This window comes from Diadema setosum, chromosome 11 (genome assembly GCF_964275005.1).
Source record: "Diadema setosum chromosome 11, eeDiaSeto1, whole genome shotgun sequence".
Classification (NCBI taxonomy): Eukaryota; Metazoa; Echinodermata; class Echinoidea; order Diadematoida; family Diadematidae; genus Diadema; species Diadema setosum.
In genome coordinates, this window is record NC_092695.1 from 38,308,801 (window position 1) to 38,583,458 (window position 274,658).

Genomic DNA, 274,658 nt, shown 5'->3' on the forward strand with positions numbered 1-274,658 from the left:
GTGATTAGTAATGTGTTTTTTTTTTTTCCCGGGGGGAGGGTGAGGGGGGGGGGGGAGGGGAGGGGGTTGTGCTGCTCGAGATGATCAGAACTAAAGTTTGAAAAGTTTATACATGTATCTTTCTACCATGGGTGATAATAACTCTTCGTCAAATCTTTCGTCAGGGATTTCTTATGAGAATAAGAATCCTTTCAGTGGTTCACAAAATACAAGCATGCTTTTCATTGGACCTCTCAATTCTTTTTTTTTTTTCTCTAAACATAACTTTGTATTTGGCCGGTATGCCAGTATGATTTTATTTGTCAACCATTATTTATCATGCAAAATTTAATACATGCCGATGTTAATAATTCCTGATTTATTCTGTGTTGTGTTTTGCTGAAAAAATGAAAATAAATGAATTGAAATTGAAATTGAATTGAAATTTGCAAACTTCATCCGCGATGTGGGTGGATCTTCGCTGACAATGTTTTGATATCATAACGGTGAAAAGTAACACCATTATGGTGTATCATTTCACTACTGTTATGATGTAATCGAAATTATGTGACACCTTTTGAACTGCCAATTTGACAACCCATTCACAATTCCTCGCGTGAATAGAATTTTGGTACCATTATCATCTGTATTGTTTCATAACTAATTTACTACTTAAATTTGGTTTTCTATGTTGCGCTATTGATATCGCAACATAGTGTCCTACAAACACCATTGTTGATCATAATAGTTTATGCACAGTTTCCATCCCTTTCGTGTTAGACGTTTAAACATATTATTCAGTACAATTTGAGATCCTCAGAATTTTAGATTCCTTCTGCAAAGAATTGGTAGCTCATTGTTATCTAATTTTTGCATAATTCTAAGGGTGAAAAGGATCCATCCACTTCCTCCTGTCCAATGGCTAGTTTACTTTCAGCCTTCTTTCAAAGAAATCGACTTTATTGTGCATTACATAACAAGCATACAGAGCACGTCAATCTATATCAGTGAAGGAACTATGGAAGTGACTTTATCAAATCCATTTGGATCCAATTTCCCCAATAAGACATAAAAAAGTAGGGCAAATGTGAACACCAACTGTAAATACTACAATTTGTTATTCAAGACAGCTAGCTTTTCTCCACCGAAATGTGCACACTGCTGAGTTAAAGCTATATGACATGGCCGAGCTATGGGCACAAGGTGTGTTTCTAGGCGGAGGTCCGCCTGGGTGGCAGGGGAAATCAAGATGGCGGAGATGAGCCGTAGAGGACGTCAATTATTCAGCAACCAATGAAAAATGCAGCCGCAGATTTACATTTTTTTCTTCTTTCCTTTCTGCCTTTTCTCGTGGCGCTCTGCTCGGGAATTTGTGCCTAGAATGCCTCACGCACCAGCGTCATTACTGCTAAATTCATGATGATGATTATGACGAACCTACTGAAGAAGCAGCGGCAGAAGGGGAACGAGAAAGACAAGGAAAACGACAAATAGAAGAAAGATAGAAGAAGAAGAAAAAGAAGAAGAAGAAGAAGAAGAAGAAGAAGAAGAAAGGGGAACGAGAAAAAAAAGAGACGGAGATATAAAAGAAAAAGTAACATAACAAAACAAAAGGAGAAGAAAAACGGGGCAGGGATACGAAGGAAGAGGAAAAAAAAAAACAGAAAATAAGAAAGGAAAATAAAAAAAAATGGCGACTTAAGAAGAAGAAAACGGAGAAGCGTTTGAAAATAGATGATTACAGAAAAAAGTGTAGAAAAAGGAGGAAATGAAAGACAAGGCAATCAATACGAAAATAATTGAGAAATAAAAGAAGAAAAAGTCACAAAAAAGGGGGAAGAGGATGCAGAAGAAGAACAAGACACCAGCGGGAAGAGATAGAAAATAGATAGATACCAACATGGTGTCCAAAGATGTGGCCCTCTGCAATACAAACAATTTAGTGATCTTCTGTTGTTGTTGTTGTTGTTGTTGTTGTTGTTGTTGTTGTTGTTGTTGTTGTTGTTGTTGTTGTTGTTGTTGTTGTTGTTGTGGTGGTGGTGGTGGTGGTGGTGGTGGTGGTTGTGGTTGTTGTGGTTTGATATACCTCAAATTAAAGACGGGTTTGCATCCAGCCGGTAATTCGCTTTCCAAACCTCTCCATGAATTCAAGAAATCAAGAGTTTCTAGCTATGGGTTACTGGGAAATTGTTTATGGGGTGCGTTCTGCGAAATTCTCTTTTCCATTAATTATCTACCAGTCTCTGAAGCAGAGGAGTCCCTTGACGATCACTTCCAAGACTCGAAATGTCGCAAGTACTGAGCCTAGTTGCTGATGATAAAGAAAAATAATGACTTGGTCTGCACATGCATGTTTTAAATGTCAGTTTCCAAAGGGAAAGTGGTACTAGGAAAAAAAAAAAAAAGTACAATGTGGCCGGGTGTCGGCTAATGCGTTCAGGGGGGTGGGGGGGGGGGGGGGGCTTTACAGATCAATGCAAACTTCAAAACAAATGTTCCCCTGTGCAATACTAGGAAATATCATATTTCATCTTAAACAATCCACATTTGATGATGATGAACGATTAATGTGTGTGTTTGTGCGTCTGTGTCTGTGTGTGTGTTGCTGTGAAGTATCACGAAGACTACGTTTTGTTTTGTCTGAAGTAGATGCCAGTGGATGCTGCAAAATTCATTTTGCAAGCACACCGTAGCAGGCAATCTCACATTTTTAATCTCCATAAAATCTTGGAATAGCCACGCTTTGTCCTATTTACTAAAACGTCATGCACATCTCACATAAATAATCGTTTGTCACTATCAGGTCGCCATTTTAATTTCAAGCTTTGCTAGGTAAAATTCCCGTATGTACATCACATTGCGCATTATTCCTTTTCCGTAGCAGTGAGCATACAACTTACGTTCTCTGGTCACGTTGAAAGTGTTCCGTAGGTCCGTCGGAAGCGCGTACGCCACAAAGTTATGTTGAGTGCTATTTTTGCGCGTGTTGTGGTAGATAATGCCATTCTCGAAACCAAACCTGTAGCGTCCATCTAAGATACCGCCTATGAAAGATTCATCAATATCCATCAATATCAATATTAAAAGAGTGAGAGAAGTATATAAAGATAAGCAGTGGTTAATATTTGGTATAAAATTGTATATTACGATATATGATTGGTGTCTATCTTCCCCTTTATATTCCATTTATAATATAATTCTTTTAAAGACAAACGAGTACGTATATACATATTGACACACAGACACAGAAACACACACACACACATATATATATATATATATATATATATATATATATATATATATATATATATATATATATATAATGTACACATGATGTCCATATTGCTGGGCTCATATACTATTAACGACTAATTTTGTTCTCCTCTCCCACGTAAGGGTATTCTGCAGCTAGATTCATGCCAACATCTGAGGAGTTAGCTCTTTTTCCTTGTTCTTTTCAATGTACAAAGTAATTGAAAAAAACTTTGTTGTTGTTGTTGTTGTTGTTGTTGCTTAGTATATGTATAGATGTCAAGTGCAATAATGAAAATAAACGTGCTGGAACTGTTCACTGTCACAGTGTCTCGAGCGCAATACCAGTGCAGTTTCAGTATTTCAATTCAGTTGAAAAATGCAACTACAAATTCCTCGGGGTTACTTTCTTTTTGATATGCAGAAATTTACTGTAAAATACATTATAAGTGTTATCTATTCATCGATTTATATCAAAGGGGGAAAAAGGAGATTGCGAATAAACTATCATCAATCTCTGCGTTGTTCGTTTGCTGACATGAAATATTTCCTAAAGACATAATCATTCGTATCTAAGAAGACCAACAATCCAACAATCTAACAATCTAACTATTATTCGAATCAAATTTATTCACACCTACATATTTTCTTCTGTCTCAACTTGAGACAAATCGTGTTAAAATCTTCTCTGGGTCTTCCTCCTTTTGGATTCTTATGACAATATTATTGTTGCAATCAATGAATACAATTAACATAATCAGTCATAGAAATAGAGAAAAACAAAACAAACGTCATGCAACACACTCAATACTGTTTGCTCATTGTTTTTCTTTTTTACTAGTTATAATTTATCCAAAACGATACTACGAATCTAGACGCCATGATTCGATGAACATCGATGTATCGAATCAATTCGATTTTGAAATGATGCTTGCATCATTAACATCTACAATAATGTTGAAATCAATCAGTGTGGATATTTTCCCTCTCTCTCTTTCTCTCTCTCTTCCTTTCTCTCTCGTGCTTTCTTTCCTAAAAGGAAGTTTTTCACGTATCACTGATAAAAACCTACATATGAAAGCAAGAGATTATTAATCAGAGGGGTGAAGATACGAGGTATGAGATTTCTTCAGTTTGTCTACCCTCTGTACAAATTAAATTTGCAAGATCGGAACTGCTGATCTGTACATTTTGTTCTTAACAAATATGTTGGAAAAAAATGTAGATCAGCAGTTGCGATCTTACTTTCTTTCTTTTTTTTTCTTTCTTTTTTTTTTTTTTTTTGCAGAAAGGACAGAGAAATTAAAGAAGACTCGTACCCCAAAACCACTACAGTTTGGAAATAAATATTTCGAGGGAATTATAGATTGATTTTGTCAGTTACCGAAATTTCTGTAGATTGCCCCTGCTGGAAAGAACAAAGTGTCCCACAGTGTGGACACATTGTGAACACAGTGTGGACACATTGTGAACATTGTGACATATATTCGCACTGTTGAATTTAAACGTTTTAACATTGTGAACACATTATAAATCATCAACTCACATACAATGTGAAGCACAACATTACTATGTGAACTCTGTGAAACACCACACCAGAGTGTGAAATCATCTACACACTGTTACATTCGAGCGTTTTCACATAGGCGGCTACGTGAATACACTGTGAACATACTGTGAACACAGTGTGGGTCACTGTGTTCTTCACAGCAGAGTTGAACTCATACTACAAATATTATGAAGAACGGAAATTTGTCAATAACCGTCGTATTGAATGTAGTTGTACTTTGTTTTCCACGTGCAAATTATTAAAAAAAAAAATGTCTTCATATGCTGAGAAGCAATGTGCAACTCTCATGACGGAAAGGCAATAAAAAGTGTTACCTTTACCTAAACATCATTGTGTCATATAGACATATTGCCCTATCTTATTATTTTTTTTTTCATTATGCGACAGAAACGTGTAGCGTGACACTTGTGATACCGTGACATTGTGATTTTGTATGCACTTGTGATGTAAATCCTATGTGATGACTATATTCGGTTTAAAATCAAATACTTCAAACAGTCAGGGTTGGTAAGTCATATTTCTTTGTCATAAGTGGTCAGCCTTTGCAAGTAACTTATTACTCGTATAATTGGAATAAAAGTCCCAAGAAAATGATCCAAGCAAATTCAACGCAAATACAAATGAAACCTGTAAAATAACATTATGGGCATCGTTCATGTCATAAACACAGGCGACCATTATGTACAGCTAGTAACACAGCCAACAAGCGCATCACATGCACACACACACATTAGTCATGCAAGTCATGAAACTTGCACGGAGAATAAAAAGAGTCCACGAGCACTGGATAATCATAGCCTGAACCTGTCCAAAATAGCTGCAAAACAAAAATACAAGTGAAGAAAATGTCTTCATAATCGCCATCCAGACACAATTTTTGGATAGAAAGGAGGCATTATGTGATGGTTACTATTATTCTCTTTATCTTATTTTCAAGATGGATACATATGAGGTTGTGCAGGTATGTCTCTGTGTGTGTGTTTTTAATGTGTAAATATGTGATAGGTGACGGCTTTGTATATTTCATGATTATGTGAGAATGTGAAATGTGTGCATAATTAGGTGTATGCATCCGCAGTACGGTGTCACTACAGTTCTCAACGAAGTGCATCGTATTGCTCGTTTGTATAATTCATGCCTTTGAAAACAGTAGGAAGCTGGACTACCCTGGAATTGATAATGACCACTGTGGTGGTTGGGGAAATTTGGGCTTATCCCGGAGGGGGGGGGGGGGGGAGAATTATGCATGATTGGATTACCTTCATAATATCTTTCCGATGTTGCCAGTGTATAGAAGCATGAACAATCAAAGGGAAAGACGTTCTCAGAATACGTCTTCTACTCAGAGGATGAAACTGAATAAATTACTTGCGTTGTTTTAATAGTGGATCAATTAAACTTGCATTAAAGAAAAGGAAATGCCGTCACTTCCAGGATGGTATCCGTATCATTGATATTGCTACCCTTTTTACCCACATTCACGGGAGCTCTACTTTTCACACTATTCCAAACAAACGCCAGTATGCCTAATCAAAAGCACGTGGAAAACGAAAAGACTTTTTAGAGCAGGTGACACTTTCGTTTGATCATATTTCGAGAGGATTGGAAAGTTGTTTTTGGTATGATTTCAATGCTGTTGAAGGACTACTGAAACACAATGGTATATGTCACCGCAATATCAGGTTAATGATAACAGGAGTATTTCTTTTTATACTAGATCTAGTTGGTGTTGAAATATTACTATACACCAAAGAAAAGTGGGACAAGACAGTATGAGCTTTTACAAGCAGATTATTACTTGGATAGCTTTCTCAGTGAGAACACTGAAATAAATGAAAAGATCCAAAACAAAAGTAGTGCATTCATGAAATAGTAGGCCTATTGTGTATACTTGTAGATTTTGAACGAAAAAAAAAGTAAAAATAATTATAGGTATATCACTTTACGTGTGTATGAGAATGTCGTATTACTATAAAAACCAATGAATGATTACACATTTGTCAATATTCTTAGCGTACAATATAATTCTATGTCAATAGTAAGTTATGTGGCATTACCAAAGAGTGAATGTAATCAATACTGCTCTTCCAGCTGTCATGATTGTGCTGTAGAATTAAAGTGAAAAATTCTAATATATTGCGTTGTTATGACCAACCTATTTCACAGAACAATTTGTTTGTTGTTTTCAGTGGATTGTTCTTAACATGTTTAGGAAATCAGTCGATATCTTGTTACTTTCCACTTTATTGACACCATGCTACGACCTTTTTATAGCAGCCCTCATGACGAGCAATACCTGAACGAATTTTTCTTCACAGCTTTGACATAACTTCTTACCGAGACTTTGACAGGAAAAAAAAAAGCAAAAACAAAACTCGTGAGCAAAAATCTTGAAATAATGTCAGGTTACCAAAATGCAAGGAATAAGATAAAAAGCATATAATACGCTATAGGCACAGTGTTTTGCTTGTGTTTATTCCACATTCCAGTCATATTTTAAAATCAAATCATAATAATGTCAAGATCCAGATGTGCAAATTGTAGAATTCAACACAAAACTGAGTTAATAAGAGAATTAATACGTGGGAAATATGAGATTAATCAGCAGTATCAGCATTTTTTTTCCTCCAATACAATATAGGAGGTAAATTCAGAGTTGCTAAGTTGATGGGGCCAAACTGACAATTTAATATAAGTGCAGCAACATTTCCTCAAGACTTAATGGATGAAATACTGTACAAATCATTTCCATATACGGTTTTTAATGATAACTCTCTAAAATTAAAGCTCTTGACTATCATTATCAGATATGCTGCACTGGAAGGGCGAGTCCCGTCTGGTACCTCCGACAAATGATCACAGGGACACAAAACAGAACAAACACTGCGTATGGATAAGAAGAGTTGTTATAAAGATCACCAAATAAAACATTAATTATAGCAAACTGTGATTTTAGTCTGCGTGAAATATTACTGGAAGTATGCATTTAGCAAGTCAACAGCCAGGTACAGTTAAGTGCATACAAATACTAGTAGGCCTAAATATCAATAACCCGGCAAATATCTCATTAAGATACATTACAGGTACTTTATTTGTCGAAATGTCCTAACGCTTCATGTACATTTGTCAAAGCATGAAACCTGGACATAAACAGTATTTGACAAAAATACATGATGTGTAAAATCGCAAATGCAATGAAATTAGATGGACCACGTTTTTGCACTACTCGTACTACACTGTATTATGTTTATATGCTTACACATGGTATGCACATACACACACACACACGCATGCACCCCGAACTCGTACATACATACACACTGTCTCTCATTTCCGTGCGCATGCGTCATAAAAGGCTTCTTGATTCTTACCTGCACAAAAAACGCTACTGTTGATTACCCATGCAAAGATGTACAGTATATGTCCGAAATTCATAACATCATTAAAAAATTAAGTCATTGTACGACAATAAGATGTGGGAGAAAAGATGCAGAAATGTTTTCTTTTTTCTTACTGTGGTCTTAAAGGGCCATCACAGGATCCAAGCACAGTAATGATTTTCTGCTATGGTACCGCAGGCATTTTTACTTTTCCATTTTTTTCTGCACCTATATAATACTATGAAGCCATCCTCAGAGTTTGTGGCAGGGTGTCAAAGGGTTCAAAAGAACCACATAGATGGGGTGAGTGTCTTAATAAGAGGTTGGGCATCTGTCCTGCGTTGCTAATGGAGATCGGGGGATACTAGTCCTTCCTTGTGGGACTACTAATGAGGACATGACCCGTATTTGCCTCCTTATTCATAGGTAGATATCACCTCCGGTGGTGTTTAAACTCAATGCATTGAGAAGATACCCTGGGGCACCTGGTGGGTATCAGCACACATGATGACCGCTCCCCATTATCTCCGCGGCATGGGAGTGAAGAGGCATTTACATTAAACATGACAGTTGATCGCAGCACAGTTGGATTGGGAGCAACACGTTGATAAAACTTCCCATGTGATCTTCTCGTAAACCTTGAAGATGTTTGCAATTTTATTGCTTTCTCCTGACATTAAGGAAAATGAGGGTATGGCGGTAGAATGATGCATTGTACCCCCTTCTTTGATTTGTTACGGACCTCCTGCTAATTAATGCAGCTCCCGTTGGCAGAGTGGTATTCAAGCTCTAATACTACGCGCGTTGGAAAACCCTGTGTTTTGTTGTTGATCACTAACAAGCTTGTGAAAGCATGGCGTATCTATTTTACATACCAAAACAGCTTACCAGCTTTATCCTCCAGTTGGTTAGAGCTTGCCTTCCACATTCTGGCAAGAAATCTGTACAACAACAATAACAACTTCCAACTGTCTCTAGTATAATGGTGTACGTGGATGCAAAATAAGATCGAGTCAGAATAGAAAAAATAAAAAAGTGCATGTGAAGGGCGTTAATAACATTTGAGGTACACCTGTATCCAGAGAGTCTTATCCCCAGGTTAGCTCTTTCTGTTCGAGGGACTGTGGACAGTTTGTACAACGCTGTGCCGTTTTCTGTGCCAATTGGCATGTACTCAAAACACACAACGGGTTTAAACAAACACACACACACACACACACGCAAATCAAAATAAAACAAAGAAACACATTCATGGCTCGTATGTTTTCATTGTATGCCTCGTATCCGTGGATTTCAAGTTTTCGTGATTATGACACCTAGTTTTCCCCACAGCTAACCTCCAGAAGGTTACGATAGCTGACCACTTCAAAATAATGAACCTTTAGGGAAAATGTCTTTTAGGGTTAGACGAGGTCTTGCGTGCTGAAGAATTATTCCAACCCATAGGGACATTCAAATGTACTACCATGCTCCGGCTAAGAGAAATTGTAAAAAGAAAAATACTTCCAAGCATTCTTAGATATCTAATCAAGATATTAAACCCGTGATACAGAGAGAATTGTCACTTTCCATAATTCACTTCAGAAATATCTCGATTGTCAAAGACTCAGCTTACAATTTCTTCGAATTCATCAGGGGAACGGATGTTACAACCAAAGGTACAGGTGTAAGCAATTATGTTTAACATAGTTAAATCTTACTGAAATCAGATATTTTCTACATTTACCGCTCAAACGTTATAATGCTTTCACGAGAGAATGTTATTGTTTGTTTGGTTTGTGGGTAAGACAGAAACGCCTTAATTTGATTTGCATCCGTCGTATCAGAAAATGAGTTTTAATCATTTTACATCCTATTGCATAATGACATTCTGTAAATCACATTGTAAATACATGTGTATTGCACTATCGATCACTGCAACAAGACATTACGAGCGTCGTTTTAAAATTGTTCGAATTGGGTGTTATACAATATGCACAAACTCACCGACCACCACTTGTGGGGCAGATTCAACGACAACGGGACAAACCGATATAGCCACGGAGATAGCCAGCAGAGCGCTCACACAGAAGGCATTCATGGTGCCGGTCTCGTGCAGTCTACGATCAAACCAACGACTTTCTCTACGCTCCTCCGCTGTAGTCTCACACTCTCATCAACCCGCTAGCATGCAGAAAATTATCAACTCAGAAAAAAAGAAGATGAAGATGGAAGTAGACTTCATCGGTGCCACTTGGCATGCACTTTGTTTAGTCCACGTTGTCGATGGCTCGAGACATACGGTGACTGGATCTGCTAAACATCGAGGGGGGCCCCCGATCACTTCTCACCAGTATTACGGTTAGCGTATCAAGTGGAAAATTAGTATTTATTCTTTCTTACGTTGACTTATCATCTTGCTCCTCGGGACGTGACCGGGAGGTGGAGGAAGACGGAGAGGTACGAGGGGGGGGGGGGGGGTGGAGGAGAGAGGGAAAGAAAAAGAGTGAGATAGAGCAGGAAACAAGTGGGACATCGAGAATCCACTAGGGTGAGAAAGCGAGGATAGAAAATAAATGGGCAAGATTTTCCATCAGCGGGCGGTGAAGCGGAAAGCGCGAAGGAAGTCTTCTTCTTGTGTAGCTTAAACATGGGTCTCGTGAGCTAGGGTACCCCAGAGACCAGGCGGTGACATTAATCGGGGAACTAGGGAGGCAGGGAACAAGAGGAGTTAGGAAAGGGGAGAAAACAATGACGCAGACAAGGGAAACTTGAAACAAAGGCTTTATAGCGAACAATAGGCAATGTGCGTTTAATATATCTTGTGGGAACGTTAGTCTTTATTTGCAGGTGGTCCCATAACAGACATGTCCATAATTTATGTCACAAAATATTCACAGGCGCGGACATACACGTACAGATTAATGCCGGATATGATTAAAACCACAGACAAAAGAAGTTATGATAATTAGTTGAGATGGATTGCTACATATACAATGTCACATTGTAAGTAGCTTATGCATAGCGTAAAAATGGTTCTTCATCATTATCTTTTTGGTCGAATCAGTTGTTATTGCAACTGCTGATTCTCCCTTCCGTAATAGATGTCAAACTCTAATTACTCTGATTAACTGATTAGAAAACGTGTTGCTTTATCAGCTGAAATTTCAGCTTTATCTACAGCCCCAATTCCAAGATTATCTTTTGTCATTCAACAACAGTGTTGCCAGTTGTATATTTTTTCCTCCCTAACATTAAATCGAAGACTGTGCAACCGACATGTACCCCGACTGCCCGAGGAATGTATTTTTTTTTTAATTCATTTGCAGTCATCACCTTTTCCTCCTACATAAATCTGGAATCATCTCATCGGGTCGTATTTTTCTTCATTCTCTAGTATTAATGCTGATGGCTTTTCAAAGTGCATTCTTGATAATTTAGTCGAGTATTAATGTACAATATTGGTTGACGGTAACAATCACCAATTTGAGATGCAGTAACTGGCGCCTATGTAATGGATGCATAACTAATGTTAGGATTACACAGTAGCAGGACTCATCGTGTAACGATAGTCATTCATAAAAAGATGGCGGCATTACGAAAGCACATCAAGGAATGCCAAGTGGGGTGTAAGCGTGATATGTGATATAAAGCAGTGCCCAGCCGTAACGGCTGCATAGAAAGAGTCTACATAGCATGGTGTGATGGAAACACTGTCACCCACGTTAGCAGGTATCACACACCTAATTCAATGCCAAAAAAAAAAGTGCATTAAGCTGGCTAATGCACCTTGCTTCAGAGAGAACATGGCGTATGTAATATCACCTTTCAAGGTCCTGTTTACCTTCAGGAACAGTGATTTTAAAAATGTTCAAGATATCATTTTTGATGCATATGTGTAGGTCAGTTGTATCACAAAACATCCTACCCTATACAATGTTTGCAATGAAGCTTAACATAATTATAAGGAAATATCACTATTTTTCTCATTAAATCATAACTGTGGAAGGTTTAGTCTATAAACATTTTTATTGCAACACAACGTCGATTACACTGGTTAAAATTTTTATATTGGTTGTTTCTAACCCTAACTCACATTTTAGAACTATTTTGAAGCACTAATGCTGTGTTTTTGTTTTATCTGCAAATGGTAAATTATGTCTTTAAAATTGGCAAGTAATTCAAAGATTGCACATTGACAGACGAACTTGTTGAATAAGTCCTTAGATAGATGTTTGCTTATTTGTTTGTGTACTTGTTTGTTTGTTTCATTTCCATCTGAGAAAATGGCTACATAGCCTATATTCAGCTGCACTAACTGGTCTTCCATGGGGTCCAGTTGGATGTAAGGTGGATCACTTCACGAGTTATGCATCCTGCTCTTTTCGATAAATGAATGAAATTTTAGATGTAGGAGTTGTGACTCTCTCTCACACGGGACCTCCGTGTTATGTCTTACCACAGGGACAGATTGTTTCGCATCTTACTACAGGGGATGACACACATCACTGTTCAGTCAGATCCGGGAATCGAACCCAAGTCATTTGAATTAGGAGGTAGACGCACTGCAGCTGACTGAGTCAAATCACCATTGTTAGGATTCTGAAACGTATAATCTTACCTTACTTTTCAACAATATAATATTACGTGCAGGGTATACATGGTATACGTGCAATTTGATCCAGTACCACAGGTTCGCAAGGGGAACCGTGAAGCCTCGGTCACAATTCATCGTGCGTGTTTACAGTCCGTACGTTTTTGGCAGAGGCCACGGACTCCCATGTTTTTCTGAAAATGTGAGGAAGGAGTGGCAAAAGCAGGAAGGGAGTACGGTTGCGCAAGGTGTAAGGACGTGCCATAAGGGGTCGCGTCCATCGTACGTTGCGCACGTGGTAAGTAAGTTGTACGTGCTTACAACGTGCTTACAAAGTACGACTTCCATGCGACTACTACGCTGTCGTATCAAGGACGTACTTTCAAGTGCTGCTCACGTATGTTGTACATGTAAGTGCGTGCACGTCGGCTTACAGAGAAAGCGCGTCACCCGTACTGGGGATGAATCCGTAGCACGACCGCAGCTCGAACGCAGCGAAAGTTCTGCCTGCACTAAAGGTGTTATGTCGTGTCTGCGTGCTCCAAAATCCGTACTGAGGCGGTACTTACTACGTACGGATCCCCAATTTTTGCCCATGTTTTTGCAGTAGACAGCACGCACTTGCAAGTACGGCGAGTTGTGACCGAGGCATTAATCTGTTTCTTTCTCGCTCTCTTTCTCTGTTTCAAAATCTCTGCAATTCAACATCAAAGCCCAATCACTGGACCACTAAGGTCATCACGAATGTGCAGTTTATAATGATGTGAGCGCATACCTTTTATGTCCTATTATTACGTAACAGAGAGTTATGTGGGGACTTCGCGCGTTACCAAGACGGCGCGTAGCCAAGTTGGCGCGTCAATATGAGACCATTGACAGGACTATATACAAAGACGTGAAAAACGACCAATGGCATACCGATAAAAGCACATCGTCTTGGTTAGGACAGATGAAACTCATGTCGCAGGGAGAAAATCTATAAAATGGGGAGTGGAAATCAAAAGATGACCACTCCCGCCCTTCATCAAGGAGTGCCAGAGGCTTGGAGTGAGGAAAAGGTTGCCCCTAAACGATCTTCCAGCCATCTCTCCGTCGCGTCATTGAGGAACATCAACACCCATCTCCAGACCGAAGTTATCCCAAGTGACGTCAGCGTGTAAGCATAAAAGGTCAAAAGCAGCTAATACAATATGGTGACTGGACTACGATCTGTCTATCGTTTATCATTCTAGTATCTCCAGCATAGAATAATGATATGTTGCTTGTCTGATGTATTAAAAAGGAATATAAAATTTGACTTGATTTTGACATCTGCTTATTTGAACAGGGCACAAAGAACACTGCAATGCGTCATGTTTGTTTGTTTGTTTGTTTGTTTGAGTGATTGATTTTGCTCCGTACTTGGAACATTCACACTGGGATACAAGCTGGGTCTGTAAGCTCAGACCAACAACTAGCAATGCTTACACGTCAAATTGCAGAAAGATACATAGACCTGTTGGATTTGGGGCTTTTTTATGTTGACGTCTATTCAGCCATAATTAAGGGGGGGGGGGCTTCAGTATGTCAAACAGTAGTTATGCACTGACATAGTGATTTACCCGACTAATTCCATAACCCATGCATGGAATCATCTTTTCTTATTGTTTTGGAAGCCCAGCCCCCCTCCCCCCTTATGGCCGACGTAAGCTAGAGCGATTTAAAATCAAATGTCTATACTTAGACGAGAAAACTCTAAGCCTTGCATACTTCATCGATATTTGATCTCCAAGGAGATGGTTTGTCTGAGTGTATTTAAATGACGGATTTATTTGAAAGTCAACGAGAGCATCAGAATCGAAATGCCACACGTCTTGAAACTCTGCATTTTACGGCTTCAGCAACAAGTAGCAGAGTGAAATAAGACTCCTGGTGAATTTAACCCGATTTCATTTTAGAGTAGACTTTCAGCTAGCAATGCGCAACGATTTGAGTCAAGGCATTTAGCAAAAAAATAACATCAGGCCATTTTCATAAGTTTGCTCCGAAAATTTGTCGGGCGGCCTTTCTTCACGTAATTTCATGTTTTGTTGGTAGTGTTATTTGACTGAGTATAAAACTATAAAATGGAAATCGGGGTTTTGAAAACATTCATAATTATTTCAATCATATTTGAAGTCACGTCAAACATCGACAGAGGATATAGTTATTGATCTCTCGGAACGCCCATGCCTTACTTTATAGAGAAGCTGATGTAGCTCATAACGTGAACAAGGTCAGGGACCATCAATTACGAGCTTCCCGATTCAAGCCCCCTGGCTGCAGTTGTTCCGCCCAAAAGCAAGACACTTTAATTCCTTACCTAGTCATTAGGCGGGGACTCATAACCGTTGGTCTCATGGTTGGGCTCCTTCTAACAAACATCCATTACTTCCTATAGCACAAATCGATCCAATATCACAGTCTCAATTAATACAAATCTGTAGGGGAATTAAGGCATGTAATAGATCGGCTAATTGGTATATCAGCTGTAATGAGAGCATTTTTTTTTTAAAGCGTAAAACTTTTCTACAACACAGAGAGGACTTGGAGAAGATCAGCTCATCGCATGAAAGCGAGGTCGATCACGAGGGACAAGAGGAGAGGACGGACGATGATGTCGGATCGCCAAGTAGGTCTTTGAGAATATGTGGTAAAAATACCGGTGATCGGCGGCACTTTGCGCAAAATGGGAAACCATGCCGTTGCTCTGACAGAATACTCGTACTCCCTTTTTACAATTATCGTCCTCATCACTCTTCTTTTTATCCTGCTATTATGTTGTTCTCCTGACAGAGACAAAAAAAAAAACGAAATATGAAGACATTAAACGTCTTATGTGTGACTCGCCAACACGTCAGACTTAAGTTGTCAAAATCAGTATACAGATCCTCCAGACTTTGCTGTCTAATAACAGATAACCTGCACCGCACAGATCTATACAGACCGACACACACACACACACACACACACAAACATCCTTGCAACGTCATGTGAAAGTGTGAACTGCTTCCCTTCTTTAACTTTCTTACAAGTAACGCACCAGCAGGACTGTCATCATTATAATATTATTAAAAAACCACTGGTCCGATAAACAGAGGCAGCCCCCATCATGCCCATGGTTCGGCAGTTGGCAACTGCCTTCTATCGTCTTCCCGACTAGTATGGCGTCTATCGCGCGTGTGTATTGAGCATGAATTCTGCATGAGCGTAACCCACTCCCAAGAGAATGGTAAAGCTAATGCTTCCCCAAAGTTGATGAGACGTGCGTGGAGGAGTTTAGCCGGTGTCGGAAATTGCACAAAGGCACTACAGTCACGACGTAAAGCAAAAAGACCACGACATTAAAGGCATAATCTACCATTTGCAGATGAAACAAAACCCAGCAATGCTTTGGAATAGTTCTAAAATGTGAGTTAGGGACAGAAACAACCAATCTAAAAATTTGAATCTGTATAATCGATATTAAGTATTGTTAAATACACAAAATGTGAACAATACCTATAATAAATGTTTCTAGGCTAAACCGTCTATAGTTACACTTTATTGAGAAAAATACTGATATCTCCTTATACTTAAGGCTTTATTGCGAAAATGTCATATGGTAGAATGTTTTGTGATACAACTGACCTACACATATGGGTCAAATGTAATATCTTGAACATTTTTTGAGTCACTGCTCCCGAAGGTAAACTGGACCTTTAAGAACATGAATACACGCTTTAAATACACTGGAGTGGTAAAAGACTTTCCCAGTATCTGGTTATTTGCAATGGTGGTAATGATGAAAACAAAGATATGAATGATTTATCATCAATATCAACAAAAAATATATAGCTTTATTCTCATGTCTAATTTTGTTGCTTGACGCCATCAACTTTTAAAATCGATCTGAAAAAGAGACAAAGCACAATCGTGAGTGTCATGTTCGATATGTCGATAGAATTCAGTACCATTGTCCGACGATGACCATTATAAGTCTTGACAATCGAAATCTTAGAAATCTTAGAAATTCATTCATTCAAGGGACTGCAAGACTGTTGCTATTTGGATTACTGGACTGGAGACAAAATTCTAACATCATTGTTGTCTGAACTTCCATGTAAAACACCCCTTTAGAAACAGCCTCACCCCCTCCCTTTACAAACCTTAAGATGCATTATTATAGACCCTCTTGAAGGGTGAATGCATGTGCTGTAGTAATTACGCCTACACAGATGACGAATTAAATTTTGTATTCCATGAACATCCTTTAGCGACTGTAGTGGTCTTCATGACATTCGAGTCTACCGCTTACCATAAATTGGCAAGATGAAACAGACATATACAGAACAATGACGCTAATCACATTACTGATTGTGTATGTAGTATCACTTATTCAAAAGACAGTGTCGAAAGGGAGGCTGAATAGCTATTACGCAGCTACTAGATGAGCAAGCTGAAAGGATATAATTAATGTGCCTTGAGCGCATCCAATGGTAACCATAGTAACTGTGATGTCGTCTTGAAAATTGTAATGGCATAAACAAAAACAAAGTAGAGGAAAAAATTGTCAGAAAGTTGAAAAAAGGTGAGAAATAGAGGGAGAGAGAGAGAGAGAGCAAAAGAGACAAAGAGAGGAGGAGGGGGAGAATGAGCATTTCTTGAACCCAATCATTTATCTCACTGGGAGAGGAGTTAGGTAGCCATTTTATGCCACAAGTCTTACCATCTCTGCTCTTCATTTTTCTGTCACTATTCATATTTTTGTTCTTGTTTTTGTTGATTGGTTTGTTTGTTGTTGTTGTTTTTAGAAGGAGAATTGCTCTTCGATTTAGTTTTGTTATTCCCAAGAGGCTAAAAGTTGCAGTGTCGCTAGGTGTTCGGAAGCCCCAGAAGAGTTGCCGTTGATTTCTACATACCGGTATATCCCCTGCTCTCACACCTTGCTCGGAATTGTTTTTTATTCATTTGTTTAGATTAAGCGGGTCATCGACAAGAGATTGCAAATGTCACGTAAATAATTGAATTTCCCATCACACAAAACACTGAGTTATTCATTCCGTTACGTTCGTACTACACGTCGTGTTCGGCTCTCTTACCTCTTACTCCATTTTCTCTGCGCCACCTTGCAGCCCAACTTCGCCCGCTGTTGTCGGCCGCATTCACGAAGGCTTCCCCCTCCTCCGATGCAGGTGCAGCGTCGGGGGACATCCCAGTTGATGACGTCGAATATGACAGCCAATCAGAGGCGGCGAAGAGTGGGATCACCATCGCGGCGGAAGACGAGTGTAGCTCTCAGAAAGATGTAAAACTACAGAATTCACATGATGAGATTCTGACCCAACTGGTAAGATTTTGTGCAGGTGTACCTCTTTTCAGATGCATCTCTTTCGGGGTCCGATATAGCGGTGTTTGTGGGCGTACACTGAGTGTTTACTGCACTTCTTTTTTGATGGGCGGATATGTTTGTTCACTTGCATAGACGTTCTTATCTATCTGAAAAATATCATTCTTTTAGGATCCGAAAATCATGGTCACTTATATTACAAGAGTTTTTTTTTTTTTTTTTTTTGGGGGGGGGGGGTTGATGAATCCCTTGCGGTGAGCAAATGGAAATATCAATTTAAGATTATCTCTTGTGAATAATGTCAGCTGATGATGTCACTTTCGATTTTCTCTTTTTTATTTTCTGTCACACAAAATAGCACAACGCGTTGAATTCACACGTTATATAGGCTCAAAGTTTTGCAAGGTGTAATTGGGTACATAACAGACCATGGACAAAGATAATATTATTTCGTGAACACAACCGGAAGAGCAATATGACAAAAAGGAAATGTAAAACAGAATATACAGCTGGATACAACATCGACTACATCTTTGATATTTCCAGGAGGACTATTATAAAAGATTCTTTACTGCACATAATGATTATGTAGATACATTTCAATACTTTGGATTCAGTTTGCAAGCATTTCATACTGACACGTCGGGCAAGACTGAAACAAAACTGTTCTGGGTGTCAAAAAAAAAACAATCTTTCTTCTAAAGGCGCGAATACATTTTCGATCATTTAAGTTAAACTGATCAGTTAAACCAGACAACTACAAAGGTTTCCATTGTGACTAATAGTGTTTAGCAAACAAGATCACATATGAAACTTATCGTTTCACTAAAGTTTATCTTTTTCGTTTATATTCAGCCACCTTGAGGGAAAACTTCGAGTATCGCTGAACAAATAAGAAATAACAAAATAGCAACAATTAGGCCTGTACCAAAAAATAATTTCAACAAAAAGCGACAAAATTTGACATATAGCGTTGAAGAGAAAGCTGTTCAAAGCCCCTTTAACATATAGGTAAAAAGGTTAATGTTTAATCATTTTGCTCTCCCTCCGTACCTGTCTGTTTCAACATGTGTACATTCTAAAGTATTTAACATCTTTGTTTGTTTTTATTGTATACTGTGTCTCTGCCGCCTTTATGTAGGTGAAAAAGGTCATATTGGCGAACACAACAATGCGCATGCGCATCAGGGAGGACGTATCTTCCGAACTCCTTAATTGCGAATCGCGGTTCAGTGCGATGGTGGATGCTGTCAGCGATATCAGGACAATGGTAGAGACGAACAACACATTGATGACGTCATATCTGCGGAAGGATTTGAAGAACCAATCAACGCAGACCAGGTCTAAGCGCGTTTTCTCGCACCAACGTACCGGCAAGAATTTCCCGTATGCGCATGGGCGGGAAAGCGGGAATGACGAGCCAATGCAGACGAATCGGTCATCAAAAATCCCCGTTCCACAGAGGACGCGTCATGGACTTTCCTGTTCACCAAAACCATTAGAACCAAATAATGATTTGTATGCCAACACCAACCCGCCGCGGAATAAAGGCCTAAAGATTAAGGATATCAACGTCAAGTCACATCTGAATGCCTATAAAACGAAACCATATTTGTTTCCAAAGAAAGCGGCGTATAGAAAATAATCTGAAGAATGAAAGGATCGAGTTTTAATGTGTCACTCGTAATTCATTTGAACATCTCTTCTGTTTAATTTGATTTACATTTTACAGGACAATGAACTGCCTAACAACAATGACAAGGAAATAACAACGGAATGTAGTATTTCTTATTTGCTACTTTCTTTCCCTCTCCCAAAGTTATTATCAAAATGTATAATACACATCCAAACAGAAAAAGCCAGAAAGCGTGACTGTGAGTTACTTCGCTTTTATTTTCGAGAACAAATGATTTTATTCAAGGGCAATGTAAATGTTAACATGGGTTTGTTTAATGTTCCACAATGGCAACCATAACGCTTTAGACAACTACTTCTCTAGACAATTACAACTACAACTACTTCTTTTCTTCTTCTTCTCTTTTCTCTTCTTTTTCTTTTTCTTCTTCCTCTTCTTATTCACTACGCAATATCTCTCTTTTCCTATTATTATAGACAATTCTTATATTGATATGTGTTTCTTCTTTTTTTTTTTGCACACATTGTATCAATTTGTTGCTGTTATTATAGGGAAAAAAAGAAATACAGAAGTAGAACCAAAGCGATTCAAACAAAACATAGAGTACACGGCAACACACGAAAAGCCTTGCACTGTAGGAAAACGCAAAGCATTCAGGTATCATAATAAACCTTTGTATGTATATTCTTTGTGCTACACGAACGCACTCTATCACACACACACACACACACATGCACAACATGCTCATTTATCTTATGTTTTATCATCTATTCGCTTCAGTTGTTTGTCTTGTTAAAGTTCTTTCTCTCCCATGTTCTTCCGTCTCTCAATAACCTGTAACACTTTCTCAAGAGTACATGTCTATGACATGAGAGTTCCGCTCAGCATGCAGATTTTGTTCATGTCTGTAAATTACTCTAAGGGGACACAGTTAATCATATAATTAATTCTTGTTTATGCCCTCCAATTCACAACACGTAAACTTTCAACAATTAAATTATTTTGCAATATTTTGTGACACGTTTCAGGTCGGCGCCGTGCTCTGACTCTATCAGTAAAATAAACGATGAAACAAACAAACTGATCATAAAAAAAAACACACACACAACAAATTGCATACGAGGTTTAATCACCGTGTTTGACCTTTTCTTACTTTGTTACAATATCATAGCGAGTTGACGTCATACAAAGTACAATTATCTGGGGTTGTGTAAGATCCGAAGGCGACTAACCAAGACTCATGAAAAGTCGCTTTGATCTGTCAAAGAATAATGACCCCACTTCAGGCGATTTGAATTTAGTCACACTACTAGTAGTGAGAAAACGTTATAAATGTCGATTTGGTCATTTTTTGTTTTGTTTTTGTTTTGTTTTGTTTTTTGCTGTTCTTGGTGCTTTACTGCAGGCCTATTGATTTTTTTTTTAGGTGCAAGTAGGCCTATACTGACCATGAATGTTCTAAACCAAGCATACGTTGCTTGTTCATATTTTGTTTGGTGTTGTTTTGTTGGTTTTTGCTCTATTGTTGAGAAAAAATACTAATGCGATTTCAAGTGGAATGGCAATGGCCGGGGTGAAGTCAAACGCATTGAAACATTGATTGCCTAATCACTTTAACCGATGAAGAATCTCATCCGTGTAAGCATTTCGAATCTCTGATGGAATGATGCAATACACCGTATGGCGATGACCTTTCGAATTCGCTGGTACAGGCTTATAGTCGCAGGTTTCGTTGACAACGAACAGACGTAAGGGAAGTCACTGTGCGGTATCAGCGAAACCCGCGGTTACAGCGCCTCACAGAATGCATGAGTGCCGATGTTGACCAACGAGGACTCGCTCCGCGTTAGATGATAGTGGTGATGCGTATCAATTACTCATCGGCAGCTCCCGAGGCGCCCATCATAAGAATGCGTGGTGAGGCGACACGAGGTTCCCGAAAACATAGAAAATACATTGGGTATGTCGACAGACAGTACGAAAAGACAAATTACGCGGTTTTTGGAATGCTATATCATACTGTCTGATATGCAGTGAGTTAATATGACATTTGTGGAACACTTCTATTTTGATGTCGTCGACCGTTAATTTTATTACAACTTAACATAAAGTAGTTTCAACCAGAAACCTAAGTCAGTCAGTCAGACTAGCCTGTCAGTACACCAACAAAAGAAAAATATTTACACACAAGACACATATTGGCGCCAACTTCGAAGTTGCTGTCTATCACGTTTATCTTACATTCCATCCTGTAATACTGGCTTGATTTTCCGAGTAAAATCAGGTATACATAGGACAATAAGCTTCAACAAAATAGGACAAACACATGGCCATTGAAATCCATAGCCTTTGCATGGCTTCCTATAGAGACAGTTATAGCTATCAAAAGCGCCCACAGGACAGAAAGGGATACACAGTGTGTAGTAGGTGTATTTACAGAGATACTTTCATTTTGGAACGTTGGTCGTTTGCTCAAGTGTTGACAAGAAGCTCATACTTGCAGAATTTTGCTGAATATGCAACCTCAGCCGACATTTTGTTTGTCCACAAGCAGGATTCATGTATTTCGATTTACTCCGATTTATTAGAATCAGACACACATGCCCTCGTGAACGCAAAGTGATGAAATACTAATTGGAAATGACAGTATTCAAATGTAAGGCGCTCCGAATACGTCCAGAAGTTAATCATTAACAAACTTGATGCAGTATTTTTAAGCCGCTGCATATAACTACACGAACTTGCACGGCTAATCGCTTTTAACAACTCTCTGTTCATCCCCTTCTTGTTAAGTAATGAAGTCAAAATTGTCATCAGTTCTTTAGACGTTGGTACGGATTATTCGTTCTCCCCCCCCCCCATCTCTCTCTCTCTCTCTCTATTGTGAGATTTTCCATAATGATTTCCTTAAGGTAATTTCCACCAAGAGTGTCATTTTCTGCCAAATCAGAGGGTGCTGATACAACCAAGGATGGACAGACCATTAATTAAGCAATTAATTTCACACTCATAACAAAATAAACATGTTTTTAGCAGAAGTGGTTATAAAGACAAAAACATTGCCAGGTAACAGGATCAAAAACTAGGAGGATACTCACTCCGATTGTTTTTGATACTTGATATTCCCACCTTCTTGCACAAATATGTGAATCCTACTTAGCAATAATTTTGTATTATTTGAATATCGAAATAAATGAAATGAAATGAAATGAAATGAAATGAAATGAAATGAAATGAAATGAAATGAAATGAATGAATGAAATATACAGACCCTACCTGAATATAAATCACTGATTGCTGCGGTAGGGACCCTCTTTATGAAATGAAACAGCCATAAATACTTCAACAACCCATTTTCTCCATGTAGTTCTTAGTGGAATAACTGCGCTACACACTGCACTCCTTGATGAAATTCATTAATCCATAGCAACTCTATCGCTGGGGGATACACACAGATTCAGAAGAAGTGTTTCCCTGTACATTCACCTACGTTTGAAAAAAAATATATCAATCAAATATTCTGATTTTAAAGGAACACAAACTTATAATATATTATACTAGCGAGACTTCGTGAGAAGGAAAAGATGAATGAGGTCTGAAACGCAAAATGTTACAATTTTTTTGGAAGGCGCCATTGCCGTATTTGTGTTAGTGATGCTAGAATTATACCCTGAGCTGAGGTGTTAGTATTAAACTGAGAAACAGCTTGAAGTGACTCTCTTCAGGTCCACACGTGAGGGCGTTGTATCTATTGTGTTTATGCACAGATTGCTATCAGCGTTCATGCCTTGCAAATCATACCACAGCAAATTTCAGAAAGATAAAATAGATAAACAAAACAAAAACATGTCTGATGCATTGGCGATGCCAGTGTGGCGTGTTAATCATAATGTACACAGCATTGTACTCTGAATTTACCTTTGATAATAATAATGATAATGATAAGGTCTTATCTACACAGGGTTGGTAGCCTCTTCAGTGTTGCCACTGCTCTACCAGAGGGCCCTGCCATTATTATTACCCTAGCGTTGCCAGGTACCCATTTATACACCTGGGTCGAGAGGGACACAGTGGGTAAAATCATCTTGTCCAAGGACGTAAGCACTGGGCGGGATTCGAACTCGGTCCTCCGATCGGGAGTCGGGAGTCTTATCCACTATGTCTCAGCGCCCCCACTGATAAAGTATATGGCATCACGCAAAGCAACGTTGTCATTCATACTACACTGGAAATATGTCAGATTAACATTTTATGGTCTAAGTAGGTTCTATATTCAATTAGGTATTCAAGTAACATGTAGCCTATACACTCTATACACTCTATACACTATTATCTGTAGTTATTTTGTATAGCTTACTGACAGTGTGTCAACATCAGAATCTGCACTCACCAATCAAATAATACACCGCACAATGCGTCTGATTACAATCTATTGTGAAATTATCAACAGAACATTTTGATAATACTAGAGTTGTGTAACTTATCACGTCAAAAAGAAAAATCATGCATTGATTTGATGAACGATGACTCAAATTTACCTTGAAGCTTGCTGCAGGAGTGCACGTTGCATCAGGAACACCGTTCAGGGAGGAATAAAATGCCCCTAGTTGTGATTATGATTGTTTTGCTGTAACCTCCACTCCAGTGTCCGATGCCACACCATACATGAAGGGCTTCCGATGGTGGATTCTCGCCTCTACCTTCTCGCCTCAAGACTTCCTCAAAAGAATACTGAGTCATCTAGGGATTCGTAGAGAAGGCCTTTTATAGTCATCCCGGTAGGTATCTTTCTGTCAAGACACATACACTCAACAGCCTTATGAAAGGCTTATGAAAACTTGCAATACGGAAGACGAAATCAATCCAGAATTTGTAACAAAATGACGGTGGACATTCTCGAGAAAAATTGCGTCCTTTTGTTATTCTCTCGCTTCAGCAATTCCAAGCGGAAAATACCGACCTTCACTAATACGCGGAGGAGATTGAGGTAATACAGCTATTCATTCGTGCATCAGATGGACAATGCCAGCCGTGCGTGGCGATATTTTGTCTTCCAAGAGTACCGTCTGCCACCTGGAAACAATTTCCCGCGCTTCTAGAAAACAAAACATCAACAGAGAACACCTCGCTGTTACAGTATTCGTCTAATCAAATATTGGGTCCGTCCCCCTTTCTATACAGAACGTCTCTATTTTCACATAGCATACAATGGAAAGACGGGGCAAAGAATTGACACTCAAAGGGAGATGAATAGACAGAAGAAGAGATGTAAATGAAGAGTGAAAGAAGGAGAAATAAAGAAAGATGAACTAAAGGACAATAGAATGTCTATTAGTGTCTCAGTTTGCTGGCGTACATCTTGTATGAATTAATATTCCCTCGTTCCCGGCCCTCCGACCTCAAGGTTTATTGATGTCCGATAATTAATGTCGTTGTCCGTAAGGATCCTCAATAGAGAACAAGAGGGATTTGGAAGAAAACTAATTAAATAGTTGCCGGTGTAATAGCGGCGCCGCTGTTTATACTAGTCACTTACGTCAACAAACGAAATGAAGAGTGCATGTCATTAACTGCCTCATTGCGGATCTGATAGGAGAGAGGTTGTATTTAGCTAATCTGAGCGTGTTGTACGGAGAGGGAAAACAGATATTTTTTCATAGTTTATTCATTGTGGCATAAAAATAAGCATCTTATTCAAAAAATTCTGCAATATCAAGAATAGCCAGTAGTTAATAGAGCCTACATAATGATAACCTTATCATAACAGAATAGTAGAATGATACTACTTTTTATTCTTTTTTTATTCCCGTTTGTTATCTGATTCCTCTCTTGCATTTACATGGTATAGTTGTATACGATTGATCAATTCGGTTGATGAAGTAGAGGTAATATATGTCGTTTCATTTGCTTTGTCTATCATTTTTTTTTGGAAGGCTCCAAAATGCCTCGCTGTGTCTTTTGTTAGTCACATTAATATCACAGAAACATGCAAGTTATGCTGAGTCGAGGGGAAGGTGCATTCCAATGTCTTCTGTTAAACATTTCAGTACTTAAGCAATGGTTGTCAAATGAGGTTATATGATGAATATTGCTTTGGAAGAATTTTTTTTTTTTTTTTTTTTTTTTTTTTGGTGAGCGTTCCCAAGTAATCTGAAGAAAAATAGAAGAAAAAATCGTTAAAAATATATGGAATGTTTCTAGATATTCGTTTTACCACAACAGTGATGTTGAGGGTATCATAAATCAACACAAATCAACATGCATTTGGATTTCAGGGGCCCTTTAATTCTGACGTTAAATACACTACAGAAAGTAAAGAGAGAGAGAAAAAAAAAGAAAACGTGTTTCTTTGACACAAGTCTGATTTGGACTCTTATTGGTTTTGATGGAAGTTATGAAGGCAAGACCCAATACAGCTGCATCTTAATATCTTTCAATGACCCCTTTTTGTATTCATACATTGTTACCTTAATTACATTTTGATATCTCGTGTTGGTATGTTATATTATAGTGATACGTCTATAGTTTTTATTATTAAAATAAAATGATAACCCCATCAACTTAAAACATAATAAATGTTTTAACACCCGTCCGCATTTGACGTGATTACCCGATTTCCATACGTATATTTCATACGTACAGGGAATGGTGTACTCAGACAGATTGGTTCAGCTCACCAACACTAAAAAACAAGAGTGTTCTGTATGCCTTGGTCTGATTCATGGTCTGACGTACTTGCAGGAGATGCTGTATGACGTAAGATATAGCAATGATGGAAATGATTACGTCACAATCAGTCTACAGCTTGACAGCACAGAATGCGATATGAGGGATCAGCTCGTGCCCTTTTATTATCACCATGAAAATTAATTGATCTTATAGGAGGTTTCACACGGCCCCCAAATCTCAGTAATTTGTCTCATGAACGTCTAGTAAGCAGAAACATAGCGATTTGAATCTTTTTTAGATAAATATATAGTTTGGAGAAAATGGGAAAAGAAAACATGAAAATGCCAATAGTGGATTTATTTCTTTGTTACCATTCAGTTATAGTTTGTCCATGCCTTTCTTCATCTAAAGTACGTGTATGTTTTGTCTCATTGTAAACAAATGACGTGAATTTAAATCTCATTTGAATATTCAAAAGTTACATTGTACTTTACTTTGTTTATATGCAATTGTCATATGTTATTGTATCTTATCGTCGGAAATGAAATAAAAATGGAATTAAATGAAATAATTATTGTATACGCTCCAGGCCTATATATAGCAGGCAACAAAAACATAATGACCAAAGCTTAACAAAACAAAGATTACAGCTCACGGCTAACGTTTAGATGTCTCCCGTTTTCCCTGTGCCCACTGGCCATTACAAAATAATGTAGTATTAGCGTACAAAATAAGGAAAATAATTATGAATACTCTCCCTTCCTTTTAATAGTTTTCATCAATACGGGCTACCACTCATCCTATTTCAAGCTAGTTCAGGATTTCTAGCATCTGGTGGCTAAATTGGTTCACAGGTCTTTGATCTTTGCGAGTCGTTAATTACAACCCTCTTTCAATGAGACGTATGCCTGGATGACATCATGGTTGCTTAGCAACACACTCATCATTCGCCATCCTATCAGTTCTAGCAAGACTTACACGTGTGTTCGTGCCGTTGGAGCTTCAGTTTTTGTCGTTATTCTTGTTGTTCTTAAATCACCTCAGCTAAGAATGTTATGTTTGTTTGTTTGTTTTTTCGGGCTGCGTCGATTCTGTGAGCAAGAGTTCTCAACAAGTTGTGAAAGGAGTTTGATAAAAGATTCCAGATAAGCCCTATTTGTGGTGTAAGGATCAGGTGATGGGTTTCTGGTGGTAATCTCTATTGTAGTCAGGAATCAGGATATTTTCAAAGGATGCTTAACACAGTTCATTGACGTTAGTGATCGTATGACGCGAGTGGAGATTTTTTTTTCTTTATTCATTATTCTCGTAGCGATTATCAATACTACTATTGTTTGACCAGATCCCGCTTTGTACCGACACCTATAGTAGATCCACTTGCCTTGAAAATAAGCAGGTCAACAATGGCATGGACTATTCAAGTTGTATATACAATGATAAATGATCGAAGAACACTTGCTGTTACTTAATTGGACACACACACACACATACACACACAAAAACCAACCAAAACATCCTAATTGAGATGACCGATTGTGCGGGTTTATACGCGTAGCCTTTGCGGACGGACCAATTCGGACCAATACAACAAAGGACAGATGTATATTTTGTTGTATAAATTCTCTCGTTTATTCCACAATACGGATCCCAACATCTGCGGGGTCTCAATGCCAACGGCCCCCAAGAAATGAAACTACGCCACCTACTGTCAGTATTCAACGCATGCGATACTGCAGTGGCGCCGTCAGAAGCATCTGACCAATCATTACTAGAAAAGTGTTATCTCCTCAGTCACATGATATTCCCTACAACAAACAAAGACGTCGTACTGAATATGCGATATAAATAATTCAGATAGTTATAGCTTCAAGCTAACTGATACACAATTACGTTGAGAAGGACGGCTGTGACTTTAGGTAGACCTCATTGGTTGCTGCACAAGACAATGGGGTATGTACATGTATGAAATTTGATTTTTTTTTTTCGGAATTTAATCTAAGAAGGGATATTTAAGCTTTTATGGCGTTAATTCTAATTGATTATGACTTTACATAAGAGATAATATGCTTAGATAGTACTTCACTTTTGATAGTTAAAGAAGTGGCATATTCTTGTTGGAGTAGTCTACATGACAAGAGAGCATAAGAAGAACGTATAAATAGAAAAGAATAAAAAAAAACAGACGTATCTTACGAATTACGGGTTCTGAAATCAGGCGCAATGAATAACACAAAACCTTAGGAACTTTGAAAAAGATAAAAAAGAATAATCATTACGATACGCTAACAAGGCGTTCCATACTATTATGATAATTGAAACTGGGTGAAGCAAGACCCTCGTTAAACTCCATGACTGGGACTCCATTGATGAAGGGTGCCTTTCTTTGGTGACGCTCATCACACTTTTGGACGTACCGTGACCTTTTCCAGCCGCCGATCGCTTCATCACTCCGCTTGAAATTGATATAATTAACCCAGCATTAATTGGATACTCCTCTCCCATCTCCCTCTCCTTCTCCTTCACCCCCCCCCCCCATCTCTCTATCTCTCCCTCTTTCTCATTACACTCTTAACGCAGAAATTTTCATTAACATACCTCCTCTTCTCTTTGCCTGGGGGCTTTGGAGTCGCCGGCACACTGTCTTATTGCCTAATTCACGTTCACGGTAGGGGGAAACAGCGGGTGTCGTTAATTCAGATGTGAAGTTCGTAATTGGCAGCCGACACTCGACGTGTAAAAGTGTGCCGCGACTGTTACGCCATGCGGAATGTGTCATTGTTGTTGTTGTCGTAGTTTGTGCTTTTTTTAACCGCAGCGACTTCAAGTGGCTGAGGTTCATTGGAGTGGTTCTCGAAGTCACGTCTGGACTTTTCTATTTTGGCTGAAGCCATTGAATATGAAATACTTCTGTTTTGTTTGTGTTTTCGTTTGTGTGTATGTGTGTGTGTGTGTACGTGTGTGTGTGCGAGCATGTGTGTGTATTGGTGTGTATGTATCTGTCCTTTTTATAGATATACTTGCATAAATGTTTGCTTGTAAAAATCTGCTTTATCCAGGATTCCACAAAGTGGAGAATCAGGCAAATGCTGGAACAAAAGCGCTAAACGAACAAAGAAACAAACAGACATGAATATCCGGTAAAACATTCCTTGAATTTTGAATTGTCTCACCTCCCTGGACCAACCCAATCGACAGCGCCAGGTGGGATATCATCAGGGAGGTGACCTCCCTGGATATCATACAATGACCGCCATGTACAAAGCTGTGTACCATGAGTCATGGCTTTAACCCCAACCAGTCAGTGCCACTTAAATGACGTATTAAGATATTGTTCCCCTGACGGGGTTAGGCACTCCTAGCTCGTTACATTTTACGGTTCTTTATCTTTCAGAGGGACAGAATGACAGGGGGTAGAGGCAGGGACAGTGGTAGTGGAGAGAATCCAGTATACCATTAATTGAACACACGAATCTTCAGAGACTGTAGCGTAGTGCTGGATGCCACGAACTGTAGTTTTTTTTTTTCTTCAGATTAGTGGTACGTTTATTTGATTGTGTGTCTACTTTAATATTGATATTGATGCCACGGCGTTAACATTAGTCACTTATAAAATTTAGAAACTTTGGGCAGATTTTATTCCTGAAAGATGTGTAGAAACGTCCTCGTTTTTGTTTCAATTCCCAGCCATTTTGATGAAGCCCAAAATGCTGACAAAAATTTGTTGTCAGAACAGGACACGCCAAGCTCCGTCTTGAAATGATTCATTATTTCTTCTTAGAGAAAGAAAAGGACATGTAGTTGGATTTTCGATTTGTTTTTTTTTTATTTTTTTTTTTAATTTGTTGGATTTTTTTAAGTTGTAACTGATATTCAGACCTACCTGTTTTTTTTTGTTTGTTTTTATTGTTGTTGCTGTTTTTTGTTTTTTGGTGTTTTTTTTTTTTTGGGGGGGGGGAAGAAATGGAGTCAGAATGATAGCTGCATTGCTAATATTAATGGTGCGCAGCATTATGGAACCTTGATGCTCTTTCATTTAATTCTCCATTCTTGTTAAAGTTAAAAAGATACGACAGATTCCAAGTGAGCGTCATATCAAAAATTGTCATTGCTACGTGTATATGAACAAGTTTTGCGTGATAAGTTCAACTTCGTCGCAACCCCCTTGGTAAAATGTTCGCATCTAAGGTAGATAACATTTTATGACGTGGCTGTTCGAAAAGCGATAGATAACGCTGCGTAAAAAAAAAAAGAATAAAAAAAAAATAAAATGTGTCCGATACGTTGAGGGAAAGTAAATTCAATTTCTTAATAATTTTACTCGCCTATTAGTCATTATCCTGACATGGTTTGCTGATCAAACAGAGACAAAGAAGTCTACGGTCAACTACAAACAAGCAAACACTTAAATTGCACTAATTACGTGACTGGGTCCTTCTAATGCCCTGAACTTGAGAGTGGAGCAGCTGTGTGACTCTCTTCTAAGTAGAGACTGGCGACAGCCAGGGCAGGGCAAGGGTGAGGTGTAATCACTGCCTGAACTAAGAATGCAACTTAATACCCAGAGCCGATCGACGGTACACCGAGCGACGCGTTAAGCCATTTGGCATCTCCCATGTAAGCCTCTCCTCGGCGTGTTCACGGTGTGGCTTTGGTCGTCAGTGCGTGGTGTGTGACCAAAGGTAGGTAGGTATGCGGCAGGTGCGCAAACATTTCAAGGTCACCGAGCATTTTGTGAGTTTCACGACGTCCGCACAGAGTAGGAGAGAAGACGGGAAGACGAAAATAAAGAGTCGCACGTAAATGTTGACCTTCACATCGTTGATTTTCGTTGTTCACCCCCTCCCCCCTCTCTCGAATTCTATACCATCCATAGTACGCGAAAAGTTGTCTCAAGTTGTTAGGGTGGACTGCACTTTTTTCTATGATTATCAGCTTCCAGGAGTGTGTGAATGTACGGTTAAGCACTTTGCAAGTGCATATCTGCCAGGAGTAGAACAATACTAGAACAAGAAAGAGACAACATTTTTTTTGTGATTTAATAAGAGACATGCTTTTTTACTGGTAGATAAAAGAGGGGAAGGGGTTGTTACACTTGTCTATACTCTCTCGTGCACTTTCACACCCACGTCAATTATCTGAAACAAAGGCAATAAAAGCACATAATGAAAATCATCGTGTGTTCACTTCCGATTTCACGTCATGGAAATGCAATCATATGAAAGGTCTGTAATATTCTATTTCTTATCTTTGAGTTTATAATGGTTTCACTCGAGGCATAAAATTGCAACGTGTCAAGTTTCCTTTCGTATTGCAAAAAAATGTGGTTCTTCAAATTGGGCTACGAATGGGGAAAGGTTCAAGAGATGAGACTCTGTGATTACTGTGAAATGGTCTCTTCAGTTTCTCTATTACATACCCGTTGGCTCCGGGCTGTTGTAATCAGTGTGGGCTTATTATAAGACATTGCTGGGTCTCCGAAATAATAGATTAATATTAGTTTGCTAACAGTTTCGACAGCAGACTTCGGGTGTAATTCAATTGCATGAAACTACTGAATCATTAAATGATTGACATGACACGAAAATAAAAGTAAAAATATAGAAGGTATTCATTCAAAGTTAACCCGGTGTATATGGAAGTAAATATATATATATATATGTATATATATATATATATATATATATATATATATATATATATATATATATATATATATATAATTTTACATATATATCCTGCTTGATTCTGCATTGACTACAAAACGTCTGCTCTTTAAGAAATAATATAATACAAACTCATTGATGGAGCTCTCGTTGTAAAAGTGCATCGAAACTTTCTGTCAATGAAAATCTAAATGATGAATCATTCAATCTGTTAACATTTATCATATTTTCGGCTCAAATAATAAAGGGATTAAAACAAACAAACAAACAAACAAACAAACAAAAACATAAAACTCCTCCAGCCTCTCAATTGAACATTATCGTCTGTAGATGTGAATGCATGGTATTTCATTCTGGCGGCAAACATGTTTTGAGGGCAACATACGTCATTCACATTACAGCCATTAGCAAAAGTATCTTATTGTGCTTGGCCCTTTTAAGGGTGTGGTTAAATTAAAATGGCCAACATAAAATCCTTACTTGATAGTGTTTAAAACCTATAATTATTTGGGTTGTTAACAGTGCTCGCCATAAGTGCTCAAGAAAAGTGCAGTCTCGAATAGAGGGTAATCATTGAGCCCTTTGTTGGTTTGAATGAAGCCGTCACGTTGCCATGGTATCAAACAAACACAGGCCCAATTGAATTTCCCTGGCTCTTCGACCCTGTCCATTAGGCATTTGCTTTGGAGCACTAAAATGCCAGTTGGCGTCATTGATGTAGCAATAGAATAAGGAAAGAATTTATAACTGTACTACAATGAATAACGTCGGGAAGGATGGTAGAATTTCTGAACATTATTTTCTAAGACTAATATAATATTTTGAAATCAGATAAATCATCTAACATGGCATCCAATGCCAACACCTCGACGGGCACGTCGATTGGACAAAAGATGCGAACAGTATCTGTCCTTACACATTCTTGTACGTGAAATATCACTATTTCAACTAATTCCCTTTTTAATTTTCATAATTCCGTCGTCATATCAATCATTTATCATTTTACCGCATAATAATTGTTGCATGAAAAGCAAGAAATACAAAGTATGTTTTTTTTATAGAAATGGAAGAGAAAGTGACATAGTTTGGATTTTCTATCGTGTGGGTGCTTTGTATGCGATAACGATGCCACCAACATGGAGAGACGATTTTGAGCATCCTCATCACGTGATGTAGGTATACATTTTCATTATGAATTTGACTAGTCGGTCATAACATTAGCATGTCATGTAGCACCAATCTAGATGAATATGAGACTTACATTGTGCATGTGGCCCATTGCCCTTTGCAGTACTGTCCTCTAAATGTGAGCTCGCCTTTGATAGCTTGGTCTACAACATGGATAAGTATGTGCATTGAACACGAAAATATAGTTAATGGTTATTGTTTCTAATTTCCATTTTTGAAATTTCCACAAAAGATGCAACGTTATCGCTTCATTAAGGCTCTTAAGGCGTGTCTGTGTTTCATCAATAGAAGTAAACAAACAGCCGAAACAGTACCAAATATAGAAATTTGCCAGGGGCCATTCCCCATAATGGAGCTAGTCCTTCCGGGTTAACATTGCGACGAGAAAATAACATCCATTAAAGCCGGAAATTGTGTCTCTTTACCAACTATCAGCACACACCCATCACGTTTGCATTGCATCAAAGGATCTAGCTAACCTTTTTATTAGTTTTATTATAACTCATCACAAGGCAAAACTAATAGCGATCGTCTCTTTGTTTGTTGAAAGCTTTTTTTAATGACAGGAATGCATCGATTATTGTTTCCCTCAGTTAAGTCTCAATGATGTCCCATCATCAAAGATACACGCAATCCCCATAATAGATAGTTAACTCATTCAGTGCGGATATTTATATAACATACCACGTGGGCCAGATTTGTTTTGTACCACTTGGAATGATGCTGGGTACTTGAGAAATAAACGGAAATCAAGTGAAAGGTTGTGAAAAAAAAAATCCCTTGCCTCAGGGGTTGATAAGACAATATGCATGTTGGTGCAGCAGGTCTTGAAACTATCATGGGGCCTACAAGTATAACACACAAATATAGAAACATATATAAACACACACGTACACGCAATTACCCAAAAGTCACACACGCACGCATACAAGCACACATAACGGAGACACGCGAATAGCATAAACAACACACAATCCTCACGTATACCACAGAGTCGACCAACGTGGTAATACCTCGTCACCCCCATTCAGTTATTAAAAAAAGGTGTAATATCAAACAAAGTCTCGCTACAGTCTGTACGCCTCGGTATCTTATTCATTTTACCTCCGTATGGTCAAGTGCTCACAGTGTGTTTTCGTCTGTTCATCTCTGCTTTGTCCTTTTTTCTATTTATTTCAACAATAAGTCTATAACTTTGTAATAGTGTTCTCAAGTTACCTGTAAATATGTGTTCATGTCTGATAGATAATAATATACCTTACCGTCTCATTGCTCATCTCGCGTTATGCGCCTACTATGTAAAAATGCTTTATTTACACCCCGTCTCTCTCTCTCTCTCTCCCTCTCTCTTTCTCTCTCTCTCTCTCTCTCTCTCTTTCTCTCTCGTGGTACCTGGGAAGTCACGTGACCTCAATCTCTTGCCGTGTAGACTCGAGCGTTATTAATATCCGGAATCTTCGTATTGGGTAATCGATAAAAATTCCTCTCACGTGTTCGCGAGCCTGTAATAAACACATCGCGTTTGAATTGTCAGATTGGTAAATATGGTTTCATAATCAAATATCTATCTCGTCGTCTTGAATCTATACGCGATGCAAACTCTTGCGGTATGCGGCACATATTATTTGATGATTTATCCCCCCCCCCCCCCTTCCTTTGATTCTTAGTTTGCAACTTTCTGAAAATGTAACATCGAGAATGTTACTTTCGTGTCATGTGTCAGATTTTTGGTATGGAGTGATATAAATTCTCAGAAACTTTAATAAAGGTGATAATGCTTCCAGTGTAAATGTCATGAATGTGCACACCTTGGCTTGCGGGGGAGCTTCTTCCCTGATCCGTCAATATGATTGTAATCTTTACGTAGTCATACTTTTTTACTACACGCCAATGAAATTTCTTTCTCTTCCAAAGTAGCGTTGATTGAGATTATAAAAAACAAACAAACAAACAAACAAACAAACAAATTGCTAGACTTTTGAAAAGTGACAATCAGATTAATTCTATCAAATCAAACCATGTATACTAAAGTGATGTAAAAACTCCGCGTAAATCTCAGAAAAAGCTATCTTGTTCAACCTGATCAACATAGCTTGACACGCACACGCACAGTCAGACATCCCACACACACATACACACACACACATTCACACGCACACATACACACAGCCATATAACAAAGTAAATAAAAAAAATAAAAGGAAAACTAATAGATACACTTGATGTGCATTTTTAATATCCGGGGCTGCAGATCTCTCTTTCACAAAGGGTATCCAGCCCTCTGACCATTCAACTTCAAAGGAAGCAGGCGGAGAGAGAAAAATATAGTTAAACAGATAGAGAGAGAGAGAGAGAGAGAGAGAGATGAATAGAGAGATAGAAAGATACATAATTAGTTACAGATAGACAGAGAGAGATAGAGATAGATATATAGATAGATAAGGAGATAGAGAGGGAGAGAGACAGATAGATAGAGAGAGAGAGATAGACAAAAAAAATAAATATATATTGATAGCTACAGATAGATAGATGGGTAGATAGAGGGAGAGAGAGATTGTGATGTAAGGAATATTGATGCCTGTCAACTATTTTGTCACGCGATCACGAACGCAATTTGACAGAGGTGTGACATCCCAGCAATTGTTTTAAAATTTGTTTCCCTTTTATTTGCACGTGCCTTTCTGTGCGTGGTAGTCATTGACATGTGATGGCTGGAGGGAGAAACACGTGAATGATTTCAAAGAGAATATCAAGCCATGGCAGTAATTTACGGGGTTTTTAAATCTTCTCAACCTCCTTCTTCTTTAACGCTTTGTACGTGCCGTTATCTCCCCAAGCATAATTATATTCACCTTTGAAATCCGGATGCCGAAAAAAGATCGTGGTTGCCGCTAATGTCGGGTGTGAAAGCTTGTCCATAAATAGCCTGAGGTGGTGGGTATTTTCATCTTTTCATCCCAACAAACAAAAAATGATATATATAGAAAATGTCTCATAAAAGACAAAATCAAAAGTTGTTGACAATGAATGAAGGAACATCAGGACACCGTTAATGCTGCTCTGGACTCGAAGTATAATAGATCCCGGTATGAGTTCGGCCCAATGCGAAAATCCAGGGCTCAGATTTTGTACCCACACCAGCGTACTTTTAGCATTACATGTATGTAAACATTAGGAAATGAACTTTAAAATATCAATATAGTACATTCTGAAGAAGATTACATCATAAAGTAGATGCACTATATGCAAATGTTCGTTCTCCATATCGAATATTATTGTACTGTCCGATATAGCAAATAAGTCTTTATTTTTATTAAAGGTGCCTTATTCGTTTGTCTGTTTATATGTTTGTTTTTGTTTGTTTGCGCGTTTTCAAATGTTTTAGAGTTCAGAGTTATGAGTGCCACAACTATTGTTGAAGACTCAAGAGTAAGTTTAATGTTAGCGTTATAAGTGACAAGTACGTCTGCACATACTATGCCATCACTTTTGCAAAAAAAAAAAGAAAGTTAACGTTGTTTACAGATGAAAGAGTAAAATATGTATACTAGCGCATGTAGGACTAATGCCTTCGATATTATCCCGAATCGCTCTACACATTCAATATGATTTTAACTCAGTTCAACAAAGTCAGGTTACATCAATATCTCGGAGCATGCGGGCAAGATGTATTTTCTTGGAAAAGAAGCTTATATGAAAATCCGGAACAGTAAAACTAGCTCCTCGTTGCATATTTATTGTGCGTGAAGCAAAGCTATGCCCTTTGGTGACGCGGTCTACTTCTTGCAGTGAAAGCAAATTGAATCTGGCTTGCCGTCAGGTTTCTGTGCGTGCGCTGACAGCCATACAATATTGATGCTCTATACAAACATAGAGCTTAATCAAATACGGACGCGCAAATTATGAGTCGCACAAGCTCCTAAGCATTATCTGTACCACATACCTACTCAAAATAAACGCACACGCTCATACACAAAGGAGCTTGTGTGCAATGGTCGCGCACTTCATCTCAGTACACGCCCACAAATCAATGAGCTGGCGTATGGCGAGCACGAGGGTGGCGCATTTTACCAGACGATGGCGTCCGCAGACGACCGAGGTGGTATTCCGTCTTCTTTTGTTGGACTCTGGCAACCGATCGAGCGCCTCTACACCAAATTAGTCTGCTCTCTGAAACTCTGCGACTCTTTTTCGTTCCCTTTCCCTGTGAAATCAACTTCAAGATGAGCGGGCTTTGTGCGTTACCATGGTTGCGGAACTTAAAACATAAAATGTCAAAACTTTCAACGTGGCGCTGGATCTGCGTGGCAATAACTTGCTGGGCGCTCAGTCGACAGGCCCCCGGCTCTCGGGCAGCCAGCTCGACCACGGTGCCGGTGGGCTTGTATCAGAGAAGCTGCTGTGGGATCGAAACGACCTCCACGGAGAATTGTGTGGATTTACTGAGGAAGGATTTTGCCACGGATATGGGAGCCACGGGAAACTCCTCCAACTTGAGGAATATTTTCATAGGCGGCCTCTTCCCGCTCTCTCAGTCTTCGTTCGTAAATGGCAGGGTAGATGTGGAAGCAGCATGCCTAGCGTTAAACCACGTGAATGAACAACAAGTTCTAGAAGGACATCGTCTGATCATGTACTACAACGACACCCAGGTGAGCTCACTTTCTACACTTAGGAACATTGAGGAAAGTCTGCAAAAATAATCCTTAAAACGCTAAAAGCCACACGAGTCTTTTGAGCTTTTAGCTGGACAAATATTGCGCGTAGATGGACCAACTTAGCTCAATGTTGCATTAATAATACCCTAAATGTGTTATTTCACATATTATTTCAACTTGTAACCACCTAGTAGATGAAACGTGCTCCGAATGATCATACATTTATGCTACATTAGAAAAAATACAAAGAGAAGTACTGAACAAAGAAAAAATAAGAAAAAGAGATCAAAATTTTAAAGATTTGAAGAAGACTGTTGAACAATAACAAAGAAAACTCCACGAAAAGATGACCTGTTCATCTGCACAACGGCTTTACTTTTGTAACAATTAACAATGATAGAGTGTAGAAGAGTGATAGTTGTAAATGTTGTATAGATGTCTGTAATGCCACCGGACCAGATATACAGTACTGGACAAACTAGCGGGTGCATTGCAGATAACTTCATACATTAAGAATCGCCATAAAGCACACACACACATACACCTCGTTATCGATGTCCACGACCTTTCATAGTGGTGGTATATCTCGCTTGACTGGTCTCCATCGGAATTATTCCTTTCATCAATGAGTTAATAAAAAAAGGATACACACATGCACACTTTCTATCTAACACACACATAGACACACACAAACACAAAGACTGTGGAGATCTCGTTATCCGAGAAGAGCTGCAACTATTTTGACCATCGCACGCTAGCTGCGATCGCTGCCACTGATAAGTTGATATCTGCCTCTGATCTTGAGATGGTAACAAGGGAGGGAAAGGACGGATGCGTTGCTATGGGGAGAACGGAGGACCTCCTCTGATTAAGCGTTAAGATAACACTCCTTTGCACATTCGAAGGGTCCGTATCATAATGATATACTTGCCTTGGGAATGGATCGTGTGGAGTGATTGAGGTGATGGGGGGGGGGGGCGAATGTGCCTTGGAATGCCTTTAGAACTCGTATAGGTCACGGAATTATGGGTCAGCCATCTCCTTTTCCTCACTTCTAAAATGGGTAATGGGAAGGTGAATGAAAACAAAATATTAAGTTACGAATTCAACCCCCCAAAACAAGAAAAACCTGAAAGACAAAAAGAACAAAAACAAATACATTCATCACGTAAAATACATACCAATCAACTATGTATGTATATATATATATATATATATATATATATATATATATACATATTTATAGAGAGATAAAGAGATGGGGAGGGGATAGAGAGAAACTAAAAATAAGATCATTAATACAACATTAAGAAACTATAATAAACCTTGAAAATTTTATGGAAATTAGCAGGTATGATGGGGGGGGGGCGTCAATTACCATTTACTCTGAATAATCAAACTTCAAAAAGTCTAATATTATTGAATACTGAATTGAGGCATAAACATGATTTTCCATGACACCACATATTCATGAAATATTGATTGAGCCATAAGTTATTCTCCCCCTTTTTTTGAAGGAAAAAAAAAACATATTAAAACAATGTACACACTATCGAGCTACCAAAAACATAATTTCTTAAAAAGTGGTGGCCCGACATCCAATGACAAACCGATGTAGAACGTAAATTAAAACCAGTCGTATCCGATTCTTTCCTCACATTCCTATGTGTGGAAAATCACATCAAGCCACACAATTAAAGGGATCGTATAGTTCTGGTTGAGACCTAACTTCAGGTTTCTAATATTTTTTGGGGTAAGATAATGAGAAACCTCCTATGAAATATGAAGGAGCATGTAATTCCAAGAGGAATTCAACGTTTATTTGATGAAAATTGGTTTTTAAATGGCCAAGATACGCAAAATAGAGCAATCGTAATAAAAGGTGCGACCCACCTTTTATTATGATCGCTTTATCTTAATTTGTTTTTGGATGTCTCAGCCATACCAAAACCGATTTTCATCAAATAAAATTTGAATTCGTCCTAGCATGGCATGCTCTGTACTATTTCATAAATGGTTTCTTGGTATCTCACAAAAAGTTAAAAGCCTAATCCTCGCCTCCACCAATACTGCACAATCCCTGTAAATATCGATACCCACCGTATTTTGTCTCAACAATGCTTTCCAGTCAAGCACTGCTCAGTAGACCAGTATACACCTGTCACACAAAACCCGTTACCTGTCAATAATGTTTATCAACCATATTTCACATTGCAACTGATTGACAAATTGCCCTACATCGACGTAAATAAGCACTGAATTGATCAGTGTTTTAGTAGTAGCCATTTTCATGAAAAATTAACTGCGGCGACTTGAGGAATGTGTGAATCAAAATTTGATTTACGTAATATCCATTCATGCTTTTATGGCTAAGCATTATGAATCATCCGATTTGTGTGATCAATATCCCCTCTTCATCGGCCATTATAACGGCAAACGTCTGGTGCGCAATCGCATTTGACGCTTGATTTGCGGCGGTGGCAGTTTGTATCTGGATTTGATCACCATGATTAAAGCTATCCGACCCAGGGAAATTGCCAATACGCGCGTGAAAGTATCTCTCGGTAAACATCGATATCACCGAGGACATGGATCGTCTACTCTATCGCAATCTCCAATCCCAGACTGCGTTTGGCAGAGCGTTGACACTAACTGATTTTGGCACGCGAGTGAGACGAGTAAACTCTGTGACGGGATTGGTAAATACAGCGATTTTGTGATCGCGAATCATGTCGTCTGATTTGAAATAAATAAGAGGCAAATCAGCCCTGACGTGAAGCGCACACAAATTAATGTAGCCGACTCCGGACTGATTAGGTCTGAAGCGAACACAGCACGGAGCGATGCGATTCCCAAGCAGACGAGGAGAAACAATCGTGATGCGATCCTGATTGTCGTTGGGACGGAGTTAATATCGCGGAAAAGTCACGGACGTTCTTCCGGTTCCCGACATACCTAATAGACCTGACCCAGTTATACCAGGCCGCTTTGTCGTTGTTTTTGTTGACCAGTTCATTGACAGAAACAATGATGCATCATTTATCATTGTTCTCTGTAAGGTTCAATGGAAAAAAATTATGTCAACGTTGTATTAACGTAAAGATCTATATTAATATCATGAGATACGATCAGTTTTGTATGCCAGTCAGGATATAGTTCTATTGGCAGTAATTCCATAGACATCAATTAGATGTCATTGCATTAAAACCTGTATACTATACAACTTTGTAATCGAAAGAAAACACGAAATAAAGCAGCATCAAACCGAGAATAATCACAACAAGAACTACAACAATATCCACAAAAACGACCTTTGAGTTCTACTTGCATCTGTTTTCTGTATTTTTTTTTTCAGCAATAGCCCTTCACTCGAGCGAGGAGGTGATACTGTGACTATGTGTGACTGGGCAATGTGTGATGTGATCACTGACGTTGGCATTGAGGATGCAAAAATCATTGTGCATAATGACGTCATAAAGCTCTGCTATCAATGACTTATTCAGGAAATTAGGGGTAAATTATCGACCAGCAATACTGATATGATCAGAGATTGGAAATTGGTACAAGCCGACAAGTATACTTGTGATGTCACTGTCATGTGTGTGTTGGTTTTTTGTTGTTTTTCTTTTCAACGTGATCTTAATTCTGCAATGTAGATCACAGACACCATCTTTATTTTGTTTGATGTTAGATACACTTTCCCCTTTAAACTATCAGTTTGTAGTGATTCTATACCATCCTGATTATGCGTAGCAACTGCCTGAAACGGCCAAAAATAAAGAAACACACTAAATTGCATACATCTTCGTACATACCTCATTGATTGGACGGGAGAGTAAATTTGAACTGACACTAATTACGGCAAGACGTAATGCGATGACCTACCATTCGTGCCACGCGAGCCCCTATCAGAGCGGGTGATGGGAGGGTTTTCTAGCTAGACTTGCATCGGTCATTCCTTCCTTTAAGCACCATACCTGTGATTGCTTTTTGTTCTCGGGTATAGACACGTACCAGCAATGCTGACCTAACCCCCTTTTTCCTGCGGTATTGTAACTGAAACACAAAGATAGCAAGATAGCAGCTATCTGAAGCTCCAAGAGAATAATTTCATGCGATTTCTATTATTTTATGCGTTTTGATCTGATAGATCCCCTTGGTAATTCTTTTGAAACTGTAGCAGCGTATATACTAAGAGAGATACAGATCGACAGGGGGCATTACCAGAATCTATGGTGTATCAAAATCGTCTACCAAATCTGAGATGGAAATAGCTCAATTTTGCTCCACTTCTTATTGGTTTGTTCTTAATCTTGCTAATGTTTTTAACCCACATAATTTTCATCTTTCCGATGAATGAATTGAGCATTGCATCGAAGGGTTGATTGCCGTATAAGCATATATTATTTAAAAAAAAAACAATCTGGAATAACAACGCAAAGTTGCAGAACATTAGCTTATCGTTTTACATTTTTAAATTTGTGCTACCATTCGTCTCGCATGGCCCCATTAACTGAATCGCCATTTTAATGTGACAAGTTAGTTTTGTTGAGCTTTGCAAGAGCAAAGCTTGGTCTTTTGGCATTCTTCTGAGCGCTCAACTGCCACTATACCTCATCACCCAATCATTAAAAAAACGATAACGACGACAAAAGTATAGAAATATATTATGTCGACGAGGTTGTTGTAGCTCCTTTAAGCTGAAGAGCAGTCCCGTTTGTTGGTAGTACAATTCATACTGAGCCAACATTACAGTCTCTGTTACCCGATATCTTTCAAAACAAACATACAAGCAAACGATGTCAGTTTGTGTTAAGTATGAATTATTTTTCCACCTCAGTCAAATCTCTTCTTATTTTCGCTTGATAAAATGTAGATAAGTTTCATATTCTTCTGTCTGTTTAATCCATCCTATGTACACCGTCTCTTTGTATATAATTTGACGGGGGAAATGGAGTCGCATTTGGCCGTATATCATTCTTTTTTGTTTGTATTTTTTTTTTGCAACTCATTTCCTTGAAGACGTTACTTTCTCAAGAGCTAGAGGGTAATGGTTAATCGATAATCTGGAAGATTGACTCCTCCATCTTGTCACACTGCCTGATGAGCCTATCGATCGGCTGTCTACATCTGGGTTACAGCAGAGGGAGAACCAAGCCGGAAATGGGGAAGAGAGAAAAAAAAGACTGAAAGAGGGCAAGGTCTGTGACTGGTTGTCTTTCAATCCGAAGGGAAAAGAAAAATAACAACCACATCACGCCCTGTACGGACGATGAGTCGAGCCAGCGAGATGGATACACTCATGATCTCCCTATTTTGATGGAAGTGTTGGTTACCTAGCAACGCAGGTGCTCATCGAATAGGGGTAAGGGAGGAATCGTCTGTGTTTGAAAGCATACGTGAAGGAACAACACAAGAAAGTTTCATGACTGGGCAAGGATAATACATATGTCTATACAGCGTTTCTTGGTGGATTGATTGTCTGTCTGATGAACTGATTGACTGGTTCATGCATGCGTGAAAGACTTTTTAAGAAAATAAGAATAAAAATTACAGATGAAAGATGAACGATTCAAATGCATGACAGCAAGGTATCACGAATAAAGCACAAATTGCTGCTGGATTCATAAGGGGCAATGTGCTAGTATGAGCACATGAGTAGCTGGCTAGAAAGACAGGAAGATTTTACCCAAGACGGGTAAAGATGTACGTTCATGAGTGTATAATAGTATCTACATCGTCTGTGGATCTATCAGCATTCATCACTAAAGTCAGGCCCGTAACTAGGATTTTTTATGGGAGGGTTCAGAATTAGAAAAAATGGACCACTTCCGGGTTTAATCGGCTGACAAGAAAAAAAAAGGCTCCCCTGTGCATCTTTTATATTTTATTTTATTGTGCTACTATAACCCCCTTTCATTTTTTTTTTTCAAACAGGGGGGGGGGGGGGATTTGCGACTCATTGTTTTTCTTTTTATTTCTGTTATTTTTTGGAGCTGCTGGCAAACGGGCCTGAAAGCATTGAGTTATATCCCGCATTGCTAGTCATGATCGTTGGCTTTGGCCAGCGGCAGCATGTAACCACACTGACCTACATTTTCAGGCCGCTCTAACGTCATGAACAACCGCCGTGGCTTTGCTGAAATCACAGTGTGCGAAAACAGTCTTCAATTTTAGGACACAATTTGCTAAGAAAATAGTATCCATCGCCAACAGACGTACCGTTCTCATAGCGGTACTCACCAACAGATTTACCCACCCGCTGAAATGCTAAGTTGATATAATTTGATCAGACTTTAGCGAGTGTTGAATAATTCATGAGATTTTGTGTATCCCTCCCTGTGCGTAGATCAAAGTAAAGTCATTACAAAAACTTCGTTGCACGAAATTAGGGTGTATTAAATGGATTGTAAGTAAATACTTGGGAGGTATAAAGGGGCTATAACTTTATCTGGTAGTTTGCTGCATTTTGCCAACCCTTAAGTGCATATCTTAACTACATTTAGGTGACCAGTATAAGAAAAAAAAAGTAGAACAAATACTTCCAGGTAAATTGAATTGCACTGAACTCCGAATTGCCTGGAAAATCTAATTTTGTTGTTTATACTTCATTTATTTACATGTTTATATTTTAGGATTGCTATTAAGAAGCTACGGAAGTTATCACACCTGTATCTATATTGATATTAGTATACTGTTATGAGTCTTTCATATTTGCATTTACAAAAGCTTTGGTTGACGCCGCTTGTATTGTAACTTTAATTGGACTTTGGGCGATTTAAGACGATGTTTTCTGAACAATATGACAATAACAAATGCTCAAATATCAGCAGCCACAAAACCCATCGGTTATTCAATACCTGTGGTTTGAACCATTGATGTATACGTGTGTGTGTGTGTGTGCGCGCATGAAATACTGATTCATATTCTACACCGAGGCTTAATAGCACAAACATGGCTTTACATCTACAATATTTAAACATTATTCATGCTCTGAGGCTAATCAGGCTACGACATTTATTATGCTCCATTATTGTTCTTTTTCATGGGTTCATTTATTTTCAACTTTTAATACGACATAATGATATACTGCGAAAGCGGCGTCCATTACATGGTGATTATACACATTCAAAGTTGATACGGAAAAAATAGCATAATGTAACGACCAAGCTAATCATTAAAAGTCTTCCGTCATTAAGTAACATGTCCTTTGTGCAAATGGTACTCCCGACTTTCAAAATTACGTCATTTGCAAGGAAATAGTACATTACACTATCCTTGCCCGCTTTCATAAATTGCACCTTTTCGTGTAAAGTGTTAGATAAAATATTATCGCATTGTATTAAATTAATGTAGTTATCCCGGCCGTGAGAGAGATAATAATATTGTTCGTTAAATGGCGCTGGTTATCGGGGAGGGGGGGGGGGGTACCTGTGCGCAGGTGTAACATCAATGGTGCCGCTGTCACGATTCTTGTCGACATTGCGTGGGATGTTAAGGTGTTTTTGAGGGAGACCGATGTGGAGAATTGCCGTAATCCAGGTATGAAGCATGTCGCTTCAAAGTCCTGTGTGTCGAGTTTAGACCATGTTTTTCAGGTGGCCAGTGCCAGAGAGAGAGAGAGAGAGAGAAAGGGGGAGAGAGCGAAGGAAAACATTGCCATTATATTTGATGCACCAAATTAATAACTTCACTCAATTCAAATTGATATCACACCAATTTTAGGCTAACACGTGATTTCGGCTAATCGCATAAGAACTACTTTCGCGAGTACTAGAATGTTGTAGGATTAGATCTAGGTAATTTGATGGGGATGGGGGATCAGATTGATCAATTTTGTATCAACATTTTGATGAAATTCACATCACATCCTTTGAGGGATGCATGCACTGTCATCGCTGATGGAGCAGTACAACACAACAAACATCTAAGCCCCGACGAACTCTGTACGACCGAAAGCCATGTTTTATTCACTTATCTTTTTAGCTGAGAAATGTGATCCACCTTGTGGCCCAACTGTAATGTACTTCATGTAAAGGTCCCGATCATCAAAACGTTCTTCAGCAGATTTGCAGGAAGGCGTTGCCAAAGGGATTTTAGATAAATCAGTCAGTCAATAAGTCTCATGAATCAAAAATGAAATAATGATTGCTCATATTTCATTCATCTTTTTTGCATTGTGACATTATCAAGACCGTAACCAGGTTTCCCCCTTTCTTTTTTTTCTTTTTTTTTTTTTTTTGGGGGGGGGGTAGGAGGTCTAGGGGAGGAGAGGTTAAAAGATGAAAGAGGAGTACGCTAGTGGTTAAAACATGGGCAACTAGGGAATATACCACTATGCGCGAGTGAGAGTTGGGGGAGATGAAGATAATTTTTATGAGAGAAAATTTGCTATTCTACCCACAAGCAGTCCGGAGATCTTATTTCACAGTACAACCGAACCCCCTTCCCCTTCAACTGTGCAGCCCGCCGAGACACTTGTCTCAGTATTATTGATATTGTTGCCTAGTTTATCATTCGTCTTCAGTTGGAGGGGTTTGAAAGTATGAGGAACTATAAAAACGTTTGTAGATTATAACTGTGCGACAATTTTTTCAGATTCTTATCGATGATATGCCGTACATTCATCTGTTTGGCACGAAAATTGTATCCATCAATACTAATGATCGGTTTATCCATGAACCGTTAGAACACAACACAAATAATATGATATAATATTATCTAACAATGTGGAGGGATAAGTTGGTTGCCGAAAAAAAAAATGAATAGATTAAATTTGATATTTAACCCTATTTTTGATTGACAGTTGGTGTCTAGTACGTTATGGTTAGGTGGTATTTGGCATCAAGGTACGTCCATGGTGCTCAGAGACACCGCATTCCTACACATTGTTCTATCTCTACTTATCTTTACCTCCACTCCTGACACGACTTTGTTTTCTCGGTATATCGCTATATTCTTTTTTCCTGTGTTAACCATGGTATTCACATCTCGGAACCATCTCTCTCTCTCTCTCTCTCTCTCTCTCTCTCCCTCCCTCTAACTCTGCCTCATACACAAGCAAACACACACACATACACACACACACACACCTACACACACTCACTCACTCACTTACTTTCTCTTTTTCTACACATATTGGACGTATTGGCGCCGTGATGGTACGCCACCCCGATCCATCTGCTTCGTAGTCTCCTCATCAAGTGAATCTTCACACCTCAATAATTAAATACTACTATCGACTATCAAAGGAGGTGACGAAGGTTACATACTGCATGTGGTCTATGGATCTTATTCCTAGAATACAAACAGGAAAAAAAAAGAGTGAAATTAATGAAATAGATAAAGCAAGCACAAACTCTACAATGATAAGCACCAATGTGGTGCGGTTTACTTTCTTTTCCGTACCCTAATCTTGTCATGCGCGGAAGGATTACATCTTCATATGGTTGTGTGCGCTTTACAAAGTTTAGAAGTAATCCAGCAAGATTACTCAGTTCCAATAAATAGTCTACACAGTGAGTCCATGCACTGTGAAGGGAGTAACCCATCATAGCAGTTCAGTCGCACTGGATTAGGATGATCATTACTTTGTAATCGCACATCCTAATATATAGGAGAGAGAATAATAGAATAACTTTACAACACCACAAAAAGAGAATTAGTGGAAGGAGGATGCTACTCTTAATACTTAATAGATTAAATAATAATGATAATGCCTATCCCCCCTATGGTCAATTTGTCCATTTGTATGAACACTGCTCTTTGTGTAGGCTCTTTCATTATATCTGCCCAAATACTTCAAGGGACATATTATGTTTTTCTCTTACCAAAAGGGACATAGTCGGCAAAAGAGAAAACAGAGATGACACGAAATGAACAAATGCATTCTAATACTAGATTGATAATTTCACTACAACAGACAGAAACAAACACGACATGGGTTGAAAGAAAGCATGGCTTTGGGTGAAATTCAACGCCACTCTAGAATCGTCATTTATCATGCGAAAACTTTCAGTTTGTCAATCTGAATGCTGAGAGATATGTCTTTCAATAGGGCTAGTCACAATCCACATTTTACTTTCACTCCATTGTTTTACTGTCAAACATTCGATTGAAGATATGATCATCTACGCCTTCTGTATTTTGGAAGAAGGCAAAACATTCCAATTGTTATAAAGAAATTTTCCTCTTTCTTCTGTGTGTACGGGAGGCAGAAGAGGGAATAACTTCTTTCGAATTCTGTTCCACCGATGGTCCTGAGATATATAATTGACCAAACAAAGCTACTACAAAGGAAGAGAGTTGTGGGATTAAGGGAGAGAGATAATATATTGAGAGATTTGCAAGTGTATTAATCTAAATGGATATCTAAATCGTCAGAATGATCCTCTGAGTACATTGAGGTCAGGTCTTCTTTGCTAGCCTGTATATACGTGCCGTGAGTAAAAAATTATGAAAGGACAAAACCAGGTTCATGCTGAAAGACTGATGTATGTCCAGTCAAAATAGTAACTGACTTGGGAGACACAAAATTCATAGTCTCTTTCTGCAGACGCTTTACCATCAACAGTAACAGTTGCCTATGATAATAAATGAAAAATAAAAGAAAACAGCAGTACGTTGCCACGGTGTTTTTTTTTTAATCTTAAATACAATAAAAGTATTTGTCATCATTATCTTCGTTATCGTAAGAAACAAAGAAGACAACAATGAAGAGTTTCAATGAGGAGGCAAGAAACATAGGGTCACTTTTTGTCTTCATTCTCTCATTCTATTCTCCTTTCGGCGAGCCTGCTCATCTCTGAGTAACTAACAACACGGTGTCAAAACAGAAGCCTGTCTCTTCGAGGGCAGTTGGCGTGTCGTGTTATCGTATCGACGGCATCATTTCTTCTGCACTGCTGGATATCTTGCCCCACAAAATGCGTGGGTGCTCCCCCGATGGCTGCGTCGATATCCTCTGGAGGGAAATTGACCGCCGAAAACCGGATGTATGTTAAACAAACCCGAACCGTAGTCTGACGATAGATCGAATCTAACAACACTTTGTATCATTCACTGCAAATACGTTCATAAAGCTCATCTTAATCTTATTTTGATAGAATATGTACTTTTTTTGCAGAATTCTTTGTTTTAAATGAACAGAGTGAAACCTTTTGAAGCAGTTGAATAGTAAAAACTGACCGGTAAGAACGTGCTAAAGCGCTGTATAGACTGGAGGGATGGTTTAAATCCGTAATATCCAGTAATCGATATGCAGCTGTCCGAGGTTTCATTGTGTGATGCGTGCCACTGAGTTCAAGGTTGATGTATTTATCATGCAGAGATAACGAAGGCAATACCAGGTGTGAACAATCCCGACAGACAAACAAACTAATCGATTCGTCTTTATTTCAGAAGCAAAATAAGCGCAATCGCTGTATTTAACGCGAATTGGACATTAAGGTGACTTCTAATAGTTATGTACACGCTTTTGATACACTTAATTTCTTCAGATGCCATACGCTTGAAATCATGGTTTGTATTGACCGATTTATAATATAACGAACACATTTACCGGTATGTTATGTGTGTGTGTGTGTGTGTGTGTGTGTGTGTGTGTGTGTGTGTGTGTGTGTTCGTATGTATGTGGTATTGAAATAAAAGGGCATGAGGTGTATTATGCAAAGTAGTAGGTATAGTCAATAATAGAGTGTAAGGGCATCCATCACATGTTTGTATAGTCATGTATGTAATACCTTCAATTACGCTTCATAACCGTACGTTTTTGCATTACATGATACATTTACAAATAGTATAGAGGAGAAAGCAACTAATGCTATATAACTATTCTCCACAAGATAATAACCGGTATTTTGTCTCTAATTTATCATATTCGAGCTAGCACAGACTAGTCCTCACCTTCCTACCCCCCCCCCCCCAAAAAAAAAAGAAAAAAAAAGTGCGTACAATTACAGGCGCGCACAAATATAATAAGCTCTCACTGTAGGACAGTAATAGAAGCTGGATATTGCGTAGTTCTGTCAGAGTTGTCTCAGTGAATGGCTTGTTTCCTGTAGTCTGATTGATCGTGTTTACTCTCATTAATGTTTATCCACGAATGTCACGAAACAAAATGATCAGCCATCGCAGTTCTTGCCTCTATCTATCAAGACGGAAATAGATCGGACAAAAATGTGGCGTTAGGATCTGTTGCGGGTGCGTGCGCAGTTTCTGGACAGTATGAGTAACACGCACACGACACACGTTCTGTGCTGCTGAAGTTTAACACTCTCCCAAAAGCAATTTGTTCCATACTGTTGATATTTGTTTCTGTTTATCTTTCAAGCCTGTTGAGTGATTTGCGTTTACCTTTTGCTCGACTTCTCGGAATAAGCGTTCATAGAAAGGTTTAACTTTTGGAGTTGTTTTCGGTGCACGTATAACTTTGATGACCGTAGCACGTTATTAGGCAATCAAATAGCAGATTATTTTGAGAGTTTCGGGACATGTAGGTTCGTGTTTGTGGATGACATCTGGCATAGGTGTGTTGTCTGTTTATGAAGGTTATCGATGAAGGTGAACAATGATGCACCAACAACAACAAATCAAGAAATTTGACGTCTTTATTGGTTGTTCAACAAGCTCCTAACAACCATGTCGTCATGTGTCGTATAGGAAACATGAAAGCACAAATTCATGCTATCCATGGGACATGGAAAACTCATCTTTGGTCTCTAAATTAGATTAATGAAAATGGCTCTCAAAGGATAGCGTTACCGGGAAAGCTTCTCAAATAATAATATACGTGTATAATCAGTTGACGCCTTCACCCGAGTTCATCGTTCGTCTTTAGTCGGCTAGCATCTCCCTCTCTGTTCGCTCTCTTCCCTTGCTCTTGCTCTCTTTTGCTTTCATTCTCTCTGCCGAGCAGGCCGGAGAAATCTGACGGCTGAGGCTGAGTGGAAGGGTAGTAGAATGACACCCGGATGAGCTCGAGGGTGTTCTATCATTCCGTTATAAAATGCCAATTGTGCTTCCACCTGATCTTTATCGTCACTGTGAGATTGCTTTCAATGTTCTTGCTGTGGCTAGACCCCGTGATAGGAAAATACTTCATGGTCTTGCTTGACGGATATTTTCTCTCTCTATTTTTCCCAGTCTCCCCGAGCACACTGCTCCCCCACCCCCGCCCCCACCCCAAGCAAGCAACCCCCTTCGATCCTGGCGTGTTGGCACTAGAGATAGGATGGTGGTTGTCATAGTGATAGTGATCGACAGCCACTCGTCAAGTTTCTTTGCTCTTGATGAGACCTGCAAACACCGACTATGAAATATCACTGTTTGTCTTCACCCTCGGCGTATTTACCCAAACTTGCTGTTTGACCCGATTTCTTTTTCCCCCCTTACGCTGTTCTCCCCCCATGGCAAAATTCTATGTGCATGGACCGACGATCTGAATGATGATTTTAAATTTGAATTTTGTTTGTGTTAAACTTTTTTTTCTCCCCTTCTGCTCCTTCTATCGGGGTTTTGGGAGTTTGAGGAAGAAGAGAGGAACGAAAAGGGGGTCCCGGGTGGTACCGGTTTTGTCGCTCATCCTAATTCTCAGGTCCCCTTGCTCAATCATTACAAACGCGCTTTCACTGTTAGTTTAGAAGAGTGGCTTGGAGTAACCCTACCCGGGACAATAAACCACCACTACCCGAGTGCCTACGTGCCCTCTTTGCAGATGGGCAGAATTCAAATTTGTTTTGACGGCAGCATTAACCCTGTCCCAGCCACTACTCCATAGTGGCATTCCAATGTGAAACAGTGTAGTTGCCGCTAGAAATATCAGAGTTAATGTGCTTTATGCCCTGGTGTTCTTGTCAACATTCTCTGCATATTTTGCCTTTTATAAAACCTCTGCGATGTCTTAAAGTGGACAGCACGTGAAAATTTTGATGCATGAATATTTCAAACGGACAGAATTTAATATATGAAGTTTTGTTCCCTATAAAATCATAATGGACAAATTGTTTATGCATTTTGTCCTCAAGCTGCGATAAAATCTACAAAATAAATTGATTCAGCCTTTTGGGTCATCCGATTTTGCCCCGAACTTCGATGATTCATGAAGATGAATTCAGTGTAGTAGTACTTCATGAACGTGTAGAGATGTTAACACACATTATGATTCAGCGAATCTCTTCCTCGGGCAGTCCTTTCGATGAGAGAGCGTAAATTCAGAAATACGAGTAGGATAGTTAATGTCGTGTTGAGTGGAAACCTTTTACCTCTCAAATATAACGTTAGAACAAAAACGCTCTCCATTCATTTGAAGCAGTGCTGACCCTCTATCAATATTTTGTTAGCCCACGATCTATGTTAATTCGTTGGGACGTGTGCAAAGTAATGAATTTTGGGAATCTTGTTGGGGAAAAGGGCAAAGTTATGACTCATGCACGGTATATACTGATGTGATAAGTACTGGTGTCCTTTATCATTTACCTCGCAAAGTGACAAAGATATTCTTTCATAACGTTTTTATTTTTTGCTCTTTTACCTCATGTTGCTTAAATGAAAAGATAGTGGTATCTTGCATTCTTTAACCTAAAGAAGAAACTCGGTCTTTTTTTAAGGTTACAAAAGAATGACTGTGTGTTGAAAATGATTGTAATTTCTTCTCATCTATGATAGCAATTGTTCAGCACTATATTTTTTCTTCAAGTTTTATATCAACGCAGGCGCATATTAATATTTGTACCCAAGAAAACATAAAGAGTGAAACTGGCATGATGTGAAAGTTAAGATGAAATAAAGACGCTGACACAAGGAAGCTGTGAGATTTTGGCCTAATGTGTCTTTTTTTATTTGCAACACTGACTTGTACTGGTGTTAACATTTTATTTCCCGATTATAAGACTGTGTCATATATTTTTGCTTGAGTCACACAAATACATACGTTATTCTTGCCATTTATACCTAACCACAGCTGTAGATATTCTTACGTTGATTAGAAATACTTTGAGAAATCGGATTGGTGGGGAAAAGTAATAATGCACACGCTCTTGTGTACTGCGGTCATGGCGGTGGTGATCATTACGCAGTGAAATGTAGAATGGAGCCACATTTATATCAATCAAAATACCTTCTATTGGTCTACAGACTCTGTCACCGAAGGAAACAAACAGGAGGAATAGTTGCATGTGATTCTATATCAAAATAGATACGTGATCGCGGTTGATCACCATTGACATTGTAAAAGAAGGGCAGCTAATAAGCAACAGTTCGCTATCTGGGATGATTTTACCTTTTCAGCATCCATTTTCCTCTCTCTTTTACTTCCTTTCTCTCTCTCTCTCTCTCTCTCTCTCTCTCTCTCTCACGCACACACATACCAGGAGGACTGTTTGCTTGTTTGTCTGTATGTTTTGCTTTTCACCTCAGTATTCATAATGGAGTGAAATGATGATAATATCATTTCCGGCGTTAGCATAACAATGGATACACATCCTGCACCTACACCACGCAATAGCGAGTTCATCGAAATCATAGCCTGAGAATATTGCCCGATTTGGGGGCAAGTACCACCTTTAATATGCCTTAATACTACCGAAATCACGCTACCCCACATTTAGCTGATGAGATATTGATAAATTTGTTTCTGTGACAAGTACTCGAAACGTGGTACCATGGGAACACGTGACTGAAGGGTACAAATCCTTGCGTATGATTCAAACTTTCTCTGCAGCTCGTATCGACACTCAACGAGACACTTTTCATTCATTGCACAATTTTCTCAATGTACTCTCGTAAGAACTTTGGCGTTGTCGGGTGGAAGCACCCCGTGGCCTAGTGAGTGGCCGAGGAAACAGAGACCCGTTCCCATGGACAAAGCCGGATTGATTTGTTTCATGGCATCTCAAGGGGACTTGGTCCTCGGATACCAGCTATAGGGAGGAATATGGAAAGGGGGAGGAGGAAGAGAGGGGGAGAGAGAGGAAGGTGAGAGAAGTTTAATGAACTCTGCCTACTACTCTTTGCAAACGCACAATTCAAGACAAGCTTGCATTGTGTATATTAGGGCAGATGGATTTGAGTATCACAGTAAGAAAAAAATTAACAGATTAGCTCATTGATCACGGATTACAATCCATGGGGATTAGGCGAGTCTTGAGGACAGCGGGCTTGCAGAAAACTCATTGGCTCACATCATTTCTGAGGTCACAGAGAAGAAGCCCTATCAGGCAACTAAATTTAGTAGAATCCTTAGACATTAATGAAACACGTAAGACATTCACACAATCATTGGTATTATTTGCGGCCGAGGCGGAAGAGTACACGTCGGAGAGAGCAAAACGAAATGAAACAAACCAAGAAAACTATAACGCACTCTGTGATTTGTTTCTATTGACGCGTCTTCCTCTCGGCAATAGCGAGCTTTAGATATTCGACGCTAAGGCTAAAGACGACGCTAATAAAGCCCCCTAAAATTGTATTCTGCACATGCGCGAGATAGCCGTTTCTATTATCTAACCTTGGGAGGCTGCGTCGTCTTAGCGCTCGCGTCGCAGATCTAAAGCTCGCTATTTTGTAAATGAAGAACACACGCTACTTCAGCAGCAATCCAATGAATAAAAAAGCCAACGGAAACGGTACTTTGTAGAAGACAGAAGAGAACTACATACGTGTCAGAGCAGACAGTTCCGAATTACGTCAGCGGATTAATAATTTTGAAGTATGAATACAACACACCACTGGTTGTCGATTGACGGAAAATGATGGCAGAGAGATGTAGATAGAGTGTGTGACTGGGGAGCGGAAAGAGAGAAGAAAAGGAGGAAACAGCAGAACAGGTGGAATACATGACGACAATGATTAATCATCATTAGGCACATCAATCATAATTATGTACGTCGGGTTATTCAGAACTAATCGCAAATAGATAAGTAGCCAATTTTACATTGAAAGGACAGACAGATATACAGACGGTCAATTACAAACATAAATGGACAGAAAGAGAGAGAATGAGAGAGAAGAGATGCAGAAACAGAGGGGGGGGGGGGAAGCTGATGATAAGAGAAGGATGAAGGGTTGGTTTGAAATTAGCTGACACTTTGTCTTTTGACATAGGCAAGTAGCGAGAGATCAGGAATAACTGCCGTGTGGAGCAGCGAATGAAGTGTAAAGAAAGTACTTGGAGCCTTGACGAAATCAGGTTATCGATGTGACCCGATGGCTTCACACCTTTGAAGGGACAAATGTTGTTGTTGTTGTTGTTGTTGTTGTTATATATTTTACTGTATTTGGAATTGAAATGTCTTTCCTTCACTTGAGACTGATCTTGCTCGTCTGCCCTCGACCACGGAAGCTTGGGCGGTAGTGACGGTGCTCAGTTATCATGGTAATCCTGCCATTGCCGGGTCGTTAAGTCATCTAATGATTGATATGACGGATGTGTAGCTATATTTTGTGCATATATCATACTTCCGTTCGGCAGTACCATCTTGCAAAATCGACGTCCTGTTTTCGTTCCTGTCAAACTTGTGTGTCCATTTGCATGCGTCTGTGCATTGTGCGAGGTTGTCTTAAAGATGTAGAAGATTGATCTCCTCCTCAACAATATGCTGATGATTTAACCAAAAATGCAATTACAGGTCGAGCTTACCGAAGGCTCCTACCTACGATATCAATGCATTTTCCTTCTATATTAGTTTCATCAAACCGGTTTACGGCACATTCGCGATGATAATTCACGGTAAATCCTAGAAGAGGAGAGCAGGGGTGTATCTATGCATGCCCCTCACTCACGAGAGGGCCGAACCACTTGGGAGCTGATTTCACGCTGTTGTCGTTTCGCGGGGGGACCGCGGGGCCTGCTGCTTCCTTCCCAGCTACCTGCCAGGGGCAGGTGCATAAGCAATCGCCTCCAGGAATAGATGAGGACAAAAAGGTGCTGGAAAATGACAGCTCGAAATAACTAGAGAGAGAGAGAAAAAAAATCAAAGACTGTAGAGAAGGGGAAGGAGATAACTCAAGTGGATGAAACTCGTGAAGCAATTTAGTTGGGGATTTGATGGATACGGTCAGTGCGAGAGATAACCTTTTCTTTTGTTGTTGTTGTTTAAAGAAGAAATAGGATCGACAACTGATAAAGACGAAACTACCAAGCCCTTGGTTTATGTATCCTTATCAAAATATTAAAACGTATCAAAACAAAATGTACAACTTCCATCCACCCCAAGCCAAAAAGCAACAACAAACTCAAACAAACAAACATACATACACACAAACAAACGAATGTAAGGGGGAGTGGGAGATGACACGAAAACAAAAGAAGGAGAAGAATAAGAAGAAAAATGTATCACGGAAATATTCGATGTGAGAAGATTAAAAGTATGAGAAAACAAAGGGGAGGGCAGTGAGTTAAAACGGAAACAGTACTTTTATTTTTACTAATTAAAGTAAAATATTTTGGAAATGGTCATCAGTTTGTACGAATATTAATGCCTAACCGATATGTGAATCCGTGGGTAAGAGTGCGTTCATGTGTACAATGTACATGTACATTTTTAGCTCAGATGAAAAGTGAAGAAACTACCCCGGTCGAATGCACAATCAGGGACTTTAGAAAAAGCATCAAATACCCCATATCTTAAAACAGATCTCTAAAACCTCGCATTACCAGAGCACAAGAGGCAATCAGGCACATTAAAAAGGTCAAAGGTCGTTGATATACGGCCCTATAAACATGGCAGATAAGACCTACAGCTTACAGATGGCTTTAGTCCACTCTCAAGAGACGCTAACCTTCCCTTATCTAAACTTCAAGGCCTTCACAGACACCTTTCGGGCAACTATATTAGGGAAGAAATAGGAAGAGAAAATAAAAAGGTGAAAAGACAAATCGTAAAATCACAGCCCGCGAATCTCCCGCCCAATCAGGTATTGTTGCCATTCCGAGGGGATTCAACCGATCAATCATGACAAATGCCTACGATTATGTGTTTTCTTCTTTGTCAACAAAGATTGTATAGCTGAATAGTTGGAAATCACATTACAGACAGTGAAATGCAATTACTTTTGCTTTCAGCTGATCCGCCGGCAGAAAGTCACACTGAGGAAAAATACTATCTCTGTCACTTTCATTATATATAACGAAATATTGATCTGCATCATACATTACATTACAGACTAGATTTCATACTCTTTCATCAGGTGCAGAACACCCACATACACATAAAAACAAAAACACAAAAAGCTAATATTGTAAATATCCGCATGTGTATACACGCGCAAAGGACTCAGACTTTGATAATATATTTTATTATATCGTTCTAAAGTAGAGTTAAGTCAAGAAAGACATAAAGAAGTCGGAGTGGTTACAGAGAGCGTAAGAACTTAGAGTGCATTGAAGAGACAAGCATGCAATCTGTGAGGCTAATCATTCTGTTCATGCAGTTTATTGATTTGTTACAGCGTGTGTGTGTGTGCGTGTTTGTGTGTGTGTGTGTGTGTGTGTGTGTGTGTGTGTGCGTGTGTGCTTTGCTATCGGGGTAAGATATGAAACTGCTGCTCTCCTTCCAGTTGTAGTCAGCAGTACATATCGGCCTCCGCTTTGCTGCGGTCTTCAAGCGTATATCTCTGCTTCAGTGACATCCTGCGTATTTCTGCCACGATAGAAGTGAGTGACTCTCGATGAGAAAAATCTATAGAAGTCGTGTTGGAATCTAAAAATGCGCCGAATGAGGACGATTACGCACACTCTGCCAAACGTGATTACTACGGCATCACCACGAAAGAGGAAGAAACCAGCAATTTCTATGGAGACTCAATGACCCTGCATTGTTTGATAAATTTGATTGAATACTAATACAGCTGCCCTTTTTATCGACCCGCATTGCATTTGTTCCGCTGAGTGCGTGTAGGTTTCATGGAATCAGCCAGTGATCAGAATAAGAAAGATGTATCTCCGGTTTTTAATTTAGTTTAGTTTTGTTTGTTTTGTTATTTTACTCTGACGACGTTACAATATTATGCAAAGGCGACTGTACACTTTAATACCCAGTGATTATTTCTATGTTTTCTCCTGCGTATGATTCTTGAATGCCCTTCTAGCAGAAAACTGTGAAAGATCAACATCAAGATCTATCTGGTTCACTCAAGATTACAATTACGACCTTTAAGCTGATAACTGCAATTATCCGTAATTTCCTGTCATAATATGTATTAAGGAGAGAACAAATTAACTGCAAACGTAAAACGACGATGGAATGCTTCAGCCTCCATAGATTAGAATCATAATGCAATTATAAGTTTATATGTTACATGTTTACTGTAAGCCTCTTCTGAAGCCTTTATTACCAAACCTTCTTGTTCTTGTTGCTGCTTTTGTACTAACATATTACGATTTTTATATTGTAAAAGATTGAGCGTGAACCACTGTTGAAATGAGATCGGATTATCTACACTATCATCTCCCTAGTAACTTTATCGATTGGACCATATAAGGATTGTTTGCAAACACGTGATATAAGATCACATCTGGACAAGAGAATTAAAATAATTGGATTGTTTTCCTTTTTTGTGTTGTTTTCCCAGCCTTGACCAACGTATCCTCCCGAATATTCATCGAAGCGATGAACCTGACCTAGCGAATTTGCTTTTACCCATTAAAACTCCTGACTGATTATCCGCTGACACAAAATAATGATTTCTTCAACTACTTTTACCAACATATGATAGAAAACGATGCTTATGCTCTGCTAAAGAGGGGGAAAAATACTGTTTTTAGGTCTCCTGGGCGGTTGTGGGAGGAAACGGCCGAAATGGAATAGCACATCGTCCTTACAGTATTCCTTTTTCGTTTTATTCAAACGCCATGGGTTCGTGATTCCAATTTTTCCAAGGATTTCTGGAGTTTGATACAACCCATATGGATGAGTTCTATAACCATGGAGGACAGTTCAAATGAGTAACACGCAGATTTTAATACGTATATTGCATCAGCGTAGAACAGAAATAAAAACACACAGCCACCCTGTATACAGTGAGTACTTTCCTTTTTATGGCAATATGATTCCTTCAATTCTAAAGATTATTGGAGATATCAGCAGGGTTTGTGTGTGTGTGTGTGTGTGTGTGTGTATGATTGACCACTTTACCGGGATTTCATTCTGCTTTTTACGAGAGAATTGAAGCGGGTTCTTGTAGGTGCATAAGGTGTGCATTTTTCTCTTCTGCACACAGAGAGAATAAATTGCCATTGCCAAAGGGCATTACAGCAGGACTGGGACTTGAACCTCACCATACGTGCATGGAAACCTCGCAGCCTCATCTGCGTAATCTTAGTCGCTCAGCCACGACAGCCAGGAGAAAACAAAAAAAAAAAATGAAAAGCGTTTGGCATTTACCGAGGGGTGAAAAAAACGGTTGCCATTTCGCGCCATACTTTGCAGATGATAACCGAATCAAATCTGTTCGTTCTTTTTTTTTTCTTCCGCCAATGCAAGAAGTCGATAACCGTTAAACTGACGAGTCTTTGTAGACCGACGCGTCAGTGTCTTTTACCGACACAAATTCTGCTGGAGCTACATTGGATCCAGATAACTCGAGTAACAACGTGACGCCAACATAATTGAATTCGACAACTATTGAATGTCAGCATTGCATAGGTATCCTTGGTCAGAAAGTCTAAACATTGTGTAAAACGCATACACCCCAAACACACACACACAAACACACACACACACACACAAACACACACACACACACATACACACTTTCTCACTCTCTCTCTCCGACAGATTATAAGCGGTGGAAAAGACCAACTCATCACCGATCTGTTTCTTTTGTGTGACAATGAGAACTGAAAAAAAATCCATTGCTCTCTTTTTGGTAGTGCTGCCTATACCGGTTCGAGAGGAATTTCTCTCAATATTCCATTTCAGTGTTAGAATTCTTGAGAGGAATAATAGTGTGGGCCAAGTTCATTCTTCAAACAATTTTGGGGGCAGGTGCAATGTTGACTCTTGTTCCCCTTTAGAGCGATGAGCTTGCACCGTTGTCATACCCGTGTGACACATTGGATAGATCCGTCAGATTGCTATTTAGCTTCCAAGTTTTCCCACTTGCATACAGCGGGTCATGCAGCCCTATACACATGATTCACAGACTTTAGTGTACAGGTGAAAATTAAATGCACGAGTTAACTTTGGCGGTGTTTTAAGCCCAAGGGGCACCACAGAGTAGGTTCCATCCTGTTGCCACCGTTCCTACGAGCATCTAATTCCGCTGAATCCCCAAAGTTGCACGCTCGTCTTATAACTGTTGTGGGTGCTTATTGAATGCTAAAATGGCAAACATATTTTCCCAAAATATTTCCAGTAAAAAGAGATGATTCGAAAAAAAAAATCCTGGAAAAGAATAGCAACGCATAGCTGTTAACAACTTTACCAGAGCAATAAGATAACGTAGTAGAAGAATATTCAGTAGACGCGTGAAGCAACAATGTAGATGAGTATGGGCATGGAGTTGTCTTGCATATACCAATTATGTTGGATGGCAAATATCTTTAATGACACAGGCAAGCTAGACTTAGGAGAATCTTAGATGAATCTTAATTAGTGAATATTTAACAATTCTGAACAATAAATTCGTAACCCTTGCTATCAAGCTAGTCCCCGTTTCTGGTGCTTTTTGTGTATGATTCAAGCTGCACGCGAATTAGTGCTGCTCAGCAAAATCTGGACCATGTATTGGTGTCCTTCATTCATGTTTTACACATAAATTTAACACACATTACTAGGGCTCAGTAGGTGTGTGTGTGTGTGTGTGTGTGTGTGTGTGTGTGTGTGTGTGTGAGGGAGAGATTGCACCATTAAAAGGATCTAGCTTTGAGCGCTACGCATTAGACGCCACATGTCTCGCTGAGCAGACAGGAAGGCCCGGTAGGTGGAAAGTATCGATCGATCACACTAGATCGTAACATCGATAAAAAACTTGTCATCCTTCTGTCTGTGGAGTGTAACCCAACCCATACATCCGGGAGTATTTTTTTAAAGAGCCGCATAGACCCCCGAATTTATGTGATAATAAGCTCCTCACTGTCATTGCCTGTAGAGATGTGTGTTTTAAACGTATACAGCATACATATATAAAATGATCCGTTGTTGGAGAGCATGTCTTACAGTCCAAGGGCGGAACTGTTCCACCCGGTAAAAAGTGTATGAAAGGAAATAAAGAAAGGAAAGTAGCATAGCACTGCTCCTAGTACGGTAATAGCTGAAGTAAAGTAGAACAAAATGTGCGAATAGTGGGATTAGGTGGTAATATAATATAGCAGCAACGCAAGAGCAGTTGTGGAAGTAAAATCGTAGCACTAAACTGGTTCCGTATACAATTGTAGTTCAATCTGTATTCGTAACTGTGAAGGAATTCACCGGATTTAATGACAGTTTATTATGTCGCAATTTGATAACTGGATGCAAAGCAGTTACGTCATGAATAGAGAGCAAAAAATAAAAAATAAAAATAAGTCTTTATGTCCTTCCATAAAGACGCTCAAAGTTGGAATAGCTTATTTTGGAAAGGATATTATACCATGGTATTCATTATGTACTGTATTAGTAAAACAAGAAGAGAAGAAGAAACAAGTAAAATTGTCTTTGATATACTAACAAAGATAGCGACAATTATTGTTGTACTGTTGGAAGTAATACAGGGCAAGTATTACCTTCAAAACATCTAAATTGCATCAAGTTCAAAGATCGCGGTAACACTGCTGGTAATTGTAAGGGTTAACATGTTCCGTTATACTTGTCCGTTGTCAAGGTATTATGGTAACAGTCATGGGCGTAAATCCCGGGGGGGATGGGGGGGATATATCCCCCCCTGAGATGGAGGAGGGGGGGATGGCCTGTACAATCATCCCCCCCTGAATTTTGAGGGGAAAAAATGGAGGAAGCAGAAATGTGATTGTATCAATTTTGGCATATTGCATGACGTTTGTACGCCGGCCTTCAGACAGGTAACAGAGCTGAAGAGTATTCTATCTCGTAGGAAAATGTATAATTTTCTCAAGCGCTCGCTCGCTTCGCTCGCTCGCGAAGAAAGTAGCATCGACATACACTGTAAGGTATGGCTCAGGCGTTGACAACGTCAAATAGTATAGGTCTACATGTAAACATGCTATGACGCGAGTAACTGGGGACCATCTGCAAAATATGTACGAAAACATACAAACAAACAATAACAACAACTTTATCGCCATAATTGAATCCCCTCCATTTCCTGAATCATTCCTGAGAAACGACAGTGACTGATGACTCAGTCAGGATACATCTATGGGCATACCAAGGGAAGATCAGGGACGTCGAATCTATGGGGGCAAAGGGGCATTTGCCCCGCCCCAAAGGAAGTGTTTAGACAGACAAATGATTTATCCCCCAAGCAATTCCCGAGATGAGGACAAATCTCGAACTTTCTTAATGGAAAATTGTCCAAATATCGCCAGAACTATGCACCAGATCGTTGTATTGCAATCATGAACATGCAAAAGGTCCGCTATACAGGATAAGGGATAAACTTTGTACACTTTTGACATAGACGTACATTCCCTAATTTATCAAAGAGTGTGCAGCAGATCTTTCACTTAACAAAAGCAACCTAATATGTATAGAGGCGTCGATGGGGGGGGGGGATGGTTCTCAAATAAAAGTGGGACAAACAAAAGCGAAAAATATAGCTACAAACGGCAGTTTTTGGAGTGTAAAATTTTAAATTTTAAAGCTCACTCGCTTCGCTTGCTAGCATTTAATCAGTATGCCATCCTCCTGATGTTGCTGCCAGTAATTGCCGGCAGTTGCGCCCGGTGTGCCCCCTTAATTTCCAAAGCGAAAAAATACAGCCACAAACGGCAGTCTTTGGACTGCAAAATGTCAAAATTTTCAAGCTCGCTCGCTCCGCTCGCTCGCATTTAAAAGCTATGCCATTCTCCTGATGTTGCTGCCAGTAATTGCCGGCAGTTGCACTCGGTGTGCCCCCTAAATTTCCAAAGCGAAGAAGTATAGCTACAAACGGCAGTTTTCAGACTGTAAAATGTCAAAATTTTTAAGCTCGCTCGCATTTAATCGCTATGCCATTCTCCTGATGTTGCTGCCAGTGACTGTGAGCAGGTGCGCCCCCCTTAATTTCCAAAGCGAAAAATATAGCTACAAACGGCAGTTTGGGGACTGTAAAATGTCAAATTTTTGCAGCTCGCTCGCTTCGCTCGCTCGCATTTAATTATTCATTCTCCTGATGTTGCTGCCAGTAATTGCCAGCAGTTTTTCGCCCGGTGCGCCCCCTTAATTTCCATAGCGAAAAATATAGCTACAAACGGCAGTTTTTTTGGGCTGGAAAATGTCAAAATTTTCAAGCTCATTCGCTTCGCTCGCTCGCACTTAATCATTATGCCATTCTCCTGATGTTGCTGCCAGTAATTGCCAGCAGTTTTCGCCCAGTGCGCCCCCCCCCCCTTAATTTCCAAAGCGAAAAAATACTAGTACAGCCACAAAGGACATGTGGGACTGTAAAATATCAAAATTTTCAAGCTCACTCGCTTCGCTCGCTCGCATTTAATCGTTATGCCATTCTGATGTTGCTGCCCGATTGCCGGCAGTTGCGCCCGGTGTGCCCCCATAATTTCCAAAGCGAAAAAATACAGCCACAAACGGCAGTCTTTGGACTGTAAAGTGTCAAAATTTTCAAGCTCGCTCGCCCCGCTCGCTCGCATTTAACTGCTATGCCATTCTCCTGATGCTGCTGCAAGTAATTGCCAGCAGTTGCGCCTGATGCGGCCCCCCTTAATTTCCAAAGCGAAAAAGTATAGCTACAAACGGCAGTTTTTAGACTGTAAAATGTCAAAATTTTTCATGCTCGCTCGCTCCGCTCGCTCGCATTTAATCGCTATGCCATTCTCCTGATGTTGCTGCCAGTGATTGACAGCAGTTGCGCCTGGTGTGCCCCCCTTAATTTCCAAAGCGAAGAATATAGCTACAAACGGCAGTTTTTGGACTGAAAAATGTCAAAATTTTCAACGCAAAGAGATTTCACCGTAGGAGGAGGAAACCCCCCTACCATACCCTCCCCCCTCGCTTGATTCGTTCCCTCACATAACCGCTCCTCCTAAGATCAAATCCTGTCTACGGCGATGATAGGCCCCATTATTTAGTAGGCCTTCACAGTGATGTCGCACAGCAAGAGCTGAAATACCACGAATTTGTCATTCAATAATATATTGTGAATATTTCATTTTCTTATTGTTTTTTGAAAGAAAAGAAAAGAAAATTTTCACCACAAGTGAGCACCAGATCGCTGAATTTCAGGTCTGAAAATGCAAAATCTTCCTCGTGTGGGAGAGGGATACCCCCCCCCCCATACACACCCTTCCCCCGTTCGGTCGTTCCGCTCCCTCTCACAGATATTTCCAAAAGAAAAATGTTTTCATACTTTTAAGGTCTGATTTTCCGCCGAAAGTCGTCTGACAAGCAAAACAAAAAACAAAGCAACAAGAACAAAAAGTCTTTATGTTGTTGCTGCCACTTTTCTCCCACTTTATATTTCATGCAAAAGAGTGGGGCATCCGATCCCTGTAAAGTGTGTGTGTGTGGGGGGGGGGGGGGAGGGGGGCACAAAGCTTCTCTCCCCCCCCCCCCCCCCCCCCCCCCCAAAAAAAAAAGGCTGCGCCGGTCCGGTTATGGGCTTGTAATCGTGGTGATGGTGACCATCCCCCCCACTCCTCAGTATGGATTTACGCCGTTGCTGTAAAATGTCAAATTTTTGCAGCTCGCTCGCTTCGCTCGCTCGCATTTAATTATTCATTCTCCTGATGTTGCTGCCAGTAATTGCCAGCAGTTTTTCGCCCGGTGCGCCCCCTTAATTTCCATAGCGAAAAATATAGCTACAAACGGCAGTTTTTTTGGGCTGGAAAATGTCAAAATTTTCAAGCTCATTCGCTTCGCTCGCTCGCACTTAATCATTATGCCATTCTCCTGATGTTGCTGCCAGTAATTGCCAGCAGTTTTCGCCCAGTGCGCCCCCCCCCCCTTAATTTCCAAAGCGAAAAAATACTAGTACAGCCACAAAGGACATGTGGGACTGTAAAATATCAAAATTTTCAAGCTCACTCGCTTCGCTCGCTCGCATTTAATCGTTATGCCATTCTGATGTTGCTGCCCGATTGCCGGCAGTTGCGCCCGGTGTGCCCCCATAATTTCCAAAGCGAAAAAATACAGCCACAAACGGCAGTCTTTGGACTGTAAAGTGTCAAAATTTTCAAGCTCGCTCGCCCCGCTCGCTCGCATTTAACTGCTATGCCATTCTCCTGATGCTGCTGCAAGTAATTGCCAGCAGTTGCGCCTGATGCGGCCCCCCTTAATTTCCAAAGCGAAAAAGTATAGCTACAAACGGCAGTTTTTAGACTGTAAAATGTCAAAATTTTTCATGCTCGCTCGCTCCGCTCGCTCGCATTTAATCGCTATGCCATTCTCCTGATGTTGCTGCCAGTGATTGACAGCAGTTGCGCCTGGTGTGCCCCCCTTAATTTCCAAAGCGAAGAATATAGCTACAAACGGCAGTTTTTGGACTGAAAAATGTCAAAATTTTCAACGCAAAGAGATTTCACCGTAGGAGGAGGAAACCCCCCTACCATACCCTCCCCCCTCGCTTGATTCGTTCCCTCACATAACCGCTCCTCCTAAGATCAAATCCTGTCTACGGCGATGATAGGCCCCATTATTTAGTAGGCCTTCACAGTGATGTCGCACAGCAAGAGCTGAAATACCACGAATTTGTCATTCAATAATATATTGTGAATATTTCATTTTCTTATTGTTTTTTGAAAGAAAAGAAAAGAAAATTTTCACCACAAGTGAGCACCAGATCGCTGAATTTCAGGTCTGAAAATGCAAAATCTTCCTCGTGTGGGAGAGGGATACCCCCCCCCCCATACACACCCTTCCCCCGTTCGGTCGTTCCGCTCCCTCTCACAGATATTTCCAAAAGAAAAATGTTTTCATACTTTTAAGGTCTGATTTTCCGCCGAAAGTCGTCTGACAAGCAAAACAAAAAACAAAGCAACAAGAACAAAAAGTCTTTATGTTGTTGCTGCCACTTTTCTCCCACTTTATATTTCATGCAAAAGAGTGGGGCATCCGATCCCTGTAAAGTGTGTGTGTGTGGGGGGGGGGGGGGAGGGGGGCACAAAGCTTCTCTCCCCCCCCCCCCCACCCCCCCCCCCCAAAAAAAAAGGCTGCGCCGGTCCGGTTATGGGCTTGTAATCGTGGTGATGGTGACCATCCCCCCCACTCCTCAGTATGGATTTACGCCGTTGGTAACAGTAGTTATGGTCGTAGAAAGAGTACCAAACACAGAGATGGACTAGTAGAGGTCGAATCATTGGAAGCACTACCGCCATAATGAATTGAAAATACAGGGCTTTTCAAAGAGAGCATGTAGTCCGGTTGCATAGGAATTACTAGTATTCAGAAAATAAATTGATTTTGAAGAGAGATGCTGAGAGGGAAACATAGGGTAAATAAAAAGAAAAGAAAATGAAGCGCCGCCTTGGAGACGTCGCTAGAGAGGTTAAGTTCATGAACATGGGACGTGCTCGTGGAACCCGAGTGGCTAGTGATACCAGTGTTTCAACCTGCCTGGAGAGGAATCCATCTTGTCATACCGGATATGAAAGGTTACTCGTGTATTTTGGTGGAATGCAACACGGTGAAGGCCCGCGGGGATGAGGAGACGACCAAGTAAAGGTATAGGGACGGTTCCTGTACTCTCTCCTCCACACCCTACCCTCAATCCATTCCATGTGAATTGACCGCTACCCTATAAAAGGCAAGTGTCACATGTGAATGCCACTTTACTTTAGGATTAACTCTCAACGCAGGCACGGATATGGCACATCTGATTAAAAGATGGAAAATTCAATACCACGACACCACTTTGCTTCTTGGGTAATGAAACTTATGAAATATTAGGCGCAACTCAGCACGCACGTAAAATAACCGTGTCACTTAATAATTAGCCTCTGATCACATTTTAGTTCTTTTCATTTAAACTGGGCTGAGTAATTGGCCTGTGCGCGCGTACATTTTGTTCTTTTTTTCTTTATCTATTTGAAAGAGTCGCACTAAGTTTTTCATTCAAAGAAATGGATATATTGCAAACCATTAAACAGTTATCACTTAATCCAATTTAACGTGTGGTCTGTTGTTCAAGAGTCATGAATATTTTACGAAGGGAAATTGAATCGTGCACCATTACGTCTTTTCCTTTCATTCGTGTAAGCTAATGCTCTTACCCTGTTGAATGTATTGCACTAGAAAATGTGCACATTTTTAACCCGTTGAGGACCGATTGATTTTGCTACAACACGCATTTCCCATAGACACCTGCCCGAGTATACTTAGGACTTGTCCTCATTGGGTTAACGTATATAGCGTTATTTTTTCTTAAATTATATCTAATTTTAAGTCATCGCCATATCAAAGATGTTTGATCTTTCTCGCAAAAAGCAAGAGAAAAAAAAATGACTGGCTCTATAAGCAAAATCTCTCAAACACTATTATTTTGTTTTCTTTGGCTTTCTTACTATGTTTGTCTTGTAAACCCTTTATTGCTAGAAACATCAACTAGGCGCAATGTGGGATTCTTGCTGTTCTTCTTTCACTTTTTTTTTTCTTTTCTTATAATATGACATGCATTGAGGATACGAGAGAACCTAGTGTTGTCTGAACGCTGTTTCTCACTGATTACTCTCTATTTTCCCGCGGATCCCAGTGGAACTACCGACGATTTATCTTCTATTGCTCCTGAAGACGTATACCTTCCCCATTTTTGGCTCCCCAAGCTAACGATCGAGTCCCTCCCTTGTTATACCCTGTCATCGTCCCGGAGTAATCCCGGGGTAAACAAGGCTGCATCACCCGGCGATCTCCGCAAACACCACGCCCGCCGTTAATCGCCATCGCCGCGCCCGCCATTCTCGCGTTCTCCTGCTCCTTCACATGATTGATGGCTCTTTTCTACGAGTGATCGCTCTGCACAGGAGCTGAGAGGGATCAGAGAAGAGGGAGAGAGAGATAGAGAGGGAGAGGGGGAGAGGAAGGACGGGAGACTAGACTCACTCGGGTGTGTCATTAGTGGAACGCGCGAAAGCACCACAAATTAATTACCTGTCCCAAAGTATCCTCCGTCACCTTACTTACAGAGGAGACACCAGTAACCATGGGGGTTTGGGCTGAGGCATCCCGACACCCAACCCCTAAGCACTCCTTTTTTTTTAGTGATGTCAAAGTGGGCTTCCATTCACTTGTACTGTCAGTCCACAGCGTCAGTAAACCAGTGGCTGTTAAATAGGGGTAGATATAGAAGATCATGCAAGTATGTGAGTGTGTGCGCGCACGAGTATGTGCGTGTTATAACATGGCAACTGTCTACTGCTATATTATATGACCGCCATATCAACTGTATCGACAACTGATGAAAAGTAAATCTCAATAAAACACGCAAACTGTCAGACGTCTATCTAAATGTACACTCATGTACCTCTCACTGTCGGCAAACTGTCCTTCATCTCATTTTGTCCCCTTCCGTGCTGTCATTTTCTGCAGTTTTCGACCAGACGTAATCCCGATACCTTAAGGAGGATGAAAATTTAACATGTATAAATAGTAATGACGTCTTTTCATAAGGATTCATCAATTGTCTCGGAATCCTATTTTCGCTTTCTGTCTATATCAGTTGCACTCCTCCCTTCACCTCCCCCCCCCCCCAAAAAAAAAAAAAATGTTTTTTGTTCCTTCTCCTCATAGACAATGTTAGGTAGGTAATCATTATGGTTCCATAGGCATTTTTGGTCCTGCGACAGCTTCTTCCATGAAATATTTGCACGACAAGCCAAACATAGATTCTACCCACAAACATAACCCTAATCCTAACCATTAGTGCTTGGAGAAAATAAGACTGGAGCAATTGCTGCAGGAGAAAATATTGTGTCACCAAATCATTATATAGTCGCAACCTCGTAGAGATTATGAGAGTGTTAAAAAAATACAAGAAAGTTCCCCATGACGTAGAGCCGATTTCGGATAACCATCGTAAAGGTTACTGGTTCAACCAGGCCTCTTTTCCATATTAGTGTTCCGCGTTCAGCAGTATTGAAAGTACATAAATGCCTTGACTCGCTGGCCGTTAGAAATGGTCCACCTTCCATTTAGGAAGTCTTCGGCAAACTCTACTGAGAATGCAATTACGTACAGTGTAAACGTTTCCATTTCGTACGAGACAAGCACAAATTCGCAAAGAGGTCACAATGCGAAGGACAGAAATAAAACGAAGAGACAGACGAGACACATGGATAGACATTGGATGGATCGACACAAAAACCTAAAGGCAAATGTTCCCACGGAAGAAAACTTACTTTCTGTCAACGCAGAAACAAGAGCAGCTGATTAGTTCCCTCAAAAAGAGAAGATTGACATCGGAACAAACAAACAAAAATAGGTCCATGTCAATCTAAATGTCAGCGGGACATCTACAACAGTGTACAATGAGCTCAGCCAATCAGCGGTCCCCTAGAAAGAATGATCTTTGTCATGTGGCTGTGACGTCACTTTGAAAACACTGTTACGTTTAAATGATTCATTTGTCACACATGATTTTACACAAGATAGTGTTGTGTAAGATGGATTGATACTCCACCGTTTCCCACGTTTTACGGAGTTTTGCAGGTAAATCAATGTAATAGAAAACGACGTGCATCTAGTCATAGCATATGTAATGAAATGAACGGAAAACAAACGCGGATATTCCAAACAAAACAGGCGTATCAATTTTAGCTATGACAGCACTGTGCAGTGCCTTGAACAATCCATACTTGAATGCAAAGCAAATGTCACTTTCAGATCGAAATATCATCTCGGTGGCATTATCCGTGAAGTGCCTTATGCATGCAGTTCGTCATTATCATGTTTGATTTTTTGTAAGCCTTTTGTGGTGATACCTCCTCATATCATTGTTTCCAATGAATATCTCCTCTATATATTAATTAGTTTTGACCCTTTCCCCATTTTTTCATGTTTCTACCTTTGTTAGCACACGATTTCGTTATGTTTGTTTCAAATAAATTTTCATACATCAATGGCTTTTAAGTCCTTTTTATGTTCATGAAGAATCATAATGATGTCAATACTATTACCGACACCACTACTATAATCATTTATTCTATCATAAGTAGTAGCAGTTATTATTATTATTAGTAGAAGTAGTAGTTGTAGTGGTGGTGGTGGTGGTATACAGGTAGTAATATAATTCATTGTAGAGGTTGTAGTAGTAGCAGATATGAAAATGATAGTTGATCTTTTTTATGACGTCATGGTTATGAAGAGCCTGTGGCAACATTTTAATATGGGGAATCAATTCCAGACTATGTGCATTAAGTCCACATTCTGGAGTATAATCCGTTAATTCCGTCATGTTTTGACAATAACGCATATTACGTGTTTGCCATATCCGTCCATACTAACGGTAAGTCTTTACCTATTGTGCACACTTTGAGAAAAGTGGAATTGAAAGGACTAGTAAGTAATTTGTATTTCCCAAGTGCCAAAGTTTCATGACGATTTTGGAACTTTGAATCTTCCTAACGAAAGCGCAGTGCGTATTTCATCTAACCACAGTACCTCGACCAAACTAATAATGCCTAACGTCAGTTGATTTGTACATACATCTCTTTGATTTTCTTGTGTTCTTGGATAATTTCTTGCATTGTATATAAATTTTTAACTCCAAGATTTGTTATTGTTGTTTTTAGATCAAATCAATTAATCAGGGATAATCAAAATGACGTACACGTATGTAACTTTGTAGACCGGAGGAGTCCCAATCCTGCCCCAATCTAAAATTTGTGCTGCGATTTCTGCGAATGCTAATCAAATTTCCCTGTTGATGAATCGAAATGGCATCACTCTGATCACGTTGTCCCTCCCAGTTATTGTATTTTAGAGCCTTACACGCTCATCCCCACTAATTAAAATTCCATTGCCAATCGCTTCATTTTCTCTCGCGTGGTGAATTGCTTCCTACAACCGCAAGGTTAAATCTGCCTTTAATTGAATGACGATTACCGGCGAGTGGGGGACAAATTGTTTGACATTTACATGCTATCGTTTTCTTTATGGTGTTGATAATAATAGTTCATCGCTTCAATATTCTGTGCATTATGGCTGGTTACCAATAAAATATCATTAAAAACCCTAAGTCTACCACTTCTGCTTTATCGTCTATAACTGCTAGTGATATAACAAAAAATGTAATCATTACTCTACTAATATTACTAGTCGTGGTGAGAGTAGTAGGAGTAGTTTCATTATGTAAACTCTGCTAGTCGTATCTCTTGTTGTTGTTGTTGTTGTTGTTGGCACTGTTTTTGAAAAGAAAGCAAAATTACATACACGTCACATAAGGAAGTAATTGATCTTTGTATCAGGAATATTCATTCATTCATTCAATCAATTAGAATTAGACATATCCGTATTCTTCTTGATCCGAAAAACGGTGAAGAGCTTGGGAAGAGATGGGAGCAAAACAAGTTAGTGTGGTTCATAAAGGGTTTGAAGCGGCAAGCGTTTTATTTTCATATTCCTTTTTGCCATCTTTGTTTTGATTTCCATTTTCAGTTTGTTACCAGTAGGTGTAATGCTGCTGTGTTTGCTATAATAGCTCATTCTTAGTTGAACGAGTTAATGTCTTTGGATTCTGGCTAAAAAAAAAAAAAAATAGAATAGACCAAAAAAAAAAATGGTCTGTGATTTCTCTCCCCCCCCCCCCCATTGCCCCGTCTAGTCTAATCTAGTCCAGACGCTGATCGAACATCTCAATTTCCTTTCCATCTTCCAAAAGGAAATCGATCTTTCACTGTTATTCGTATACGAATCGTGTGACACGCTGGAAGAATTCGCAAGTGTCATAGATCAGAAGTGGGAAGGGTGTTCTAGATATAGGAGGGTTTTATTCACCTCATTTCTCCCCACTTGTCTATTCTTTAGCGGTATAACTCACGAATTGCGGCCGTGGTCACTCGTAAAACCGAGCCAATTATAACACGAACAGGCCTGCCTCTCTGTAAGTGCCGATGATACGGATATGGAATCCGCCATCCCCAGAAGTAGGTTAATACGTGGACTGTTTTCCACTGGAAATAGGTTAGTAATGACAGAGAACGAGCCAGCGTGGTGTGCGAGAACTCGTTCATCACACACGCATGTTTGTGCGAGTGGTTTGACCGAAACACGATACGGTGGAATCGCAGGGATATCCAGACATTCCTACCCTCTTTCTAATTTGTGTTCCCTTGTTGACTGAGGGCAATTTCACAATCTACTTTCTCGTGTGTCATTGTCCCCCAAGTCCTGTATTTACACTAATTCTCCCACAAACAAGCACACACACGCATACATCATCAGAAAGATAGATGGGGGGGGGGGGGGTCGCGAGATCAGGAGACATTGGGGAGGATTTTTCCAATGCTTTAAAACTAGTTCATACCTTGTGTGACATGAATGATAAAATGGAAACAAGTTTACTGTGTCAATGAAATCTCCATCAATTGCGTCAACGGAGGGGAATTATAGGAATGGCTAAATATTTTTTTAATCGAATTTACTGTGCACTTCCGTTGCAGGAAAGTTGTCAGGGACCTTTATATGATTTATACATTTTTTTTTTAACCTTAGTTAACCTTAATATGTCTATACGGAACCATTCGCCATGCCTTTGATTTTGAAGAAAATCACTAATTACCTTTTGGAAGCAGAAAGATATACCTCACTTTCCTCGCATTATGTGAATGGGGTCATGAGCACTTGCACATTACAGCAGTCACTGGCAGTGAAATTTTTTTACTCAGTTTTTAGTGATGTTGTGAAGAATTTTGTTTTTGCGATGCATTAGAAGGACATATCTTTTTTTTTTTTTGCAAGTCAAGGGATAGAATGTATAACTGCTGATGCAGTTAAAAAAAAAACAATTTTGTCGTTTTCTTTTGGTTGTTTTTTTTTTTTTTGGTTAACTTTTTTTCATTGTTGTTGATATGCTCGCTTTTTCAAAAGAAGGAGGCTTTAGAAGATTCGTATGACTGATTTACTGATCATAAAATGTGAATCTCGATAGAAGTGCATCAGCTCGGGCAGCTTCTGAACAGAAGAAAAAAATAACTGCCTCAGAGTACCTTCGCAGAGAGCTTCTAACACGGTTTCAGGTATTTGGGGCAACGTACTTTTAGAATCATGCTGGTATTAAGCGTTAGACTGTGACACGGATCTCTGTTCCGTAGATTAACCCATACGTATTGCGATGTCTGCATTAAAATTGTGCAATAAAAGAACGTGTATGATGACTGTTAGTCAGTTTTCATAAAGAATGCGCCAGGTTGCATCTACATTCAAGCAATAACAACATAATACTGAATTGATTTGAGTTGAAAATATTGATTGAAAGTATAAGTTGCAAACTGTCGATAACCTTTCCTTTTGCTTTGGCTCGGCTTTGGGGAGTGAAATGTTTAGCTTATAACGTCATTCGGATACTCTTTCGAGATGCGTATAAAATGTTCTGTTTGTCCGGCAAGAATCGAGAAAACATGCGAGAGAACTTATGCCCTCACCTGCGGAAACGTTGAGAAGAAGAGGGGGAGTGACGATCGACACTGCCTTTGCAGTATCGTCTGCGAGCAATAATAATTCCTCAAACTAAAGTTTGTGGCGAAGCCAAGAGACAAGAGACAAAATAAAACAAGACACAAATCAAACGAAACGAACAGATTAAAAAAAGTTAAAGAGTGCTGTCCTTTCCTCCAATTCTACGATGTATCACGAGTTGGGCATACTGAACTCCCTCGGTGTTGTCTTTCCCACTCCGTACACTGTCATCACGTTTTACACATGCGCATTACACTTGCATTCAACATGTTCAATCAATCAGAGATGATGTGCTGTTGTCGTTTTTTTTTTAATTCTCTTAAATAATTAAACAATAAAGTCTATATCCAACGTACCTGAAAATTATTGCCAGTTAGTTTTAATTTTCCATCTATTATCAATACATCCACGTAACGTCCAACTGACATGGCAAAACGAGGGTATCGGAAACGTGCAAACATTGGCAAATGGACAATGCATCGTCTTCAAAAAGAAAAAAAAAATCTCTTTACGATACAATCTGCATGCATATGATATTAGATCTGTAGGCCACAAAACAAAGGAAGCACACATAAATGGAATCAATCTATCGATCAGTTATTGTTTTGGGTTTCTTGGCCAATCACAGCTGGATGATCATCTGACCTCGTTTATATCTAAAGCAAAATAATAAGAAATAACACTACCACCTAAAAACAGCAGTATTGTAACTAGCTTTAAAGACCATCTTCATGATATTTGCCAAAAATAAAAAAAGAAATGATTTTTTTAAGCTCCTCTTTTTACTGAAGAGGTACATTTTACGTATGGAGTTATATCGTAATATAATTGTGATAGCGATAAAATAAAAAAAAAAATAAAAGCAAAATCTCTCTAGAAAACAGGTGCATATAACGTCACGATGATGCCACAATCAGTGGATGTGACTCAACAACTTGTCTGTCCGAGTAGAATTGTATTGTCGTCATCAAGAGTCTTCAGAGTTTTCAAGCCGATTGCATTTTCTCTCCATTCTCCACGTGCGAGTCACTGGGGACATCCCCTCCTAGCCGTTCTCAATACCATTATGCTCTAAGAAACAATGCAACGTCTACCCCATCACAGCCACGTATAGACAAAACAGAAGCCGAAAATCACTCAACTTTCTCTCGTGCTCGGCCTTCAATCTTACCGTGAATAATCCTTTTTCTTCTTTTGTCTTTTCGTATTTTTTTCCTCGATGTTCTCGCTTCTCCTTTTCAGACGCAATAGCATTAATGAGTTCGCCTATAGGCATACCAAGTTTAAATCGGTCGCTGCCTGCCGCAAGAGGTTTCCGTCCATCCCCCGTCTGAAAACTCTGAAAGGGTCGACGCCAGGCTCTTGGAGTGAGCGAAAAAAAAAAAAAATGGCGGGAGTAATCACGTGGTCAATGAGAATGCTTTCGCGCATCAAAGTTATAAAGAGGATTACAGTGCCACGGGCACTGTGTGACTCTGATTCCCCCCCCCCCCCCACACACACACACACACAATCACTATTTTTAATTTTCCTTATCCTTCCATTTTGCTGTTCTTCTTTGGTGGGATGCACAGTGTCACAAAGTGTCGTCATAAAGTCGAGTCTGGGAGTTGATATAAGGCCCAACATTCCCCGGTGGTAAACTCGATGATCACAGAGTGCTGGCTTTGAAATAAGCTTTGTGTATTGCGTGTCACACAGCACTGCCCAAATGAAACCAGTGTCCCTGCAGCGATAACTTGTGTTGACAATATACACACTTAAACCAGACACTCTTCTACACCCGTTATATCGAGGTAGGATAAAAGTAGGGTGTGATAATGATCAGAGTGCGTTACACAAAGCAGTGGACATAATCTACACACTAGTGACATAATGGCAACGTGAATCGGTATTTACTGCTTTTCTTTGAGCGACTATAGTAGATGTGTAAATGTCTGCCAAACACAAACACACACACATATACACACATACATGCATAGACACCACAACATGCACACACCTACACACGAACGCAATTACCTTGTCACAGTGTGAAATGTTTCTTCCGAGGTTGTGGGCTATGTGAGCTGGAATGTATTTGGTGGCATAATGTCTGTTACGATCTTCGGCTAAAAAGTTTGCCTGCAATGATATCGTCACTGATTCTTCACATACCGTTAGAGCTCTGTATACAAATCTGTATACACGTGTACAAGCGGTGTATGCTCTCTCTCTCTCATTACAGTCACAGCTCATGACCGTGGTAATTCCTTTCCCCCACCTTAATTGATTTAATGCCATTACACAATGGGTAATAAGCCTACGTCAGTCCGACTTTCGCAATTGATACCTACAAGCAAAGTTGCTAATAGAGATATCTAACTGTTGATCTATCGCGCGGAACATCTGGAGATAAATACCAAAAGTTGTCTGCAGTAAGTTTCGATGCCTAAAATGAATATTTTCACCCGCTGCTGGGGATATTATACCATCTCGTCTTTCTGCTCTTCATACATATGACTTTATCATCCAAAATCTCGTTTCGGCTCTCTTCTCCGGGTGTCAATATTTCTTCAAAGTCGCGCAGAATACCATAGCTTGAAGGAAGGCCCAGCACAATAGTGACGTCGAGCTTTCCGGAGGAGCTTGTCGGAATCTGGGTCGCTATGCTAGCCCCAAGGAAGATCCACTTCTCTTAATTATCTCTATCTCCCTCTCTTCCTATCCCCTTTCTCTCTCTCTCCCTCTCTCTCTCTGTATATACTATCTCTCTGTCGTATATATATATATATATATATATATATATATATATCCCCTCTCTCCCTATCTCATTTTTTCTCTCTCTGTCTATATCTATCTCTTCCTTTCTCTCTTTTGTTTCTATTTCTGCATCTTTCTCTCCCTCCTTCTGTTTCTGTCTTCAGCTCTCACTTGGATGTGTCTGGCAGCAGGATGCCCAGGACAAACACACCTGTCAAAAACTGGAGACACAATGATAGTATCTCTATATTCCATATATTTCTATATGTTTCTGTGTCTCTCCCTCTCTCTAAAACTGGATATACAATGATAGTATCTCTATATTCCATATATTTCTGTATGTTCCTGTGTCTCTCCCTCTCTCAAAAAACTAGATATACAACGATAGTATCTCTATATTCCATATATTTCTATATGCTGTGTGTCTCTCCCTCTCTCTGAATTTGAAACAAAACAGCACCCACACAATAGTGTGCAAGATTGCAAGTGCCAGAGTATACCGGTAATTTAAATTAAAAGAGAAGAAAGCCTCTCCACAATCACTGTATCAGATGATTGACGTGATAAACTTCTGGATTGTAATAGTAGTACTTGCTTTTTAATCATTGAGTATGGCTAATATCTCTTGTAACTCCTTTGAATCTATTTTGCTTTCCTTCCCAGGTCTAGTCCACTTTTGTTTAGAGTTATGATAGACGGATAGATAGATAGATAGATAGATGGATAGATAGATAGATAGATAGATGGATGGATGGATTCATTGATTGATTGATTGATTGATTGATTGATTGATTGATTGATTGATTGATTGATTGATTGATTGATTGATTGACCCATTCATTCATCCATTCATTTATCTATTGATATAATTATTTGATATCGGTTTGGGTTTTTGTATCGTTTTACTGTGATGACGAAATAGATAGAAGACTTCGACGAAGACTCAGATGAGGCAAAGACGGGAAGAAGTAAATTTCATGTCGAGGTTATTAACCTCTAATTGCAGTCATGGCAATAGCCGCTGCAGAATGATGAGCAAATATTTAAATGTCTGGCAAGCAAATATGACTGAATGACGGCCGGCCTCGCAGACGCCATTTTGCTTCCATACATATTGCACACATACACACATGCACACATACATTATGATGCACACACAGCAACACACACTCACACACTTATTATGGCCTACATGCACAGCATCACACACACACACACACACACACACACACACACACACACACGCACACATTCACATTATGATACACACATGCACAGCATCACACACACATTAGGATGTATATGCACAGCATCACACACAGACAGACACACAAACTGTACACAGTACAGACACAGACGAACAATAAAGCACAAACACTTTGATGCCATCATTTCCATCCTTCTGTCCAATTTACCCCTCGCAAACAGTCTGACAAACAATTAGGTCCATAATGTCCTCGTTAAAGGCACGGATAAGATGATAAACAGTTCGTTTGGATTGCATTAGAGCAATTTACTTATTTTTTCTTCTTTTCCTTCACTTCCCAGATCGCTGACTCACTTAAACTCTCTCTCTCTCTATCGCTTATTCTTTTTGTCATAATATACGTAATGATGAGTTTAATAGCAAAACAAGTTAACTCCATTTTTGTTATTTTGAGATATTTGTGATTAAAGCTGCAAAAAAAAAACAGCAACAAAGAAACAACTAAAACTAAAATCTCAGCCACACGAATACTTCGTGTAATGATATGACAAATGAGGTATTACAGCAAAGATTTATTATGCTTTATCTGAAAAAGGATTTATTTTAAGATGTTTAAATATGGCGCTTAGCCCTTTTTGCAATCAAACTATTTCTATATTATATATATATATATACACACACACACACACACACACACACATATATATATATATATATATATATATATATATATATATATATATATATATATATATATACATATATAGGGAGAGAGAGAGGGGGGAGGAAAGCGGTCTCGAGCATGTTTTTTTCTCTCTGTATCTTGATATCTATATAATATTAGTTTGATTAATGTAATACACAGTACTAACAATTTACTGCTTCAATGTATTCCCAAGTTAAAATCGATGGTTGTGTTTAGACTAGAAGATATGTTTTATAGCGGAAACCACACAAGCTTCATCTGTAATCGATTCAACGCTGAACGAGTTGACCATTTTGACCTTCTTTGTGCATTTGTATGTGTGTGTGTGTGTGTGTGGCTCAGTTTACTTGCAAGTATTACTTCTTTGATGATACAATGAATTGTTTCTGTGAAATCGGAGAGGAGAGAGCTATCCGATAGCGTAATGACGTTACAGGAAAACAAAGATAATGAACACTTCTTGTTGGATATGACGCAGTGTTATGACAACCTTATCAGATATTATGGTTATCAGACGATGTTTTATGGTTATACACGACGATTGGTTTTCCGCAACCATGACGTTATATGGAAAATTAGCGACTAGCCAATTCCCAGGATTCCTTATAATTAGTTAATTGAGTGGTCGCTATACTACCGTGGTTATACACGGACGTGGAGGTCAATTTACTGGCGTGAAATAAAGGTTATTGTTCTTGGCGTTGCGCGTGTTTGCGTCAGAAGCGTTGATGTTCAGTAGGATTGACCTCTTGAATATTTCATTCATAACACGACATAAACAATGTATAGAACTTCTAGTGGATACTCGCTGAGTTGGACGTGAATTCAAGTAGACGCCTAGTTTTCTAACCACAAACATCGATTCTTAGCAAATAAACAGTCAGCCTTTGACAATCAGCTTTAGCCTTTTCATGCTGGCCTCGGAGAAGAGTACGAATTGGCCGAAATTTCTAGTTTGCATCAAGGAAGTAGCTTTTTTGTGATTGTCAAACTGTGTATCATATTCCTCTTCATATGCCATTTAGACCTTGGTTGCTAGGTATTTTCATCTTTTTTTTTTTTCACCTTGTACATGGCTGAATGACGTCATATACCTGGTGCCAGTTGTTCGATCACAATGTGAAAATGAGTATCACCTTCGTGAAGTTCCCGGCCATGACATATCACAGCCTGAATAGATGGACACCTTTCAGAGTTCGATATCGCAGATCTTGCCGAAATATTTTGATCCCCTTTGTAATAATATCTGCCCCCCCCCCCCTCAAAAAAAAAAAAAAATAGAACTAAACAAATGATTGATAAACGTATAAGGACACGGATGGTAACGGAACACTTTGGTACTGTATAAAAGGGACCGGGTCATAGATTCGAATCCTGCTATGTTTCGTACCAGTCCTGCAACCTGCGTGTTAAATAAACCCCCCCCCCCCCATAAAAAAAAAATGTTCCTCTTCAATCTGGACCACCCTACGTAAATGAAAACATCATTAAAAAACATTGTTATTATCAATACTATCCTTGTAATCATAACTATCATATTCCAATAAGGTTTGAATAATAAAGTACACCGTTATTTTTGTTGTTTGTAGCTGTGGTAGAACTATACAAACATTTATAGTTCAATCTTTTCAATTCAAGTTGATTCAAATAGTTTGGTAATGATAGTACATTAATATTCTGCACAGTTACTTAACTGACCAGCATTTGCCTTGGCAACAATATATATATATATATATATATATATATATATATATATATATATATATATATATATATACATATATATATATATATATATATATACAACTTATGTGTGTGTGTGTGTGTGTGTGTGAGTGCGTGTGTGTGTGTGTGTGTGTGTGTGTGTGTGTGCGCGTGTGTGTGTGTGTGTTTGATGACTGAGCATTGCTTGTCAAGTCGTTACCAAACTCAAGTTTGGGTGAGTAAAATTAAAAAAAAAAAGAAGTATTGGAGGAAAATGGCGACAAACCCATAAGAGTTTTGTGAAGTATTCAAAGTGATCGATGCTCCTTTCGAGTGATGTGAGAATGTAAAAGAATCCTCCACTTTGAGAGGTGGAATAATTTATTTTAACACAGAGAGGAAGATGGTTTTATAACGTATTCTCATTATAAATGCATCTTTCAAGCGTTCTGAGTGAATTCCAATTCCATCTCCTACTGCTCAGCTTCCGAAGATCTTTTCTTAAAAGCTTAGCAGGATCCAATTTGTATTCATTAGGTGTAGTTTGGTAAAACAAAGTCGAGCAAGTTTTTGGATTGTGAACGAAAATCCCTTCGTCTCAGCACGTCCATAAATCTGAAAATATTATGGATTACCTTTTTTTTCTTTTTTTTTTTTTGCTAACAAGCCTTTGAGTGGATCACTGGTACAAATTTGATAGAATTATGAATAATCCTTTAAGACAATCTGTCCTCTTTCTGAAAGGCGTGTAACAGATTTCACCAGCAACTTATAAATGCAATTTTTATTTCATGCATTGAATGGTAGTCGATAGGTTCAGGTGAATTGAATAGTTATAGCTGAAAGCCATTATCCCGCCTTTACCGTTTGGTAGCAAGTCATCAAAATTTAACAGTTTCTTCGAGTACTCCAATCTTTCAGAATATCTTCCGGATACGGCTATCTAATGCGGATTTTCCAATTGAAGACCTTAAATCGTATTTGAGACTGACCTATTCTTAAGTTAGTATAACGATTGGCTCTTGGTAATTCAAAGTGGGACAAATCTTTGGTTTTCGTACAGTTGGTGCATAGAGTTTGAACTAGCATTCAAAATGGCCACAAAAAACATAATAAATAAAACATATAAAAAGTCCCAACGATGCAAGAGTTTGATTCGGATTAAGCACTCTCGAAATAAGTCAAAACTGTTTGTTTGTTTGTTTGTTTGTTTGGTTTTTTGGGGGGATTGCCCACGATTTATGCGGAAATATATCTAATACATTCGGAGTTTGGGGGCCGTCTTGGCAGCCATCTTGAATATCTTAAAACAGCCGTAAAATCTTCAATGGATGCAAGAATTGCATCATCCAAATTTGGATTTAGCATCTTAGATTTAACCGTTTAAAGAAGGTAGGGCCAAAAATGAGACGATAGCACCCAAACTAAAACGCCAGGAGAACACGCAATTGTTCACTCCCAAAACTTCAAAATTTGTTTCCTCTCATAATTCTCCACTCTCTTCTTATTTATCACTCTCTTTATCAAAATCCTATAAAATCATGACTTGGTATATAAACATGTTGCCGACGAGACTGAAATTAGCAGCAGTCTGGTGTCCTCATTTTTCATAGAATGTCTCCATTAAATCAGAATGCAAGGAGGGAAAGAAGTTATAAAATATTCCCTTGTCCTGCAAGAACACAGTCATTAGAATAAATGGAAATGATATACCACCAATTATGTTGGTAAATTCAAAATGAAGAAAGAATTTTCTCGAAAGATGAAGGATTGGGGAAAGCCTAGATTTGGAAGTAGGGAATTCTGATCAGACAGAATGGGTGGATAGCTTTCCAATATTTCTGTACTGTTATTATCTTGTCTAGCAACAAAGGGAAAATACGCCCGTGTTGTCTAGTGTCGGCAAACTCACGACAGACAGATAGAAAGATATATAGAGAGAGAGAAAAAAGAAATACTTCCATCACAATGTCGTTGACTGGCGAAGTTCCTTCCCGAATTTATCGCTGTGAAGTGTTGTAACCTTCGACCTCTGCCGCCGAATTTTGCGCCTCATCGAATGAAAGGAAAGTTGCCGCCAATTACATCCGCGTGGCCTCTGACATAGATCTCCTGTATCAATCAAAAAAGTTTGTTCCTATTCGGTTGACCGGTATTCATTTCTCTCTCTATCTATCTCCTTTTCTCTCCCTCACCCTCTCTTTCTTTCTTTTTTCTTCTCTCTCTCTCTCTCTTTAACCGACAGTTTCGATTTGTCGTGGTTAGTATCTAGTGGGGTAAAATGGGGGCCATCATTCAAGCTATGATTTTTGAACGGCAGGGCCCAGGCATTTTGAGAAGTAACACACTTCAAAGCGCACACCGATGGATATGGCCGCATGATCCGCGTTCAGAACGTCTGCAGTAATCCATCCAGTATTGATGGGGCTACCATGCTTTTATTATAGCCGGAAAGAAAAAGGACGGAGTGAGGATAGGGAGATAGGGACGGAGACAGGTACAGACAGACAGACACACACACAGACAGAAGAACAGTCGAATAAGCAGAGAGAAAACGTGTGACTGATAAGAGCATGTATGCCACAATAGTGAATTATCCATGTGCCACGCAAAACAGACAGCATATTAACTTTCTTTATGAGGTCATGAAGTCCTTGTATGAAATTAGTACAATTAGAAACAGGAAACAAAGGTAACAATCCGGGAAATCGAATACGAGGTTTTCAGAACTAGGTCGATTTGATTGCCAGTAAGTCATTTAAAGCTTCACTCGATCACATGTCTCATTACACACGGTCTTGACTGCCACAATACATGCTATTGCTATTACTTTTATTGCTTGAAAGCATATTATTTGTCTGTATCTGAGTAGACGTTTGCAAAAATTTTGTGAAGAAACTGTTATGAATACGCGTCGGACTTTGAAATCCTTGATTAGTCCTAAAACGAGACAAGAAGAAAAATAGTGGCCGTCGAGACTCTTAAAACATATACGATGGTTTGACCTTAAAAACAAAAGTCATAGACGCTATCCGTCTCGGATTCGATATTCCCGAAAACATAATTTTATTCTTTGCAGCATGTACTCATCTCGTACTCTTGGTTCTATTAGTGTAAAGAGGACGATAACAGATGTAAGAACAAAAAGTCTCTCTCCCTTTCATTTCGCTGAAATGTGTGCAACGTAAAGTGAATCAGATAGAATAGCTAATGTTTATCATTATGCACTTCGTGGAAACATTCTTCATAACGTATTTGGCCTGTGCTTTGTACTTTTTCACGAAGAGAGAGAAAAAGGGGAAAGCATTTTTCATGAGATATGTGGCGTATATTTTGCACTTTTCCACGAAGAGCAAGAAATAGGGAGAAACAAAACAAAACAAGATACTCTGCATATAGATATCAAACACAACACGCGCAAAGCCCTGGGCAATTTTTCGTTCACTTTCTTTCAACGTGTGCTTCTGAAGCATTTCTGACAATATGATTACTTTACAGAAAAATGAAGATGAAAAAGAGTAGAATCCACTCTTGGTCTACTTTGCGCTTTCCAAAGTCAATTTACATAAAACTTCGATTTGTCATGCGAGAATATTGAAAATTACATCCGACGTCACGATGGAGACGAAAGGTAAGTCGTAAAAGAAGGGAAAGACACGGAACTGAAAGTGACACGTACGTTATTGATACTCTCGTCTCAGATCGCAATATTTCTCCGTCGATCGAAACACGCGAACTTGGCCCTGGGAAATGATGATTTCGCTATCGATCGCAATCGTCGGTCGATCACCCGTTTTGCTATTTACCGTCTGCCCTTGACGAAGCGGGTGGCATCCTCTCTCTCTCTCTCTCCCGCTTTTTTCCTCTCCTTTTATCTACTTTTGTGTATGCATTGTATGCGCACACACAATAGACCAAGTCAATGAGAAATCACTAGAGTATATTGGTTGGTATCGACAGTTATACCACATTTGTTACGATATGACTATCTACCATGCGATTGCGCGGTATATTGAACTCAATTTGCTGCTGCAGATTGTCTTTCAGAATTAAGGGAAAAGGACCGAAGCATTGTTGAGAAGTCATATTCACGATATGATATGTCCACGTCCACATGATGATTGATGAAAAATGTTTGAAATAAAGATGTATCGTAACGGGTTTTCGTTTCTTGTTTATTTTTATGTTCATTGTTAAGTACCATGATTTATTATGATGATGATTCAATAGGGGAAAATCAAATGTGCAGTCAAATTATAACGCTTCGTATTTTCAATTTATTTCATTTTTTAAGGGGAGGTATCGATTGTACTGATTTCATTTATTGTGTTGATGTATAGTAGAAAAGTAAGATGTTATGGAGAGAATCTTGATCACTTCTCGTGTTAGATGCTTCCAAAATCGAATTGGACTGGTAAAGTCAGGAACTCCAGGCAGACCAGTTCCTTTAAACGTCATCCTCTGTTTCATGGCGTGCGAACATGCCGGTTGACTAATGGCCACAGATCCGAAATTAATTCAATGATGCGTGGGTATTAGAGGTCATGGTGTTAGTAGGCTCTTCTTAACAAGCCTATTTCTACCTTAAAAACACAAGGTGAACAATTTCTCGTTTTTGCTGCCTAGTCCCAAATTTCATTAAAATGTCCCCTAATTTTTTAGATGTAATGACATTTCGTAAACTGTTTTATGTTTCGCCATATTGGATAAAATAACAATAAATACTGTCGTAACATCCAAACTGTTACAAGACAGGAAATGAAACTTATTTCGCTTTTCTTTTATCTGTCTCCGGCCCATGTCGCGGCTCCTTTTCTGTTTTAATGGCTCTTATCCCACCATGTGGGATACAAGGAAAACGAATCTTTATGACATTTAACATATACGTCCGTCCTCTCCACTATCTGCGAACCCCCAGCTGCATATTGAGTTCATTATCATACCTCTGGAGGCTAAATTTCAAATGAATTGACTTAATAGATCGAAACATCGGGATACAAAACCATGGAAAGGATGAAAGGTTAACCATCGTTATATACTTTGATTTGAGATTTCTTGTGTGTGCGTGTGTGTGTGTGTGTGTGTGTTTTAATCCACGAGTATGAATCGCAAGGGCACATTCCGTGTTTGGAAAGATAATGCATCATTTTTTGGAAGTTTTGTTTCTTGAATTAATGGGTTTATAGTGTTATTACTGCCTGGTTCATCACAAACCTTGGTAAAAAGTAGATTTCAGATTGAGATTTAACAATATTCCCCACTTTGATTACGAACAGCTGTAAGAGGTAGACATTTTGTTTAAAAAAAGATGTTGTACGATAATTATGAGTTAACATTTAAGACAAACATGCCAAAACCAATTAAGAAGACATCTCCCCTCATCTTGAAAAAACAAACAAACGATGTAATATGTCCTGAAATATTTTAATAACATGACCCATCCTCACTGTGAAAAAGTTCACTGAAGATTGGTAGAATTTGATGAGAAGAGAGGAGAGAAAGAGAGCAATTATTAGCTCCTTTCAGGAGAACGCTCCAGCCCCCCCCCCCCCCCGCCCCTTCCCGTTTGTGGACCATCGAGTGCTCCCCTGTCTGGGAGAGGCAGTTTGCATCCTGGTTCCCGGAGGAACCGGGCCTGGTGATGAGCCGATGTACTTCAAAAGCTGGGTCATGGAGAGGATGAAGACGGCGGGTTTCCTGCCACCGCCGAGGACCCACGTCTGGCCGAGAGGTGTTTTCCTTCCAGGCATGTTGTAACCACTCTGGACGTCTTCATCCTCTTCTCCGGCCCAAATTCAACGAATCAAAGAAGGAGATGTTCCAAGTCGTGTCATTCTCGAACGCAATGATGAGATGGTATAGAGGAATTAATGCAAAGCGAGGTTTTTGTCACTGCTTCCAGTCATGAGCTCTTCAGTTGTATCTGTCGGCAAGAATATGTGATAATAGTACAGTTACCTCATTTGAACCCCGCTCTCTGGGACTCTCTGAGAACATGACAGCAGTGTTGATTTGGGGGATTGGAGTGACTTCGTGTGATGGTCTGTATGTAATTGCTTCTCTCCTGAACAAGTTCACTTTCATCTCTGTGTGTTCTTCTTCTCTATTGTTTCGATTTAGGACAGACTCGTTTCATTAACATAAGATACATAAGCGGAGTCATCCCACTATACCGACAACCACGAGTCATACAGCCCACGAGTTCTGCATTGAAAACAGGTCCATGAGTCATACAGCTCACGAGTTCGACACTAGGCAAATAAAGCCCATGAGTTCGACACTAGGTAAAAACAGCCCACGAGTTCGACAGATACAACACGGCGCTTAATGTGTCGGTCTCGTGGGCCTTGTTAGCTTAGCTTAGGGCTGTATGACTTGTGAGCTGTATAACTCATGGGCTGCATGACTCGTGAGCTGTATGACTCGTGAGCTGTATGACTCTTGGGTGTCGGTCTCGTGACGTGCACCCACATAAGCAGGGACTACCAAGCATTGAGAGTTTGTGTTTTAGTTGTTCTTCGCCTCCGTCGAGAAAGGATTACATGTGCTGGTGGCGCCAAAAAATCCAGGCAATCACTTCTTTTCCTGTATCTCTATCGTGGGTCGATGGAATCGGGTTCAGTGCGTTCAAATCAAAACCTCCACAGCATAGATATTGGAGACATTGGAATGTTTGTTTTAAGCACCGCCCTACTTTTAGGCTGACTTTCTTTCTTTCGTTTTGACGACGGATAAGACAGACCTGGTAGATTCATCATCATTTCTTAGCCGAAGTGTCCTTGTATTACGCCAAGACAGATCGAGCACAGGTGGGTTCATGTGAAATGAGTGAAAGTGTGTCATAGCAACTGACGCCTCGTCGGAATATAAAGCGTAAAACTTCGTAAAACTTCCTGTACAGATACACTTTGGTCCTCTCGCGTGAAACCAAAAGCGGGGTGGTGGTTTAACAATTTCCGTTGTTTTTGGCCATCCGAACGTGTCGTCCCCGTTCAATTACAAGATTATGCATGTAAACAAGTATAGTGTTTCTTTCAGAGACACAATGAATGTCGTGACACAAAACACAACGCATCTTTGGCTGCAAGCAATGTCTTTTATTTTTATCTTCATGGTACAACAGAGTCACACCGAATTTCTAAGCGCTGCTTGTTAAAGCATGTTGCAAGTGTATTGTATGTATTGTTGTTTCTTATTAGCTTCCTTTGCAAGCAGAGACTCTGATGAACCAAGTCCTGGATTCTCAGCGACTGATACACATTCCTTCATGGATCCGATATTTATTGGTGTATTCATTGCTACTCGTGATAATCTGATTACAGATCAGATCATCTCTCAGGCGAATATACTTATAGGATTAACAAATTCGATGAACGCGCTAATATCCTCGCACGACTTCCGAAATATAATCCATTCACTTTTCTTTCGCACGCACCAAAACTGAAAAGGGAATATGCAGAAAAAAATGTGTATGTGAATAGTTCAAGAGACTGTTACCGTACCCGACAATGCTACAGCACTCCACTTCACTTAGCCTCAAGCCCATTCGAGGCTCAGCGATCACAGACGAAATGGTACCACGGGGTCTCTACCCCAGTAAGAGGCTGACATCATTACATTTCAAGCACGCTGACGTTGCTATGAAATAGAACTTGGCGTTTCACTAAATGGTTTAACGCGTGCCTGTTTGCACGGCGTGATTTGTGGCCCATACCTGCCAATCTAAACCTCTGCTTTAAACAAACTTTGGGGCGAGACAGAGTGGCGAAGATTACGTGCTCTTGGCGTGTGAACTCCAGCAGGGCACTCGGCGGTGGCTAGAGCAGTGGCACTCGTTTGGATGGTGTCGTGTTCGGCAGCAGCGGTGCAAAAATCAACCAAGGGCAGAAAATGTCATGATCAATGTCAGAAACAAGCAAATACGAATATGTATATATTTATAGTCTGGATACATTATATTGGCTACAAATGATTTGCGTCTGGTTGTTATTGTTACTTTTATTGTAAATGTTGCATGATTCTGTTTAGACAAAAGGAAAATTTGTGCGTTGTGCCCAGGCATGACTAATATTCCGTGTAATGGAAACATGACAAAACTGAAAGATGGAAAAGATAATCAATGATTAACAAAACAACTGGTGTGAAGACATACCAATACTCTGTGGTTGCTATCGTTTGATTGTGAGATCGTCGTGGTAAATATAATCCATCGAGGCCTACAGACAGGGACAATACTTTTTGAAGAAAAAAAAAGTGAGAATGATGAATATTTTTTAAAAGGCATTACGCATAAACAATTATCAATGTAAGTGATAAACAACAAAAATGATCAGAAATGCACCCGTGTTTATTTAGTAGGCCTAAAGTGTTTTCGTTTGTTTGTGTGTTTGTTTGTTTGTTTGTTTGTTTGTTTGGGGGAGAGGTCGCGTAATCGCCTACTTTGAACAAACAGTATTATGTTCATAAAATTGGAATCGTTAATGAAATTGGTAATTGAGTGCAAATCAAATGACAATAACGTCTGAAATCTGGCACATTCCACTGAGATGCTTCATGCAATGAATTAAATTCTGTTTTCATTTCTAAAAGCCAGGAAAGGAGACATATTCCCCTGAATAACTCTGTAAAAGATCAAGGCTAGAACAGTCCATACACCAGAGATTGCGCAGCGGCATCACTACAAGCATAAAGCCTGTTGAGCATTGGAGATAACTCGAGAGAATAAATAAGTCCTCTCGTTTGCAATATTACGAGGTGAATATTACTCCATGAATAAAAAAGAGGAAAACTTTGTTTCAAGCAAATTGCTGTTGATACATCATGAATTCCTTGTATACCTCACCGTTTTCTCAATTTAAAAACTGAAAGCTGGTTTGGATTGTGAGAGATTTTGATTCACTGTCGATTTCCTTGTTTCATTTTCAAATCAGTTGATCACCTTAACGGGTATATTTCATTTTCTTACACCCAATTCTGCTTCACACAAACACACACACCTCTACACACACACACACACACACACACACACACACACACACACACACACACACACACATGCATACACACAAAACAAGTGGGATTAGTCACTTTTCACTACTAGGCCCCCCTTCTCAGTTTTCCTCGCATGAAACTTCCCAAATGGCGTGCGATTCGATCCGGCCGCATGGATCGACGATACAGAAGATTTGCCAAGATCGTGAGGACAGTAATATAACCTTTCCATCATTTAACTAGAGATATCGTGTACGTTTTTCTAAAGATGCTGAATTAAAGTTCAGAGAAAGGTAGATAAAAATTATGTTACAAAGAGACAGAGGAGAGAGAGGGACGAAAGGAAACAGAATGGGGGAATAGAGAGCAAGAGGTAAGATAGAAGGGGAGAGAGATGGAAAGCGAATTGAGAGAATGGGGAAAGAAAAAAGAGAAAAGTAAAAGGGAGACAAGAGAGAGACTGAAAAACAGACAGGGAAAGAGAGGGTAAGGGAATCAAGGAGAGAAAGGAGTGATAGTGAGGAGAGGGAAACAAAGACTGAGAGGAAAGTGTGTTAAGAGAAAGGAATAAACTGCATTTTTTAGATGAAGGTAAAACACACAAAATGTGATAAACGTATTACATCGCATCAGGTAATTTGGAGAAATGAAGAGATCCTAACCCTAACTCTTAGCCTTTGTAGAAAATAAGACCGGAATAATTGCTGCAGGAGCAAATGTCTTGTCGCTATCTACCGTAGATGTGAACCACGTGTGCTTTAGTTTTCACGCGCCTAATGTTTACTCATATTCCTCGTACATCACATCGTTTGTTAACTTGCTATAACCTGCCCCATTGTTACCATTTTTGAAATCATTATGACGTCAGCAACGGGCAATTTGGAATTATTGCTTTTACTTCGAGACTGTTTTGCCAAGGAAACAGCGCAATACTTGTAGACTCAGACATGTTGATTGGTCACACACATGCACACGCATACGCAAACATATACAAAAACGTACACAAATATGCTCAAATGAATATATCTTACACTTCAAGATATGATACTGTAACATAATGGAGCTCAAGTTTATTAGATATATTAGTAAAGAAACTTTGTCTGTTCCGTTTTGCCTTACACTTTGGCAGCGGGTATCACATGTGTACAATCAGAGAGAACGCTAATTTACTGAAATGCGTTAGAGGCTTTTCGTCTTGTTTTATAAAGGGAAGCAGAATAAGATCCCGCCGACAAAGAGTGGTTCACAAGGACGTTCGAGCCTCCGGTAATTGGTCCATTGCTAAAGGTGTGTTGGAGAGCGCCGTTTGGGTGATTTATACACGAACATCTTGAACTCTCGACCGCAAGGGGCGACGTGTTTGTACGTCCATTGGTTATCGCTGTGTAAATACGTGGAGCCCCTGGACGCTAAATCACCAGCAAATTGTCTCGAGGGCCCACACGGCTCGTATAGACCTGCCATCGGGGGCATGTCGGAACTATTTTGTCGGCACGGCGGGAATGTCGTTCGCCACCATAAAAATTGTTGCTGTCATTGTGGATTGCCTACATCATGTGATTCATAACTCCCTTAAAGTATTGACTAAAAGTCACTTAGTGACTTTTCCTTTACTTTTCTTTTCTTTTCTTTTTTTTTTTTTTTTTGGATAGAAGGCAGTATGCTGTCCACATAGGTAACTGATTTATATCTACTACATCGTTCTTTGACAGCGATAGTGCTGACGGTTCTACTTCAAACTTGGCAGAGAGCAAATGATTCAAGTAGTAGGCGTAATCCTCTTAGAAACAAGCAATGCAGACGATGTAGGCCTACACCCAAAGGCAAAGAGCAATAGATTCATTCGAACTTCAGTGTCTATTTATTTTCTTCTTTCTTTTTAAAAGAATGAGGAGATATGGTTCCGTTGTTAGACTGTGTTTCGTGACTTTTATTAACATCCTCCTGTTAAGTTCTTTCTAGGCATGAGAAGTTTTGCGCAGCAGAAGATATATACGATTATTCAAATTCTTCTTCTTTTGAATATGTTTGACCAACTTGCATTCCTTTGTATAGTTCGACTTATATTGCGCGAGTGATGCAAACACACAATTGGGTCACACATTAATGTTCCTTCCATTCCAGATTATACTATGTTGATTCTACCTGACGAGCCGTAGAAAGGCGTGATTGTCCAGCTGACGTAAGAGTTGGGTGGTGATTATTACCGGGGGAGGGGGCAGGTCGGATAAGCTCTTTCGTTTTCTTGTCATCGGCATGTTTGTCATCTCTCATCACTTTGATGTTTGAATTTGGCGCGGCTTCTTTCCCAAAAATAGTCGGTGTGTGCAATTTGATGTCTACCACCACGCCTGGCCGAGCCGGGAGCAAACATCTGAATGAGGCAGAGTGACAGACTGGTAACGGGAGAAGGAGCGATAAAACGTGACGGAATGGCCCTCCCTACCTCGGTCGGTGGCGAGAAAAGTTGGCTAGATGTGGGTAAAGCAAATAGACGCACGCCGGAGTAGTGGGCACAGGCAATGTGCCGGGCATAGCAGAGAGCTTGAACTGGGGAAAGTCGGCTGTCGCGGAGTTACTCGAGTTGGACCAGGCTTTCGGAGTTTTGTTGTTGTTGTTGTTGTTGTTGTTTTTTGTGTGTGTGGCAGTATGTCTGCGTATGTGTGTGAAATGTGTGCAATATGTGTTTGGCGATGTGTGTTTTTGTGTCTGTTTGTGTGTGTGTGTGTGTTTTTCTTGCAGGATACTTCCAGTGGTAGAGGGCACAATACAGTAAGATTCATGTTTTCTCCATGAAACACTGGGCAACACAGAATAATGTGTGCAATCAATAATATACCCGACATGCAGATCAATAATGTGAAAGTGTGTGTGCATGTTTTGTGTATACTGATGTTTTAATTGATGCGTTGTTTTTAATAATATTTTGTCATGTAAAAGGCTATTCGCCTGCATTCTATGGTCTTGTCGCTTATAGAGCAGGAGCATTTTCTTTGTGAGATTTTGCAATTATTAAAAATTTCCCTATAATTTAGGTTTTTCTCCTGTAATCAACCATTTCACGTATTCATAGTCCTTTGATATTCAATTCATCGTTCTTTTATTCCATTCGTTCCTTTTTTATGCAAGGCGATATGACATGAGAAAATTTTTCTCTACTGAAATGGGAGCGTTAATATGGATGATTTAGTAGCCTGTTAGACTGTACGTTTGGCATAAGTTTCGAGTTTCCCACTCCTCGCACTACAAGTTGGAACAGGACATAACATTCACATGCCGCTAGCCATCACCATCGCGAACGAACTAAGTGCATCTAAAATGTCAACATACACGCTCGCAAAATTTGTTTAGATCAGTTTGGAAGTCGCCTCTATCCGTCTATCCCTGATGCAACACGTATGGCGTTTAGATAACTTGCCATATGAACCTATGGCGATATCGTCACAACGTGACCGGAGGCTCTTTAAAGTCGCGTGTCATTTACACAATCGTGCGAAGAGTACCTGCATCAGTCTTCTCTGGCGAGGTACCGTGAGAATATAATGAAATGTCCGCCAGGGGTGCAACGATTGGTACTATCTCCGTGTGTAGAATAGACAGACGAGGCGACGCTTCGTAGACGTTGCAGCTTTGTATATTTTCCTGTCGCCATTACGACGTCAAGTCTTACTTCGTCTGCACTTCAGCGGAGGCATGTCATTCGCTTATCAAAAATGACCGGGTGATAAATCACCAGATTAATTTGTTGCTTTAAGGACTCTGGATAGATTGACGCTTCTGTGCCTTATATCCATCAGTTCCAACTGCACGACATGTGAAAATGGAAGCGGGGGTTACCAGACCACGGTCCAGCCACGCTCTGACTGAGATGTTTACTAAATAACTTGTCCTTAAACTTCCGCTAGTTCTTCTTCCTTGTTTACGGGAATGCGTGACCGGCAATTTCAGAAAGCATTATCCAACTTAAATACTACACGGATAGGGTGTCACATAGGGGTCGATAGATAAGGGTTAAGTTGGAAGTAAATAATGTGATCCGATCACACACGAATTGCCTCTCTGTGAATTATTGCATAATATAGGCATGGCAAGCTCACGAAGTTTACGTGGCAGTGTCCTAAACATTCCTCTACCGCCTTAATGGTAATCGTGATCGTTTAGAGTTAATCGGCTTAAAATATGATTCTCTTCACCTAAAGGTGTGTATATGCCAGTAATATATAATCACGTGTTGTTTTTTTTTTCGTGATTTCTCATGTCAATCTGGCGAGTTAAATAAATCATCATAGGGGGGTGTTATATTGATGCCATCGATTGCCGAACTGCGCAAAATTAAAAAAGGTGAAATTTACGCAGTATAATATACTGTATACTATTATACAATATTATTGTAAGCAAATGCACAAATCACATCGCTTTATGTAATCGTTTATGTAATGTTGTCAATGAATGTTGGTATGACCCTTAAGTGTCTAAGTGCATACGGTGACAATGTCGATAATATCGTACATTTAGGGTCCTGAAAGAGTGAACTTATATCAGCTAAAAGAATATTGGTATCTCGCACAATGACGTCACGTAAGTATGACGATAAACGCAATCAATCATTTTTTTTTTGTCACAGATTTGTTGTGTTACTGTACACGTACAAAAAACGAATCATATGAAGTTCACAGTTACTTTAGCTCTCCCTCTCTCTCTCACACACACACACACACACACACACACACACAATAAATATCATAATTATGGAAATACTTACTAACAAAATCCGTAAATAGTTGCTCTGCGTAGATATTTCAAGTGTTTGTGAGAAAATGAGTATGACATTGCCTTGTGTAGAGAAAAGTGTCCTCTTTACAAATTTCAAAAAGTATAATCAGACCGGAAGAGAAAGGCAGATAAAGAGAGGGAGGAAGATTCTAGCTAGCTCCAGTCTATATCTGCACTGGTGAGTGTAACGATGAGATATGAATAGAATTTAAAAAAAAAAAAAAGGATTACAGGTGCGAAAACGAGAGGAAGACGAAAGAGTGAAAGAAGAAATTAATGAAGAAGAAAGATGGAGATAAAAAAAAGAGTTAAAGACCCCTTTTAACGACAAACTCTCATGCAAGACTGACCAACGGAAAAGAGAAGAAAAGGGAAAGTGCAATGCTCGAAAAGAAGAAAAAGAGAATAAAAAAGCAGAAAGCATCACATTAAAAACAAGATTATCAGCAGGAAGACAAAACAGGAAAGGAAAGAAAAAAATAAGAACGAGGAGACGACGAAGAGGGCGCCCCTCATTGAGAAGGAGTACGGAAATACATTAAGAGTGTTATCATCATACTCAAAACGAACAGGTTGAAGTCATAATATTTTTTTTTTCACGTGACATTATTATACAACCGTATTTCTCACCGGACATTATTTAATGATTGCTTGGCGAATGTTTTTTTTCCTATTATTATTATTCATAGCTGTATTGCATTTAAAGCTTCCCTGGTAGTCGCGTCACCATAGCAACACCTCCCGTCCTTCAGACTATGTCGCAGATTTGCGATTGTCATGTAGTCCTCGAACGCACTGCGCACACACAAGTTCCGCGTCTTATCCCAATGCCAACTGCTATTAATATTTTAATGGTGTATTGAATAGACATTCTCGATCAAATAATTGCCTCCCTCTTCGGCCATTTCTTCGCAGCAATCCCAATCCATCCGGAGAAACTATTCGCCCATGATCCAACAAAAGGGTTGACTTTGGAGAGATGATGAAAATGAAGTTATATAGACAAATGCTTGAGGCTTATTTGCACTGATTTTGTATTGTTCCGTCAACAATGACTATATCCATGGAAACCGCTTTGGAGAGAGATAGAGTGCAACCGTCCCTGGATGAAGACAGGGTTGTTTTTGTTTTGTTTTGTTTCCCTTTTTTCTTTGGAACATCGCGTTTGATCGACTTGTTATTCCACTTCAGCTTGTCGCCTCACGTCTCACAGTGTTCAAACAGAGTTCTACGATCGTGTGTACGGTCGTGTGGCGTGGACATCAGCAAAACCTCGCGCGAAAATTGCTAGGATGTGTTTGGGGTTTCTTTGTCTATGTTTTTGCTTTTCACAGGATTCTTCCACATTCTGCGTAGGACGGATAGGCCTTGAATTTTGCCATTTATTCCACTGTATTCCCAGATGATGTTTCAGCAGTATAGAATGTAGTATAAAGTTAAGTTTAAGGGCGTATTACTGCTCAATAATCTGGGAATAGAACATGGCCAGTTCATGCATATCAGTTGTATGCTAACCACTCAAGTGACATAACTTGTATACAGACTATTCAGTATTTTGTTTTTTAGACAACGGCGTGAAGGCCTGGAAACATTGGCATGGTATCGCCACTCATTAAAGGGAAAATGCAGAAACAAGCACACGAATAATCCGATCCCCGTTGAAACCATGGCCCGGGATAAATCTAAAGAGCTCTAGAGTATTGAAGTTAGTGACGTGTGCAAATGCTCTAATTTTTCGAGAGACCAGAACTATGTTGCATAAGGGGGGGGGTGGGGTGCTGGAAAGATTTGGTAATGTTATGGTATTGGTGAGTTTGTTTTTGCTTTGTTTGGTTTTGTTGATTTTTGTAGTCTCTCCAGACTCACGCTGTTGATGCACTGGGGGCATGTCCGAGAGGATATGCTGCACTGGGGGCATGTCCGGGAGGATATGCTGCCGGGATAAGAAAGTCAGTCCTATCTGCCCCTATTAATAATAGTAAAATCAACTGTGATCTTCATGTGGAACGCAGGAGAAAGCAGAAGGCTTAAGGCTGCCATTCACAAATGAAACTCATCAATCTGTACACTGTGCCATTGCGAGGGTTTTCGTTCAGTGAGTTAAGAGCGATATTACGTGCATTTAGTTGAATGAAAGGTATTGTGTTCATATTGCATTGTATGACACAAGAATACATAATAAAATAGCGTCTGGGAATAGCACAGAGTAGCTTGTACTCACTGGAAAGACATATGGAGACGAAAATTCGTAGATAGAGACGAAATAATTCGATGAAAGGGGAGGGGGAGAAACAGATCGAACAAACAGCGAGGACAGTGGCTTGTCCGAGATAATTTCGCGAAAGTTCGACAATATCCGCCGCCGTGCCGAATTGACATCCTCCTTCTTCAAACATTGTCTGTTCCAACGCCCTTCGCAGCAGCAATCAAACATCCATTGTTTTGTGTCTGCGCCTTCCCGCGCATCCCCTCTGTGCGCCCAGGAAGCGACTTTATTCAATTTCTAGAAGACTTGTGTGTGAAGGGATTACTTTTGCAGCTGTTCTCTATTGGTTTTTAATTGCAGCTATGTGCCCCCTGTAAGCACACGTCCGTGTACCACGGTCCGTCGGAGTGTAAAAGAAAAGTGTTAAGCAGCGCTAAACCAGTCGTGAAATTCGAAGTAAAGTGTTGTATCGTGGGAGGTACAGACGGTACTGGAACTTAGATCAGTGGTTTTCTGGAGGTTCTTTCCCCTCTTCTTTCCTCTGGTATAGACATTAAGCTATATTGGAACCTATACAATATTTTAGAGAAGTAAGAGGTGATCATGATCTAAGAAGTGCAGAGAATACCAAAAATGGTGATTTTAAAAGGCAGTGCAGCTGTTTCCTCCCAAGCTGATGGTAGGATCATGCATTTGGTATTTAATTATACTTTGATCAAAAATCCGTGAAGTAAAATTCTTAGAATTGATACAGATGTTTAAGAGATATTTGTTTTGGTACAAATAAGGTAAAACCATAGTGCGCAAAGTACACCAGTTCCTTCTAGGTTGTAGACATTTCTTTCAACCCGATTCCAGTTTACATGACTTCATTTAGACATTGATGCTGCTGAAGAATAAGCTTGTGCTAAATCTAAAGAAATTTCCAATTTCTTATGTTTCAACCAAACAGCCTAATTATAGTTTTGTAAGCTTCGATCTGTGCTACTCAATGAGCATATCATAGTGTCGAGTTAGAATTGATTTCAGTTTTCCGAATGCACGTCATGTAAACCGGTCCATTTCTGATGGTTGTGAAAAAATCCTTTCTTGTACGATTTTTTTTGGGGGGTGGGGGTGGGGGTGAAGAGGTCTTCCTCCTCCTCCCGTATGATATAACTGTGAATGCCATGCTTAATTCAACGAGAGAATAGTCAAGAGCGATACAATAAAAAGAGAGATTTGATCCTTTCATATATGCTAGTTTTGCACAAACTCATTGGACGAAAGTGTTTTTCCGAAGTAATATGATAGGTAGGAGATTGAAAGAGCAAAACAGAAAAGATAAAAGAAAAGCCGAAAGAAGCGACCGGATATTTAGTTGGGAGTGATAGTTGGAGTCTTCAGATCGGAGGTGACAATCGCGCGCTCATTAATTGGGGCTGACGTTGCGCCGTCACAACCGGGCGTGTGGAGGCGTGGGGTTGGACTGGCGACAACCTTCCCAATCACACCCCATAGCCGAGATTGGAACGTCAATACAATTCACGCCAATATCTCAATTCGCCACGCACGGATTGTTGACGGTGTTAAATGTTGATGTCAAACACGGCACCGTGCGCTCTCCTCGAGGAACTCGTGGGGCGTTACCCTTGCAGTTGTTTCTTGAAGTATTTTTGTCTCCTTTTCAACCCCGGGGCTTCACGCGCTCACACAGGCATATTTCGTTTTTATCGTAAGGGCGACAATCTGAACTGTGTTTGAGCCTGAGGGCAATGTTTAACATTTCCATGGCTGACACAGAAGCCTAGCCTTGTCATCGCCTGTCGAGGGCAATAAACGAAGTGGCGTGAAACATTTCTTCGCCATCGGGCATAGAGTACGAACGACTGTCAATGATGTACCAAGTACGCACACATTTCTTGCGCTCTTCCCGTGAAGTCGAAAGCGCTTCGTGCATCTATTACGATGCCCCCTTCCATCGAAGACATTTTTGTCGTTGATGTCGTTGTTGTTGTTGGTATCCCGACGAGAGAACGTGCAACCCCACGAAAGAAGCGCCATTTCCTCAGTGTGCAGGCGTTTTGTTGATAGAACCCTACAGAGCAAGCATGCGATGTTTCTAAGTGCAGCTATTCAGCTGCAATTTTGACTCTACCGGGTGGTCATTGCGTGCGAGTGCGGCAAGAGCACGGATAACCTTAAAGGGGAGAAGGTTATGAATGGTAGGAGCTCTGAATGGTGACCCTGCATCACAAAATCTAGAGAAAGTCACTTCAGTAGTAAGTAAAAGCTGGACGCTGAAAGCAGATGTCATATGATCATCAGTTAGTGATATCTAGCCAGAATTGAAATTACTTAACCCTCCAAGCAATGGACTGAAATCTAAATCAGTAATCAGGAAAATTGAATTAAAAACTTCAAAAACAATAGTAACAACAGTGAAAAGATTGTCAGATTAATCATAGACTTGGTACACTCTCTATAATAGGAGTTATTAATAATTATGCCATCTTTTTAAACTACTGCTGACTGTTTTTGCTGGTAATTAATGTAGGATTTTCATGTGCCATGTCACACAATTCAAACAAAAACACACAAAAAGAGTCAAACAGAAATAATATCGACAAAATACCAAATACAATACTTGTACGTATTGCTATACTTTCACAATTTTCCAAATGAGTGACCTTATGATTATACACCAAAACCCTCCTTAGTCAAGTGTGTGTTTTGTGATGCAGGATCACTATACACAGTAAATCAAAATTGTGAAAACTGGTAAAATCTGATTTGGCCAACCAAATAAAACTGTAATAATGATAATAATAATAATAAAAATAATGATAATAATAATAATAATTGATGTGATTTATATAGCGCCAAATCCACTCTGCAGAGCTATTATCTCTAATAATATGATATACGTTCTTTTAGGTGCAATATTAGTGCCACAAAGCAACGAATTTAAGGAATATTTGCAGTTTTGTTTTTAGTTATAAAGTTAAAGTATAGCTTTTCAGTTAAAATCGTGTATTTACAATTAAAGTGAAGAACGATGGAAATGTAATGAATCATACGTATTAAACTGAACCGCATACAAAGTGAGATTTCCTTAATACTGTATTCATCGTAACCATAGCGAGACTCCATTGTAAATGGGTACTTACTTATAACCATCTTAGGAGAGAATTCAGAGAGAGAACTAAGAATAACCTGAAACTACCGATGGAGATCCAGGAGACAATCCCTAGGACGATTTTATGCAAGAACACAGAGCTATTTGTTTGGATGCTTAAGATTTCAGCCCACCCTCTTGCAAAGGCAGATGCGAAAACCTGATAAGGCATTAACCAATCCTACGGGTGCGTACCGCAGACGCCGCTCACCGTAATGGCTTTATTGCCGTTTTGAGTGCACGCATTTAACATCAAAGACTGAATCCTATCGACTTGGTTCTTTTTAGTACCGACGACGGAGGAGCCTCTAAAGACTACGAACAATTCTAGCTCTACCGGAATGCAATAAAATGCAGGCGCATGATGGGAATGTGTGCATTTTGTTTCTTTGTTTGCATTCATTCTCCATCTCAAGTCAAAACAAAATATAATTACATCGTTGTAGAGAATTTAACACAACATAACTCAATTACACACTAGCAAAAAAAGGACAGTTTAATGTATTATAGCAATATAGATAATAATATTATAAAACATTTACGGTTGTATAAATCATAAAGGGAAGTATATTTGATTCAACATGGAAGCAGGAGACAGCATAGGCATGGCTTGTCGGGGCTGACGGTATCATGAGGAATTTAGCTCAGGTTTGCCCTCACAAAAGGTAAAGTGTGTGTGTGTCTGTGTCTGTCTGTCTGTTTGTCTATCTGTCTGTATGTGTGAGAGTAGCCAGACGCAATGACCAAAAATCGGCAGTGTCATCTCTGGATTGAACCGATGACCTATCTTCAACGCAAAGATAATAAAAAAAACAAAACGTGGAATAGCACGAAATCTAAACAATGACGCTGCCTCCTCAAAATGCTACACATTGATCAGCTAGATATCCAGACTGTGTTGTCTTCAAAGTACAAGAAAGACCAAGACTATAAAGAGTGTCTTTAAACATTCATGTATTTACAAGTCACATTTTTTCCAACTTTGTATAGAGATGATAACAACAACGAGAATGTTTGCGAACAGCCTTCTGGTATTAGATCGAGCCTTAAATAGAACCCCTCTAGGTAGGTCCGACGAGGTGAAATTACTCCAAATTCTAAGATAGCAAATCGTGGAGGCGCTGCTCTAGCGAGAGATGGTCCTATGATGAAAAGAAAACAGCAGTGTCTTTCTTACTCTGTGTTTGGGGGCTGAAGATTAAAACGGAAGTTCATTGTATGGTTTCGCCCATAAGATCTGCCTGACACCGATAGCTCGTGCACTGTACTCATGGGATACAAGACTGGAGGAGATACGGTACTTAACTGTCACGCATTATCTGGGTTAATCATACGCCCATAGAGCGTTACTTATCGTGGTGTTATTAAGGTTGTGTGTTTTCTCCAGATAAAGCATTAATGCCTTGGAGTCTTTAGATTAGATGTGACAAGTATCCTCGCTTACCCTGATAAAGTCACAGACATCACAGCCTGCAAAAAAAATCTGCAAAAGTAAGCTAATAAGGCTGAAATTAAAATGGCCTTATTTCAGAATCGAAAGTAAGACATTTTGACGAACTCCCGTCCCAATTTCACAATTTAGGGATGTCGTAAAAAAGTTCCTGGTCTCTATGAAATGTGTTGTTTGGGTGTTTTGAATTGACCATTCGTAATTAATCGTCTGATCTCTAAATTCCAAAGTAGATTTTAGCGAAACTATGTTTATCTACTTTCGGTTTCATACTATATAGATGTTGTTGTTGTTGTTTTTATTGTTTTGCAGGTAGGTTGAAGAAGTTTGATAAGCATGAAATCTTGTTGAAAGCACTTGATACTCAAACGTAAATTCGCGAGGGCTTCCCCTTATGTTGATGGTCTGTCATTGGTACTTCGCAAAATTTGGGTCGGTTGAATAAGATACTCGTATTCTCTAAGCTAGCACATAACCGCCCGAAACAAACGGGTTAAAACTGTCGATGGTGTTTCAAGCTATCGTCTTTAAAGGAGGGGAGAAATCCTGCATCAAGAACTACACAGACCTCAGAAAATTTGACATTTGAGTTCCACTGCTTCTGTTATCGCCCATCACTTTAAGCAGGAATGACAGGTTTTTTTTTTTTTTTCCTGCGGATAGTTTATAAGTTTGAACTTGCCTCTATCCATCTATCTCCCTTTCCATTCCAATCTATCTCTCTATCAATCTTTCGCTCTCTCCTTATGATTCTTCCTCTATTTCTCCCACACACTGTTTCTTTCTTTCTTTCTTGCTCAATGTATTACTACCTCTCACTTACGCAACTGAAACGTCGAACGTCAGTAGATTTCTTTTCTTTTTGTTTGGTCTTCTTTGCTTTGCTGTTATGAAGAAGGAGGATGGTTAGGGAGGGGGTGAGATGAGGTTGGTGGGTGGGGCTGGTAAAGATCAAATGAGCTCTGGGAACATATCTAACACTCCGACCAATCTCGAGCCAGCGCATGTTTTGTTTCAAATACCAGCGGAGCGAAACTGTATCCACTCGCCCTTCGCTAATCACACTTGCGTGCTTACTTTTCGTGAGATAATCATGATGTCAGCGCACTTTTCAGCTCATCTCCCTCTCCCACCCTCCCCATTTCTCCCTCTCTTGCTGTAAGTGTGCGTGTCTCTTTCACATTGCAATCAAGAAACAAGAGCCACACACAGGCCTAGTCGAGAAGAAAAAGCAGTCTTAATATCAGCATGAAGAGTTCTCGAGGAGCTTGGAAGCGAGAGACATTCGAATGATTACAAGTGATGTGATTTTTGTGGATTGAGGATTAAGACGTATACCCGTGAAAGCGTTACTTTAATCTTGGATTAGAAAAAATAAATGAGAGATGTGATCGATGATGATAGTTTCTCCCTCAGGCGCTCTAGACTTTACTTGACAGCTATCTTCTATTTTCCCAAATAGAAAAGCCGATGGATCCACTTTCATCCATATCTTTTACAAGTAACCACATCAAGAAAGACATTTTGCGTGTTATTAGACATTGCTGATGAGAACTTAATAAGACATATAGGTACTTATTTTCTGTTGGCTGTCCTAGGGTTGATTGGTAAAAAAAAAAAAAAGTCATTATTTGCCATGACGGAATCGCTTGCGTAAATACTCTTCCCAGGATGCAACGCATATTATACTCGCGACCTAGAACATCAGACATATGTCAATAAACCATCGCATTACAAATTCCCAAATGTAGAGTGAGGGAGGAAAGAAATAAAACGACATAAAACTCCTCCCTTTAGTGCGAGAATGGTTGAATAAACACAAGAAACAGACCGGCAGCAAGGATTCTACGTGATCGTGTTTCCTTTGAATTGTTGTCGTCCTCGGGCTCCCCGCGTAGTTTCGCTGCTCCTTCTGTCGTAGGATAAATGACGCTGAGGTACACATATCCGCAATCCTACTCGTGTTCCCGCGCTGGGCCACCGCAAGGTCGCGCCTTTTCAGCAAGTGTCTGATTAACACAAATGTTTGTCTTGGGCAAAATCTCGCGGATAGGGTTGCAGTATTCGGTGACAGTCGATGCTATTACAGCGGCTCTAGACGATTTTATCCCGTCGCCTCCTCTGCTTCTATCGGTTCGATCTTTTGATTACGAGGAGGGATTTAGCCGGGAATGATAATCGCATCTGTCGCTACTATTTTTATTCTTTGCTTTACAATGGGCTCACCTGGATCTGTTTCATGTCTCCGTCGCCTTAATCTACGTGAGAGGCGGTACCTCTTTGGGTGAAGATTTGATTCATTTAAGTCCCCACGAAGCCGGCAGCTAAGCTTATAAAGAGTTTTTGGACGAGTGTCATAATGTTACTGTGACCGTTTCAGTCATTTATCTTTCGTGTGTTATTTTTGTTTATTTTTTTTTTGTTTGCTTTGTTTTGTGCATGTGTGTGTGTTCAATTTTTTAAACCTATATTTCAGAATGTTGTGATGACCATGCATCGTATTTGAACTTTATGAAGAATCATATCCCGGTTTCTGTCTAATTAATTTTCTTCAAGGAGAGGTTAAACTATACCGGTATTTTGAGTTTCCAGACATGACATGGACACTGTGTAACGAAATAGACACCCCGTTTTAAACAGTGAGAGGGGGGAAAAAATATGTAAAAATTAAGCGTATGTTTGTCCGGTGTTGTGCTTTCTTTTTGTAATTTGCCCGGAACCAAGATATTACTCTATTTTCCTGGCAATAAAGGAAAATGATATTACGTAAGTGAACACACACACACACTTATATATTATATATATATATATATATATATATATATATATATATATATATATATATCAGGGCTCCACACTAACTTTTAGTTTTGGTGGCCCAAAGGCAAATATCCGACCATTTTTGGTGCGTATTTGGTGGCCCCGGGCCACCGGGCCACCGTTAGTGTCGTGCCGTGTATATTATATATATATATATATATATATATATATATATATATATGGTTTTTCTAAAAGTACCCACACGTTATGGCCACTTAAAATAATGTGTGACCGCCAAATTTCCGAATAATTATATTCAGTTTGCTTTATTTTGTTTGTTTGCTTGTTGGTTTATTTGCTTGCTTGCGGAATCGCTTACCTCTACTCAAATAGTTTTCTTGTCGTCATTATTGTTCCTGATATCGACATATTTGCAATTCTGAAATACTTATTATAATAACACATGTCTTTGGATTGTTAATGAGAAAAAAAAATGTGCGCGATCAAACGGCCACTTAACATATTCATAGGACTTTAAGCAAACAAAGGTCAGGGGAAAACCAACAACATAAGCTGAGTGGCAATTCGACCGTTGGAAGCCAAGAGGGTAAGCAAATAAGGGTACAACCAAAGTATTGCTGAATCGGTTTTCGATCTGCCCTGATCGGCCTTGGCTGTTTTGAGCCCTTGACATTTGTTGTGGAAAAAAAAAGGGGAGGGGGTAAGAGGGGACATGAAGGGCAGTTTTTTGTTTTTGTTTTTTACCAAGAGTCGTGATGTTTGTTCTGGTGCGTATCGCCCTTTTATTGGATTTTAGGAGTGTTTCGTTTATATTTATTGATTCATTATATTTTGAATAGTCCGAGGTATTTCTGTCATCTTTTAAACATACAATTACGCGTACACTTGTGAAAGATGTGCCCGACACATCCACACACACACACATTATAAATATATTATATATAGGCCCTAGTGTATTATACAGGGCTCCACACCAACTTTCATTTTTGGTGGCCGGCGCAAAGGCAAACATCCGACCTTTTTTGGTGGCGCGATCAGGACACCAAATTTTTCATTTCTGAAATTTGGTGGCCCGACGTGCGTTTTTGGTGGCCCCGGGCCACCGGGCCGCCGTTAGTGTCGAGCCCTGATATATATATATATATATATATATATATATATATATATATATATATATGTATATATATATATATATATATATATACAGTATATTTATCAATTACATAGAGAGATAGAAGAACCTATACACAAAGACAGACAGACAAACAGAATCTATGAGTAAGAGTAGATGAAGGAGGATGAACCAGAGGCATTGGATGTTTGTAGTTAAAGTGGGAGGACTCATTGAGCTCATATTTCCGCGTGTCTATTGATAGACTCATATATCAAACCCGTTTATTCACAGCAGTTGTGCAAACCCATTTTCCAATACGCTGAGTGATCGATGATCTTAGCAAGATGGCGTATGGTATATGTATTTCTTTACGGATGTGAACGTGTACACAGCGTCGCGTGGGGATTTTCAGCTCTATCTAAGCCCAACCACGCTGATCCGTTTGTATGTGCAACGACTTGGACATTTTCTCCTTAAGAACAAAAGAAAAGTAGAGTATGCTATTGACTGTGTGCGAAGCTTTCCTGTTTCAAGCATTTTTTTTTACATTACTATTATTATTCCCAATGCATTCCTTAGATAATTATCGAATTCAGGAAAATTTGTTTACACAACAGAGTAGTTGGAGTTTTCCGCACGTCTTTAACGCCGAAAATATTTTCGCGAATTAACCCTTCATCCTGTCCTTGTCAAAAACTCTTCTCTCCTCTTTCTTTTAAATCAGTCCATGGGTTCCACTCTCATTGAGATGTCTTCTATAACCTTTAAACTGTCAGCAGTGTTTTTACACTGCTCGTCGTCCCCCGAGGTTATTATCTCGCCCTGGGCAAGTACACATGTTTCTTCCTTCGCTCAGATCTGATCAAACATGGATTTTTTTTTTCTGGTTTCTGTTTTTCCCGCCAAATCGTTTCGTGCGGGGCAGTTGGTGGTCCCCAGGCGACAAACAGACCCGTTCTCTGGTCTTCACGGAACGTTGCAAATGTCAATGCAAATGCATAATGATTCCGGCCATCTTTTTTTTTTTTCTTTTCCTCTGCTTGCCTTGCAATGATTACAATCGCATTAAAAATGAGTAATGAGCAATGAGTTCGTTCAGAAAGCCATTTTATTTAATCATGCTCTCAGAATGTTAGCTATAAATAATCATAAACTTGTATTTCAATGTTTCTAGAGACTATTTTCTATACAAAGATCGTGTGTCGCTATAAAGGACTACAATGGCGACGTTTGCATAGTGTGAGGTGTCAAGATAGGAAAGTCATAGTCATCACCAAGTTAGTATGAATGTCTGTGTTTGCGTGTTCATGTGAATTTGTACTTTAGCGTACTCCAGCGCATTTTTATGGGAGGAAGAAGGGAAGGTGAGGACTGGTTACACATACACACAACATGTTCACATCTTCTGGAGATCGTGTTATACAACATATAATGCTTCTAACAGCGAGTCGCAATTGAAATCTCCCTCCCTCTCTCTCTCTCTCTCTCTCTCTCTCTCTTTCTCTCTTTCTTTCTCTCTTATGTTTCTATATTTTTCTTTGTTTTCTGTCCCTCCAACTCTACTTTCTCTTTTTCTCTTTTTCTCTATCTTCTTTTTCTTCTATCACTGTCGGAATGTAAGACCATGACAGCAAAGTAGATTATAGTATTAAAAAGGGGAGCATCGCATGTTTGTTTTGCTATTCGGCGAAAATGTCGGCCAGTTTGTGAAACGGAAGGCAATAATCCACACTGGAGCTGCTAAAAAGTCGTTGAAAAATCCGTATTATGATAGTGAATGACTGAAATGCTTTCATGAATCCCACGCGGTGTCCAGATAAATGACTAGCACATGAACGTGTGGTTAGTTCGACAACAGCAGTCCATCTCAACCCCCCCCCGCCTTCCCATCTCCTCCCCTCCCACCCTCCTTCCCTCACACACACACACACACACACGCGCGCGCGCGCGCGCGCACACACACAAACACACACAAGCACACACTGCATGTCTTGCTGCATATCTATCCTTTTCCCTTTTATGTTGTCGGTATATCTTACCTCACTGGGTAATAGCAACCTTCCTAACGCCCTCATTTTTTTTAAAACGTTTATAGAAAGTTAGCGCTTTTAGAAGAAAAAAGAAACAACATTGATAGATAATAATTAAGCGAAATATGAGTACAGAACCCGAGAGATAGAACATAAGTAAGGAGAGACACTTATAAAAGAAGAAGACGGAGCTGATGAGAAACGAACACTATCAAAAGAGAATAGTGTTCGAGGACTCACGCTATGGCAGGATTGTTTTTATCTCTTATTCAACAACACCAGAGTTATTCATTCTCGAGGTACCATGGAATTAGCGGGCACATACTCTCCAAATTCATTTACTAGACATAAAAACAACCCTTGATCTTGTGCCAAAAAGGAAAAAAAAAAAGGAGTTTCGTCGCGATGATGGATTAACAACATACAGTCATGCTTTTTTCGAGACGCGCGAGCACACACAAACACACACAAACACACTCACACACCCACCCATATGCATACATACACGAACGTACATAAACACATACACTGACATACACACATGGTACATATTTCTGCACCTTTCACTCCGTGTCTTTTCTATCTCCTTCTTTCTCTTAAATAATGTCCGTTTAAATACAAAGAGGAACTTTCCACGAAACATACATGTGGATCAGTAAAATGCAGAGAGATCCGTAAAGCACCCAGTGAGAGTTTGAAGAATACCATAAGATCCATTCAAAGGTTATCACAAATTAGCGTTCTGATTGAAACGCACGCTCTAACCTAATGCCCTGTCTTGGTGCCTACTCTACAACAGTTCGTGATGAAGTACTAAGATGTCAAGAAAACGTAGAGCAATAAATCGTAAAGACACGGCATCTGTACACCACATCAAAAGAACGTTTTAAAATCCATAGGTTGAGCAGAAGGCATAAATTATGATATTATTTGCCTAGACATAATTCAATAGTGAATCAAGAAATTTTTTTGTACTTTCTTTTGCAATATGTTGTTCCGTTATTGTCAAATAATGCGTCAGGATCGTTGCTAAATTCCCACTCAGGAAAGACATCATCTTTAAGATTTTTTTTTTCTGCGAATTACGACTTAGCGTGTGCACTCAATTTTTGTTCAAATCTCTTGTGGGAACGCAGCAGGTGTAAGAAATACGGATAAAAGAATTATTGAGCTAAGTTCGTTGAAAATGCATTCCAGCAATCTTTCTCTTGATACCTAAATACTTTTGAATTTAGTGAATCAAACTCTTCTCTACTCTGTCTTGAAGGTTCTCAAGATTGCTTTCGCTATTTATTCACTACACACATGTTGTGTATCGTGTCGTATCATTAGCAGCAACAAGAAGAAGGAAGATTATAAGATATGCCGGATACTGATTCACAAAAACATGGCTCTGATATCAATATACTTTAAAAAGAGGATGAAAATAGATAGAAATCCCCGACGGGCTGAGCGTCGCATCTGCCTCACATCAGCACCTGCAGCCGGTAATTCAATAATTCTCCAGGGTAAGTTGACACCCGGATCAGAAGTGCGATGGTGATTATGATTGAAGCGCTTGATTGAATGTGTGTGTGAGGTAACTGAGACACTAGAAATCCCATTGGCTCCTCCCCTATGGTTAACTCGATGTAGGACTTGCGAACATAGTTTGATATCTTACACCATGTTTCTCCCAAAATAATTTTTCTGCAAAAATAATTTTTGTTCAAGTGTGTGCGTGTGTGTCATACACATACACACTACTATAGCTTCTGACCATTCGAGCATTGAGAATTAAGGGTTTCTGGGACGAACACTGTACTAGGGCTTCCTATAGCTCAGTCGGTAGAGCACCTTCTAGCAATCCGGAGGTCTAGGGTTCGAAAATCCATGGAATCCCATTTTCTTTGCTCATTTTTCCACTAATAAAATAATTTTTCGAGACATCTTGGCTTAGATCGTATACATTTATCAATTCACATAGTTGGTTGGTCAGTTTAATTTTTATAGAATAATATTATGCTCATGAATTGTGTGCAGAATCTATCAGGTTTCGATATGCACCTAGGCTAACTGATACCGACACTATACCATACCATTGCTCCGTCTCGCTTTTGTCATGAATTTGATTATTAGAACCTGGAAAAAAAAGGGATATTTGGTGGGCTTCGTGGTTATACCTTCCAAAAGGGAAAGACTTTTTGGCAAGTTAGGAAAATCGTTATCAAATTTTATTTGATATTTTTTACATAAAAATCTATGGGATATGTATAAGGTCACTGTGATAATGATTTGCTTGTGAGTTTGTTACCGCGACCACTTATTTGGTAGCGTATTAGGACTTAAACATCCGCATATTTTTTTTTCCATCTGGATGAGATTGTCATCAGAAATTCACTGGTCTGCTTGCTCGACGTGTCGTACAAAAGTGGACTTGAATTGTCACCTATGAGCCTGCAGCAAAGACGGACTATCCCCCCCCCCCATAAAGCAGAGCCACACAGAGCAGTCCTTTAAGAGTCCCATGTCTATTGTACCGATAACTGTGAGCAGGAATGAGTCGGATGATACGTGTGTACACCTCTCTTGTACATTGACAGGCTAGCTATGGCAGGAATCTGAGTCCCTGTGACTTCACAGTTGGCTGTCGTTAGCGTTAATGTAAACCTGTCGCTGAGGGATTAGTGAATTCCCTGCAGCCTCGTGTTCACTATACACCCTGAAGGGATGATTCAAGTATCATACAGGACGTGAGAATACCACGGACGATCATTCCAATCCTTAATAGCATCATGTCACTCAACATGGAATTTGTGGATTTGCGCCAAACATGACAGGACTATTCTAGGTTAATAAAGCGGTATGTTCTGATACGAAAGAAATGGACGGAAGTAGAGCGAGAGTCTGCAGGCTACCAGGTAATGGTTGATCGTAGCATCGGAGAACGCTATGTAAAGCTTTCAACTACGAAAGATCAGTTCACTATGACGAATTGGAATTATAAAAAGGCAACAATTTTTCATAGATAAAGATGTTTTATGTGATAGCGATTTTTTTCTACCTCAAGAGGTGGCGAAATCTTTGTTTTCCAACCTTTAATCGTCATAATCCCATGTGTGAGATTTTACGATAAAATTACTCCTAGCATTTCCACCCAAAAAGAATTCTTTCAAGTCTCATATCAATATACTATAAGGTATTTTTCCTTTGTCTTCTTTTCTTGCTCTTTTTCCCCTTGATTTCCTTCATCTTCACCACAAATTTAAAGAAAATGGGCCATAGGCGGAGGAAATGGGTCGATAGACGCGCAAAAGTTGATTTTGAGTTGATTGAGGAACAAAAAAATAAAATTGGTCGATAGTATCGCTTGCTGAGCGCACTTAAAAAGAGATCGAGTTGCCCTTTGTTTTGCTTTGATATTAGTTTATTTTTAGATGACATGCTCTTACCCCTCTTGATTTAATTTTGTTGTTACGTTGACGGTTTGTAGAAATTGAATAAAAGGATGCATACACTTTGTCTTTATCGACCAGCTTTATTGCTTCAAACACCAGCTCTCTCTCTCTCTCTCTCTCTCCCTCACTGTCTATCTATCTATCTATCTATCTATCTATCTATCTGTCTGTCTGTCTCTGTCTGTCTGTCATTCTTTCTTTCCTTCTTCTTCTTCTTCATCTTTCGTCTCTTGCAGCCAGTAAGGCGTCGGAAGAGAAAAGATTAAATCAAAGCCGCTGGTCAGCTAGCATACAATCATTCTGAAAGCAGTCAGTGCCCCCTTTTATCAAACTACCGTTTATACTTGTACTCAAATTCGCTGAGATTTAACCCTTAGAGTCTGATCCAAACTCTCCAAAAGCAACCGGTGCAGCAGTATAGAGACGATCGTAGCAATTTCATGTCCATAGACGTATAGCCACACGGTTATTTCTTATCCGTAGCATTAACCTTTCTGTCCCAGGGACTTTGGACGGTGTGTACAACGCTATGGAGTTTTCTGTGCCAACTGACATTCAGAATACACAAAGGGTTAATGTTTATGATCATTCTCCTTGAGGGGTTCTACTTTCATTTCCCTTCCATTATTCATTTTCGTTTGACTCCTTATGATCCACATTTCCCTCTTTTTCTCCCTTTCTAACCTATTCTTCTCGACCACCTTTTAATCCGTTCGTAACCAAACTTTCTGGACATATTTTACAAGGAAACTTGAATGTTCTCTTTTCGTTCTCTACAATGTTTAACTTCTTCTCAATGGACACGAATACTGCAATGAAATCGTACGTTACTGTGGACTCATTATACTTAGTTTGTCTCCATCCTCCTGTTTATCTTAATTAAGTGAAAACTATTCACTTTTTTAACAATAATGATCTCTATTCAATAAACTCAGATGAAGACAATATCAATGCAAAGGCCACGCAAAGTGGTACCACTCTGCTAACGCTGTGGTGTCTAGATAAATTGATGGAGCTTAGTAAACGGAAGTAGGAAAAAGAGATGGGGGGGGGGGAGTAAAGCTCTTGATCTGTAGCGATGATTGGTCATTGTGACAAACGAACCAGGCCTGGTATACACATCAATCCAATTGATTTGCACCAAACATAGAACATCCTCTTCAGACTGTCGCCCTGTGTGTCTTCCATCCCACCCCAGCCCAGCCCCGCCTATTGATTTCGCTTCTTGTTTGCGTATAATGACTTCAGCATACGAGTGCGGTTCCTTAAAACTTATTCTTCGTTGTAATTAAGTTTGTTTATCTCTCTTATTTTTGTGTTTATTTGTCTCTCTCTTCTTATCCATCTAGCTCTCTTTCTCACTCCCTTTCTCTCTCTCTTTTCATCACTCTTGCCGTCAATTTCGTAAAACCAACAGCAAAGGATACACGAAATACCGTGTATGCGAGCGTGTGTTCGTGTGCACTATAGTAAGAGAAGGCATCTATATAATTTGTACTAGCTTAAAAAAACACGCTCACGTTGATACGAAAATATAGGCCTGAATTGATGATTTGCGTAGTCATCCATTAGTGCTTACAGTACAGACATTTAAAGTTATTGTAAATTGTGAATGTAGCCGTTGCTATGGCAACAGTTCAAGTATTCTTGACACACACATACTTATATTTGTATATGTATATCACGATATATTTCATCTTCGGATTAACGAACGTCTAGTTATAGGAAATTCGTATGTTTCGGAATAGCGAACCGTATTTCATTCTCGACTTAACGAACCTTCGAAAAACGAACTTCACCCCAAATATTAGCGTCATGCGTGTGATTTCTTGTAAAGTGTCAACGCGATGTCCATTAGGTCCTGCTTCATCCTTTGCACTCTCAAGTTTGTGACCTGCTGATTATGATAGGTGAAAAGAAAAGAAGTGCTTCGTGGAGATTCGTTTTTTGTTAGGAACAGAAACCTATTCCTCTGCCGGTTTTCACATTCATTTGCAATGAACCATGATTGTAAGGAAACAGTCAGAATTTAAGACACTTCTATGATCATACAAGCGTTGGATTGTGGGATAGTATAATATAAAAGCCATTAAATTTGCTGTTCCTTTGGTACAGTTTGCTTCCGTTCCTTTTTTTTTTTTCTTACAATGATAACCGTACCTGAGCTGCCTGTCGTTTAGTTTCTGTGTAATCGGTTGTGTGTGTATTGTGTGTGTGTGTGTGTGTGTGTGGGTGTGTGTGTGTGTGCGTTTGTGTTTTTGTGTTATATCTGAATTCACTTACTTTCGCTTGAAAAACGGACAATGAGTACAGGTCTATATGGGGTGCTTTTGATTACGACTTTCCAATTAAAATAAGTTAAAACGATACTCCGTTAATCGACAGCAACGACCTTAATGCTCACACCCGATTAGATACTACCATATTGTAGCTGCTACGGTGACTACACTAATGGCTAATTGTAATTGTTACAAAAGCAGCACTAAGATTGTGATGGGCTCTAGAATTCGAGCACTATAGTATGCTACCCTCTGGGTGTTTATCAGGATACTTTTTGTGCTGAATATCCAGATAGACGTTTTAATGGTTGCTTCATTTTGTTTATCAAGTTAATGTAGAGACCAGAGAACCTGTCTATGTGATTTTTTTTTTACTGTCTTCCTGCCTATTTATTCGACAATATTGATGAAATAAAGTGTTTTATTGTGACACAGTAAATAAGACTTTTGGCTTCCAGTCAGAGGTCCCGAATTAAATTCCCACCCGGTGCTTTACGTCCTTTGACAAGATGTTGTTACCTACCATGCCCCTCTCGACCCAGGTGTATAAATGGGTACCTGGCATAGCTGGCGTAAAAATAATGGCAGGGCCCTTTGGTTGAACAGTGGCAGCATAGAAGAGGATACCCGTGGTAAAGAGGACCATACCATAAATTAATATGTCAAGATGGAAACATAATCGTAAATTAGAATACCATCATTCTTTTTTTTGGGGGGGGGGGTGAATGTAAAGGTTCTGTCTATGTAAAGCTGCGACGACGAAGAAGAAGAAGAAGAAGTAGGAAAAAAAGACCCGGTTCCTGCGCGAAGAATCTGTATAATTTGAGTTTGTTTATCCGAGCTAATATCATTGCTTACAAACGTCTGCTTGACTCCGGGAACAGTTTACATGCTAACACGGTAATGGCAGTTTGAAGGTTTCTTCACGCGTGGTGTTGTTATTCCCGCGGCACAATGCGCGCCTCACACTATTGACGTAACACAGAAAACGAACGAACCCCGAGGCTTTAATGGGGCCGCGATTGATAACGGAAGTACAATTGTATATAGTATCTTCGCTGTATACGTCTGTATCCGGTCCGCAACAAGCGCACGCATGTCTCTAATTTGTGAGGCGACATGTTTTGTCTAGCCTTTACACGTTTTCTAGTTTGGCACACGGAGAAAAGTAGGTACGAGGAACGAAAGACATCAAGCATGGTGTAAGTTACATACAAAAGACAAACAATGTGATAACACGGTTGTTTGCCGTAAGCAACAGGTGTGGTCTCTCTCTCTCTCTCTCTCTCTCTCTCTCTTTGTCTTTCCGTGTCACACATACAAACATGACACAAATACCAGCAGAGCGAACATGACTGTGCATAAGTAAAACAACACAATGGCGACAAATTTAATATTTAATGTGTATTTCGAGTCAACCCTGCTGATCTTTGGTGTGGATGTAATCTTACAGGGTTACCCCTTTCTCTCTGAAAATTGTTAATTAAACCTGCGTTGAACTTTGGAAAAGTGTCTTTGAATATATAAGTCGTCACTTCTTTACAGTCTCAAGTTTGTTTTCTTCATTTTCCATCAATCATAAATCCCTCGGATAACAGAAGAAAGTGATCAGTACCTTCGATACTCTACATTTGAATGGTATGTTGTTGATTTTATAGCTGAGAATCTTAAAACAAGTTCTTTTTGAGCTGAAAAATACATACTTACACATAGACACACACGTATATATATGTATATACATATATATATATATGATTTATTTATTTATCTATATGATTATGGTTAAGTTGAATCGGAGTTTTACCCTCAACCCATTCCTTACGGGAACATAGTGGCCTGCGTATAAGGTCTGTGGGAAATTCAGAATTCAGTATGGAACGGGTTAATGTGTGCGGCACCAAAAAGTGAGGTTCGGAAGCACAAACCTTTTAATCAAATTGATTGATTTCGTTCTAATTATCTGTCGGATGTGGATGCCGTCACCTCCAGGCCTCAAGAGGTGTGAGGCGGATGCTCCTAAAATCACATTTACAACGCCTCAGGAAAAAAACAAACAAACGAAAGGAGAGACTCTCAATGCGAAACGAAAGTGTATTAGTGTATCATGCTGATATAGCAGTACAATAGCCAAAGGCGCGGGTCTAGCCAAAGTGTTATCTAAGTCAGATATGAATGCATTGACACGGTTCAGACAATGAGATTTGTACCTGATAGGGATATTATTTTTTTTCGCTTTAGGCAGAAATGAATCGTCGGGTTCCCTTGGGATGGATTGCTTCTCCACTCCACATCCCTGTTTGTTTGTCGGTTTTCTTCCTTCGAGACATGCTCTTTGTTATCTATATTTGGCTCAACATGAAATCAGTTCAGTCATCCGGGGGCACTATAGATTTCATTTTCACTCCTACGCAAAAATTGGGGGAAAAAAAAGCATGAGAAAAACTGTGACCTTTAAACATAAGTCAGCAATCCTCCGGTGAGTTGGCTCAGTCGGTAGCGCGTACCCTTCACGATCACGCGGCCCGGGTTCGAACCCGAGTCTGGACTGAGCAATGTTGTGTGTAAACATACTGTCCCCTCTAGCAAGAGGCAAAACACTCTGTCCCTCGGATAGGACATAAAATGGAGGTCCCGTGTATGAGAGAGCAACAACTCATGCACATAAAAAGTCCCGCTTCATTCATTCATCGGAAAGAGCAGGGTGTTTAACCCGGTGAAGTGGTCCCACCTCACATCCAACTGGACCCCATGGAAGACCAGCTTAACGTAGCTGAATATGGGCTATCCAGCCATCTTGTCAGATGGAAAATGAACAAACAAACAAACTCCTTACAAGTCATTTGAAATATGCTAAACTAAATTGGTGTTTAACGCGTCTGACTGTTTGCGCCCGTTGAATTTAATTTGAATAGTGATCCTTGAAACGGGGTTGACTGGTGTGCGAATCCCATTTCCATTTAGGCTTGCCTATTTTTCTTTTACAGAAAATCAGAGTGCGCATTATACATGCAAATTTTATTCATGAACACCGTCCTCTCTGCAAACTAGACAGACAACTAGACAAGATACACTCGAAAACTTTTTACACATTATGGAAGACTGAAGTTGGAACTTTTTTTTTATATTTTTGAGATGCATCTAAGGTAAGGAAAGATGATCTTGCTGATACGTAGGTTTATGTTTTAGTACTCGTCTGGTAGGGGTTGTTCTTGTCTCTTTTGTTGTTGTTTTTGGTGGGGTTCTTATTGTGTTTCATACCAGAATGTCTGTTTCACTTTAATGACAGTCCATTGTTTAAAAAAAAATCTCGTTACAAATCATCTTTTCCAGGAAAGTTTTCCATAGTCTTGTTTCAACACATCTCTGTATGCTTCCCAGATATCTTTTATAAACTATGATCGATTTATGTAATTATCAGCTTCTTAAAATTCTATATCTTTTTATACTGTGATATTTTCAGTTCAAAATTAATTTATGCTGTGTTTTTATTTATCTGTTTTTCTTTTATTTTGATTATATTATATTTTTATACGCAGATAAGTATATATTCTAACAGAAACTGCGTAATGTACAAATGCAAAATTGTTACCATTATCATTGTTATTACTATCGATATTAATATTGCTTTTACTAGTACTGTTATTATTATTATCATTATCATCATCATCATGTTTATCTTTAATCATTATTGTCATTGATAAGAGAGTTGTTAGTAACGATATTTGTGACGAAGTCGTAATATGAAATAAACATGAAAAAAAAAATGCATCGTACCCATCTTACACGCAAATCGGTGGTATATCAATAAGTTTCTATGGCAATACTTACCTTAGGGTTTAAGTCAGGGGCTGCAGTCCCCCCCCCTCCTCCGCACACACACACACACACACACACAAACGTACATAAACAAACGTGAGTACACACACACACACACACACACACACACAAGAAAAAAAAACTCAAACAAGACACAAAACAAAAGCTACTTCCTTCCGAAGGTTCCGTCCCAAGATTTTCCCCGTCAAAGCTAGCGGGGAGATTGAGTGGGGGCTACTACAAACGTATGAATTTTATCCTTAAACTTCAGTGCAGCAATAACCCCCCCCCCACACACACACACACACACATACCACACTACAAAAAAAGACAAAAAATGAAATAACTAAGTGAAATTCCTTTCCCTTCTTAACTCGTAATAGCAACTTGTACATTTTAGCAAATATAAACAAATTTCTGTCACGCTTTTCTTTTTAGGTTTACATTTCGGAGATTTGGAATCAGAATAACGAACTGTTAGCAATTTAGTTTCACAGCAGTCAGTTTTGTCTCCTGCTTCCCTCTACATGTTATTGGTAGACATGGACGGAGAAAATAACCTACTGGGAGATCTCTTGGGGGTTGAAAGCAATGAAATAAAGGCGGCAACTCAGAGGAAACTTTTATATATTCGGGCAATATATCGAATGTTGACCGCTTACAAATCGATAACATGTTCATTGCCCCCAAGAATAATCATTTTCGTCATGTTCCTGGGATATCACTTTGGTCATATTCCTCTTTTGTTCGGTGCCAAGATGCCACAAACTTCCCACTCCCAGGTACATATTTTCTACGTCATTTAATTCAGGATATATGAAGGATGATTTGTTTTGATTTCCGGACAAAGACCATTAAAAAAATCCGAGCGTAAACTGAAAGGGATTACTATTCTTTTTTCATCAAAAGACGAATTTTACACCGGCGACGTAAAAAACACCTACCCTGAGTTGTCCGGGGTGAATCTTTTGAATCCGAAAATGAAATAAAGGGAGTTTGCTATAATTCTGAAGGTTCATATATCGACAAAAGAACTAATTCATCCGAAAAAAAAATAATGAAGAAAAGGTGTGTATTTCACAAACCATCGGAACTACGAAGCTCATTTCGTTTTCGGATTAAGGAACCTTTGGCATAACAAACCCGATTTTTTTTTTCATTTTTTGAATTACGAACTTTCGGAAAAACGACCCTTCGGAATAACGAACTGTAACCGTTTTCTCAACATACCCCCAAGGGCAGAGTGGTGTTATATGTTAACACTAACACTGAGCTATCCTAATCAGCTCATTACACCCAATCTTTACCTTTCGCTGACCCACTGTTGTATTGTGACATTTTACTTCGATAGAAATTTATCGTGGAGTGTGTAGGTCTTTATCTCACAGGAAAAGATAAAGTAAAGCAAGAGAAATACATTCATTTGGTGCAGTGGTCAACGTAATAAAATAGCGATCAGCAATCCCTATCGTTCGTGTCACATTATTGACCTTTCCATCGCCGGATGAAATGTACTTCATCTGTTTTTTCCGGAGACATCTCTGCCCCATGTCATCATCCAATCATTGCGTTAAGTGAAGAGGGTGAGAGAGGGGGGAGGGGGAAGGGGATACAAGAGGAGGATCAGTAGGGGAGGATGGAACAAGAGGAGGAGGAAGAGGAGGAGGAGAAGGAGAAGGGACGGTGGACTGGGAGGTTGAGGAGGTTGCTAAAAATTACTCTGTCTCCCGGAGAGAATGACACTCAGTTGTTATAATATCATAACTACGATGCCCTTCACGATTCAATTTCCTCCCCCGTCGCACGTCCGCAACTCTTCGGCAACCGGCCGTGGCTCGGCCCCTGTCATCCCGTGTAATGAAAACGTGAGAAACTGGTGGTGTGCGTGTGGAAAATATAATAGGTATAGACAGACAGACAGACAGACAGACAGACACGCACACACACTTTTTTTTGTTTTATGTCATTCTTTCTTTGAAAGAATAGGCATAGACTGACAGAGAGACAGACAGACACACACACACACACACACACACACAGACGGGGAGTGGTCTGATGCAAACGGAGAATGAAATATAGTAACAAAGCAAAATACATAGGCTGGAATTGGTATAATTTCATATATTAGAGAATTGTTCTTCTTTCTTTTTAAGTCTATCGTATTCCTTTAAATGTACCTTTCTATTCATTACTATTGAGGAGAAATCAGCAAATAAAGGAAGCCTCTAATGCATTGATGTGAATTTGCTGAAGTAAACAATTATCTTTATGAGTATTATATATACAAGAGGATAGATAAAAGTATGCGAAAAAGAAACTATTAACTCATTGAAACAAATCTGACATTGTGTATAGCGGCAATGCCAAATTTTCTTGAGAGAGAACAATGATGATGACGACATAATGTCATTTGTTTGAGCAAAATAGGTTGCTTTCTTTGTTTCGGGCTAAAATACAGAACAAGTAGAAGTAGTTGAAGATCTTATTTCATCATTACGTGATACTGAAATTCAACTGATATAATCTTACATTTAAATTTCGTGATAAGAGTTCCTCTTCCATTTAGTTACAAGTAATTATTACTTGAAGAAACCTGGGAAGAGTAAGCTAGCGATGAGTAGTGCGTGATGTCCAAAAGTGTATCACTATGAAACGACGGGATATATTTTATGCACGTATTCCTGCGCGATGAACATATTCTTCACAGCATCTTACACAGTTACAGTCATCTTTTCTTTCTCTTTTTTCTGTTTTTTTTTTTATTTTTTATTTGGACGAACAGGGCTGCGCGTTCTGTTGTTACGCCGGCGTGAGCAAAGGGCTGAAGGAGTCTGGGCCGCAGGGGGTACACTCACCCATCTCCCGACAGCTGCTCGGCAGCTGAGAAGTCCTGATTTCGGGTTGGGAGAAGCAGTGCGAAAGCGAAAGTGATGAGGGGGTGAATCATAAAACATAAGGTCCTAAGCAGGCATATTTTTTTTTTTTTAAGGACGATTTTTTTTTTTACACAATGTCATGTCTATTAGTCTCTTAAAGTGTCGGTCTATTACACGTATTTGTTCCATAAAGGGGCATACGTTTGAAAGAAAACATTAAGGGAGTAACTGCCCCTGTTGCTAACCCCACCCCTGCATAATGTATATAGCCTTGCTAACATACCGTGAAACATCACCCATTTTTACAAATGCATTGAACAGACATTTTTCCATTTTCCTGCATGGCAACGTTTTACGCTTGCTTTGACGAATTTACGCGTTTCGTATGACATAAGTATTGATGTTATTTTTTATTCAATTCGTCATCTGTGAAGATACATGACAAGAATTAACTGTAAAAGGTACTTAATATATTATTCATAGTGACAAATATTCTTCGACGCTCGAAATAGTACAACCTTTGTATTGTATCTATAAGATTTTAGTGGGATATAGCACTTCTAAACATTTGGATTTTGTTTAAATCAACTATAAATTATAGCATTGAAGAATATTGTAAAACATCATACAATGGCATTCAACGGACAAATACACATCACGTTCTACAGGTACAATACCTAAATATAAATTTGTTGTTTTAATCTATGGCCATAAGTCATATAAAGGTCATAAAAATTACGATTGCCATTAACATATTATATCATATATATGATAAAGGATGTACCGATAGCCGCCCTATATCTGAACTTCATGTCGGTTTATATGACTTTCTGCTACGAAAACAAGCATAAGTGGCTCTCAGAGTGTCAGGCAAGTCTCGAATTTCGAACAAAATGTATATTTTTGGTTGTTTGTCAAGCTTATCACAAACTGTGTGATTTCATCTTTTTTGAAATAAAGTCCAGCTAGCGCATATCAATCCAATCCCCACTGATTGTATGCTATTATAGAAGAGCGCCACAAGAATCAAGTTTCTGAAAGAATCTGATAGAAGGAGAGATAGCGGAGGGCAAAAACACTCGATTGTAAATCGAGAGAGGAAAAATGTTTCATTTCGTACTATAGCATACCCCAGTCGAAATCGATGACATAAAAGATAAAAACAATGAAAACATCTGTTCCTTTCACAAGGGGTATGGCTGTATTTTGATAATGGTATTTTAAGATAAAATGAATACGAAAGAAAGGATTAACAAATCAAAGAAGAGACAAAACATTTTCAGATTATACCAATTTGACACAGAAACTTAACTAGCTCCTCAGTGCAATCTGCCAACTCGGCATATGCTCGGAACGGCGTTGGTTAATCACCAATAGCAGCTTTGAGTGAAAGCTCTTCGAGTCGAGATTCAACTCTTGTTTCCATCTCGAACTTACTTCTATGGAAAGCAAATATCATTTTGAAATTCTGATCTTGAGACAGTTAATGTAGCTTCATTTACTTTTCATTCACTACTGTCGCTGTTCACCATCTGCATATAGGTGACTGGCCCCACACGACCGTAATGGCACATCCACCATCACCAGAAAGGGAAAGTATGTTAATCAAAGGAACATTCGCATTGTTCTCCATTATTCCGAGCGAAAACATGACATCAGCAATCCCATACCTGTTTATATTCGGTAAAATCGGAGGGCAAGTCAATCATAGGAGGCCTAGTTAGCTGACGTATTTCCCTTGGGTCAATATGCTTTTAATGTACACGCTGCACAGTTTTGTAAAAGAAAGAAAAGAAAAGCAAGCAGCAACTAGTTCAACGACAGCAACAACAAGTACGAAAATTACATGCAGGGACAAATTTATAAATCTTTCAGCTGAAAATCGCCAAGACCGTTCGCCAACGAGACAAAAGATGTACGTAAAGGATCTATCAATGCAATGCAGTGCATGCAACAGAATCCAGTACTGAAGTAGATGCTTCTGTGCTCCTGTATACATACGAGGATTGAAGAACTGAAAGAGTTCAAAGGCCACAAATGTGAAAATGAATACGTAAATGAAAGATCAATATCATGTTATACCCACACGCACATTATAGGAGTGGGACTGAGGAAAGGAGCTCTCCTTGACACTGGGCGGACACGCATGACATCAGCGCCTCGCCAGAGTGACCCATAATCCAATTGCGATACATCGCACCTAATCAGGTGACGACGCGCATCCGAGCATGCAAAGCGTCATTTTCTCTCTCCGTCATCTTCCCTAAAAAGACAATAAAAGCAGAGTGTCAGAATTCAGGCCAGCAGTTTCCCTTCACGAACAGATGCCCCAAGGTCGATTGAGTTTGTTTCGTCCCCATTAAGAGCCCGAGAAGCTAAATGCACTCATTAATTTCTCCTTAATCACTCTGATTAATACTAAATGTGGCCATCCACCGATGCGCAACGCAAACTTACACGCTTTTTTTCGGATCCCCGAGCTCTCAAATATGAATGAGACAACGTTTTTGCTCGAAAAAATAATCAGAATGAAGCTAAAAACAAAAAAGAGACAAAGAAAAATAAATAAGTGAATCTGTGGCATCAAAAACAAACAAATAAACAAACAAACAAACTTACCCACATTAGCCGGGTTTCCCATGGTCAAGTCTTGACAATATTCAAACATACACGCCATAAGACATTTTGCATCTCAGAGCACTCGATGCGATAATGTTATTACGTCTGCGTCATTTTTTGCTCTTCTGTAAGATTAGCTTTGATTTGATTTGATTTGATTTGATTTGATTTGATTTGATTTGATTTGATTTGATTTGATTTGATTTGATTTGACGTGATGTTATCTCGTATTGTTTTGCTTGACTTGACTTGATTGGATCTTCGCACTCTTGAGGAACATCCATCTGTGGGGAAAAAAGTAATGATTATGGTCATGTTAAAACTTTCTAGTGTAGGGCCTATAATTGAGTACAGCTGTACTTGGTGGAGACACAAGACTACGAGTCGGTACAGTGAATAGAATATTATATGTAATGCCTTGAGAAAGGAATGAAACCAGGGCAGGTGCATCGTTGTGTTCTGCAGATGAAAATGTGAGGGCCGTTATGTTGTCAGATGAGTTTACATTGTACGACTATAATGTATTCTATTCTTTTGACGATAAGGTCATGAGTACTCCTAACTTGATCTTGTCATTTTCAGGTAGACTTTTTTGGCATACATTGCATATTTCATACAGTAATTTCACCAATCTACGGAGAGATACACAAAGTTAGAAAGAGAGAGAGAGAGCAGAAAAGAGAAAAGGGAAGGACATAGCAGCATGGAGAGAGGAAAGGGAAAGGAAAAAGAATATAAAAGAATGCTGCATATACCACAGATCTAGCCTTTCAGAATTGTTTGCTACTTGTCGACGGCTTGGCCTTGGAAGCGGGCGGTAGAAGCAGAAGGCCAGCTCAGATGCCTGATGCTTCTGGAGTTTACCATTTTCATCATCAGATCTTGATTTATCGGTCCTTCAAAGGTCGGCAGAAAATCACCCCGTTGTCCAGCAAAAGGATACCGCATGGAAATATTTCATAACGGTGTAAACAGATCTATCTATGAGGCGGAGGTTTGCATCAGGCGCGCCTTTATTTTCATCGCCGCCTGAATTGGGCATGACCGGCGTACCTCGTTTTCAATAGCTCCGACGCGAAATAGCCTTGGTTTCTGTACCTAGATTTCTATGATAACAATATGTTTTACCTTTAAATGCCTGCTCGTCAAAAGAGCTGTGTAGGTAATGCTTACTCCACAGCCGTACAATCATAGAATGTTTGCTGTCTCCTTCTGGTTTTGAATGCTTCTGTTCGCATGTATATCTTATTTCATTTCGATGTCCTATCTAGAATTGCATGCCGACTACTTTTCCCGCGCTCTCACATTTAGTTAAAAGAATGAAGGGTGCGGTTGTCATGACGACCTCGTCGACCTTGACTATAAAGCGAAATTTTCACCATGACCGTAATGAGAGAGGCATGTTAGTCGTAACTTGATTTCTCCTTAATAGCAGGGACCTAAGAAATCATATGCAGAACTCAATATTCACGATTTTGCTCCATGCATGTCAAGCTTCTTTTTTTTTTCTTTTACCTGAAACGCTAAGAACTTGAATAGCATCTTGCAGATAATGACATTTTTCTCAATTTCTTTGTTTCTTTTTATTTCGGTCATTTAAAAGTAGATGTGTTCTTAACACAGGGAGGATTTTTAAGTCGCGATAAAGGCTTTGTGAATATGTTATACAGGCCTTATTTCTATCTAACGTGCGGTAAGAACTAAAGAATATATCACTTACATAAATGAAGGATGACGACAGTGTTAAAGAAAGAGACAAGATATCAATCATTAAGTATCTCTTCCTGGCTTAGAAAAATGATATGAGAATAAAAAGACAGTCATGTCTTTCGTTTTCCCCTAAGGATGTTGCATATAACCTATTTCTGATGTTGCAAATGCCTAAATCATTTTGTAAATGTGTATGTACATTAATTATAGACATACTAACTTATTTTCTCTCGAGGCCCAGATCTTTAAACCTAAAAATGCTGGTGGCCCGAAAAAGATACGAAGTGATCCAAAATAAAAGTAAACGTAACATCCGTTTTGAATCTTATTTGCCTAGTTGGGTCACTAGAGGACAACCTTCTTTTTTTTTTTAAATTTGGTGGTCCTACATCATTTTTTTAGTGGCACTGGGCCATTGGGCCACGTTTAACATTGAGCCCTGATATAGGCCTATGTATGTGTGTATGTGTATTTTACACACATACATAATATGTGTGCATGGATTGAATTATTATTATTTGAATCAAATACTAACACAGAAATTCACACTGTGATTGATTAAATGATTAAGATAAAAGAGGCAAAGACATTAAGAACTGTTTGTCGTCAATGCAGATTTCTCGCCACAGAGCTTGCAAGGCCATCATGGTATCGCAGAATTAAAAAAAAAAAAGCCTCGGGGGCAATATATAGATGTCCATGCCAGCTCAAGCAATATTTATTGAAATTAGATACGCATTGCGGCATGCGATGATATCTGGACAAACAGCATTTCGCTGATATTGTTGTCGGCGGCGTGGGAAAAGGTTAGACCTTGATATCCCCTCACTTAAGGGCGTTGCTAGAGACGCCAGGTTGCGCGTGTACATCCCCCAGGAATCCACCCCGAGGGTTTGCTAATTATGGAGTTTGGGCTGTTCTCATCCAATCACTGAGCAAGTGTCTTTTGCAATTACTCCCCAACCGTTACGGGGGTAGATCGGTGATATTCCAAGCGCTACTTTTATCATGTGAAAAAAAAAACACCGGATGTAGTCAAACGTTAAAAAATCATGACCCTGTGCGTTGTGTGCATGTGTGTATGCGTGTGTATCAAGCCGGACCACTTAATTCGAGACCAATGCTGTGGTGCGTGTGCATTATACTCTTGGGTCTTTGCAAGGAAATAGTGCCCGTGCGTTCGGAGTCTTCTTGATCTAGATATTGAAATGGTCACCTGGTAATGCTGAGTAATGTTGAAGGTATTAACCGTCTAAAAAGAATAGGCCTACTGATACTTTGAAAATGCCTTTACTTGGGAAATTAGACATCAGATTTTAAGTAGAAGTAGCAGTTGAAAAAGTGCTGACAGTAGCAGTATTGTTTTTACTGTGTATATTATAGTTGTTGCTGCTGTTCTTGCTACAAGAGACATTGTAATCAATGGCTATGCAAAAAACATCGATTCTATAGCGAGGCATTATTGAGCAGTCCAGCGACAGGACTTGCCTGTATCCCGCTACGAAACCTAAAACCATGTATCTATTTAAAATCATAGTCATGGTAAAGTCGAGGAATGTATAGCAAACTGCAAAATAAACAATCAAGAATACATAGCATCACTAAGTTTTGATCTACAAAATGCAACAGAACATTTGATTACGTCCCATTTAGAGGGTATTTGGGTTTTCCATTTTTCCTTGCCAATTTAAGTCCTTTGCCTATATATGGCATCAGCTGCTGACCCAACCTGTATCTTGGCACAGGTCTTTCGTTACATTAAGTGCGGTTACTTAAAAGTCCCTTTCTGTATTATTAAACCACTTGTATTATTATACCTCACTGTCCAGTAAACCAACACCTTTAAGAGGATATGCAGCGATACAATACTGCCTTAGGCTATAAGGAACAACATCAACACAAATGGACCTTTCGTAAACGTTTCGGGTTCGCCATGGCTCTCGAGTGCCTCCATGTCCATCGGAGGGTTCCGCGTGGAAGCGTCATCCAACCAGGCGGTCGCTGACCCCTCGGAAGAGAGACGTTTGGTAGGGACTCTCCTCCTGGTGAGCAATCAATTTTTAGCCGTGAAATCAAAGCATCAGTCGGCGGTTAGCTTACCACTTTAAGAGCCCTCTTAGTCGGGATTGGTTTCACGCAGATTTTAAGCAAAGTCATTGGCCTTTTCTCCAAGGATGACATCAAATCATTATACGTGCCGTGAACGTGTGAGTGTGTGTTTGCCGGCTGATGAACGAAGAGTCACCGGCACTGACACCTGTAGACGGTTGTACGCGAAGGGAATAGATATAGAGATAGATAGATAGATAGATAGATAGATAGATAGATAGATAGATAGATAGATAGATAGATGAATAGAACGATAGATAAATAAATAAATAAATTAATAAATTAATTAATTAATTAATGGTAATAGATAGATGAATAGATAGATGATAAATAAATCAATAAAAAAAGAAAATCAATAACAAAATCAATAAATTACTAAAGGAAAGATAGGTAGATAGATAGATGGATAGATAGAGAGATAGACTGATAAATATATTTTGTCAGTGAGTATTGTGTGAACATGAGCCACGACTAAAGACAATTAAATTGTATTGCAAATTTCCGTTCCTCAAGAGCTGTTTGAACTTGATGCCCATGTTTGCATCAGATACAGTCTCCAGACTAAATGATGGATATTAGAAACAATTTCTTCAGAGAAGTAATTTCTGTCTTGCCGGACGTGTCGACAGCATTGAGCAAGTGTGTTCGTCTGTGCTTGTTTTGTTATGTTTATTGAAATATTCATAGAAAAGCAATGCTTCGCAGCTGGTTTTTTGAATATCTGACATGGCCATGTATAACTATGAAAGGCACCCGCTGGTCTTTCACATACTTAATGCTTTGTTTTCAGCCTCTTTGTAAAGGTCACATAAGATTTGGCAGAGCATTGAATGTGCACAAGCGATGGAGCCATTGAAACTCAGAGACTGTGCACACAGACTATAAAGTGTACAGCGCAATAATGAAGTGTAAATCAAAGACTGGATGCCTGATCTGGCGCCCCAATACTCGTCAAATCAAATTAATTTCCTGCCGAGATGTATGACACGGGGAAAGAAAAGATATGGATGAGATATCTTGAGTAAATAGTGGAGAGTTATGAGGGCGAGACAGTTAGGTCTTGAGCACCCTCTCCTCGTGTCTATTAAAAGCTACCCTCCCTCCCCCTCCCCCTCCCCACTCCCATCTCGATGTCTCCATCCCCCCCCCCCCCATCTCTCTCTCTGTCTATGTTAGCTGTCCTATCACCCTCCTCATTTGATCCTTCGCTCCGGATGCCCGATGAACTTAACCCAATTTCACATCTTACCCACCCACCATTAACGCCGGAGCCCTATATTGGGTTGGCGGCAAATTTTTGCCCCAAGTCACAACTTTATTGAGCGTGTAACAAGTTTGGTGGTTTTCAGAAAACTCATCTAACGTTTCACGGCCCACAGCGGGAGTGAGTTAGTCACGTTGCTACAGGTGAAATAATATTCTCACGTGTGCAGTGGCGGGAAATAGAAAAAGACAAGATCAAAACAAACACAAACACGAACCGGGCAAAGATTATGCTTAGTTTAAAGCTGTGGCTTGTAATCCTGCAATCAAAGCTAAAGAAAAATATTTCCTGTGATTGCTGGCTCCACTTTGTCCTGTTAATTTCTTGTTGTAGATTTCTGAACTCCCGTTAACACCACAAACCTCACAAGGGATGTGTCATTTACGAAAAGTTAGTACTGTCCTTCTCAAGGTACAAAACGCAAGAGATTCATCCATGGTAGATATGCCAATAAAAAGTGATTATAAAGAAAGATGTTCATTCGATGAGGGTTTAGAATAATATTAATAAAAATTGTTTGTTTGTTTGTTTGTTTGTTTGTTTGTGTGTGTGTACCATAATATGCTGGTTGCTTAATTGTGTGGATAACCATCTTGCAATACTTCGCTAACACTGGCTAATATGAAATACGCAGACACAGACAGCCAGAAACACACACAGACACACAGACACACATACACACACATACACACACAACACATACACACATACAAACAGACACACCGCACACACACGCATGCTACTACTGTTAGAGAAAAAGAAATCTTGTAAAATTGTACCTGGACTTGTGCGCTGAGCCAAGCTCTAGCTATAATAGGAAGGGTCATGAAACGTGACTTATGGCGTCGATTAGTGGATGATAGGCTATTAGTGATTTGCCGTGGTGAAAGGGTAATGCCTTTTAGGCGACCATTTCTAGACAGAGTGGCGTAATTCTTTCTTAATGTCCTCGTAAGTATGGCAACAAATAGTTCCTATAACTTATTCGGTCACCCCTGACGCCAAATGTCGTGATGCCAAAAACCATTGGTCAACGGAATGGTCAGTCCATTATGGCTTTAATGTTGAATGTGATTAGGTGTATTCAAAATGTGTGTGTGAATAATAGAGAGAGGGCGTGTGTGTGCGTTTGGGGTCTATCCTTATTGATATTCATTCCACATATATATAAAAAAAAAGATATATATTTCTTACCAGTCCTTTTCGGTGTTGCTATATCAAATGATGAGAGAGAGGGAGATACACAATGAGCTCTTTTAACGACATTCTTTGAGTAAACCACTTTTTCATCATTTGTGATGTAATGGAACATAGGCAGTTCCAGTGCCACTCGATTTATGACATCGGGAAAAGGGTAAGGAGAAGGCGGAGAAGATAGAGGAGAACAGGAGAAGGAGGAGGAGGAGGAGGAGGAGGAGGAGGAGGAGAAGGAAGAGGAGAAGAAGAGGAGGAGGTACTGGAGGAGGAGGAGGAAGAGAAGGAGGAAAAGAAGGTAGGGGAGGAAGAAGAGGAGGAGGAGGAGAAGGTATACGAGGTAGAAGACAAAGAAGAAGAAAGGGGAGGGGAGGAGTAGGCGGAGGAGGAAGACGAAGAGGAGCAAGAGGAAGATGAGGAGGAGGAGGAGGAAGAGGAGCTAGGAGAAGATGCCCTGCTGGTAAATAAGCGTATGCTTCAATCGAGAGCGCCATGTGTCTAGCGGCAAACTGAACGCCATTTATCATTCACAAGGAAAGATCAATAGCAGAAACGAAACTCAACAAACCCAAGAAATGAATGTGTATCAAGGTTTTCATATCTGCACGATACAAGGCTAGCGTGAGACATTTCACATTGTAATTGCATTCTCAGCTCAGTTTAAGATTGTTTTCTGGAATTGGCTTTGAAGGGGTGTTTGAACGAATACTTCTTTTTTCTATTGATGTGCGAGACGCTCCAATGAATCTGACACGGACAATTATTCAGTGCTTCATGTGCAGTTCAGTTCTTTGGGCTCCCAACCAGGCATAAAATTTGATACAAGGGAGACGTTTATTCCATGACAATATTTCTAATGTCAAAATTCTCGAAGAAGAAAAACGTACGATGGACACAATGTACATTGTTTGTTCGCCATTGTTGTGGCGCTCAGTGATTTTTGGGGATACAATGTTCTCCCAAGAAAGGCCGAAATTCAGCTCAAGGTGATGAGGGTTTTGCATTGTTTTGTTCTTGTTGACGTTGTCGTTGTTTGTTTTTGCTTTATGAGTAATTTCGTTTTCGCGGACTTGGCTTTTGGGTTGTTATTATTATTAATCTTTTAATCAGTCTGTGACGGACTCATAACGACGCTATAAATTGCCAACATCAAGTTTTCAGTTATCACACATCTAGGGAGTTTAGGAAGATTGGTACCCCCATTACGCGTATCTTGATCCAGTGTCAGGGTTGTTATCTTTAAAAGGTGTGTACAGTTCTGGTCGAGGTGAGGATTTAGCTTTTTACGTTTTGCAAGATATTCAGAAACCACTCTATGAGATGTCAAAGAGCATGCAGTTCTAAGGGGTATCAAAAGTTATTCGATGAAAATCGGTTTTGAAATGGCTGAGATATCCAAAAACAAGGTGAAACAAAGAGATCCTAATAAAGTTGTGGCATGTCGCCTTTTATTATTAGCACTTTTTTGGATATCTCAGCCATTTGAAAACCAATTTTCATCAAATAAACGTTGAATCCTTCTTTAAATTAATTACATGCTCTTTCATATTTCATAAGATGCTTTTCATTATCTCACTTAGGACATTGTAGGAATGTTCAAAACATGAATCCCCACCTCAACCAGTACTGTACAGTCCCTTTAATGATGTTAAGGATATTCTAAAATCCTTACAAGACATAAAGGACGTTCGTCAATAATAACATGGCTTCTTCAGACTTGTTTTATTTCCCTCGCATTGGTTGATTCCTACCCTGATGAGAGTAAACATGGACACTTACAAAGAAACACAGGTAGCGGACTATGAAACGTGTTGGAATTTGTTGTAATATGAACAAAGAGAAATGTTTAAAAAGGGGGTTAAACGAAAACCCCAGTGTAAGGTTCAAATTCACATTTGACAAAAACAACAACAAGCAAATGCAATCACATTGTACATGAAGACGTGTGCAGGTGTTTAACTCACGTCTGTTGTACATTCACTTCTTACATATAGGGGATCCTGCGGAATTTCTACAGTCTCAGCAGGATCTCTCCACACGAGATGAGTTGAACACGTTTTGATCGTGTGCGTGCCGTTATCACTTTATCACACAAGCAAGCAAAGTGACACGTGGATTATCATACGACAACCGTCTTCACATGAGCCGTGGTCCCATATCTCACCCACGTGGTGGTGTGATCGGTTCTCGAAGCTCATCGGGGCATGAAAGCATTTTGAGTGATAGAACAAGGCAGCTGGAAATGATATGTGTCAAACAAATGTTAGCAAGGTATGAGGGACATGATCGTCGACATTTTCAGGTCTGGTTTTTTTTTATTCCAAAGCTGAACATGAAATTTCTATTTCAAATGCCACATACATTTAATGAATGTCATTTCTCTCAATGAATTACAAGCCATCTAACCATAGCCCTTAACATTCATTCATAAATAATATGTCCTTCAGGTACAGAGAGAATGAGTAATATTGACATTGCATGCACGATAAGAAAGCGCTGGAGAAAATACAGGCCATTACATTCTTCTGTTGTGTAGATATTCATATATAATTATATATACATGAAAATATATACCATATATAATATCTTATACATTAATATAACGTATGTATGTATGTACATTAAACCTGTTCTATGAAAAAAAAAAATCGTCGACGCTCGACTAATCGAAAAGGAGGATGTCAACGTATGTTACAGCTCTCTTAATGGCGCAAATAGTTGTATCTCATTGTACTCGACGCTCCAGCGGAAATAATGACACCTGTCTGATTCCAGTGTAAAAAAAAAAAAAAAAAAAAAAAAACGATTACCCTTGCACTATGAGCGGCATTTTGTTTCTCGATTCGTCATCGGATATCCGCTTCTCTTCAAAAAAAAAACCAACTATACTGCTGCAGGAGGAAACTACTAAGGACTGCGGCTATTGAATCTTTTAGTGACTTATTAGGCGATGTTTCATCCGAGGGCATTATCGGAGGACAAATGGTTGAGCCTAACACATTAGATCAGTCACTAGATGACTTCTAGAATGTTACCTTGTCTATAGGGATTACCTCATCTTTCTTATACAAGAGAGTCATCGTTTGTATGGCTTGACATGAAAAAATCGACATGATTGAAAATACAGTTAAGTGCTACTAATAGGTCAAGTAGGCCATAAACTAGAGTCTTCATGTAATTGCCTTTAAAGGCTACCAGACTCTTCTAAAACTGACTCACAGTAAATCCCTGTGTTGATTTGTTTTATTGAATCAAAATTGTAAGAGAAATCTGTATGCACTTCGTGTCAGACTCCTCCCTCCCCCCAAAAAAATAAATAAATAAAAATAAACCACACAAACAAAACGAAACAAAACAAAATTAATAACAAGAAGAAACCGAGTGGCCTTACATTAGAATGCTTTAAGCCATCAACGCTATCCTGTCCTACATTATGGAGGAGTTGCACCATCAAGATGGTTGTGGACCAAGATTTTCCGACATGTTAATTTATCCAAATCCAGTTAATTAGGATAGATGTGATAAGAATACGTTACAAGTGTGTGTGTGTGTGTGTGTGTGTGTGTGTGTGTGTGTGCGTGTGTGTGTGCGTATGTATGTGTATGTATTTATGAGCTAAACTTTGTTCATGTACTGGTATTTGGTGCACAAAAGATCTCTTCCAACAATTAGCCGAACAGATGGTGCAGTGGGAAGATGACTGACAGAGGCGGGTAAAGGTCAAGAGAGTTCAGAACCAGGACGTTTTCAATCATTCACCCGAGAAAACCGAAGATGGACCCAAAAAACTGCGGACGGATGGACGAAGAAAGGAGGTCAAAATGCATCTTGTCTTCGTTTAATTGCTCCAGATACCAACGGGAGCGGGGCGTAATTAAACCCTTCTCAGACTTTGCTCTCTCGTTAGCTACTGATCAAGTTGTTTGTCCGCCCGTGTACAGTAGTCTCGTCGTTAATGGCTATCGCAGATTGCTTTTATCCGATAAATATATATATATATATATATATATATATATATATATATACACCTCTTGGTCAGAATCGTGAGCCGTGACGTCGGGATGGAGGAAGAAGATCGTTCGTCATTATTTTTCGAAGATCTTTTAGAAGCATTTTCACTTCCACCAGAACGAGAAATGCATTAACACTGTCTGTTTTTAGTTAAAGTCGTTAATGGACACGTATAGAGATTGGGGATGATGAATTCTCTCGCCCACTATGTGCCCCCGCGCGAAGAATAAAAAAAAAAATCTAGAATACAGTCCGGTGGACATTTAACTTGTGAATGACTACCCAAACCCTCTGTGCAAAAAAAAAAAAAAAAAAAAAAAAAAGAATTCTTGCAAAACATGTATCTAATCTGCAGCAACGATAGCAACAATAAATTGGTACATTATGGTCGGGTTGCTATCTGGACTTAGTCGTGGAACTCGTGCTGTTTAAGAAAGCACGAATGATGAAAAATCGCGGAAGATCTCTTTTTATAATTTTTTGATTTTTGCAGAGTATTTGCCCAAGCTCTATGATTCCATGTTTTCTTAATTATTATTGTTATTTATTATCATTGTCATTATTATTATTATTATTATTATTATTATTATTATTATTATTAGTATTAGTATTATTATTAGTATTATCATTATTATTATTATTATTATTATTATTATTATTATTAGTAGTAGTATTCTTTTGTTGCACCTCAGCAATGTTTAAAAGACAGCATGCACCCATCGCTCCCTCCCGAGTCACCGCCAACAATTGTGATCCCCCCTAGCAGTCTAGCAGCCTAGGCAGTCATCTGATGGCGTGTGTGTCTGGCGTAACGCGTTTGCTTAATACTGTTTCGCTACTTGACTGGATGGGGTTTCCTTTCGATCTGCATCTCATACTTATCCAAAATACATTTTGGGTTCAACTTCAGTGACATTTATTTTCTGAAAATAATAGACATAAGTACAGATAATAATGGCAATAGTTTTGAATATGCTTGGCAATGGTTGGGGTACATTTTTAAAAGTGAAGAACTGGTTGCATTTCGGTTTGATGTTCATAAGATAGTTTGTTGTGCTGAAAGTGTTCTCTATATCCAATTTGTGCTGGATTATTTTGTATGGGTTTTTTGCGATGCTTTGCTCTTAGGCTTGCTGAACCGAGTTGCCTAAATACTGCTGAATAAAGCATTTCATTGATTGAAATTGACTATCATATATAAATCGATGTAAATGTATATTTGAGATCGGTTCGCAAACAACTGAAGAACCTGAAGGAGTAATGTTGCCTGTTTTGTTTGTTTGCCTTTTTATTTTTTTTTTCAAGTTGTGATCACTGTTATCATCTTGACATTGCGCAGATCTGAAGACCGAAATTAGGGATGAATGATTTCCAAAGCAGCAAGGATTGGTGTTTACCCGCAGCACAGCAATCACCGTTTTTAGATTGATAATGTGAAGAAAATGGCATACAGTAAGTAACTTGGATTTTTTTTTTTCACACCATACATTGCATCTGCCTGTTAAGCCATTCCCTCCAGCGACCCATTAACCTATAGAAAGCTTCAGATTGCTGTTTATCCTTTCATCGTGTATGATCTGAATTGACGTTTCAGATTAATGTTTTTTATCATCATTTCACCGCAAGACAAAAAATACGCATACAAGATACTTGTACAATCTTATTGCCTGTGTTGTATATGAAACAGCGTCAGACGTTTGCCAAAGGTATTGCAAAGTAAATGACAAGTGCCGGTGGTATTCGTAATTCGATGCCAAAAAAAAAAAAACAAAGATAAACTGTAACGGCGGCTGAGGTTAATGAAAAGCTCGTTTCATATTACTTAGATACTTTTGGTCTTTCACTTTTTAGGCTGACGATGAGGCGCCCTCCTGATATAAACGGTGACATTTTCGTGTTCTTTTGTGCCAGGTTTGCCCCCGCCTTTCGAAGAAAATATTGAATTGCGCCCTTTTCTTTCGAATATCCCCAGATGGGGAACGTCCTCTCATAGAACACACCTCGCCAAAGAAGGAAAAGGTTCTCATTTCTATAAAGATAGAGACGGACGGACAAACAGAGAGACACAAACATACTGGCAGTATCGTGACACCAGTTAGAATTGGCCGAGAAGGGCTAGCAATCTCGAGGGGACCGTGTTCCAGTTTATTTCCTCTGTCCTTTTGTTGATGACCCGATGTTACCCTCTAACAAACATCGAGATTCTTCAGCGAAATTCTGGCGGGGATAGATTCTTCGGGGAAAAAAGAAAAATCCATACCCGTTAGTAACAAAATAATGTCCCAAAGGTAATATTTCAATAACCTGGAGTTTGTAAATGATATTGTTAGGTGCTGCCAAAACTGCTGATTAAATATAAAGTATGAGAAGACCTGGCTACTCTCAAGGGGATATTTCACTCAGTTCTCTTTTTCCTTCTACTTTTTTTTACAATGTCTTCAAAACACACAAGAACACTAACATGCGCACGCCCTCAAACAATCACACACAGACACACACACACACACACACTCACGCACATTATATGTATATTTATTTGTTTATAGAAGATCACGTGTGTGTGTGTGTGTGTGTGTGTGTGTGTGTGTGCAACCACTGTATCCGAGGTCGTAGATATTACTTTCCAGACAAATGAAAAAAAAAAATTATCCGTACAAAGTCCCCTAACTCCAAATTGAAACTGCCATACACAACACCCCTTGAGGTCAGCCGAGCATTCTAAAACTGGTCTTCGTTCTTTTTTTTATGTCGATACTAATGTTGTTGCTGTTGCTGCGACTGTGTGTTAGAGCGTGTGTGAGCGTTAGAGAGAAAGAGAGAGAGAGAGAGAGAGAAAGAGAGAGTAAGTGAGTGTGTGTCGTAGCGTGATCTTGAAAATGTGCCACCGGTTTCTTTTGATCGCGATTGAAAACATCAGTTATTCTCGGGTAGTATTCGTGGGTGACAGAATGCGATATCTCTGAAGCTGACCGGTTTTTGCCTTCGGAAAAAAAAAACCCCGAGGAAAGTGATTGACAGTGTAATGACAGAGAAAGTGCATTGCCCATCTGTCAAATGAAGCGACCCTATACCCCGGGAATGTCATTAAGGTGCGGCGAATATAGACTCACACAGCAGAAACGAAAGGGATACATATAGGAGAAATGTGATTTTTCATCACAACCGTGAGTGCGACAAAGTACGAGAATGAGGTAGGAAAGAGAAAAGAAGTGAGAGACCAAATTAAAGACCTCGAAATTTTCGGACTGATGAAAGTGAGCTGCCTTACGCTTTGCTGGCTTTTAAAATGGAACGTGGCCTACCGTGCCAGAAACTCAATCACATAAGAAATGATTGTAGAAACCAAAGTCAATTCTGTAAAATGAATCCGTCCTAAAGGTCGCTTACAGGTGCATTTAGTTATCGGAATAAATGCATAAGCTCGGTGAACCAGAGCGACTACTAATGTAACACTGTTATTCAAGTCGAACAAATTCAAGTTCTACCATACAATCATTATGAACGCTATTTGCAGGACATAACTTCTCTCCCTCTCAAATGTTCTAGATGGTATTCATACACAGGTTTGTCCTTAAGTATTTCGTCGTAATTATTTTATCATCACTATTATATCTATCATCCCCATTTGCCACGACCGTTGTCATTATCATTTTTATTACTCTTATTGCAGAGTTGTCAATGCTATTTTCGCCATTTGTACTACCATTGTCGTTATTGACATCATGTCACATTTCTTATTACCCTCATCACCCTAAACATGAGGAGTTTGTCTCAAAACGAGTTATCTCCATTGTCGTTAATTTGAGATGAGTTGCAACTAAAGCTGCTAAAAAGCAATGGAAGGAATAAAAAAAAAACATAGGGTATCATTGATCAAAATTGTTCAGATTATTCCTTGATAAGTCACAAATGAGGTATTACTGGAAAAGTTTTATTTGCTCTATCTAAAGATGAACTTACTTTGGAATTACACTTAACCCGCTATGCAATCAAACTCTTCACATTCTTGACATAATCAGGAACATTTTAGCATGAACAATCACGCGATTTTACTAAATTAGAAGAACACCCACGTGTTACGTATTTCTATACTCATCTTTACTACAGATGCAGCACCGTGATCACTTCCATTGCCTTCATTATACTGAAATTACCATTGAGGTTAGTAGTTGCTGGCATGCCTGTTCGATTGACACGATAGAATTAATACAATACTTATCTCCATCCGAGTAGAATTTTTCGACTTAATGAAGGCTGACTGTATTCTTGAATTAAATGATTTGAGATGATCAGTAGTGACAAGCAATTACTTAGGTACCTAATCATTTTAAAGTATGTCTTACGTCTGCTAAATGATTCAAAGAGTAATAGTGAAATTGATTTGACGCAACTAAGCAAAATATTGCAGCCATAAAACCTGGTCCTACGACACTTATTACTGGTACCCAATATCGCTCCACCCCCGCAAATAGTTCCCCTTTGTCATAATTTTAGCCCATCCAACCTCTGTTGTTTTCCTTTTTAAAGTGATTACTATCAGCCAACGCCACTAAAATTGGCCAAGTCGTCGCGGTGTATTGACAACTAAGGGGAAAAATAGATAAGAAAAGATGTATGACTGCGCAAAACACTGTGACAAAAATAGAGAATTCACGTAGGGAGGGTCGTAAAGTTTGACAGGGTACTCGGTAGTCGCGATTTTTAGCACCCAGCACAGATAAACATCAGTGTGTGACAGCTTATGATGTTGCCTTATCTTGACAGGGGACATAAATTGAATTCGTCTACGTATCTTCGAGCATCGAGGTTGCAGGCTAATGAGTTGCATTCGGCTGCACCGTGTCCTGCGGTCACGATCTTAGGTAGATGTGGAAGTTTCAGCAAAATCCAGCAGTTACATCGGTCGGCGTAAAGTAGGCTCCTTGAATATGAAATGCTGGATTTTCAGGATGATAAACAACTAAAGAGCGTGTTTAAGGCCCGATTATGGTTACAAAGAAAATGTTTGCCGGGGGAGCGAATTAAAAAGATATCTCGATGCAATTTCTTCTTATAATAACTTAGCGGGTAGTCCTGTCAGCAGATAGAAATTGTACTGTTACATTCCAAATATTCTTTTGTGTCTGGGTCTATGGATTTGACAGTGCAAATATTAAGAACAACATTTAATTCTATACTTTAAAGAAAACTGAGACCCCCTTCCCTTTACCCCTATTCCCAAGATAGATCGGAAATGAGGGTAAAGACGCAAAATCCACTTCGAAGCGTTCGGGAATCACACAGCACTCATGTCCCACGCCTTGCTATCGTCATAGCCATTGACTTCACCGACGACAGTGGGCGACCACGCAGCGCTCGATGTCATTTGGAAACCAAGACGGGTGCCGCGGGGACTGCCACCACTCCGTGGCGTGGTCTAGCATCTATTACAGGCAAGCTGTGAAAGTCTCAGGGCATTTCTAGGCTCTGACCACTTTGGCTTTATGAGCCCGAGTTCGGAGTATAGTCTTGCAGAATTAAACGACATCACGGCAAGTAGCCACTCACACTTCCCCCATTGTCCTTTTGCATTCGTCCACGTCAGGATGACGTTGGTTTTCTCTTTTATTTACCCCCCTGAGACTGGTGCGCAGTTTCGGCAATGAATTGACCTCCTTTTAAGGCGAGATCATTTAGTGGTGTGTGGTATCTCCAAAAAGAAAAAAAAATCATCCTAACCAATTGTCGTTGTTCCCACTAGCTTGGATTCCATCAAGGTATGGGAACACGACACTGAGACTTTTGGTTAGAAATCGGGTGAGAAGTAAGTAGCAGCTTAATGAAAAGCCCCTCCGACCGAAGCGGGTCGGGAAATGGAATTGAATTGGCCTAATGGAGCTAAGCATCTATCCATTAGACAGACAGTGGGACACGGAGAGCAAAGAACTTCTCACAGAGGTTTTCTCGAAGAACTGTATACCAAGTCAAATCTAAGCAATTCATCTGGGGCGCCTCAGAAAGAGTTAATATCATATTGGTGTCTCCTCTAGATTACCAGCAAAATGTTGCACTGGATTCAAGTCGTAGTGTTGAGATGTGCATCATACTTATCTTTGTAATATTCTATTTGTGTGTAAGATATAGAAAAGAATGCTTCAGGAAAGAAGTCATTATCAGCCAACTTCGGGTGTACGGTGGTGTATACGCATGTTTATGAGTGCACTGTTTCATTGGGATTTAGTCCGTTTGCTGTGGTAATGGCCCTATACTGAGTGCAACAAACTGGAATCTATGTTTATACTGTAATCAGTTTTACATATTCGTCTTTTCTTCGTCTCGTTCGCGCACCTACTTTCATAATAGATTTTAGGGTGAATATGAGTGGTAATCCACAGTACTGGTAATAAGTCAACCAAGAGATATCACCTCTGCTGTACAGTTGATGCGTTGTGAATATCCTGCATTCGTTGATCACTCATCAATCCCTTAAGAAAGCATCTTTAGAGATAATATACTATCAATAGTATAATAAACGGACACTACAAGCTATCAATAGTATAATAAACGGACACTACAAGCTCTGTCTTTTTAGTGGGTCCCTCAATTTTTCGCACGGTATACATGTACTTCATTTCGATCACTTCTGTTTCTTTTTTACTATAAAATGTATGATTACTATAGGTCCTCAATTATTGTACAGTCTATTCATTTCACTATGCTCTATTTACCTTGTTCTCTGTTATCAAAAGAAGTGAAACATATGTTATGTCGAAAATGAAATAAACTTTGAATTGAATTGAATTGAATAGGGTTGTAAATCACATACGCTTTGTGTGGCTGCTCAGGGATCTTGTTAAACCCATGCCCTGTCGTAAGATTACCTGAAGGCTGCCCGACCATAAGATGTAAGTCAAAATGAAGTAAAAATGAATCAAGAGAAACTTGTATTAAACAAATAGCTGCATAGTGGTCAATAACTGAGAGAACTTCGAGGAGCTTCTGTCTTTTCCGTTCACGCGTACTTTCCAAGCCGGACACTGACACCTGTGATATTGCGAGATATTCGTCGCTCGCTCGAACTCGGTGTGACGTAACACCGTCACCCGTCCTCCGCATAAGATTACGGGAAGACGTTGGGTATGTTCAGGTGTCGTGGTAGGGAGCTGGACGGTGAAGACTAGGGTCGGGAAGGGTAGGAATTTGCTCTATCCCCGCGGGAATTTGCCGACAAATTTACGGCAGCTGGCAAAGCCCACTGGGATTTACGATGGCGCTCAAGATGCAGGCAGGCATTACCCCTGAAAGAAAGGGAAGGGTGTGAGATCGCGTCGGCAATGGAATAAACTGCAGATTTATTCAAGCTTTCGTTAAGCGATTGTTTCCGGTAGCTGCTCAAGCGATTAAATCTTCTCGTGTGCTTCTCGTGTGTTTTTTTCCTCTGGGAAAATGAGATGCAATCATCCACTCCTGGACTTGTGTGAGTGTGTGTGTGTGTGTGTGTGTGTGTGTGTGTGATAAAAATTATCCAATATTCCAATATTGCATGCGAGGTTCCAGTAGACTGGTAGAAGTTGTTGCTATTTGATGGGTTTCTTCCCTTGTATTATGTTATAACTCGCTTTCCTTTAAAATTTGCTATAAGTAATAGAAACATAGAAATAAGAATTATCAAATATTTTGAAATGTCCTATTTCCGTCGTATGGACCGGTGTCGTGAATTGGCATATCGGAATCTTACCCAGACACTGTGCACATTGAGTGTAACGTGCAGCAGTAAGATCATGTACACCTATTATGCAGTGTTTATTCAATTTCAATTTCAATTTCAATTTATTATGTTGGTCAGAAAATCAGCATGAGCTGAGTGATTTCTTTTAATTTATTTTTTCTTTTTTAGTTTTCATGTGTCAATTCCATACCGGTTTCACTTTTTCTATTTATTTTCTTTCCATGGTTACCAAGGTTCAGGCAGTTTTTATTGTTCTGGTTTCTTCTCAAAAACCCGACTCACATCACACATGATGGTAGTCACCCACTGTCAGAGTCAGTCTCGTTCCTTGATAGCATGACTGGTCAAATATCTGGAATTAGTGAACATTACGAAACCCCACATGTTAAATGAGAGTAGTACTACATCACTCCGGTTTATTTCTTCACAAAGTTGGACCAGACGCCAAACGTTACAACGCCGCCGAAATCCACATTTTCTTACGCTCCTCCGTCGATATCTTAGGACTAACTATCATCTTTTCATATCCTGCAGCAAGGAAGTAGAGTGCGTTCTACTTAGCTGCACAGTTATTGACATTGATTTTGTATCAATAATGACGTCAATTACCTGATTTCTTGTTTATCTCCCTCATTCCGTCAGCTCGGTTTAGTTTCATTTCTGGTTTCTTTACCCAGTGCGAGTATACTCATAAAATGCAAAATATACAAAAATGTCAAGAGATACGAACAAAATGGAAAAGGCATCTAAATGTCACAGTTATCAGACTTATTTCCAACATATTATTTAGGTCGTATAAGGAAAAAAAAGGAGAGCAGTAGATATATCATAGTTAGAGCTTCATATAAGACCCCTGCAGCAAAAATCAATTTCGCCATATTCATTCGAATAATGAACCTATTTTATGACATAGTTCCAAACAGAGAAGATTGTCCAACGAATATACTCACTTTTTAGTGGTTTTAGTGTGTGTTCAAGACGACGTCTGTTTTCAGGTTTACCTCTTCCTGTTCTTTGGAGAGTTATGTGCACAACGCTATAAGGTTTTCTGTGCTGATGTACACTCAAATACACCAGGGCTAATAATGTGTTCTCACCCCTCCCCCCTTTCTCTTTGTATACACGCAGTTACTCATTCCTTACTCAAGTAATCACTCCTTCTTTTCTTTCCTTTTCATTTCTTTCATCTTATACTTATAATCTATTATTTTCTTGTTTTTGTTTTTATTCTTTTCATCCAGTGCGATACCGGTGTCGGAGTAGACGCCCTCTACGACCAACTGTACAAAAAGCCCACTATGTCGATGTTGCTAGGCTGCTCGTGCTCCGAGGTTTCCAAGCGGGTGGGCCAGATCCTGCCGTATTGGAACGTGGTCATGGTAGGTAAGGGCTCGTCCAAACTTTCTAGCTACTGAGCGAAAAGCCGAGAAGAAATTGCTAGATGAATCGCCCGCAGAAGTGGATAATAGATTATGTGTGTTTGTGTGCGTTCGTGTGTGTCAGCGAACAACGAAGTACCCTCTTGAAACACGACTAGTACACATCACAGAAAATAAAGTTCATAGACATAAATATATCAAGAAAACTGAAAGGAAACACCTTCTGCTGTTGTTATGTGGGTCTTTTTTTTGGGGGGGGGAGGAGGCACGTGATACTTGCCCTTGCAATATATCTATCGATGACTCAAATCTTCTACAGCTTCATCTAGATTATCATCAGAAAATCTGATACTGCCTATGACGAGCCTTTGTACTAAGCATGTGTGTGTGTCTGTGTGTATGTATGTATGTATGTTTGCCACATAATGTGTTGATTGTCGTTGTCTTTTGTTTAATGTCATGCATTAGACAGGTTTTAGAGGATTTACCAGAAGACAAGGACGCTTGTAAATAAGGCTCTATCTAAACTTTTCTACAGAGAATTGTTATCATGTCATTTTCACTTGGAATTCGAGCCCACCATTTCTGTGACTTTGGATGCTGGCATATGAGAATTGAAGATCAAAAGATTGAGGACTAATCGTGATTTTCTTTTCTTCGAGGAGCCTGCGGTTATCAAATGTCAAAAATCCGTTCTTATTTCAAATTCCACCTGTAATTGAATGCGACTTTATATCCACAGTGATTACCTTTCCGCTCGGGTGACATGAAATTAAAACAAAATCATCCCCACAATTTTTAGTTGATAAATGCAAATACCTCTGTTACAAGAACTGGGTATTCATTTTTGTTAACAAAGATGTAAGTTAAAACAAGATAGAATTAAGTGCATTAAGGAAAGTTGATAGTTTGAAAATCTTCACAGATAATCTCATCGGTGCCATCGACATCTTGCTGTTTAAAATGCCTCAGGTAGTTTGAGACGGTGATCCTCAGTGGATCTATCTTTCTCCCTTACAGGTCTCATACGGCTCCACTTCGGTTGCTCTGACCGATCGAGAATACTATCCGACGTTCTTTCGCACCGTCACTCCAGACTCTTCCCATAATGCAGCGCGGGCTTCCTTCATCGAGTATTTCAACTGGAGCCTGGTGGCGGGCCTCAGTCAGGAACAGGAACTGTTTTCGCTGGTGAGTTCAAAGCATTCCTTTCCAACTTCAGAGATTTCTTTGACTCCAAAACGATGCAAAGACAATTCGACGTGACGCCAATTCGGCGCGTCGCCACTTTGATGCACAGCCAGTGAAATGCAGCGTACTGTTCACGCTGTTGGCCCGTGGTATTGGTGAAGTTGTCGTACAGTTTTACTGCCTCATAAATGTCTTTCCGAGGCAATTTCAATTTGATGCTTTAAGTTCGAGACTGTCAGGGTTTTGGCAAGTGTTAAGTGACGGCTCTACCATAGCTCTAATAGCATTAATCGTATTTCTACGTGGCAGAGCGGCCTATAAATAGTGAGTAAACATTTACAGGGCAGTTACTATAATATTGTAAGTATCAGGATTTTATGTGTGTCGCGTAGCGTTGTCGTTGCGTGTAAAATACGTTGGCTTGCGCTGGAAAATGTCAGCTTTATGACACTGACGTGAAATGTAAGTGACTACCAAAAAAAAATAAAAAATCAAGCCCCCTCCCCCCCCCCTTCCTCGTCTCCAATTGGGATATAGTTCCTGTGACGTGGTAGGATTAAGGGGAAAATAAAGACTACGCAGGATTAAAAAAAAAATACCTTAATGTGAGATTTATTGTCGGGCTTTTTGTCAAAACATGAACGGGACCTTTACAGAGCGATCGAACTAAGGCTAGTACTCCGTTCTCTATACGAGAATTGACAAATTCAACCAAAAAAAAAAAAAATGAGATGGAGTTATATGCATGGCAAGCGATGTCTACAACTTGGAATATATGAAATGCATTGTACTAAAATCTCGATATGCTTACACAACAGAGAAACTAAGTCTGATCATACAACGAGATGTTTTTTTTTTTTTCTTTCTTCTTGCGTGAATAACGACAAATCAGCTAGGATTAGTACAGATACATTCTATCAATATGACTTTCATGCCGGACGAACTCTGACAAATTTCCCCCTCATGGAACAGTTCAAATTAAGAGAATATTGTGTTCGATTGGCCATTATGGCTTGTATTCCTGTATCCTTCCAGACTGGATTGTTTCACAATCTGGTTTTAATTCCTTCTGTGCCATTGAGTCAAATGTGCACGAATGTTACACACATACATATGGACAGGTAATGAATGTGGTACACAAAAACAGAGCCATCACACCATCATGGTCGGTCATTGAACTCAAATATAAACCATGGTGCTAAATCATACCGTAGAAATAACTAATCCTAATCTGTAATCACAAAGATAAGTTATATCTTCAATGCTGCAAAAGTGTGTAACTGGTATGTCATTGACATATTTCAAGCCATGTCTAAAGACCTTTAATCCTGTTGACTTCGAACGTACTGGGAAATACGAGTGACCCGTTACCCACTGACTGAGTTATAATGCGCGTTCTAGATTTTTGGGAATTTGAAACTGGACCACGTTCATGAATTCATGTGCAGGTTGAAGTTGGATATCATCTCTATCTCCTTGTGTTGCATTCCTACTGCCTGGTCTACCTTCTCTTCACGTTTGAGTGACTGAATTAATTCAGTGGATTAAGTCCCTGGAGTATACTCTTAATGTATTTCGTTTCCCGGTACTATTATCTCTCTATTCGAATGCAGAGGAAGTGGAAAGTGATGCCCAATCGAGCGGGTGGTATCGTGTTACTCTATTAAATCTGATACAAAGGATCATATATTATGGGAGAGGTATTCTCCGAGAGCCCTATCAGGAAACTCACTGATAGCATTTGTGAGGCGAGGCACTTGAGGTTCTACGGAAGAACAATTGTTAAACGTGTTTTTCCGTTACTGCCCTCTCCCCCCCCCCCCCCCTTCCATTTAATACTAGTCGAGATGTCAGGGAATTTCTTGAGGAATTATCTGGCCCTTGCAACGAATCCTTTCAAGCCATTCCGTGTCATTTATCAAACATGCACTGTACGGCCTTGCTAATCGAAGGTCAACATGAATTTTTAAAAGCTGCAGGGCATCGTGAGGAACATTAGGCTTCGTTAAATTGAAATGAAGGGCATTTAGATCACTACGCTGTCGAATAAAGAGCTATGGCTTTGCACTCTTTGAGTCTTTGATATCAAAAGGAAAGCTAACCTGAAATAGAAATTTTCTTCTGTTATTCTTATGATCATTTCCTGCCTTATTCTCTGGCTCTCTTATTACATCTCGTTCTCAAGTGGGAGAACGGAATTCGAAGACCCGTGTAATCAGAGAGCGTATGCTCGAAAAAAAAAAACACCTCTGTAAACGCAAGGCACAATGTCCTACCCTCCTCCTTCTCCTCCTCTTCCTTCTTCTTCTTCTTCTTCTTCTTCTTCTTCTTCTTCCTTCGTAAAGGAACAGAGCTGAGAGTGGCTTTCTGCTGTTCTCTTTTAGGCACTCATTGAGATAAGATTACAAACAAAATGTTTTAAAAAGCGAGGCAGTTGCACCTGTATAATATCTCTTTGAAATGTTGATGTTCTCAATCTTTTACAGGTTTCCCTACACAGATCCATACGGAGTGTGTATGGTGGCCAGCTTTGACCCTAAAAGATTTACCGAGATTTGCATGACCTAAACAATGATGAGATTAAAGTAACATCATAAGGACAATACTGACCGGTGATTATGCCTAATATACTGCATGTATCATAGTTACATGGGATGCATGACATGAGATGAAATTGTCATAATCCTGTCGTGTAGGCTTTCAGGCCGCTCAACTTATTGCACGAGGAAACCCATCTTGATGGGGAAGACAAATTTGTCCCATCCGGTAGGCTGTCAAAATCTTGGGAAGATGAAGATCTGCCAAATATGAATATTACACTAAATATCATATTGATATTTAAGCTTTCCCCTTCTTATTATGAACTTTATCATTTGGGCAATATTTTTCTTGGATCTATCACTTTTGAATAAGGTTGAAACTTTTTTTAAGCGGATTTTCTTGTAAATGGCAACGAAAGTGGAGTGAGCATAATTGGAGCTGCTGTTCTGTTATTCCCTTTTTAAAGGCGCACTGGCGCGTTCTTCTTCATGATGAAAATTATTTTTCGAGTCAGTTTCATATTCCAGCAAGTAAAGCTTAACATAAATTGATGATAATGTAAATCATGCTGGACAATGTGCCTGTACCTCCGGGACGTTGATTATGAGCGATTGCTGCTCAATTTTCCTTGAATTACGACATTCTCTTATGATTTCATCCCATCCGTCTTCTCCGAAGTACAGCCCGTTTCCCTTCCTTACGTCCCGCGCTCAATAATACGCGACGAATGTTTCGATCATTCACCGGCTAATGTGCACTGAAAAGGTCGATTTGCATCGCAGGTGAACGCACGCGTTTATCGGCGCCATCTTGTCATCTCCGTTCCTTCAACAAAACCGAGGTCACTTGAAATAGAGGCAGTTCAGTCTGTCGAATCCAATACAGCACTTCGCGTCCAGCCTCCGATTTTTCTCGTAAGTGGAGAAGTAGCATTGAGGAAACATTGGGGCTTAAACAGGGTTATCGAGGCTGTGTTACAGTTTGAAGTGCTATCGTACTTTTCTTCTCATCAATCTGTCGTTTAATGCGTGGTAAACTCAGAGGGGGAAACAAGAAGCTTGTTCTCATAATACTGCAATACCCGAAATCATGTGGGACGGTAATTTGCAGTCATTATCGTCTCTTCATGATTATCCCAAGGAATACGGATACATATTTCAAAGAGCGCAGAAACCTTGAGACATTTTGCAGTTTGCTTTATACACGCAACTTATGGGAGAAGTCGTCTTCATTGCTTTACAGTAATGATAAAACGTATTTAACTGTTTGTTACTAGTCAACCCGGATAAACCGCAGGACCTCAAGTGTCGTAGGACGTACATTCGTTTTAAGTATGCGTTTGTTTTGACTTAACTTCTTTTTCTGCATTCTCCCCCATGAAGAGAAATGAAGTCCCTGAAGTTATTTGAAGTTAATTGCACACAGGTACTTGAAATCGAATCTGTGGTTTATATTTAGTCCACGGACTACAAACGAGCACATCTAGATGTTCATTACACTTGAGCCTGTCAGAGTACATCCGTGTTATAACGTTGTTGTTGTAGGATATCTACACGCGAAATGGCCAAGTTCATTGGCGTAATCAAAATTTGTATAATCAATGGATGGGACTTAAACTACCTTTTTTATTATCATACTAAGGTTTTTACCTCTCTTCACATGAAACCAGCACGTCATGGCATATCGTAGGATTTGGAATCCTTTCCTTTCAAAGAAAATTACGGGAGGAATTCGAGCATTGATCCTTCAGAATATCGACTGTTTGCTAATCAAACATAAGGAACGTTCTCCAGAAGATAATGTCAACTGACCGTTGATATTCCAGGTTGTTATTAATGAGAAAGACAGATTAAGAAGATGAAAGAAGGCTTGAGTTTCAGCTATCCACCCTTACATTTAACAATTAAGTTTATACTATCATTTACATATCATAACTAAGTATTTTGCTGATGAAAACTCGTCAATATCTCCCCTCTCTCCTCCTCTTCCTCCTCGTCCAGAGAATCTCTTAATATTTCATCCTGTTTGTATAAAGTTATGCGATTCGATTACAAAGTCGTACAGTTGTGCTTGTTTAGTGTTGCTGTCGGTCTTACCATGCTTACTGTGATATTCTAATTAAATCCATACCAAACGTAATGCTCAACGTCTTTCCAGTTTTCACACACGAATGTGCTCGGGAACGAGTGAAGTAAGTCCAAGGTTTTCGAAACTGTCTGTTTCCTTAACTATGAAATACCATTTGGCAACAAAAGAGAGAGAGAGACAAAAAAAAAAAAAAAAAAAGACGCAAACGAAAGAATCAATTACACTTCTGTATCTATCCTGTATTTCACGGTTGACGAGTTTTTGTATTGTCTTTCTTTTTGTCTGTGTGTATGGTGTTATTTTTTTTTCAAACAGGCCCAGACAACGATGAGCAAGTACTTTGAAACTGACACCAATATCACATTATCACCCGTGTTGCACTTTGTCGAAAATCCAGGACCACAGATGCAGAAGCTGCAGGTCAGTCAATAAATAAGTGATTGATAAATAGATGGAAAGATAAATAGATTACTTTTTTAAAATTGAATTGCGTAAGAATAATTTGAAGTGACAGGCAAACTGTAATAAAAGTTCAAATACCGTAATCGTGTCGTATCCCAAACCATGTGAAACAAAAATGTTTAAATCAAAGTTAAAAAAAAAAAATCAAACGTGATTTGATTATGAGCATTTCGGAGTTTATAATCTTCCGCTATGCTCGCTTTCTCTGCAGTCTTATTCCCAAAACAATGTTGTTTTATGCCCCCGTCAAAAAAAAAAAAAAAAAAATGAATGGCTTTTTGTCAATGCGATCAAGAATATATTCTTTATTCATTATGCTTTGACAGTAATATACGAATACTTTCAAGAAGACAACCAAAATTGTACCATCTTGGAATATCAGGAGAACTTCGGTTTCTTGATTAACTACTTTTTTTTTTATTTACTTTGTTGATGTCTGTCAAAATTCGCCGTCTAGGCGAATCACGAAATTTGCCCTTTTTTTGTACTCAATGCGTTCTATATTTTTCCTTCCCCCCCCCCTTTCTCTCTCTCTTCCTCTCTCTCTCTCTCTCTCTCTCTCTCTCATATTTCTCATATTTCTTCAGGACGCCGATGCAAGAATAATTATCGGAAACTTTCAAGAAAACGCCGCCCGTGCAGTATTCTGCGAGGTACGTTAATCGGGAATGAGAAAATATTGACACCTCATTTACGGTATATAGGTAGCCGTGCCTGTTGGAAAGATCACTGGGTAATTTGAACCCCAGAGACAAAGTACTTAACTTTTGAGTGTCTCCGCAAGAAGAAAGGTGTGAGAATGTAAAAAGATGGATTGGTTCGTTGGCACTGATAAATATGATAGGGGTTTATTTGGCCAAGCCGTACGGATGAACTGGTAGAAGTTTCAATCAGGAAGCAAATCAATCAAGAAGAAAGAAAAAGGCCAAACTGTTCAAACCTAAATGTTCACATCGTTGCCTTCTCTGATGGATACATTATTTTTCCCTTGAAAGCTGTGATTAGGAAAACTCATCCACAAAGGATGAAGGAAGTGATATTGTTTTTCCCCATACGTAATCTCCAAGGAGGACGAATAAAGAAGAAAGCCGCGGTAGACATCAAACCACGTGTGGTAATCACTTGCGTGGGACTAAAGACATACTTTCCACCAGGTGATCGGGCATGATAAGTGATATCCCGTGTATGCCTCTCATCCTCCTGGGTTATTTTTCCGTTGTTGTTGTTCTCATTCCCTAAGTGCTTTCACTTCCCTATTTTTTTCTCCTTGATGTTGCTTTGTTTGCTTGTTTTGTTTTATTTTGTTTTGGTTTTGTGGGTATTTCGGAATGAGTTTAAGCGGAATGCCCCCATTTCGAGTAGTCGCTGCGACATATTTCTCATGGCGCGTTAAAGTTTTAATTGTTTGTTTGTTCGTTTGTTTGATTTTATTTTGCATTTTTCATCATTTCAATACAAAATAGCATTAAATTTTTCCTTTAAATTTCAATACGAAATAACATCATTAATAATATTTTTCAACATTACGGACAACAAGATATACAGTGTAAAATAACTTGCAAATCTATTATCAACGATGACTTTCGAAATCAAATAAAAGGAATGTTCATGAAGAGAAAAATGCATCAGACCACTTATCGTGAGCGTATGCTTGAAGTGATGGTGGGCTGAGAAAGTAGGTAGTGGAGAGAGGGGAACGGAAAAGGAGTGAAAATATTATGCCTGAAATTATGCTCCATGTCGTTTTGAAATGTCGACATTCACGACATGAACTTCCTGAACTACAACTTTATGCAAATTTATCAACCAACCTTACCCCACACCGACGTATTCATGCGCTTACCCTCGTTGACAAGCTGTAATGGTACAGATGCAGAAATGTGAGATTTAGAAATGACAGTAGCAAAATCATCCCCTGAACAACAATAACAACGAGTCAAGTTCTACAGGATGAGAGTTATGAAATCTTAATGACGCGTTGAGACACTAATTGGTCAATATCATTATCAACCCTTCGGTGAAGCGGGTGGGTGATTTCATTCGATTGCGTGTTTTTATGTTTGTATCAATCACTTTTTTGTATCTTCTGTTTCAACGCTGCACGCATTGAGTAATTTCCATATAGATATTCTTGAAATTATTACAGTATCCATCTTACATTATAGCATCGTTATAGTGTCCATCTTACATTGTGTTTGTTTAAGCCGAGTGAAGCACCAACCGCTAGTCAAGAATACGAGTACTCACGCAGCGAGGGTCTGGATGAGTTTTCGTTACATCCACAGAGCTCAGCTGAGGACGGTGTTAACCCTGACCTAAATTTTGGCCCCGGCTGCGCAGCCGGTGTCCAACTGCGATGGCGCTCTGTTGGACGTCCTAACACCAAGCTTGAATCTGGGGACTGTTTCGTGTCATGTCCGCAGAATTTGTGCTGGGGCTTTAAGGAATAATCGGTTTTATCCACAAATCAAAAAAAAAAAGGGTGACGTTCCACCCAGTTTAATTCTTTAATTCTCACGCCTGTGTATCTGCGAATGATCAGTGAGAGCCTTCGTATGAACGACAAGCAGTACACAAAAATTTGCTGTTTTCTGTTTTCACGTACTTTTGTTCAGCTACTCTCATGGAGTACACCTTGTTTGTGACAAGTCACAACGTTATCATGTTTGAGTTACAAAAGTGAAAGTCGAGCAATTTTTTTTTCTCAGTCGATGCTGTTGTAAAAAAAAAATGGAATTCATTCAGAAACTATACCTCATGGTTAAACGTCTAAGAATGTTTTCAGACTTACCTCAGTTTGCTTATTTGAAGCGTGTCACATTTGAGTTTAAATCAACGTTTTGTGTTTAGAAGCGTTATCTGCTTGACTACGGCTAAACTTCGAAGCTGCTTTTTTATTAACTGCTTGTCTGGTGAATGAATTTCTCTCTTTACGGTACATCATTCAAAAAAAAAAAATGAGGCACAAATTGTTGAAAATTAAAGAGCTTAGGGTATATCAAGATCAGGAAAAATATCAGTGTTTGACATTCTTGTCGGAATTTCGTAGTGACTGGTCAAAAGGTGGAATGTTATTTTGTATTTGCAATTTTGCAACGAATTTTCTTGCAATTGTTGTCGCACCTTTAAGTCCTGCGTCTTACGAGAATCACGTTTCTGTGTTCATGTGCGCACTGTTCCTTCACCATCCACTGTAACCATCACTTTAAAATACTTTAAGTGGTCAACTGCAAGCGAAACACCAAGAGTACGAGGTCGCGCCCAAGCAAAATATCAGACATACATGTATTATACGTTATTGAAATATAGTTTTTCTTTTTTATCTCAAGCGTAATTGTGCATGTAGGTCAAGAGCGCACGGAGCTCATTAATTGATCAGGCTAATGGAAATAACTTCCCAGAGATTATGGCCCGACTGTTTTTGTTCGCGCTGGCCCTGAACTAAACTCGGACAATGTACTTATAATGCACTGGTGTGATACACTGCATTTGATTCCTGCGCACGAATACTCTCCGTTGGAGAGGCCCACCTCTTTGTATGCATAATAAACATAATAGGTGAGTGATGGTTATGTACTGAGTATTATGACGTGTGTGTCTGTCTGTGTGTGTGTGTGTGTGTGTGTGTGTGTGTGTGTGTGTGTGTGTGTGTGTGTGTGTGTGTGTGTGTGTGTGTGTGTGTGTGTGTGTGTGTGTACTGTTTGTAAAAGTGAATGTGACGTGACAGTTTTGTAGACTTTAGTCATCACTGATTTTATAAACATTTCCTCTGTAGATCATTCGGTACAGCTGTCTTTATTATACTGGGTGTCTCCATCGGCTACGTTATAGCAGATATAATATTCGGTGACAAGAAATGTATGCTCCCCCAACATCAAGCTCTGACAATTATTGCCCCACCGACATTCGCTCCACCGACCATTGCTCCGCCAAAGTTAGCTTCGAAAATATGGCATTTATTCAACAATGATTTTTCTAACAACATTTATTCCGGCGACGATTGAATTCTCGACTTCATGTTGAATTGTTTTTGATAAAATGTTAATATTTAATTTAAAATAATAAGAGTCTTGCCACACTTAAAAATCATTCAGAAATTCTTGAAATACATAATATTGGATAAGTCGATTCAGTCATTCTTGATTCGTCCAAATGTTTTATCGATTATATAATATCTTAGAATTATGTGATAAATAGTTACTGCTTTATGTAATAATAATCAAGACAAGGGCAAAACCAAAGACTATAGAAGCGCACGCAGCGTGCTAATATGGCTTAATCTCCCGATTATGAGCAGGTGCCACCGCCATTAAAAAAACAAACAAACAAACAAGCAGCTGCTTTAACTCGAGAGTATTATTACGTGACCCTACGGAGTGAATTCTGTCTCCCTTCCAATTTCTCCTTCTTAGGGGGCATACAGGATCGAAGATGTATTAGGACGAGAGAGAGAGAGAGATACTAAAGAGATTACGAAAACGCCTCGTTATGTCAAACAGAAGTATCATTCTGCTTAAGCATGAAATGTATTTAAAGAAATGTTCTTTATATTCTCCAATATAGTCTTTCAAAGTCCGAACTAACTAATAACAGAATGTATGCTTACCTACTTGTAAACCATGTTACATGTATGTGCGTATGTCTGTATGTGACAAAATGCAGGGGTATTACTCATAAAGAGCCCTTTCTCTCTCCAACTTTCCTTTGTCCTTTTTTTCTGTTGAAATAACCAATATAAATAATTGTAGGGGCCAATATCTTATTCACGTGTCTTAGTGGATATGACTCCCGACTCCCAATCGGAAGACCCGAGTTCAATTCCCGCCCAGTGCTTTACGTCCTTGGACAAGATGCTTTTACACACCATGTCCCTATAGACCTAGGTGTATAAATGGGTACATGACAACGCCAGCCGGTTATGATAATGACAGGGCCCTCTGGTAGAACAGGCTACCCTGGATAAATAAGACATTATTATCATTAATCTGGTAATGATCTCTTATACATGATCATGACATGCAAATAGTGATACTTGTCAATTCATTAACTCATGATCCATTTTCTCCTTCTTTTGTTGGGATGCGGTATGACCATGGATTTAGACAATTTCATCGGAGAACGTTGCCGGGTGGTATCTGTGTCCAGAAGCCATTACCAGGGCGTGCTCTTTTGTTAAGGTCGGGAATTCACTAAAATGCATCGTGCAGGACCTTAACAGCAAACCGCAATTTTCAATCTAATGGTACACTGACCCTTTTATCCAAACGACCTAGAAATAGGACACAGTGCATGATTCCAGCAAGTACTATGAATGATATCCTGCCAAGTGTCCAACAAAAACAGAGATTCTAAACAGGCATAGCTGGGATTTGGCGAGGATTTGTCCGACCCTAATTCCAATCTAGCAACGGCGCCAGTCCGATGTATGACGCCATTTTGGATTTCAGGTTCACTTCGACACAAGGGAGTCAGGTATGGACAAGACAAGAACTGGCATCATTCTTTGCTTTCTTCTCTCTCTCACTCGCTTTGTGTGTATGTATATAATACTGTAATGTGTGCGTGTGTATGTGTGTGTGTCTGTTCGCATACATACATATTGTATTTCAGTTTTGACTATGATTTCGTGTCAAATCTAGGCAGCTTTGTGGATTTTATCACGTTTTTGCTTGTCACTGTTCTATTTGTTCCCCTTTTTTATAATGGGATATTGTGGGTTTTCCCCTTGGTGGTGTTGTTAGCTATCTAATGTCTGCGTATGAAACAGATGGGAGAATTAAGATGATTTAAAGGTTCCATGACATTTACTCCTGCGACAACTGCTCTCATGACATATCTGCACGCTAAGCCAAACATAAATTCTACCCACAAACATAACCCTGAATAACCCTAATCCTAATCCTCACATCAAATTAAACCTAAAACCCTATCACAAAGCTAACCCTAACCCTAAGTCCTTGGAGAAAATAAGGCCAGAGCACCGGTTTAAGAATCAGAATCCCAACTCGTTTATCACAGGCATACAGAAGAGGCATGTACGGAGCCAAGTACGTGTGGCTTCTCGTCGGTTGGTATTCACATCACTGGTGGCTGGTCGAAGACGACGATGATGATGCCGTTGACTGCACGCCCGAAGAGCTCACCGAGGCCGTGGAGGGTTACTTCGCCGTAGACAGCCTGGACGTCAATATCGATGACCGCCCATCCGTGTCCGGCCTGGTGAGATTACGATAATGCTCGCTTCCGTCTACGTTCTATTGTATTTAACTATTTAAAGGGATGACATAGTTTTGGTTGAGATGGGGCTTCAGGTTTCAACTTTTTTTTTTTGGTGAGATAATGAGAAACCTCTAATAAAACATGAAAGTGCACGTAATTCTAAAAGGGATTCAAAGTTTATTTGATGAAAATTGGTTGTGAAATGGCTGAGATATCCAAAACAAAGGGATCCTAATAGTTCAAGTTCAAGTTCAAGTTCAAGTTCATATCTATTCGTGTTTTCCGCAATATACAAACATAAATCTCACTTTCTTAAGTGACAAAAACATTGCATACAATTGTAAAGAGAAGACAACAATAATAGGAAAAAAACTAACAGTAGCGATACATTGCAATAGTTGCTAAGATAACGAAAGTGAAATAGTTTTCAATATATGCACTGTGTGAAAAAAAAAATAAAAAATGGGACCCACCCTTTACTACGATCGCTTTGTTTTACTTTGTTTTTATTTTGTTTTTTGATATCTCAGGTATTTCTGCACGGATTTTCATCAAATAAACTTTGAATTCTTCTTAGAATTTTAAAATGTGTAGCATTTCATAAGTAGTTTTGGTATCTCACAAAAAGTGAAAAGTTCAATCCACATCTCAACCAATACTATACCATCCTTTTAAAGTACAAAACACCTGTCATTAAAAGGGACAACCCCCTCCTCGTGATTTCGTCATAATAAAAGTACTATAAAAAAGTCAGTGAAATTCATTCAAAATAAGGAGTACCAGCTTTACAAGTGTAATAAGCTCTGAATTGTCTCCTTACAAATTCGTTAAATGAAAACAGAAATTAACTAATTCCATTTGCAAGGAAATTATATTCATTATGCTGGGGAAATCGAAGTGTATAACCATCGAGCTACAAAATGGCCACACTGCCAACAAGAAACAAAGTAGCGCTGAGAGAGACAGCAATGCAAAGCTATAGTAATCCGAGAGCTTAATGTTAGCTTGCTTGATTCATAAAGGAAAGCATGTACCATGGATGTACTCTACCCACCCCTCCCCAAGAACAAGACATTTCATATCACAGCGAGAAGTTGTCATCCGCCAAAGGCGATAAATCCTTCTGTTGACGGAAAGCGATCTTGACGCGGTAAATTCCACCGAGCAAATGAAGCGATGGAAAATCGGATGTGCACCGCGTCATCCCGAGATGTAAGACACATGCGTCGTGAAATGTGTCGACTTTCTAACTGACACGAGCAATCACATTGTACTACAATCTTGTCGTGCGGCTGAAGGTGCTCGTCTGCAAGAGGATTAACTTCTTCTGGGGTGGGGTTGTCCAACGTTAGAAGGAGTACGGTTTGGTTCAAAATGTTGAGTATCTTGGTGTTCTTTGTTTTGTTTTGTCTCTTGCATTTTTGGATAACGTGAAAGAAAAAAACACTATTACATGATCAAAACATAATAATTTATGGAGATGATGTTGTAACATAAAAATGGATTTCGTGTTTGTCAGTGTCACATCGATGACTCGCTGTCAAACCAGTAGTTTGGTGTATCGGCAAATGCTTCACGTATATTCCAAACTCGTGTTCAAGGTGTTTTATGAAGATGAAGCTAGAAAAAGAAATCTAAATGAATCATTCCAATGTTGACATCCCTTCACTGACAATAACATTTTCTGGTATCCACCTTATAATGTAAACAATTGCTCTACATTACTGTCAGTCATACATAATGCAGTTTTCGTTAATGATCGATGGTAGTGAAGTAGAACAAGTATCATCCAATATAATCCTGAGTGTTTTGCAGAATTATCTTTTTGAGCACAGACAATATTGTAAGAACAACAAATGAAAAACATTGATATCGTCTCGAATCTTGTTAGATTCTGTAAGAATATGGTTTTGGTATTCCTTGGCTTTGTTATCGTTTTTTTTTTCTTTTAGTCTCGACTGACTGCTCTTCATTTCCGATAAAAGAAAAGTACCATGCCGTGTATCCACATCCAGACATGTTTGGCTCATTATTCTAGTTGACACAAGAACACTATGGTGTACTGTGCAGTGGATTAAGAGTCTAAACTCTTTAAAAGGGAGGTCATGTTATGGTCGACATTTCATCCTGCGCACAAATCTATGGGACAATTATTTCGCCTCATAGGTCCCCCTTGAACTGCTAAAGCTATGGGGCTTTAGCAATTACGGAGTCTTCATGAGGAACATTACTTACTATAAAGAGGCCATGATGGATAGACAACTCCCTCCCTCCTCCCCGCCTCAAGAAAAAAAAAATAAATTTAGATTTGTCGTGTATTGTTCCACAGACGTCATCCGATTTCCAGCGAGATTTTCACAGCCGCGGCATCGAGTACCTCTCGGCGCACGCCGCGCAGACGTACGACGCCGTGTGGACGATCACCCTGGCCCTCAAGGAGGCCATGGCGAGGAGGGGGTCGATCGGCAACGGGTCCGCCGAGATGACGAGCACGGAATCCGAGTGGGATCCGATGAGCTTCTCGTATGACGACGAGGACACGAAGGACACGCTGATTGAGATCATGTCCGACGTCAAGTTTACAGGTGTCTCGGTAAGTTTACACGTTGTTTCGGCAAGGTAGCGCTGTGGTAATGATCGATGTGGGGCGCTCCCCGCGTCAGATTTCGTGCCGGGATATGTTCGAAGAGTGTGGACAAACTAGTGGCGGGATGAGTTCAGTCACCTTGGCGTGGCGCCAAAGGAGCCATTAAAGTTATGGTAGTCATTGACTTGTGAAGAACTCTTTGTCGATTGTGAGCTATTATCTTTCCTCGTACACTGCTGAGGCCTCTAGCACGAATTACTTTTTCTTTCTGGCTTTGATATTTCATTCGAGTATCAGAATTCAAATTTCAGCATCAAATTCCTCGCCATTTGATAAAGATTAACTTTAATACTTTCACTTGATTGCATATGACAGTGTGTCCCTTTGCTCTCCTACGAGTGATCCTTCTCCAGTTTGGTCTTCCCTGGGCTTGATGTTCAGCCTCTTTCGGGGGAATTCCCAAGTCTCTTTCGATTTGATCAAGACTAGAAGCATAAAAAAAAAAATCATCGTATTCTAAACCACAAGGAGATTGTCAAACTCCTTAAGGCCTCAAAGATGGTCAAAGAAATCCAAATGAAATAAGAATTTGATGAAAGTTTTTTTTCATTTAATGTGTTCACGTAAAAATAACCACCTTGGTGGATAGAATAAGGGTTCGAAATTTGCTCTGTATCATCTTTAGCCTCAATAGATCATCAAGGCTCAAGATCCAAAAGACTGAGGACCTGATAAGTTTATGAGCGCTCTCATCCTGTGAAATTATCTGATTCCAGTTGAGTGCGACTTGACAGCTGTGCTATTTGCACGTTGCACCAATAGGCCTATGATAAAGACACTCTAGGCGGAAACACACTTACCGGAGATCGGTTAAGACATGCAAAGCGTAAGGGTTAAAGAAAGAAATTGTACATTAAAAACCAATAAACTTATTTTAATCTTGTATAATCTGAAGAATTATTACGTACAGATCAAAACATCGCAGTGCATTGCACTTGAAAAGTGTGGGTGAGCGTCACGTTCATCATTCTCCTCCGTAGCATAGAGACGTACTCCGATGACTCTTTCTTCAAAGTTTTTTTTTTTTTTAATTCTGCCTTAGCTTGAGGAAAGACGCCTAAGATACAGCAATCCGTAGTCTTTTCCCGAGGCGTATTATGAGCCTGCCATAACTGTATGAGTGCCATAATATCTGACGTCAGGTATCGAATGGTATTAGTGTGTGAGCAAAGATCATGCCTGCCGAACTCCACATCTGCGTGAGATGAGAGTGTTAATCGGTAATCAGAGACATTTTTGTGAGCGAAAATGAAGCCAAGGGGGTGCCATTCGTTCTATTTCGTTCCCGTTATCGATTTCTTTGCAGGGTCCCGTCTCGTTTAACGGTCCCGATCGATTTGGCATTACCACCTTTCGGCAGAATCAAGGTAAGGAAACTATATCTCTTGTCTGCGAGAGAGAAAAAAAAAGGAAGGAAGGAAGAGAGAGAGAGAGAGAGAGAGGCCGCCACTTTTGAAGCCTGATTGTCCCAATTCGATCCGTCGGAAGAAGACGGGCAGAGCCTTCAGGCCCCTTTTGCTTTTTTCCAGAAAAAAAAAAATATGAGAAACGAAACAAAAAGCAAAACAAAACATCCATGCGTGACTTATGACGGTTATAGTATTCTTTCCATTTCTGTCCTGCTTTTTGTCTATGCTCACAGTTTTCTGCATCAATATCACGAATTTGTTATTTGGGACTTCCCCGTTATTTTTCAATCCCAAAACTTTATACACATGACCTTTTTGTTGCTTTGCTCGAGGCGAACGTGGAATACTGGACTGCCAGACGCTTCCTGTCACAAACTTTTTTTTTTAACTTAAAAAATCATATTAAAAAATAACTTTTTGCGACTATTGGACACGCACTTACGCATTTGCCAGTATTTCTGCAGGTGTACGAGATATTGATATGCGTCTGTATTATGTGCGGGAACCACAGCTAATCCATGTTTAGAAAGGTCCTGACGATAGCACAAAATAGATGCTTTAACATCTCTCGTTCAAATTAAATAAAAAATCTTTTAGGATCGTATGAGGCAAAGAGAATATTGATTTTAGATTGAAAGTCGCAAATGCGTTCTAGCGAAACTTATCCCATTTCAGCCACTCTTTTCTATGAATTCTGTTTCATTTGTAGACATGATGGTCCTATTATTTAATCATAAATATAATAATTATTTCAAATGTTGCCATTTTTCTGTTTCGCATTATTTTCTTTACCTTTCTCTCTTAAACAATTCCATTGTCACTCTTTCGTTTTTCCTAATTTTCAAGTTCTTTCATCTTTCTCCACCCCAACTTGTTCAGCAGTATGTTAATATTTGGGAAAAATCATAAGATTATTTGTAAATTAATTCCTGTCAATTACTTGGAATTGTGGAGGGGGCTTGGACTTTGGCTTGGAGATAAAACAAAAAGGCTTATTAAATCAGTTCCTTCTTAACAATGGAATATTCTTAGAGCATACCAGTCCTAGTGAATAATGGTAACAATCAGTTTTTGTTTTTGTTTTGTTTTTTGATTCTGTGTGTGTGTGTGTGTGTGTGGTGTGTATGTTTGCTTATGTGTGTTAATATACTTGTGTATGTGTGAGCGTGTCTTTGCGCCTTTGTTACTTTCTTGCTATTTATCTGAGAAATCTAATACATATCTTTTTATCAATAAGGCGGTGAGATGCAACGCGTTGCACTCTACTTCCCTGAGAGCGAAGTGTTGGATATCGGATCAGACGACATGGTACCTATCGTTTGGGCGGGTAAGTTTCTCACTATTTTTTTTTTTTTTTTTTTTGGTGTGTGTGTGTGTGTGTGTGTGTGTGTGTTCAACTTCAAATTCAAATGATCTTATGTTTCTTGGGATACCTTTTTTTGGTTATGTTTGTTATCGTTGTCTCTAATTGCGTTATGTAAAGTCTGATGCAGTAATAAAAAGATGCGCTGGGTAGAAATAGAGTAAGAGAAAGAGAGAGATGGGGATTGGATAGGAGAAGAAAATAATGAGAGATAGGATAAACAAAAAGACGAGAAGATATTTTTGTCACTTAACCCTAACTATAGATATGTATTCCTTCAATTCTTGGTAGTTAACAAGTAGACATAAGTATCTTGCCAATTGTGTATTAGATATTATGAAAAGACCCTTGTGTTCATTGAAAAACAGTTTCACACCTGTACACAATATACCATTACACTCTAAAAACGCAAATGTTGAATCAACATTTAAAAGGGCCGAGGAGTGACAGCATTTTTTGAAGTGTTGCATCCAACTTTTAAAATAACATTTCAAATGTTGAATCTAGCAGGAAAACCAACACTTTGAAAATGTTGTCACTCCTCGGCCCTTTTAAATGCTAATTCAACATTTGTGTTTTTAGAGTGTATATACACACATTTACTCTGATTTCCACGCACCCTTGTATGCCCTTTGTGCTGACATCCACACACCCATGCACCTGCTAACACGCATGTACCCCTATTTAAGTTAGCTCTTTTGTGAGCTATCGTGTTTCTTCTGAATTGTTGGATTATCAGGCCTTTCCCCCTTAAGGTCACCGTCCTCATTAAGAGTGAGAAAAAAAGTGGAAATGAATAAAACATTATAACCATAGAATTTTGTGTCTTGATATCATCAACCCGTAACTCTAGCTTAATCTTCATATTGTGGCCATCCATCCTACAACACATAACGTTCATACAGTTGCACTCAATTTGCATTGAGTTGCGCTTTAACGATGTAAAGAAATGAAGAGCAGCCCGGTACATAAAAGCAAATAAGACATTATCCACCATCCATGGTAATACGTTATTCAGTAATTCCTGCAGCAAATATTCTTGCTGACCCCAATCGTACAGGCGGCGAAAAAAAAAATGAATGGAATCATCTTTGTATATATATATATATATATCCTTCCCTCCATGATTTTGGCGTATGCGATAAATCTGACAGTAACTAAGCATACTCGCTCTTGTGAAAAGAATAATCAGTTGCAAACCTAATCGCAAATGACCAATTACTTAGTAAAATTCTGTCGAGAGTCACAATGAGGTTTTTGTTATTTCTTTTTCTTTTGAGATAAAGACAAGGCTCGCTGGATGGGTCTGTGTGAGACGTGGTTCTATGTTCCCACTGCCTATTCTTGTTTTATTTTGTTTGTTTGTTTGTTGATACATATTTCTATTGTAAATTACGAACTTCCAAGAAAGTAATTACTCCACCAGCCTCATAATAGAAAGATGGATCCAATTTCGTGTTCGCTGCTTCCCTGGCTCCTCGAACGTAATGAAATGTCATATTTCTAATAGCTGGTAGGCAGATAGGACATTAAAGGGACATATCCATTATTTTCTTCTCTTTTCTAGAGAGAATGATAGAGTGGTAGATCGAAGTGTAGAATTGAAGAGAAATCCAATGGATTGATAAGTTTGAACACATTCGATGTTTTGGTCAGATAGGCAGACGTCTTTGCATAATACAAAATGGTATTAGAAATAGTATAGTAGCAATGGTAATATTAATCATGTTGCTATGACACAATAGCGAAAGTAAAGACGATGTGTGTAACGCTTGGTTTGTAAAATACAGCTCAAATTTGAGAAGACCGCCGAGCCGCTGGCAGCTTTGTTTATGATCAAATTTTGACTATGAATAATTATCTTTCTACGAAAACATTTTACACCTTCCGCAAAGTCTTTTACTTCATACTATATGGAAGTCTCTTTGCAATCGAATGTGTGTACAAACTGTCGTTCAACTGTAAGATAAAAGGGATGGGCATTATTCAATACGGAGAAATTGAGTGTGACTGCACATAAGAGAGACATAGATTTCAGAGAGGAATGAATTTCAGTATAGGTTGGCCTACCAGGTGTATGATGTTGAGATATTAGCGAAGGGGAATATAAAAGTTTCTTCTTGAATTGTGTCAAATACGGCTAGGCCTTGTAGTAATACTATCTATATACAAATATTGCTTATATTTTCTTATCATTATTATTTTTATCATGGCATCATTATTGTTATTCAAAGCATTCATCTCTGTATAATGTTCGTCTGTCTACCATTATTATTTCAATCCCATTGACTTTCAATTTACAATCCGCCCATCAAACGGAACAAGGAATCATTTGAAAATATACAAAATCTGAAAGTCAAGAAAGGCCTGTCAATATGTTGATGTATATCCCTTTAGACAATTCGTTAGTGCTGTCAAATCTATTCTATCTGTGGTACGATTGAATCCAATTAAGCGGCAGTACATTCGAAACTCCGTCTCTTTTCCACGCACGACTGTGAGCAGTGGCTTCCATAATCCTATCTGTAATGATGTATTCCGTCACTAGTTCAACGACATCATATTAAAGTTGACAGTGTAGACGGTCAGAAGAGATGGAGAAACTACGGAACGAAATGACAAAAGTCATCCAGAGAGCTCTCATTGTTTTGTCGTGAAATAAAATAGAGCGTAACAGTAATTACTCTACCATTCGTCTCCTCCCCTACCATCAATTCACCCCCCCCCCCCTTCATCCTTTCCTCATGACATTTTCGCACTGAGTGTTAAAAAGGCAGCTTGCTTGGAGTCAGTTGCTGGGAGGAAACCGATTCGTATGGGTAACACTCGGGATTGTATCATAGTCAGCTGTGTGGGTTGCATCTTATATCCAGTGTCTGAGGTAATTTAATTACTGAATACTAGACACAGCGAGCTCAACAATAATGGATGACGTCATGCAGGGTCCATAAAGTCTGTGACGTCACAATGCCCACAAAATAATGTCGTAACACTTTGAAAAGACAAGCATGGAAAGTTTGTAAATTATCGCTTGGGATTTTTTTAAAGTTTATTCGCTCAAACGTAGTAACGACGACAGAAAAATCATTATTAGAATAATCTTTCCTGACACTATATATAAGAACTCTTTTGTCTGTTTCTATTCACGAATACTGTATTTTGGAAACGATCTTCAGATTTTCTTCTTGTGTTGCGACATTTTCATGCTATACTGCATCGTGCTGCATCCCTAGGTATCAATATTACAGTCACGAGTGCAATTCCGCTCATTTTCTGCTGCCTTTTTGGCGTGTATAAAGTCATGAAGTCATGAATTTTACTGGATAAAGATGAACGTTATACGAAATAGAAAATTGCGTGTGTAGAAATTACTCCCATAAAGTGCAACCTGGCGATTTCTGAAAACTTTGTATCCTCTTGCATGCCTTGTCAAAAGCTTATAGGAAGATGTGTCGTTGTCCCCAAACCTTCCTCCTTAAATGTCCCACCCATTGCCGTTCTCGGTAAGCCAAGTTATGTATTTTCTACCCCTCAAAAAGCGAACAATGCACTAAGAGCTGAAAAATATGGGAGCTGACGAATACCTGTGTCTGCTTGGATAGACAGTTGTAGGGCAAACAGAAGCTCGAAAATCCTTCCTTAAGCTCTTTTTTTATTCATTTCATTCGGTCGTTGCATATAAGATCCAGACGAGAAGGAGTTGTGGGCGATGGCATAGGGCGATCGAACGGGCATTCTGTCACCCACATCCAGTTATCCCCTCTGCTCTTCTTCACGGCTGGAGCGGAGTAATAAAACGTTTAACCCCCGAGTGAGGGGGGAAAAAGTGCATCGCACACTTTTACTGACGACAATGGGATACAGAGTGGAGAGAAATATGATTGTCACTTTCTCTTTTCCACCCATCCTTTCTCAGCAGTTTTTTTCTTCTTCTTCCTTTTTGTTTCTTCCCACTTTCCGCCGTTTCCCTCGGGATGAAATGTACTTTTCATTCCGTTCTACGTCAGCTGATGCAAACCACGCAACAACGCTCCTCGAATACTGGGGTGTGGGGGAGGGGGTGGAGGAGGAGAAAGAAAAATCTTTTGCATGGTGTAATCACTTCTACAAGACCAGGGGGAAAATATGAAAAATGAGAAATGAAAACGGATACCTTAACTGTCGCCATTAAAAATAGAATGAAAGACTTTCCATCGTTGGAAGCGTAATCTGGTCTTTACTCGTGTATTTGTCATGCCGAAGGTGCCGCCTTCGAGTGTTATTTCCGCCAACAATAACAACAAAAAATGAATAAAATCACTTCAAATGCGGCAGTGCGTTGACATCGTGAGAGTCAACAGCGCCTCGGCAATAACTCTGGTAACGCTACCTTTGTGTACGTCACAGAACTCACAGCCTATGGACTTTCATTTGCGCTTGACTGCTTCCAAAACAATGTCTTATTCTGTCTAAAAGTTCTTTGCATATCGTAAAGTTATTATTGGAGAGAAAGAATGTTGGAAAAGCTGATACTATAGTCATCAATGCAGGCTAACTATGATTTTCATTTTCATGCAGTTAATATGAATGGATTTATTATGATCAAACGCTATAGTCGAAGAAGTGTATCAGACCTCCCTGAACTCGATACATTTTTTTTTTTTGTGTGTGTGCGACCTGTACTAAGTGTATGGGAATTATAAATTTAGATCAGGAGTGTGTTTATAGTATTTCAAAAGCTTAAATCAAAGACAGGATCCGAATAGATCTTAATCGACCTTGCACTGAACACACTTACAGATCATCTTCTGTATGATAACTTTATGGAAGTATATGGATTATGGACGATACCGCAGAGAAACAGAGTACCCGTCTTAAGCAGGTGATGGTGTGTGAGCGATTAAAATCGTAGAGATGGTTCTACCATTTCCAAGCCTCCTTCTCTTCTCTTTCGAAAATTCTTATGCGGTGTCGCAGCAGCTGCGGCTTTCGCTTGTGTGATTATTCTTATACCAGTGGAAAATATGCATATAGCGTGATTAAAAGATGGTAAAAACAACAAATGATAGAACGAGAAACACCGTTGATAGTTTTTATGTTTATCCGTTCACATGCCAAATTTTCTTTTCAGCCACTTGCTAGATTTATCTCCCTCCCCACCCCCCCCCCCCCCCTTCCCGGACCGATATGAAAGAACGACAGGGAAACTGACGAGTCACCTACTTATTCGATTAAGGAAAAGAAAATTCTATTGAAAAATCGCGAGTGGACTTTTAGTGCTAGATAATTTACCCCATATAGCAGAGTCTGGAAAGGTTTGCATGGTACTCGTGAAGAGTGAGCAACTTTATTTATTTTTCACGCTTATTTTGAGAATAACGCAGCACATCAAGCCGAGAGAGAACGGTAAATGTTTTAGGATTCAATATATCGAGGTCAAATGTTCGTCCTATATATAATTCTCTCTTTGTCATTCTCTCGCTGTTATTGTAAAGCAAAAACTTGTCTTGTCAAAACATGCTTTCTCAAGGGATTCAAGTTAATCACAGCTCTTTCACGTTTCACCGGTTTCAATGAAGACTGTCTGTTGTACACAAAATGACTCAAGTAATTTTTAACGCTAAAGTGCTGCCATTGCAATTTCCGACGAATTTGCTGTAGTGAGATGAAGGGCGAGTTCCCGTCCACTTTTAGGAACCTGCGCCAAAATTACGTCGAGTTTGTCATTCGTATGTCAAATTTTTGGTTTCTATATCCAGCAGTAGTATCTAGGCATCATATAATGCAAATTCAAACGCTTTGATTGTTCGGCCTGCACTCAAGGTACATACATGGCAATGCGTTCTGAAGAAGACGCGTTAACTTTTCTCGGAGTACTTTTATAGCATCAATTAAATCAAATTGCGATGACTTTAAACTGTGTGTGTTTCTGAACAGATCACACAAAGGGAAATACAACCGTTCACTGGCTATGACGCATATGTAGTTAGGTAGAGAGGGAGTATGTGTGTTTGTGTATGTGTGTGTATTTTAGAAATAGGAATAGAAAGACAGACTGAAGCACGGAATGAGACAGCGAGCATGAGAAAGGGGAGGGGCCAAGATAGAAGACGGATGAGGGATCGCGAGAGTGCATTCACACAGTAATAAATAGATGAGACGTTCCATGAAGAGTATGCACGGAGAACATGGAATCGCTGTAGCCTGTTTTACTTTAAAAATTAACTTTTACCCCTAAAGATCTCATACCAGGGTTATACCAGTCTTTCTCCATTTTACTGCTCAGTGAAGTCTCTTACAATTCAAGCCTATAGTACACAGGGACTGTGACATGGTAATGTGGCTCAATTAGGGTGAGTTTTGAAGTCAAAGAGACTTGTTCTACTCTGGGATCACCGAGAGATTTTCACTTGTTGTGTTGCACACACACACACACACACACACACACACACACACACACACACGCACACAAAAGCGTCATGAAAAGGGGGACTTTTCTCGTATTATGTGTGATGTGGACGACACCGTGAATTACCCTGATACATGCACGTGTCTGAGTGATGTATTCATAGCTTATCTCTTATACTTCATCACTAGATGGTGAAGGGAAGTAGATACATGCAACATGCCTGTGAAAATGAGAGTGAAAGTGACGGTTATGCTAACACCCAAATGATGCTTTGCATTCAGTAATGGTCGCCTAAATCTTTATTGGTTTGATGGGTAATCCGTTGGTCTCCATTCATCATGTCAAGATACATTATTGAATGAAAACGAACTTTTAATACAAACATGACAAAGGAGTAATTTCCAAGTTATATTTACGAACATGTATTACATGATTATGAGCGCACACTTAGCCGTTTTGAAAGTCCAAATTACATCAAAGATTTTTTTTCGCGAGGTAAACACGGAAGCTGACTAGATAAAGCATCACTTCAAACAGGTTATTCACATTCTTTTGATAGAAAGCTTATACAGACCCTTGTAACTAAGTTATGACGAGATTGTCTCAACGTCGGTTTCGCCGTCGCTTTCTTCCTTAACAGGTGGTTTCGTGCCCGTTGATCACCTGACGGTCGTCGACAAACCCATCCTGATCGCTAAGGCCGCCTTCCTCTCCGTGTCCGTCCTCAGCGTACTCGGCATCGTTCTCGCTGTCATCTTCCTCGCCTTCAACGTCAAGTACAGAAAGACGAAGTATGTAACACTTTTTGTGTACTCTGAATCCCAAGGCTCATGGCACCTCAATCATGTATTCAAACTCATGGCCATACTTTCCCTGACTACCTATTAACGAGATATTTCATTACCACCCGCATTGGACCAGGGGCTTTATTCGCATTTGTATTCATAATTCATCTCCCCTCAGATCCCCTTAAGGTCCCCAATCTTCGAAAGCAACATCAGATTACTAACCTTGTCAAACTTTGTGAATTCATTAATAACAGAAGTTGTTCTAGTTTATCTGCCAGAAATTTGCCCCAGGCTGAAACGAAAGAGGATCAATTAATGTAACCAGGCTAGAGTGCAGGTTTGATGTATTTTTTAGTGCTGGTCCTGCTGGTAGGAACACGTGCTATGGACATCTCACTGCTAGGTTCCATCGATAATTATTATAACCATCCTTAATCAGTATTCATGAGGTAACGGGGCTTTTAATCACTTCTTGTGGTTACCATGGTTACAATTTGTTTTCGGTCTGCAGAGGAAATATATTCGTAGATTTGAGTGACGTAGATACAGCCTGCGTGCAACTTAGTCTCTATTCAAGATAATACATGTTCGTGTAAAGTTTCACTGGAATTGGAAGGAAAACATCTTATTCTCAAAGACGATTTAGAATAAGAGTATCTGTTACACCACTGTTGATGATATCTCGGCGTAAGCGCTCAGTTTCGCATCGTGGACAGAGAAATTGCAACGTGGTTATACCATGGTCAGACGCGATGTTGCCGTTTTAGCTTCTTGCAAGGATTACCAACAAGATAAATCATGTTTTCATAGTTTGATGTATCATGGATAAATCATTGAGTGTTTGATCTCTAGAAAACTTTGTAAACTGTATAAACACTTTGAATAACTTCCATGATAATAATCATAATAATAATAGTAATCATCATCATCATCATCATCATAATCATCATCATTATCATCATTATTATTATTATTATTATTATTATTATTATTATTATAATCATCATCATCATCATTAATATAACAATAATGAAAGTAATAAAAATAATAACAATGATGACAACAATAATCATAATATAATGGTCTCCTTTAGCCAGGGTAGCCTCTTCAATGTTGCCACTGTCCATCCAGAGCGCTCTGTCTTTATTTTTTTTTTATACTTTAAGAGCAAGTCTTTGTAATTGTCGCGCTGTCTCTCCCTCTCTCTCTCTCTCTCTCTTGACCGCCAAAGTTATGGTGACTGTGATTACCCTATAGCAGCAGTCTGTTCTCTCTGCTCTTTTCCACGGTGATAGAACACATTTTGAAATCATTTATGTAATTGACCTGTTAAATAACATGGTCCTTTCCTCGAATCAAAGGTTGCAGTGATGCTTATTAGGTTCACTTGTCATTGTGTGGCCAAGCTATTGCAATGATACAATTCTTCTTGCTGCTCTGTAGGTACTTCGCTTTAAAAAGAAATTTGATTCCTGCTGTGTTCGTCTATAAACCGTTCTGACGGTCGATTTAAATGAGGGAGTTGATTACGTGGTGATTATCGCCGTCATTTTTCTTAATATTTAAAGAAATGGGAATAGCGCGACACTTTTAATAGTTCCCTAGAAGGTACTGATGTAGGGTAAAAGACTTACAAATCGGCAACTTGCCATAATTATTGCCTACTGACACAGATATAAATCGACGATATGAAATAATGAGAGAAAGATAAAGACGTGTTTGCTAGTCACTCGACGGTCGTTTCATACAAAATGGAAATGATAGAGTTCTTTGTAGCGGGAGTCATGTCATTAGATTCGGCTCACCTAACAGTTTACGGGTGTTAAAGACGTAAACCCCTTTGCATGCGTATACGCTGATTAGTCAGTATGTGTTATTCACACACAAAAAGGCTTCATTGCAGTCGAGCGAAAACAACTCCCTCCGTGGCCCTGGTCATAAGTCCTTATAGTTCATTTCTATACTTAACCGTTCGATACCGAAAAATGCAAAGAAGAAAGATATCATGGTACAATCCCGGGAATGTTATTTCGGGATACTTTTGGGACTGTCCAGAGACAGTTTCGGATCTCATGCTTAGATAATGAATACCGAAGGATCTCGTCTATGAAACAAACCAAAGTGTAGCAATGATCAAATAATTGGATAATTTTTCGTCTTGTTATTGCTCCGTTCTCTCAAATAGACAACCAAGATGCCCTTTTAAGTCAATTCTAATGTCATTTTGATATGAGTCATAAGTAAAGCGATTGCGTTACTGCAGTGATATTTTCACCCAATGTATTCCAAGGCTTGTGGCTAGTAGATGTTGAGGCATTTGCTCTCTTGTCTAATCCATCCTATTGTCACGAGTTATTTCGAGTTTACATCTGTAAAATATTTGGAATATTTTAGTTGCTCAAACATGGCAGAGCCTCAGTTTGTCTGCAAACGTTTCGTCGTAAGGAACATTAATTTAGTGATTTCGCTTGAAATGGGCAGACCTAGGACTGTAAGGACAAATATGTTTTAGTCGTAATTAGCTATTCACTTCACATGTTTCTACAAAATAACGCTCCAGTGCTTTCGATTCTAGTTTGCTCGATTTACTTGTTGCAAATTCGGGCAAGCCTCAGAGAAGATTTCTTTTGTCAGGGAGAATTTTTGAGTATAGGTTGGGTATTATTCGGATGTCGCGATACAAAATAGTAAGCTTTACTGGAGCAAACCTATATTTCTCTTTCGAAATCTCCTGAGTGTTTTGCAATGGTATAGTGCTCGTTTTTAGAGGCAACCATGAATATCAAGTAACAGCTTGTTGAGGTACTCCCCTGTTATATCCAGTATGCTTTTCTCAAAATGAAACTTTGCTACAAATCAGTCTTCATTATCATGACATGATACGTGTATATAATTATATTCTATATGATTGCACTTTTGTTGCGTAAGATCATCACGTATAGTTATACTTTTGCTGTGTTTCTTAAAAAACACAAATGTAATCAAATAAATTTCTCCTAGCTAGCTGGAAAATGACGCTTACTGTCGTGTTCACATTTTATGCGTGCCTCAACATCTAAGGTCATTTCCTGATCACTGATGCGTGCAACTGAATTCCATGTAATGACGTCTATTAGGTAGGAGCAGGTTAAATATTCGCCCAGATCACAAGCATATTGGAATTTTATGCCTACCTTCACGACAGAGGTTGTTCCTAACAACCGGAAAGCTTTCCCGAGGCTTCCTTCCCAAAACAAACTAGACGCCATGTAGGAAAAAGCGAATGAATAGATGTCAGGTTATCGAGGGAAGTGTTTAAAGGCTATTTTTACAGGGGTGATGTTCGTTATGCCGAAGGTTCGTTATTCCGATGCGTCGTCATTTCGAAACACACAAATTCCGCATAGCATGAGGTTCGATAATCTGAAAATGTAGAGACGGGGCGTAATAACCAACCTTCGGACTAACGAATCCTCGAAACATAAACGAACTGTGATAAGTTTTACCAAATAAATGCAAATGTGTAAATAGTTACATTTGAAATATGGCAGAAAGCCGGATTATTTGAGAATATATCTACAGACCGATCTGCCGTTAATTTCAAATATCTATCAGCGAGAAACTCTTCACTTTCCCTTAGATACATCAAGCTATCGAGCCCGAACCTTAACAACATTCTGGTGGTGGGCTGCATGTTGGTCTACACTGCTATCCTCTTCATGGGGCTGGACGGGGAGAAAGTGTCCGAGGCCAGTTTCGCTCCTCTCTGCACGGTAAGTCCCTACAGTTATTGTCACAGTGCGAATCCACACTGTGTCCTACTTTGTTTTAATATATATATGTAAAAATATACAGGATGGTATAAGATTTCATCAAAATCGGAGTCGTCAGAGGACTCAACAATCTTGGAGCAATAACTGGGTGGCGTAACGGATTCGTTCATGTTCATTCTGCATGGCATCCCAGCCAACCACTATTTTCTTATCTGTCATGCCTGTTTTATACATAAGTATTTTTATAGAGTTACCTTGCCTGGATACATTGTTGTCCTTTTTTAGTTGTTGTTAGGTTGGGCAAACTTTCGGGTTGCAGTAGTTATTGTTCCTAAATTATGCATGAAAATTTGAAGCATTATCAATGTTGTCTGTGGCAGAATGCCTCGTTATTCTCATGTCATTACCTATACCGAACCGACCCAAAACTTGCTGGTCATGTGAAACGACACGCGAGACATGGTGCGTGGTGATGATCATAGTAAATGAAATGGTGTGAGATGCATCCTGAAAGTTGTACTGGTAGACGTCCACATCTTTTTGTTTATGCGGAACGATGAAGAGGAGAATGGCTTTGATAAGAATGATCGCCAGCAATGTCTGGTTATTAGAAGCAAGAGCATGTGTAAAGTAGAGTGCGTCATCAGATTTTTGACTGTTTGTATCTTGTATGTATTCGATCTGAGATTTGTGCTATGATGATGATGATTGATGATGATGATGATGATGATGATGATGATGATGATGATGATGATGATGATGATGAGGAGGAGGAGGAGGAGGAGGAGGAGGAGGAGGAGGAGGAGGAGGATAATGGAAGTGTAATGGTTAAAATCTATATTTGGGATGTTTGATTTGTATGTTTGTGTATTGATGGCGCTCAGATAGTTATACTGAATGTCATCATCATTCGTCCATGAAGTTACAAAAAACAACAACCCAAAAATACATCACCAACCCTATAAGTTAAAGAGTTCCCTAGCTGCTAGATGTTTGAAAAGACAATACAATTCAATCACGTGTGTGTGATGCGCACTACATAATCGAGATACACTATATACCGTGTGAGGAATACGACAGGAGTGTTCTGTATTTAATCGTTACGTTAATCCCTTAGAAGCCTTCGTTTAAAAAAAAAGACAAATTCAATAATGTACATACCTTTTCTATATTTTACTCGCTTCACATAATTGTTCTTATACTACATGATGACGCTATCATCAGGTGGTATATGAATACATGAGGCGAGCAAAATTACACGATCGTCATGGGAGTAGCACACTACTAGCAGACTAGTATTTGAGACTTGTGTGCTCAGCGAGTGACAGCGACACAACCAAGATGCAAGAGAAAAAAGAATGACACCTGTGATCAAAACGGATGTCACATGTAAACCGAGACACTGAAGAATAACCGAAGAGTTGAAAAAGCGCACAGATGATTATGAGTGTAATGTGCCGCACTGGGAGGTATAAATAATGGATATATGTATACCTTTAGGCTTCTACATGCTTGACAAGATTGAGGTGGTAGGGGGAAGGGAAGGGGAGGGGAGGGGGAGGTGTAGAGAAGCGGATAACAGTCGCCTTCCATCATTCGACTCTTCATCTGAGATTTGCACGGACAAGCCTGGAGACCTACAATATATAGCCATGTTATAGTGGAGGAGATTCCTTGTCGCACTTATTCCTAGGTAAAACATAGTCACATTATAATGTATTTCCGAAAAGCTACTGTGATTGCGCGGTGATTGCAATACATGACTGGACGGATTGAAATAAAAAACAATTTTCTCGCACAGGCAAGGTACTCACAACATGCAATATAGGCACTCCTGTATGTTGTTATTGCTATATATTTCCACTCACGGTAGGGCATTTTGTCGATGAACATAATAAATAGAATAAAAGGTTTCGACCTGAACAGTCTGGTCAGTTTTGTTAGCTTCAGTTTAACGCTAGACTTATATGTACATTGATAGACATTCGGAGAGGCATGCATTTTCACTCAGTGGCTTGAATAGGAACTGATTTGAAAGCGGATGAGAGAAATGCGTTTTTTTTTTCCTCCCAGATGCCTTTTTCACATAAGACTTTTCTGGGAAGTGAAAGCAGCGATCCAATCAAAATGAATGCAAAGGATTTCTTCTTTTCTTTTTTTTCTTTTTTTTTTTGGCCGTCTGCAAGTCGTAAAACGGTCGTTTGTGTTCGCTTGAATCTCTCGCAAGAATGAAAGGAAGAAAATTGAAGTGGAAAAAAACACATCATGCAAATGGATCGAGCGTCTCATTGTACTTCTTCTCTTTTTTGTCAAGGTCGAGGTTATTATTATCTCGCTTTAGACACACGCTGAGCTCAAGGTCGAGTGACCCGGGTGGGAATAGGTGAACTGACGCTAATGTACCGCATGGTCAGAAGTGATCATCATTTACAAGCGCATACACATCAAGAGGTTGCATATATCATGGAATTTAGCTCCATGCATATATGGATTGGTCTCTGTATCTACCTTGTAGGAGGACAACATTGGCGATGCGGTTAGAGTTGGGGGATAACTCTCTCCCTCTCTCTCTCTCTCTCTCACTCACTATTTTGCTTTATTTCATTGTTTTGGGGTGAAGAAGGGAGAGGGGAATTTTGCTTTCATGTCAAGTTCGCTTTATGTCTTTTTGCTGTGGGGGGGGGGGGGCACTCGTTACGCTACAATATCACTTTCATCTCTCTCTCTCACTTTTGTGTCCACTATATTCATTTCTGGCTATTAATGCCTAGCATCAGATAGAACATGGTGCTTTGGTCGAAATTTAATTCCATATTGAATACATGATTCTGATATGATGAAAAAGTAAAATATCTATGTATCTTTCTTTTTCAACTCATCTTTAAGCGTGTGTGTAAATAGTACCTAATACAGGTTTACGTCCATTTTCCTTTATTCATACGTGTTTATGTTTGTGTATGTGTGTGTGTGTGTGTACATATGTTTGTGTGTATCTAAGTATGTATGTATGTGTGTATGATATGCAGAGAAAGAGCTTTTAATCCCTACATTGTAGATACTCATGTATAATTACATACACATGTGCATTAAAGGGATCGTACAGTTTTGGTTGACACCTAATTTCAGGTTTCTAACATTTTTTTGGTGAGATAATGAGAAACCTCCTATGAAATATGAAAGAGCATGTGATTCTATGAGGAAATCAACATTTATTTGATGAAGATTGGTTTTGAAATGGCTGAGATATCCAAAAGAGAGCGATTCTTTTATAGTGTGGGACCCACACTTTATTATGATCGCTTTGTTTTACTTTGTTTTTGAATGTTTCAGTCATTCCACACCCGATTTTCATCAAATAAACTTTGAATTCCTCATAAAATGGTATGCTCTGTACTATATCATAAGTGTTTTCTTGATATCTCGCAAAAAGTTAAAAGCCCAATTCTCACCTCCACCAATACTGTACCATCCCTTTAATTCACCTTCGTTAATTCTGAGTGAGGTTTTTTTTTTTTTGTGAACATCTATTATGTCAAAGAAAGTGTGCACTATACACACTTAGCGAATGCATTCCTTGTCAATGTTGTACGTAATGTAATAATATTTTTGTAAAATAATTCAAAACACTGATTTTCCACAGATCCGTGTGTCATTCCTCGCCCTTGGGTTCTCTCTGGCCTTTGGTTCTATGTTCGTGAAAACCTACCGAGTCTATCACATCATCACCCATGCTACGAGCAGGGTTATCAAACGCAAGGTGAGGTTATCACACGGCATCATTGTCGATTTTTGTTGTTGTTCCTGAGTTTTCTTAATTTTGCCAGCTTTGACTCGAATTTCAAATCCACAAAATCAAGAAATCCTACTTGTTGTGTCAGTAGTGAGATTTTTGCTGTCGTTATACTAATTGTGCGCTATATAGATTCTTTTTTTTTCCGTTGTCGATCTCTCTAACGTCCAGCTGTTTCATATTAAGATTTTAGACATGAAAGTTGGTTATGATTGTAGACGAATTTGCTAGCAACGGTCTATAAATACATTAGATGGATGATATTCATTAAGGCTATTAAAGCCGTCATTTCCAATCCACAGTGTGCTCTTTCTGGCATATCTTCTTTTCAGGGATGTCATTCGTCATCGCTGTCTTGAAGTTAAGGATTTCAATTGCTTTTTTCTTTTTTCTTTTTTCTTTTTGATGTTCATACAGTCGCACATCCGATTCTTCGAAATCAAATTTGTACCCAAAACCGTTTTCTTTTCTTTGCTGAAATATGAAGGGATATCAATTTTCATTCCTTTTTTCTGCTACGGATACTAATTCCTGAAATGTAGTGTTTTTAAGAAGTTATTAAGCACAATCAAACGTTAGAAACTCTCTCATATAAGATACATTAACGCACAAGCACACGCGCACAAGCCCATTCATCAAAGTTATGTGTTGTCCATATGTGGACGACTTTAGAACACAATTTTCTCAATCAAAAGATCGAGCGACATTTGTTTCTGTTTGAAACCTTAAAGCTACCATATCGTATCATAATACACACGCACATGCTCACGCACATAAACACACACAAAATCTCAGCGTTTTTCTGTGTTGTCCATAGAACACATTTTTCTCAATAAAAAGACCGAGCGACAATAGTTTCTATTTGACACCTTAGGCTACCATTTAGTACTATAGACATTTCTTCCTCTTTTTGCTTTCTAATGTTTGTTCCGGGGTGTTTTTGTTTTTGTTTTATTTACTTGCCAATGAAGCATGCTACCAAAAAATCATGACCTTTTTTTTTTTTTACCTTTCTTAGCCTTTCCACATTTCAACGTTTATACATTTCTCGGAATATTGATAGTCATCCATTATTCTTAAGTAAGGTTGAACTTGAGTGACCTTCGCTGTGGTGTTGTTTCCACGGATTGTTCTTACTCTCAACCCTCTGATCATCGAGGCAAGTAACTCTAACTGAATGAAACTATCTCAGTTGGGAGTCATATTGTCATAATGCACTCGTTGATATGATGGAGATATACTCTTTCACAATATCTGCAATTCAAATGCGTATAATAATCTTCCGGTGCCATTGATAGTGTAACAGTATCATATCAAAAGCCCGCCGTTGAGATAAAGAAATGATGCAGTTCTTTATTCCTGAAATTTATAACAAGTACACCTACAAATGTAAGTCAGAAGATAACGAGAGTCACTAACACATTAAATTGTTTCATTCAAGAACCGATATCAGTGACGCTAAAATTCTTTTATCATGGATTTTTTAATCCCTGAGGAGGATGCATGCTCTAGAGTGCTGACTTAATAGCCTCGGCTAAGATAGCGAATGAAGACTGAGAACGGAAGACGGTCTGAAGATGGAGAGCTTGATTGGGGTGGGGTGACTGTTGAATGATAAATGCTTTCCATTTAGAAGCGAAATTGGCCTGCCCGATGACATTTCACGTCTTGCGCTCCTGCTAAACATTCGGTTAATCAAATGACGATATTTCATGCATGCTTACGCGGCCATAGCACGGCATTCTACGGCGGACGCAGTTTGGCAGCCTGCGTAACGCGCGTCCATGCACGCATTGAAAAAGAAAATAAGCCATACTGGAGAAGTTCCATCTTTGCATGTGGGCCATTATTTCTGACTTGCCTAGGAGAAGTGGATTGGTTTACGTTTGGGCACAGACCTTCAGGTACACACAGGTCCGCAATAATACATCTGCAACATACAACCAGAGGAGTAAAAGAAAACAGAGACAATATCATTTAACACACACACACACACACACACACACACGCACACACACACACGCACACTATGCAAATTGCCCCGAGAGAAACGAAAGTGTCATGCTCGATTTCCCTTCTTACCTAATTCTGACCGTCTGTCTGCATTCGTTTATTAATCCAGAATTTCAGAGCACACATTTCTATTGCATTTGTTTCATTGGAACTTCTATTTTGAGCCATCCAGTTATTATTCCTTTTTCACTCCCGTAAATCCATCGTATGAATTTATCCATACCATTACCATATAGTCACTCATTTTCTGATAAAATAGTAAGAACTGATTTGCAACAATATCACGCTTTCCATATTTATACATGAAGAAATTGGAATGAAATCGTGCAATTTGCAGCAATTACTTTGTCTGACACTCTTCTAGATGATAATGAGTTGATACTATCTTTATCAAAGTGGCCGACATTTGTAATTTATCTTATATCACTGTATCTTTTTCGGCTACTATAAATGTATTTAACCTATTCGTTCGGTTGTGATCACACCTAGTTCCTCTTTTTTATCGCTAATGTTTATGACTTTTTAACGCAATATACCAGTGGTTCATAAATATCGCAGTGAAGTTCTTTCCTGGGGAGAAAGCTTTCTCAAGGTTTCTCCAGCATAGCAACAACCAATGGATGCGATGTGGGTTCTAGGTATTGATTTAAAGGTATCAGGTGCATTGCAATCAAAGCTCGTAACTGGGGTGACACGACATTTGCTACTGCGACAGTTGCTCCGGTCTTATTTTCTCCAAGGACTTGGGGTTAGGGTTGTGACAGGGTTTCAGGTTTAGTTTGATGCGAGGATTAGAATAAGGGTTAGGGTTATATGTTTGAGGGTAGAATTTATGTTTGGCTTTAATAGCTTGTAGATATTTTATGGGAACAATTGTTGCAGGAGCAATTATTGTCATTGAATCCGTAAGTGGTCCACAGACTGATCTTTTCGTCGTCCATGAAATTCGTTGGGTAAGCTGCACATGTCATCTTAGCATGCTCAAAGTTAGTGTTGATGTTCTTGTTGGCATTAATTTCTTCAGATGCTCCACGAGTCGACCTTGTTCCTGATGATCGGAGTTCTCCTCCTCCTTGACGTCATCCTCATTGCATTGTGGGTAATATTTGACCCCATGCTTCGCATCGAAAAACGTCTTCCTGTCGAGGTAAGGGCGCCCTCCCACCTTGACTCAAGTCTTGGGCATATATATTTTCGAGGAAAGATTGTTTAACTCATAGGCATTGTTGATATTGCGGAGAAATCAGTTCATACATAAGATTCAGAGTATGAAGATTTATCGCATTTAAAAGGAAGTAAAGTCTCTTTAAATAAGAGGGACCAAACGAAAAAGGTACGAAAGAAAGAGAAAAAGAGAGGAAAAAAGACAAAAAGAAGAATGAACATAGACTAAAACGAAAAGGCCATCGGAAACTAGGCAGTGAAATGGAATGTGCTGTTGTTTCACAAAATTGAATTACAGAGATCAGTAATGTAACGATGTGTATTACCTTTTGCTGTTGGATAGAAATATTGAACTGAACTGAACTGAACTGAATTGAATTAAATCGAACTGAATTGAATTAAACTGAACTGAATAAAACTGAATTGAACTGAGCTGATGTGAATGTAATTGAATTGAATTGAACTGAATTGAATTGAATCGAAGTGAACTGAACTGAACTGAGTTGAATTGAATTGAATTGTACCGATGTGTATCACCTTTTGTTATTGGATGGAAATAAAGCACAATTGAATCGAATTGAACTGAATTGAACTGAATTGAATTGGACTGAATAGAATTAAATTCTATTGAACTGAACTGAGCTGAAATGAATTGAATTGAATCGAATGGAATCGAATTAAATTGAATAGAACTGAACTGTACTGAACTTGAATTGAATTGGATTGATTTGAATTGAATTGAATCGAATCGAATTGAATTGAACTGAACTGAGCTGAACTGAACTGAACTGAACTTAATTGAATTGAATTGAATTGAATTGAATTGAATTGAATTGAATTGAATAGGCCGGTTTACTAATGTATGCACAGATCTTTAATTTTGCACACGGCCGCAACCTCGGGCAAACAAAGGATGCGAGCCTGCAACGTCGGCTGCTGCAGCCGTCCCCGACACGTCCCCACATGTAGACTTACGTGTATGTTGTGTACATGTGTACGATGCATCAACTTCAACTTTACCTCCTGGCATTTCGTGTGGCTCTAAATCAATTCCCAACCTTAGATGAGGGAAAATCCTGCTGTGATCAAACGCAATTTGGACTATAGTTTCGATTTCATTGAATTTTGGCTTCGATTTTGTCTTCAGTCGTTCTGAAAATGGGTGGAAAACACTGCTGCTACGGAACATACAACAGTATGACCGCATCACTTCAAACTTGAATGATTTTAAGCATTATGATTGATTGTGAAATTTGAACTAGACAACGAATCTCTCATAATCGATATGTTTCCAAGGATTTTTTTAAAGTTAGACTCAGACTGATTAGACTTCATGAAATAGAATGACGATTTTGACCTATTTTTCTATTAACAATAACACCAACAGTTAGGGGGCCTAGCTCTAGGCTGCCTATATAGACTAGATCTAGAGTAGATCTAGACGTAGACCTAGAATTAAAAACAAAAACAATGATAGACCTAACCTCCCTGACATTCGCAGTAGGCAACATATATTTCCCCCGTTGACTTATTCATCACGACCCAGGTCTGGTACGTTTTTTTTTTGTTTGTTTTGTTTTTTTTTTTTTTGAGGTATGTCCGGTCGGCCTAACCTCACCAAGGAAAACACGAAAAGGGCTCGTGTCCGAAACCTCATTGAACTTCAGGCTTGAAACATTCCCATCCGCGAAAAGACGGTAGTCCTCAAATGACTTGTATCCCTTTAGCTTTTCCAGTCATAGTCAGTCCGATTGATGATCAGGTAGTTGAACACGTCAAAGAGTCCAAAATTTGGAATACTCTCGAAGTTGTATGTAAACCCAGCGAGCTTGTTAGGATCGGAGAACGAGCAGCCTACCAGAGCGAGCTTCTCCTGCAGTGACCGGCCGGTGTCCGCCCGGGAGAGGTCGGGATCGATGGGCAAAATCAAATCAGCTACGGCAGTTGCACTACAGTTTGATAAGTTTCTCCTTGTTGTAGCCGCTTGTGCTCACACCTATATCCCTCAAATGCTCAGTTAATTCCTTAACTGTCCAATTCTTCCATGGCTTGCTCGAACTTTGGCTAGAACTTGAAGCTCACGCCATCACAAAGCAAGATTATAGCAAACAAAAGTTGTCGATTATCCGCAGCGAGTAATGATCGTAGACAATACACGCGTGAATGCAAAAACAGTGTGGCGCGCGCGTCCGCGCTTATTTCGCTTGCCCGACTTAGTTACAATCACTAGGGTCGCGTGGGGTTGACGTCATTATGCATATCATTAGTAAACCGGTCTATTGAATTGAACTGAATTTAACTGAATGTCATCACTTAAGATCCTTCCATTTCACATTACAATCGACAGGTGTCCGAGTCTGGTTCGGTAGCGTACGCACCCATCATGGAGGAATGTACGTCGCAGCACCAGAGCAAATGGCTGGTGGCGCTCTACGCCTACAAGGGGCTCCTTCTCCTCTTCGGTGTGTTCCTCGCCTGGGAGACACGCAACGTGAAGATTCCCGCCCTCAACGACTCGCATTACATCGCCGTCTGCGTCTATAACGTCGTGATCATGAGCGTGCTCGCCGTGGTGGTCAACAACTGGGTCATCCAGGGCAACCACCGCACGATGTCTTTCATGCTGGTGTCGCTCTGTATCTTTATCACCACCACCGCCACGCTGTGCCTTCTCTTCGTGCCAAAAGTGAGATTCCCTCTTATTATTGTTCCTTTTTAAGTGTAGACACTAGTTTAGAGATTCATGCAAGAACAATGAAAAAGTCAACTCTAACTAAGCCCTCATGCAAAGACTATAGGTACGCGCGTGGAGTACGGTCAGCACCCTCTGTGATAGGTCTAAATGCCTGGATGTCCCATTACTTGCAGGGCCATTGATGCAATGTGAAGAACTCACTTTTCGGGTTGATTGGATCAGGTTTTGAATGATCAGTTATTCAAAAACGTTTCGTGTTTTCGTTATGTTCGTGCAAATGGATATAATTCACGAAATCATAGTAATTCTTTCTTTTTTCACAACATATGGAATTTACTTTTCGTTTCATATGAGTGTATGTTCAAAATCCGCTCGTCCAGAATCAGCTGCCTACATTATCAATGGTGTCGGGTGTTCCACAATGATTTATTATAGCGCTTCGATGTAGTCAGTCTCCATATTTCGCCTATCGCTATTATCATCAGACATTCACATTGAGGATTTATTGAGATTTTCGTTCGGCTCATGGTATATTGTACACATAACCTAGAAGCTTATTAACCTGTGGTTTCATCATCACGTTTGATAGTACGATGATTGGTGATCATGATTAATACGAAGGACAGTAGGCCGTGATGGCGCCTGTTAGGATGCATTAGTCCCCAGATGTATTCCTCTTTGTCTCTAGCTGCGTTGTTGAATTCCTTTCTCTGGGGAAAAATAAACAAAAACAAAAAGTTCCAGACTGGCGTATAGCAAAAATTGCCTCCAAATTATCTTCTTTTTTTTTCTGCCCATGCACCAATAGAGCATAGAGGCCTATATGTGCCTCAACAAACGATTCTGACCAGCTGGTGTGGTTTGTTCGTGCCATTCAGTTACAGCACGGCGAATTTACACAAATCGTCAAGTATCGTGTAAGCAAGCACTCCATCCATGTGGGTGCGTCGGTTTTCACACAGTGCGTGCAAAGTCGATCGATTCGAGATCTCCTTTAACTCAACTGGCGTTGCGCCAATGACGTCAAGTGAACAAAATTCACTAATCTGGTAGTGATTGAAATCACTCTTTTTCGCCACTATACATCGGCTTGTATTCATCTATTCCATCTAGATTCTGCTTCTATTAATGATTTACAAGGAGGAATGTTCACAATGAAAAAATATAGCGATAGTCAAAAGGTAATGCAGGTAAATAAATCGCGTTCTTGAAACGAAAAATATTCATTTCATTCATTTATTCTACTTCAACACGGTCACTCGTTTCAGGCCACAGGCTGTTCTTTCACAAGTCCGTGCATCTCAAAAACACTTACATCGCATGATACAGGAACATAACATGATACACAAATCATACAGAAAAAAAAGAGAAATATACAATAAAAACAACATCAAAAGGAAACATTTATCAATATGGTGCCATTCAATTACAACACGGCGAATTAACACGGTAAATAACTCGCGTTCTCGAAACGAAAAATATCAATACAGTGTACCTGATTTAAGAGAGTGAGACAAGGTTGAATGTAAAAACACAAAATAACTCATAAGGTTCTTATATCTTTGTTGCTTTATCGATCGTCCTTGTCCCTATTTGGTCAATATCATGACTCACCTAATCAGTATTATTAATGTCGTTATCATTTCCGAGAATAACCATTGTTAGTCCCTTTCCCACGAGAGTTTGAAATCTTATGCATCCGTATGCAGTGAGTATTTATAATTGTGCTCACGAAATATCAAAATTACTGATATCATCGTGATTATTAATCATGCCATTGATTAATCTATTCCAGCTTCATGCTATCCGAATAAGCGTCAGCAGCGATCCTGTGACGAGGTCAGTGGGGTTAGAGGTCAAAGGTCGGACTCGCCGCTTCGTCATGGACGAGTCTACGGAGCTAAAGGAAAGTATCTACCGGGCCGAGATTCATATACGAGCCTTCCGCAGGGAGAAACGCAAGGTGCGTGTGCGCGCAGATGCACATCTCTGTGCATGTATGTGTGTATAATGTTTAGGTAAAGGGTGTGTATAATGTTTAGGTAAAGGGTGTGTATAATGTTTAGGTAAAGAGTGTGTGTGGGTGTCTGTGTCTGTCGTGTGTGTCAACAGGTGGTGGTGACATATAGCGCAACATATTTCCTTCAGACAATAGCACAAACTATTAATCTCATTAGGTAGAACATGATGGAGAGGGATCATCCATTACTGTCCATGATTATGAACATGCGCGGTGCCCTGCACGACATGTGTATTTTAGTGATCACACGGTGACGAATGATTCAAGACATCAAGCCCTAGTAAAATCACAATGATTCAAGCCTTAAAGTTTTTTATTTCCCTTTTGCTACCGTGAAACGTAGATTCCTCTCAATCAATAATAATGAATAAAATTTGAAACTTCTTTAAGATGAAGGGGAAACAGTACTATAGATTCCAACCGTTATTCTCGGTACAAAGGGGGATCCTGTTGTCGAATGGCGTTGGGTTCGTGTTTCACATCTTTAGTTTTAAAAAAACAACAACAACTGTTACTGTATGTGTTACTGTAAAATTTCATACGGAGGCATCATTCTTCAACTATGCACAAAATTTCGTGGCGTTTGCAAAAGGAACATACGACCTTTGATAACGAAAGGGGTACGCTACCACACTTTGTAAATGCTTGTTGACAATTTAGATACCAGCAGTAGATATGGGTAGCATGACAAACGTTTCAGTACAGAGATACGGTATAATCTTCAAATCTTGATTACAGTTTCAGTTTTTGCCTGTAGGTTACAGATTATCAATTAATTTCTACTTGGATTGTTATGCTATAAATCTGACATTAAAATAACGTTAAGATTTATTTTACATGTTTGTAAGGGTTCCGTGACATTTGCTCCTGCGACAATTGCTCCCATTAAATATCTGCACGTTAAGCCAAACATGAATTCTACAGTGAATCATAACCCTAACCCTGTACCCTAATTCCCACATTAATCTAGACCTAAAATCCTACCACAGCCCTAACCCTAACCCTAAGTCCTTTGAGAAAGTGACACCGGAGCAATTGTCGTAGGAGCAAATGTCGTGTCACCGTTTGTAAGGCACTCTAAATCTGGAGTTAATAAATCTTCAAGCTGATAACTCCAAATTTGCATTTTTATTTCCATCCAGCTTGATTCTAAGATAGCGGAGCTTGAAGGCATTTTGAAGATGCTAGAGCGAGAAGAACAATACCGCCTCGGGAAGATGAGTGAGTACGATCTCGACTCGACGGGACGGGAGCACGAGCTCCAAATGTTGCTCCATCTTCCAGAGACGCCCATCGACAACGAGGAGTCTTGCGCCGTTAACCGCTTCGAGCACGAGTACAGGCGCATGGTAACGGGAAATTTGGGCGCGGTAGGTCGGAGAAGCAGTGGGTACGACGCGAAGAGCAGGCTTGGAAGCACCGAGCCACGCCGAAGGACTTCCGTTTTGCCCTTCCGGAGCGTGGCCTCGGAGAACAGCTTCCATCACACGCCGTTGATGGCGCGCTTTAGTACGGACACGGACGAAACGAACTCCGATATTTGCCCCGATCTAGATACAGAGAAAAGCACGGTGTTGGAAAGGACGTATGGCACGCTGAAGGGGTCGAGAAGTGGTGGGAGCAGCGATAGCTTGTCTTCCAAATTGAGAACGATGCAACTCCGCGATGATGGTGGTGGTGGTGGTGGTGTTAGTGTTGGTGATCACGATGCCTGTGACCCTAAGGAAAAAGCGAAAGAGCAGCAGGAGGAAGCTGAGGAGGACAATGAAGAGGAAGACGACGATGATGATGACTTGGTGAGAGACGAGGAAGTGGACGATGAGATTGTAGACAATGATGAGGAAGATGCGGACGAGATGACCGCACTAGCTCGGCGATGGAGCGCCAGTAAATGTAGCAGCGCGGGCTTGGATGACCCTACCACATCGGAAGCCTCCGAAAAGGAAGCATTGAACCCGGACGAGCGGACACTGATCACTGAAATGCAGGACTTGCAATTACGACTCCTACAGTTAAATGGCAAGGCTAACATGATATATTATGTATGATGTACATAGCTGTATTTCCATATCTTTTTGTACAATGAAAGACTCGATTTTTGTACCATTGAAAAATTCTCATTTATATTACACCCACAGTGTATGCTACGAGTGTCGAATCCAGCTCATGACTTTGTAGATACCATGTTGCTCGATTGCGTGTCGGTAATGTCAGAATGCCACTGTACACGTATTCAGACAGTCGAGTTATTGCGTCCAATGTGGAAATCAAATATAAGCAGGTTTGGGTAATTTCCATAACTAGTGAAAGTAATATTCCGTAGAAAAGGGATGGGTAGCGCCATCCAAATAGGATATAATTATGTTGACATATTTGCTCGGTTAAATAATTTTACAAACATTTTACTTGAAAGAGAAAATCCCAAACTAAATGTGCTCCGCATGCACTAGCACTACTCTATCAATGGAATTTGCTGACTTGTAATCGCCACAATACAGTAGCACCATTCTTGATATGTCCTCTTATTTCCGACAAATTTCCTCTTCCACTGTTCCACTTCGCTAATTTAGATTGCCATCGAAAACAAAACTTGTAAGATGTTAATCTGTTGAAGGTATCTTCTGATCTTGACGTACACTGTAGTGACTTTCAAAGGTTCACCAATGGTCGACGTCATTCACCCCGAGCATGTGACAAATCTGACGGACAAAGGCTTGCCTGGAATGGACTTCACTTTTGGCAATGTGACTCTGACAGGGCGGGTATCTTTTGGTTCGCACTTTCGAATTGCCAAAAATAAATAAATAAACGAATAGATAAAAAATAACAATTAGAATTAAAAGACCATTATCATTAATGGTCATTACATGTGGTATACAACCACACATTCTCTGATACACAATGAGAGTAGGTGATGACTTTTGACTTTAACCGAGATTCCACGAACAAGAAACGATGAGTTAAAATGCGCTGTTCTTGAACTGTTTCTCGTGACCTGACCCGGAATATAGTATTAGTGATGATAGTCACAGTAGAAATCGTAATACTGGTAACAATAATAATGATAATAATGTCATGATCTAAATAATGATAATTATTACATTGTCAATCGTTACACAATGAGGTATTCTACATTTCCGGCAGACAAAGAAAACCATCACTCCAATGTGTAATGGGTGGAATTCAGCTCTTTTTCAATCAGCGTTCACAGTCCACCGCAACGATATGCATCACAAAACGTGCTGACCGAAGTGACAAAAAATGCTCAGGGTTTAATTTTTTGAAATTGATTTTTGTATGAGAGTAATGTGATCGGAAAGGCGTAACCATCGCAATGATTTAAATGTAGTGATTTATCTATCGCTTACCGTTTGGACAAACGCCACCAAGATTTTTGACTAGTAGCAAATGGAATAGAAAAATCAACAAAAATAATTATATATGGTATATAATAATCATAACATCGTAAAATTGTCACCTAGATTGTTAATTCTCCATTGCTCCATTTACTCCCAATTTTTCAGTGTTGACTCTTGCGACGAATCCAAAACATGTCAAAAGTCTAAAAAGAAATGTAAGTTGAATTTATTTGCTGAAAAGTTGAAGAATTACTGGAGTGAGATTATAACTCCCTTGTTCTTGTTTTCATGTTATCAATCTGCATAGAGAGAAAATAATGTCAAGGTTCATGTGTTTCGAAGTTATGGAGTGATACGATGATTACGATTACGAAAGCTCGCATGAATTGACACAGGGAGGTAGAACCAAATTAACAACTCAAAATAAGAAGCGTTAAAGCTGCAACTAACTGACTAGATGACCACTTTAATGACTTCGGACGAACAAGGCAAGACAGAATCAATGCCTCTCAAATGGTGTGATCAGTTGACATTGCACATTGTTGTTGGTTGAAGTGTGTCATGTACCTAGAGTAAACCTCTTGACTAGCTTGACTTTATATCTACAGTGCGTTCATGTACACTGTACATGAACTATGTAGTTTTTGGCTCGTTGGATTCTGATTAGGTATATTTGTACCTCGGTTATAAAATGGACTCAGTAAATGACTGTAGTGGGCATTCTTTCCAGTGATTCGGACCGACTCTAATACCTCCACTGTTTATTTCCCTTTAGCAATGCAGACCGACTAATGACTTTTTGTAGATTCCCTTCAGCAATTCCCCGTGACTAATGGCTTTGATGTTGACACCCCTACAGCACGACCGACAAATCTTACTGACCCCCATGTTGACGCCCTATGGTCAATACCGAAAAGAATATCTTACATACATACATATATACACAAGCTCTCGGCAAAGTAAATTGTCTGTATTAAGAGGGTTTCATAGAGACGGACTAATGCCGCCTCATCACCACACACACACACACAGACACACATTACCAACAGCTAAAAACAAAAAATCTCTCTATTTTTTTTTTTTTTTGTGATTCTTGTTGATAGCATAGGCGAATGAAAATCACTTTCTCCTCTGTTTTTTTTTTCCTCCTTCTTGTCATGTCAGACATCAGGAAGTGCTTTGCTCTCCTGTAAATAGGGCACAAAGTTAACGGTACAATGTAGGCGATATGTGTGACGAAAGAATGCGCAGCTCTGAATTACAAACCGCCCACGAAACCAGACCTTCAAACCAACACGAACGTTTTTGTTTTTGTTTTATATTCTGTTGATGACCTTTGTGTTGTTTGTATTTTTTGCGTAATGTTGTTGATATTGCTTTTGCCTTTTTTTGTGTGTTGTCTTTTTGTTATGCGTGACACCGACACAACGACAAGTATATTTGCACAAGGATAGACCGACGTACAAGCCGACTGACTGAATGATATACATCAAAGACAGAACGAAGAGAGGAAATAGACACAAAGACAGTCCGACAAACTGATGACCGACTGACCATTGAACCGACACCCAAACAAACAGATAACCGACTGACCGACCGGTAACAAACAAATCAACAGACCGTCAGGCCGACAGACCGACAGATCAGGTTGGAAGACGGACAAACAAAAGTGGCTTTCCATACTATGGCGTCTGTGATATGGAGCATTCGAACATTTACTTTGGGAGATTATTTCTATGATGTGTCGTATCTCTCCAAATTTCTGTAATTGATTAAACTTTTAAAGGGATGAAAGCATTAGATATTTGTTGTTTCATTTGTCATTAATTACCGATCGCATGGACCGATTGGCTATTGTTGAACGAGTGGGCTCCTGGTAATATTACGTAATGACAAAATTAAAATATTACATTGAATAACAAAATAGACCGATAATCCATCACCAGCACAGACAATTTATTTTTAATTTCTATGTCGATCGCTCAGAGATATGCATGTTATCGTGAGACTGTTGTTTTTTTTTTAATGATATTGAAATCGACTCGGTTTCTTCCATTATGGAAAACAGATACATTGTAGCAGTGATTTTACCCTCTTATCAAACGTGGCGATTTTTCATTCAAAACAGAGTGCTCATGATCTTAATTTCATGTTGCAGAATGGGTATTATCACTGGCAGACGCTTTATGAATGTAAATCAATGTACAAAATGAGAGGCCATCTGCGATTGTCGTTTAAACGACAGCATTTTGATGATTTGTATTTTATAAACAGCATCTTTCATAAGTTTATTTCATAATGTGTATGTAATACTGATTTCTCATTCTCAAAAAGGAAGATCCGAGTGTCAAGATTCAAGACAAAATGGATTGAGGTGAAAGAAAGGAAGTCTAAACAAATGATCAGTGACAATTTGCTCAAACTTTGAACATTTTTTTCACCGTCTCATGAATGTCACTTGTAAGGATATAATGTCTTCGTAACGAAAGCGTGACGTCATTCACGTGGGTATCTCATCAGGTTTGAACAAATTTACACTTAACAAACTGACTGGAATCGATTCCTCATTTTCATATCGCCCTGCATTGTTAATTTCTGTCCGATTTTGCTGGTATTTTCACCTGTTGCTTCAAGCGAGGTCACCGTCATCATCATCAAAATAATAATCTTCGGGGCATAACAATGTAATTCGAAAGTACCAAGAGGAAGGTGTTTGATGAAGTTGGTTCAAAGAACATGCCCATAATTTTTGGGGCCATGCGTGGTAATTCGAAGGTCTCAAGTACTGAGGGAGAGTTATACTTAAAAGCACAAAATCAACTTGGTGACTTGTCTTCTCTTTTGGGGAAATTTATGTGCGAAAACAAGTCAAAAAGTTGCAGAATCAGTATTTGAAATGATCATCATCTCCCTTTCTTACTGTCCTTCCATCTCTTACGTCATTACTTCCGCTTTCTCCCCCTCCCCCGCTCTTTCTCTCTGTTCTTTTTCTGTCCCCTCTCTATGTAATACTCTTCTTGTTATATCTTATCTTTCTTTCACTCTTTTTCTGTAGAGATCTTGTTGTATCTCTATGTTCTCTCTGACGAAAAATTGCAATAATAAAATCATTTCCACTAAAGAGAACAAAATATGGATCACGAGTGATTTCTTCCGGTAGAATTTTAATCGTCTTACATACATGTATCCACAACAAGTATTTATCATTATTTAGATGGCGATTAACAAGGAAAAATTACACATAAAACATCTCAGCAAGTTACATACATATTTCCTCTTACAAGCAGTACGTGACGAAGACGTCAAATTCATGCATTCCAAAAAACAACGTTAGTCTGTTTTTAGGCTTTGTTTGTTTCGGGAATGGGGTTTTCTCTGTTACAGTCATACTATAGTCGTGGCTCTCAATTTCACCCAACACTCGTATGAAATAAACGATACACCATTCCACAGTATCTACGGCGAGATAGACATAGATTCATGTTTGTATGCATGTATAGATTGTTGTTTATGTTGATTTAGTAACGATATCGATTTACATCGTCTCTTACTAATCAGTTAAATAGCTGACAAACATTACACTTCATATAATAATAGAAATATTGGTGACACAGGATTGACTCTCGGAACGTAATTCTGAAATGGTATCCTCTACTTCCATTTTTTTTTAATCCTATGACACTGAAAACCAAATAGATTTGTGCAAACGTTTTTCTCACGAGCATTACACCTACTCACACACACCATACACATCATGGAAGAGACAATCAAAAGAACAGCTGGTAAAGTGCCCTGCAGTGGCAAAAGGTAACAAGCGACATTAGCGCTAATTTCCTGTAAATGAGTCCCACATATCAGTCACGTACTCCACATAAAGTTAGAACATGTACCACGATTGTCTTGCATGTGATAGCTAGCAGTAAGTTGAATATTTTTGCTTAGAGCTGACAATGAAGTAGAGATCAGGTCTCAAGAAAAACAACAACATCAGCAATCAGATTTAGATCATGTGTCACTTTCATCCTTTACCAATGTGGAGCGAAATTGATATTGAAGACATCCATGAATTAATACGCGTCTATTTCATTTTGTGTACTAGTTTACCAGCAAGAAAATAAACAATATGCCACAAACGTCAAAGGCAGCAGTATAGTAGCTTCTACATCCCTCAAATCTTCCAACAAAGAAATGAGGCAAATTTTACTCATGTCTTCTCGACATCAGAACACATTTTGTAAGCTCTGCCACGGAGTGACGGGCAATTCTTACAAAACTACTTTAAGCATTTATACGAAAAGGCAAGTGTGCAGCGCTTGTCTCAATTATGTCTAAAGAGACACAGTAAGCTTATTACAATACACAAGACGAAAATTGATGACGTAATTTGTAACTCTGTACAAACATTGTACATAACATATGACGTCATTTGTAACTCTGTTTTGTGTACACACATTGTTCATAACATCTACATTATGGCATGTTTCATTCAGCAAAGATGCTGAAATTTATTTTCCTTCCTCAGATATCAATCTACGCATAATTATTTTTTGTGCCTCATTTTCGTAACGCGCTAACATACCGATTTCAGATCAATTTGGAATACACACACTCCTCAAAGAACTTCAGGGCATACACTCTCAACACTATCTGAATTCATGAAAGTGAATTCCCTCTAACCACGGAAAAGTATGAGTTTTATCTGGACTGCTCTAGCACCAGTATACAGACCATTTTGTTTGTATGCTTGTTCATTTGTGTGTTTATTTTCTATGCCCGTTTGTTTAAACTGGCCTCTCCACTGGCCGTTTGTTGCGTGGACACCCTTTTCATTTGCCTATTTTCTAGATCATCCTTTTGAAGAGACATATTGAATAGTATAATCAACCACCTTTCCTCCTTACTATGTTAATTCCTCTGAATGGTTAGCTATGCCCTGTGCCATCTCTGGACCCGTGCCTTTTCTAAACCCTGCAACATTGGTAGAAGGTAAAAAATACTAAACGTAAGCCTTCTAGATCTCGCCCCTGATAACAGCTAACTAGTTGGGGGAGGGAAATTAGAAACAAACAGACAAAATAAAAAACACAAAAAACTATAAACTGCATTTAAAAACAACAAAAACAAAATAAGAATCAAAGTTATCTATAAAAAAATCCCAAGCCTACAAGTGGCAAAAGATTATACTCTCTTACTCTACGACCCCTAGAACGTGTCTCATGCTCAACAGACATCACACACGTACACAAGCAAACGAATAAGTCAACGAAATAATATCATTTGTAGAAATGCTTGATAAGGACAACAGTGATAATATATAAAATGTGCACAGACGGCTACCTCTGTGAACAGCAATAAAATGTGCAATTGTTACATGACAGATATTGCTACCCTTTTATAAATAACCAGCAATGTCCGCCTCGAAATTATACTATTGGCTGAACTTGAATAACTTAAAAAAAGATGATAATAACTCTATAATATAATGTTTATAAAAGCAGCATGCAAAGCTCTATAAGCAATAACAAGTATGCGTACTACTCCCATGCAACATACCCCTGTTAATAGAGCACTACTCGGCACATTTGAAAGGAGTAGACAGATTGACATTTTCGTCAGTAATATTCTGTTATTAAGCCCGTGCAGTCCTAGTAAACATTAAACCAATTCAATTTAGGAATGGATTACACTCCATTTCGTTTCTATACTGGAGAAAGCTTCCATTAAATCTACATTAAGTATTATGGTGTATAACAACGCATTACAAAGTCTGCGTTCACTAAGAATAATCACTTGGGCAAGAGAAATGTCAGTATTTCTTCTGTCACCCCTTAGCACTAGTCAAATTCATCTTTTAGTCAAACACAGTGGCAGACCATGAGTACATTTTCTGGGCTTTCTTTAGCTATAATCAGAATGAAACATTTAGAGCCAAAAAATGGTGGCATACGAGGGAATTTTGCTTTGGAAACACTGGCTTGGTAGCATGACACACACAGGACATACACCTAATGATCCATATACATTTACTTTCTATTAAAGTGATATTACTCTAAGGGTAAATGAATATATTACCACTTATGGTAACACTGAACATAAATAACAGAATCCTGAAGGCAGCTATGAAATACAGTTACCTCGGCAAACGTTAAAGGCAATGTACGGATATGAAACTACCCTACAACATATTGCAAAGTTTCCCTCTCCTGTCACAGAGATAATTGAGAGGGCAGATCATGACACTCACCAAAGTTTAATACTGTAATACTGTTTGGGGATTGTTTTCTTGATTATATGCCAAGTGTTAAGGAAAATATTTTCAAGTGATGGAAAACAAATTTGTTTAATACCTTGTTGCCCTGTACACTTAAATTTCTGTTGGTAGTTCCAAGAATACAAGGCCATCCGCACAGCTATGTCTCTTTGATATTCAGCAATACTACATCCACAATATGCCAAGATAATTTTTGTCCATTTTTAATATGCAATCTGCATGTTCTATTGTGGACTTCTACTGAATAAAATGCTTTCACTTGAAACAGCCTTCACTCTAGTTACACACAGAGTAATATTCCATCCAATGGTATGCTGTAAACTTTCAGAAGGTGTTACAAAAACAAAACAAAACGAAACAAAAACATGGCATTTAGTGAATGCTTTGTGGATTCAAAAATTCTTCAAACGCTGAAGTATAACTCCATCTCTCTCAGTACATAGGTTTATACATTTGTTCTCCCTACCCTCCTCACAAAAAAACAAAAAACAAAAACAAAAACAAACATGAGCTCTAACCTCCTTCTCGACCTACACATCCTCACATTTATTTTCTTGATAATTGAGGTAAACTTTTACTACCCCTTCTATGCATGCCCATCCTTCCCAGACCAACTGCATGGCACAACAATAAACAACTCTAGTGATGGCTACAAAGACTGAACAACCTGTCCAATCAACTGTAGAGTAATGAGACAGCTCTTTCAGATGCTTCAATAAATATTTGCAAAGTTTATTGCCATACACATAAAGTAAACACATCCCCCAACTGGCCCAGTGTATTGTCCTGATATAGATTTATCATCTTAGGTAGTAGGTAGTAAGTTTCAGTTGATAAACATACATGTAATGCACACAATCTTGAAACCTTGGTTGGGAGACTCAACCAATATTTTTCATCACAACAATACAACTGACAAATCTTAATTTCAGTCAAAGCACTTGGAAAAAAAAAAAGAAATAGAAGAATATTAAAATCCAACAGGTAGCTATTTCATTGCAATGAAATAATGTAAAACAAAAAAAAAGAAAACTGAGCAAATCTATGGCCTCAAGTATGCAGAGCACATACCTTGAACAGTGTTTTGTTTATTTAGAAAGCACGTAGTACAGCTGTATAGAGCAAACTGAAGGTTCATCGCACTTTGGCACGCCACACATACACCAGTGACTCATCACCACATGACCCTGATAAAGTCACAGACCTCAAAAAGTCAGAAAATAATATTGATTTGGTTGGAAAAACAAACAAACAAAGAAATCATTTTATGACAGTTGACAAATCAATGTTTGATATTGAAATACAACATATCCCACTTTCATAGTTCTAAGAATGTTTTAAATGTGAATGTGTTTGATTTTTATGAAATATGTTGCTATGTGATATGAATTGACCCATTGTGTTGAAAAGGATAATCGACAGCACACTCGACTACATCTAAACTTCAAACCAAATTTTTCTCAAAAACTATTTATCTGGTGTCTAGCTTCCTTCCCATTTCAACGGGAAGGTTTTTTTGATAGAGCTTAACAACTGGATATCACTAGAAAGCTTAGGCTCTTGAGAATTTGTTACAACTACCAAACTCCAGATATTAATGTTTGTGACTTCATCAGGCTTGTGTGATAACAGATCACATTCGAGCGTTCACCTTCTCTGCAAAAAATATCCATAACATTGTGTTTCACATAAAGTTTATGTATGACATCATCCGCTGTACATGTAATATAACATTATCTTGTATCTATATCTTAAGGATCTTATATATTATTTTTTACTCTTGATTCTTATGTTTTACTCTTTATTAGACAATCATCTTTTATCATTTTGTTTACTTTGAAATTCCAGCAAAAATGTGTAGAAGATTCTCAAGAAGATTCTTCTCTCAAAAAAAAAAAAAAAATATATATATATATATATATATATATATATATAAAGAGAAAATACAATAATGTTATCAAAGCAATTTCATCAGTTTGTCTCAAAACTAACAACAAAAGAAGTGCATTGCAAAGGCCAATTCTCTTTATTTCCCTAGCTAAATATTTCTTATTCGTTTAGTTTCTTATTTGTTTAGTTCAAGAAAACTGTAATTAACAATTAAAAAAAAAAAAGAGAAGAAAAATATATTCAAGTGATTATACACCTCTTGTCTGGTATATTTCATTGGATGTTTCCTTCTTGGTGGGAAGAAGATGAAACAGTCAAGTGTTCAGGGTGTTTACCTGAGGATTTTCTGCAGAGAAGATGATATTCATCCTGTGTCCTGGCTATTCAACAGCTCAGCAATAGAAGTTATCAGCAGCAAGGAGGGAAGAAGAAATAAAAGCTATCACAGAATTTCCAGATCCACATGCCTCACTTCTGGATTTGTTGCCTGAGTGAAAGAAAATGACATAATAATATATTCATTGGCAAGGACTCACTCAAAAGACAGAATGATTGAGAAAGAACAGACAATTATATACGACATTATGTTCCTCTGTTTATCTACGTCACAGAGACATGAATGCGTATCAAAAGCACATAAACCAGAGCAAGAGAATGATATCAAAAATATATATTTCATATGTAAATATACATTGTATGTAACCTATACTCAACATACACATACATTTATTTTGAATGCAAAATCATGTCTTTATGGGAAATTTGCACATGCTTAGCAAGCTACATGCAGTTTCAGGAAAAAATTACATTTCATTGTAGAAATATTTTTTCTTATAATAATGGTGAAAAAAAAAAAAGCTGAATATTGTCTAATGCATTAATTGGTGGCCCTGCCAAACCTTCTGTATGATTTGCAGGTTGTTGGATCATGTTTTGTACACTTCAAAGAAAATATGAATATTATCAGACCGTGAGAGCTTTAAAAAAAATGCATTCTACTAGATTATTCATCAGATCACTCAACATCATGGCTCATCATTATTGAAGTTTGGATGGCCATTCCTGTTTATGTGCTATCTCATCTTGGATCACACCACTCTACTAAAAGCAAGAATCCTGAATGGAAAATCTATTTACGAGAGAACCAGATGGGGTAAGGGGGAGGCCAGATGGGACAAGGGGAGGCTGGGATGGGGAGTGGGTGAGGGAGGCAGTAAGGGAGTATCCATCTACACCCACCTTGATGAGTTTCTCTATCCTGTCGACCTCCGCCCCAAGCTGGTCGATGATACGCTCTCCATGCTTTAGCATGAATGTCTCCACATCCTCCAGGTTCTTAAAGTTCTGAATCTCCTAAAATGGGTGACCAACATTGGCAGAGAGGGGGAAAACATTTTAGTCTGAGCTCAAAGCTGAAAAACTTTCAGGTGACATTGTACAGCTTGTTTTTATCAAAACAGAAAAACAATCTGTAATACTTTTAAAATGTTTAACATTTTTGGTGGTGCACTGTAGATGTTACTGACCATTCTCAGTTTTTATCTGTGTGTAGATTGAGTATATGGGAGTGTTGTGTCCGTTTGTCAGTTTGTTTCTCATTATCTTCATATTCACTGCAAATACAAAGCCATAGAAAGGGTGACAGCACAAGTTACGAAGTTTCCATGAACACAAAATAGAAGTGATGATATTTTTGTAACGGAGAAAATTTTGACAACCAAAAGAGATTTGTAAGCTGACATAGCAAATGAGAATAAGCTGCTTCCAAATCTGCCATGACTAAAGCACCATATATCTGCATGGACATCTTCAAGAAAGCAGCATATCATTGTAGTAATGGTCATTGGTCAAGCTGCACTGACCTTCAGGAGGACTTCAAGGTCTTGTGTGTCAAGGTAAGACCTGGTCAGCTCAGCCCCATCAATGTCCAGTTCAGCCTTGAATCGGATTGTGTTGACGCCCATGTCAGTTGCTTTCACGTCGTACACCCCCCTATTGCATAAAAGAGTCCAAAAGGCATATTAAATTCATTACATGTCATGCTCAGAAAGAACGAGATGTCCTTTTTTCACATCTATTCATCAAAATATTTCAATAGTCACTGCAGGTAACACACTGCCTTCCATCAGTTTCATCCCTGCAATCATCCATTCACCCTTCCTCTCCTAACTGGAAAAAATTTTTCTCAAATATTCTCAAAAAGAAATGAAAAAGAATATAGAATTATTTTGCACCATTTGTACTTGTACCACTATATTATCTCCCTTCTCTCAGAGGACTCACACTCTAACCGCCTGCAGGTTGCTCCTACATATCTCTCTCTCCTTGCTTCATTCTTATTTGTCTGATTCACTCAGATGTCAGTACAGTTGACTCCCGTTATAACAAAGTCCTCGGGACCGGGAGTTCCTTTCATTATATCAAAATTTCGTTATAACCAAACAAATAAACAAAAAAAAATACATAGAGTGGATAATGTTGCTGCCTGAATTTTTACTTCATTGTAACCAGAATTTTGTTATAACCGTGTTCGTTATAATGGGAGTGCACTGTAATTTCTTTCATAAGGCTACGACATAAAGCAAGGAAAGAAACAAAACAAATTTGGAATTAATCACACACAGGGTAACATCATCAAAAGGTATTTACACTGTAAAAATTGAAATTTTTGTGTGCACTAAACTTCTGCAAATTTCACGAGGAGCCCAGACAGCAAACAAAAGTGTTTTTCTACATAATGCACTGAATGCCAGTGGCAATTCAGGAAATTTTCATGTTGCGAAAAAAAGGCTGTTCGCTCCAATCTGCGAAAATTTCATGCCGCAAATGTTCCTGGTTTAACAGTACTATACTGAGAATGGAAGGAGATTATTTCTACAGGAAGATATTCACGACACGGTGGTCTTGATCTGCCTTTCCACTGCAAACTTTGACCCTAATCTAAGAGTGCACCCACCTGATCATGACATCATTTTCCATGACCTCACTGAGCTTGAGGAGCTGGTCGTCCGGTATTGACCGTCCGGTGAGAGCCTCGGTGTTGGTGTAGATCAGAAAGCCTGATACAGCTCCTGTAAGGATCAAACATCATGCAGATACAGTATTAAATTATAGTTCAGTTCCAAACCCTTGATGTTAAAACTTGATGCATTCAAAACTTAACAAAATATTTTAATGGAAGTCGGGTGATTCTCTCTAAAACTTGGTCATACTGTAAGAAGTGGACTCTATGACAAGATTTAGTTTGTGGTGCTCCAGCAACAAAGATGACTCCTACAAGTGTTAATCAAAGTTTGCTGAAAGTTGACATGTTACATTATCATGATAGTTAAGCTGCTCATTGAAAAAATACACTAAACTAAGTATTTATACATTCTTGTATAAAGGTTGGTATTGATCACAAGATGAACTGAAATTTCTACACTGTAATATCCATTACATATTCCATTTTTTTACAGCAGTGTACATTATCTTGACCTACCCAGGTGGTACAATGCCACAGTCCCACATGAAGGCAATTGTGTTGCAGCAAGGTTTAGCAGGATTGCACAACCTCTGTTCACTGACAGTTAGCTTCAGCACTGCCAACAACCTCTCAAGAGCTTAATAGTACATAGACTAGAAGAGATGATTTGAAGATCAACCCACCCAGCAGTGTCCCGATTCCAATGGCACCGAGGGAATCATACATGGGGTTGCCGGTCAGTGAGGTCAGTCCCATACAGCTGGCCGCAATGATGACACCGAAGACCGCTGCAGTGTCTTCCATGAACACCACGTTCACACTTGGGTCCCTGGCTCGCCACACTGTCAAACAACAAGACAAAAGTTGGGGTAAACATCTCTTCCAGTTGGCATGACAATTGGCAAAATCTATACTGCTTTGGAGAAAAATGTATAAACTGGGCAAACAGTGCATTTGAGGTACAAACTTCCAAAGCAAAACATTATTATTATAGTCATCTATGTGCATGTCCTTCAAGTAAGCAAAGGTAACATTTTTTTGAGAAATCATTCCCATTGATTAATCTCTTACATGATACCACATACAATGAAAATAAAATACGATAAAATACAACATAAATGTGTCAGAAATGAAAACAAAATGCATAAATAACGATGTATAAAACGATGTATGCTACACATTTGCAATACTCACTTAATTGATGCCCATTCATACTTTTTTCTGTTTTTTTTTTTTTTTTTAACCTTTATCCAAACATTAATTCTGTACAATTCTTACCATATTCCCAGAAGGGCATCTTTCTTGCTTCTGAACCCTGTTTGATGGCATTTATTGCAATTGCCAGAGTAGCTTTGAAGAAGAAAAGACACACAGTACAAAATGTTTAGAAATATTGTTACAATTGGTCTATCATCATTGAATTATCATTACATTGTTTCTGTACATAAAATGATACAAGAATATAATACCTTACAATTCTTCACATCATAACAGATGCATATTTCCAAAGAGAATGGAAGCTTTCAAAATGAGGTAAATGGCTGGGAAACAGAATTTACACAATTATACATATTTAACACTTTTGCATGCTTTTCCTTGAAATTTCTGCTATCTTTCCAATATATTATTTTTCAATGTAATTCAAAATTAATCTGTCATTCACAGGCAATGTTATAACTGTTTTTGGATGGTCATTGTCCCATTTCCTTTACCTGTCTTTTTGTTTGTTTGTTTTTTTCACTTTTCCAACTGACTAGAATTAGAATTATCAGTTGAAATGGACGATCACATATATATCACACTACAACAGATATGCAAGTACTACCTTTACTGGAAAAAAATATGATGATGCACCAAATGACCCTTTGCTTACCCCCTTCTGTGAGAAGTGAGCCACCCAGGATGCAGTAGGACCAAAGAAGATCATGGATTGGTTCCGGGTGAATTAAGCCCGTGATGCCATGGTAGAAGGAGAGCCCCGCCCCAACACAGAACACGCCAACTCCACTGATGAGGGAGGACACATAGCGCAGGTTGCTGTACCCGTATCTGGGATTGAAATTCAGCAAGTTCACAAAAGGTGTTCAGTAGATGGAGTCTGGCAATGCACTGTTCAAAGAGTATTTATATTTTTCTGTCCAAACTTCGCTTTGTTTCTTTTTTTTTTTACATTGTACTTTACCTTATCATGTCATTATATCTTGTTCAGGTTAAGGCTTATTTTTGCTTCTTACTGATTATTGGTACAATTTCACTCAGGAACTTTTATCCCCTTACCTTATTTCTTTGTGGTATTCATACACATTTGAAACCTCTACCGACACAACTGTTCTTCCATAGTTTCTTACATCTATCTCTTTCATGAAAATATATAAAATTTACATCCATTATCAACTTGAGGGTAAAATAAGATTTCACTTCACCGTGTTCCATTCCATTCCATTTCACTTCAATTCAGCTATCAAGAGATATACTGTCAAAACCACAAATGTTTGCAGCATTAAATTTTCACATATTGGAGCCAACAGCCTTGTTTTTGCGGCATGACGTTTCCCCAAATTGTCACTGGCATTCAATGCATATATAGTGTACACAAGAACTTTCATGTACATTTTCATTTCAAAAATATTGGCTCTCGCGAAATTAAAATGCACAGGAACATTACTAGTCTTACAGTACTCTTTGGTCAAGATACAGGGGCGGATCCAGGAATTCCATAAAGGGGAGGTGCCTTTGCAAAATTAAAGAGGAGGGGGACACGCATCCCCATTTTTTTCTCTTTTTTTTTCTTTTGTTTTAATCAAAAATAAAGAGGGGGCACGTGCCCAGTGCACCCCTCTCTGGATCTGCCACTGAGATATCTAATCATCAAGGGATGAGATGATGCGGGGGGGGGGGGGGGGGGGACGGTATCCTCACGGGTGATCACGAGATGGTTTCTTGATGGACTGACGGATGCCCAGGAATAGGATACACTGATTGCAGACATCAGCCGCTGAATGGATGGCCTCGGAGAACATGCTGGAAGAACCTGAGTACATCCAGGCTATCAGCTTGAACAGAAAGTTGGTGGCATTGCTGAAAGGCAACCAGACAAAACAAATGTAAGTTACTCAGCAACAGTAATTCCCCTCATTATATTACAACTAATAGTGATGAAAACTTGTATTTCTTGGCAGCAATGACAGGTGGGTCTACTTGTTACTTCAAGCAACCTATGTGTAGGTGATGCTGGTGGTATTTTAAGGATTGTGCTCCTGAGAGGTTTATCCATCAACAGTGACTCCACTGCAGTTCCAAAACATTAGATGCAATCACATAAAGTGTTACATAGCAGCCAGCCTAGACAAAGGGTTTGTGCTGTTCTTGTCACGCATGGGGCAAGAGGAAGATAAGTTGACCATTTAGAGCAACTAAGGGAACATTACACAAATTACAAAGTTTTGCTCACAAGGTAGTCACCATATGCAGAAAGTTTGCAGGAAGGCAGGAGAAATACACTGTCAACAAAATCCAATCATTTACATGGTAGATACTTCCATCTTGCCATGTTTACTAGTATATATAGGTGATACTCACATGGCAATTGCTGAAAGGACAACCTTCCCAGCCCCAGCGAACATGCTCTGTGATGCCTGAAATGATACAAATACACAAAAATTTAACAACAAAATTACTCGGAAGATGTTCTAACTCATTCTAATAATTTTTCTCTCTCATACTTCCAAATCACAACATCACAAAACTTCAAAAGACTGGTAAAGATGCACTTGATGATGATGATGACAACCATGGTGATGAAAATATCACTGATGAAAGTGTTGATAACGAAAATTAACCTCAAATATGAAAACATTACTGAAGATGATAAAGACAACAATGGTAATCTATGCGGCGCAAGACAACATTGTAATGCCCATCAGAAGTGATCAGTTAAGACTATGGGAAATGCAAAATTGATTTGATGAGAAAAAGATGAATAGCTTTGACTCCCAACCAGTCCAAATAATGCAAGTTTGGCGTTGAAAAACAAATATTTCTGTAGAAGGTCTAATCAGAGTGGTGTGATTACTTAATATGAAAATAATAATATCAATAAGATTGCCTGCTGAGCACAGAAACTATGTCTATTCATTCTACTGCGCTGCAATGAATGTACGGGAAGTGATATCACTGTACCTTTTCATTATCCCTGTTACATAAAACTAGTGGTGGTAAGGTGGATAGCTTGTCATCTTTTGCACCAGAGTATTGGTTACATTTCTTTCATTATTCTCTTTTTTTAATCAGCATTGCTCAACTAAAGATGAACAGTGTTTTACCTGTTTACTGCCAAAGAACTGGTCATACTCCTTCATTGCCCTCTTCAAGAGAAACAGATCTGCCACAAAGAGAAATTGGGATATTAAAAACCACGTAGAAGAGTTGTCATTTCACAATTCCCTCCCTAGAGAAAAGATATCATTCAAGATACTGCATTGTACTTCAGGAATATGTAATCTTTGGAAGTCATACAAAGCAGAACAACGACACGACTTCAATCTGCACAGTACCCTTTTTTTATTACTTACTTCTGTGCAAATTAAAATTATGTTTATTGCTTGCACTTCCATTTACAGAAGAAAGAGAAAAATATGGTTTAGGATTGCACAGGTACACAGATAATTGAGGTTGTAAAAACGTATCTAATAATTTTCCCGATAACTGCAAAAGCTTATCCCAAGGTTTGCTTAGCCCATTGAGGATGAGCTGATTTTGCTACAAACACACTCTTCACAGACACCTTCAGGTACCAGAGTATTCTGAGGACTAGTCTGCAACAGGTTGGCACAACAAAAGCTCATGCTTTCAGACTGGATTCTACAAAGTAAAATTTATCAAGTTTGAACAATTGAGGTGAATGGCTCATTACTGTGTCCTCAGAGGGAAGTATTCATGCATCTAATAATACACCTATAGACCAGCCTATGGGATGATAGCACTTTATACTTATATCCTGTATTCAACAAAAGATAGTATACTATCATGATTTTATGTGCCAACTATTCAAACAATCCCTGAGTTTCTTGTCAATGTTGATCTAGAAAGCTAGCAAAGATAGTATATGTCCACTCTGGTATATCTCTGATACAGCGAATCTTGACTCTATAATCATACTGTAAAATGCTGTCAAATATCTCAGACTTACGTTCTTTATATATGGCTTCTCTTTCTTTCCTTTTCTTCTTCTCCAGCTGTAGTGCTTCCATACTTCCCCAAACCTCAATGGCCCTTGGGGTAAAAGTAGACATAAAACAAACAAATATTAAATGATCTAGTGTATTTAATCTTGAGCATTTTTCCTCCTCTACAGATCTACATCTCTACCACAAGAAAAAAAAAAGAATAAATGCAGTGTATCCCAAAGCAGCTGTAGGGACCTAACAGTCTGTCTGTACCATAACGATACAAAAAGTAGGAAAAAGACTACACAAGCTCATCCAGTATCATATTGCACTGCAGCAAATCTAGAAAATATAACAATACAAAGGATAGGCAATGGAATACTACCAGACAAATTCTTGAAAGCATCAAGCTTTGATGTGATTATACCTTGGAATGTCCTCAAATAGACAGCATTCAATTGTCATGCTATAGGACTTCATGCATATATTTACACAAATTGAGAAGAGATTCCACTCCTTCTCTAGCATCTCCCTGGTAATACCTACACAGAGGAGCTGTGTGGATGACTGGAGACATATGAGTCATCAAGAGGGTTTGAACCCTGAACCAACCTGTCTAATACACAAAGCTCGAGACCACAACACCCCATGTAATCCCATGGATAACTGTGTTGAGTATCAGCCTAAACTTACTTCTGTTCAACATCAGAACGTAGATAGACCATCATCTTTGGCTGGCTGGACTCTTGGTCATATGGGCTTCTTCTAGCAGTCTGCCTCAGTTGCTCAAGATCACTGACATTGTAAAGAGAAGAAAAATGTAGTCATAAAATCTCAGATATCCTAAAATAAAAGCGTTAATGCATACATATGTAGTTCTCTACACACACATTGACTGTGGATGTACAAACTGCGATTTATTTCTGTGGGATGAGTGTATTAAAATGTATTTTATAGGCAGCAGATTTTATAGGTAGGCTCTCTAAGTTATCAAATTTACATGGGGATCACTTTCTCCAGTGGCACACTAAAGCACCGCTTTCAGGAAATGCATCTACCATGAAATAACCCCACTGGATGATGATATCATAATTATTGTCCAAAGGTTAACTGCTATGAAAATTGCTAATGCTACAATGAATAATGATAAAAAATAATACTTAGTAATGATTATATCTCATACTGCACCAAATCCACTCTGTAGAGTGCTCAAGGGGCACAAGTACAGAGCAAAATTAAGACAAAACCAGAAAAGTTTTTAAATGTTTCTTGAAGGAGTCACATGTCATAAATGCTTTGATGTCGTCAGAGAGGCTATTCCAGAGTTTGGGGCATGTTTGGTACACTTCATTGAGAAAGAGTGAATAAAGAGATGATACACAAAGTTCTCATTTAAAAAGACAACAGCAATAAAGACTAGACACTACAAGACTCACCTAGATTTCAGAAGGTAGTCACTCATGGCACGCACTGCTGTGAGGGTGTTGTTGTCGGTGTATTTCTTGCTGTAGTCCACCTTCCTCCTCCTCTCCTTGTATGATAAGATGGCTTTTGACATGCTGGCAAGCCTCTCGGCTAAAGGGAGTGGAACAGAGACACATCACAAATATGGAGGCAAAACATGAAATGATTCTTTCTTGCTTCTTTTAATGAAAACCTGTGCAAAAGAGATTCTTAATACTTAAACTATGGATAAATCATCAAAATGTTATATTCATTGATGGAAAATCATGCAAGTAAGAATGCTTATCTTAAGAAAAGGGGCTTTGAAATATGGGCATTTTCAAGTGCACTCAGTCATGAATTACTGTGTTAGGTACACAATTGAGGTTTTCAACTCTATGGCAACTACTGTGACGGGACAGACCTTAGTACATGCATTATAAACATTTTACTGCCAATACTATCAAGTATGAAAGCTTTATTAATCTTTGCTGTTTCTCAGCTTCTGTAGGATTACACTCTTATGTACAGTATCTCACTGATAAAAAAGAGAGAAAAAAAAAACAACTTGAGACAAAAAATACATTTATATTCTCCAAAAGATTTACAAAAACCTACCAGAATATCTAACTTCATGCTTCCATGACAAAAAGAAAAGCGGTAACTGAGCCAGGAAAACATGCAAAACCCCAAACTTCCCAAATTGATCAAAAACAGAATGCTGTAAATTTCACAACAGGAATGAAATTTTAGTGATGCATGGACTGAGAGGTCTATGCACCCCTCATTATATTGTAAAATGAGGAATGTTTGCATACAGAATCTTAATTTCACAAATTTCACGCGAGCTAATATTGGGGAAATTCAAATGTACTTGTAAGAAAAAAAATTGTCTACAGTATACACATTGAATGCCAGTGACAATTTGAGAAAAAAAAAAAAAATTTATGCCTCAAAAATATCTTGCCTTACAGTATCAATAGGGAGAAAGCATTCACTAATACACAAGAGACTCACTTGCAGTTTTGGTCTCTCCCCCTGCTGTGGCATCAGCCTCTTTCTTCTCCTCCTTTACTACTTTCTTCTTGTCAGTTTTAACGGTGGCCACCACAAATGGCTCTTCCGGCTGAACATCAGATGACGATTCCAGGCCATCACTGCCTGGCTGTTTGTTTGCTGAGCACAAAGTTCTACAATTCCTTGGTCTGTTTGATTGCACTACATGGAGGAGGTGTCTGCGCCACCTACACAGAGCAACTTGGTTCCATGACGGGGGTGAAGCGGATGGCAGGGTCCTGACTGTTTGATGCAAACATGCTGTGATGCAAACATACATGTATGTAGATTTATCAATACTCAGTTAGAATGGTAGCAATGAATGCATGTACTGATGTACTGTAAATAGTTCCAGATGCAAAGAACTGTTAAAACATATGTACAGTATAAGTACAATGTAAATTATGTACATTGTAAAACTCTGTAAATTAATATGGGATGAATTTGAAAATACAATGAACATTTATGTTGTCAAGCCACAGGTTACACTTTTTCTGTTAAACAGTGTAAGCAATATCATCGGGAATTCACGTGATCGGAGCTGCACTAATGGCCGTCAGTGAAAGACGATGTACCGTTCACACAAGATGCATATAATAGAACCTAATGTTCATTTTCAGAAAGTTGTAAATTGTGTATGTCAACATTGATTCCATAGACATGAAGTCTAATTAATGAAGATTGTCTTTAATGTGTCAAGTATCAAAACTCAACGCGATTGGCATTTTCTCTTTGTGTTCGCTTTGTTGTTGTGAAACCATTATTATCCTGGTACATCCCTGTCATGTTTTTACAGCGACTGGGCTGTGTATAGTTACATTGTATGCTACATGTAGCATCACTACCACAAAGGAATAATGATAATGAATAACATTTATATAGCACTTAATACTGATGTTTCTAAGCGCATCGATCCGGAAAAAAGAAGTATGACATTGAAATAAAATACAGCATTATGTACACGTACATATTATAATATAACAACAGCAACAACAACAGAATTAAAGTTGAGTAAACAGATAAGTTTTCAACAATGATTTGAACTTATCAACATTTTCAGCAGTACGAATATAGAGAAGGAGTTTATTCCAAAGTAAAAAGAGACGGGGAAATAACAGAAAAAGCCTTATCACCATAGCGGGTACAGTTGCGGGGACCATGTGATGGAGAGTGGAGGAAGAACGAAGGGAACGGGTTGAAGTGGAGGAGCGGAAAGAAATTAAGTCTTTAAGATAAGATGGAGCAAGATTATTACATATTTTACAAACAATCAGGAGGATTTTGAGGGTGATACATTGATGTAAGGGGAGCCAGTGGAGGGATTGGAGAACATGCAGGGGTAATGTGTTCATTACCACATTGACACAACAGAGATTCTGGGGAATTCCCATTCTAAATACAAGTCTTGTTATTCACAGTAAGGTCCTATGCAGTGGAGTTTCTGCATAGGACAGGAAACTGTTTTTACTGTCACCCTCATTTCCTGGGGAATTCCCACTCAGCACAGGATTTGGTAATGTTATTTGAAAGTAGGTTACAGTTTTCACTACTGTTCTCCAAAGCCAGATCACTTCATTTTGACCAAAAGATTGGTCTGTATTTTGTCGTCAGGGATATGTTCCGTGGAGACTACATCTGGCTTCACGGGTGGAGAGCTGTAATAAAAGTTTTTTGTTTTTTTTTAATCCTCCAGACAAATAAACTTTAGATTTTTATGTTTAAATTTAATTTTAGGCCTACTTCATTTAGGGGCCTAAACACTAGAGATAGATGGCAGTTGCATGTTGTTTACTTTAATTTTCTCTAATAAAATAAATTCATGTGTTGTCTCTGCAAAGTGAAGAGACCTTTGTATAGCACACCACATGTTCATTAGAATATTATATTCAACTTTCTATGTCAATGACAATCAATGCAGTCAGAAGATTGAGGACTGCATACATCATCCCACATTAAAATTAGACGAGATGCTCACTCACAAAACCTAAATTTGAGTATTAACGACAACAGATTGTCATGTTTGGTATAATCGGGTCAGTGCTGAAGTACATGTAAATTACATGCTGAACCCGTATTTGTGCTATACGCATGACCTACGCTACGATGATGTGGCTTCTTTTGATGTAAATTTATTTCTGTAAAATTTACCGGTACCGACGGCGACGCGACGACAGCTACCGGCAACAACGACATCAAAACACCGCACAAAAATGAACGGGTGGGACAAGACCAAATTCATCAACTGATAAATTGTTTACAGATATTGTCGTGGCTTACCAGAGACTTTACCGGCATTTGTTGAATATTTTCTGCACACAGACAAAGCTAAGTTTCCAACAACAGGATTTCGCAGCATCATGCAGACGGACCAAGATATTTAATCCGGGAAAATGACGGCGATTTCATACTCAATTCATTCGCCTCTCGTCTCGGTTTCGGACTTGTATACGTAGTCTTGTATAAAGTCGTTTTAGAATAACATATTAATATTCATGCTACAGTGTATTGTGTCCCCTTACATGTGCTGTGATTCGCATTCTTGTTGAAAGCTATCGCTCTTCGATGAAAAAAAAATCACTTTGAGAACATTAGTTTGTTTTCGTGATTATCAAACAATCGAAACCTTTTAACTCTGGTTGACGCGGAGAAACGTTCATATCCTATCGTATCAGCTCGGCATAAATGATGCGCACTACTCGTAATTTACAAAGCACATAATCAAAGATGTAATTCGGGAAAATGTAGGGCTGAGGACAATAAACAAGTTTGCCTAAATTTCACCCAATTCAGGAAAGACATAGAGCCGCCAAGCATCTGAGAGGTAGCCTATGTCTTGACTTTAGCCCTAGTGATCTGAACATAGTGACCAATGTATCCCCGTACATTGATCGTCCTCTTGCCGCAGAAACATTTTAATGAGTTCGGAATCGGATAGCTTACTACAGAGCGTATCAAAAAAAAAGAAAAGGTAATCCAACTTTGGAGGGCTACCATTTCATAATTATCCGCTCTGGAGAGTGCAATCTTGAATGTGAGGAAAGGAGGATTCTTCCTCTTTCCATTGGTACCTAATTATGTTGACAAATGTCATGCATGACTGAGCACATGAACTTTAAAGACAACAACGACAAATTACACTTTTTCAAAGTTTGAATGTTATCATGAAGAAACAATGCATGTCTCACTGAATGGATTGGATCTCTCAATGAAAGCAGTAACACTAACAGGGCAGCCCGCATGACTACAGGTTTGTGTTTAGGGCTTCTTCTAACCTTTTATGGTCCGTAATCTGCAATATGGCCACCTATGTCGATAACTTTGTCACCACAAAGACTGAACCATTATCCATTTTCTCTCTTCATATTCAAGACTTGGTTTGGCGCTGCGAGCTATGTGTTTGAATATGGACAGGGAAAATGGACAGTGGATTTGAATTAGTAGGAGTGACCACTATCGGACAGGTGGCCATGTTAATGGTTATGAACCATCAAATGTTAGAAGAAACCCTAAACACTAAACCTTAACTACCTGCAGTCATACTGGCTGGTCTGTTAATGTTACCACTTCCATTGAGAGATCCCATCCATTCAGTGAGACATGCATTGTTCCTTCACGATAACACTCAAACTTGGAAAAATGTAATTTGGCATTGTTGTCTTTAAAGTTCATTTGCTCAATTATGCATGACATTCAAGTGTCAACATAATAAGGTACCAATAGAAAGAAGGAGAGTTTCTCTTTCCTCACATCCAACAGTGCATCTCCAGAGCTGGCAATTATGAAATGGTAGCCCTCCAAAGTTGGATTACCTTTTTTTATACGCTCTGTATATCCATGCTACCTTCTAGTATTACGTCGTCACTTGCAGTAAAGCAATAAGCGCCTGGCTGAAAGGCTACGGCAGTCGGCGCTTCGTTCCTTTGTTTTGAGTTTGTTTTGTTGTCTTCTGTTTGCAAACATAGACAAAGTGCAAGATGTCGGTCTGCTTAGCGCAATAAAGGAAAGCTAGTTCGAGTTCGACTAACAAGTTGACCTCGCGCCACATTGAATGAATGCAAAATAAATGATAGTTTACTCTGGTAAACAGGACGAGTAAACGAGACTTGAAACTGTTTCCATGGTTGTATTGAAATAAAAGACTACAGGGGCTTGGAATACGTCTGGTCGTAACTACATGTAGACGTCGCTTAACTTATAATGGCCTTTTGAAACTAGCCATCAGATTGCATTTTACAGACAACAGGTACCTGCGCCACCAATTCTGTAGTCCATTCAGTGATCCTTTCTGTCAGTGCATGTCACGTTTATGAGACGATAAGTAATGTACCTGGTACGTAGGATCGAGATCAGTACGAGATGGTGTAATGTAGGTCGGAGGTCATCGTTCGTATCGGTAGGCTGCAGCTGCTTTCGATATTCACACTCTCATCGGCAGTGAACGGATTTTCTTTGAGAATTACTACGCACAAAGTGACAATACAAACAATTTAAATACCCAGAACCTGAAATCAGTTCAATTCATTCAACATAAAAAAGTAATCCTAAACAATCCTTTTCGTGATATCATAGGCTCTGACTCTAAATGGGGGAAAATCGAAAAACACACACATACGAAGGATATCGTTTTGTATTTCATTCTTGTCAAAGCATACACAACCCCCGAGACATTGATACTGAAGGAGGAGGTTCTTGATAAATCTTTATACGATATAATATATCACCTCTACCACACGTTTCTTCTTTCTCTCTCCCACTCTCCTAGTCCCCCTTCCCCACCCTCACCGTCTCCCTCCCTTGATCACTCTTTCTCTCCCCTCTAAGTAGATATATTTAATTAGTATTTTGGGCTTTTACTTTGAAGTGCAACATTCTACATCATAAGTTTATTCAAGTTGAATTTAATAAAACCCTAAAAGGTAATATCAAAAGAAGAGATTCCACTGCAAATGTTTCATCAAGATCAGACATAGAGGTAAGAAAGTTGTAGGGGCCGGTGTATAGGATTTCACATTCAGAATTAATGATATTAATTTTAAAATATCACACTGTCAGCTGATTGTGCAAAGTAGATGACGTGTAATGTTGGAGTCGAAAGGGGCCTGAGCTTTTGATCGTAGCAGAATCTTCTTCAAAGGCAAAATGACAAACGAGCAGGGAAAGCAATCACATACCTATATAAGGACTTCACACAACAAGAACAGTCAGGGACAGGCTGGGTACACAGAACAAAGAAAACAAAGGAGAGGGTGGGAGGACACGGGCAAGGAGCCCAACAGATACAGGGAGGGTGATTAGAGCAGGAGGGTGGACAGACAAAAGGCAGAGGAGGGTCGGTAATGATCATGAGGATCATGGGGGCAACAATTGAAGGAAAAGGATGAATAGGGAGGCAATATCAAAGAAGGTAAAGAACACCAGAGGGATAAAGAAAGGGAAAGAGTGAAAAGGCAACAGCAAGGGGAAGGGGAGGGGGCTGAGCAAACAGTGAGCCCTATTTTAAAAGGTGTACCAGGAGGAGGCAACAAAATGAAAGTTATCAACATATCAAATTTTATCATACACACACAGTAATGATAATATTGATAATTATAATAGCAATAATGATAAAGATATTGATAAAATAAATGAAATACAGCACATGAAAAACAGAGGGGGACAACATGCGAAGGAGAGAAAATTGTATACTTAAGCAGGCAAGGCATAATAAGCACAAAATTTATGTATAAACAAACAAAACCAAGTGTGTGTATGTGTGTAGGTGGAAAAAGGTAGTATAAAAGAGACTCGGACTAGAGGAAGGAAACAATTGGGAATAAAAGGGTCTGCAATTCGAAAAAGCACAAAGAAAGAACAAAATGAAATTAAGAATGAAAAAGAGAATAATAATACGTGTAATGTTGTCACATCGTTTTGTCTCTAATTGACCTGTACATTATCTTCACAAATTCTTTTTTCTATTCTTGTTTTCTGGTTCTGTCGTTCCCATCGAATTATCACATCTATAAAAAAAAAAAAAGGGAACCCTGAGCGTTTAGGTTACCGTGAGGAGCATTGTAGTTCCTCAATTATCATAAAAAGCACGATTTTTGATAATTTGTTTACAAGTTTAAAAGGGAGATGTAGATTGATAACATTATCGTCATTTCTGCTAATTTGTGTTCGTGGTTGAGGCGACAAGCATAGTTTTGTGAAAAATTGTGAAACGTTAAAATTTCACAACTTTCATATCTTTGATGCAATTTCTACCATTGTGTCAGATGGATTTGACTCTAAATATAATACTAGTACATGGATTTCTCTCTATCTAGTAAGATGTGTAGCCACAAGGCTCATTCAAGTGCATAATGGATTAAGATGAAGTAAAAACAAACCAACTGTATGGTAGAAATTTCATCAAAGTCGGTAAAAAATCAGAACATCGAGGAATTTTACAGAAAAGAGAAATTTGTTGCAACTACACACGCAAATGCGGAAAGGCGGTAACGTCACAACTCATTGTTTCTAGACAAAATGATATACAGAAAACTAATTTACATGTATGTCGATGGTAGAGCAACTACAACCCGTATCCCATTAACTGATTTTGTAGATGGTATATTTAGAACTATACCCTTTCCCCTACAGCAACTACAATCCCTTTCCCCGTAGGAGTAATCGTTGCTTTGATATAAGATGATAATTTAACGTGTTTTTTTTTTTTCATTTCATGTCCAGAATGGATTGAGTAAAAATTCATGGGCAGAGCAGACTTTCTAAGGTGATAGAATCAACACATTAAATTTTTAACGTGGCTGCAACCAAATATCAATGTTTTTTGAATACATGGGACGGTTTGAATTTTATCATTAGCTTACTCTTTCACTTGTGCAATATTGATAAATTCACTATCCTCATTACTGTCTGTTTATGAAAGTTAACTGAAAAATAGTGTAGACTTGTCCTTTAAGCTCACTCATCTGCCGTACTAGGTTCAGCACAATTCGTAGAAGTTTTGTATGACTACGCACTCTGGCCACTGCCGTGTACAGCAGTACGTGAGTATAGATATACCAACTTCGCTATCAAGAGGTATGCCTATGAGTAAGAGTTCCGGTCACCCTGATGGCTGTGCAGGGAAACATGTCATCGTTTCTTCCTGTCAGTTTTTGGGCACAACACCCAGTCAAGGTGAGCATGGTGAGTTGTTTGTACATTATCGCCTTGACCAAGGAAGTGTGTGATAACTTCCTTACCTTGACCGAGAGGGTGCACGTCACGAGTTCGACAGTTACTAACCATACAGCCCACGAGTCATACAACCCATGAGTTCAACAAGGCCCACGAGACCAAGCCCCGTGTTGTTATGTTAATTCGTAGGCTGCCTTTATAGTGTCGAACTCATGGGCCATAATTTGCCCATAGCGTCGAACTCAACTTTTGCTAAAAAAATCTGTCCGTTTTAATCTCCCCGTTGTTTGGAATTCTTTGTCAAATAATATACGCTGTCAAAAATATTTAAAGATGTTCAAAAAACTCTCAAAAAGTACTTTCTTGACAAATACTGAACCATATCTTTTTTTTCTGCACATTTTCATATGATTGTTACATCCGGCTATATGTTTTTGTTGTTTTTGTTCTGTTCTTGTCTCGAAACTGTAAAACACTCAGTGTGCCTCCATATTCTAGTACTCATACATACCTGAGGGAACTTATTTCATACAAGGCCGCAAGGCTTTTCTCTAGTTCTCTTTTTCATTTCCATGAACTGTTTGATTTGGCAAATGTGTAAACTGTAACTTTGTTCGTCTGTATTATGTCAGTTATTTGATTTCGATTGATTATTGTTTTGTATGTTTTGTAACCACTGATTTTATTGGAATGAATAAACGAAACGAAACTCGTGGGCTGTACGACTAGTGAGTGGGCTGTATGATTCATGGACCTTTTTTCAATGTCGAACTCGTGGGCTGTATGACTCGTGGGTGTCGGTATCGTGGTGTGACCTCGACCAAGATCTCTCTCTTGTCTGCTTGATGCGCTGTAGGCACTGTTCCTAACAAGCTCAGTAGTTTAGAATTATATAATATTCCAATATCACACTGACGTCTGTACTGATCTAATATCAATAAAATCACTTTTTTCTCTGTTTAACATGTCCTTTTGCTAAAATCCCTAGAACATGCTGATGATTCGGTACAAAGTCGATAACTTGCTTGATTTTTTGAATCCCGTAAACATTTGAAAATGTGTACGAAGTGTATCCATAATAGTGCGAAGATCAAGTACGAGTAAACTCCCCTTTCAAGAGCTCGAATACAAGGCTTAATTTATCAGCATTCTCTACTTGTTACAAATTATGTTTTTGTCATCTATGAAGTTTTTGTTACATCATGCATTAATGGTACTGATGGTGCTGTTGTGTTTTTGATGGAATTAAATTTTACATTGTCAAATTTGAGTGGTGTTACCCAATTCATATACGATAAGCAATAAACGCTCTGTCGTATATTCAGACCGTAATGCGTAATCGTCCTTTAACATGCTATGTTCAAAGAGCTCTGCTTTGTTCTATGTTGTCGCTGTTAAGATGTCCTGTGAAATTCTATCGAATTTTGTTGAAACAAGATAGCCTGCATTCTGTGATCATTAATTCCCATCCTCTTTAAGCACTGCATACGTTCTTATTATTCTGGTTTTGTTATGATCATGATGATGATGGTGGTAGTTTTACTAAAATCTTCAACAGGATAATCAATTATGAATAATTAAGTCAATCAACCAGTCTTCGATCAATTTCGCGGGAAGCCACAGAATTGTCATGGCTCTCCCCTCCTCCCTACCAACGTCTTTATCTTGCTTTTTCGCTGCGGACCCTTTTATTCATCAACAAAGAGGCCTTATGACCACGTCTTCAACCTTGGAAGTCACAAACCCTTTCTTACATCATGTATACATGGAATGCTATCAACTGAAGGACCAGCCGAATCATTAGAGACCCATTGTTAACTCCGCTTGACCAGCAAACTACGTGTGCCTTTTGTCTAGACGCATCGGATAGAAACGATTGTTTCCACACAACATAAGTCGTTGAATTGAATCGGAGAGAAAGAAACAGTCGGTGGATCTATTATAAGAGTGTCCAAGCTAGTTTTATTTGTTCAGCCACCCAGGCCTTTTTAATCTCTCGTCATAATGCATGGACCATATTGAAACACAGAACACTCTCTCCAATCATTCGATGATGCCTGATGCTACTAAAATACTCTGGGTCGATTTTTGATGTGGAGAGAAGGATTGATCTGTTTCGTGACTGGTTATTTGATTAGGTGACATAAAATGTCTGATCACTTGTAAAACAAAACAAGTATCGAACCGAATATTTCGCATTCATAGTCCTCACCCCCTTCAGAGTCCGCTCCGTTCTCGCGAGTAGCTCCTTGGTTGTTGGATTGAGATTGGTTCGAATGTCATCATATCGGTCTCATTCAATATAAGCGCGCATCGTATTCTGTTCTCTGAGATACAGACATAGAAATACATTGTACAGTAGCCTTACCATCTCGACCATCCCTGCCGTTTCAAGAGCATCGATAAGTCTTCACATGGTAAACGTAAACCTGGCAGTACACCTTGACAAAAAAAAGCAACTTAGCAAACAAAAAAATATCATGATTTTTTTTTTTTTTTGTGGGTGTGTTTTTGTTTGATTGTTTGTTTGTTTGTTTTTTGTTTTGTTTTTTTTACATTTAATTATCTTGCAAAGTCAGTTATCTTCATTTCTGGTTCCTAGATGGAGATAAACACCCCTCCCGCCATTCTCGACGACGATAGTCGTTGGATGGTTTTATCAACAGTAATATGGCTATATACAAAATTAAAATTAATTTTTCTTGTAATACCCAACATGATTATCACCCCAGTGCTTCATTTCTCTCCTTATTTTGAGGAACATGAGACTAAGTAATTGTCCTTAACTTATTGGTAGGGTGGTGTCTTTGTCAGCGGTTTCATTCGGAGCCATTTAAAAGGGTAGAAAGCATATACCCTCGATTTTCGAACACATCGCCGTCCTTGCTGCATGTCTTCAAGTGAAGAGTTGATATTCGTTGTTTTTACGGCTATGGTATAATGCCAAATCGCGTCATTAAACATTATCCAGTTAACAGACTTATTCCACGTCTTCTGACTGAAATAGCATCTACGATTATAGTTGGCAAAATTCATAAGGACTGATTTTGTAAGTCATTCCAATTATCATAAAAACCCTCTCATTTCAGAATGTTACGCTCATTACATATCGCTACAAAAGCACTTGTACTTATTCGTCTGTTGAGTTTGCACGATGCACAGACAAACTTCTGTTCATCATCTTTAAAAAAGATAGGAGTATGATTACGTAATTTTAGTTTCAAGTTACATGACAGCAAATTCACATCGAAATAATATCTTTATTGCACACGGTGTAATGAGAGACCAGATTCTCAGCAAGAATCAGTCAAACGAGTATGTTAATGTTTAAAGAGTGCATGTCAAAGCTTTTATTTTGATATTCTCTAACCTTGCAACAACAACAACAACAACAACAACAACAAAAGAAATCATGGTATAACAACAAGAAAATGACGAAAACTAACATAATGCTCCAAAATCAAGAATTGGACGGAATCGTTATTCAAGGCCCACAGTACAAAACTGATATCAGGTTGGTTTGCTGCATTAACGATGCATGTATAATCATATACCAATAGATAATCATTCTCTCTCCCTCTCTCACTCTCACTCCCTCTCTTTCTCTAACTCTCTCTCTCTCTCTCTTTCTCTCTAGTCAAACGAATTAGCTGTATCATTTATCCTCACGAGTTGGATGCGACATAATAGTTCAGATAGTTTTAACAAACAAACAAAAAACTTTCAGATCATAAGACATGATAACGGTATAAACACAATAACGAATTTTCAAAGACATGTAATCCACGAGATAGGTTTGACATGCTATTCGGCCTCAAGGCTGTCAACAATTTCGTAAGTTCACGTTAATACGTTATCATGGCGACAGTCCCAGGATGTAACACAAAATATAATATGTCGTAGCTGTTCTCGTCCCTTTGCCGTGACATTGCAGACACATTACTTTTGGCGAAGCGACATGTACATAAAAATGTGAGGTATATGAGTGTATGCTATCTATTTGCACATGATTGACAACTTCAATGTCCTCAAAAACGTGATTACATAATGATTATGCAATAGTGAAGTGAGTGATCACGTGCACACTGCATTTATCAAAAGATGGGGATGCGAATGGGGTGTCTTACTATGTTACGCCGAGAAACAGTATACATAAGCTCTCGCATACCGCAATATGTCATAATGTGCCTATGTGTTGCTGTGAAATAAAAACATCTGAAGCGAAATAAAAAAGTGACGGTGGTTTAAAAAAAACCAACAGCAAGTGTTTGTTTAATTATGCATAGCACACTAAAATCCTGGCACAGGGTATGGACAGAAAATTATTACGTTCAGCGATAAAATGCGATATCAACTCATTGCAAAAAAATATTTCAGCCACCACTTCTGTGAAGACTTTGAAATACGTGTACTTCCTCCGAGTCAAAATCGTTATTATGTTCAGTTACCATTTCCAGATTTTTGAGGAACGGGTCTATGAGGACAAAATGAGTCAAAGCTAGGTTTGAAGTCTCTTCAACGGTGATTACCTCTCAACGATTGATGTGAAGCAGGAAACAGCCTGCATCACATTTTAAATAACAATCATATCTAGGTTGAACACAATTACGGAAATATTTGAAATGCTAATTGAAATTTTCCCCATTATACTCACCGATGTTTGCAATCTCTATACTCGGGCAATGGTCACATCGTTAGCGTTAAAGAGGAAAACATTTTGCATCTCTGCCAAAAAGCTTGATACTTATGTGGTGATATTGAACATTTTTGGCAGGAAACCCGTGGATCTAAGCTGAAACAGAAACTTGACATTTCACATTACGATGTGTTCAGGCATAGTATGTTGAAAAATGGTGGGAAGGTGGGCTCTATGGCAGGTGTCAGATTTTACATTGTCTATGCAAGATTTACGTTTAAGAAAGACATATCAAATTGGCTCATCAAGGTCCAGTCGTTTGGACCTTATAACCCTGAGCGTATAGGGTCGTTCTTATTCATTGGCTATTTCCCTTTACCACATTTATGAATTCCTTCGATGTTCTAGGTACAAGCTCATTTTCATACTGTCTTCTAACACAATACGATGGTGAACCACAGTGACACCATTTTGTTGGTTGTGTGAACTTATGAAGGGCTTATAAAGCAGTTGCTGCATGCAGTGTTACAAAATGTTTTAAAGAGCGTCTTGACGTACTGACTGTCAACTTTTTTCCAAATTTTCTCAGCTACCATTTATCTTACATCTTCATAAGGTTTACCAGTAAAACGACAAGAAAAAAATGAATAATATTATGAGTGATTTCGGAGACAAGGAGCCCGTGTAGCTCCAAATGGGAGAATATAATTCGCCCGTCACATTGATAGAATATACCTCCTTCATGTGAGCTGGTGGAAATTTTCGAGCTCAAATTCTGACCCGCTTCCTCTCGCTTGTGAGACATGATTCTTGCACTTTCTGAAGTAGCAGATACTAAACCCTGCAGCTGTCGATGGTAAGGCCTGATTGGTTGAAAGTTTTCTGCAATCGAGTTCGGTAAACGGCGAATCGTGCATGTTGTTAAACTGTTTCCAGTTTGAAAGCTGGCTATCCATCATTCCCTCAGACATTTTCAATGGAAATAATTGCCTGGAAAGACTGGTTGGCTGGTATCGTGCTTAGATGATTTTCGATTGCATCTTTCTCCAAGCTTAGCTGTTACAGTACCTCTAATCAGCTGATGTTACGTTTCATCATTTTCGATGTTCTCCAGCACTTCAGTACCGTTCGCTGCGTCGGTCACGGCCGGATTGCTGACCGGAGTGTTCCCGCCGTATCTGGTCACGGGGGCGCTGCTGAACTGGACTTTCCGAGTGCGTTTCCTTACCCACCTAGCGGAGTGCGATCTCTCCATGTCTATTGCTCGTTGTTCCTCTGAGATTACTGTCCGTGGGGAAAATAAATGAAAACAAAACGGGAATATGAATATATAAATTTGCATATATGTGCGCACTCTGTAATGCATTCATGCAGTATTCACGATAGACCTACCCGGTCATTGAAGTCTTAATTTTGGAAAATTAACATGTTTAAAGTAGTATGCACGTACAGACGATTATAATCTACAAAATCAAGAAATTTTATCCGATATGAATATAACCCAACCTAATCTTCTTGTACTCCAGATTCTTTCTCTCTCTCTCTCTCACGCACGCACACACACACACACACACAAACAAACACACCTTATTTCTTTCCAAGTTCTTACAGAACCACTAAACCTCTCTTGTCATGTGTGAATGCATATAAACCGACACTTCGTGACCGTACCATTCTGAGTTGGCAGAGTATTGCGAGTTGCTGTTTCCACGTGTCTGAGTTGTGACACGTCGAAGTTGCGGGTGAACTCGTTGTTGAGGCAGTCATGTAGACTTTCCCCGGTCTGACAGGGCTCGGGTCGGTAAGGTATTGGCTTGAATCTGTCGAAAAAGAAGCAAATATCGTTGATATGAAAAAAAAAAACACATAGATTTTTACAGCATAAACACACGCAAGGAAATTATGTCAATTTGTACTCATGTCTTGAGATACAGTGCAGAGTGAAACGTCAAGTTAAACGTACTTTAACTGCCAAGGAGCCCACTTCATAAGGCTTTATCATACAGTACATGACACCACTTACAATAATTAGAGTTACTATGGCAAAGCCAAAACTGCTCAAGAATGTTTCTAAGTAATTTCAATGCTACAGATCAATTCTTTCTGTTGCTAATCACTCCTCGTTTAAACCTTTAAAGAATGAATGATTCGAAACGCCGCCATTATGACATTGATAAAGTGATTGACATATCATACACTACGCAATTGGATAATATATATAGTTCCCCTCCCCCCCCCCCAAAAAAAAAAAAAAATCGTCGAAATAAAGAACTTTAACCTTACACGTGTCATTATGATGCTTTGTGTACACAATCGCACTTGGAATGTTGTTACAAGAAGTTTGGAGAAAATGTCATATCAACACGATACAATACATACAAATGTGTAGTCATCGTTATCCGCAGCATGCCATTGAGGCCGGTGGTGTGTCTTTTTCTTTCCTGTTCCTTCTTTTTAACTTTAATGTATGTTCCTATCCACTCCTACGGACTATTGGCTAAAACCCAGCCATGGATAGCGAGGTTTGCCTTATGTTCATCTGCAGGTGGTCATTTTCCAACTAAGTGGGAAAGGGTTACCATAGTTGAACTTTTGGTATCGATCTTTTTTTTTTTTTTAAATTTGCCTGCCTGTTTATTCGTCAATGACTCTGAGCTGCTCAGAAATGTCTCCCAAGTGTTATTGTGCACAATGAAACACCACAACCCCCTGCCACGAATAATCCTAGTTACGCTCATGATTGCGATGAATACAAGCTGATTTCAACAACTTCTTTCTCTACCAGTCCTGTGGGGATGTGGTGGCTTTCTTCTTCTCAACGCCTGAGTACGCCACCTGTTGTGCCACCAATAGGGTATAGGAAGGGTAGAATGAAAGCCCTGAAATGCTGAAAGCCGTCACCCTTAATGAGTCGTTCTTCACTCAAAACCCGTGTTTGCATCGCATTCCTACGATCGGTATTGATCCCGAAGGAGAAAAAAAGGGAAAAATCTATCCAGCGAAGAACCGAGTATATTGTGCGTGTTAGAGTGTAAAGATTTTGTCCGCTTCTTTCCAAGATGGGAAGGACTATAGTCAAAAGAAGTCCAAAGACCACTCGCTTTGGCTATTCATTCAATTCGAAGGAAATTGGACCAGGTTTGACAATAAGATCTAATCGACAGGTGACTTGAGTGACCAGTGAACTAAGATGTCCTCTTGTGTTTAGCTGTATACACATAACGTATGGTATACACATTGAAGTAGCAGTGACAGAACCTATTAAAACCAGAGTCAGTGTAAACATAATTATGTAGGCCCTACATGATCACGATGACGCGCAGTTCGTAGCAGCCTACAAGTATAACTTTAACATGTAATGTGGCTTTAGCATTGATAATATTATAAGACAGAGAAGTGTGTTTTTAATTGTGTTTATTCAACTGAGAATAAATTTCTCCTTAGGTCTGTGTCATCGACTTAAGAGTTGACTTCATAACAAAGAATGCCATTTTGTCGACTAACGTCAACAAATGGATGAGAAATGTTAAAGTTTCCATTTTTTTAATCATCATTCCATGTAGACCACGAAAATAAGGATGATTCAATGTAATTTTTAAGTTTGTACCTACTGTTTTGTTAGCCAGAACAGTACGTATGCGTGCAAGTGATATAACTCCAGGCTTTAAAGTTCACTGCCAAGTACGTGTCGAGTGACATTCGATGATACACGGGCATTGGTACAATGTATATAGGCCAAACATGTTGATTTTATGATTCGTGTATCGTCGTTTATAATCACCTGTCAGTTTACTTCCGCGATCAAGGTACACAATCCATGCAGTTTTACAGGGATTCCACAATTATCACTCACATCATACACCACAATGTTTGTGTAAATGTGTGTCTACAATGTCAATTGTAACATTAATTCTAAGCCCTGCAAGCGGCATGTGTTGAGTAATAATAATAATAATAATACATAACATTTATAAAGCGCTTAATATCATATTTCTAAGCGCTGGGGAAAAACAAAGATAGAGAACGAGTGAAGAAGAAAACAATAAGCAATCCACATATAAGTACAGCAACAATCATATATATGACAACAATTACAAATACTAGTACACTACCGACACAGATAACACTTCCTAAAGAGATATGTTAGTAGACACTCTTAGTCTTATGATCGGGTAAACTTGTTGATTTGTTTACGGAAACCAACTGCAGTTTTGATGCTTTGGCCAAACCAAAAAAACTCTTGTTGCTGATGATACATATTTATTTATGCCTGCGTTTTATTCGTAGGAAGTTCGCTGGCAATGATAGGTAGTTTCGAGGCTCGTTCCAGAAAAAAAAAAAAAAAAACACGTTCTGAATCATTTTTGAACGTCTGACAACAAACTTCCAGCTCTCCTCTCTCTCTCTCTCTTCCCCTGGGATACATGTATATCCCTCTTGTAAATATGAATGAATATTGGAGAGAGATGCTTGGTCGTCGGAAACACGTATGACGAAAAGATAGCAAGAATGTGCAAAAATTAGGTTATGGTGGAAGTAAAAACCGTCTACTCCATAATCAATGAAGAGTATAACATGTGGACAGGCAGAAAGCTGTGTGGAGGGCATTCCAGAGACGAACAACACTGCCTACCAAGGATTGAGTGTGTGATACCTTCTTGCTGCCTGTAAAGGGCGTCTCAACGTCAACTTGAACGCCAACTACCCACGCAGAAATCGCTCAAAAAATAAATTCATCACGACTGTGCAGGACATGATTGTGTTTAGTAGCTCCATGATAGAACTCTGACCTCTGCAACCCGTGTACAGCATGTCAAGTTTTCGGGCAGGGAAGGACAGGGTACTGAGTATACAGGAATGAAAGGTTTCACCTGAGAACGGTCTGTCGGCCAGGATAATCGTTGTGATTTATGGATATCGTACGTGCGTGTTGCCACTTGACCTGGTGATCCCGATCATGCTTATATAAGTGTATATTCTCCCGGCCGGATGACATCTCGTCAAGTATAATATAACACGCCAAATGTGATGGAAATGAGTTATGCCGACGTTTATTCACAGAGCTCCATAGTTTATCAATGAAAGTAGCAGTGTGCTAGGTTTAAGGCACAAGACTTATGAAAAAATAATGTGTTTTCTTTTGTTTGTTTTCCTCTTTGTCTTCCCCTCTCCTGCCAATTCATTTGATACTGAGGCAATATTATTCTAAACTATGACTGTAGCACATTTACTGTTGAGATCTATCTAGTTATACGCTCAACATGCCATCGAGGGCGGGGTTTTTCTGCCATGTTTTGTTTTTGTTCAAAGTAATAACTGTCTTGTGAATCGCAGCTAAGTCTTGGGATGTTATTTTTTAATATTCATTTTCAAGGTGATCAAATTTCAAGAAAACCTCAATGGTCAGAAATAATATGACAACCCGTTCTATTACTGCAGGTCATCATTTAGTCATGGCCTTTTGCCCACGGGATGGAGTATTAATTTTACTGACACATTACACTCTAGCATGAGAAAGCTTAGATCAGCATGACAAAGATATATGTAGCACAGTCTGTTGTGTTCTGAAGCAACGGAAACTAAATCAAATGAGAATGCTGTATAAGGTTTCAATGAAGAGGAATTAAGTTATTGAAAATGCAACGCACTGAAAAGATGCAATATTATTATGCCACTAATATGACATCCTCTATACTTTATTCCCCAAACTTTTCGACAATATCATTTGATTTAGAATTCAGAGATACCAACACCTGTCAATGATAATCATGTAATGTTATATTTATATACTTACTTAGATCTATCGGTATATCCATTGCAAGTAAAGGCAGTTCGAGCTCTCCTTACGCCTGGCTTGGCGGGATCGGTACGTTGAAGACTCCAGAAGCTAGGCGGACAGCTCTGTCTGTATCGGGACACCAAACGAGCCTCCCGCTCCGCCATGGTAACCGTAGACGCGGAGAGCGCCCAACGTCTGCCCCCGCTGTGCCACGGTGGCGGTCTGGACAGGCGATTCGCCGCCAGCGTATACTCCCTGGCTATCAGCAGCCGTGTTTGCTGCTCTCGTAGAGTCAACAGATCCATTTTTTATAGGGTTTCCTCGACGCTCACTCGTTCTAAAATCCTCCCTCGTTTTCCTCACCTACGTCACATTTGAAAAGATTTGAGTGCATTAAAGATACGCTGTGATGAAAGGGTAAATCCTCTGGGCATACACATTTAGCTTTCCATGCTCGACGGAGTAAACACCTTGGGGTTCATTCGTCTGATAAATCCACGACAGGAGTGGAAGCCGTTGTTGTTCCTGTTTTTTTTTTCTTCTGGGTTTTCAGTGTCAATCTGCGGGGGCAAAAGCGTGAAGAATTGATAATAATGTGAAGCCCATTCAGTTGCCACCTAGGGGGTGTTATGTTTAATAACCTGAAGACCTTCTGATCATCGCCAGGCAGGCTAAACATCGAAGAGCATCGCTACACAGAAAAAGATGAGATACGATGGGATTCGTGGAGGGAAGCGTGTTTGTGATTGCTTCCATCCAAAGGTATTATTTGCTTTGATGCGGCGAGTTTTCCACTCAAGTGTTCAATGCCCCGCGCCGGAGCTCGAGGGGGAAAGTCGTCACGGCGGCTTGCTTGTTTGTAGCTCTAATGACAACACAAAGATGTGTGTCCATGTGGGGATAGCGGGTGGGCCAACACAATAGCCATTTAGCTCGGAACACACGACAGGGACAGGCGATTTCTCCTTGAAGAAATCGATATTTAGCCAACAACGATCGTTGGGGCATTCATCATGGCATTCTTTATTCTAGAAAATAATGTTCCCCACGTGATGACCGCTCGTACCAAGAGAGGGGAAGGGGGAGTGAACATTCAATTTTAAAATGAACGTTGGCATGGCAGTACTCTCCTTTTCTTCTTTTTGTTTTATCTTTGGATAACCAGAAGATAAAAATCTCGCTATCAGCAAAAAATAAATAAATAAAATAATAATAATAATGATAAATAAATAAATAAATACTACTAATGATAATGATAAATAAAATAGAGTAAAACAAAACAAAGCAAAATTCAGTTAGTAGGACGAAATCAAACGAACAGGATGGAAATGACATAATAAAATTGCAAATGAAATGAGATAGCCTGGAGGATAAAGTTTCGCTTCATTTTGTTCTTTATATATATATATATATATATATATACATAAAACGAAACAGTGATTAACGTGATTAAAGTAGCAACCAAACAATGTAGATGAGACTAATAATGCCATCAACTCATCTATTTCAGTATTTAGTTTGCATACAAAATGTTATGGAAAGTCACGTTCTGGTGGATTATTCATTAACTATCATCGCTGGACTGTTAAAAAACTGCAATATTTTTGATGCAGAGATTATATACTTCGTGTAAACAAAAATCAAACAAACAGGAAATTAAGGAAAAACGGGTGTAGAGGTGTATGGGAGACTTGAAAGGTAATGGCATTATCCCCATCTGTGTGACGCATTTGTTTTCTTTGACACAGAAAATTTCATATTTCCCCCCCCCCAATATCTATCTCTCTCGCTATGATATTGCTATCTATGTTACTCTCTATCTCTATGTCTATCTATATTTTTGTCTTTATTTATATATATATCTTTATCTGTTTCTTATATTATCTATATCTATATCTAAAGCATGATGTTCTGCCGAGAGACAGAAAGGCAAGGTCTCTATTTAAATTCAAGAAAAGTTGTGATTTTTTTCTCGTCACTTTTAATTCTTTTTTTTTCCTTTTAGTTAGGTGATCATTGTCATGTCAACGAAATATTTTAGCGAAATGATGTAAAATGACAGTTGTGAACGAATTTAGATTATACATATAAAATCTTACTGCATATATCACAATCAATCAGATGGTTATGACGTTCAGTATTTTGTGCCGAGGTTTTCTCATGTCACCTGCAAGTGAGACTAACAAGCCCATTTCCATTTTTCCATTTGTTTTGTTGTTGTTGTTGTTGTTGTTGTTGTTGTTGTTGTTATTGTTGCTGTTGTTGTTGTCTTTCTGTCTCCCTTCTAATTCTTGACTTCCTGTAGCTTACACTCTTCACATCTCTGCCCTTTATGGTAATTTATGTGTATCATATTCTTGACTTAATTTGCTCGCTCCTTCAATCACGAATGTCGCCCTCTTGTGCATAGTTACCACTAATGTTCTACCCTCGTTTTTCTTTTTGAGTGTGTGCGTGTGAGTGTGTGTATGTACCCATGGCGCTACTATATATTATTTCAGTAGCTCCATGGTGTGCCAATGGAAATTGATAATACTCTACACCTACACCTATTACCGGAATATCATCTACAATACAAGTACACTTATCAAGAGTACCTGATTTTCATGATATGCATGAATGGATGACTATAATAAGTATTATGGATAGATAGTGATTATGACATTCACGCATGTGCACATAGTTATGCAAGACAGTATGTATATACGTATGTTTTCGTTTAATGTAGGAATATAGTATTTGTGTGTGTCTGTTTGTGCGTGCGTTTATGTAAAGGGTGGGTTTATTTTACACCTGCCGTTATTTCGTGTATGTTTATGTCACCATGAACTATAGTGTGGACTTAATATTTAATTGTACGGATTCTCATTTTTCACTCACAGTCACTATTGTTTCCTAATGGGAATCAATGTTAGAATTAAATTTGTATTGAAGAGTTTATCAGGTAGGGGATATTTGAGCACGGATATTTCTAAACTGACAGCACAATTAAATTGTAAAACCTCTTGCATGCTTTGCTTCAGGGTTTCCATAGAACATTATAATCCAGCTATTTCAGCAAAGTTTGTTCAAAGAAAAGATGACGGGCCATCATAAAACTATATAGACATGAATTACATGCAGAACAGTCAATGATTAACTGAAATAACTCGACTTCTTTGAAAAATGAAGAAAAAAAAAAGCAGACATACATTTTCAATATAAATTAGGTAGAGTAGAATTGTAGAACGTCTGCATTAAAAACTAACAGATATGCTAACAAAGGGAGGCAACACGCAACCCTCATTAAGTGGCGCGTGGGTTGAGGGCAGACGTGCGTAGTGATGTCATGTCCATTCTGCCTAAATCTCCCGCCATAAAAGATCACGTTCCTCTCTCATAATAGATACCTACCTGTCTGTCTGTGTGTCTGTACGTGCCTATCTCTCTCACTAGATATCCCTTGCAATCTATTTTAATGATGTCTGCAATCACAATTCTCGTCTCTCTAGCTTTCAATGATTATGTCTCATAACTTTCTCTCCATCTTCCATAAGATTTTTATCAAATTATTTCGCAGCATAATACCAGCAAAGTTCCATGTTATCAAACTGCTAGATCTAGATCATTGATATGTAATCTTAGCTTTTTCCTTCCTGTAGTTTCCTTTCTTTATATTGTATGTATATACAGTGTATATATATATGTGTGTGTGTGTGTGTGTGTGTGTGTGTTCTATCTTTCTCTCTTTATCTCTATGTCTATTATTGTTTTTCTGTTTTAACTTCACATTTTAGGTATATGTCACAGTGAGCAATTTGAAGTCTTCACCGCGTATTTCACTGAAGAAAATGTAAAGAGTATCAAGACTGTTTTTGTTGTTCCTGTTGTTGTTAACTCATTATTCTGTTGTGCTTGGTGTTTACAGAGCTTGCACAGAATTTCCAACCACCTTCCGTAACCGGCCACGCCTAGAAGAACAACAAGGTAAGAATTAAGGAAATGATATTCCCTCATCATCGGTATCGCCTCATTTCAAGTGTTTCATTATCTCACAAAGTAACGTTCAATCATCTTCTCAGATGTATGTGAAAGATCACCAAAATTCAGACTAAACGTGGACGTTTGCGTAAAACAGGTGAGTAGGCTCGTTCTGTTTACTTCGTATGACTAATCGGAAATCGGAAGATAGATAAGAACCTTATGAATATCATATACAATAAAGCGATGTTTGTCGATAATATTTACTGTCTCATGAACGGAAACAAACTTACGAAAGTCATCATTGCAATGACATCAATTTCTTCGAATTTCACTGTCATGTGGTAGGTTGATAAACATGTGGCCGTCTTGTTTAAAATATTATTGCTTTTATTGTTGCTTCAAAGAAGAAAATTTGAAGAAATTCATATGCATGTCAGTGAAGGCTTGTTGGGCAATAATGTTGTCATTCTTTTAATTTGCATACTAGTACAGTAAGTGACCAATGTCGATGTTTCGTTACAACTTTAAAGTCAAATGTGTTCCACTTTATGTCCGAATGATTTCTAACCTCTTTTGATCATATTATTATTGTTCTGTATGTTTGATATTTTTGTAATGTTGCCGTTGACCTGAACATGACGCAGCATTTCATTTGAAAAAGACTGTGCATCAAGAATGAGACAATGACAAGGTCCTGTGAGGTTTGTCTGTCTGTTTGTCTACTTGTTTGTCTGTTTGTTGTTCAGTTCTCTTTTTCCTCTTATAAATGGCTTTAAAAGTTTTCTGTTTTGTTGTTCTGGATTTGTTTTTCAACATCAACCATGTCCATTAACTTTCAGCGCGAGGCGGTATACGTGACAGATCGTTGCAGATGTATGCTAAATACTGCCCTCTATTAATGACTCTCAGATAACGCGAGAGCCAATGTACACCGTTGACCTCTACTCAGTGACGTACACCGACGATACACTGGTAATGATGTTGTTCACACACTCAACAAACAGAAATAACCGCACGTGTCGTGGTTCGACGTCCAAACGACTGGCACAGACTGACTTTATAATATGCCACATGACACGTACATTATTCTTATTGCCAAGAGACGATATCTTTGCTCCAAGACATTTGTTGTTATGCTTTGTAATATTTTCCTTCATTCATCGTCCTTTCCACAAGAAGGTGGTAATGTTTGTGCGTCAGGCATTGTGCTTTCCTTGAACCAACCTCATCCGGAATGCCCTGTGCATCTCGCATGACATTGTTTAGTCTTGAGTGACAGTAGAACATCGTGTTGTAAATATCTTTCTCTTCTCGCACAAGGTGCTTTTTGCTCGCACCTTTTTGTTTTTCTTTTCTTTTCTTTTTGTTTAATCAGAGAAGTTTTTTTTTTTCGAGACACTGATCACATTCAATTTTTTTTTTCTCGAAAACCAATAAACCTCGCCCTCCTATAGAACTCCCGATTCGACGTGCTTGACTAAGACACACACAGCTTTCAATGTCGTCACGTTTGATACAGCGTTTGTTACTTGTCTGTTTCTTGTATATATATATATATATATATATATATATATATATATATATATATATTTTTTTTTTTTTTTTTTGCAAATCACAAAAACATCAAGAGTTATGAGTATACTACACTACGCCATCTCTCTCCCACACGCACACACACAAACACAGATACAATGTATGATGTAGATGGATAGATAGATGGATGTAGATATAGAAATAGATAATATGGATATCAAAGAATTATCCTCAGGCAAAGTTGATTTTCACGTCTTGAACTTGACAAAAAAAAAAAAAAAACTAAAGGAAAACAAAACATGGCACCAGCATTCATTATGCATTATAAACCCTTCGGGGACACCGCGGTGGAATGTCGTGACAGAATGGAGTTGGAAGATTGATGATGGGTTTATCTCTGTCGACTATCTATTTCTCCTCCTGTCATTCTCCTTTCATGCAAATCCAATTTATCTCAGATGACGATAGGTATATCATATTAGCAGTAGGCTCAAGGACAGATATGTCATAATGATATAAGTGTAATATAATGTCATAAATAAGCAAAACTGCGCGGAGAAAGTGCGAGAGACCAAGGAGGTACATACTAGCCTCCTAACTCCTTGGAGAGACGGACCTGTCTTGTAAAGGCAGAAAATCCCCAAATGAAAACTGTCACTGTTGCTCTTAAAGGGTAACATCACACTCTCTCGATAGCTAGCTATCACGTGACAGCGGCAGTATTAAAGCTGTGATGACGTCATAGCACTCAATCCACGCTTGAAATGTAACATGCTCATAATAAACCAGGGTTATCTTTAATTGTTGTTGGAAAATGACCCGTTAAGTAAGGCCTAGGAAAGACTCATGTCATTATCTCACATGTGATCTGATTACATTTTCCCTATATAACCGCTATTAAAGAGATTTGGAACTTCAAGTGTCTAAGACCATATTATTGCAGTGAGCGAGGTAATAACTGAAGTACTTGGCAACATGCTTGGGGCAGATTGGTTCTTGCCCGCCAATTACCATGGAAACTACAAGTATCTTGTAATGTACAGAATAGACATGAAAAAGACACTGTTTGTCTGAAGAATACGAGGTATTCATCAATATCATATGAGCTCCCTCGTGGAGACGTAATGAGCTCCTTTATGGAGACAATATGAGCTCCCTCGTGGAGAATTTATGAGCTCCTTTGTGGAGACAATATGAGCTCCCTCGTGGAGACGATATGAGCTCCCTCGAGGAGACTTGGTATGCATTTAATATTCTTATTTATATCTCTTTAAGATCTATGATGTTTGTTTTATGTTATAAGTGCTGTCTGGGGCAAATTATTTGTATAGGGCCCCATTTCTCTCTCTCTCTCTTCTTTCGATCTTTAAAATAACAACAACAACACTGTCTTTTTACTCATCAGAAAAGAGGCATAAACTTATTGAGGAATTTACAAGAACACTGCCTGTGTTTCGATTCATTGAAACAGACTGAACAAACTCAATCATTCCATGTATACACTTAATTTTTTTAACCGTTTTCCAGCTACTTGGCATACGTGACCACTAATTTGGTCAAGTCTATAGCATTCAGTCATATTTTGATTGAGCCATTTCGATTAGTATCATTTGACACCGCAATGCACAAGAGAAAATAAGAGAGAAAATAATTTTTTGTATATATGAAGAAGATGATTAACCGAAACAGCAAAAGACAAGGTAGATAAAAACTTATTGCTAGAAAGAATTTAAGTTGAACTGTTTGTAATCTTCAGTGTGAATTGAAGAAAACGATTAACGATTGACATGTGTAACCTTTTAGCTGATAAAAATCTTTACGAGTAACAGAGTTTGGTAAACCAGCTACGGATATGAATAGTATGAAGATTCTGACACATGGAACAAGAAGTATTCGTCAAGTTTGGAAACCTTGTACATAATAATTCCTCTTCTGTTTTTAATAATTTCTATTATTTAAAAGATTCATTTAGGCGGTCTGATTTCGACAAGATTGGCCTTAAACCGATTTCTTTCATTATTATAATGTTTATAATTATAGTTATGATCATGTTAGTCAATGCATTTGGATTCAACCGTGGACCTTAGAAGAAGAGCTGGTAGTAATCATGACAAAGAACAACAACATTTCACTTTTTAAAAGGAAATGCACAGCAAACCGAAATACTGGAACCAAGTCTTAGAATGATATGATTATGAAGATTAGCGACATAGCCGTGTTATACTTCTGTGTAAGTTTCCGTTTGGGTCACGCACCATTTCAGTATATTGAGTAATTATGCAAATTCACGTACGAGCAAAGAGCGTGCAAGCATGGCAAGGATGGAGTTGACGCCTATCTCCAGCCCGTGGGCGTTCTACCCTTTGCGCCGGCTCGCTTGGGAGATAATGGCTTTGCCTTTTACACCCTATAGAAGCTTTGAATCTCCTTCCATTTCGGTGTTGGTGATTCATTCGTTGGCCTCGTGCTCACTCGAAGTTCGAGTGCACCCACCTGTAATGGCTCACACGTAGAGATATTCAGTTATCCTCAGTCACCCAGTAATAAAAACAGAATGAGTGATTATATCTTGCAGTACTTCTCTTCCTGTTGATGTCTTGCGGGAAACGCTATATGAAAACATAACAACAACACTCAAAGTTATATCAGATTATTGAAATGTATAAGAGGTCTAACCACTAACAAATTGCTCTCGTGTTCAAGATTTTCTTTTTCATTTAAGGATAACAATTTAAGATTTAATGACTTTCATATTTCATACCTATCAAATAAACCAATGTGGTGCACCTCACATCTCAACTGTGCACTTTTTTCTGCTTTTTCTTTCTGCTGAATCTCCTCCCAGAGGTCCTTAAAGGGGAAATCCAGTCCAAATGTAAATTAGTCTGGTAAGAAAGAGTAGAATATTACGAGTTCGACGGTATGAATTTGAACGAAATCGGATGAAAAATAAGGAAGTTATGACATTTTGAAGTTTAGCTATTTTTTTGTGGGGGGGGGGAACAGTTCTTGAACAGTTTATATGAATATGCAAATGGCAAAGTGAGCATGTCATTCCTTAACAACTTACCATACAGTTTGTACGCAAAATTTTGAAATTTCCAGCTTTTCATTCAAATGCAATCATATGCCCGAGGCTCAAATCCTCATAAATCTAACTGATCACTATTCTGAAGTTATTCAACCAGGAATAACGTCATGTTTCAGACTTCAATGACAGAAACATTGAATTTTCGTCATTTTTTTTTTTTTGTTTTTTGTACACGATCAATGGAAAATTGCGAGGGTATGATATGGTTAGCGCACTCATTTACATATTCACACCTACTGTACAAGAACTGTTTTGGAGAAATTATCAAAACTTCAGCATTTCATACCTTCCTTATTTTTCATCCGATTTCACTCAAATTTTTACCGTTGAACTCGTAAAATTTTGCTCTTTTTCATCAGACTAACTTTTTGGACTGGATTTCCTCTTTAAAGGAAGATCATGGCTTCAGTACTCAAAAATTGCACGTGCTTTCCAAACGTTATTATTGTCCTTTTGAATTCAAAATGAAACAACATGGCCAGCTACTCAGTGAGTTGTATTTTGGAAAGGAATAAATTATACCCTCATTGAGCTAAACTAATGTTTTGTGTGTTTGTGTGTGCGTGTATTTGTGTGTTAATTTGATTGTTTTTTTTTTTTTGTTTTTTTTTTGTTGGTTGGTTGGTTGGTTGTTGATTTTCTTCTTTCTTTTTTTTTTGGGGGGGGGGGAGCAAGATGGTATTAATTATTTTCTGATTTTTATGTAAGAATTTCTAATTCCTCTTAAAAGTGATTGGGCCCGGCTGGTCCAATGCTGCTTCAACACGCACATAGTAAATGTTACTGCTTGATTGCCAGCACTGTGACATGGCGTTGAATGACGCCCTCTATCGACGCATCGCAATGATTACTGTTTTGATCAGATCACTTGCGAGAAGATTATAAAATTTGAAAATTTCTACAAGTTTTCACCGAAAAGTGACATCGCTCACAAACACAAACGAAAATATTAGCTGAGGTGAAAGTTTCACGAACTCAAAAACTCTTCCACTTGTTTTTCATCACAAAATATCATAAAAGTCATGTTATATATGGTTGATATTAGGGAGTTTTCGATTGGGTGAACGAGAAGGACGTGCCGCCGAGCGCAACCGTACGTCAAGGCGGCACGTCTGTACGTTGACCCGCTGCTAAAATTCCGCAACTACGACCCTTTCCCCCTATGTCCTTGGACAAGATGTCTTTACCCACAACGTCCTTCTCGACCCAGGTTTACAAATGGGTTCCTGGCAACGCTGGGGTAATAGTAATAGCAATAGTAATAGTAATAGTAATAGTAATAGTAATAGTAATAGTGATGGCAGGGCCCTCTTGTAGAGCAGTGGCAAGACTGAAGAGGTTACCCCCATGCCCAGGATAAAGAAGATGGACCGTAAAATTATTTAGCTACTGTAATATTTCTATATTCAAAGCAACTCCAAGTATAACTATTTTATTTTATATTTATACGCTAAATCAATGCATGCTTCCAACCTCTGTCATACACTAAGTCACATATCTTGCAGGTTCTGTTCGATGATAGGAGTCAATTTTGCGAAAAGAGAGAAAATGAAAGGGAGAAAATTTAGATTAGCACAATGTGGCATAATTCTTTCGCGTTCCCCTCCTGTATACATTACAATGCATCATCCACCTACTATACAGGCCTAAAGCTAGGCAAGACTGTTCGTTGACAGGTTATCGTTTGCACAAACATGTACACACACACACACACACACACACACACACACACACACATGAGAACACCAACACGCAGGAATTAGCACTTGATGTTATCATTTATGGTATTTTTCTTCCTCTTTTTTCCCACACTTTTTTTTTAATTTGACGTTAATTCTTTTGATATAGTGAGCGGAATAAATAGCCATGTTTGCCTTCCATAACGACAGAGCGGAAGATTTTACATTACGATAACAGCTGCATACAAAGCCAAGCGCATTAGGCTTAGAATGTATTCGTTCAAGGGCACTTAAAGGCTATGTACATTGCTGCATTGAATACCAGCGGACCAATAATTGTGTCAAGGACAGACATCCCTGGGACACTCAAGGTGACGATTCTAAGGTTTCCATCCTACTCATATCAACCCACAGGGATCAGACCTGTGTCGTCATAATGGGCATTGATATTCTCATTCTGTCGTAACATTCGCGAAGTCGACTACTAATATCGCTCAACACTGCAAAGATCATAAACTCACTTTTTATTCCGCTACGAGTAGACATCAATGTTGTGTCGATGTTGTACTTTCATGACGAATGAGCTATGGTGACGGTAAATATTGTTGTTGTCATCATAACTAATTATTATCATTATCATTACTATCACTTCTATTCTGATCATCAGCTGACACGCAATAGGCCTATTCATGGCACTGAAAGGAATGCGGTTATCATTAACATCCAAAGGAGCAAACATTGAGGTTCTAAGAAAAACCCCATTTGGGTCATGTTTAGTGATTGATCAAACATTCGGGCTCCAAGAAGAAACCCACTCGTCTAATCCTAATTGATCAGTGGAATTGTTGCAGTTTACAAAAGAGTATCAACTCAACAGGAAATGTATTTCCGAAAGTTTACAAATAAATCTCTTTTCTCTACACCTCATCTACGTACATTCCTGCTGGTCCTCCATTCCTCCAGGCAGTGTTCCAGGCCTAGTGTAGGTGTGCAAACAGGAGGGGTCGAAAAGGCGACTTTTTGAAACCCGCCAAAGTGACTTACGAGACAAGTTTTACTCGTGCCATCTCGTCCAAAACGAAGCAAGCACAAATGAGTCGCCTTCCCAGCTGTTCCCTCGGCAGGTAACTCCGTCTGTCATCCCGTGGTCGACAGCACTTTTTGGTTTTTCGTTTGGTGTGATCCCGCCTGGCAAACAGTATAAACCGTTAAACAGCCCAGTGCTCTCAACACTTTGGCACAGAAATCATTTCCAAGTACAGAGATATCAGAGTTTATAAAGCCATCCTCAATGAAGTGTCCCTTATATCGCCTAATGTGTGGCTCGAACCAACAACCCCACAATCGACATTTTACGTTGGTCTATGTGCTTGACCAACTATTACTGCCAGCGTGTAGCACGTCAGTCACTTCAAGCAAAGTTATACATGTACTTTATTTCGATCACTTCTGTTTTTTTTTTTACTACAATGTATAATTACTATACTTATAAGGTCCTCCTCAATTGTCTTACATTCTCTTCGATACATAATGTTCTGTTTACCTTATTCTCTGTTGTCAAAAGAAGTGTAACTTATATGTTTTGTCGAAAAATGAAATAAACTTTGAATTAAATTGAATTGAATTGAATATCCTATTGTCTTTTTATTTACCTACGCTTGCCAAGAGATACGCTAAAAAAGTCTCAAGCATGGTTCTTATTTTTTTTTAAGTTTGTTCTCTGTCCCTTTTATTAACGATGCACCTACATTATATCATTTATGCATGCCGAACATTACTCAAAGTTGAGGCTAATTCAGTCTTGAATTTGTAATCCACATTTTACACGTAATGGTTAGTTTGCCGTTTAAAGAGTCGAAATAGCACAGGAATATAAAAGCAGGAATCTTACTCGGCGAGGTGAAAGATTTGCTTTCTTCAACGTTGTTCTAGACGACTTTTTGCATTCATGAACCACAGTGCGTTTCAAAAATGACTTTATTGGCTAGCTGGACTAAAGCTGGTATGCAAATGAAACGTTACGAAAATAAAGCTCTATTAAAAAGTCAAGACTATTTGGATATCGACACCATCTATTTTTATTATGTCTCTCAAGAACCTTAAAGTCCAATATCATTCAATGCTCACTTTGGTTTAAAGGAAATAGAGTAAAATCAAATGACAGAAATATTATTAACATACAACAGAAAACAAGTTATGGGAGTTTATCTCTAATCTTAAAATAATAGTTGTCACAATGAAAACTTTTATTAGGACAGCTTGTGCCCTTCCCATTTAATTATTCACAAGCTATGACTGTATAAGGTAAAGGATTGTAGCTACTCTGCTAACGACCAAAATGTTATTTTACAATTTATGCTGTGTTCAAATTAATGGGATAGTAATGTGAGTTCATCTCACCTGCATAGTATTCCTAATCATTCCTATTCCTATTTGTGGACCCCTATGGAAACCAGCTCTGATCAGGGTGTTCCACCCCATGAAGTAGCAATAAATTCAAATTCAAATTCAAATCATGTCTAAACTCGTGTCTCAATTTTGATAAAACGTGTACCAGCGTTTCGGTTTGATTTTTGTAATAGATAGAACGTGGATTGGTATTGCCCTTCATGACATTAGTCTCGGCGATTTGGTATTCCTTGGACTTTCAAGAAAAACGTTCACTTTTTGGTTTTCAACGTGACGAAACGATGTAACAATGTTAAATTTCGATTGTTTACAATTTGATCTCAGATTTTCATTTTAGTATGTATTCATATAGCACTATATTTATTCTTCAAAAATTAGTTTTCATTTATACATAATAAAATCTAATCGATGTCTATCATTCAAATGAACATTACCTTATTAGTTGAATCATTTGAATTTTAGGTATCTAAATCATGAAACTACTCACGTTATGAATTTGAATTACCTGCATAACCTCTAGATTAGAACTATCCCAGTTTCGTGTAAAGCAGAAATTGTGATCACGTGACTTTTTTTTTCTTTTATATTGCACGGTCGTGCACTATGACTAACAGGGAATGAGTGGTTTAACGTATATAGTTACACACTTTTCATCAGATTGCGCAGATTATGCTCGCGCCGTTAGGCACCACTGAGAACGTTTTTTTTTTTTTTTTTTCCACCTTGGCCTTTGACCTCGGTGAGAAAAAAACGCCCTTGGGCAAATCATGCATTTAATATCGTATAGTGCATACGACATCATGTACTTTGCACAGATATGCTTGTATGTATACATGACTATTATATTATGTATAATCTATAATTATATACATAATATCTATGATTGGCAAAAATATTATATTTTACGTTCAATCAGGTAATATTGAATTATCTCTTCTTCTTTTTTTTTTTGACGTTTACGATATAAGTTGTCGATATTGACGATGTTAAGTTTTTCTGGGTTTTCATGTGCTTTGAAACTGAGAAAAATTATCTATGGCTATATAGGAATAAAAAAAAAGGGTGACGATTATCCAATCTGGTCGTTATTTGTATGGTGCACCGTGACACACTGCATTTCGTGTGTTGTGGCTTTCCCAATCAAGTCAACAGCAGAACAAACTTGGCAATGCTCGCCTAGCTGCTCCTGAAAAGTTTATTGACCGATTTTCGCAAAGGATTTTAATACGTCCGTCTCTCAGCCTTTAAAAAAAAAAAAAAAAAAAAAAAAAATCTGTTTGGGAATGAAGATATCGCCAGATTGCCTTGCCGATTAAATGCGATTAATTTGTCGTCAAAACAAATCTAATCAAATGCATAATCTTGTTACATCACCTTGCTATCTGGGACTAAGATCTTGTTTCCGTAAACACGACACCGAGATAAAACCTACGCCACTCACAAGACTTACTGTGGTTGCCCTCATTTACCCAGCGTTCATCAGTTTTTTACAGACCTCACAGTAATGCAGCAACCCTCGAAGGTGTTTGAATGTATAACGTCAGGAAAATGCTTCTCCTGGCATCAAATTGTCTATCTTTACTCTACTGTCAAATTAAAGGATTATTTTTCTTACATACTCAAGCAGCAAGCCAAAGTGTAAGATAGTTAACCCTTGCATTTCATTCAATTAATTTTCATATGACAAACGAAGATATATGAAGATAACTTGTGGACTGCATAAGCCAGGCAATAAATAAGACTAAAGTGTGAAAATAAGAAACTGTTGAAAAGAAAAAAAAATGGTGAATTCAATCTCCTCTTACTAAGAAATAAAATAACCCATTAAAAAGACATCTGGGCATACAAGGATACATTGGAAACCAATCTGATGGCAAAACTTTACCAGTTGGAATAATCACTGAACGAGGACTATTAAACTATTTAAGACATTCAAACTTAAGTCTGTGTCCGGACACAGAAGTACAACTTCCTCACAGCTTTAAGAAGACATTTGAGATTTTATGGCCTTATTTTCCCCCTTTTTTCGTGCGTAAATCTGGAAAAAAAAAAGTATGTTAGTCCCACCCCATCGATAGAGGATATATTAATCATCTACTCTGCAGTCTAACACAATGAAGTCAGTCAGTTTTTCATAAACTAAATATTTCCAACAAAAGCTGCATCACAGCACCTTTGATGAAAACAGTTCGTTATTTATTTTTCTTTCTTTCTTCTTTCTCAAATCTCTCTCAAAACTTCCGAACATTGACACGTTACCCAATTCACGGAGGAATTCAAAGAAAACAAAAGATTTGACGTCATTCTTCGTCAAAGTCTGAATATACCAGACAGCTTCTCTTGTGATACATAGCTGTGGCGGACAATACGCGCATCATGGTGGGACCATTGTTGTTCTTTTGACTTCGAGGCTTTCCCCACCCGGCTTCCATCCTGACGATTATGTTGTATATCCCTCGTGTCCCTAGCAACTATGCAGAGTGGGTCCCTTTTGATAAAAGACTGTTGCGGTAGTTACATATCAAACACACACACACACACACACACACACACATAGTTATATAGAGGGATAACATTATGTGTTATATCAGTATTTATGTTTATGATACGTAACACGGTAACAGTAACCATAAAGATTTTTACTATTTTACTATTTTACTATATTTACTATTTTATTTACTAGGTTGTTTTTACTATTTTCACACCATACATTTGCAAAAAGAATATGTAAGTTTGCTGTGTTGCTATATCATGATATCAAAATAAAAGGATTGTACTGTACTTGATTTCTCCTATGATCACGACCTCTTATCATTATCAATTATATTCGTTACTATTTTCGTGATTGCCATTTTCATTATATTTAGTGTCCCTAATGTGATAGAAACATGTACCGGGATTTCAAAACTACAACAACCAAAGCATCGACATTTACGAAAGAGCGGAGATGATTAACATGAGTCAGTAGTAATTGGCGAGGACAGCAGGTTTAATAACATGAAAACAGGTACATAAGAATGCAACTAAAAAAAAGACACATGTATCTACATACCATGTAAATATGAGGTCATACGTAAGACAAGAAATGGCTCAAATGCTTACTAATACTTATCTGTTGTCTTTTTTTTTAACAAGAAAAGCAAAAGTAATATGCAAAAAAAAAAATATATACAATATCATACAATTAAAATAAGAAAATAGTATGCTCGATGCTCGTGGCTTGGTTGTCTGTTTTGAGAAAAAAATTCCCACGCCTAGCAGCTCGGACTGAATATAACAAAAAGTCAACGAGCACACATCGTTCAGACACGCTGTTCACTCTATGAATACCAATGAGAAAAGCTCTTATGAGTGACGATAAACGCTATGATAGTTTGTTAAAGGCATAATTTACCATTTGCAGATGAAAGCATTAGTGCTATAAAATAGTTCTAAAATGTGAGTTAGGGATAGAAACAACCACTGTCAAAATTTGAATCCGTATAATCGATGTTAAGTGTTGTTAAATACACAAAATGTGAACAATAGTTATAATAAAAATGTTTCCAGACTAAACCGTATACAGTTACGGTTTATTGAGAAAAACCCTGATATCTCCTTATATTTTAGGTTTTATAGCAAATATTTCATATGGTAGGATGTTTTATGATACAACAGACCTACACATATGCATCAAATATGATATCTTGAAAATTTTTGAAATCACTGCTCCCAAAGGTAAACTGGACCTTTAATGGCCTATATCAATATGAGCACTGGCGTAAAATTCGGCATACTTCTGAGGAATCGCGTTATAAAAAGAGAAAACTAGGAGAGAAAAAGACCACTTAAATTATGGCAAGTACCATAGAGATCGGTGCCAGGTGTAAACATTGTCCTAGATGTAAGATGTTTCGAGCACGGGAAGCAAACATAAGAAGGGCCAACTTTTTAGTCTGCAACACAATCACTGGTGGAACTCACTTGAAGTCGCGCGGAAATCAAACTGACTTAAACACTAAACAAAATAGTTTCGCCCAGAATAAAAGTGGTAAAATAATGAAGAGTACTGAAAGGACTGAAAACAGACAAAAGAGTAGAGAAAACACTAACAAACACACGCACACACACTCACCACAGGCACAGACACAGACAGACAGACAGACACACACACACACCCTCACACACACACACACACACACACACACACACACACACACACACACACACACACACACACACACATACACGCCAAGATGGCAATTTCAATTTGGCTGTCATCATTCCATTGGCTTGTTTCGATGTGTATAATATGAAGAATTCAAGTTATTCAAAAAAAGAAATGTGGTAATGCTAACCTTTCACAGCACAAAGGAAGAATCTGATAATGCGTGTTATTTAACTCAAAGTTTATGTTTCTCTGTGACGTCTGTGGATGAGAGAACTGATGAAATCAAACAATGTCAAGAAGACATTAAAAGTCATGTGACAAGAAATGCGAAGACAACAATGATCTTGTGAGCAGGAAAAACGACAGATTATTTTCCTAAGGACTTAGTCCCCACAAAAGGCACCTACGTGACGTGGGCAAATCTTTGCAACGCCTATAAGACGAATGTTCTGGTGTCAATCATTACATTTTGACAGTTCCATGAAATAAGTAAGTAATACCACCGCAAACTGTGATGCCTAAAGTGAAAATAATCATCCTTTACCATGTTTACAGGAACAGATAATGAATATGATTATTCAAAGTTCTGATTTATTCGTAGACAAAGTCGTGAGTTTTTGTGTTTTGTGAATACAATGGTTGATAGACTACCCAGGGAGGTCTTCCCTGATAGGCCGGGGTCCCGTTTCATAAAACTTGTTCTCAGCAACAACTGCCACTATGACAAATTTGCTCTCAGCCAATCAGATGTAAGGAATTCAGTAGCTTTATAACAACTAGCGTAACTTGTTTTTGATAACAAGTTTTGTGAAATGGGACCCTGGTCTGTAATGTATTCAGATTTTATTCATGCTTTGTTCACACAAGTTGCCCGTAACAACCACAAAACTTGTCGGAGGTTTGCGCGACCTAGTATAGCTACAACTTGGCGAATCTCTACGTATGGCACTTGCCATGCTTACTGAGTAATGCAAGGGAGCAGGTAAATGAAATGCTTCGTTACTATAGGCTGCTGGAAAAGAAACGCCCATGAATTCTAACAAATTACGGTCTTTTTATGTCGTTTGAGGGCCTGCTTGAGTCGTATGAAGACATCCACTCTTAACCACCTTAACAGTCCATGGATATCCAGAAGTTTGAGATGAGAACCCTGAAATCCCTGTACTCATCTATGAAAGAAATCTTAGAAACTATGTATACTGTTGCTCTGTAACTATTGATGCCGTGCGAGCTGTGAGATCTAATACTTGACTTTGAGCTAATTTCATTTCCCAGCTCATTCACTTCAGCCAATGGCTGTTTTTTTTCAGTGAGTCCGTGTAGTTAAAAAAAATCATACAATTACAAACAAAATAAAACATTTCACACATAATACGCCAAACAAGAGAGCGAAAGCCAAATATACAAATTTATAGAATAAAAACAAAAGGAAGCTAAACGAATTAATTGAAATTTACCAAACGTAATCAGAAGGGGGAAAAAAATATGCAGTCTAACAGTTTAAAGCAATGGATTTCTATATGATTTTTTTTTTTTCTAAATAAGGGACAATAAGTTCCTTAAAATGTGCAGTCATCCCTGAGCTGGGCTGTGAACCGAAAACTAATACAGGTGCATCCTATTTGTCTTCTAACAAAAAAAAAAAAAAAAAAAAAAAAAAAAAAAAATTCCACCTTCTTTCTTTTCCCTCCCCCTCTTCTCTCGCGCAAGTCGCCCACCATGTTTATAAGTCAGAAATATGAAATCACTTTGTTTGTCTGAAGTGCTGCAGGCTCATCACGTCTTGCTCGAGTTCTCGACCACTTTTGCATGTTTTAAATGTCTCTTCATTTTCTTTCATTTGAGGTTTTTCTGAGTGTATGTGGGTGTGGGTGTGTGCGTGCGTGTGTGCGTGTGTGTGTATGTGTACAATTTACATTTATTTAAATGCACGGATGTTTATACAGTGGTTATAGGCAGGCAGCCACAGGGCTGGGACTAAGGACATTTTGTCTGGAAGAACAGAGCTGGGTTGACAGATTATTGGAGGGAACAAAAATCTGGATGAACTCCATTACCTCAAGATAGGACACACATTTCAAGAAATATTTTCAGTGCTTGCTTCGTGCTATATTAGAATATACAATTCGTTTTTCTTCTACGCTTTCTTCTGTGAGAAGTGGTTAGATCAACAATCCAAAGGTACATGTACAGAGATATGGAGTTGGCGGGGGAAAAAAAAGTGAAACAAAGTCAATATCAACACCCACGCCGTAGTTCATGACTGAATGACAAATCGGAAATTGATGTTAATTATTATTAAGGCCTTAACCTTGTGGACATATAGAAGCTATGTATTAAAGGGTTACACAATGTTTGTATTATGCTATACGCTCTGATGTCCAGAATTAGTTGTGAGCATAATTCTGATTATTTGATAACCAAAAACTAAATTAAAAAAAAAGTATATAGGTCACAGTTATTTATCGCTTTTTAACTTCCGATAGCACATCGCTTAGAGTGAAATTCTTCTTATTTTGCAAAATGGGGTGTCTGATAATGTATAAGCTTGATACTCGTGGAAAAGAAAGAATTTGCGGATTAACTTAAGGCATTTCTCAAAGAGGAAAATTTCCAGCCAATATGAAATCACGGCGGTTGTCAGGTGGGAATATTTGCCGACAGTTGGCGGGGGGTGGGGGGGGGCATGGTTGACGATGATTCTCTGTTACATCACGACGATTTCTTTCTTGTGTTCTAACCAGGGGAGGGGGAACAAGAGACAATATTAAACATGTGCGATTCCTTGAGGTGGCGGTGTGAGGTTTTCCTACCGACGGTCCACGAAATAATCTTATCACAAAACCCATCAAATAATAATTGAGCAAGCATGCACTATTTACCTATCTTTCTAGAGTTCGTTTGTTCGGACAAACACGATTCTGTCTCTTTTTGAAACCGAAGAGAAAACAAGTCCGAGTGGCCAGGCCTGATGGATAGCCCTTTCAATCTCTTATTGGATGAGATCATAATATTTATGACCCCTCATGTATCATTGCATGGGCTTCAAACAAAATGTCTAAGTATGTATTGTGTCCCACTGAAGGATATTCTCACCAATGTTTCCATACGTTTTGGGTTTCATTTTATGCGATATAGGTACTTTCAGGTTAGGAACATTTGCACCCATTTTTCCATCTATTTTTAAATGTCCCCCCCCCCCCCTCTCTCTCTCTCTCTCTCTCTCTCCATCTCTCTCTCTCTTTCCCTCTTTCTCCTCTTAGTTGTTCTCTCAAAATGAAAATCTTGTTTCAGTATTTTTTATTATTTTTTTGGGGGGTGGCAAAGAGAGATAGAGGTCAAGAGAATAACGAGAAGGAAAACATAATTTGGTAAAAGAAAAAGTAAACTGTAAATCAAACCAAACGTCCTATTAACGTTTTTAATTTTGGTACTTTTGTGATAGATCATTCAAAGTATTTACAATCAGTATGTACGATGTGTGTGTGATTTTTCTTTGTTATGGAAAAGATGTGACGCTGATGCGCTGTCGAACACACACACACACACACACGCGCGCACACACACAACCCAACGTTGACACCACTTTTATGCCGTTACGGATTGGTACATATTTTCTGCCATGTCATGTTTAAAGGGATCGTATAGTTTTGGTTGAGACTTAACTTCAGGTTTTTATCAATTCTTTGGTGAGATAGTGAGAAACCCCTTAGGAAATATGAAAGAGCATGTAATTCCAAAAGGGATTCAATGTTTATTTGATGAAAATTGGTTTTGAAATGGCCGAGATATCCAAAACAAGGCGATCCTAACAAAGAGTGGGACCCACATTTTATTACGATCGTTTTGCTTTACTTTGTTTTTGGATGTTTCTTGACTTACTTGACTTAATTGCATAGGACAGTGTGTCCCTTTGCTCTTCTACGAGTGATCCTTCTCCAGTTTGGTCTTCCCTGGGCTTGCTGTTCAGCCTCTTTCAGGGGAATGCCCAAGTCTCCTTCAATTTGGTCTCTCCAGCGGGCAGGAGGGCGTCCTGGTGGTCTTTTCCCGAGAAAGTTATTCTTGAAGGCTTGGAATGGGATCCTATGTGACGGCATACGAATTACATGCCCAAACCACTTCAATCTCCTTTTGGTTACTTCATCACAGATGGTGTTGGTGAGACAAAGCCTCTGTCTAAATTCCTCATTCCTTATCTTGTCAATGAGCATTGTATACACCAAGGATTGCTCGTATAAGGCATCTCATTTCAAAGGTGTCTAATCGACGCTGGTCGGCGTGGCGTAGTGTCCATGACTCAGCACCGTAGATGGGAATAGGGAGGATGAGTGCTTTATAAATTCTTACTTTAAGTGATCTGGGGATAATCTGGTTCGTCCATACGGTGCTTTTCAGTTTGCCAAATGCCCAGGCCGCTAATCTGGTACTATGATTCACATCATTTGCCACTGTAGGAATGTTGCTACCCAAGAATACAAAATCATCAACTTTGTCGATGTCTACTCCATTTGGATGTTTCAGCTATTCCAAACCCAATTTTTATCAAATAAACTTTGAATTCCTCTTGAAATGGTATGCTCTGTACTATTTCATAAGTGTTTTCTTGGCATCTCACACACACACAAAAAAAAAAAAATAAAGCCCAATTTTCATCTCCACCAATACTGTACCATCCCTTTAAGAGGTGGAAATTCTTAAGAAAGGAAAGAACAGAAGCCTGGTATAGACTTATGGTCCAAATTCACGAAGGTGGTATAATCTTAGTCCATGGTTGAAACCATGGACAAAGACCGTGGTTTTGTATGGGGCGCCAAGTGTCGCATGGCCTATTTCGTTGCGTCATTTCGTTAACGAAATGACCGATTTCGTACCACCTTCGTGAATTCTGGCCAGTACTGTTTTAACACACTGTATCATGTCGGCCAGAACTGAGGGGCTTACAAAATGAGAAGAAAATATTATTCAGTGGGTTATGCAATGCAATGAGTTGGGGGGAATGCACCCTACAAGCATTGCTTCTTCAGCATTCCTCCCCATCTCCTGCTTTCTCTAAACTTCAAAATGTTTTGTGTTTTTTCTTCCACCCTATCATTTGCTTATCCTTAAATATCATTTTTCATATTTTTTAATTGTTTGACGCAGTATTTATGTTTTATGTGAGAAAAAATGTATTTACAAGTTCTGTTGGAGATGAAAAAAAAATGAACGAATTAATGAGTCAGGTGCATATCTATGTCAGTGCATAAATAAACTATTGTTAGACATACTGAAGCCGCCCGCCCCCCCCCCCCCCCCCCGTTATGGCTAAAATATACATTGGCAATAAATAAAAAAAGCGCACAGACCAAACAGATATGTAAGATCAGCTACGTGTACAATAATGTGTCAGGGAGTAAGAGTGAATATCACCAAGAATTGTGCCCATGGCTGAAGGTATAATACCTGGCACTAGAGGGCGTTTTAAAAAACTGACCTGAACATGGAAGTACTAGGTAGTCTTTTCAACGACATTCATCCTGGTTGGACTGACAGTGTTCCGAGCGAAGAGAGCCGAGCCGACCCGCGTCATCCCTGCTTATCTCTCGCGGCACTGGTGGCTGACCCTCCACTCACCTCTCTTGCAATTATTTTTTGCAATTTTTTGTGAGACTTCACTAAAATTAGAATAGCTGTCAATGGTTGATGAATCTGAGGTATATAGTCATAATGTAAAAGGCGATTCACTGTAGATTGTCACAGAGTTATCAAAACATAAGTACTAGAATATGTGTTCTGTTGACATAAAAAATGGCACATCTTCCTTAATTCTGAAAGAACAAGGGAGATGGAAATAAATCCCCCTCCCCCGGAAACACTAGAGTTTGATATTAATTGATAACAGAATGGTTTCTGAACAGTCTCTACTGGTATATCCACTATTCGTTACACTGAAGCCAAGTCATGCCTTTTTTTGTAACACATCTCAATTCAGTCACATCTTAATGCAGCTACCCTGCTTAAAATGTGCAAAACTACGAAAAGTGAATGTGAAAAGGGGCATTAAGAATGCATTCAGCATTTAGAATGTTCCATTAGAATAAACGAAAATTCTCGAAATGATTCATATTTGTTTATTTTAGATATTATGGAGTGCCATTCGCCATGGGCGTTTCGTTATAACTTTGTCGATGAAATCTTTGCCTAAAGAATTTCGTCAGGTTGCTTGTCCTTGTGGCTATTTGTCTACCTGCTGTATATTTGCCTCTTTATCTCTCGCTCTCCCCGTCTAATTCTTCTAATCACATCCCTTTCTATATTGCTTTAGAACACCCACTCAAAGTAAATACCCTGACGTTAATGGCAGAGTCGTTTTTTGTTGTTGCTGGGGTTTTTTTTGGGGGGGGGGAGCGCAGCTGGGGCAAATTCCTCCTCTCTCCCCATATTGTTAGATTACTTATGGAATGCTCTACACTTTAAAGTGAATAATGCATACCCAGATGATAATTATAGCATATAAGGACAACGTTAACAGTAATGTGAAATGGTGAGTACCCGACCATGCACCACATTAACCCCCCCCCCCCCAAAAAAAAAAAAAAAAAAAAAAAACAACGAATGGTTATCTGCTTACGCCCCCATGTTATAGGGCACGCTACTTATATGGACGAATGTTTTTTTTTTTTTTTCTGTGCCCACGCACTGCGCAATAAACAAATTAACGACCATCGACGGAATTGACGATTAAATATGAGATACTGTGGTCTTAAAGGAGGTTTAAAGGGAACTTTTAGTGCTACTTTCTTGATAGCAATGACTAAAGCTCTCGCTTTCCTGAGACATTCACCATAGGCCTAGTTGTTGCAGTAACAAGAGAACCAAATTTGATGATGTATGACCGATATAGAGTCAATGATGTCGTATTTGATTGGGATAATCGTATCATTTTATAATTAACCCATCAATTATCATTTCTACTTTTATTTAATAAGAAAAAGAAAGTTATTTTCATATCATGCAAGTGTTGAGCCATAATTTTTTGTTTCGTCAGAGATAGCTATTAAAAAAACATGAAAAATGTTTAAGCAGGACAACAGCATGCTTCCCCTTAAAAATGATAGGATTTTGTCCCCTACACACTGTTCTTCGTTTTCATGAATAGTCTGGGTTCCTTTGTTGCTGCATATAGGCCTACTGCTTTTGTTGGTTTGTCTTGTGTATGTGTTTTGTTGTTTGTTCCGATTACCGATCGATCTCCTTATCCCATACAGTGACAGTGATTATGAAATTACAGGGAATGATGCTATCAAACAGTCTGAAGGGCTTTTTACACTTGTGTTTCTTAACCCCGGACTTTCTCTGACCCAGGACTATCGTTAGTCCCGTACCAATTTTTTCAGCTTTTTACACTCGCCAATTAGTCCCGTACTATCTCTTGTCCGGGGCTAAGGAGAAAACTGACCTTTTTACACTCGTATTTCTTAGCCCCGGACTTTCAAAAACCACATGAATATTCATAATTACGCTGTGTACTGTACACGTACACGCACGCACCGGCAGCACTTGATTACCTCGTTTCTGATTGGTCATTGAGGGTCGGACTTCGTCTCCGTTGCTTAGCCCAGGATTATTTTTTCGTTCTGTTTACACTCACTTGCTTGGCACCGCAATTGCGGTGCTAACCCCTGCTATTTTGCAGGGCCAGATAGTACCGTACTATCGGTGGGGCTAGCCCACTTTGGCAAAAACGAGTGTAAACAGAAAGTGGGCTAAGGATAGTCCCGTACCAACGGTGGGGCTAAGGCCCCCCCTTAGCCCCACCGTTGGTCCGGGGCTAAGCAAAATTTTACAAGTGTAAAAAGCCCTTTAATGACCACACACACTTACATGCTACACTTAATATCTATATCTGACTCGCGTCGCCATTCACGCTTCTCCTCTTGCAAACTAAAGGATAAAAAAACGAAAACTATCTACGTCTGTGTAAATTCTAAGCAGATTGAAATGCTGAGGAAGCTTAGAATGGTTAAGTGTTGTTGTTTCTAGTATGTATGCCGTGACGTATGTAATGCTGTGCTTATCATGTAGCAGAATGCAATAAATTCAATCAATAATTTAAAAAAAAGATCAATATTAACTAACATGAATCAATATGGCACTCTGGTCTCCTTGGAAACCAAAATATGAAACTTCTTATATCTTTATGTTCCTTTTTCGTCGTCTCTGATTTTATCAGACGTCTAGTACATGAAGGAAAATGTTTACAGGTGTGTAGCCGATGCACATTTTTTTTCTCTACATTTTCTTTTACGACGTGATATCTGCTGAAGCACGCTACACGTGTTTAATATAATAACCAGCAAGTTATAGACTTCCATGATTAGCGCTATTAATTGCACTAACTCCATAAAACATCTCGGATATTATATCAGGAGCCTAAGTGATTATCAAGAGCCAAAGTTCAGGATGTTGCTTATGGGCTGGGGGTGGGCTGCAGATGTTCGTGATTGCATGGAGTAATTCCTATCAGTGGATAGACTTGAGTGTGTACTTGAGTCATGTGAACTTACCGATGACCGTGCACATACCTGTGAAAATTACAAACATAATGCTAAATTTATATCTAAAGAAAATTACAAAATCATGATAATCGTATTTGAAAATTTATCTTTGAATAACACAAGTTTTTTTTTTTTTCGTCACTTCGATTAAGCCACCTAAACTGGTACCTTCCTGCAAATTTTCTGAAGAATTTTGCCTGCCAAAGAATTTTGAGAAGCTAATTCAAGATGGTACCCTACTGATTCTCTAAGAAATGATTGGGTGTGTGTATGATTCGACATCATAAGTCGTAAGGCTTTGAGGAGGACTGCCACAGTGAAAGGCACATGGATGAACAGAGTCATGATTTTTTCTTTTCGTGCTAAATCGCTAAATATTCAATAATTCTGCCTTTGCATTGTTTGTTTTTATTCAGTGCGCAGTAGTCTCCATAATGTGTGTCGCAACTAACATTGTACAAGGGGATTGGCCAAGAAATGGCGGGTTAGAATCATTCTTCTAGAGCTCTTCTGCAATCTCCCATGAAGAGCACGCGCGATCTTCGTAGCAGTATTTCAGTGATTGTTGCTTCCCCCCCCCCCCCCCCCCATCTAGTCTGGGTGTCAGGGCGCTGAATCCGAATTAAGATAATTCATCTCTTGCATCATCTTCATGGATTTTGAGGTATTCAAAATAAACATTACCCCCAAAATCTGAAAAAGGAGCATGACCAGTGTTAGGAAAGGGAGAATTATGTCTTAAAGTGGATGTTCAGGCAATCTTCCTTAATAATGTTAATTCATCTCGTTTACAGTTTTTATGTGAGATCTACATTATGACTTAAAAAGTAACGAATTTAAGACAAGGGCAATTTGTGACTTGCTTTGTATGTTTTTAGTTTCTGGGTGTGGCGTGACATTTGTATTCTTATATTTTGCGCCGATGCCTGCCCCCACCCCCCCCCCCCCCACCCCGCCCTGAAATGCGGAGCGAATGAATACGGCAGAAAACCCGACACTAAACGGTGGTATTCTTACGCAATCCGTATAGAAAACCCGGCTTGCATTATCCATTGCTCACTCCACAGTCTTTTGAACTTCAGTAAATCCTCGATTGAATTCTCAGTATTAAAGTTCCTTTTCAACGGAGGGTAATTAAGGTCTCTACCAACAGGTGTATTGAAACTGCCATTGCTATTCACAACCTTTTGTATACAGAATAAGTGGAACTCTGATGCGATTGTGGTTTTGAAGGGGTTAATTCTTTATTCTGTAGCCACATTGTGGTCGCTTGATCCGGACAAGTAAGAGTTTAGTCTCTATGTGCAAGATTTTTCGCATCACCCAACATAATGTGGTTGTATTATTTTAGAATCTGTCCTTTCTAGATTTTATAGAAAACGGCTGGCAACAAAAGACTAGGCTACTCGGGAGTCATTCAAGCAGAACACCAAGAAGTCAATAAAAGAGATGCAACCCCCGGATGGTTGGGCGGAATTCTCCCTGATCTCGCCATGAGCGGACGTGCAGCAAAAGCACCCCAACACAATGTAGGCCCCAACATACCACCACCACCACCACCACCATCCACCCCACGCCCAGCAACAACACACCACTACCACCACCAATCTCGAAGAACCTAGTGGCGATGCTGCTTTTTATTCCAACTTTAAAGGATTTCTTGGAGCACAAACTCAACATTTGGAGTTCAATTTCTATGACAAAACAACACACCACTACCACCACCAATCTCGAAGAACCTAGTGGCGATGCTGCTTTTTATTCCAACTTTAAAGGATTTCTTGGAGCACAAACTCAACATTTGGAGTTCAATTTCTATGACAAATTTGCTATCAGCCAATCAGATGCAATGATTTCCGCAGCTTATAACAACTATTTATTCCAACACAATGTAGGCCCCAACATACCACCACCACCACCACCACCATCCACCCCACGCCCAGCAACAACACACCACTACCACCACCAATCTCGAAGAACCTAGTGGCGATGCTGCTTTTTATTCCAACTTTAAAGGATTTCTTGGAGCACAAACTCAACATTTGGAGTTCAATTTCTATGACAAATTTGCTATCAGCCAATCAGATGCAATGATTTCCGCAGCTTATAACAACTATTTATTCCAACTTTAAAGGATTTCTTGGAGCGCAAACTCAACATTTGGAACTCAATTTTTATGACAAATTTGCTCTCAGCAAATCAGATGCAATGATTTCAGTAGCTTATAACAACTGTCGTAACTTGTTACTGATGACAAGTTTTATGAAACGGGGCCCCAGAGCTTAAGTGATTTGAGAGAATGCAGCAATATTGATAGTAAACATCAATGAAAATCTGAGAAAAATTATTTAAGCATTTTCGAAGTTTCAGAGCCGCCATCGCTGGATGAGAAACTTGTGATGTTAAAAACCCAAACAAACAAACAAATCGGACAACCCGTTCAAAAGTTATGTACATTTTTCAAAAAAAAAGAAACTTTGTGGAAATCTCTTCATATTTCCCTACGCATGTGACATTATAAACTGTAGTAGTTATGTGCATTTTTCAAAAATGAAACTTTGTGGAAATCTCTTCCTATTTCCCTTAAATCGTTCCACGCATGTGACATCATAAACTGCAGTTGTGACTGATGTGCAGAAACTTATAAAATTCATAACTTGGCCTATTAATATTGCTGTATATATTCTCTCAATTCACATGAAGGTGAACGTATCCTTTTAGCGTGAAACGCGAAGTATCGATTCTGTTAGTCCCAACAAGTACAGCATTCTTCTCCAACACAATAATAAAACACAATGTACTTTCGTCTCCAGCAGTCATGCATTTACATTAATACAACAAAATCGACATAATTAGGCCTATAGTATGGCGGTGCCAAAGCCAGATTTTTGAGCCTTTACCCTTATTTTGTCGTCCTCGGAATGTCCTTCAATGGCGGCCAAACGCAGAAAATGTTCATATATTTTCATATAAATGGTGAAAATTTGTTTAAAAAAAAAAAAAAATATATATATATATATATCTCGAAAATGCTGAATCCGAATTTGAGATTTGCAACTCTTGCACCCTTGAGAATTTTCAGATATTAAAGGTCCTGTTTACCTTTGAGAGCAGTGATTTTAAAAATTTTCAAGATATCACATTTCATGCACAGCGTAGGTCTGTTTTATCACAAAACATCCTACCATGCAACATTTTTGCAATAAAGCCTGAAATATAAGGAGATATCAGTGTATTTCTCAATAAACCATAACTGTACACGGTTTAGTCTGGAAACATTTTTATTATAACTATTGTTCACATTTTGTGAATTCAACAATACTAACATTGATAATACGAATTCAAATTTGTACACGGTGTTGTTTCTATCTCTAACTCACATTTTCGAACTATTCTAAAGCACTAATGCTGGGTTTTTGTTTAATCTGCAAATGGTAAATTATGCCTTTAAGGATGGGGGTAATGGAAGTCCATCACTTTCAAGGGATGGAATGAACGTTATTGTTCGTTGTCTGCATAAGAAAGTTTCTTGTCATGAAACAACGTGAATAACAGACCTCCTGACCTCTAGTTTTATTTGTTTTTTATCTCTTTGTTCTTATTTCAATAATAGATATCATTACGTGTCATGTGGCTTTGTTAACAATGCTGCACAACACGAGCACGATTATTTTATCGTACTGGCTGAAAACTAACGACACCGCTGGCACCCTGTGTGGTTAAACACAATAGGATGTGTTAGCCGCTACAGCTGTCATGAGAGTCTTCAATTGTTGCTTCATATCCGGACTCTAAACATGTGTTTCAGTTATCATATTTTCTTATATGTGTGTTTGTGTTCTTTTTGTATGTGTTCTTTTTCACAATCATGTGTCTTACACGTTTGTCTTACTTTTTCTTTTCTTTCTTTTTTTTTTTTGGTTCAAAATGACTGTCGTCGATCACGCTTTGCAGTGGTGCATTCCTAGGAAGTCGTGAAAAAAAGGAACTTTGCAAGAAATACCCTTAATGTGAGCTTGATCTGAAATGAATTATGTCATTAAATCATAAATCCTCTTTCTCTATGAACTATTTGAATTTGTGAGTAATGTCAAAAGTTTACCCCCGTTCATGTTGACTGTAACAGCTGTCGTACAATCTGACAAAAAAAAAAAAGAGTTCGAATTTTCATAGATTTAGATACAAAGAAAGTTGTGGAATCCGAGATTTTCATCTGTTTTCACCTAGTAGTGGTCAAAACCACACCGCAAATAAGAAGAGGTAATGATGTCATTACCCACAACCAATGGCTTGTAAAATTAAATAGAAATCATTTCCTTTTTTTGTCGATATTCCAGCAACTGTAAGACCTTACTCTTTAAAGTTGTGGCTAGATGATTAATACAGGACTACGGTGATTTAAAGGAAACCAAAACCCAAAGAGAAATGTGGATTGAGTGAAAGAAGTAACATTAGCAGAACACATCAGTGAAAGTTTGAGGAAAATCGGACAATCGATGCAAATGGTATGAATTGTTAAAGTGTTGGTGTTGGAACTGCTGGATGAGGAGACTACTCAAACAGTCCACCATTCTGTGACAATGATTTTGTCTCTGGTTTGTTTGTTTGTTTGTTTGTTTGTTTTTTGTCTTTGTTTTTCATACAAGATATTGAAACCAAATTAAACACGGTGTAGTCAACGAACCGGCAGCAATCAGCAACATGCCTGCGATGGACCGATTACAGTTTTCTTTTATGTCACATACATAGGGATCCTGTTCACCGTAGTTCAAATTTTTATAATACGTCTCTGAAAATGCGAAATTCGTTCGTATTGACCCGTGTTTTTCCCTAGATCTTGACAAAATCAGAAGTTATTGGCTTGCCGGACAGTGGATAAATGATTTGCTGGCATGCCATGTCCTACCAGGCCTTGTTCAGTTGAGTTAGAAATGTCATCAGAGCAGCGAGCACGGCCGAGACTTTAAGCAAAAGTGCGACTGAAAAAAAAAAGAATAAATGGAAGAACGCTCGGTATGAAACCCGTGACGACGTTGTCTTCATCCAGAGGACTGTAGGAGGATGTACGAGGCCACCCGCAGCACGTACCATCGTGGTGTCCTTGGGTTCTCCGCGAAATTTTATCAGACGTACCCAACGCTCTGGAAGTCGGAACTTCGTAGGCGAAACATCGCGAGTCCGCGGCGATGTCATCTCATTCTAAGTCTTATTCCCCTTTCTATATTTGACGGATGGAGGGAAAATATCGATGCAATCGAGATACAGCTTTAAAATAAAATCGTTTGGTGAAGATTAAGAATCGCGCAGTAATTATCGTGGATGGGCAGTGACGTTATCGGCGGCGCGATGCGGCGCTGCAGCTCCAGCGGCGGTAGAGAGACAACGCGCACTGCCGCGTTTCACGATGCGCAGAGCTGACGGTTGCCACAGCAACGCGTAGTTCAGGTGTTCGGTGCAATTAACGTCTTGGCGCGAATGTGGGCGATGGTGAGTTGACTGGCCTGGCAATATGGGACAGAGAGAGAAGAGAGAGGGAGGGGGAAAGATTGATAGAGTAACGCCATGTGGATGATTCATTAGTTAACTGATGCAGTCTGTCTCGAACCGGCGACTGCCAAGAAAGTTTCATTAATAATCATCATAAAATATTCCTCGTCATATACCGAGGGTACTGCCTTTCAGAGGGTAAGCAGTGCCATACTGGTGAAACCAACGTCTGTATATATGAATCTGGAATAAGCCTACAGGCCTACCATCAATAACTGCCAAAAACAACTTGCCAGTTGGCTACCATTAACCAGTGCTCACAGTATAGTTTGTCAGTGAATTGGTTAAAAAAAAACACTTGTTGCTCTGACGTATTTCTGTAGAAAATTGCTATTAAAGCAAATCAGTGCTTCTCGGCAGAGAATGGAGTTTTCTTGATAGTTTTGTTGTTGTTGTTGTTGTTGTTGTTGCAGAGTGTCCATAAAACCGAGCCATGTTTCCATTTTAAGTGCCATGCGAAAAGTATTTTGCCAATGCAAAGACAATAAATCACAGTTACACACCTCTCCATATCTGTATAAAGCGCAATGGTTTGTAGCATATTCAAATTGCATACCTACCTATGTGACAATGGCTGTTTAGGAAAGCTGGAGAGTCTGCACCAAGGGCTACTGACCTATAACGACAATTTCATTTCAATTCGTTCAAACTGAATATCAAGTAAACTGTAAAAAAAAAAGAAATTGCATCTCGAATGAAACATTACAACTAGCTCGGGATAGGAGGTATCCGTAACGTCGGATAAACTAGTAGACCAGAATAGCTCGAACACACTCCAAATTCTTTAGGTATCAATTGCCCAGGATGTTGGAACAAAATGAAAATGGGTTAACGATCCCCATTCCGAAATACCGTGGTCACTATTGATCAGTTATGGGATATTCATCACACACTTATACAATCTCAATCTCTCTCTCTCTCACGCTGTAAACATAATACATGGTTACAGTTCATCATTCCGAAGGTTCGCAATTCCAAGTGTTCGTTATTACTCTTTTTCCTTTTATTTTCGGATCAACGCATCTTCGGAATAATGACCATCATCCGCCTCTGCTCCGATATGTCTAGGCGGTGCGGTTTCCATGACGACGATCAGGCTATAATGCCAGCCTCTGGTAGAGCCTAGAGGTCTGAGTCACGATACCCTTTCTCTCTCCTGTCTCCTAGCATGGACCTTACTGTGGTAGGGTCCATGCTCGTAGTTTGCTAGTTTGTCCTCTCCCACTCAACATGCTCTTCCAATCTCCCTCTTTGTGTCCCAGTCTAACTTTTCTCTTCTTATTAATCTCCTCCTTTTTCCTGTCCCTTTTCCTGTCTTTTCTTAGAAGAATAGGGTTGTCACTTAATAATAGTCACTTACTAAGTGACTCCTCTACCTCAAGATTTTACGGTGGACAAGTGCTATGAAAACAATCAAAGGCATGATATTTGGGAGTACCCAGTCTCAGAATGTACATGTTGCAAGTGGTGTTTTTGTGTATTTTTATAATGCAGTGAAGACGCACTCGTAGTTAGCTAACCTCGAAGTTAGCTCGATGTTAAGAGCCACGAGAAATCTTATGGTAAGCGCTCTAACCACGAGCCGTGTGTGTGTGTGGGGGGGGGGGGGGGGTCCCACTTGTAGTTAAGCACCGTGTGGACACAAAAATCAACGAACTCAAAGGGGCAGGAGCTTAACCTCGAGGTTTCCTAACCTCGAGTTTAAGATTCGTCGTGTGGACGCACGTCGTAGTTTGGGGGTAAGAGCTTAACCTCGAGGTTTCCTAACCTCGAGGTTAGGGCCTGTCGTCGGAACGTAACTACTAGTCCAGCGGATATAGAGCATATATAGGGTGAATCGTGCACATTATGGTAAAAGCACCATACTTGGCACACATGTACATGATGCCAATACAAGTCATTTCTGATATGGAAGCAACTCTGATTCTCCCTTTGGCGGCCGTGGCGGCCATTTTTCAAAATGGCCGCCATGTGATATAGCAATGCTGTGTATTTTGCAAACTATTAGTCCGATTGTCGTGATTCTTGAACCAAAGTATAGGTTTTGAGGGTCAAGGATTCCAATAAAATAGTTCTTGAGAGGATAAAACGATGGCAACCTACTTATTAGCGGCCATTTTGAAAAAATATGGCTGCCGCTCTACATTCTATTCATATATCTTTAAAACCAATGGATGCATATTCATGATTCTGGTACAAAAATATGTTTTTGAGGTTCAATCATTTAAATGGATACATCTTTTCGTGTATACAACCATCACATCCTATGTTTTGGCTGCCATTTTAAAACATGGCCACCGCAATATATACTATACTGTACGTCTTTGAAACTAATTGGGGTCAATGATTTTAAACAAGCATTTGTTGATGAATAGAACTAACACATTTCGTTTCCATGTCCATTTTGATAAATATGACTGCCGCACTACATAGAGTATGCACACACACACACACACACACACACACATTATATACAGTGTGGCCTAGGATTAACGGAAACGCGAGTTTTCGCAAATATTTGCACATTTGCATTGCTTTGATGCCAAAATGAATGACATAGAGTTCAGAGAATTTATCCAGAAGAAGAATGACACCAAAATCATCCGATTTGGTTGAGTGGTTTTCATTCTACAGATGTTTTTGTAAAGACGGGTCGAGCGTCACATTTCTTAGCTCAATTCAACAAATTTCAGCATCGAACAAAAGCCACTGCCTTGGGAGACTAACAAAGAATTAAGGCCGCACATCACAATGTGGAATGCTTGAATAGGATTATTGTTGAAAATTGACCTTCAATTGTTGGGTAGTCTCCGTTGCTGAGCTTTGATTAAATAAAGTAAGAAATTAATGATCAACAAAAGCATATCTAGAAAGAATACTCAACCAAATTGAACAATTTCGTTTTGGTTTTGAAAAAGATATTTGTTTTCGTTTTCTGAGGGGCCACCCTGTATATATACATATATGTATGCATATATATATATATATATATATATGCATATATATATATATATATATATATGTATAGATATATATATGTAAGAAGATAGAGTCTCAAGTACGCCATGGATCCAACGATATATATAAATATAAATATAAATATATATATATATAAATATATAAATATATATAAATACATATAAATATATATATATATATATAAATTAATAAATATATATATATATATATATATTTCATTCATTTCATTTCATTTATTTCCACTTTCATAATTGGTTTACAAACTTTGCATTAAAAACAAACAGACAGGCAAACAAACAAACAAAAATACATGGTGTCAAATATGATAGTGGCGGAATCATGAGAAGCACAAAGTAGGCTTATTGAAAATGATCCCTTAAGAAATATTGAGATGTAAATATGTGTAATCATTTATGATCATTGGTTTGTAACTGAATTGAAACAAACATGAATGCAAAATACGATAAGATTTACAACTTGAATCAATAAAAGAAAGGATAAACGTGTAGATATGAAAGTAGAGAAGAAAAGAAGAAAACTCCATATTTAACTATTCGTCAACTTGTAACTTGATTGCATCAAAAAAGATGTTGTTTATATAATCTTTTAAATTGTCTTACGGTCTTACTGATCCTGAAAACTATATTCAAATTATTCCATTAAATAGTACCTTTGTAAAATATTGATGAATGCGTACAAAATGTGCGATTTAAGTGGGAATGAATACTCAGAGCATTTCTGGTATCATAATCATGAATTGAACTATTGAGGGTAAAATAATCAGAGAATACATCAGGGGAAAACTAGTATTAAGTTTAAACATGACTATTGCAGACTCTAATGAAATTGAATCTTGAATGGGTAATATTTGAGTTTCTAAAAACAGAGGTAAACTGGGGAAAGCATATAAAACGCACTCCCCGTTTTTTTGTAATTTATGTATTCGATCAATATTCTTATCAAAAGAGAATCCCCATACAATATTGCACTAATTAATATGTGGTGAAATCAAAGCATGGTATGACATTTTAAGGACATTTCTAGGAAGATACTGTAATTTATACAAAACCCCTATGTTTCTTCATATAATACTGGCTATGTCATCAATATGATAATTCCAAGATAATCTTTCATCTATAATTACTCCTAAGAATTTTGTGCTTACAACTCTATCTATTTTCATATTCTTAAAATACAATAGCAAATTGTGGTCTGTTATAATTCGCATACCAAATGAAATATAATGAGTTTTATCTGTATTCAAAATCAACTTATTGGCTTCCATCCAATCCGCAATTGTCTATTGATCATCAAACAGATCATCAAACAGTTTACATGGATCTGAGCCTTTACAAAATACACTGGTATACACCCTTACTGCCATATGTATTGTCCCACTGACAAGAATCTTTCACCTATTATTGGTAAATGAACCTCCTTTGTTGTTGCGACGTTTAGTTCTTTATTTTCATTGATTGTTGTTGATTGACCATACCTCTATCACATTCACTATTCAAGTAGGTATTGAACATCACATAAGTACAATTGTTGCATACCCGGGCCCTGTTTCATAAAGTTGTTCGTAAAGTTACGAACGACTTACGAGCGACTGGTGATCACTTCTTGTGGTGAATTATTGAAATTCTAGTAAGTATAGCACATCGCAACTGATAACCAGTCGCTCATAAGTTGTTCGTAACTTTACGAACAGCTTTATGAAACACCCCCTGGAATAGTAAATATAATTATGTTGAATATCAAAGGTAGAATAAATGATGAGAATGGAATAGAAGACCCCCCCCCCCCACACACACACACACACACACAATTTTGGATGCATTGACAGGAGAGTACAATTAGTGTATTGTCATTGTTTCCAGCCACAAAGACATGATTATTGCAGTCTTATAAGACCTACTGATTTCTAAAGTTTTTTTTTTCAGTTCTTGTTCATTATTTCATAGTATGACCTTGTCAAAACTGTTACACAAAATTATAAGGAATCATATGAAGGATACGAATGAACTCTGACAATCCCAAACAATTATTGTTCCTGATCGTCCATTGATGAGCGGTGATGAACGTGAATGCAAAGATGCAGGTGCGCTTTAGAGAACGTCTTCAGTATTTCTACTGGTGCCGGTAAGTAAGATCGATTTACTGAATATTATATTCTGCAGTTTTATCTTCCAATAATTATGAACCTAAAAATTTGTATTTCTTTGAGGTTTTCCTTAAATTCATAAATTAGCATAATCTTTCTTGTAGTTTATATTTTGCTAGTAGACTCATATGGAGTGCGGTGAGTTGGCTCAGTCGGTAGCGCGTCTGCCTCACGATCACGCGGCTCGGGTTCGAACCCGAGTCTGGACTGAGCAATGTTGTGTATAAACATACTGTCCCCTCTATCAAGAGGCAAAACACTCTGTCCCTCGGATAGGACATAAAATGGAGGTCCCGTGTATGAGAGAGTTACAGCTCATGCACGTAAAAGATCCCGCTTCATTAATTCATCGCAAAGAGCAGGGTATCTAACCCGATGAAGTGGTCCCACCCCACAACCAACTGGACCCCATGGAAGACCAGTTAAGTGTAGCTGAATATGGGCTATCCAGCCATCTTCACAGATGGAAAATGAGCAACAACAACAACAACATGGAGCTGCAAATGACAATTAGATGTAAACCTAGAAAGATATATTGTATAATACCTATTATATTTACTTTATCGTTTGATGTATAAGATTCAGTGTAGTTGTAAGTATCAGAACAGCCTGGTCAATCATGGATTTTATAGACGTACATATAGTGTGTTTACATTTGATGTAAGTGACCCAAGAAGTTTTAGAAGTTTTCTCACACTTAGTGTCATGTTTCCAAAGAAAACAGATGTACTATATTGGTTGGAAACTATGATTTTCATTCCATGGTCCAGAGGTCCAGAGAAAGCGAGAGTCTATATTTCTAGAAAATCTATAATCTTGATTAATATGTACTTCAGACATGAAATTGTGAAGATCGTGTTTTTCACATACACTGTACACACAGAAATCCTACAGAGGAAGTTTAACATATTTTCCAAAATGGTTACAAAGTTAACTATGCCCAGATGTTCCACATTAGAATACTAAATATGAGTGAATAAGTAATTGTTGTCCCCTAACACAAACGCTTACACCAGAATCAATCCACAATGGGCATCCCGCTTTCATAACACTCGTACGTTATATAACTGGAGGGAGGCCATATTTATTAAATTACCGCCAAACAAAGGATGTGTTCAACCTATTCACTTTGCTAAAACATCATTATATTGAAAACCTTCACCCCAAAACTATACTTTCACACTTGAATCGTGACTATCTGTTTAGTTCGAAGATATACAATATTCATTATCTGTTGTATGGCAGCCATATTTATTAAAATGGCCGCCAAAACGTAGGATGAAACGATACATATTCACTTATAGTTGAATTTATCGGAATCCTTGCCCCCAAAACATATAAGTTGGTACCAGAGTCATGACCCTTTGTCCATACGTTTTAAGGATATGTTATATCTAGTATGGTGGCCATACTTTTTCCAAAATGGCCGCCAATCATAGGTTGCCATGTTTTTATCCTCCCAAAAAGTATTTAATTGGAATCCTTGACCCTCAAAACCTATACTTTGGTACAAGAATCACGACAATCGGACTTATAGTTTCCAAAATACACAGCATTGCTATATCACATGGCGGCCATTTGGAAAAATGGCCGCCACGGCCGCCAAAGGGAGAATCAGAATGGCTTCCATATCAGAAATGACTTGTATTGGCATCATGTACATGTGTACCAAGTATGGTGCTTTTACCATTAAGTGCATGATTTTTTCTATATCCGCTGGACTATACAGTCTACCCCATCTTACATCATTTTGGTCCAATCATCCTCTTTTACTCCTACATTTTACACAGAGAGAGGACGTGCTCAGCATCTCATCATTTAAAAACCTTCACAACTCTTCCGGCCAACCACAACACACACTCCACCACGCTTCACAGATATCAAAGTTACACACTAATTTTCTATCTGTTAAGATGACCAGTACTGATTAAAGTGTTAAGGATTTTCTTATCTGTCAGCTTCCGTGATGAAAGGGAACAACCACAACAAAAATGCAAAATTGAATTGAAAAGCTTTGCCATGGCTGAATTGCTGAGATGCATCGATTAAAGGGACATTCCAGACGATTTTCATAATTTCACATAATGTAGTACATAAATCGACAACTCCGTGTATAGATTTGTCGAATTTATTGTGGTTCTTGAGCAGAGAAACAATAGTTTGAAAAACCTTAAACAAATTACACTGAACAAGGATGACATAGGAGGTTCACATATTTCAGAAATGTAGCAGTGAAATTCCATTACAATATCCGCTTGCTTGCGAGTTCACCTGTGTATAATCTATGCATGCCTTCTTCTTTTGTTCTGCTTCCTTGAGCCCCAACTCATGCATTCTTATGGTGACTCTGCCATGTCATCATCCTTGTTCATTGCAATTTGTTTTAAATTTCGAAAATATTCTTATTCTTCATCCCAATTATCACAAATTCTGAAACTCTGTCCTCAGTATAACTAATCTATAGTTGTTCAAATGTAAAAATCTGAAAATCATCCGGAGGTCTCCTTTAATGTGCATGGTTCCTGTGAAGAGAGCTGTACATTTCCCTTAAAGGGGCATTCCAGACGATTTTCATAATTTCACATCATGTAATACATAAATCGACAGCTCCATGTATACTAGTAGATTGTGGAATTTGTTGTGGTCCTTAAGCGGAGAACCAATACTCTGAAAAATCTTATACAAATTACACTGAACAGTGTTGATGACATAGGAGCCTCACATATTTCAGATGTGTAGCAGTGCAATTCCATTACAATACTGCCTGCAGAACAAGTTAGTATAGAATCTATGCATGCCTTCTTCTTTTGTTCTGCTTCCTTGAGCCCCAACTCATGCATTCTCATGATGAGGCTGCCATGTCATCATCTTTGTTCATTGCGATTTGTTATAAACTTTGAAAACATTCTTATTCCTCATCCCAATAACTATAAATCCTGAAACTCTGTAGGCAGTATAACTAATTTATAGTTGTTCAAACGTAAAAGTCTGAAAACCATCCGCAGGTCTCCTTGAAGTAGAGCCATTCCTAATCTTGTGTATACTGTTGTTATGGAATAGACAATTTGTAATGTATCAGATTTTATGCATGTTTTTTTTTCACAAAACTGCCCTGAACAACCACAAAGCTCTCTGAAGACTTGCCCGAAATGCTTCGTTACTACACTGTTGGAAGAGAAACATCCATAAATTGTAATAAATCACAGAAACGGTCTATTGTGTGACCATACTTGCTGCCGTCCAGTGTGTATATGAATGTGAGTGTGAATAAAAGCATGCATACCGATCGTTCGAATGTTGATATTCAATTTGCCTGCAGACCGAAAGGTGTGGAATAAGTTTAGTTTGAGAGTTAAATGGTGATACACTACAGTGAATAACATTGTTTTATTCCTCAGAAAACACCTTTAGCTGCGTGTTGATGAGTTAGCATAAAGGACATCTCCACCACCAGAAAAGTTTTGGTATTACACTTACCTCGATTACGGCTTGTTATCTAAGCAAAAATAACAGAAATCATTAAATTTCCTGGGAGAGGAGGTTTGAGAACAAAACATGATTTGTTTGTCTTTCTCTGAGACAGAAGAATTCATTCCTGCTATTCAAATTCTACCGAGATAAAAATGTCACCAAGCATATCTTTGTTTGCATTCTTACACGGTATGATTAGGCCCACTCATTCTTTTATGCCGAATAAGTAGGATGAAAGAATGTGAAAAACAAAAGAACAGTCCTCCATGAAACTGACTCAAAGTAGAAGAAATATGCGTCGGTTTATGTCGTGCATACACCTGTCGTGTAAACCTGTTACTTTTTTTTTTGGTCTTCCTTTATTGTTTGTTTGCTATACTAACACAAGGTAAAGACAATAGTATACAAATGATGCACAGGATAGAGTGCGTTAGTGTAGGCGTAGCGCACTCGAGGGTATTTACAATTGTGAAACATGCACGAGGCGAAGCCGAGTGCATGTTGCACTACATTGTAAATACCCGAGAGTGAGCTGCGTCTCCACTAACGCCACGAAATAATCCTGTGCATCATTTGTTTTATAAAATGGGTCGAAAACTAACAGCATTTTCATGTACCTTTGTGGGTCAATAGTCCAGTCAGCTACATGTAGCACTCGCTCGAGAGAGTTGAGTCAAGCACGTCGCACTCGGAATTCCCGCACATGTATGTAAGTACTGTACGTATCAGAGCATTACGTACGCCACATAATATGTTATGCACACAAGAAAGGCCGGCCGGCATACGCAGCCCGAACTAGAAGTTGTTTACAGGTATTGACAGCGCGTATAGTAGCGCGCGACGCACTTGTAACAATTGATTGAGTGCGCACTGGTACTGCAGTGCAATGGTACTAAAGTAATCAAAGCCCACGTGACTCATTTCAGCGCTTCCTATTGGCTACGTTCTTGAACCCATTTTATAAATCCTTTTATAATGATTCTTTATGGACTTTTTTTTTTTTTTTTTGGTGAATCGGCGTCTCTTGTGTTTCACCTCCGAAATTAATGCACTGTGTTTACAAAGTCACCTTACTTGATTTTATGACTACTCTTTTAATATCTTTATAGCTCTTATTATTTCATTACATTTCCAATATGTAACATGTTTTAGTATCCAGGTAAAATCAATGTGTTTTAGTCCAGTCTCGATATTCTGAAGGGGCTCCTATTCAGGTCCAACAACCCAGTGTTTCCCCTATACAAGTACTCAGCATAATCTATTTACTACAAATCTACTCTGAAAAAAGTCCTAGCATAATGATATAAAATTTTCTCTACAGACAGATAGATGGGAAGTTTGAGAGTTGTGAAACCAACAACTACATATTGTTTCCAAGAGAGCTTCTTCAGTTGCGTGTTGATGAGTTAGCATAAGAAATATCTCCCCCACCAGAAGTTTTGCTGTTACGCTTGACTCCCTGCTTGTTATGTAAGCAAACATAAAATGTCATTTATTCCTGGTGTTGGGGTGAGATAAAAGCATGATTTATTTGTCCTTCTCCAAGACAGAAGAATTCAATTATTTTGTTCAATTTCAATACAAATGAAAATGACATCAGGCATATTTTCGTCGCACTCTTACACGGATGATACTATTTCTTTTATGCGGAATAAGACGGGAGGATGAAAAGATGCCAAACGAAAGACGAGAGAGATACAGAGTAAATAAAAAAATGTGTATGTGTGTCAGACAGACCCGCACCTGCAGCTAACTGTTATGTTAATTTCTTTGGTCTTTATCTTCATTTTCTTTCTTTGCAAAAATAACGCAAGGCAAGGACAATATATGTATCAAGAGCTTTTGATCTCAACCTTTTTATGAGCGACGACGAGAGAAATATTTCCCCCTTTGATTCAGAGAAAAGCGTGCGTGGCCTCCAAAAGGGATGCATTGTTTTAAGGCAGTCATTCTTATTTTGTGACCTTGGCATGACCTTTTCATTGTGTGTTTGTGTGATACTTCTTATATTTTCAATGAGTATAGCGTTTATCATCCAGGGAAACCACTTTGCTTCAGTCCTGTCTAGGAGTTCTGAATGTGTGTCTGCTCATGTTCCCCGGCAACAACTCCGCCCCCCCCCCCCCCACACACACACGCACACTCACGCACACAAGATAGAAGCTATACAAATCTACTTTGAAACAAACAGTCCCTGATTGCGGATGTTAAAGAAACAAATCCTGCTGCCTCCAGCTATGGCATGTATGGTGGATATCGGAGAGGAACCCATCAACATGATGAAATTAAAGCAACTACACAATTACGACAATACGGGAATTTCTTATTTTGTACTGATCACCATACCCTTATTGACCATCTGCATGCCACATGAATTTCTATCCATTATAATTATGTGTGTGAAATTTGTCCACATTTTATTCAGTGGCGCAGAGGGGGTTGAAATATGAAAAGGGGCATTTTTCTCTGTGTTTAGGTAACTTTTCACGAGAAAACTCAAACCAACAGAGTAATAGTAATAACATCATCAATATTGGACCTAAAATACGAGAATTAGAAGCTTTTCAAGCGTCATACGTGTTTTACACTGAAAATTACTATTACCCAAATATACATTACTTGCAATGCATTAATAAAGAGGAGATGATGTCATAATTAGGAGATGATGTCATAATTTCACAAGTCTCCCGTTTTCCAATGTTTTCTGTTTCGTTGTTGTTTTTTTTTTAAACTCCAAATATAAATGAAAATATTGTATCCTTTACTTCAATTATTTGTTGCATATATCTTACAATGATGACTCTCAAGGGGGAAAGGGTTGAAGCTGCTGAATCGTTCATCTAAAATGAGTGATTGTGCAAAATTTTTATGTTCTAACCATGGAGCTATTTACTAGCTCCCTGCTCTAACCATTGGGCGAGTTTTGTATTGTTGATAGAATCATTTTAACCATACAGCCACTGTGGATTCAGTTCAAGGGAACCCAATTTACCATACAAATCTCACAACAACCAGTACTCAAAGGACACTAATTACATCGATAATTTCTTCTAAGGCTGTCAAAGATAAAAAAGTATATCCAAAGTCAATACTGCGGACATATGACTTCCACAACATAAATGATAATTTGTGTTCCATTTCTCCACGTATCTCCCCCCCCCCCTCTCTCTCTCCCTCCCTCTCTCCCTCTCTCTCTCTCTCTCTCTCTCTCTCGGGACCTATAAAATTTGAATTATCAGCTTTTCATTAGTTTCCCCGTAAAAAAAAAACATAAATATGGTTTCCCCATAAGAAATTATGAACTTCTATGTCATGAATATGTAGTGATTCATGCGAATTAATGTATGCATGCTTCGTTGAGGGAAGCCGCGTGGTGGGGAGCTTCTAGAGTTTCTAAATCGCAGACACTCTATAGTGCTCGAAATCAAGGAACAAAGTTTGTCCTTATTGGTTCCTCACAATGTAGCTTTTTTCTGCTGTATGGTGTCACTGAACGACGCGTGTGATGGTAAATGCTGTGATCTCCTCGAGGTCATAATAATTGGGGGCTTGTCCGGGAAATAAAACCGGGACCTCTCACATACCCCGTCCGTAACATCTATCAAACTGCACAGACGTCTTGTTTGTTTGTGACATTAGCGCCACGTACCTTCCAAACTGTAATCCATCTGGTCGTATTATATCAGTCTGTACTTGTAAAGTGTATCCGTTGTTTCCTAATGTATTTTCATGTATCATTCATATCCTGTTGTGTTACAAACTCCTTTGTGGTGAGATTTTTTCATGCTGTAATATGTGCGATGCGAAAATAGATGTGAAATCTGAAGTGTAGAGTGTCCTATTATCAACTGACACTTTGAAACGCTTTCACAGGAATTTCAAATGATGAATTAGTTACTGTCGTTGTTGCTGTTGCTTTGCTGTTGTTGCTCCGATGTAGATACACAAACTACGTAAGATTGCATGCTCATCTGAAGAAAATGGAGAAATAACCAATCTAAATATTTTCCAATGATCCTGATACTGAATTTTATGGACAATTTTAGTACTCATGGAGTGATATTTGAATACCTTAAAAATAAGCATGATAAACGAGACGCTCTTTTTTTTCAAACGTTGGCGTGTATCTATCACTATTGTTGACTTATCAGTATGAAAGTGTTTTTCTCAAGGGGCATAGTTATCTGTGAAAGTCCTTTGTTGATCTTGATTCAATCAGTGCAGTACAAAATTAACCCTGCGTACCAAGGAAACACGCTCCATCTCTCTAGATCCGATATATTATTGCACAATAGTCAAGGTATCCAGGCCGGTGGGAAACCAATTTCAAGCCTAGCATACTTCCGTATTCATCCACTTAATCCGCAGGGGGGCATTGTCACAGAAATCAAATGTTCAACCTGGCGAAACGAGTCATATTTACACGCTTATAATGGAGGATCTAATTTCAAAAGGCTCTGTCGGGTGTTTGTCATTATCAGTGATTACCGTGTTCAAGTTTCTTTCAGCAATGTGTGTTAACTTGCCTTGAGAAGCCCCCGTATCTGTATGTCTGTCTGTGTCAAAATCGCGTTTGAATCCACATGCTGAGTTAACAATAAATATCATACTGATGTGTTGGATATCATGGACTTATAGTAATTTCTATGTAGGCGTTATTGAAAGTACTTATGTTTTTTAAGCATCAATTCAGGTACATGATTGTAATCTATAACGTTACAGAGCCCCCGCTTGAGAAGTGTTTTAGTCTGTTGTTTGAGAAATAAGAATGCGACTTATATCAACTGTACTTGACATTGATAAGCCTTGTACTGGGCACACCTCCAGACACATCATTACAGCTTTCAGTTCTACTCGCAATGATTTCATTAAGCCTGACTTCTTTGACTCATTCATGTTACCCTCCAGGAGTCAACAAACTTTGTGACTCAAATTCATAAAAGTCTTGCGTCGAGTTGTTTTCAGTGCAACTGTTTGACGAATTGCCCAACATCGACATTGTTGTTCAACATTCCTTATTATATGAATAAGTAATGTGACATGAAAGGCCTAGGTTGCCTCCTGGATTAAACAGGAGACACAAGGCAAAGACAAAGGACAATACAGAATAACATGTAAATACATCTTACATAATAAAAGACACACTCAACAATTGCAGTTACACAATCACAAAAAAAAAAAATATATTCATACAGTAAAAGGACGAATTGATCAGTGTTTTAGTAGAAGCAATGACAAAAGAAATCATGGGCAAACGTCTAGGATTATGTATGTCCACAAATTATTTCTTCTGTCATGGTTACTCCGTGCTTATTCACGCCGATGTAGGGTAATTTTTCAATCTGTTACAAATTGTGTGACTGTTTGTAAGAAGTCGACTGGATGGGAAAACACTGAATAGGAAACATACAATTTTCTTATCTATTGAATCTCATCTCCAGAGAGAAGAAAAGGCATAGACGATGACATGCAATGTATGCATATTGGGATTGCTAAAAAATTCAAGTTCATGTATAACAATAAAAAAAAGCGACAAATGCATGATACCACAGGGAAATTTAGATACTGATTAGACCTTGCTTGTTCCCAACTTTCAAGTGTGTGTGCAGTCAAATTTAGTTCTTTTCTGCAATCACATTTGCCTTCTTCAAAAAAAAAAATACTATCTATTTCAACACGTATATCATATACCCGGTGTATGTATATATATATAATATATATATATATATATATATATATATATATATATATATATATACATATACATATATATACATATACATATATATACATATATATATATACATATATATATACATATACATATATATATTATGTGTATGTGTGTGTATCTGTGTCTATGTCTGTGTGCATGTGAGTATGTATAATGTATATACTACAATCATGTGTGTGTGTTCATAACTATACAGCTTATAGCATGTGCGTTTAATCAAACATAGCCTCAAGCTGTTCTCTATGATGTAAATGTCAAATGCAAATTCAATCGATATAAATACTTCTCACTTTTTCACAGCTTTCAAGGTAGCCACCGTTCTTAAAAGGTATAGTCCATGAATATTTTGACCGGGAAGGAAAAAGAATGTGGTACAATGTGACCACGGGATATTTGAGTTTCAGATCAGGGCAAAAGAGAACTTTTGCGCCCTCTAAAAAAAAAGACCCACAAAACAAAACAAAACAAAACAATCAATATCATAAAGAATAGAAGACCGAATATATGTTCCTTTCTCTCTCTCCCCCTCTCTCTCTCTCATTCTCTCGTTGTTTCTCCTCTCCTTTCCTTGGGTTAATGTGTTTGTGTTGATACAGACTTGAATAAGAGGGGGAAAAAAAGAGTGGAATGATGCGTGGGTTGAAAACGCGACACTAGCCAAACACGACGTACAATTTAATGGGACGTGGAGATGTTAAAGGGCCATTTGGCCTTAAGACCAACATGAATACTTCATCCTATTTGGATATGTTATATATGTATGTATATATATATATATATATATATATATGCTAATATGCATATATATTTATATATCTTATACATATAATTGCATATACTTAGTACATGATATCATAGTTGCTGCGAATGTTTAGAAAACTATAGTGTCAAAGTGCCTGTCTGTCTGTCTGTCTCCATCTGTTGTATTGAGGTGCTGTTGTTTGTTTATGTGTGTGTGTGTGTGTGTGTGTGTGTGTGTGTGTGTGTGTGTGTGTATGAACCAAACAAGTTAAACACTTGACCTTTGTTGGTTTGGTCTCAATCGTACCTTTGAAGTCATTTAAAAAGGCGCTGACGGCAATATTCTGAACCTTTAATGACATGGCTATTGACACGAATGTCTTCCTCTACAATAAACTGCGTCTACTTGATATTCATCCCGCCAAGTTGAGTGAAGATGTGCAGAAATGCAAGGCGAAAATTGATGATAAAAATCAGTCTAGCACTCTGAATGCACATGCTGATAACTAACAAAAGATAGCGTGTTATTGTTCAAACATGATTTTTCAACATCGCAAGCAAGCACACACGTAAACGTACTCAAGCACGTACGTGTGTGCGTACACGCGCGCACACAGTCACGGGCATATCCATAAGCGAGCAAACATAATGCACTTACGAGGACACGCGTGCACGTAACACACACACACACACACACACATACTCACACACACACACACACGCCCATCCACACACATAAACACAGACGTAAATTTACACCACAGAACAACAACAAACTTAAAACGAATATAATAACATCATGTTTCCGCTATTTTTATTTTTATTGTCAGCTAGTGATCAGTTTAATAACATTGTAGTCAGTTTTGTTGTATATATTTGTAATATTGTTTATTGTTCGTCAAAGCTGGATATCATGCATCATTCTATTTCGTTACGTCTGATGTATTTTTCATTGAGAAAGATGAAAATCGATTAAAATGAAATGAAATGAAATTTTGTGCATCTTTTAGAACAGAGGCTGTTCCAAACGGTAATGAGAATGTTTATCCACCAATGGATTCAAGTTATGTAATGTCTCTTGAAGTTTATCAAATGACTTGTTAGGAGGGAATGATATCCATGAATTTCTAGATACAATACTTTATAAATCTGTGTATTGCAATTTGCCAAAAACACTTACATGGAAAAAGACTTTGTCGGTATAAATACACAAATTTTACTTGTTCTACAGTGCACAAATATTCTTGTTATTTGTTTTGGGCTTTTTTTTAAACAATATTGCTTGTTTCGTAAGAAAATTGTGCCCTTTGTTGTTCACTTTACAAAAAATTTGATGTTCCAGTAGGCCTGCTCTCTCGGGACCAAAAATCCAATAACAACTCGTGCGCAAAGTGTGAATGTAACTTACACCGACAATGTGGGGAAGCAGAGGTATCAATTTCTCGTATATGTCTGGAAAAGACCTATCCTACATAGCCTTTAAGACTTATGTAAACCTACAGCAAAAAAAAAAAAAAAAATGGAAGTAATTACAGTAGCAGTTTGTTTTTTGTTCATTATGGCGAAAGTTTGTTATCCGAAAACGAAATAAGGTTCGTGGTTCCGAAGGCTCGCTTGTTCGCACTTTCTTTGCACTTTCGGAATAACGAACCTCATTTCGTTTTCGGATTAACGAATCATCGGAATTGCGAAACAGCGAACATAACCAGTATTCTTTTAAAGAACACTTCCACGTTCGTTGGACTGCACTGTTTCATGACAAACGTAGTGAATTATGTCACTTTGATGCATGTGTGTGCCTACTCAGCAATCAAATATTTCGTCAGTAGCTCTACGATACCATCCATCAATCGGGTGATGAGATCGGGGTAGAAAAAAAAAAAAGAAAGAGGTTGTTTATATACATACAGAGGTACATTGTCGGAAGATCAATCATGGTCTCCCATTATCTGATTTATCAATCAACCAAGGTATGACTATAGCTCATGATGAAAGACTAGAGTGGAATGGCGTTGGGGATCCGTGAGTTGATTATGTTTATGCATGACGTGTCAGCAGTTTCTTTCTTCTTGTATCATATTATACTGCCCAGTATGGAGACTCTCTTTTTCTGTAGATTAATTCAAAACTGAGAGATCTAATATAACTTCGCAATATTACTGCGTAATTCCATTCCAGGCCAGGTTCAAATTTACTATTGACGCTCTCTTTCTGTGTGTGTATATATATCGTATCATTATATATATACATATATATATATGTATTATGACGTACGATAAACTATCACTGTAATATGTGTTTATATCAGCTGTATATCGCAATCAAACACACCGAACCGAACAAATTTCATTAAAAGACATGAAATTATGAAATTTACATAAATAAATGTGATATTTTACTGCGATATTCAGCAAATTAGACCTACTGTCGTCTCACAATTCCGTTTTATTTGTAAACTAAACATATTACTTTGTGTTTTGCGCTATATAAGCACTGTCAATCATTATTATTATTATTATTATTATTATTATTGTTGTTGTTGTTGTTGTTGTTGTTGTTGTTGTTGTTGTTGTTATTATTATTATTATTATTATTATTATTATTATTATTATTATTACATAAAGAATTTAGCAATAACAACCACCATACTTCAAGGTAAAAAATATTGCTCAATTCTTCCCATAATCGATTTGGGATGTATGTCGTTCGGACATTTTATTTTGATTTAAAATACACACACGCACACACACACACACACACAAGTTTAGCAAAGATTTGTGTACACGTCAATATGATACTGTGACAACTCTATATCACGCCGTCTTATTTGCATGATGTGGCCAATGTCACTTTTACGTGAAAACATGAAATTTTCAGAGGCCATAAATTTTAAACACATCATTTCCTCTGGTAAAGCAACTATTCAGAAGTTGCCACAAAACGGCAAGAAGGAACCATTTCGTGATTTTAATTGATTTCATTTGAATTGAATTCAGTATTATATAATCATCTTCCAAGTGCGGAGAAAGCCTTCGTACAGAGACGTCTCACAAGAAGTAATACAAAAGACTCACAGGATTTTTTTTACTTTTTATCTTTATCCACTTTTATTATTTCCAACAGAGAACCAAACGACAGACAAACAACAAGTAGCCGTGAGAAGATTTGTATTATGAAACATACTCACCGGTGAGTTTATCTATTGGGGAAATATTTACACGTAAAGTAAGGCAATGAGATTGATAACGTGAAAATAACTCGTCCTCACCAAGATGAAATGGCTAGATAAAAAAAAAAATGAACTCGGAAAGAGAAGGACGCTGTTCACTGACTGGGTCTTATTGTAGGCGCAAGACAGGAAGTAGAATTATTTGAAATACGAAAGACATCTTGTGACTGAACCTTCTTTTGATAATCAGACCAACACCTTGACATCGGTATTTGATGACAATAATAACATCACAGCATAGGCTCAGTGTTTGAAGACAAGATCCAAAACACCATCACATAGTATTCATGTGAATCATACAATGATAATTATAAGTACTTGCTGATATTCTAATGTTGTGGCAGCAAATCGTTTTGGACGTACATTCTACAAGGTCGTAATATCAAAGTCTACAAGAAGATAGAATGAAACTTTTGGTGATACTTAGGATCATTTACAATATCCCAGAATAATTGTGAATCAACATCATGCTTATCAATTATAGACATCACCCCATAGTTGTTTTTGTTTTCTAATTATGCACAGAACAGACAACAGGAATGGGGTAAGTTTATAGGAGAAGGAACTTTAAATATGTCCAAATGGTTACACTTCGAAGCTACCATATCAAAAACTATGAGCAGGGAGATGTACATCAAGAGCCCCCCTCCCCCCCCCCCCCCCCCCCCCTTAAGGAAGCAGCCAAACTGAAACAAATTGATCGTTGCACTGCAGTCTTGGCCTATATGCAAATGGTGAGGAAAAACAAACACACAAACAAAACGTGCTCACATTCTTCCCGTCACCAAATTGGCAACTCTTGTCAGATGTATATATTCTGTAGTCGTTGGTAGCAACATCTAATAGAGCATCGATTTGGAAAAATAATCATACATATTAATAACACGACCAATGGTGTCCAATGTTTGGTTGGTCTGTTATTCTGAGGCGATTAACAATAGGACGCTCTATTCAAGTGATATAGGCAGGTGATAATGCTTATCTTTCAAACAACACACATACCTACACGCATGTGTGTACAAGGAGTCTTGTGTTTCTTACACAGGGGTAGCCTGATTAACGCGTACAAGGAATTTGCAATGATTACACGAGGATCTTCATTCATATCTTAATTCAACGATGAAATCCAAAATGTTATCGCCGACACCGCAACACGAAGCAGGGAAAAAACAACACTTCACCTCTGCTGACGATAATTGTACAAAGCGAGAACGACTCGAGATGATTTTTTTTTTCACAATTTCGCAATGCCCGTTACCAGTTTCTGACCCTGGGACACATTGTCAAGTATACACACTTTATTGCCAAGTCATGAAGACATATTTGTCATTAATCAAACAATCAAACAATCAAACACTAAAATCACAACACAAAAGCAGACTGGAGCAGAAATAGTTTCTATATCATTGTCAAGTACAGTAAACAAATTAGTTTTCTAGATAAATTCATTAAACTCTTTTCCTTCACTACATCGTCCTCAATAATGCGTTCAACATTGATTTCTCATTTGATGGCCCATGTAGGCCGTCGATATGTATACGGGATGATGTGACGTCATCTTATTAATTGCACTTAAAATGTGCAAACGTCATCTATCGCTTTAGTGTTAACAGTATAAATTTATAAAATTAATCGTAGTCTGTTAACAAGAATGACCGTGTCGGAAGGTAAGTTTTCACTTTTCAAGTAGTGCTGGTCACAGTCTTGTGTGCACAACAGCAACATTTTACTTCGACTTGAAACCAGAGGCAACGTAGTCCCACCGTAAACTCCTTGGTCCCACACTAGGAATTACATGGGACATCGTACAGTGTCTTAGAAGTTGTAAGAAGCTGCATACATGATTCTAGGTATACTCGTGCCATAGTTCTTTCTTTCTTTCTTTCTTTCTTTCTTTCTTTCTTTCTTTCTTTCTTCCTTTCTCTCTTTCTTTCTTTCTTTCTTTCTTTCTTTCTTTCTTTCTTTCTTTCTTGGTTCCATTGCACATCGGAAACTGAATCGCAATAATACTCCCGAGAAAATGTTGGCTCTGTAATACCACATCAATGAATCCCATTCCAGGTCTGAATCACTTAAGAGTCTGAAAATCAGCAAAAGGTCACGAAATGCAAGCACTATCATTTTCAGGATCAACTGCGGAGGCGGGGTCACCATAGTGACCGATATTACTATGGTAAACACGACCATGGTCACCGCTCTCTCTCTCTCTCCCTCTCTATCACACACAAACGCACACACACACACACGCACACACACATTATTTTTCTTCTTCCTTTGCGTCCCCCTCGTTTGTGATTCAAAATGAACTTTTCTCGTGTGCATTTGACCTTCGATTATAGCACCTCTGAAACTCTCTCGGTGTATTAATTTTGTAGTCTGCTATTGACTCTTCCTAAGTTAATCTATTTCTAAGCTCTGCCTGTCTTTCATCGACGCTAAAATAAACCACAAACAGGGACGACGATATCTGAACAAATTCCATAGGTTAACTTCCCCGATGTGTTTGCGATGGATCGTGTGCCAAACGACAATTTACTACTAATTTTTCTCTCTTTTTTTTCAGTGGCAGGTTCTTTTTTTGTCATTGCGATCGAACATTTTTAGCAACTGTGCCCATTAAGTGTTTAATCATTCACATAATTATCATTATTGTCATCCTTCTCATTGCTGTTTATTGTCATGATCGTTGTTGTTATAATCACTATCCTTATCATTATCGTTGTTATAATCATCATGATTATCATAATCTCATGATTATTCTGGTCATTACGACGTCAGCAAATACACCAAAACGTATAAGAGATAATTGACTTTGTTCTTCAAAAATAGCGCATTGGGTACGATTTCTTTCTCCTACTGGTCAAATTGTCAAATGGATACATTGATCTATTGCATGTCTTTAGAGGATACCCTTTTTTTCACCGACTGTCATGCACAGCGATGCACAATTTCTTTCTACTCGACATCAACTGCTCAATTACGATTTTATGACGTGCTTCAGCCAGAGGGGTATTGGGGTGTGGAGGATTTGAAAACACAAGGTGTCAATGTGCTGATTTTTACACACGTGACACTCTCCAACCACATACAGCTGTCTAGAATAACTATAAGTCAGAATAAAGGCAAAATGTTGTTGTTGTTGCTGTTGTTGTTGTTGTTGTTATTGTTGCATAATGTGTGTAAACATCGAAATGATATTCGTAAAGGCACGGGGTATATTCAAGGCTTACGAAGCACGTTTTCGTTTTCATGGAAATGCAGCAAATACGCAAAATACATTATAGTGGAAGACGCGAGATTAATATAACATTATCGAGTGTGATAATTTCATGTCATTGACAATGATTGAGAAAGAGCCAATATATAAATACTAGATATTATTAGGCAAAACTTGAAAGACATCTTTAATGAAACAAAAAATACCAACATTTGATTTGTATGAGAGCACCCGAGAACCGAAGATTTTCGTTCTGATGTTCTAATGCACAGTTACTTATGACATAAAAAAGGCAAAGTTGTCTGAACCTTATACAAAGTGAGCAATGTCCTTTGATCTTAATTTTGTATCCGGCTCTATAGACCTTCACTGCAGATGCCATTACATACTGCAGCTGCCACTGCATAGGGGAAACCCATATACATTATCGCTAATATTCATTGTGAGAGGGTATTATGTTTAAGGCATGTCATGAATGTCTGATTAATGAGCCATAAGTATGATCATAATAATATTCCCGAAATGACGTCGGGACTGGCTGACAGTCCATGGTATAGGACCTTTGAGGAAGCAGTGGAAATAGATATTCCACCTTGTAAGAACGCGAGCCTACGCGTCGTCACACCTGCCCGCGAAACACAACCCGGGACGCTCGAGCACTCGGGGACACGCCGGCGGCAATTTCCTCCAGGGTCCGTTCGGGGAAGATAAGTGTCTCTGCCCCCTCCTCTTTCCCCGGGCAAGTTAGTTGTGCCTGGATCAGAGTCTCAACTCCCATGTCTAATAAGGTCAAAGGAGGGAGGTAACTCACACCTCCCTGGCCAAAGGGAGGGAGGGATGCACGCCCGGTGTCATCGATGTCTGCTTGAGTTGAGTGGCACAAGAAATACGCTCATACTGTAGATCGGCGAACACTTGTATCTGCGACGGAGTTCCCCTTGCCGGCTGGTGGGAGTCCTATTGCTGACGTGCAGAAACAAAGCGTAGCACCTCGTCATTGGAATAACATAAAAGGTAAAGAAAATATGTATAGCAATAAAACATCATAAATGAGAAAA

At 38.8% G+C, this 274,658-nt stretch overlaps 4 protein-coding genes across 5 annotated transcripts; 2 read left to right on the forward strand and 2 right to left on the reverse strand.

Moving 5' to 3' along the window:
- The first annotated feature begins 13,651 nt into the window (after window positions 1-13,651).
- Window positions 13,652-19,958, forward strand: LOC140235174 (uncharacterized). Of its 2 annotated transcripts, none has more exons than XM_072315210.1 (4): window positions 13,652-13,913; window positions 15,316-15,407; window positions 17,890-18,104; window positions 19,246-19,958. In XM_072315210.1, the coding sequence occupies exons 1-4, from the start codon at window positions 13,741-13,743 to the stop codon at window positions 19,747-19,749; spliced, it is 984 nt and encodes a 327-aa protein (XP_072171311.1). In that variant the 5' UTR covers window positions 13,652-13,740; the 3' UTR covers window positions 19,750-19,958. The 2 variants fall into 2 exon arrangements, with proteins under 2 accessions (XP_072171311.1, XP_072171312.1); XM_072315211.1 differs by having other exon boundaries at window positions 17,950-18,104.
- Window positions 19,959-37,726: 17,768 nt separating this feature from the next.
- LOC140235172 (gamma-aminobutyric acid type B receptor subunit 2-like) lies at window positions 37,727-183,473 on the forward strand. The gene is made up of 16 exons (XM_072315207.1): window positions 37,727-37,912; window positions 140,758-140,895; window positions 141,916-142,086; window positions 147,031-147,135; window positions 147,765-147,830; window positions 153,196-153,396; window positions 155,726-155,989; window positions 157,350-157,410; window positions 158,690-158,779; window positions 165,844-165,994; window positions 169,611-169,743; window positions 173,384-173,500; window positions 176,571-176,693; window positions 179,058-179,396; window positions 181,201-181,368; window positions 182,568-183,473. Exons 1-16 carry the CDS (start codon window positions 37,727-37,729, stop codon window positions 183,471-183,473), a joined length of 3,219 nt encoding a protein of 1,072 aa, XP_072171308.1.
- A 9,844-nt stretch (window positions 183,474-193,317) lies between these two features.
- Window positions 193,318-203,650, reverse strand: LOC140234812 (proton-coupled zinc antiporter SLC30A9, mitochondrial-like). The gene is made up of 14 exons (XM_072314849.1): window positions 203,536-203,650; window positions 202,512-202,650; window positions 201,769-201,870; window positions 201,099-201,181; window positions 200,233-200,291; window positions 199,490-199,545; window positions 198,830-198,988; window positions 197,784-197,959; window positions 197,189-197,260; window positions 196,594-196,752; window positions 195,902-196,016; window positions 194,808-194,937; window positions 194,185-194,298; window positions 193,318-193,432 (listed from the first exon to the last, which is right to left on the reverse strand). Exons 2-14 carry the CDS (start codon window positions 202,631-202,633, stop codon window positions 193,388-193,390), a joined length of 1,392 nt encoding a protein of 463 aa, XP_072170950.1. The 5' UTR covers window positions 202,634-202,650; window positions 203,536-203,650; the 3' UTR covers window positions 193,318-193,387.
- Window positions 203,651-216,461: 12,811 nt separating this feature from the next.
- Window positions 216,462-221,461, reverse strand: LOC140235484 (uncharacterized). Its single transcript, XM_072315511.1, has 3 exons — window positions 221,172-221,461; window positions 217,049-217,197; window positions 216,462-216,661 (listed from the first exon to the last, which is right to left on the reverse strand). The coding sequence occupies exons 1-3, from the start codon at window positions 221,459-221,461 to the stop codon at window positions 216,462-216,464; spliced, it is 639 nt and encodes a 212-aa protein (XP_072171612.1).
- Between the last annotated feature and the right edge of the window lie 53,197 nt (window positions 221,462-274,658).

What these genes read in the sequence shown, in the direction of transcription:
- LOC140235174 (XM_072315210.1), top strand. Translation starts at nt 13,741, where the DNA reads ATGGGGAGTGGAAATCAAAAGATGACCACTCCCGCCCTTCATCAAGGA. An exon ending in ATCCCAAGTGACGTCAGCGT is followed by an intron (nt 13,914 to 15,315) that starts GTAAGCATAAAA and finishes TCTACAACACAG; the next exon opens with AGAGGACTTGGAGAAGATCA. An exon ending in ATGAGATTCTGACCCAACTG is followed by an intron (nt 18,105 to 19,245) that starts GTAAGATTTTGT and finishes GCCTTTATGTAG; the next exon opens with GTGAAAAAGGTCATATTGGC.
- LOC140235172 (XM_072315207.1), top strand. Translation starts at nt 37,727, where the DNA reads ATGGGAGCCACGGGAAACTCCTCCAACTTGAGGAATATTTTCATAGGC. An exon ending in AACAGGAACTGTTTTCGCTG is followed by an intron (nt 142,087 to 147,030) that starts GTGAGTTCAAAG and finishes TTTTTCAAACAG; the next exon opens with GCCCAGACAACGATGAGCAA. An exon ending in CACCTTTCGGCAGAATCAAG is followed by an intron (nt 157,411 to 158,689) that starts GTAAGGAAACTA and finishes TTTATCAATAAG; the next exon opens with GCGGTGAGATGCAACGCGTT.
- LOC140234812 (XM_072314849.1), bottom strand. Translation starts at nt 202,633, where the DNA reads ATGTCAAAAGCCATCTTATCATACAAGGAGAGGAGGAGGAAGGTGGAC. An exon ending in CGTTCTGATGTTGAACAGAA is followed by an intron (nt 201,182 to 201,768) that starts GTAAGTTTAGGC and finishes TTTTACCCCAAG; the next exon opens with GGCCATTGAGGTTTGGGGAA. An exon ending in AGTTCTTTGGCAGTAAACAG is followed by an intron (nt 199,546 to 200,232) that starts GTAAAACACTGT and finishes GTATCATTTCAG; the next exon opens with GCATCACAGAGCATGTTCGC.
- LOC140235484 (XM_072315511.1), bottom strand. Translation starts at nt 221,461, where the DNA reads ATGGATCTGTTGACTCTACGAGAGCAGCAAACACGGCTGCTGATAGCC. An exon ending in GGATATACCGATAGATCTAA is followed by an intron (nt 217,198 to 221,171) that starts GTAAGTATATAA and finishes CTTTTTCGACAG; the next exon opens with ATTCAAGCCAATACCTTACC. An exon ending in TACTCTGCCAACTCAGAATG is followed by an intron (nt 216,662 to 217,048) that starts GTACGGTCACGA and finishes CCCCACGGACAG; the next exon opens with TAATCTCAGAGGAACAACGA.